The sequence below is a fragment of the Bos taurus genome, chromosome 28 (genome assembly GCF_002263795.3).
Source record: "Bos taurus isolate L1 Dominette 01449 registration number 42190680 breed Hereford chromosome 28, ARS-UCD2.0, whole genome shotgun sequence".
Taxonomy (NCBI): Eukaryota; Metazoa; Chordata; class Mammalia; order Artiodactyla; family Bovidae; genus Bos; species Bos taurus.
In genome coordinates, this window is record NC_037355.1 from 26,090,648 (window position 1) to 26,377,701 (window position 287,054).

General features: G+C 49.1%; 4 protein-coding genes and 1 pseudogene across 15 annotated transcripts in view; 3 read left to right on the plus strand and 2 right to left on the minus strand.

Annotated features, from left to right (window-relative positions):
* Positions 1-5,018: 5,018 nt before the first annotated feature.
* COL13A1 (collagen type XIII alpha 1 chain) lies at positions 5,019-157,404 on the plus strand. Of its 7 annotated transcripts, NM_001105433.1 has the most exon segments (38): positions 5,019-5,840; positions 24,878-24,947; positions 54,851-54,858; positions 74,175-74,201; positions 76,775-76,810; positions 79,593-79,619; positions 82,264-82,314; positions 89,625-89,660; positions 90,422-90,448; positions 91,058-91,084; positions 94,594-94,620; positions 95,396-95,422; positions 102,260-102,367; positions 105,212-105,238; positions 105,959-105,994; positions 114,969-115,013; positions 116,516-116,542; positions 119,630-119,683; positions 120,673-120,759; positions 121,564-121,617; positions 122,731-122,775; positions 123,150-123,218; positions 124,771-124,794; positions 126,196-126,258; positions 127,342-127,365; positions 127,368-127,385; positions 127,757-127,909; positions 128,448-128,546; positions 129,865-129,909; positions 134,040-134,081; positions 135,049-135,075; positions 135,999-136,079; positions 142,143-142,196; positions 143,500-143,553; positions 145,723-145,758; positions 151,393-151,479; positions 155,443-155,481; positions 157,177-157,404. In NM_001105433.1, coding segments are annotated over 38 exon segments (2,058 nt in total). In that variant the 5' UTR covers positions 5,019-5,546; the 3' UTR covers positions 157,180-157,404.
* Positions 157,405-202,447: 45,043 nt separating this feature from the next.
* MACROH2A2 (macroH2A.2 histone) lies at positions 202,448-255,228 on the plus strand. Its single transcript, NM_001076086.1, is given in 9 exon segments — positions 202,448-202,561; positions 223,416-223,647; positions 238,393-238,499; positions 239,758-239,955; positions 241,519-241,629; positions 243,024-243,123; positions 246,443-246,532; positions 252,714-252,888; positions 254,418-255,228. Coding segments are annotated over 8 exon segments (1,119 nt in total). The 5' UTR covers positions 202,448-202,561; positions 223,416-223,475; the 3' UTR covers positions 254,584-255,228.
* LOC132344140 (HIG1 domain family member 1A, mitochondrial-like) lies at positions 223,657-238,386 on the plus strand (annotated as a pseudogene).
* Positions 255,222-272,753, minus strand: AIFM2 (apoptosis inducing factor mitochondria associated 2). Of its 5 annotated transcripts, none has more exons than XM_024986698.2 (10): positions 272,581-272,753; positions 265,144-265,334; positions 264,676-264,791; positions 263,440-263,559; positions 262,637-262,729; positions 260,368-260,476; positions 258,854-259,006; positions 257,247-257,447; positions 256,774-256,937; positions 255,222-255,484 (listed from the first exon to the last, which is right to left on the minus strand). In XM_024986698.2, exons 2-9 carry the CDS (start codon positions 265,319-265,321, stop codon positions 256,786-256,788), a joined length of 1,122 nt encoding a protein of 373 aa, XP_024842466.1. In that variant the 5' UTR covers positions 265,322-265,334; positions 272,581-272,753; the 3' UTR covers positions 255,222-255,484; positions 256,774-256,785.
* An 8,736-nt stretch (positions 272,754-281,489) lies between these two features.
* Positions 281,490-287,054, minus strand: part of TYSND1 (trypsin like peroxisomal matrix peptidase 1) — a 7,880-nt gene continuing 2,315 nt past the window's right edge. Inside the window, exons 2-4 of one of the 2 annotated variants that reach the window (XM_024986881.2) lie at positions 286,059-286,189; positions 284,867-285,052; positions 281,490-282,426 (exon numbers count right to left, since the gene is read on the minus strand). In XM_024986881.2, the coding sequence (XP_024842649.1) occupies positions 282,209-282,426; positions 284,867-285,052; positions 286,059-286,189 (535 nt within the window). In that variant the 3' untranslated portion in view covers positions 281,490-282,208. The remainder of the gene's footprint in view (positions 282,427-284,866; positions 285,053-286,058; positions 286,190-287,054) is intronic. The other variant, XM_059882669.1, reaches the window with a different exon arrangement.

Genomic DNA, 287,054 nt, shown 5'->3' on the forward strand with positions numbered 1-287,054 from the left:
CAGAGTCACAGCCAGGGAGCTGATTGGCGTGGTTGCGTGGGAAGGAAGTGGGGACTCAGGAAAAGGCATTTCCAAATGTTCGATCTTCAGCTCCAAACAGGGGCTTCAGACTGAACCCCAAAACACTCTTCCCCAAGACACGGCATGCTACTGTCCTCTAACCTGGGGCAAACTAATTTAATCTCAGAGCCTGTAGAAGGGCAAGACTGAGGGCTTGAGCCCGAGGGAATGCCTGCAGTTCTCACCTTATTTCTACCCTGGGACTGGCCTTGGTGCATTCTCTTTGGGATCCCTATCTGGTGCAGGTCAGTACCTCCCGACACCCTGCACAGGGGTACAGCTCTTCCACTGGCTCCCCTTTGTCTTTAGGGGACTATCCTGCTCAGCCCCTGACCACCTCTCCAGCACTTTACACTCCACTCCACTCCACTCTTCCCCTTTACACTCCACATTTCAGCCACAATGAACACTGACAACTGCCCCAATCTGCCAATTTCTCCACCATGCTGTTTTTCCACTCCAGGCTTTTGCACAGACAGCTTCCCCCATTTGGCATGCCCTCTCTGCACCCCTTGATCTGACTAACTACGCTCATCCTTCAGGCCTCATCCCCCAGGCATCCTCTCTGTCCTGCTTGGTAGCACTGATCCCTGTTGGCCTCCACCACTAGTCTGCTGTGCTCACCACTGTGTCCTCAACTCCAGCAGGGCCTGGCACTAGAAAGTGCTCCATACATTTTTACTGAATGGATGAATGTTTGAGCTAGGAAGGCCCTTATACATCCCAGTTTTCCTTTCCCTTCTTTGCCCATCAATTTCTAAATCTTACATAAAAGGAACATGTACAGGTTAATATAGCTGGGAGAGAGCCAGAAGTAGAATCCATCCATCCATCCATCCATGCTTCCATTCGCCCATTCATTCATTCAGACCACCATTTCTTGGACATCTACATGGTGCTTAGTGCAGAGCATACAGAGATGAGTATAGTCATCCTGCTTTCTAGAAACTCACAGCCTAGGGGAGGGGACAGAGAGGCACAGGTCATAGTTAGGACATAGTTTAAGCTACACAAGACAGGCCAGTGGCTCAAATGGGGTAAGTTACTTCAATCATGCGAGAGTCTAGGCTTCTCTGACAACTCAACTCCACAAAGTCACAAGGGGCCCAGATTCCTTCTGTCTTGTTGTTCACTACATGCAGGAGTTGGAAGCAGAGCTGAGAAACAGGGCTGTGATGCCAGTGACCATAAAGCCTAGGAGAGAAATAAGGAAGAGTCTATGATGCCTGGAGGAGATTCTGGTAGGTCCCCAGACCTGGCCTCCTTGGGTGAGGTTTCCCAGCTGGGGCTACTATGTGGGAGAGTCGGACCTGTGTAAAGGACTAGGCATGGAGAAGGCAATGGAGCAGAGAAATCCAAAAGGAAGAGCAGATTGGAAAGAAACTCAGCAGGTGCAATCTACAGGACCTGATCCCAACTGGATGGAGCGGGTGAGGGTCAGGAAGGAGACACACACCCAGCCTGAGCCTCAGGACAATGCCTGTGCCCTCCACCAAGGGACTGAAAGGCGGTGTGCTAGGGGAGCTGACTGTGAGGTGAGGTGGGGGGGAGTGCCAGAGGGAGCGCCAGAGCAGCTGGACGTGGGTGAGAGATGCTGGGGGGTGTGGGCTGTGGGTTCTCATGGGGAAGGCATCACCAGAGACGGAAACGAGCTTCAGAGGACAAGTTTTCCCAACTGCCCCGTGGGCAGTGCAGTCACCTTGAATATATATCCCCATCCCTTGGGGAGCTTCTATAAACTGGATGGGAACCTTGGCTTACCTGTGCCCCTACTCCCACCACAAAGAGATTCTGACTCGGTAAAATGGAGTGAACCCCTCTCTGTGGCTCTAGGTTCTTTTATTTGCAAGAGAAGAAACCCAACTCAAATAGGTTTGAGAAAAAATGAGTCCTGTAACTGAAGAGTGCAGACACAGATGAGCTTAAGCACAGTTTGATCACAGAGTTAAAATAACGTTTAAATAAATAGCAGCCTGTCTCCACCTCTGCTTGCCTCCTGTGTTGGTTTCATTCTCAGGCAAGATCTTTAAGAACATAGGCAAGATACCCCCTGTGGTTCAGTTCAGTTCAGTCATTCAGTCATGTCCAGCTCCTTGTGACCCCATGGACTTCAGCATGCCAGGCTTCCCTGTCCATCACCAACTCCCGGAGCTCACTCAAACACATGTCCATCAAGTTGGTGATGCCATCCAACCATCTCATCCTCTGTCATCACCGTCTTCTCCTGCCCTCAATCTTTCCCAGCATCAGGGTCTTTTCCAATGAGTCAGTTCTTCACATCAAGTGGCCAAAGTACTGGAGTTTCAGCTTCAGCATCAGTCCTTCCAATGAATATTCAGGATTGATTTCCTTTAGGATGGACTGGTTGGACCTCCTTGCAGTCCAAAGGACTCTCAAGAGTCTTCTCCAACACCATAGTCCAGAAGCATCAATTCTTCGGCACTCAGCTTTCTTTATGGTCCAACTTTCACATCCATACATGACTACTGGAAAAACCATATCTTTGACCAGATGGACCTTTGTCGGCAAAGTAATGTCTCTGCTTTTTAATGTGCTGTCTAGGTTGGTCAGCCCACTGTGGTAGCTGATACTCTTTCAGAAAGCCTTTTACAAAGAAATAGCATTCCTTTCCCAATCATTCCAGCCTGATTCTCCTTAGTCTGAGCTTGGCCACAAGCCCATCTCAGGCCCAAACACTGTAGCCAAGGGAGATGGAGATGCTAATTGGTTAGATTAGCTCACATACCCTAGAGAAAGGAATGGGGTCAACGCTGCCAGAGCCACAGGGACTCAGCTTGGCATCACTGGCAGGATTTTAAGGTACAGAAAACGGGTGAAGGATGGACTTCTTGGCAGAGGGAACAGCAAGAGCTAATATGTGGAAGCAGAAAAACACAGAAAATACTTTAGGAACAGTGAAGCTTGTATGCACAGGGACATTTTTTTCTTAGCTCTCCATTGTGGTACCCAGAGTATCTGTTTTTATCTCGGAGTGTAATCATGACCACAGATTAAACTCAAACTTTTGCACTAGCACTGAAAGTCTATCTTCTTGCTCCAAACAAGAAATCCTGTTTTCTAGAGAGGTTGATTAACTCCAACATTGACAGAACATTGATCCAATGTCGACAGAGAATTCCCAAGTTTCTCTGACACCAGAGTGCCCCTGGATGCCTCAGGGTTCATACAGGTCATTTCTGAATGCAGGGGTCAGGCTAGGACTGTTGCAAGAAACCTAGTTCCCTTCCTCCATATTCCTTCCCTTGCAGAGGGTTGGGAGGTTGGGGGATGTGAACTACGTCCCTGGATCCCCTCCCTGGCATATACCTCTTAGTGCAGAAATTCTCTAGCGCCCCCTGGTGGTCACCAACACTGATGGTTTCTCTCAGGGTTTATTCTGAGCAGCCCAATTGAGACATCCATCATAGGGTAAGGAAACAGGCACACTTACCCCATATCCCATATTAAGGAAATGCTAGAGCTGGAACGGACCCAGAGCTCCTGGCCACCAGTCTTTTCTGCAGCATCACTTTCTATCTGCGGCATCACTTTCTATCCCTGTAGTCCTCCCTAGTGGCTAACTGACCTGGCAGGCAATGTTATAACACTTATTATTTATGATGTAAGTACTTTATTACTATGTTGCTCTATCAAATACACCTGCCACACTTTGAGGTGTGCCATGATACTGGATTATATGTTAACATTGATCAGGTCAATATATAAAATGTGCAGTTGGCAATGCTGTTACTCTAAAATGGAATCACAGAAATGCTCCTGTCACCATACCCACTACCCACCTTTGTTTTACATTTCAGGAACCTGTCTTTTATCCCCCCATCCCTTCTCGATTTTCCTGGGAAGTAAGCTTTCTCCATAAACTCAATCCCACCTCCTCCTCATTTGCAGGAATGTCAAGAAGTGCAAGGAGATAAAGTCTCTCTGGGATACAAATGTTACTTAAAATGGGAGAGGTGGCAAGAGAAGAGAGGAAACTACAAAATAGCCTTCAGGCAGCTTTCTCTACTGGACCGTAGGAAATGATAGCGGAAGGGAGCCAAGGAGAGAATGGCTTACCTTTAATGGCTGCAATGGTTGGGGGAGGCTGGTCTGTTAGCGGAGGGCTGGAATGAGTCTCAGATGCAAGGCAGACAAGAAGAGGAGGGGTCAGGACTGGCAGGCGGGAGGACTGACTGGCCTGTTGGATACCCTGAAATAACCCTCTGCTCAGTTTGTATTCACCTGTATCCTGGACCATGAGTCCTGGCCCTGAAAGAGAGACAAGGGCACCAGTTCTGCTGCCCCACCCCCACCCCCACCTCAGAGGGTTGACTTTTCACCCCAGAGTAAAGCTGTGATGGGTGAAGTGAACCCCACCAAAGGCGCTGGGGCAGCTGGAGGTGCAGAGTCAGGGGTGGAGCTGGTTTGGGGAGGAAGAGAGGGGATGAGACATGACAGGGGGTGCTCAGCTGCAGCTCAAGGAAATCAGACAGTCCTGCTCAGGAGGTAGACATCCATCTAGATCCCTGACAGTAACTCAACTGGGTTCCTTGGAAGATCACAAAGACTGGCTGCGCCGACTTGTCAGAAAGCAGAGTGATGTCTGGACCCGTGACTTAGCAGGAAGGCAAAGAGGACCCTCAGTGTGGATTGGGAGAAAGGGAGAAAAGCAAGCTCCAGCTCCACTCCACACCCCCTTCCTGCCTATAAATAACCCCAAGTGTCACTTCAAAGGGGACAGGGAGCACAGGAGAGGGGCTCCCGTGGCCAGTGGGTTGGGGCAGCGGGCCCTGCACACCACGCCCCCCACCCCGGGCGAGTTTGCATAAATAAACAAACCCAAGCCGTCGGCCCCGCAGGAGGTGGAGGAGGAGAGGGGAGGAGGAGAAGGGAGGGGGGCGGGAGAGATTAGTTTGGGAAGTAGCACGGATTGCTCATCCGATCCGTGCAGCCGCGGCTAGTGTGTCAAGTTACAGAGGCGCCGGAATCGGCCCCAGCGCTCCTCGGCAGCGGCCACGACCCACCTCTGCCCATGGGGCCCTCCATGTGCACCCCTTCGCCCCGGGACTGAAACTGGCTCGCCCGGGCGACGGGAAACACCAAGAAGGACAGACAGTGCTGAACCCACTCCGGACTGCAGATACTTGAAGGGAAAGACGGGGCAGAAAAGAGAGCCGGCCAGATTTCCCTAACTTTCCTGGACTTGGAACGTTCTTCGAAGCAACTTTTTTTTTTTCACCTGGGTGTACCCCCCGATTACTGCTGGTTGTTGTTGTGTTTGTTTGTTTTTTTTTTTTGCTCCCCCCGTTCCCCCTCCAGCTGCTATTTTTTCCATCCTCTTTGCCGAGAGCAAAGGAAAGGGACATTTTTCCAGCGACACAAGCCTTTTCCCTACTGCCCCGGAGCTTGAGATCGCGCTTTGGGGCAGCGGCTCTCGCCTTTATTTATTCTATTTATTTATTTATTGGTTCTCAAGACGCGAGGGGATGGTAGCGGAGCGCTCCCGCAAAGCGACAGCCGCCGGTGCCCGCGGCCCTGCGGAGCTGGACGCACCCGGGACAGTGGCGCTGGCGGTGGCGCCGGCGGAGCGCTGCGCGCGGCTGCCGAGCCCGGGGTCGTGCGGGCTGCTGGCGCTGGCCCTCTGCTCGCTGGCGCTCAGCCTGCTCGCCCACTTTCGGACGGTCGAGCTGCAGGCCCGGGTGCTGCGCCTGGAAGCGGAGCGTGGGGAGCAGCAAATGGAGCCGGCTATTTTGGGACGAGTCAACCAACTGCTGGATGAGGTCTGTGCTCTTTGTTGCTGCCTTTTATTCCTTCCCCGCGGCGCCCCCTCGCGCAGCCTCCAAACTTTGGACCAGCCAGTGCCCGTGGGCTTTCCGCCGCGCGGTGCGCCCTGGCCTCACCCCATTTGTCTAAGGGAGGGATGGGGCCAGGGACGGACGCTGCCCTGCCAGCGGGCAGGAGGACCTGGGCGGCTAGCGCCGGACCCCTCGGCTCCCGCCTAGAGCAGGCGTCTCCCACGTTCCGCGCCGGGAGCGCCCTGAGCGCGCGGGGCAGGTGGAGGAAGGCTAGGCGCGGAGGCGCGCAAAGGCGGCCAGGCTCTGTTTCTGCCTCCCGGCTCCTCGCCAGGGCAGTGTGAGAGCCTCCCAGCGCCCACGCGGCGGGACTTGAGCCCGGTGGCCCGGGGCCGAGGCTTGCTGGGCCCCCGCAGCCCTCCCCATCCATCCCTCGACGATCAGTGCTGCCTTTTATTGCCATATTCTGTTGGGAAGAGAGAGGGAGTGAGTTATCTCAGGGACTGAGGGGCACAGGGAACAGTCCTTGCAGGAGGTGGTGGGCTGGCCTTTGCCTAGACCGCTAGGGCCCAGGTGTTGGTGGTTTCGGTTCTGCTGTCCTTGGGCACAAACAAGCCCTCACTGTCTTGTTCTGAAGCTGTGTTTCTTGTCCCTGGTCTCCTGGAATGGTCCCCAACAGTTTGTGTCTGTGTGACTTTCTGGGAAAAGGATGCTGAGTTTTCTCCCATTCCCAAAATGTCCTTGAAGCTCAGTGTATTAGAAGCCACTAGTGTCTCTTAGCCAGGACAATCCTGAGAGTCATGAAGAGACCCACAGTCCACAGAAAGTAGGGACACACAGTCTCAGGGGTGCCACCCGACTAAGCGACTGGCCAGGAGACCATGAAGCCAGGTGACGTCTGAGGATGTGGACAGCTCAGGGGACCCAGGGCCTCCTATGAGGGGAGGATCCACAGGTAAAGGCCACGGCTGTCTGGGAAGAACTCCTGGAACAGGCTGGCCATGGACAGTTTCTGAGGGGAAGAACTGGGGGTGCATCTCTTACTTAGTAGGAGGTGGTGTGTGAAACAGTGAAGAGCGCGAGGTAGAGCCCAGCAGGCCTGGCTTTTATCCCCACTCTGCTACTTAGAAGCTGTGCCTCCTGAGGCAAACACCCTAACCCCCTAACCCCCTGAGCCATCACAATGGTGGTGCTGATGGTAAACGTGAGAGCCCAGCTCTGACTGCAGCAGTGCCATGGCCATACTGGCATGATGCCCCAGTACCCTACAGCCAGGCCCTTGGTGCCTCTACCAGGCAAAGGCTGGCACTTGCCGAAGCGGCTCTCCGGGGCAATCACGGAGAGCGAGGTCAGAGGGCCAGAGCAGAGCTAGTTTACTGGTGCTAGAGGTGCACCCGTGACTGCTGCCGTTAGCTCATTCCCACGCCCTGCCGGGCCCCAGGGAAGCCAGAGGGCTCCGTCAAGCCACCCACGGTCCCCTGGGACTCTGAGGGAAGCCGGTGGAATCCGCAGTGCCGGCAGACAGCCTTTGCTGGCTGGTTGGCAGTACACAGGGGATTGCTGCGTGGTAGGGAGGGTGTTGGGATGTGATACCCCAGGTATCCCTGGGGTCTTGGCTGCTGAGGGACAAACGTCTGGCCCTGAGTGTCCTGCCCAGTTCCTCTCTCCATCATCTCCCCTTCCTGGCCCCTCCTTCTGGCCAGGGCGTGCCCCTGCCCTTTCCTCAATCCTGGCTTCCTCTGCTTAAGACTTAGCCAGGCCATGTCTCATGCTCTCAGGACCTTGGGGCTGACAGTGTTATCTACCAGGCTGAGCCTTCCTGTCTAAACTTCTGACTGTCAGACCCCCATTTTACAGATGGGGGAACTAAGGCTCAGAGTGGAGCAGTAGGTTTCCCAGGGTCACGTGGCGAGATCCAAAGCTAGAACAAGCTTCCAGGGGCTCTGCCCCCAGTGCTCTCCCCAGTCTGTCTGCCACCTTCCATTGCCCACCCTCATGCGCTTATTCTGAAAGTGAACCTGAGAGCCAGCTGTGGGTCAGGCATTGTGGGGTGGGGGGCACATTTCTGTTCTCTCGAACTTACAGGCAAATAGGACACGGAGAAGGGAGTGGACAGGGACCGTGTCATGTGAAAAATGCTATGAGAATGGAAGCAGTAGAGGTCTAGGGCTCCTGGTGGCGGTGGCTCCCTGGGAAAGTGATTTTTCAAATGAAGACTTACAGGGTGACTAGGAGTTTTCCAGGCAAACAGGGATGAGTGTGGGGCAAAAGGAACAGCTTCTGGAAGCTGAAAACGAGAGAGAGAGACAGGTAGCCGAGGTCAAGAGGGGCCTTAGAGACACTTTGATCTTTGTAAGAGCAATGGGGAGCCATGGAGGGGTCTTGAGGAGGGCAGTGATGTACACAGAATGAGATGAAGAGCAAGGAAGACCAGGGATGCCAAGTAAGAGGTTAGTATGGACCAGAGAGGACAGTGGCCTGGCCAGGGGCACTTGTGGAGAGAGAGAGGAATGAATGGAAATGGCAGCCTTGGTGGTGGGACCTGAGGTCATAGCAGAGGGCATTGGGACAGAGGGAGGGAGTGGTCCTGTGGGGGGAGGGGCAGGTGACCTGGTCTAAATGGCGATGACCTCAGGAGCCCTCTCCTGGAGGGGCCTGCGGGCCAGTGGCTCTGGAAGGGACTCTCTCAGGGCTGCACTGTCTAGTATAATAAGCACTAGTCACATGTGACTCATTAGACTTAAGTTAATTACAATTAAATACAATCTAAAATATGGTTCCCCAGTCACACTAAGCCACCTTTCATAGAACTGCTTGATATTCAACTGAACTGTCTGAGTGGCCACCAGACAGGACAGTACAGCCTTAGAACATGGATGTCAGCACGTAAAATTCCATGGGATGACGCTGTGCTTGGAGCAGGCAGGGTCTGGGCCAGCAAAGGTGTCCAGGAGCAGCTCCACTCTTTCCCTCCTCCACCCTTTCCCTCCTCCACCCTTTCCCTCCTCCACCCTTTCGTCTCCTTGGTCTGTTCTCCCAGGTCAGAACAAAGAGCAGAGGTGAGGAGAAAGGTGAGAACTGGAGCCACTGGAACCTCCCAGGTGAATAGAACAGGGGAATGGTTTTGTTGCAGAATGAGTCTGTGAAATGGGTATGCAGAGGATTCCTGCCCACGAGGGCCCAGAGGCACCCCGTGTGCCAGGATTCCAGCTGGGCCTTGCCAGCCGTGTGGCCTCAGGCAAGCCATGACACACACCCTCACCTCATACCCCTTTTCTGTGAAGCCCTGGCCCTGCCTTCCTCTGGGGGTTGCTGTGGGGCTCTCAGGTGATGGCAGATGGAACAACACCCTGAAAGGTGCCACCACAACGGGTCACGAGTGCCTCTGGAGAGCTCCCTGGAGCACGGGGCAGCCAAAGGCAATCCGTTCCGGAGCCAGTGAGCCTCGGTCACTCCCCGAAGGATGGAGGAAGGGCCATGGGCAGGGCCGTCCTGGGGAAGCACACAGCCTGAGCAATGGCCTGGAGGCAGCTGTCCAGGGGCACATGCTCACTACCCATCCCAGCGGGGAAAGCAGCGTGCTGGGGGTGGAGGCCGTGTCTGGGAGACAGGAGGGAGGGGACTCCATAGGAGAGAAGCCTGGAGTGAGGTGAGGCGAGGGCAAATGTGAGCAGAGGCTTCGATCCGAGTGATCTGAGCTACTGGGAGGGGGGTGGGTCAGGGCCAGGAGAGGAGTGTGGGGGCGGGCACCCGCTCAGGGGAGTTGGGAGTGTGGCTTCCAGACCGCAGCTCCAGCTCTTCCCCCATCAGTGCCTCTCTCCCAGTCTGGGACCCTTAATGAGTGCTCCAGCTGCCCGTTAGTTGATTTGCTTGCTGTGAAAAGAAAAAAAAAAAAATGGAATGTCCCAAATGGAGGAAATCTGATGTCACCTAGGGCTGGGCAGACAGTGTGCGATGACAGAGAAGAGGGTGGAATTTAAACTTGCCAAATCCATTTTGCAGGCTGAGGGGGAGCAAGGGGGTGTCAGCAGCCACCTTCAAGGTGAATGCTGAGGGAGGCCAGGCTGATTCCCCTTCCCCAACCATAAGAGTAACAGCAACCCTGATAGGAGGGTATGTACAATGGCCAGTGCTATGCACATTATCTCTTTCAATCCTCATAACTTCCCTAAGGATTGACACTCTTATTACCCCATTTTACAGATGAGAAGACTGATGTCACTGTACCTCCATCCCACTGTCTCTGATTCAGTCCTTTGGGTATTGATGGCATTTTCCACTCCAAGAATCCCCTGGGAGAGGAAGTAATTGAAACTCCCAGGCTAAAATGTCGAGGAACCCCAGGCAGACTCTTTCATCCCTAAAAATAATAATAACAACCCTTACAAGAGCAAAGCCTCACATTTATAGAGTGTGTACAGGAGCCCCTTATTGAACTCTTTCCAGGGGCATTGGGAGGAGAGATCAAAGCAGTGGCTGAGAGATTAGGGCTCTGGATGGGGTCCTCTAGGGATGAAGTACTGAGATGAGACAGGACCCGGCTCTTAAACAGAGAATGTATGTGTGGCATGACCTGTGTACATCCCAGGAACCTGGACCTCAGTTCATGGACAGACCTTAGATCCAGGTGTCCTCAGATATCGCCAGTGCTCCCCTGAGTCAGTCTTAAAACTACTCCTCTTTTCATGCTGCGAGTACATGACTGGTCTTAAATAACTAGTTTTAATAGAGGAAAGACCCTCAGAGACCCTGAAGTCTAGTCCCCTCACTCTACTGATGAGAAAACAGGTCCAAAGCTTCACCCCAGGCATCAGATGAGCCTGGAGGTAGGACTTCTGTCTCTGGTAGGCATCTCTCTTCCACACCACACCTCCTTTCTGGACAGTAGTGTTTGTCTGGCCAAGTGGCGGCCAAGACAAGGCAAGCGTGTGCTTCACTCTGCACTTCTCGGTCCTCAGCAGACCTTATTAATCACTTGCCACACACTTTCTCACTGAGCTTACGTACAGCCTTAGAATCCTCTTTAACACAGGAAACTACCACCCCGCTAGCAAGAGCTGACATTCAAGACAAAGAGCTATTGGGGAATTCCCTGGCAGTCCAGTGGTTAGGACTCAGTGTTTTCACTGCCAAGGACCTAGGTTCAATCCCTGGTTGGGAATCTATTTCCTGACTCTAATTTTTTAAAAATATAGAGCAATATTTACTGACTCTAATTTTTTAAAAAAATACAGAGCAATATTTACTAGAGATAAAACTAGGGAGAGTTGTTAAAGTTTCATTACTTCTCTGAAAGCCTTAAAACTAGCAAGTAGCTCCAAACCACACTGAGGACCCCCAGCCCTCATAGGAAGACGGTGGGAAAAAGTCAAAGCATCTGAAACAAAATGTCGTCTGCCTTATGCATAGTCTCACAACTTGACACTCTCAGAGAAATGCCTATTCCCCTATTCCAGACTTGCCCCCATGCCTCTGGAAAGGCTTCCGAAAACACCCTGACCCAAAATGGCCCTCCCCCCTGCTGACTTCCTGAAGAACTGCCTGGCCGTGCCAAGTATCTAACTCAGAGAAGGAAAACAGGGCACTTGCTGACTTCTCTTACCCCAGAACCACAGCAGGCATTACTAATCACTCAACACACGCCCAGGGAGCCTACCTAGGTTTCAGAATCCTTCTCAACACAGCTCTCCAGATGACCACTCCCAGTCTACTAGAGTTAATGCACAAGATAAAATCTGTTGCCAACCATGGCTTAGCTTCAGACACATTGTGCAGTGAGCCCTCCTCTCCACTGCCTTTCAACATCTTATCTCTCCATTTGATCACATACAACCCAACGGGCGAGGGCAGGAGCTCGCTGGTCTCCAGTCCTTCACTGAAGCTAGCCTGGGGCTTTGCACAGAGTAGGCAGCCCTCACCAATTAGCTGCTGATTTAAGGTCCCACTGCCACAGGCCAGTTAAGCCATCTCAGAAGTCAGCTATCTTCCACCCACTCCCCCAACCCAGACCCGGCTGTCTGCCCAGAGTTTGCTCAGGGGGTTGTGCCCTGGAGCTGGTGTTTTGCAGGAGTCAGAGGCTGAAGTGAGGAACTCCTCCTGAGTCAGAGCTGCACCACAGGTCCCAGCTGAGAGTGGGGATGGCTCAGTGTGATGTGTCCTCACCTGGACAGAGCAGCTGGGAGCACCCCTCCTCTGCCATTACCTACTTGTGTGACCTGAGTCTCAGTGCCCCAACCTGAAAAATGGGCACAACATCCTCTTAATAGTGTTGTTGCAGGATTCAGATAATAACAACTGGAACAATTACAGCCTCATCACTGATGAAGACAAAAATGAGGCTGCATCGTGTCCACAACTTTTTTTTAAGTGTAAATAGAATTTTTAATAAAAGTGAAGTACAATTTTGAACACACCAAAATGGTTAGTTAAACTTTATAAAAGTAAGTGTAATGTTTGCTGCAGAGCAACTTGTTCTATGCGGAGAGCCAACTCTTTGGAAAAGACCATATCTATTAATTAATTTAATTCTCACAATAATCCTATGAAGTGGTTATATTTTTACTTTCGTTTCTTACAGAGAAGAGTGTGGAGGCCCAGAGAAGTTGCTTTACTTTCCCAAGATCACACTGCTTCTAGTAAGTGGCAGAGCCTCAAACCCAGGTGGTCTGGCCCCAGAGCTGGCATTCAGAGCCACATGTGTAGACGATCTGTATAAAGTACCACGTTGCCCTAAGTCAGCTGAGGCAGGTCACAGAGGCCAGGCTCAGGGACTGTTCACTTCAGTTTGGTTTGTCACAGAGGTGGCATTGACCGAGCTGACTTGGTGTCAGCTCACATTACCATCTCTGCTTTAAGAATGGCACCGAGGCTTACATCAAGTCTTGGTGATAAGGACCCTCAGGAAAGTCCCTGTCCAGCCTTGGCTTCCAGAATGTTTGGGCTTCCAGGAGGGAGGGGCTGGGTCTTGTCCTTTGGACACTGAACTGTCCTCTAAGGAAGCTTAGCCCCAAATCTGGGAGTCATCCCCAGGCAGAGCAGAGTCGTTCAGGCAGAAGATTCTGCACAAGCCCCAGTCTCAGCCCTGCTGTGTCACCCTGCGCTCGCTTTTGTTTCTCCCTCTTCTGCCCTGCTGCCTTCCTATAATAACGTGCATCTATCTGTCTGCCTATGCAGTTTCTTGAGTGTTTCCTTTTGGATCAAGATAAGGATAAAAGTCCTCTAGAAACTTAACTTTTAAAAGTGACTCTCCCCTCCTTCTCTCATGTCTGCACACCCTTAAAGGCCTGCCCCTGGACTGGTGATGGGTCAGCTGCATAATGGTACCTGCAGGACTTTCAAATATACCAGGGCTGACTCCCCTTCCCTAAACCCTGATGTGAATCCCCGTGGGCAGGGTCTGGCAGTGGGTTGTCTAACGAGCTCCACAGTTGACAGTCCCTCCCAAGTTGCTCTGCAGCAAACATTGCACTTATTTTTATAAAGATTTCTTTTAACTAACCATTTTGGTGTGTTCAAAATTGTACTTCATTTTTATCAAAAGGGACAGAGACAGAAACTGTATCTGTTCCCCTGAGCCAGGAGCACCCTGTGCAGTTTACCTAGGGCCCCTCGCCTAAGTCCAGAACAGTGCTTCAGGGGCTGATGGTGGCAGAATCATGAGGGTCACGGCGAGATTCAGTAACAGCCCTACCACGCACTGCACGGTTTGAAAGTATGGGAAGGTTAAAGAAGGGGAAGCATTGGGGTTTATTTTTTTTGGAGCAGGGTGTTGGGTTTTGGTTTTGGTCTTGTGTGTCCATGCTGAATCACTTCAGTCATGTCTGACTCCTTGCGACCCCATGGACTGTAGCCCACAAGGCTCCACTGTCCATGGGATTCTCCAGGCAAGAATACTGGAGTGGGGTGCCATGTCTTCCTCCAGGCGGTCTTCCCCACCCAGGGATCAAACCAGTGTCTCTTAACATCTCCCGCATTGGTGGGCAGGCTCTTTACCACTAGTGTCCTTTGTTTTTATGTATATATATATATAGTTGTTTTTTTTTTTCCTTTGGCTGCAGAGGCTCTTCTTTGAGGTACACAGGCTTAGTTGCCCTGCAGCATCTTAGCAGTGGGATCTTAGTTCCCGATCAGGAATGGAACCTATGTCCCCTGCATTGAAAAGTGTGTTCTTAGCCGCTGAGCCACTTGGTCTTAGTTTTTCAAAGAATAAAATCAGCTGAGAGTTTGCCATCCATCCAGTGCTTCTCCCATCTCTTTTGGTTGGATTCTTCCCCTCCCAGAAGCACTTATTGAGTCCTCAGTAAACTGGAAAGAAAGTCAGTGAGCTCCTCCAAGGGAAACTGAGGCCCAGGTGTAGAGAGGGGCTGGGAGGGCCTGAGGAGGCTGGGGTCCTGGCTCTCCCACTTGTCATCTGCTTGGCAGGCAGGCCTCAGCAGCAGCCGCAAGTGGGCACTCCTGTCTCGTGTCTACAGACCTCCTGCCCAGGGTGCTGGCCTCCCTGCAAAATCTCTTTGTGCCCCACAGGGCGGGGATGTGGCTGTTGGCAGCAAGGACTCCTCCAATCCTTCAAAGGGTGAGGGCAAGCCAAGTACAAAGGGGCGGAACTGCCCTCCTGAGAGTCTGGGCACAGCCTTTCTGGGAGACACTGGACCCCTGTCTCCCCTCCTGGAGATTATTGTGGGTTTTCCCAAAACCCTGTGTGGCTGGAGTCTACATAGACTGGGCCTCCTCAGCCCCCTTTCTTCATCTTTCCCTCGTCCCCACCTTCCCTGGCCGCCCCGATGCCCACAGTCCAAAGCGAAGTCTCTCTTTCCTTAGCTCAGCTCACAAGCCGCCACGGGCAGCTCTGGTCCACCCTGCCCCCTGCCAGGAAGCTCATTCGTAAGTTCAGCCAGGGAGGCCCTACTGCCCCTGGGGGACACATCTTCCCCACAAAGGCTGTCACAGGACGTGGGACTCTGCCATCCTCGGGACTTTACACCTGAGGTCTCCTGGTACACTACAGACGCCCCGTGAAGGTGCCTCTTCAGCCACCACTTGGAGGTTTTCTGCATCGGATCATGTTCTGACAAGGTGGCCTGTGAGGCAGGACAGGAACAGGGATGAAGAAGGGGCTGGTTAAAGGGGCATTAGCTCGGGTTTTCCCAGAAACAGCCTAAGTGACTTTCCTGGGAGCTGGGGAGGGGGAGACTTTGAAAGTGACATGGGAAGTGAGGGTGGTCCTGCCACCTCCAGCATCTCCCTACTCATGGAATCAGAGTGTTAGAAGGAAAGGAGTCATGTGCTGGAATGAATCCCCAAAACACCCCTGGTTCTCAGACTTACACACCCTCAGTAACGGGGAGGTCACTGCCTTATGCAGCTGGCTGCTCCATGATTAGACAGCTCTGGCTGTAATGTGTGTGTTCTTCATGTCCTCAGAGCTCCAGATCCATCCTACACCTGCAATCCCACCCCTCCAGCATGTCTTGAAAGCACCTCATATTCAGCGTCTCTCAGCTAAGCAGGACGTCCTCCTCTGCACACTCAGCACCGCACGTCCTGACTCCAGGACAGACTGAACTTTCTCAGCCCCCCACAGAGCCATCCCCTTCTGTGCATCATGCCTGCCTCGAGCCCCCCTTGGCTCTCCCAGGCCATGGGAGACCCTCACCCATCTGCCCCTGTTCACTCTGCCCTGCCCCCTTCATCATCTGCACAGCAGCCAGGATAATCTTTCAAAATTTCTAAGTATGATTACCCCAGTTCTCTGATTACAGCCCTTTAGTGACTTCATACTGCTTCTTACTATGATCCATGAGGGGGGCCCTTGCCACCCTCTCTAGCCTCATGGCTCACCTTCTACTTTTAGAGTCCAGCCAAATGACTGGCTGTGTGACCTTGGGCAAGTGGGTTAACCTCTCTGTGCTTTGGCCTGTATCTCTATAAAATGAGGTTAAGGATAGTAAGAGTATCGCCCTCCTTTGAGTGTTGTTTTTAGGATTGAAGAAAGTTAAAACAAGTGCTTTGAGCAGCGCCTGGCACTCCAGGAATAGAAGTTGCAGTCTCCTGAAAAGAGTCAATCTCCCTACTCACCCCCTCACTTAGGACAGGCACAAGGAGAGGCTCATGGGCGCAGAGCCACGTTCAGACCTTGCCTCTGCTGTTCTTGGCCGTGTGCTAGTTAATTCACCTGTCTGTCTCAGTTTCCTCGTTCATGGGTGGGTTTCTTTGAGCGCTGAGTATAAGACTACTGCCTGGTTTCCGAGAAGCACCTTATTATATCAGATCTTAGCTGTTTCCCCCATACCTGGGCCCCTCCCCTGGTAGGTTGCTGCGCATCCTCAGATGTCAGCTCAGCTGTCACTTTCCCATGATGAACCAGCCTAGTAAGTGCCGCTGGACTGGCTCTCGACATCTCACCTCTCCTGCCAGAGCTCTGATGACAGGGGCTGCTTCACGGTGATGTGTGTGGTTTAGAGGCCCTTAAGTGCCCCTCCCTAGAGAGTAAGCCCCATGCGGGCAGCCTCCATGTCTGCTCTGCTCACATGTGGGTCCCCAGCACTTTGCATAGAGAGTCGGACACAACTGAGCGACTTCCCTTTCACTTTTCACTTTCATACATTGGAGAAGCAAATGGCAACCCACTCCAGTGTTCTTGCCTGGAGAATCCCAGGGGCAGGGGAGCCTGGTGGGCTTCCGTCTATGGGGTTGCACAGAGTCAGACATGACTGAAGTGACTTAGCAGCAGCAGCAGCAGCAGCAGCAAACAAAGATGCTTGATACCCACTCGTGAGAGGGAGAGAAGTTGGGGAGAGGGTCTGATCTCCGTCCCAGCACTCTTGCCCCCAGCCCCTCCCCACTCTACTGTGGGGGACCCTGCTTCATCCTGCACTGGGTGCAGGGATGACCTCAGGCCCCCCGAAACTGGAGGTCCTAGGCCTCGTGCTAACCCAGTGCCCATCCTGTTTCCTGTCTCCTGAGGCTGCAGCAGAGTCATAGCTGAGCTGGAAGAACTTTCTCATACGAAGGCTGGAAAGTTCACACCGGGGCGTGCACCTCTGTCCCCGAGTTTTCTGGCCTGCAGAGCCTGGAGCAATATCTCTCTGTGATTCTGGTGAAATGGGGAGGCAGCAGCAGCTCATGGCATCTAGAGAGTCCCCTGTTTTGTGGCCCTGGTAGTCTGTGATCAGACGCCAAGTCCCTTGCACAAAGAGAACGGGGGAGGAAGGAAGAAGACAGTTTCTCAGACTGCCCCAGGGCACCCGCTCCTGGCCCCCAGCACACAGGCTCCCAGAGCAGACAGGGCGAGTCCAGTTTGGGTGGGTGTAGGCTGAGTGTCTCGGTTTCCTCCACTTTGATTTCATCCCACTGAGCTGCCTGCGCTCAGGGGCAGGCAGCCACACGCGGGCCCGTCCCCTTAACAAATCCCTCTGTTCCTCTCCTGCCTTCTCTGGGATCCAGCCTTTGCTTCTCCCTGGATTGCCCTCCCTTGCCCTCTTTTCTTGGAGAAGGCAATGGCACCTCACTCCAGTACTCTTGCCTGGAATATCCCATGGACAGAGGAGCCTAGTGGGCTGCAGTCCATGGGGTCGCTAAGAGTCCGACATGACTGAGCGATTTCACTTTCACTTTTCACTTTCACGCATTGGAGAAGGAAATGGCAACCCACTCAGTGTTCTTGCCTGGAGAATCCCAGGGATGGGGGAGCCTGGTGGGCTGCCGTCTATGGGGTCGCACAGAGTCGGACATGACTGAAGTGACTCAGCAGCAGCAGCAGCAGCAGCAGCCCTCTTTTCTATCTGAAAAGGCCAGAGCCCATGTGAGACCACAGGGATGAATCCTCGGGGGTGGGGGAGGCAGGCCTAAAAGTAAGTAATTTGGTTCGAGTGTGGATCAGTGACACTGGACCAGGCCCTGCCCTCAAAGGGCCGCCTCAAGTCTCCAGCAGGGCACCAGCCCCATAGCAGCTGTAGCATGAGGTAAGGAGAATGCTCCAGCAGCTGGGATGGTGCACACACTCTGTGCCAGGCATTGTAGTCAGATGCTGGCACAGAGCTTTGCCCAGCCTGGTCATTTCAATGGGCAAATCCTTCTTTCAGCTTCTCGTTCTTGTGGTCAAAAGGCAGGGCAGCAGACAGGTCCCTCACTCACCCTCCCCCTTGTAGGAAGAAGGGGTCTGAGTTTCCCAGGAGGTGGAGGGGTAGGACCACGTGTCGGCAGCAGTACATGAGGCCAGGCCAGCCTCACTGTGGCAGGTGGGAGGAGGCAGGCCTGGCATCAGCTCAAGAGAGAAGTGGCCTTCATCTGGTCACTAAGAAAAACAGGCCGGCATAGCAGGTGTTCGCCCTTCCGCACATCTGGAGCCCTCTTTCGATTTTCTGGTCTCATCTCATCTTATCCCTCCAGCTGTCCTGTGTAGTCCAGTGGTATCTAGTAGTATTCCTGTTCTATGGATGAGGAAACCAAGGCCCAGAGGGGTAACACCTCTTGCTTTGCAGTTAGTGGGAATGCTGGGACTAGACCCCAAGGTCCTAACAGTCCCAAAGGCAGCTCCAGTCTGTATCAACACCACATGCTCCATACAGAGTGATATTTCGGCAGGGGGGTGGTGGTGGGGTGGTTGGGGCATGCGCTAACCCCAAATGGAATCCCATTGCAGCCTCCAAGGGCAGTGGGTTTTCATGGGAGTCATACACTAATATCAAAAATTAATTATTAGATGCTAAAGCACTTAGCAGAGTGCCTGGTATATACAGCTCCATACGGATAGCTATTACTATTAATATTACTCCTATTTAATAAGTCTACCTGTTAAATACTTCTTGGTTTCCAAGGCACTTCCCACAGCAACACTTGAGAGGTTACTGTTGCTCGGTCATGTCCAACTCTTTGCGACCCCGTGGACTGTAGCCCACCAGGCTCCTCTGTCCGTGGGATTTTCCAGGCAAGAGTACTGGAGTGGGTTGACATTCCCTCTCCAAGAGATCTCCCTGACCCAGGAATCAAACCTGGGTCTCCTGGCAGGTGGCTAATATCCCCATTTTGCAGATTCTCTGGGGAGAGGTGCCAGGCTCAAGGTCATGACTATTATGGAATTCGGAGCTCACCTGGCCTCTGTTCTGGGCTCCCTCCCTCACACCATGTATTACATGGACACACCCATGTATTACAAAGGCCCAGGCGGAGCCTGATCCCTTTAAGAGCCCTGGGGCTGGGCTCAGGGAGGGAACGGGCCCTAAACCCCAGGCCAGACCGGAGCTGCATTCTCTGGGGAGAGCGAGTGGCCACTTGGCATTTTCCCTTTGATACTGATACAGGCATTTTAATAGCTGCAATGATCAGGCAGGTGGTATTTCAGCTCTGGCCATGAGGGGCATTCCAGGAGGCCCTAGCTGCCAACGGGTGAAGCAGGAAGGCTTCTCTGTCCAGGGCGGCTGGGGGTCCACCCCAGGGACTCTGAAAGTTTTACACCTGCCCCAGAGCCTCAGCGTGGGGATTTCAAACCAAGAGTCTCAAACTCAGATGCCTAGCGGGGCCAGGCTAGTGGCCTAAGGCAGTGAGGCAGGCCAGGGGGAGGGTACTGTGGTGGTCTGGATAGCACATGCCCACCTGAAAGGGGCAGCCATCCTCCCATTTACAAGACAGATCAGAAATCTAGAACTACATGAGATCTCCTGAGCAACACGTGTTTACTGACCACCTATCATGTGCTGCCGGGCCATGCTGTAAGCACTGAGAATATATTAATAGCAATGAATGAAACAGATCAAAATATTCGTGTCCTTGTATAGCTTGCCTTCTAAGGAAAGGGGAAGCAATAGGTAAGCTAAATAAGACAATGACAACGACAGCAAAATTGGAAGGAGAAAATGAAACAAGGAGGAAGGCTAGCAAAGCTATTACAGAAAGGCCTCCTGGAGATCAAGCCAGGAAAGAGGCTAAGAGCCTGGTAGGAGTGGTCCAGGGGAGAGCAAGGAAGACACCCTCCATCAGGGAGTTTTTCTAGGAAAAGAGCTAAGTAGAGTCCATGAGGATTTTTCATTTCTTTTCTTTTTTTTATGATGGGAGGAAGAACAGCATGTTTGCATAAAGATTGTATCAGAGGTGAGCAAACAAGCACTGAATCCCATTGGAAGGCTGTTTTAGTAAATCCGTTTTTATGGGAACACGGCCGTGCTTATTTTGTCTTTCGCCTACACAGTAGAGCTGAGTGGTTGTGACAGAGGTCGTATGGCTTACACAGCCTCAGATATTTAGTAACTGGCCCTTCACAGAAAATGTTTGCTGAGGCCCAGGCCCTACCCCCACACCAAGTTCATCCTGTGCCCTGTCCATTCCTTCTCCTGTGTACCCACTTCCCTTCATCCGCCACTCTCTATCAAGCTGCCAGGCCATAAACACGACCTCCAGTGTCTCTCTGTTGGATGCGTGACTGACAGCCTCCAGAGAGGAACCTCAGCCTCCAACCTTCTCACTGTCCTGGTCTTTCTCAACATGCTGTCAGACCACCCAGATTTGACCACATGCTTCCTCTGCTTCAGGCCCTTGGTTGGCTGCCTTGGGCCAAACCCTTACCCGGGCACAGAACCCCCGTCACCCACTCAGCTCTCAAAGTCTGCAACCAGCTGGACGCTACTCAACACATGTCCCCCACATAAAGTTCAAACTCCTTTGGTGATGGGGACTGTCTTGTGCTCTGTTTTGTAGTCTTGCAATTAGTAGGAGCTCCATATGTACAGGATGAATTGAACCAAAGTATTGAACCAGGGCTTTCCTGGGGGCTCAGCGGTTAAGAGTCTGCCTGCAGTGAAGGAGACCTGGGTTCGATCCCTGGATCGGGAAGATCCCCTGAAGAAGGGCATGGCAACACACTCAAGTACTGTTTCCTACAGAATCCCGTGGACAGAGAAACCTGGCAGGCTGCAGTCCATAGGGTCACACAGAGTCAGACACGACTGAAGCGACTAAGGAGCAGTAGCCATATATACAGGATGAATTGAACCAAAGTATTGAACCTGGCTTCGCTGGTTAGCTCAGCAGTAAAGAATCCTCCTGCCAATGCAGGTAGACGTGAGAGACACAGATTTGATCCCTGGGTCAGGAAGACCCCCTGGAGGAGGAAATAGCAACCCACTCCAGTATTCTTGCCTGGGGATCCCATAAGAGGAGGCTGGTGGGCTACAGTCCATGGGGTCGCAAAGAGTCCAACATGACTTAGTGACTGAACAGCAACACCACCACAACATTGAACTTGAAGGTGAAGGACCTGGAATTTAATCCCTCTGTGGCTTACCTGCTCAAAGCAATCCCCTTTTCTCTCTGAGTCTCAGTTTCCTTTATTATTAAATGGGGCTGTTTGTGGCCTGCCTTGCTGGGGAGCATGGATATGACCCTGGTCAAGGCAGCTCCTTCAGCTGAGAGTGGTTCCTAGAGAGGGGCTGAGCTGTCAGCAGCCACTGTACCCCACAGCTCAGGATGAGCCTGACCTCGAGAGCTGGATGGCTCACCACAGCATCTGTACTAGCTCTGGAGTTTTATGGCTGTCAAGAAGCTGTGGAAATGTCACGAATCTGTGTCCTAAATTTCAATGCCTTTGCCAGCACCCCAATGATCTGCCTTTCCCACCATATTCCTATCCTTCCTTCCTTGCCCGAGTCACTCCTGCCACACTGTCCCTTCTCCTCTTCCTTGAAAACTCCACATGCAGCCCTGTCTCTGAGGCTTCGCTTCTGCTGTTCCTTCTGCCTGGAACACACTTCCTCCAGATCACTTCCTGACTCGTTTCCTTACTTCAGCCAGTTCTCTCTTCTCAAATGTGCCCTGCACAGAAAGAACTCTGAACCCTGAGTTTACAATACCACCTTCTGTCACTCTCTGTCTCCTTACCCTGGTTTACTTTTCTCTATAGCACTTATCACCGCCTGGGTTATACATTCATCTGCTTCTCTGTTCATCGTCTCCTTCACTGGAAGGTGAACCCAGGAGGGCAGGGCTCCTGTCCACCTTGGGCTGCTCGCTCCATCCCCAGGGTCCAACCTGTGCTTGGCATCTTGCAGTTATTGAATGAGTGACAGCCCTAATGGTTGCAACCTAGAGCCAAAATGCTGCACACTCAGTCAGTGGCTTGTTAGCCATTGACCAGCTCCTTCATTTAGCAGAGTTGGGTCACACACCCACTTGTGTGCCACGCACAGCCACAGAGAAGCCCCTTGGAGAGCCTTCCCTTGGTGGGAAGGGATGTGGAAGTGGGTATGCACAGTCCCTTTCTGAAAAGTGGTGCTAGTGAGCTGGGTTCAGAGCTGGGCATCACAGGGCCTTCCGCCAGACCTCATTCTGCGATGTCCTCGATTTTCCCAGTGGCCACTCTGTGCCCACCTCAGTGTTCATCTCCCCAGTATTTGTGTGCCAGCCTCCCTTTCTGAGTGAGGGGCTCCCCTTAGGGCTGTTCCTGCCCTTCTCCTCCTATATGCATTGACCTCCTGTCCTCTTCTGCCCTCCCCTTCAACACAGCGTGTCTCTACCCCAACACACACACTCACACATACACATACGCACACGGGGGCTGAGCTCCCTCCGCCAGGGGAATGTGTATACATCAGCATGTAGTAGACTTTGCATCAAAAGGCCTGAGTTCTCATCCCATATCCACCACATACCAGTCCAAGTTCAAGTCACTTGGTCTGCCTGAGCCTACTTTCCTTCATCAAGAAATGTGATCACTATTTGGCTTCCCTGGTGGATCAGAAGGTAAAGAATCCTCCTGCAATGCAGGAGACCTGGGTTTGATCTCTGGGTTGGGAAGATCCCCTGGAGAAGGGCATGGCAACCCACTCCAGTGTTCTTGCCTGGAGAATCCCATGGACAGAGGAGTCTGGCGGGTTACATTCCATAGTGTTGCAAAGTCGGACACTACTGAAGCAACTTAGCATGCACGCAGAGTTTGATTATGAAAACTAGATGAGATTCCCTGTGTGAAAGCACCCAGCTCAGTGCCAGTACACAGCGGGGGCTCAGCAGATATTAGTTTGACGGGAATCCTTGGGAAGATTTCCTGACCTTCTGTCTCCACCGCCAAACTAGAGGTGACACCAAACCTACGACACCTTCCAGGTGACTTCCTTTACCCTCTCCCTGAGTGGCAGAACTGCACAACAGGGAGGAGGCCAGTGCTGGGGAGACGCTTATGAGGAGCCAGCTGGCATCATAACCGGTCAGCGTGTTGGAGTGGGGACCACAGTGCACAGGACGGTCAGTCACAGCCATCCACGCAGTAGAGGCCCCGGGTGGCTAGATCTTCCAGTTTGTTCAAAGGAAATTAGAAACACGGACTTTCATGTGAAATCAGCCTCTTCAAAAGATTGGTGACAAATTCATTGAACAAAAATCACTTTGGAACCAAATAAAATATATCTAGGGGCCAATTTGACTCTGGGGCTACTGGCTTCTAACTGCAGTCCTAGCCGCAGAGAAACGGGTCCAGATCTCAGCCTTCCTCCACCATGGTTTTGACAGGTCAGCCTCCTCTCTGAGCCCAGGTCCCTTACCTATAAAAGGAATGTAATTATTGTTGTTGCTCAGTTGCTAAGTCGTGTCTGACCCTTTGCAATCCTGTGGATTGTAGCCCTCCAGGCTCCTCTGTCCTGTACTATCAGCTAGAGTTGCTCAGATTCATGTCCATTGAGTTGGTGATGCTATCCAAACATCTCATCCTCTGCCACGCTCTTCTCCTTTGTCTTCAATCTTTCCTAGCATCAGCGTCTTTTCTAGTGAGTTGGCTCTTCACATCAGGTGGCCAAAGTTTTGGAGCTTCAGCTTCAGCATCAGTCCTTTCAACAAATATTCAGGGTTGGTTTTCTTTAGGATTGACTTGGTTTGATCTCCTTGCTGTCCAAGGGACTCTCAAGAGTCTTCTCCAGCACCACAGTTTGAAAGCATCGATTTTTCAGCACACAGCCTTCTTTATGGTCCGACTCTCACATCTGTACGTGACTACTGGAAAAACCATAGCTTTGACTATAGACACCTTTGTCAGGAAAGTGATTTCTCTGCTTTTTAATATGCTGTCTAGGTTTGTCATAGCATTGCTTCCAAGAGCAAGTGTCTTTTAATTTCATGGCTGCAGTCACCATCCACAGTGATTCTGGAGCCCAAGAAAATAAAGTCTGTCACTGCTTCCACTTCTTCCCCTTCTATTTGCCATGAAAGTGTAATCATAGCTAACACTTATTGATGCCTCCTGGGGATCAGGCACCTTTCTTTCTATGCACCAAACTCTTTGATCCTCTCAGTAACCTATGAGGTCGGAACTGTTAACAGCTTAGGGTCTGAGAAAGGCCATGAGTCCAGCAGTCTGGCCCCAGAGCATACCTGTTAACCTCTGGCTTCCCCTCCAGCTCCCTCCCTTGGTGGTGGCGAGGATGAGGGTGCTCAGCACCTGCCCTTTCCAGGTGTCTGGACTGGCAGCTGTGTATGTGTCATCCATTCATCTCCACGGAAATGGCAGCTCCTTGGGCAGGCATCTCAGTCTGCTTGTTGCCATGTCTTTGGTGCCTTCCAGATTGGCTGAAGGGTAAGGAAGCTGATGAGGAAGGGGTCTGATGGAGGGACAGGGGTCCTGCCTGTGTCTGGCTCTGTGAGTGACACCAGAAGAACAGGGGCCACTGTCCCTGCCCCCGGGATGCATAGACACTCAGAAGTAGACAGGAAGCAATTAGCAGAAAGCCGAGAAGCACAGGTTGTTGTGCTCATGATGGTCGGGTGCAGGAAGGCCAAACTGCTTTACAGGGTCTTGTGCTCAAGTTAATTTTCTTCAGAGCTCTCCAAAGACATCAGACCCCGAGGTGACTGAGATGGGACCTCTCCATCTGCTTCTGATTACCCAGATGCCTGGTGGCCAGTGTTTGATCCAGGATCAGTGCCCCTGCCAGACCCCCTGTCCCCCATCCCCCTCACTAGCCCCCTCCCCTCCCCTCAGTCCCTAGTTGCTTTCCAGGGCTTGGCATTTACGACCCCCAGTGACCCCTCTTCTCTGTCTCCTCGTGCAGAAATGGAAGCTCCACTCACGGAGGCGCCGGGAGACCCTGAAGACATCCCCAGGATGTCACTGCCCGCCAGGTAAGGAGCCCTATGCAGGGGTGACAAGGACAGGGACACATACCAGAGGCCCTCTCAGTGGCCAGACCACACTCTGTTCAGAGCGTCGCTTTTCATTTGGAAAATGGGAATGACAGTCTGCGATGTTCGCCTCCCGTGTTCCCATTGATTGGCCCCCCATCCCCATCCATCATTCATTTACTTATTCAAGCTTCATTTATTCCTCAACTCTTCGATGGGCCAGATACTGTGCACACCAGGCTGTGAGATCATATATGATAATGAAAATGGCAAATTCTGCAATGTCGCCCAGAGTTGAAAGAAGCCCCTGAAGACAGGGACCCGGCTCCTCTGATTCACCTGCGCCCGATAGAATCAGTTCAAAGACACTTATTCCCAAATGAATGAATTACCCCATGATTGAAAACCTTTGCCGGTCCCACCTAGGTTGCTTAGGGGGCTGTGTGTTCACTATCTGGTGTCTAGGCTACACACGCACACACACACTCACCAACAAGGTTGAGGTTGCTGGGTGATGTGGTGTGATCAAGCTAACCAATCTAATGTGGATTCCGAGTCATGGTCCATGAAGACTTTTCCAGGTTGCCCACCATTGTTGTTAAGCTACGAAAAAGACAGATGGGCAAGTTTAATTATCCCCATGAGTAACTGGAATGGGCAGCACCCCTTTGGGGGTAAGGGAGGAGGCTCCAAACAAGGGTGTGTGAGGCAGGTAACACTTGCAAGGAATTGCAGAGGGTTCACCCCGCTCCGGGTCTCTGCTGGCTCAGAGTCAGGCCCCTAGATGCCCACTGTAGCAGGACACTCCCTGGGTGCTCTGGCAGGCCCTCCGCTGAGCACAGGGGCTGAGGAGCTGGCACTCATGGGTCCCAAGCCAGGGAGGAGCAGCCAACAGATGCTGAGCTTGTGGGAAATGGAGAGACCACATTTGCTGGCGGGTGAGTGGGCTGAGTCACAGCTGGGAGTCACAGTTCAGGTGGCACAGGAGCTGGTGAGACCGTGACAGGCTTCAGCTGGCCTCAGTCAGAAGAGGGTCGTCTGGGTTAATTAAAAGGGTGTCCAGGAGCCCTGGGAAGCGCCTTCCCTCCCTTGGGGCCCCGGAGATTGAGCCCTGGGATCTGGGATAGCTTTTGGGAAGAGAATGCCAAGATTAATGAGATGAGATGAAGATGAAGCTGTGTTGATGGGGCCTGGGCAGAGCGGCTGTGTGCACTGGGGTTTCTGAGGCAGCCCAGATTGCAGATCATGGTGTCTGTCATCCTCATAATTCCTGGTCAGTTGCAATTGTTCTTGCTTGAACTACAGAAAGCTGGTGAATGGCAGGAGATTTGGAGCCAGGGAACATAGAGATTTGGATTCCAGCTCTGATATTTACCAGCTGTGTGATCTTCAAGGGAGTTATTAACCTCTCTCTGCCCCGATGGTCTTGTCTGAGAAATGTGGGTAATACTCATCTTGCAGGCATGTGGCGGAGGTTCAGAGAGTTCCATGGAGAGTACTTAGCGCTTTCCTGATTCCTAGTTAGAACTACTAGTTTTTCGTTTTTTTTTTTTTTCTGTTCAATTCCTCTAGCACTTTAAAGATCACTGAAATCCTTATCAGACACTGTGTCCTGGTGTCAGAGGCACATTTACAGGCAGAAAGAGGCTTGGCTGTTTCCCTTCCGTGCCTGATAGGGTGTCTCATATCCTGCCTGCCATCAAAGTGGGGACCTAACCAAGAGGGATCCATTCTGTGCTTGGGAGGGTCCGGCTCAGGTGGTCCTGGGAAGCTGGGAGCTAGGAAGGGATGCCACAGGAGGGAGGATGGCTCAGGTGGTCCTGGGAAGCTGGGAGCTAGGAAAGGGATGCCACAGGAGGGAGGATGGCTCAGGTGGTCCTGGGAAGCTGGGAGCTAGGAAAGGGATGCCACAGGAGGGAGGATGGCTCAGGTGGTCCTGGGAAGCTGGGAGCTAGGAAGGGATGCCACAGGAGGGAGGAAGAATCTAGAAGAGTACTGCTTCAGCTCTTGGCTGGTGAGGAGGAAGCCGTGACGCAGCGTGAGTGGCTCAGGGATTCTGGAGGCGAGGAAGGGCGTATGCAGGTCCTTGTGGGAAGGGTCCCCAGCAGGGACTGATTCGGCCAGGAGATGGGAGGAGAGTGAGCAGGGACATGTTCAGGGGGTGTCCTGAGTGTTGGGAAAGTCCCTAGAGGGCAGTTTGGCCCAAAGTACAGATCAGAGCCAGGTGGGCAACACCAGGAGCATTTAAAGGCCCCGAACTGAGGCAAAATCAGAAGGAGAGTAAGGTGTGTTCCCAGCTTTTTGGAGAGTCAGTAGAGAAGGATGTGAGGGCTGCATAGAGGTGTCTCGGACAGCAGAACTGCAGAATACAATCCATCTCCTAGGACAGGCTGGGTCCCTCTCAGTCCCTGGACCTATCCCCCTGCCCGACTTGAGGCTTCCCGCCCCATGGTAAATGTATCTCCTCTGCACGAAAGCCTGGGCCACGTGGCCAACCTGTGCTGAGTAATACTAGTCACTGCCCCTGCCCCTCACTGGGCAGCCAGGCTGTGCCGGGCACAGTACTGAACACTTGACGTGGACAGATGACCTTCCCCAGAACACTGGAAGCTGGCACAATGGAGTTAGGCATTCTGAAATGTCTGCAATTCCCATAGTCAGTAGAATACCGCTCTCATTTTTGTACCTGAATCATGCCTCTCCGACTATTTCCTTAGGGTCAGAGTTTATAAACCACTTTACAACCACTTTTAGTCTCCTGATACTTGCAGACGAGGACTTACGTAATTGTCAAGTGTCACATACAAGGCAAAACATTCACTTTTTTTTTTGCCAATATCTAATATTGTGCTCCACATATAGTAAATGCTCAGTGAATATTCACTAAATTATTATCAATTATCATTCCTGGATGATTAGATTCTTTCTGGTGTTCTCCATCTGACCTCCGGTTGGTTTTTGACACCTTCTCTGCTCCGAGACCCCTCGATGTCTTGCCTGATGCCGAAGTCACTTGCTGTTAGGACACAACAAACAAGCACACACTCCCTCTGCCCACTATGGCCACAGGATTTGGAGCCCCAGACCTGTGCCTGCCCTCAGTTTGCCTCTGTGGCCAGCCGGGCCGAGGCTGGAGCCCTGTGGTGGGTGTGTTCTTCCTTGTGGCAGCCTCGGGCCCCTGGGCGGCATCCAGAGAGGGCTTGGGACACACAATCATGGGCAGAAAAGCCACCTCTTTCCCTTCCTACTCTGACCTCGCCAGCATCCTCCCAGGATCCTCCCTGTCCCAAAATAGCCATCTGCTGCCTGAGATCTGGCCGCATCCTGCTTCTGGGCTGCGTGTACTGGTTGCCCCGGGAGTGATGGGCGTGCAGCCTGGGACGGGATGCCAGAAGTCGAGCCTTGTTAGAAAGGTCACAGTGGCCAGAAGTTCAGAGGAATAGGTGTGGACAATTTGCAAACCATATTGCCTGGTGGGACAGGAGGAGGGTCTCAGGAACAGATATAAAGGTCGTGGGACTTCCTGGGCCACTTGAGAAGAATACACAGCTCAGGCAAACTCCCCTTTCTCTGTCCCTGTTCTCAGTAACAAACCAGGAGCAGGACAATATAGGCTCCAGTCAGCAAGGAAGCAGCTACTTGAGACCCGCCACGCTGGGGCTGGGCGGGGCGGGCAGCGGGTGGGACAGTCCGCGGTCACACACACACACAGAGGGAGCTGTGACCAGCTGAGCCTCTGGATCAGATCACTTCACAGGCTGGGCCTCATCTCTAAGGCTCAGAGTAGGTCAGAGTCACATGTTGACCACCAGACTGAGAGGTCTGCACTTTAGGAGCAGGGGCAAGTGGGTGATATGATCAGGTTTGGGCATTCACGCCATCACCAGCACTGGTCCAGGGGAGGGATGGAGGAGAGAGAAGTTGCCTTCAGCCAGGATGGTGGGAGGGGCCACAGACATCCTGCGGTTTAGGACTGCCAACGGGAGGTGTGCATGAAGTGTGGGGGATCCCAGAGGAGCCTGGGGCTCTGGGAAGACTCCACTGAGGAGGTGGTGCTGGAAGGTGGTTGTAAAGAACAAGAAGCAGATGGGAGGGCACATAGAGTACAGACTCAGCTGCCACCATAACCGAAGACACCCTCCCCACACTCCCCCACCAAATACAGAGATTTCAACGAGGTGGAGGAGGATGACTCTTCCCTAGCAGCCAGGGGATGGTGGTCCTGGCTGGAAGGCTGGCCTCCCATCTTCATCATGTGGCTTCTGTCTCTGGGCCGCTGGCGCTGCTTTGTTCTCACCATCAAATGGCCATTGTGAAAGGGACGGGGCCCAGGAGAGTATATGCCCAAACCCTTAAAGGCAAAACTTGGGGAAATAGTTAAAAATGCATCACTTCCCTTCATATCTCATTGGCCAACACTTAGCACATGGTTGCCTTCTGGTCCAGGGGAGGCTGGGCAGTGTTTAATGCTGGGCGGCTGTGTGCCCAGACACAGATTTATTGTTATGGGAGAGCATGTCCTGGGGAAGCACTAATAGTCTGCACAGAGGGCATTCCAGGCTGAGTCATGACATGGACAAAGACTCAAGGAGTGAGAAAAAGACATGTCTGTTTAGAAATGGCAAGCAGTTGAGGGAAGCCAGAGCATAGAAGTAGTGATGGGAAACACAGGTGGAAAAAGACAACAGAGAGACAGGCTGAGGCATTCTGGCTCTCTCTGTTCAATGGGAGGCAAACGATTGTCATCCTGAGGATGGTAGTTGATTGGTAATGTCTGCCTGCAAGACTGTGCTGAGTTAGATCCCGAGGCTGCATCCAGGCCCAGCAGAAAGTGTGGAGGTCATTTAATGATGTCTGGCATGGGTATAGGAGTCGTAGGCAGTGAGGTCTGTGTCCTGGCTTTGTTACCCACAGAGAGTAAGATGTAGTGTCAGAGAAAGTTTGGGGACATGGTGATGTGACCTGGTACAATTCATATTCTGGAGCCCAAACTAGCAAGGATGTGGAAGGCAGAGAAACCCCTTCCAGCAACACAGTCTGTGATTCTGTGGACAGAACTTTATTTTCTCATGTGCTGCTATTTGTGTTGAAGGTTGAAACTGCCTCTCGGGCTTGGTTATTTTCCATAGGTGCTGAGGACTGGCATCCACATGTCCTGAAGTCTTTCCTTTGTCTAGCCTGGCCCTGTCTGTCCTGGCACCAGATTTCACCTACAAGAGCCTCATGGTGTTTACAAGATCAGAGCTATGACCAGAGTTTCTATCCCAAACTGGACTGCAGTAGAGCAGATCCATCACCTCCTGTCTGTTTCTTTTCAGTTCTCCTTAGGTCAGACTTGGCTAACCCAGAAAAGGGAGAATTCAGACCAAAATATTCCTTGCTGCCATTGGTGAAGAAAAGGATTAAAGAGCTGATGGTTAGGGAGAACATTTAAACTAAAGAAATACTGTTGTCAGAAACTCTGCTTTACATGCCAATCACTGATGGTTAATTCTGAGTCATTTTGGCTATTCTTTAAAACACATCCCTAAGGACCAGTCTGGGAAGAGACCCCGCTATTCAGTTCAGGCTCTCCCTTGTTCTGCTTTCACATGCTGAGTCAGCTTCGTTCTCCCCACCCCCGTCCCACCTCCTCCTCCTGACTTTGCAGGTTTGACTTCCCACTCAGGCTCCAACCTCTTGTGGCAACATCAATGCTCCCTTTCCCATGCCCACTGCTCTCCATCGGTGGCTGGGTTCTGTCAGTTCCACTCCTCTGCTCAGAAAGTATCCATGGCTGCCTAGTGCTTGTAAACACCCCCACTCCAATGGTAAGTCCACATTCTCTCTCTAGCCTAGTCTCTGATCAGCATCCCACGTGCTGTACTCCTTTTTGTTCAGTAAAATCGGGCTGTTCACCTGCCTGTATACCAGTGTCTCACCTGCGTGTATCTGCTCATGCTGCCTCTATAACTTTGTTCTCCATTTCTACCTCCAGACCTGCTACAGTATCCCCACAGTTCCTTCCATCTTTCTCTCCCACCCTAGTTCTGCTATTAAGTTACTATGGTAACATATTGCCTGGTGTGTGCTCAATGTATAATCCAGGCAAAACCACCTACTGGGACAAGTCATTTGTCTTCCAATGAGAAGTGAAAACAGACCAAGATGTGTACACCTGTGAAGCTTTCTCCTTGGCCATGAGCGTCAGTGATTTGATTTAGATTCTACAGGTGCAGTCCTCAGTGTGAGGCACTTACTCAGTGAGAGGAGCCTTTGTGGGTTTCCCGCCAGGGAGAACCTTCCCTGCCTATGAACGCCACCAGGCAGCCTGCTTGGTATCTCCCCCTGGATGTGTTCCAGGCCACCCATCCTCAAAAGACACACAGCTGAAGCCAATGTCTCTTCCCCACACCCGGCCCTTTCCCAGTATTCCTGCTCCTGGGGAATGGCGCCGTTAGCACACCTAGGCCAGAACTTGGGCGCCAGCCTGAAGACTACCTGTTCTTTCCCACCCCCTAGATCACTAAGTCTCAGGTTACCACCCTGCCAGTCCCTCCACTTCCACTACCACCATCATCGGTCTGCCACCATCTCTCACCTGACTTGCTGCGATAGCCCCTAACAGGCCTCCTCCAATACCCTGTCACCCAGAAGTCGGCATGTGCTGTGCTTGTTGTGCTTAGTTACTCAGTCATGTCCCACTCTTTGTGTGACCCGAAGGACTGCAGCGCGCCAGGCTCCTCTGTCCATGGGGATTCTCCAGGCAAGAATACTAGAGTCGGTTGCCATGCCCTCCTTCAGGGAATCTTCCCAACCCAGGGATCGAACCCAGATCTCCTGCACTGCAGGTGGATTCTTTATCACCTGAGCCACCAGGGAAGCCTGAAGTCAGCATGGTCTTTTTTAAACTTAATGCATCACCCTACGGCTTCCCTGGCAGCTCAGGTTCAATACCTGAACCCCTGGAGGTCAGGAAGATCCCCTGGAGAAGGAAGTAGCAACCCACTCCAGTGTTCTTGCCTGGAAAGTCCCATGGACAGAGGAGCCTAGCAGGCTACAGTCCATGGGGCCACAAAAGAGCTGGGCACAGCTTAGCGACTAAACAACAAGGCTTTAACTAGGCTTTAACCTTCAGCGCTTTCTGTCCCTTCCAGTATAAAGGCCCAAACCCCTAATGTGACCTGCCCACCCCCCAAGTCTCCCCTCCTGCCAGTCTTCCAGCAGGCTCCCTCGTGACACCCAGCTGCCACTCCTCTGATGGCATTTGGATGGAGAGGCTGTAGATGAAGGGAGCTGCAGTCAAGCCAGAGCAGCGATGCTGTGCTTTAGCTATTAGACAAGTAGTTCAATAAAGCCTGGATGCTGGGCTTCAGACAAAGGCAGGTCCTGGAGTCTCTGTGGCCTCTTTCAGCTCCAGGTTGTCCCAGAAGAGGGCTGGCTGTGGCCTTAGAAAGGGCACCGAAGCCCCTGGCCCTCACGAGAAGGGGAGGATCAGGGAACAGGCTTGGGAAGGCCCACACAGCCGGGATCCAGGTGCTGCCCTCTAAGAAAACACTGCCCCCAACCCGCCCCGGCCCCCTGGAAGCGCCTCCCCTCTCAAGACCTTCAGCAGGAGGTTTAGAGCTGCCCAGGGAATTCTCTAAAGTTAATTTTTTCCCCATTTCCTCTCGAAAGCACTCCCAGACCCCCAGGCCGCCTGGAGGATGCTGATAATGTGTTTCTTCTAGATGGGCTCTGATAACGCCCACCCGGGTGGTCGCGGAGATTTGTAGAGAAATAAAAATAAGGAAATGGGGGTTCCAGACAGGCAGTGTGCTGCGCCCAGAAGGGCCCTGGACTGGGAACAGGTCCTGGACCCTGAGAGCTCTAAGCAGGCCACTGCCCTGTCTCTGGGCCTCAGTTTCCTCACTTGTGAAGAGAGGTGGACACCCGTGAAGAACAATTTAACCGTATCTGGTCAAGTGTAGAAAGCCGCCCCGCTCTTGCCACACCCTAGAGAAACACTCACACGTGCATACAAGAGGAAAAGGGGTCCACCTCGGCACTGTGTGTGCCGCTGCCCAAAGGGAAAGAAAACCTAAATATTTGTCAGTAGCAGAGTGGAGACTCGTGGGGTATTGAGTAGTGCTACACTTAAGTCCCGCACATACGAACGAGTTATGTCGTAAGAGCACGTTCCTAAGTCCAGTTTGTTCCTAAGTGCAGCACAGTTAGCTTAGGTACCCAACTAACACAATCGGCTATACAGTACTGTACTGTAATAGGTTTATAATACTTTAAACACAAACGATACATGAAAACCACAAAAAATAAAACATTTAAAAATTTTATAGTACACTACCTTGGAAAGTATGTAGGGCAATAAATTAGCTGGCATACAGGGGCTGGCATCAGGTGAACAGGCTGCCTGTGGGCCGCATCAGCGAGGGGACACTGGCCCACTGAGGGTAAACGGGGACCTCACTTTGTCCAGGGTTAGGTAAGTGCCCACAGAGGCATAAGCATCACATTTGGAAAGTGAGGGAGTGATGCTTTTGAAGAGAGGAATCCGGAAAGGCTTCCTGGAAGAAGTGGCATGTGAGGCAGGCCTCGCAAGACCAGTGAGATGTCAGTAAATGAAAACCTTTATAAGAACACGGTGAGTGACAGAAACCGTGTAATACAAGTGTAGAGACAGTGTTTCCCACTGTGGGAAGGGAGGAATAATCTAGAATGACTATAGCAAGCTCGTGTGGAGGGATGGAGGAAGAGAAAAGGATGGGAAGGCGGGATGGGGGAGATGGGCTATGGAGGGAGTTGGCTGACATGCTGAAGATGCATGGTAGGTTTCTCAGATAGGGTGTGACATGAGCCAGCTGAACGGAGCTGCAGGGGGAGGAGAGTTAGTGCTGAGGAGCCAGGAAGAGGCAACACCAGTCCTGCTGAGAGAAGACACGGAACATCAGGAGGTACAGGTTGAGAGGTGGTGAGACTGCAGAGGCAGAATGGCAAGTGTAGGCCTCTGGTTAGGCACAGGCAAAGCAGGGGTCGAGGCCATGCTGAACTCGTGAGCCCGGGTAACCAGTGACGACCCTGGCATGAATTTCTGCTAACAGATGGCATTATACCTCAAGCTTAGGACAGTATTACTTATATTCCCACCAAGCATTTTGGGCTGTCGGGCTGTGGTAATCCCTAGTTCAATGATGAGGAGACAGGATCAGAGATGTTCAGAGACTGTCCAAGGTCTACAGCTAGAAGACAGAGTCCGAGGCTTCCAATGCCAGCCCATTTGCACTCAGGGACAAGGCAGAACAGAAGGGAGTAGGGTGGAGAGGAAAGAGGTAGGGCTCTATTTTGCTTTTTGGTTTTTTATTTTTTGGCCACTCCATGAAGCATGTGGGATCTTAGTTCCCTGACCAGGGATTGAACCCGTACCCTCGGCAGTGGAAGCACAGTTTCAACCACTGTCAGGGAAGGCCAGGGCTCTATTTTGGATAAGCTGGCCAGGGTTGGCGGGGGAGGGGTAAGAATGCAGGATGTTTCTGTGGAAGTGCTGAAGTCCTGGGAGGGCTCCCGGGGGTGGGAGAAGGAAGCTCTGATTCTATGACCTTACCTGTACCGGCAGCCGTCTGGCCGCTAAAGCCACTGCTCAGGGCAGCGAGGGCAAGGGTGCGCCTTGCTGGAGACTTTGTGCCCTGGGAGTTGTCGCCTCTCCCAGGGTGAGCTCTGGCCCAACGTGTGCCAGAGACACAGGGGCTCCCTGCCCCCCACACAGTGGAGGGTCCTCCTCTGCCTGCTCTGTCCTGGAGGACCCCAAGTGAAGCTTCCAATGCAGTGGTGCTGAAAGAATGCCGGTGCCGCTCTGCTGGAAAGGAGAAGTAAACGGGAAGGGCCGTGGCCCGCATGAGAGACTAGGAGGTCAGACACCTTGACATGTGGACACAGCCCTCAGCTCTTCCTAGAGCCACCCAGCCGCCCACTCCCTGGCTGGTGCCCCCACTCCTTCTCAGCCCCACCAGCCTCTCAGCTGCTCCCCAGCAGATTCCTGTCCACCATCAAGTCAGCTTGGATGGTCTCTGACAGCAGCTTGTCTGACTGCCTGCTTCGTACCCTGCACACCTCACTCCATCCTCCCAGCCTCTCTCTGAGATTAAGACTCTCAACATGACCACGTTTCCAGATGAGGACTTTGAAGCTCAGAGCACATCTGTCAAGGATACAAGGCTAAGAAGTGGCAGGGTTGGGACCTAAAACAAACTGTCAGAAGTTATGTCCTGACGGACTTCCTCCAGCCACGGGAGTGAGTACTTCCTGGGAGCAAACTGTGGACTTGGCAATGGCCATAATTCTTGTCCAGGGCAGTAGTATTGGATAAGGCTGGAGGACATAAATTAATAATGATAGCAACAATGTGTATCAAGGACTTACTCTGTGCCAGGCACTGGTGTAAGCTCTTTATCACTTTATCTCATTTAATCCTCATAATTACTTAACGTGGCAGTTCCTGTTATCTCCACTTTACAGATGAGAAGACTGAGGCTCAAAGAGGTTATGTCATGTGACAAAGGTCGCAGAACTAGCATGTGCTGGCACCAGAATTATTTTAACCTAAGAAGTATAGGGTCTTTCCGAGTGGTCCAGTGGTTAATAATCCACCTTCCAATGCAGGGTTGCAGCTTTGATCCCTGGTTGGGGAGCTAAGATACTGCAAACAAAACAAAACAAAAAACCAGAAGCAATGTTATAGCAAATTCAATTAAGACTTTTAAAATGGTCCACATAAAAAAAATATATATATATATATCTTTAAAATAGTCTGACTCCAAACAAACCAGAACAGTGTCAGAAGGCAGACTTGCTCTGCCTCCCTCTGTCTCTGTCACTTTCACTCAGTCACTCAACAAACTGATGCCATGCTCTGTCCTCAGGAGGCTCAGAGGAGCTCAGGTGAAGGGAGTCCAGGTAAAGGGAAGAACAGGCAAAGCAGCGGCTGCTGCAGAGTCCGAGGGCTCCAGTAGGGGTGGGCCTACTGGAGACAGTGGCAGATGGGTCCCCTGCATGGGGCAGTCCAACTGCAGTCCTGGGGTCACCTCTGTGAGGCGGGCCACAAGCAAGGCAGGGATCAACACTGTTGACGATGGCCTGCACAGCTGGCGTTTGTCCTGAGTCACTAACCCCGGGGGTTAGAAGACAGCCAGTAGCCCAGCTGCACTGGGCTCCTTGGTGAGGAGAAGGAGAGGCCCCCAGATCCGCCTGAGGGGGTGAGGCCGAGGTTGGTGGGGGCTGGGCAGGCACAGAAGGGAAGGAGACAAGCATCCCCAGAGAGTCTGACCCTCAGGTAGCTGAGTGGCAGCAAGACTGCCCTGGGCCTGCCTGCTCATTCTTTCCAGCTCACTTAACCAACTCAACCCAGCGCTTCTTCCTGCCCCGCCCCCCCCACACCCCCCGCACCCCCGTCTTTGCCATCCGCTTGTGTATGGCAGACATGGTAGGCAAGGCAAGGGGGAAATGTCCCCAGTGGGCAGAGGTGCAGTGAGAGGAGCTGGGTCCAGTGCCTGTGTCACCACATTCCTTGGCACATGGACACCTCTGCCCAGTGGAGACCCTGGGCCGGGGCGGGGGTGGTTCGTGGGGGTCAAGCACCAGCAGGGGGCTCCAGCAGAGGGGTCTGCCACTTCAGCCAGCCCAAGTAGGGGAGGAAATGCGTGAACCCTGGCGTGGAGACGCAGGAGCGCCCCCAGCAGGTACAGGGGGCTGAGTGGATGCCAGCTCCCCACATATCTATAGGCGCTGTCACAGGGTAGCCGGGCACATGGTCAGGGAGGCCTGGGCTTCCGGGGGCAGCGTGAACAGGGCAGGGGGCAGTGGGTTCCTGGCATGTTGGCCTGGAGGGGGATCCCCGGGCCATACCTCCAGACTCCCTTCTGGACACCTAGGGGTGCCCCAGGGCTTTGGGGCCCAGAATGTCCCCTTCATCGCCCTTCAGACTTAAAAGCTGGTGTCAGCCCTCCTGGAATGAGACTTTCCTCTCCCTCAGGTGCTCATGAGTTTGCACACTGTGGCCTCAGGGACATTGCTGTGGCTTCACCCATTCAGCAGTGCACCGGCGTTGGTTCTGATCGGCGGGTCTCCATGTGGCTCTAGTTCCCAGTACCTGACTGCATCACCCCCTGCTCTGCTCTTTGCTGATTGGAACTTGGAGGTGTTGACAGGAGCATGATGTTCTGTTTTTAACCTCAGGGAGTGGGGATGAGGAAGGGGCAGATGACTCACTGGACTGAATGTACACTGACTCTGGGAAATAACACTGGCAGTTCACAGAGATATTTTTTAAAAATCTATATCATGTTATTCTTTTGAAGTCATGTGCTCTTGCTCTGGAAAGTCTGTACAACTCTAGAAGAATCTGGCTCCCAACTCTTACAATTATAATCCTGGCTTCTGCCAAGTGCTCCCCAGCTTGGCTGAGGAAGGAGCAGGAAGGCAAGCTGTGCATTCAGAGAGGAGAGTGAGGAGCGTTTAAGGTGTGGGGAGAGATCAACCTTAACCCTGGATCCTGACCAGGTGCGGAGGGATGGAAGGGGGCACGTCTCCTCCTTACAGTGGCCGGATCCAGACCGCAACACCAAATGGACATCAGAGGCTACCTTGAAGGGGAGGCAGGGTCCCACCCTTTCTTTGAAGGGAAGCTTCTGAGCAATGCAAACTTTGTGTGCATGCTCAGTCATGAGTGCTCTGTGCAACCCCATGGATTCTAGCCCAGCAAGTTCCTCTGTCCATACGATTATCTCAGCAAAAATACTGGAGTGGGTTGCCATGCCCTACTCCAGGGGATCTTTCCAACCCAGAGGTCGAACCTGTGTCTCTTGCATCTCCTGCATTGGCAGGCAGGTCCTTTACCACTGAACCACCTGGGAAGCCCAGATGCAAACTTTACCTGTCACGTAACCAGAATGGGAAAGACTAGGGATCTCTTCAAGAAAATCAGAGATACCAAGGGAACATGTCATGCAAAGAGGGGCTCTATAAAGGACAGAAATGGTATGGACCTAACAGAAGCAGAAGATATTAAGAAGAGGTGGCAAGAATACACAGAAGAACTGTACAAAAAAGATTTTCACAACCCAGATAATCACGAGGGTGTGATCACTCACCTAGAGCCAGACATCCTGGAATGTGAAGTCAAATGGGCCTTAGAAAGCATCACTACGAACAAAGCTAGTGGAGGTGATGGAATTCCAGTTGAGCCATTTCAAATCCTGAAAGATGATGCTGTGAAAGTGCTGCACTCAATATGCCAGCAAATATGGAAAACTCAGCAGTGGCCACAGGACTGGAAAAGGTCAGTTTTCATCCCAATCCCAAAGAAAGGCAATGCCAAAGAATTCTCAAACTACCGCACAATTGCACTCATCTCACATGCTAGTAAAATAATGCTCAAAATTCTCCAAGCCAGGCTTCAGCAATATGTGAACCGTGAACTTCTTGATGTTCAAGCTGGTTTTAGAAAAGGCAGAGGAACCAGAGATCAAATTGCCAACATCCGCTGGATCATGGAAAAAGCATCTATTTGTGCTTTATTGACTATGCCAAAGCCTTTGACTGTGTGGATCACAATAAACTGTGGAAAATTCTGAAAGAGATGGGAATACCAGAGCACCTGACCTGCCTCTTGAGAAATCTGTATGCAGGTCAGGAAGCAACAGTTAGAACTGGACATGGAACAACAGACTGGTTCCAAATAGGAAAATACGTCAAGGCTGTATATTGTCACCCTGCTTATTTAACTTCTATGCAGAGTACATCATGAGAAACGCTGGACTGGAAGAAACACAAGCTGGAATCAAGATTGCCGGGAGAAATATCAATAATCTCAGATATGCAGATGACACCACCCTTATGGCAAAAAGTGAAGAGGAACTAAAAAGCCTCTTGATGAAAGTGAAAGAGGAGAGTGAAAAAGTTGGCTTAAAGCTCAACATTCAGAAAACGAAGATCATGGCATCCGGTCCCATCGCTTCATGGGAAATACAAGGGGAAATAGTGGAAACAGTGTCAGACTCTATTTTTGGGGGCTCCAAAATCACTGCAGATGGTGACTGCAGCCATGAAATGAAAAGACGCTTACTCCTTGGAAGGAAAGTTATGACCAACCTAGATAGCATATTCAAAAGCAGAGACATTACTTTGCCAACAAGGGTCCGTCTAGTCAAGGCTATGGTTTTTCCTGTGGTCATGTATGGATGTGAGAGTTGGACTGTGAAGAAGGCTGAGCGCTGAAGAATTGATGCTTTTGAACTGTGATGTTGGAGAAGACTCTTGACAGTCCCTTGGACTACAAGGAGATCCAACCAGTCCATTCTGAAGGAGATCAGTCCTGGGATTTCTTTGGAAGGAATGATGCTAAAGCTGAAAGTCCAGTACTTTGGCCACCTCATGTGAAGAGTTGACTCATTGGAAAAGACTGATACTGGGAGGGATTGTGGGCGAGAGGAGAAGGGGACGACAGAGGATGAGATGGCTGGATGGCATCACTGACTCGATGGATGTGAGTCTGAGTGAACTCCGGGAGTTGGTGATGGAAAGGGAGGCCTGGCGTTCTGCAATTCATGGGGTCTCGAAGACTTGCACATGACTGAGCGACTGAACTGAACATAGGAGCAGAGCCCCGCAGGTGGGACTGGGGTGTCCCACTGGTGACCCCTCCAGATACCTGGATGCTCTAGAAGCAGGATACAGAATACACCACTGTCCTCCAATCTGCTTATTTTTATAATTGGGAAAAATAACTCCAGTACTTTGGCCACCTCATATGAAGAGTTGACTCATTGGAAAAGACTCTGATGTTGGGAGGGATTGGGGGCAGGAAGAAAAGGGGACGACAGAGGATGAGATGGCTGGATGGCATCACCAACTCGATGAACATGAGTTTGAGTGAACTCCGGGAGTTGGTGATGGACAGGGAGGCCTGGCGTGCTGTGGGTCATGGGGTCGCAAAGAGTCGGACATGACTGAGCGACTGAACTGAACTGAAGGGGAAAAAAGGAACTTGCCTCAACCTGCACAGTTAGATGGGCACGGCCAGGTTCTCAGTGTCTTTTCCTCCAAATGAGTCCCCAGAGGCACTCCTGGGGCCACAGGAAAGGTGGACTTTTACGGAAACTGAGGCAAGACAGAGGAATGTAAATAGCCCAGTGGCCAGTGTTGGCCAACACTGTGATGCATCCTGAGGCCAGGAGCTCCCACCAAGATGGGCAGCTAGTTCCGGATTCATCTGTCCATTTGACAGTCTGTCCTTCCTGCCAGAATAAACGATGATGTCATGTCCCTAAAGCTGATTGGCCCCTGAAGCCACCACCCCCCCGCACGACTATTTCCAGGGATGAAGTCAGGTCCAGTCTTCTCGACTCCTCCCCTGGGCATGTCTCACTCACCCTTCTTGGTTCTGTGGTGGGCAGTAAGTCCTTTGAGAGTTAGACATCAGCCTTGACTCTCACTTCTTCCGCATCCTGTCTGCCCAGCCCCCTGTAGGGTGGACAGCCAGGGCAGTAGGATCATGTTTCTGTAGAACAACAGACTCAAAGATTCTGAAGAAAGAAAAGGAAGATACAGAGAAGGAATGTTATTTTTATTGTCCAAAGGAAGCTCAGGCTTGGGCCCATTTCTGATGCTCATTCTAACAGCTGTAGTAGGGCTAGCTTACTCACAGCATTTGCCCACCATAACATCCCCTGTGATGTAAGTCACTCTCTTAGTCTTGGGAAGCTCCAAGGTCCCCCAGCCCTTCTGTATTCCCACGCAATCTGGTCTTTGTCATCCACCAGCACAGGAGACCAGGGCCCTGTGGACTGGCTACCCTTAGGCACTCTACCCACTAAGTCCTGGGCAGGCAGGGTGTGTTCCTACTCCAGGGCATCCAATCAGCCCCTTCCTCATGTTGCCAGGGCCACATGTCTTGCTCTTGTCCCTCCCCAACTTGTGTCAGAGCTGGACAGGCCAAGACAGGTTTTAGTTTGAACTTTGGATTTATAGACAGAGTCTAAAACACAGAGCAAGAGGCTTCTTCAGCCGTGTGTGGAGGCATCTGGCAGGATTGTGTGCTGGCTGAGTTCCAGGATTTGACTGTGTTACAACGGGCAAGTGACTTAACCTCTCTGAGCCTCAGCTTTCTCATCTGTAAAATGGGGATAATGAAGCATCTGTCTCATTGTACTGTTGTGGGCACTAAGGAGATGTAGGTAAATCTTTGGGCACAGTGCCTGGCACCAGGAGGTGCCTACTACATGCTGCTCTTCAGCTCTCCTGAAGCCCCACCTGGGACTCTTTTGACTGCCCATATTGCCTCTCCTCCTGAGTTTCTGAAACACCACTGCCCTGAGACCAGTCCTTCCAAAGGACTATGTTTGAACATCTGTCTGTTATCCACAGCAAATACAGAAATCTCCACTGAGGCCCTGCTATACGCAGAGCACCAGGCACTCATACAACCTTCATAAAGTCTTCAGATCTGCACTGAGTCACTCTCAGGATCCCCAATTGATTGATTAATTGGGGATCAGGAAGATCCCCAATTGATTGATTAATTAGTTCAGAGGATGGGGTGTGAGCATTCCAGTCAGTAGGAATAGCACATGCAAAGGCCCTGAGGTAAAAATGAGCTCAGTGTCTGAAGAGAAAGGGTGGAGCCGCCTGGTGGAGCTGGTGAAAAGGAGGGAGGTCATGCCTCCAGAAGGGCACAGCTCTGGCCTGTGGGGTTTGTAAATTTCATCACTGGTGAACCAAAAGTTTTAAACGGGGAGCCGCACACTTCATGTACTATTCATGAAGCCGCACACTTCATGTACTATTCAGGTAGGGAGAGAAGAGCCTACTGTGGGGTCCAGGTGAGAGGCGGTGGTAACAGAGGATATAGGAGAAGAGGAGAGGCCTGGGCTGTGTTTTGGAGTTGACATTGGCAGGCCTTGCTGCTGGGCCGTCTGCACTGAGGGGAGACGGAGAAGCAAGGCAGGACGCACAGCTTTTCAGCTGGAGCACTGGGTTGTGTGGGGCGTGGGGCTGGAGCGTGGCTGAAGCCCTAAGTGCCGGGTTCCTGGAGGCACGGCAGCAGACCTGGAAGAAGAGACTGGAGGGACAGTCAGTGGCGTTGAAGGCGCCGGCTACTTAAGGATCTTATCATTTTCACACCCCCAGCTGTGGCATCTGTTGACTGGAGTGAGGAGTTGGTTGAATGGCCTGGTTTCACTTCCAGTTCATCAGTTCATGCCCGGGTTTATCAGGTGCAGAGAGGGGCTGGGTTTGGGAGGAGGGAGAGACGGGCCTGTCTGTATAGTTGTGGAACACAGCTTGTTGGCTGGTGTGATGCAAAGGGCCCCCAGAGTAAAGATGTCCTGAGTTCCCCTTCCCACCACACGGCTCCCGGCGCACTTCCTTCTCCACTGACTCCCGCCTGGCTAGGATGAGGGGCCCCCTTTGAAACTTGAGCAAGGTAAATTTAGGACAAATTCAGGAAGTCCTGCTTCTCACAGTAACTCGGGAGCTCAGGGACCGGTTACCCCTCGAGGTGCTCCAGGCTGGGAATGTCACAGGATCCCAAAGGGATCCAGGGGAAAGGACAAAATACAGAGCCCTAAATGGCTCTGGAGAGGAAACCTGGGATCTGAGTGACCTTTAAGTTGACGTCACGGAGGAAACCAGTCCCTCGAGGCTTGTGCTGGCAATGCAGTAGGGAACTTTCCTCATCTAGCTCCGAACCCCCCGAGCCCCAGGGCTGGAGGGACCCCACACTCTGCCCCATTCAGCCCTCTCCTTTTACCCAGGAGGACAGTCCTCTGTCGTCCCTGCCAGAAACCCCAGGGGCACCACTGCCTTCATGTCAGAGTCCAACTTGGCCCCACCTGAGTCCATCTCGTCCCCTGCCCGCCTTGCAGTCTCAGGAGGGTTCTCCCCCATCCCTTCCTCTGCCCTCTGCTGAGAACACTTTCTTCATCTTTGCCTGTTAACTCTCTCTTACCCTTCGGATTGGACCTTAGTTGTAATTCTGATCCAGGGAGTCCTCCCTGGTTCCCAGCCCCTCTCCACATCAAATGCCTCTGCTAAAAGCTTCCTCACAGCCTGCTGGTCTTCCAAGCATACCCTTATCCCACTGTGTCATCATGGCCTTTTAAAATATCCATCTCCCCTCTGCACAGCCAGCTCTGTGCCCTTCCCAGCACCTGGCATGGAGTCCATACTCTGCAAACCATCATTTTTAAGGTGTCAAGCCCAGAGAACAGAATTGCCTTGCACACAATCACAGTAGCATCCTTTTGTTCATTCATGCATGCGTGCATTCAACTCGTGTCATAGAGCACCTGTTCCACGCTAGGACCTAGCAGGGTGCTGGGGACCCCAGGGCGTGCAAAGCAAGTCCCAGAAATTACAGTCTAGTGAGGGAAGCACCTCCATGAGTCCCACTAGCAGATGTGCAATTGCAGGGGTGACCACTCCTACCAGAGTATAGGCTTCCATGACAAACTGGGGAGAGTTCTCAGGGTAAGAAGGTCCAGGAAGGTTCCCCTGAGGAAGTGACCCTTGAGGAGTAGAAATTAACCAAGCAAAGAGGGGTGGGAGAACATTTCATTCCGGGCAAGGGAACCAGCATGTGCAAGGATCCTGAGATGGGAAGGAGGCAGGCGGGAATGAGGAACAGGAGCTGTGTGGCCAGAGCAGGGAGCTTGTGGGGAGAGAGTGACATGAGACGAAGTTCATATTAAGGTTTTTGCCTTTATCTTGAGAGCAATGGGGAGCCACAGAAGGGTATTGAGCAGAGCTGTGACCTAATCATACTGGTTCTTTGAAAAGTTCAGACTGACTTCTGTACAGAGCAGGGACAAGAACCCGGTGTTCTCACACCCAGCCCCCACGTGACATTCGTATTCTGTACACCTGCCCCCTGAGGTCACTGCATCTCTAAGGACTCTCTCCCTCACCCCCACCTCCTGAGCACTCATCTGCCCATGCTCCTTTGGGCACTCTTTTATCCCTACGCCGAATGCTGGCCCCACAGTCTCTACACCCTTGTCTTCAGCAGCCACAGCAGGCAGAGGGTACCCAGATGCTGGGGGTTCAGACAAAGCCCACAGTGATTGGCCAGTGGCATTTACACCAGAGCAGTGGCCCTCACAGGCCCCAGGTCTGCAAACGTTGGAAGTCAGTGCCAGATACAATCTAGGTTAAATCTTCCCTGTTGCCTGGGCTGCAGAAACGCAGTGAGAGTAAACTGTTTATATTCTCCAGCTGCAGAGCCTGGGACCAAAGGCCTCCTGCAAAGAAATCGTGGCTCGTAGGATGTGGGAGGATGTGGGATCATCTCCTCCAGCACTCACTGTCACAGCAGGAGAGGAGGGGCCTGGGGAAACCCTGGGTCTCACACAGGGCAGTCATGCTGCATAAACTGTCAGGGGATTCAACCGGTGGTCACAGAGGTCACCAGCCTGCGTGGGGGCTCGTGTGATGATGCTAAACTCCTCCCCATCACACCCACAGTCTGGGGGGTGAGAAAAGGAAATGGAGTTAAAGCCTGGTGGCTCAAAGCATGGGTTTGGGGCCAGACAACCCCAGTTGCAAGTCTTGCCTTTATCCCTCCTTGCCTTTGTCACTTGGGCAAGTTTCATAATCTCTTCAGTCTGTCTTCATTTACACTGAAATGTCGATTACGACTGCCAGTAGCCATGTGTGATTTGTCGTTCAGCCGATCAGTTGTGTCTGACTCTTTGCGACCCCATGGACTGCCAGGCTTCACTGTCTTCCACTATCTCCCTGAGTTTGCTCAAACTTAAGTCCATTGAGTCAGTGATGCCATCCAACCATCTCATCCTCTGTTGGCTCCTCCTCCTGTCCTCAATCTTCCCAGCATTAGGGTCTTTTCTAATGAGTCAGCTCTTTCACATCAGGTGGCCAAAGTATTGGAGTTTCAGCTTCAGCATCAGTCCTTCCAATGAATATTCAGGACTGATTTCCTTTAGAATTGACTGGTTTGATCTCCTTGCAGTCCAAGGGACTTTTGAGAGTCTTCTCTAACACCATAGTTCAAAAGCATCAATTCTTTGACACTCAACCTTCTTTACAGTCCAACTCTCACATCTGGACATGACTTCTGGAAAAACCATGGCTTTGACTATATGGACCTTTGTCAGCAAAGTGATGTCTCTGCTTTTTAATATGCTGTCTAGGTTTGTCATAGCTTTTCTTCCAATTACACTTCCATTAATTAAAATTAAATAAAGTTTAAAATCCATCTCCTAGGCCCAACCTTATTTCAAGTGCTTATGTGGCAACTGTGTTGCACATTGCAGAATCATTTCCATCATTGCTGAATGCCCTGCTGGACAGCTTTGATCTATAAAATGAGGATGATGAGGAGACTTACCCTGTGGGTTTTGATGAGGATTAAATGAAATAATGAATGTTGAGCAACCTGACACAGCACCTCGGGCAGAGTAAATGTCAACCAGGGTTCACTGTGATGGTGAAAGTGGAGACAGGGTTGGTGACAGTCTGCTCATTTCCATGTACTTTCTCACCATCCTTCTGCATCTACCAGAGAGGAGCTGCCATCCACTAAAAAGGTACTAGAGTTCACTCAAGTACCTAGCATCAAGAAACCTGGGTTTATTTATCAGTACAGGGGTGCTGATCCTTTGCTCTGGGCCAGGCTCTGTGACTGGTTTTCAGTGGGTCACAGACTGGAACAAGAAATGGTCCTTATCCTCCAGGAGTTGTTGTTATATGTTAGTCACTCAGTCGTGTCTGACTCTTTGTGACCCCATGTAGCCTGCCAGGCTCCTCTGTCCATGTGATTTTCTAGGCAAGAACACTGGAGTGGGTAGCCATTCCCTTCTCCAGAGGATCTTCCTGACCCACAGGTTGAACCTGAGTCTCCTGCATTGCAGGCAGATTCTTTACTGTATGAGACACTAGGTAAGCCCCATCCTCCAGGACAGATGCCCACAAATGAAGTGCAGAATGTAAAATGCACCCAAGGAGATTCAGAAGCAAAAAAAAGGGGGGGGGGGGACTAGCAAACCCTGAGGGTGTCATTGGATCTCAGTCTTAAAGGAGATGTAGGGCTTGATTTTGGGAGGGGAAGAGGACAGCCCAGGCTGGGAGCAGCACATGCTAACACGTGGGGTATGGAAAGCTGTGTGTGCAACGGAAGTGACGGACAACTCAGCATGGCTGGTGCAGAGGGCATGGGTCACAGGCCCTGTACTCAAATGCCAGAGACTCTGGAGTTGTGAGGTCAGTGATCCGAGGGAAGCTTGTAACTGTGTCCCGCCTGCCTGGGCCTCACTTCTGTTTCAAGTACACCTCCTTCTCTACCTGGAGTTACTGGGTCCAGAATGACATTCCCCATTTTCCTCTTGAACCAGCTCATTTCTCTTGTGTCCTCAAGCCTCAGGGAGAAGCAAATCTCACCCCTGACTACCAAGACCAGAAACTTGATCATCATCACTGCTTCCACCCTGTCCCTCACCCACCCCCACACCTCCTGGCCCCCAAGGCAGCAGGCATCTTGACCTATACCTGGGACTCAGCTTCCTTGGCATTGTCTGCCCCCACCCCACTCTATGGGGGGAGGACTTACTCTCCCCATTAGTCCTCCTCCTGATCCTTGCCGAAGCTTGCTACCAATTGCTTCTCTTCCATTTTGGTATCTTCTCCCTCCTCTCCACCTCGCAGCAGTTTCTCAAAACTGCAAACCCAATCGGCATCTCCATTGCTGAAGACATTAAACCCCCCTGAGATGCTCCCAAGATTTTGCTTCTTGCTCAGCCTGGTCTTTTTCTACATTCCAGCCACACCAACCAAGGCATTCCCCAACCTGCAAGCCTCCTTCACCCCTTCCTGTCCCTCAGCCTTGCCCACCCTCCCCAGCAGGAATCAGCTTCAGGCCACTTAGTCTGGAAAACTTTTTCGCTTCCTGCACCCACTTGCTTTCTCAGTGTTATCCCTGCTCCTTCCATTTCAGCCTTCCTCCACGTTGACTCTGACATCCACCTCCACAATTATCACCCACTCTGCTTCAATATGCAGATAGGTGCCCAGAGCCCACACCAGACCTACAGCATCAGGACCTCTGAGGGTTTAGATAGGGATTCCAGGTCATCCTTCTGTCCACTGACTTCTGAACACCACTGCTGTCTATACTAGGTGTCTCCAACCTCTGGGCCATGGACCAATACCTGCTGTCAGATCAGTGGCAGCATTAGATTAGAAATAAAGTGGACAATAAATGCAATGTGCCTGAATCATCCCCAAACAATCTCCCTGCTTCCAGTCTCTGGAAGAATTGTCTTCCATGAAATCGGTCCCTGGTACCAAAAGGGTTGGGGACTGGGGGTCTGTAAGTGTCCTTTGGCTCGCTGTTTTGTTCTCCTCTCTTTCCCCTGCTGGACCGCACGTTCCTGGGGACAGGAGCTAAGCCAGGGACAGGAACGGAGCCTTGCTATCTGTTTCCCCAGTCCCCGCCACAGGACCTGGCCCGGAGCCCATGCCCAGTTGGTTCTGAATGAAGCATTCCTGGATGTGGCATGCTTCCCATACCCTCCTCCTTCCAGCTCGTGCCGGAAATAACCTTTTATGAAGGCTTTTGTGAGTGGCTTGTGATCTCTCTGGGAGGCCGTGCAGGTTTCCTTTGGTTACAGGGGAACTGAGATGAAGGGTGGTCCAGCCCTTGATGACAAGGGGCTGGGGTGGCCCCGGGACAAGGAGCCTAGATGAGGTGGGGGTCTGGCCATGTTTGAGGGGGGTTGGGGAAGAGTGTCCTGGTTCCTAATCAACAGGAAGGGCCTTCTTCCTCCAGGATCACTTTTCAGCCCAGCTGCTTGGACATAACCTGAGCTGGGGTTGGGGCTAGGGGGGAGGGGCAATGACAGACAGGCAGATGGGAAGGCCAGTGTCTGGACAGACAGCGCATGGCCCTGCAAGCCTGCCCAACTCCCACACACCCCCAGTTGCTGGGGGAAAAGCCTGTCCAGGGAGAAGGCTCAGCCGGTCAGCACAACACCCTCTTGCTCCCCTCCCCCAGCCCTCTCCTCCCCTCCTTCTGCTCTCTCCAACCTCAGGGACATTCAATCCTTCCTTTGATGGACAGCCAAAAAAAGACTCCTTCCACATCCTAAATTTGTTAGCACCAGCTAATCATCTTAACCTTCCTCCCTCCTGCGCTCCCAACAGGCGCCTCCTTAAAGACACAGGGTGCTTTTTTTGAATCTCAGCAAGGAGCCCCAGAAGGGACCAAATTCCCCACCCCCACCCCCAGGTGTCCCTCCTCTGTGTAGTCATTTGTGCAGTCATTTGGGGTGGGAGCAGTCATTTGGGGTGGGAGCAGTGGCTGCAGCTCTGCTGCCTGGAACGCTGATTCCCGCTCCATCAGTCTTAGCTGGGGCTTCTCAGAGGGAGCTGCTGGTCTCCTTAGGGGCTCACCTGCAGGGAGCTACCTCAAGACTGAAGCCAGGCAAATCCCAGGCGAGCAGATGGATTCTCTTGCTCAGACACTCCTCCTCACCCCTTTCCTATTGTCTCCACTCTCTCTCGACCCTATGTCCTAGCCTCTCCCTCCTTCTCCTAACAGCTACCATCTCCTGTATGCCCAACAGTGTACAATGACCCATGCTTGGGGCTTGACTCCAGCTCCTTCAGAACGCCAGGAAGTAGATGGTCTTATCCCCATTTTACAAATGAGAAAACTAAGGCTCTGAGAGGTGGAGGAATGTGTGTGTATGAAATCATCCCAAGAGAGTCAGGGCTGGAGGCTGGACCCAGGCCTGATCAAGAGCTGTGCTGTTGACCATCCTATCTCCAAACACACACGTCTGCATTGCTCACACATGCACGCACTTCAGGTAAAAGTGACCTACTATGATCTGCTCAATGAAGTCGCCCAGGACCAGGCACACAGTAGGTCCCCAACACACAAGTGCCCCTTCCTCCATCCTGTGCCTGTGCCTCCCTCTCTCTCCTTCTCTCCCTGCTTACAACCCAGGTGAGAAGAGCCAGGACAGCAGAGAATGTGGCTCCGACCTCATCCTGGCCCTAAGCCTCCCAATAAATAATGGGTCTGTATATAAGCCTCAGGCTCTGCAGCATCTCAGCCCTGGAGGACAGGCGTTTGCAGGCAGGGGATTAGGAGCCCTGAGAGGGAGGGATGGGTGCTCCAGCCAAGGCAGGGGAGAGGCCCCGAATCACTCTCCACCCTCCCCGTCTGTGACCTGTAAAAGCGACCAGGCAGGCCCCACAAAACTAGCCAAGAACTTAAAGAAAGTTCAAGTCCTCAGTGGGGGTGGGGGTGGGGGTTGTTGCTGGGGAGGGGGTCCTCCCCCTGCAGGGGCTGCATCCTGACCCACAGGAATGGGAGCGCCTTCTGAGCACCAGTGTGTTTGGAACTCAGATGAGAAGCACAGCCCTTCTAGCCCCCTGGCTCCACCCTCTTTCCCCCTTCTAGCCTGTCTGGGTTCTGAGAGTAGGCCCAATGGATTCTAGGATCATTTGCTCAAATTCTTTAAGTCAGGAGGTGAGGGAGCCCTTGGGAACAGCTGAAGCAAGGGGCTCTGGGGGAGGGGGCAGGAAAAATGCAGAGGTTGCCAAGAAGATGGATAGATGGCAAAAGAGTATCACGAAGCTGTACAGCTGAGGTTCCTGACAACATGTGAGCGAACTGTGGCCTGAACTGAACTAAAACCACCCTGTAACAGACATCTTGAATGCATGTGATGGCCAAGCAACAAGAAACAAAGCTGCCGTTTAGCGAATGCTTATTCAGCGAGACACTTGCCTCCATATGTCCTGCCGTCCCAACTATTGCAAATTGCTACTATCAGCTCCACTTGTAAATAAGGAGACTGAGGCCCCGAGAAATTAAAAGAAACTTGTGGGGGGCTCCCTAGCTACTGAGAGTCACTGGCATTTGAACCCTGGTCTGTTTTACCAAATCTCATATACAGTGGCTCCCAGTGTTATAGGAAATGCTGGAGGGACTTCTCTGGTGGTCCAGTGGTTGAGACTCTGCCTTCCAATGCAGAGGACACTGATTCAATTCCTAGTCAGGGAACTAAGGTCCCACATGCCAGTCACAACTAGAGAGGCCTATGCCCTGCAGCTCCTGAGCCTGTGTGCTCCAGAGCCCATGCTCCGCAACTAGGGAAAGCCTTTGCACAGCAACAAGAGTGCAGTGCAGCCAAAAAAAAAAAAAAAGGCGCTGGGAGTGTAAGCAAAACCCCGCAGTGAAAGAGGAAAAAGCCCACCAGTTGTGAGCTGATTTTCTGTTTCACTTGGCTGGCATCTGACTCACCTGTCTCCCCTGCCCCAAACTCCCGTTGTATCTTTCTGGAGGCACATGGACAAGGGTGTTTCATTGGAGCAGAAGGGAATCCTCCTCTTCTTATAAAAACCGAATGAAGCATCTCCCTCAGAAGAAAGAGCCAGCACCAGGGGGGAGCTTAAGGCAAGAAAGGCTCCACTATCGCCTCCAATGTCCTCCTCCTCAGCTCACCTTGTCCCTACACGTCATGGGCAGTGCTGACGTCTGTCCAGTCAAGGGCTACTACATCCAGATGACATTTGCTCCTGCAACACCATCCCCAAGGGGTACCCTGTATTGCCTTTGTCCCCAGCCGCCCAAGGTCCCTTTACCCTGCTCTGCCTGAGCCATGCCGACAGATCGTCTCCTTATTCTCCTCCAGCTCAGATGGACTCAAACTGCCTCAACAACTTTGCCAAAAACAAAGAGAAGTTTCCTGGCTGGCAGTCCAGTGGTTAGGATTCTGTGTTTCATTGTCAACAGCCTAGGTTCGATCTCAGGTTGGGGAACTAAGATTTCCACTCCCCCCGGCCCAAAAAAAAAAACAAAAAAGAAATGTTAAAACCAATTATTATTATTTTTTTTTCTTTCAGTTGTGCCATGCGGCATATGGGATCTTAGTTCCCCAACAAGGGATTGAACCCATGCCCTCTGCATTGGGAGCACAGATTCTTAACTACTGGACCATCAGGGAAGTCCCCACACCAATTTTAAAATGTCTTAGAATGTTCAGTTCAGTTCAGTCGCTCAGTTGTCTCCGACTCTTTTCGAGCCCATGAATTGCAGCACGCCAGGCCTCCTTGTCCATCACCAACTCCTGGAGTTCACTCAAACTCATGTGCATTGAGTCGGTAATGCCATCTAGCCATCTCATCCTCTGCCGACCCCTTCTCCTCCTGCCCCCAACCCCTCCCAGCATCAGGGTCTTTTCCAATGAGTCAACTCTTCGCATGAGGTGGACCAAGTATTGGAGTTTCAGATGTTAAAAGGTTCTTAAATTGCAGTGCCTACAAGGAACAGTTTCCTGACCCTAAGCATCCAGAAAGTCATATGCAGGCTTTAGCACTGTTCCTGGTCCCACCAGAGAGAAGAAGGGTGTTTGCTCCCCTTGAATCTCTTTCCTGCTTTCTCCAGGAGGGCAGCTGAGGGCTAGCAGAGATGCCCTGGTCGCCTGACCAGGTGCTCAGGAGGACTGGGGTCACAATGCTAACTCACCATTTCTCTCCATCCCCCCATGGAGACCACGGGTGGGACTGAGCTAGGCAGCCCTTCTGCCCCATCTTTGAGAAGGGTTGTGGGATTATTGCCTCACGTAGGCAGGTTTCTATTCTAATTTTTTCCGAATAAGAGGAGAGGATATTGTTTCTCTTTTTTGCACATCTCTTTTTGATCCTGGCTTAGCCCTAGCCCCCCTCCCACCAACCCTGGCCCCAGTCCTGCAGCCGTTTTGACCGTAGTAGCATGGGAGGGCCTGTTTCTTCAGAAGCCAACTGTGTAGTCTGGTGTCATGTCCAGGGCCTGGTGATAAGGATGGTGTCTTCTGACATCTTCCCAGGCAGCCTCGACCTGTCCCCAGGGTCAGTCACCACTCTCATCCCCAAGTGACTCTTTTATGGGTGGTTGTTCTTTTTTTCCATCTGCTGAAGTCACAATGTTCCTGGATTCTTTCCAGGCCTTGCCCACTGTGCACTGCCTTCAGGGGATTTCAGCTTCCCCAAATTGTTCTGCCCCAGTGCCTGGGATATGCCTTCATCCCCCAGCCAGCTCCCAATGGAGCTCAGAGGTCAGGAGAGTAGCTGGATTGACCATCCTGGCCTCCACGGAATAATTTATTAACCACTGTCTCCATTAGGGGCTGTTAGCACATCAAAGGAGTATTTGTAGAGCCTGGGAAAGTAGTGACAAAGACATTAGATGGTAGCTGCAGCTATACCGTAAAGTCTCTCTGGGTGAAGTGGAAGTAGAGGGAAGAGGCTCATGTTTGTTCTTGATTACAGCAAAGGCGAGATGAGCCCCAAGTGTCCACATTGCCTAACACGAATGTGTGCTTTGACTCATGACATCCCTGAGTTCAGGACTTTCTAAGTTTGCATTGCCCGGCGCAGTACAGCAAAAAGAATAGATTCCAGAATCAGCAAGATTGGGGTTCACATCCCAGTCCTGGCATCTAGAAGCCGTGGGAAACCTGGCTCACTGTGGAGTGTCACAAAGGCCGGGCTTTACTCCCAGAAGGATGAGAGCTATAGTGCCGCTCTTAGAGGCCTGGGGAGGGGCCCTAGGGCCACGTGCGTAAACTGCACGGCACAGGAGGGCAGTCCGTGAATATCATCCCTCACACTTCAGGACATGTCCCATCTGGGGACCCTTTGGGGACCCTCCGGTGGCCACCCTCACTCCGAGGTGGCTGCCTTCTGATCATAGCTGTACTTGACTTAGTGCTGTCGTCATAGCGACTGTGCGCTGACTCCTCCACTGTCTCCCACCAATGGGCGAAAGGACCAGCTGTGCTCCTATGATATGATGCTCAGGGGCTGAGGCCGATGGGGTACCCTGGGAAGCTGATTTTGAAACAAGGGAAGGGAAAGGGAGGAAGCAGGAGTGGGCAAAGGGAGAAGCTGAGCTGCAGTGCAGTCTCAAGGAAGGCCCAGCCCACCCCAGGAAGCTCTGGCGCTGGGATGGCCCTTCAGTGGGCTCGGGGGCAGGCCCACCGTGAGGGGCCTTGGACAAAGGGATTCTGTTCAGCCAAGGCAGTTCATGCAAAGCACTGACAGTGAGGGCTGCGTGCCGGCAGCACCTCTGCCTTCACTGGGGGAGCCACGCATCCCCCGGGGGAAGGCCAGTTCCCAGGGAGTCTCTGCACTGTTCCTGTGTAGAACTTAGAGGTTGGGCAGATTCAGCAAGCATGTCTGTTCCCCTTCAGCTCTGACTTGGAGGATTCCTCAGGTTCACAGAAGTGGGAGAATCAGCAGGTGCGCCTCCCTACCCCTAATCCGAAATCTGGACACCTTAAGGATTTCCCAGAGCACTTAGGACAAACATCAAGCACCTCCCTCTGACCTCCAAGGTCCTCTGGGGTCTGGCCCCTGCTTGTCTTTCCTGCCTCATCTCATGTCACCATCTCTTTTTTTTTTTTTTTTTTTCCCTCCCAAAGCTCTAGGGCAGAGATGCTTAATAGAATTTTCCACAATGATGAAAACATTTTACACCTGTGCTATCCAATACAGTCGCCGTCAGCTACACGTGACTATAGAATACTTGAAATGTGGTTAGTGAGACTGAGAACGGAGTTCTTTATTTAATTTAATTTTAATGGCCACAGATGACTAAAGGCTACCAAATTAGACATGGCAGCCCTAACTACAAAGGCCTTTTTTTCTGTTTCCTAGACACCCAAGTTTGTTCCCACCCCAGGGCCTTTGCACTTGCTACGTAGCTTATCTAAAATAATCATCATTTGGACCCTCTCACACTGGCTCCTTCCCATTTTTGAAGTTCCAACTTCAGTTTCATCTCCTCAAAAAGGCCTTCCTCCACCACCTAAGCTAAAGCATTTTCACATTTTCTCGAATTCCATCCTCTCTTCATTACGTTACCATATTTTAACTTCTCTACAGCAGTTACCAATGCCTGGATTTTTCTCATTTATTTCTGATTTTTGTTTGCTTATCGCTTGCAACTAGAAAGAATAATAACAATGTAAAAATCTAACATTTACATACACTTGCTGTATATTGGGTACTGGTTTAAGCACTTCGCATATATGATCTCACTTAATTCTCACAGTGCCCCCGTGCATCCAGGGGGACACTGAAGTCAGAAGTTGACTTGCCCAAGGTCTCATCCCAGGACTCTGTCTTGTTCGCCTCTGTACCCCCAGCACCAGCTCAGGACGGTGCCTGACACAGAAAGTGAGGGCTCCATAAGTAACCATTGACTATGGGCTGGCTAGGACTCTCCTGGGCTGGTGTGAGCCCAGGGTGGTCTCCAGCCCTGGGTGTGGGGCAGCAGCCCTGCAGCTCTGTGGAACCACAGGCCGAAACAGTGGGCTGGAGGTGAGGTCGTGGCCTCCAGTCATACCCAGCCAATCCTGGAGCCCCCAGTGGGCTGAGTGGGAGAGGAGTGAGGACTAGATGGGTGAAACTGTCAGACTTCTCTCGGGGAATGAAGTGATGCTCTCAGCCAATGTGGACTCAGCAGCTGAAGCTGGACAGGGCCGGGCAGGGGCCAGGCTGGGGCTGGGCCAGGGAATGGGGCTGAGCTGGGGCTGAAGCTGCTTAGCCTGTGTTTATTGTGCTTTCCTGGTGCCTCAGGCAGAAGGGGACCAGAGCTTTGGAGACCACCCAGCCTTTCCTTCCAAGAGAGCTCTCACGCCCGCCTGCCCCCCTACCCCACCCCATGGAAACCCTGGCCTCAGGCTGCCCAGCTGCAGGGGCGGGGTGGAGGGGCTGTGTATGGTGGGTAAAGACTTCTCTGCTGTTTTTCCCTGGGAATCAGCACCTGATAAGACAGCCTGGGCTCCCAGGCCCCGCCTCCCCCCACTCCCACCCCCCACCGCCGCCCCCTCTAAACAGCATCTTCTCTTAATTAAAAAGTCAGGCAGGGCCTCCTGTCGGGAAGCGACATTCCATAAGGAGGGGACACTGGTGGCCACCAGAGAGGCTTCACCCTCCCCTTGATACCATGTCCCCATTTCCTGTGGGCTCCGCATCTCACCCCCTCTCCACGTGCAACCCCCAACCCTGCAGGCAGGGCTTATATACATGCAGGAACTCCATCGAGGCCTCTTTTCCCCTGGGGGGCCTGGAATAGGCGTCCCCACCTCCCAGCTGAGGGACAGCACTTTGAAAACTCTCAAGAGTTTATACACATGTGAGGTCAAAAGCAAGGGCAGAAAGTCAGAGTGGTATTCACACAAGGTTTCCTATCAACCCAGTAGTCTTGCTTCCTTAGCCTAAGAAAAGTTATCAAAAATGCTAAATGCACAAAGATATTAGTTGTAACATAAAATATAAAAAACAGAGATTTCCAGATCTAGTAGCCAGCAACTCTAGGCCAATCACAGTATATTGTGTAGTCATTTAAAAGATGTCTTTTGGAAGGCGGCAGGAATGTGGGAATGTGATTACCTTGTCGTGTTGAGTGAAAGAAGCAGGAATTCCCTATTGCGTGCTGGCTGGTTTCAGCCCTGCCTAGGTATGCATGTGAAGGAGGATCAGAGGGAAGAAGGGAAAATGGAAACAGTTGTGTGCGAGCAGGGGGCTCGGGGGGTGATGCTTTTCTTTCACAAAATGTCCTTTAATGTTCCTAAAGAGCTGTTTTAACAATAAATAAATGCCAGAAAAACAAACCAAACTCTTTTTAGAAAGCAAAGCCAAATGCGAGATCCAAAGTGTTTTCACTCTTCTCAGCTCAGATGTATCCAGTTCCTCGGCCCCTCTTCACCACAGCCATCCCGCGGCCCCAACACAGACCCATGAGGTCACCCAGCTCACTGTGCAAACCAGGCTGGCCCCCCAGCCTGTCTGGGTTGGGATATAAGACCACAGACAGAGCCCAGCTTCATCCTTTCTCCTTCCTTCTGCCTCTTCTCCTATCACATGTTTAGGCTCTTTCAGTTCAAAAGATAGTGGTTTCCATCTATCTCTGCTTGCCACAAGACTCTGGTTAGAGCTTCTACATCCTCCATTTATGAGAGTTCTTTCCTGGCCAAGGATGGCAAATATGTTTGTTCACGGGAGCCAGCTGTGATTGACTGGTTGTGGCTGCCAAAAGTATGAGAAGCAGCATAGAGATAGATTAGTTATGTCTGCCCTGGGCCCTGGATAGATCAGTAGTGGTCTGTATCCCAGGTCTTTTCTATCCCAGAGTAGTCTGGTACTACAAATAGGAGTTTGACATCTGGACTTTCACCTTAACCCTGCCAGTGCATCCCTGCAGAATCTTGGGTACTAAACAACTTTGTTCCATGTAAGGAAGAGTGGGTGTGCCCAGTTCCTTAGGGAGTGTGCTGGTATGGAAAGAGAATGGACTCTGCAGTCTGATGGGCCCAGGAGAGAATCCTACCTCCATCATTTATTAGCTATTTGACCTTGGAAAATCTATTTAACCTTACTGAGCCCTGGAATTTTCACCTGGTAAATTAGAATGTGTGCAAATATACTGTTGTTATGGGGATTAGAGATAGTGAGTAGGAAGTGCCCAGTCTACCTGCCACCCACTAGCTGTTATCCTGTTCAGAAGGTTTGTTGGTACCATCCAGGCAGGTGGTATGGAAGAGGCCCATGCCAGAATGCCAGTCTGCTGTCCCTGAGACTATATATTTCGTTATAGCTAAATGGCCCACAGGGACTTCCCTGGTGGTTCAGTGGTAAAGAATCTGCCTGCCAATGCAGGAGATGTAAGAGACAAGGGTTCGATCCCTGGGTCGGGGAGATCCCCTGGAGGAGGAAACGGCAACCCACTCCAGTGTTCTTGCCTGGAAAATCTCATGGAGAGAGGAGCCTAGTGAGCTACAGTCCATGGGTCACAAAGAGTTGGGCATGACTTACCAACTAACAACAACAAATGACCCGCAGTTAAACATCCTCACCTTAGCCATGACCTCGTAGGCAGGTAGCACAGGTGCTTGGGACATGGTTAATTGAGAGATAGAGACAAGCAGATTTTTCACTTGGTTATGCTATTTTTATAAGTTAAACACTCTGAATTTTGACCAAACATTAACATTTATTAATTATTCATCACAGTGTATATTTTTAATTGTGTTCAATTTAAAGTAAGATTTAAGAAAAGTAGATACACAGGGCAATTAAGCATCTCACTAATTGTTAATTAATCTCAATCACTGTTCAACACAACCCTGCTTTACCTCCAAACCTGAGTAAAGCTTAGCTTTCTAACTCACCTGGCACCCTGAGGCTTAGGACTTGTTCAGTACTAGTCTCCGGTTCTGGGCTTCCACACCCAGCAAGAGAAGGGAGGCAAAGGCAGATGAGTGTAAACATGCTTGAAGTTGGTATAGCTAGACAATTCCACACTTGATTAAAGCTGACTCTCAAACATAAGCTCGGTTTGCAAATACTATTAGGACACTGTTTCTTCACAGACTTCTAGCTCAGTGACAGCCAATCGGCTCACCCATCCACCCATTCCTGTTCTCAGCAATATGAGCACATATTCTAGGCTGTGGGATTGGAACACATCAGGTCTGGAAGGTTTCCAGAGGTTATGAATTGTGAATTAGCAGCTTGAAGACCAAATGCAGCTTTGTTTAGCTTGCAGAGTAGTAGTTTAAAAAAAATTATTTTAATTAGTATCAGCATTTAGAAATCAGAAGATTTTACATGAATTATCCAATTGCAACTTTTCTTGCTTATTTTCAAGATCTGACAGTGGTGTGTCTGCATTCCCTCCTGGCAGTACTTAGTTGGAACTGATAGGCAGTGACTGTATCTTAGGCGCACAAGCAAGCCTTTGGCACTTTGCCACAGTCTCTACCACTCCCTGTTGGGCTACACCTGGCTTTCTTCATTCATTCATTACCTATCTGGCTTCTCATAGGCTCTGGAGTTGGCAGCATCTAATCTTCCTCAACTTCTCTTAGAATAGTGACTAATGATTGAAGGTTGCACCGATCAGAAATCTTAGAGTCTAACAGAAAAGACAAAAAAGAAAAACATGTAAATGGCATCCTTGCATAGAAATGAGAACAATAGCTAACCAAATATTTTAAGAACTTTGAGAGAATTGTGCGTAGGACTCTGGGGTTGTAGTAAATCAAAGCCAACTGCCTGGAGGAGATGCCGTGGAGCTGCGATGTACATGCTGTGACCTCTGCTGAAGAACTCTGTGTGCCTTTGGATGTGACGAAGGAGCATTGCTTGCACAACTGCTGACTTCTTGGGAAAGACCCAAGGTGAGGGATGGGGGCGGGGCAGGAAGTAACTCTCCTTGGGAGAGCTGTCCAGAGCTTGTGGGAGGATCTCATGGCCTCTTGCCAGAGTTAGACAAGGGTGATAAGTTCAAGTGGGGCTCTCGATCCTTATCAAAATACAGGTCAGAGCCAGCAGAATCTGATGGACACCCCAGCCCTGACTGGTTGCCACCCTGACACCACAGGGAATGTCTTGATAGAAAACCTCTCCCCATTCCCTGGCCTCGCTGCCCCCATCTGTGCTCCAGCAGCCCAGCCCCTCTGCCCTGTGCCGGAGGCCACTCAGGAAACTGGCGGCCAGAGAACAATGCCTGCCCTTGGCCTCAGTCTGCTGAGTTGGGCCTGCAATCTCCATCAGCAAGACCTATACTGAGATTTCCTCACTCAGGACTTCTTCTTCTGACCCCAACCTGGAAGTGTCCAAGGAAGCAAGAAAATGCGTAATTCATCCCGAGGGTTCAACACTGGTGACTTCATACTATTTCATTCACATGGTGGCCCAGTCCCATCCATCCTGCTCTGCTTATCTCAGCTTACCCTGACCCCTGCCTGTTTGTTCTTTGCAGTTTCCAGGGCTTCAAGGGGCTCATCTGGGAGGCAGAGCAGCATGGAAATTAACAGCCTGGGTCCTGGGTCACCAGTCGTGACCCCACACAGGAGATACTACCTCTCTATGCCTCAGTGTTCTCATCTGCAAAATGAGGCTCACAAAGGTATCCATCTTATAATGCCTTTAAGAGCTGAATACGGTCATGTCCATAAAACAAAAGAACAGTGCCTGGAACATGGGAAGAGTTCTCTGTGTTAGCCATACTTGTGGTTGGAATGGAGGAAGGCATCATACCCTTCTGGGATAGGAGGTCATTTTTTCCAAGTTCATAACCATAGTAATTATCATAGCTATCATTTACTATATATGCTTACTCTAAGCCAGGAATAGTGTTAAATTTTTATCTGTATTCTTTCCTTTACTCCTTGAAATCCAACAACGTAGATAATATGATTGGGCTTCCCTGGTGGCTCAGACAGTAAAGAATCTACCTGCCAATGAAGGTCCATCTCTGAGTCAGGAAGATCCCCTGGAGAATGGAATGGCTACCCATTCCAATACTCTTGCATGGAAAATCCTGTGGACAGAGGAGCCTGGCAAACTATAGTCCGTGGAGTCACAAAGAGTCAGACATGACTGAGCAACTAGGCACACAGATAATATCATTACCCCCATTTTATAGGAAAAGACACTGGGACTCAGAGAGGTTATGCAACTTGCTGAAGGTCACACAGCTAGCAAGTAGCAAAGCTGGAATTTGAACCTGTGACCGTTTGGCTCCAGAGCCCATGCTCTTACCCATGATTCTGGGCAGGAGCCCAGTTGGATAAGTGGAAAGTGCAAGTTGTCAAGGTTCTGTCCCTCTGCTGCTAAATAAAGTAACAATGAAGTTATGAGACCGAGTATGTGTGTGGCTGCCTGTAGTTGCTGCTCAGACAGGCAGTGTCTCGGTGAGGTTAACAATCAGCCTTGAGTGAGGGTGCTTGAGGACCCAACTTTAAGAGAGACGAGAGTGGTCTGAATGACCATGCAATCCTCAGAGGGACTGTTGTTGTTTAGTCTCTCAGTCGTGTCCAACTCTTTTGAGACCTCATGGACTGTAGCCCGCCAGATTTCTCTGTCCATGGGATTTCCCAGCCAAGAATACTGGAGTGGGTAGCCATTTCCTTCTCCATCAAAGGGACTAGAAAGGACTTATTACAGATTTTCATTCTCAGCAGTCTATCTTTCTCGCCCCACCACCAAAGTCTTACTAACTTTTATTTGCTTTCACTTAAGCGATAAATATAGGGGTCAAAAAGGAGAGCTTTAAGGTATAACTGATTCCAAATGCCAGCCTCTTAACAGCTGTGTGACCTGAGATAAATTATTTAACTTCTCTGTGCCTCAAGAGACCCATCTGTAAAACGGAGCAATGAGAGCTGAAACTGCTTGTCAGGGTTGTGGAGGCTAATCTGTGATGTAATGCACAGCTCTGCCACTAAGGACATGGCAGAGCTGCCCTGGCTCTGGCTCTATGACCATAAGCCACTGATGTGACCTCTCTGCCTCAGTTTCCTCCTCTGATGGCTATGGATAATAGTAGTGTCACTTTGCAGGGCTGTCGTGAAGAGTAGATGAGATGATGTAAAACATGCTTGGCTCTTGATGGAGGTTGCTGAGTCCTTACTAAAATATTAGTATTTATAACCATGGTGAGACAAAACTCAGGATACCAGCCCCATAAAGGGTTGTCAATAACTGTGACTTTAATATAAAAAAAGTTCATCCTTGGAAGCTACAGGCCTTGTTGTAAAGACAAAACCCAAGAAACCCATGGCCTCTCCTGGGTCTCCGGGGAGGGGAGCGGGTAATGTCCCATTGTGGGTCTGACCAGGGTCTCGAATCCTCACCGACCCAACCCTCTCCTCCTCCAGCAGTTGCCTGGTGGGGCCTGGCCAGCAGAGCTGTGATGTTTGAGCTGCCCAGAGCAGGGCCTATCACAGGAACATCGGATACTGTGGCCAGATCTGGCGACAGGAAGAAGGTCTGGGGTCAGAGGGGTGATGCATCGGTGGCTTGTCCTCCTGCAGGACCAACATGACAGGCAAAGGGACTAAGAAAGCCCCAGTTCAGGGCTCAAGTGCAGGGGGATAGGAGGAGAGAGGCAGTCAAGGGTCTTGTTAAGACCACTGCCCCTCCCCGGACAGTCAGTGGTCATTGGCGCAAGTCTGCAGGTGAGCGGGCTGCCCAGGGGCTGGAGCCAGAGGGGGAGACCCAAGTTCGCTGGGCAACACTTCTCCTGCCTGAACCCCAGACCCCCGCCCATAAAATGGGGCCGCTGGTACCTGCTGCAACTTTTCAGGGCTGTTTTGTGGGTCAAATAAGGAAAGGTAAAACAGGAGCCTTGAGTGGACAGAGGGCTATGTGTCTATGGACAGCCAAGTCCAGGCACATGGCACCCCAGGCAGGAGCTCACTGGGGAGTAGGGACCCAGGTAGGTGGGGGCCTCAAGGGAGAGAGGACAGCATCGCTCCAAGACCTGAAGCAAACCTGATTCTAATCTGGATGAAAGTCAGCGTCCAGCACCTGAAATCAGGGGGAGAGCCGCAGTCTGACTCTGGGGGGCCCCTGGTTTCTGTCTGCAGGAAGGAGTTGTCAGATGCTCAAGTGGAGAGACAGAGTGTCCAGGTGTTACTTGGGGGTGGGGGGGCACCTCCTGAGCTAGAGGAGCCCCCAGGAACAGGGACAGTGTCTGACTTTCATGGTGTCCAGCACAGCAGCCCATAGGCGGCCAGTGCTGAGCAGGTATTTATAATGATAAACACTCATCCTGTGAGCATGCAGGGGACACCCCTCATGTATACAAAGATGCAGTTGTCTTCCCCCTCCTCATACTGCACTCAGTTTTGCTCTCAAACCCCTTCCTCTGCTGAGGGTGAGAGAAATAACCCAGAGAACTCAGCCATGTCCTGCTTAATACTTAGCCTTTGAGGCTCATTGCTTGGTCAGTTCAGGACACCAGCCCTTGCTCTCTCATCCTCCCAGGATTACAGCTGTCATGGTGCTGGGGAGAGGACGCAGATGTGGCCTGTGGACATCTTTGGTCGGAGCCATTGTCCATTCTGCAGGGGCTAATGCTGCCCTCTGTCCCCTGGGTAGAGCCCCTGAAGCCAGGTCCCCACACCCAGCCTCCTCCTCCTTGTCTGTGGCCTCCTGCCAGCCCGCAGCCCTCAGGGCCACTTCCTGGAGCCGCAGGGCTGCTTCCCCATCACTGGGTATGTGGGGGTGGGAGCTGCAGTAGTGGAAGAAGATGTTCCACCCCTCAGCATGCTTGGCTGTGGGCTTCCTCTTTGACTGTACAGACTGACCAACCCCACAACCAGAGCCATCTTCTGGAGGGTTCTTGATCCCAGACACTTACCCTCACCCATTCCCAGCCAGTCCAGGGATTGGCTTCCCTGGAGACACGGGGCTGTGTGAAGAGTGGATGGAGACTAGAATAAAATCGGGGTTCTGTAGGAAGGAGGAAGGGAGAACGAATGTTAGGGAGACAAGGAGAGTCTGCTCCCCAGGCACCCCTCCCACACACATCCAGAAATATGTGCCTCCCCCATCCCACCACCTCCGCCTGTCCCCAGGCCCTTCCCAAAGAAGATGGGGAGCAAGGTCAAGAAAGGGGGACAACCTCCGTGGGGAAGGGGGGCTGTTGCCAAGGGCAGAAGGGTCCAGGAGCCATCAGAGCTGGCCCCAGGCCCCGTCATGGTGTCTGCAGGAAGATGGCCACTCAAGTTGCCCTCCAGTGGCTCCAGATGTAGCAGCAGTAGGTCATCTGGGGACCTCCTGGGACCAGGACATGAACCAAACTGGAGGGGATCTTACTGGCTCCTGTCCCTTTTCTGCTCACATCTCCCAGTCCCTCTGCCAGTCTTGATAATTGGATGGAGAAAGGGCTGTAACTGATGTTAGTTCCTACCCCTGGCATGAGGTATGGCTGGGGAGTCCAGGGTACCCAGCCTCTCTACTCCGCTGCCCCTCAAGGCTAGCCCAGCCCTCCCTGATTAGTCAGAAAATAATCCCCATGTTTCCCTACTTGATTTCCTGTGTCTCACCCGCCAGATGGCTCTAGTTCCAAGATGACTAATGGATTTCATCTCACGTGCCAGCTTCTGCTGATTAATAGTAGCCACATTGGAAAAAATTATGAAGCCTTTCAAGGCTCGCTGGGGGAAGACTTGCTGTGATTGATTAGCAATGTCTGCCACGAGTGCAGGAATAGAGAGTGTGGTATGTGTGGTTTTAGCTCACTCCTCTCAGGACCTGTTGCTCATCATCAACCTGAGCTGGAAAGGTCTGGAGATGCCTTGTGGCTGACATCATCGTGGGACAGATCAGAGGCACAGTGTGCTGGAACATGGTTAACAGCTGGCTCTTGGGTCAGGGTGAGGCTGCTTCGTAGCTTTTGCCAATTTCTGTGGTGTGAATACTCCTACTGTGGTTGATTTCTAGCTGCCAATGTGACATCACTGAACGCAGAGCTGGGATGAGATGAGCATGACCGGCCCTCACAAGACACCATCTGAGTACTTATATATTTTTTTCTAAAAACTGTAAAGCCTGCCACCTCTCAAAGCTCTGCCAGTGGTGGGCTGCTCCAGGAAGGGCGCTAGACTGGAACTCAGGATCCCTTGCCAGCCGTGAACCATAGGTAACTTACGTCCTTTCTAAGCCTCAGTTTCCAGATCTGTAAAATGAGAGCTGGGTTGTGGTGAAGCTCAGTGAGCTAAGACACAGGGTTCTTAGCATCATTTCACTACGCATGGTTCATCAGACATGCTTCCAGGGCACCAAATCCAGATGCTTTGCTCAGAAGTTTGCAGGGACCATCCCTGTAAAGCCAGTATCCCCACTGTGGGGTTGCACAGGAGAAGGGCTTCCTGTTTTCTCTGACATCAGTCTCCAAGGGCAGAGGCTGCCTCATTTCAGTTTCCCTTAATAGGCCATCACACCTGTCACTGACCAAGTTCTCTCGGTAGTTTTTGAGCTACTCGTGTTTCTGTCTTTCAGCACTCCTTAATGCTGAGGTTGCTCCGTCATTTCCGCTCCATGTGTGTGGCTTCTTGGGAGCCTCATGGTCCTGAGAGGCCGTGCCAGGCTGTGTTCATGCCACAGTAGTGTTCTGCAGTCCAGCACGTTGAGGACCAGCTCAGGAATGCATGACTCTGTGACCATGAATACATACCCTCAGGGCCTCAGCTTTTCTATCTGTGGAATGGGAATAATAATAATAGTAGCTACTTTGCTCATTCATTGGGAGGTATGTAAAATTGTTTGCATAGTGTCAGGCACAGAATAATTGCTCAATAAATGACTTGTCATTTGTCCTAGCAAAGTCTTGAGTGGAGGGAGAATGGGCTAACATATAGAAGATCCTCAAAGTTGGCAAACCATAGGTAGAGTGAGGACCAGGGCCTCAACCTAGGAGCACAGGCAGGACTACAGGCGTGTGGGAAACCTGGAGACAGGACTTCTCCTGTTAGTCCATGCTGGATTCCTCACTCTTGATGCTTTTGAGATTCGGAGTCGGATAATGGTTTATCATAGGAAACTTCCCTGTACATTGTAGGGTGTTTAATGGTACCCCTGGCCTCTATCCATTAGAAACCAGAAGTGGCCTCCCAGTAGTAACAGTCAAAAATGTCTTCAGATATTGCCATCTGTTCCCTAAGGGACAAGATCCACCCCAATTAAGAATCCCTGTTCTAGCAGACAGAGCAAGACAGGCACTGTAGTTAGTCACCCAGGTCCTAGGAGAGCCTGGGATGCAGAGCATCTGTCCTGGCAGGATGGGTGAGTCAGCATGTGGCGGAGACAAGTGGCAGGTGGTCAGCTGCAGGCAGCCTGGCACCAAGCACCAGGCGGCATGGGTTGGGGCTAGGACCCCAGCTGCTAGGAGCCCAGCAGTCAAACAGGATCAGATCACAGCTCATATGATGTTGAACTCGGGCACACTCTGTGGCCCTTTTCTTCTCTATTCAGGATCAGGATTGGATCCAAGGTCTGGATGGGACAGAGCCCTCTATGTTTTGGGAGGTGGGGGAGGGCTGGTAGGAGGGGAGGGCTAGTGAGGAAGGGAGGGGGAGGGGCCTTACCTGCCCAAATTAGAAGGCTGCCCCTTCCAGCCCTTATGACCTCCAGTCTGGAAGGCACAGGCTTCCAGGAAAGAGAGACCAGGTTCAAATCCAGGCTCTGTTACATGGAAATTAAGCCTAAAAAATAACAGATGCTGCCATTTAAGACAGGGAGACCACCTTAGGCAGGTTGCTTAACCTTGAAGCCTCAGGTTCTTCATCTGTGAAATGGGGATAACGCCAAACTCATGTGGTTGTTATAAGGACTGAACATGCTATTATAAGGGCTGTGTTTAGCAGTATGTCTGCCACATCATAGCCACTCAGTAAATGTTGATTGAGTGAGTGAGTGAATCCTCCTACAGCCTATCTCCCTTAAATCCTTTTGTTCATTTTAGTTCTCTTCTCTGGAATCTCTCCAGCTCTCTGACATAGGAAACTTGATTTCTCAACAGGAGGAAATGAGTTATTCATCTTGTGTCACTAGCACATCAGGCCTGGCAGATATTAGGTGATTAAAAAATGAAGTTTTCCTTCCTCACATGCAAGGACTGTGCCTTATTCATCTTTGTAGAGCCATAGCCAAGCACAGCTTAGGATACACTGCAGGCTTTTGTTAAGTGTTTGCTGAGTGAATAAATGAGCATGCTAAAAATGGTTGAAATAAAGGTGTGACACAGAACACAACCCAGGATTCTTTACTGGAGTCCATCCCTACATGTCCCTTCAGGAGGAACATGACTGTCTTGGTTGGAGGAGATCAGCCAATCCCTAGGAAGGGCAAGTGTGGCCTCACTGAGGTGGTGGGTGAGAAAACCGACTACACAGGCCATGAGAGGCAGTGTGGCCTGTTAGGAAGACTCCCAGCTGGGGAGTCAGGAGACCTGGGTTCTGGACCCATCCCTGACACCCATCTACGTGGTGACCCTGCATGACCACTCCCCTCCCTGGGTTCTGTTTCTTCATCTGTACAATGGGGACTTGGCCATGCCTTGGGGTGACTCTTATGGTGCTTGGCCAGGGTGACCAGTCAACTAATGGCCATGTGACTGAACATGGCCAAGTGACCCACCTGGGAGAGCCACCAGTGGCATTGAGGCATGGCTGATTTCATAAAGCATCAGCTCCCAAGCTGCTTGGGAGCTGCTGGGCATTGAGCATGGTGCTAGTTGAAGCGTGCTCTCTGAAATCCAGAGCTCTGATGGAAGCTAGCAGGGGTAGGACTGCAGTTAGATTTTCCAAGGGGCCTACAGATTTTTCAGGGGGACCCTGGAGGATTATCCTTAACAAGGAAAAAACTGTTAACGATAGGGTCTTTTGTGGTAAGTCCTCTATCCCTCTTCCGGAGAAGGCAATGGCACCCCACTCCAGTACTCTTGCCTGGAAAATCCCATGGAAAATCCCATGGATGGAGGAGCCTGGTGGGCTGCAGTCCATGGAATCGTGAAGAGTCAGACACGACTGAGCGACTTCACTTTCACTTTTCACTTTCATGCATTGGAGAAGGAAATGGCAACCCACTCCAGTGTTCTTGCCTGGAGAATCCCAGGGACGGGGGAGCCTGGTGGGCTGCCGTCTATGGGGTCGCACAGAGTCAGACACGACTGAAGCAACTTAGCAGCAGTAGCTATCCCTCTTCCCCTTCCAAAGGCACAGAATCAATTGAAAAACACAGGCTTTTTCCATCCTGAAGTCTGTGTGAGTGGCAAGTGGGGGAACGCTAGCCTGGTAGAGCTTGACAGAACCACATTCTCTTGCATCAGAAAAGCGACCCATAAAAGAGAGATGAAAGGGTGGAGTCCAGAGAGAGGAGCCAGAGGCTGAACACAGTGGCATCTGGGAGAGAGGACTGAAGAGGTCTGTGGGCGATTTGGGGGTGAGGTGGATGGCTTTTTCCTTTTGACTTTAATTGAAGGATAATTGCTTTACAATAGTGTGTTGGTTTCTGCCATACATCAACACGAATGGGCCATAGGTATATATGGGTTGCTTTTTGAGTGAGAGGCGTGGACGAGGAGACAGGAGCTCCACCGGTTACTAGCAGCTTGACCTTGGGGGGTTTGTGCTGTGCCTCAGTTTTCTTATCTACAAGATAGGTATAACAGAATCTACTCTGTAGTGGAAAACACTTAGAATTGTGCCCAGCATGTTGTAAGGACCATAGCAATAGGCACAGTGGTGGTGGTGGTGATATAAAAATCCTTGAAATCAGCAGTGAAGTGAAATAGCTCAGTCGTGTCCGACTCTTTGCCACCCCATGGACTGTAGCCCACCAGGCTCCTCCATCCATGGAATTTTCCAGGCAAGAGTACTGGAGTGGGGTGCCATTGCCTTCCCCAGGGGGTCTTCCTGACCCAGGGATCGAACCCAGGTCTCCAGCATTGCAGACAGACGCTTTACCATCTGAGCCACCAGTGAAATGAGCAGTAGAATTTATATTACTTGGGAGGACCCAGCAAGCCTCTCCTCTGGGTGGGACCTAAGTGCCAAGTCTCAGGTTGGCTCACCGGCTGCATCTGGTGACAGATGCATGGCTGAGGCCGCTAACAGCAGACAGGGCCATCACCGGGGCTCTGCTGTGTCACCAGGGATGCCGCCCCCGAAGCCTGTGCACTGGGAGCGGGCGCGGGGCATCTGCTCTCCATGTGGCTAAAACCATCCCCACATTGCCGTGGGCTGAACTTTGTCACCAGCCTGTTTCTCACGAGGACACTTCCCCGGGCCAGGAGGCACGGGCTTCCCAGCTGGGCTGGGCCCTCTTGCTGGTGCACTCGGGATATTTTCAGATTCTGGGTGACGTTCCCCTGCCCCTCCATCTAATAGGTCCCAGATGTCCCCCTCCTCCCTCGACCTCCCTCCTTCTTGCTGTTCGAAAGCCTCACTGCCGGCCTGCCTGGGGCCTCCTCACCCGGGAACTCCCCCTCTCTGGTCCCCTTAATGTGATGGCTTGACAGAGGCCAGGATGAAAGAGGCTGTTTCCTCTGAGGATGGAGAAGCAGGCAGATGAAGGCGGAGAGAAGGAAGCTGGCTTTGGGAACACGAGGAGCCAGGGGAAATATAAGGAGTCTTTATTGGCCAAGCATAAAAGAAGCGACAGGAGTCGCAGCTGTGTTAACGTGGCCAGGTCACCAGGGGCTAGGCAGACACCCCGGGAATCCCACGGGCCCTGGGCTTTGGTGAATCGTGTTTGCAGAGATGCCTTTCAGTTCGCAATCTCTCGGCTGCTGCTTTTTTCTCTCCCTTACCTTCCTACCCATCCTCCTGCCCCTTTTGTGGAACATTTGAATTTGTAAGGAACATTTGAATTTGTAATTCTTGGCTCTTGGTAATGAGATAGGGCTCTTGCTGAGGCCTGTGGGAGGGAGGAGGCGGGAGGTGGCCACAAGGAGGAGGAAAGAAAGGGAGGCTGAAGGGCGGGTGGGGCCGGGGCACGGAGGTGCGCGGTGAGAAAGAGGGAGTGGGCAGTGGACCCGGGAGGGCAGAAAGCCTGACTCAGAGCTTACCAGAAACCAGGGCAGGCCTGATAGCCATCGGGGGGAACTCAGGGAAAAACCTCCTTTGGCTCCTGCTGCTCCTGCCTGTTTCCCGTTGCGTTTCGTGGGAGCATGGAGAGACAGCAGGAGTGCTGATGAGCACAATCTCCAGGTTCTGTCACCCTCTGACCCTTGTCAAAGTGCCTTGGTGCCCAGCACCCCACATTTAGCAGTGCCACCAAGAGCCCAAACTGGAGTGGATCCCTCAGAGCCTGTTTTCTAGGGTGGGCAGCTGAGGTATGGACTGGAAGTTAGGGCCACAGCCCAGCTGCACCTGGGGCCCAGACCTCTGGATTTCTCATCCAGTGATAAAAATACAGAGGTGAAATAAAGGGGGAAGAGATTAGATGGGTGAAAGTGGGCCAGGAAAATGCAAACTTCGGAGACCAGCTGGAAACCCCACAGCTGAAGAATTCTTGGATGCTCCTTCTAAGGCAGCCCTTATGGCGGTGACACTGACCCTAGCATTTTCTCTCTCTCTTTCAGGGCCTCCTGTAAGTACTCCTGTGAAGTCTGGTCTCCAATGTCCAAAAGACCTTGCTCTCTGCTGGTAACCGGGCCCGGGGTGGGGGGTCTGAGCCCCTTATACTCTGCACTGAAGTCTGCAGGGTCCCCCAGAGGGTTGACATGGCCGTCACTTTGTTTCCCATCCACTTCTGCGCCCCCCAGGGCCAAACAGAGGTTGTGCCCAGGGGAAGCCTGTCCCCGAATATAATCTGAAAGGCTGGCTTGCCCCATTGTTAGCCTGCTCCTTTGTCCTCCAAAGAAGCAAGTGGAGTCAAAGGAGCACCAGGTATAAGAAGAAAGAGGTCATCTCTACTCAGGTCCGGGTCCTTGAAAGATCTCCTGCCCTTTCAGTAAACAGGTCAGTGAGTGTGGACCGCTCCTAGGACATGGTCTTCGCCCCACTGTGTGGGCAGCTCCATCTGGCCAAGTCACTTCAGGCAGGTGGTGGCTGTTGGTGGTGGTATTTTTATGTAAGAGGGATATGTCAGCAAGTTAGACTGGGAAACAACACAATGTCGAGGCAGCCGGTCGGTCTCCTTCCCCTCGCATTGCCCTAGAGTCCAAGGCAGGGCGGGTGAGCCGAGCCATTTCCAGAGAACCTGAGAAGAGCCCAAGGAGACTGTCTCCCCGAAGTAATGGATCCAGAGAACAGGAGCGTGTCTTCTGAGGACAGCATTTGATACCCCAACAAAAGACCCAGAGATCACGCCCCGAGGAGCTGGGGATTGGAGTTGAAAGGGCCGAGCCCTCCGCATCAGATCTTTCTCAAGGATCCTGAAAGCCTATCACCAGCCCTTCCTCGGAGAAGTCATTTCCATAGCTGTTGTCTTGATCTGAACCGTGGAGAGCAGCCACCCTGTTTGTAATGAGACCATGATGTTGCGTTCCATCTGTGTTCTGAAAGGCACATTGAACCCAGGCTGACGATACCGCCCAGCTTGCTCGTTGCTCACTTAGAGAGAGAGGAAAATCTTGTCATTCCCTGAGAGGAGGAGGGTTGATTTATCGTGCGTGTTTTGGATGTCAGACCTCAATTCCTGTCATCAATCTTCCAAAATAAACTCTGCATAGGAAACTTCGACGGACCACCTGCTGGAAATGGGCTGCTTTTCCCTTTCTTTTCTGACAAAGCCAGAAAGAGTCCTCACCTCCCCCACTCCAGGGACCTCCCCCATTATACCTGGTCCCCACAGCCAGGCTCCCCAGCTAACCTGAATCAGTGCTGGGTCCCTGCCTGACTTGGGGGCTGTGCTCCCCAGGAATGCAGTGTCCTGAGAGCTTCTGCAGGCCTTATCCCACAATGGTCCCCAGCCAGGGAGGTGCTGTCACTGCTGGGGGCTCTGCAGGGTGGGAGCAAATTGGGAGGTGGTTGGGTGGGTTTCCCAGGAGGCACTAGTGGTAAAGAACCCGCCTGCCAGTGCAAGAGACATAAGAAACATAGGTTCGATCCCTGGGTCAGGAGGATCCCCTGGAGGAGGACATGGCAACTCACTCCAGTATTCTTGCCTGGAGAATTCCATGCACAGAGCCTAGTGGGCTACAGTCCATGAGATCTCAAAGAGTTGGACACAACTGAAGTGACTTAGCTCGTATGCATGCATGGGTGGATATGATCCTCTCCTCCCAGTGCCTGCCCACCCAGCCCCCAGTCCCATGGAGTGAGGGACAGGGGCCCAGGTAGCTCTCCTGAATTCTCAACCTGACACAGAAGAGGCCTGAGTCTTCACCCAACCCTGCCTGAAACCACAAGATGAAGAGGATATTGGAAGCCTACCAGGGTGGAAATCACCCCCTTGCCTGCTCTCTCTGCTTCCCATAAAGGAAGAATGCTACCAGCCAGGGGCAGGGAGAGGGAGATGGCAGTTGATCACAAGGCCGGCCTGCCACCCTCTGGGTGTTTCTCAGGGCGCCTCCTGGGGTAACTCCGGTTCCTGTGGACACACGGACAGTCAGCATCTAGAGAACTCAACCGTGGAGGATGGATTTAAGTAGCAGCGGGGATCATCTGGGCGGTCGAAAATAGGTGCCCACCACTGCTGCACCCCCGCTGCCCATGACAGACATTGCTAATGAATTAGGAGGCATCTTAACAGAGTGCTTTACTCAGTCACTACCAGTCTGCTGGAGTCCACACTAGCTGACAGTTGTTGGCCATTCTGGCTCTAGGTTTTAAGAGAGAGTGTCTTAATGATGCCAACTGTGAGACTGAAACAGATGACCAAGGGAAGTATATGTGTCTCTTTCTTGAGGAAATACAGGATGTTCAGCTGCTAGCCTTGGTTGAAAGTGATGCTTGCTGGAATACTAGCTAACACTTAACTATGTGTTAGACACTGTTGTATTTTTATGGAAGCAGTGTAATAAAGTGATTACAAGCATGGACTCTGGAGCCAAGCTGCATGGGTCTGAATCCTGCTTCTGCCACTTCTAGCTGTGTGACCTTGGACAAATTACTTTACCTCTCTGTGCCTCAGTTTCCTCATCTATAGGATGAGAATAGTAATAGTACCTGCCTCATCCAGATGTAAGGAATATATACATAATTATATGTATGGCCTGGAGAAGGAAATGGCAACCCTCTCCAATATTCTTGCCTGGAGAATCCCATGGACAGAGGAGCCTGGCAGGCTACAATCCATAGGGTCACAAGAGTCAGACACGACTTAGTGCCATCTTTCTTTCTTATTATACATACATATGTGTGTATATGTATACATATTATACATACCTACATGTGTGTATAATTATGTATATATTTTTCCATGTAAAATATATTAACTCATTTAAACTCTAGAAAGAGAAGGCTTCCCTAGATGATCCCCAAAGATTTTCAGGAGGAAATTATTAGTCTTTGCATTTTTATTCATTAATTTACTACTTCATTTTATTTCTATCCCACATTAATCCAAGAAACATTTGGGAGTGACTCATAAACTAGATAAGGAAACAGTGGGTAGGTGTGTGGAGAGCAGAGGCAAGAAAACAAGGGGCATCCAAGCTGATGACCCCACAGCATCCTGTGCAGCCAAGTCACAGGTTCAGCTTGGAGCTTCCTGGTGGACAGAGAAAACGGGAAAGCAGAGCTGTTGCGAAAGTCAGGGATCAGGGAGAGTTAGGTGAAGCACTTCTTTACCTGGTGCCAAGACCCTAGAGAACTTCCCCTGAGTGCAGGTGATATCAGTGGCCAGCACACGAGCAGTTGGACAGAGCCCCTCTGTGCATCTCTGGGTCAGAGCCCCTGTGTGAGGCTGGGAAGCCTCCACAGATGCGCCTGCCTCCTGGGACCAAGGGAGGTGGCCGCCCCTTGTGGGCGCACTCCCTGATGGCATTTAGAAGCGGCGTGAAGAGGGACTGGCTCAGGGCTACAGCTCTGGATCAAGGAGGACACCAGGGCGGCCCCAGGCTGTCTTTGTGGGGCTGGGAAAGAAGGCGGCTGCGTTTCCAGGTTCATTTGTTCACAAGCATGAATTAAGGACCTACTAAAAGCTCAGCACTCCTTGAGGCAATGGGGACACAGCCAGGAGCAAAACAGAACGTGCCCTGCCTGCCCTGGGAGCTTACCTTTTAGTGCCCCAGGGGTAAAACTCAGCAGAGAGGAGGAGTGGACACTGACCCTCTACCTCTGCAGCCGCTAACCAGCATACCCTGAGCTTGGTTCTCTGTGGGGGTGTCACTGCTCCCCACCCCGCCTCACGGACATCCTCAGAAACAAGGCCCCAGGAAGGGGGCCTTATTTCTGGCACTGCCTGCATTTGCTCAGCAGCCCTGGGGCAGAGGGACTTGTCTCCAGATGGACACCCTGAGACCTACTCCTGGTGTTGCCATGGGTTTCTGGGAAGAGTGGGATGTCTGGAAGGAGAGAAACAGACCTGATGGCTGTGCCTCTGAAAGCAGAGTGGGCCCAGCTGCACACGCCTGCCAGCCAGTCCTCTTCCCTTCTAATGACTGTGGTCCTTAGCGCTGGCTCCCTGCCAGCCCTGTGCCACGTGCTCTACATACATCAGCTCATTCGATCCCAAGAGGTAGAGATTGTTCTCCCATTTACAAGATGAGGAAACTGAGGTACAGGGAGGCCAAGCGACTTGCCTGAAGTCACTGACTAGTAAGTGACAGCCAGGCCGGCCGACACCAGAGCCCTGCTCTTAACTTAAGCTTGCTTCTCCCTTACCATGACTCTGTCTCTCCTGACCCCAGGCCTCAGCCGTGCTAGGGTGGGGGCTCAGCTCCAGAAGCTCTCTCCAGGTAGTCCTCCCCACCCTCTGCAGGGCGCCGCATGACATCCCACCAGGCAGCTCCTAGAGCAGTTTCTCCACCACCCTCTTGTATCAGATCTATCTGGAAGTTGGAGGCCAGAAGGAAAAATATATGAGTTTTTCAGAAGCTCCTTCGTTCCTGCGCCCACGCCTGTGCATATTACTCTGAGAATAACGATTATGATCAATACTTTGTTGAATGTTTTCCTCTCTTCAATGGGATTTTAGATCCATCATAGGGAGTCTTTAGTCTACACCCAGAATTGTGCTAGGCAAGAGTCCTAGAATTATTCATGTAAAGGGTTTGAGACAGACATGGCTGTGGTCAGTGAAGACAGGCTCCCAGAGCCACATGGGGTGGGGTCCAGCCTCCTGCTCACCCTCAGCGCCAACTCACTGTAGAGAGAGTGGCCTGAAGCCAGTTAGAGGCATCAAAAGAAGGAAGTCCCACTGCTCCCCTCACCATCCCAACGGAGGGGAAGAGGTCCCCCCAGGGAGGCTCCCACCCTCTGTTCCCTGGTCATGGTCCATTGGCGCAGGTGGGGCAGGTCCACCAGAAGTGTCCCAGGCAGACTGGCTCCATCAGAGACGGTGTCTGGCTTCTCCTGTGTGGTAGGACAGGGAGGGCCAAGCCCCAGGCCCTCAGGCCCTTTCCCAGGCCAGGGCCAGACCACATGAGTGGGAACCCTGAGACACAGAGGCTCAGAGAGAGGGGATGTGTTCGTGAGGCCCAGAGCTCCGATGGACCTTGAGGGAGAGTTATGAAGAGGCATTCTTGTCTTCTGTCCCCTGCCCAGGCCCTGGGCCTGGCACACAGAAGGCCTCTGCTAACGGCTTTCCTGAACGAATGAATGAGTGACTGAATGCATGCTACAACTGAAAGGAAGCTTAGTGATTAAGGCCCTGTCTTCATTTTATTTATAAAATAACAGAGGCTCATAGAGCACAAGGGACTCCAAGTTCACACAGCTAGTTGGAACTTTCAGACACTGCAATACCCTGACCTTCCTAAACTTCACTCTTCCTCCTTAATTTCAGGGTCCTGCTGGAAGACCCGGCCTCCCCGTAAGTACCTTTCGTTTCTTTTTCCCTTTGCCTTTCTCTCACAGGCTGTTCCTCACTTCAAGGACAGGAGAGGGTGGGTGGCCACTTTCCACCAGGTATGTCTGGATGGGAGGCCTCTCTTCAGCATCTCTCACCTACGGCTGAGGGTGAAGCACCTGGGTACCTTTCCTGGGGTCCCAGGCAGGCCAATGACAGCATGCAGCCCCTGCAGGGCTGCACCTGACTTCAGACTGATGGCCCGTAAAGGGGGGCTGGATGGGAAGGCAGCCCCCTGGCTTACTGGTTATCCTGCCTACCAGCGTCGTTAAAGGCCACTGTCCCTGCTTTGTCCCCTGGTAAGAGTAGACTCAAACACTTTATTTCCCCCTCGAGTTACCATTTCTGAGTGCTAGAGAAGCTGGGTCCAGTAACCACGGGGGCTTTGGGACAAAAGTAGAAATAGTACTCATAACCATCTCTCACTGAGACCTTAATACATGCCAGGCACCAAGCTAAATGCTCTTTATACATTTGATTCGTTCACCAACTCAATAAAAGGGGTACTATTACGCCCATTTTATAGATGAGGAAATAGAGAGGGAAAACAGCTGGTCCGATTGTCCAAGCCTCATTTGTAGACCTGTTGAAGGCCCCATGTTATCACACAGCATCCCACACTGCTATTTTCTGTGATCCATACTGGGTATATGAGACCCATCTTTAAAGTCTTCAAAGACATTGCCCTGTAGAGTGTAGCCTGGGGCATCGATGCATGGAGTACTGGATACCATGGGCTCTCAGATGGCTGTTGGCTCAGGAGAGATGCTCTAGCCAGCCAGAGGGCCAAGGTGGGCATTTAGGGGGAGCCAGGGCTGGCACCAGGCTGCCCTCTCTCCCTGCCCCGAAGGCCACATCAATTGGATTCCAGAGCCTCCTGTGCATCTTTCTATCCCAGTTACTCCTCTTTTCAATGTGAATTGTACTATAACCTCTTGACTACACCAGTAACTTCTAGAATTCAAATCTAGCAAGGACTCTCTTAATGAAATACATGTGGGAGAATGTTTAGCTTTGAAAATGAAAACTGTCCCAGCAAGTATGAACCCTGGAGCAAAGAAGGACAGGGCAATCTGTCCCATGAAATCCAAGGAGGGGGAAAAGTCAGATGACTGGGGGAACGTGGGCAGACTTTGTTTTTTTTTTTCTGACAATGTCCACCTTTAAAAAGCATTTGGGGGCAATTCGCAGAGCAGGGGCCGCCACACAAGAATTTCCAGTCTCCGGCCACTCCATGCCCGTCCCTAAACCAAGCATTTTATGGCCAGGACTGCAAAGACCATTAGTTTAAAAAAAAAAAAAAAAAGAAATGAAACCAAAACACACATCCTGCAAGATCATTCAAAAGCACAAGAGCAAGTGAGCCATTGGGATGTCACAAGCGATGACCAGTGGGCCTGGCATCCTCAGTGGGAAGGGTCACAGCTACTCTGGGAGTGACCAACAAAAAGATCTGCTGATGCTTGTTGTGAAGTGCAAAAGTGTGAAGTACACACATGTTTATAACAGTCGCTTCCCCGGAACCTTGCTGGGCTCAGTACCTGTAGACGAAGTCTGCACGGCACTCACCAGGTGACAGGCACCCAGAGTTAGATTCCCAGAGCCATCGTCTCTTGACATCCTCTCAGGGAGCTTCAGGGAGCTCATGGATCGTGGTTATGATCCATGCTCATAACCCTTGCTGCAACCCTGCCACTCTTTCCCAAAGTCTGAACACTTTACTGAAGACACCTTCAGTCTTGACAGTGTGTGTGTAACAGGAGCCTAATTCAGAGCTGGTTGCGACTCCCTGGTGTGTCCATGTACATCTTAGGATGCTAATTATCCCTCACGGCATTTGCCTAAGTGGCGTCAGCAGACACAGAATCGCTCCAGAAGTGCCCACCCTTCAGATGAACCCACAAACCCAGCTCTTTCCTACCGGGACAAACACCATCTGATTTTCAGCTCCTGTGGCTTTCCATCCTTCCAGGCTCCCAGCAAACCCCAAGCCCTACCCCAGATTTTATGAGTCTGCACATATATGATTGCAAAAAAATATTCTCTACCAAAAGAGGGAAGAATAAAACTTAAAAGCAGATTTCCAGAATGAGGAGATATAACCCCTGGCTGCAAAACAGAGCAGTTCCGTCCGAGCAGCTGAAACTCTTGATGCGGCTGAAGCTGCATGGCGCACTGTTGGTGCCGGGTTGGTGGCGAGGAGGGGCAGGACTGTATTGGTAGTCTTTGCAGACACAGGGCTTGGGGAGGAGCTGGGGACCATGAGCACTGTTCCCCAGCTCTGACAGAGACAGAGCAAGGGTAATGATTCACCCTTCTGTCAGATGGGAGCTGCCATTCACTCTCCCTGCCTTGAAGCTGAGCGTGACAAGGATGCGACCAGTCTGTGGGGCTCAAGGGGCAAGTTCACCCACGATGCGTGGGAATCGTCCCAAGCACCCAGGCAAACCAGATCTTGGGTGTGTCGCTAGCCATGGGGCCCCTCACATGCTGGCCTGGCTCTGGCCACTTCTAATTGTTTCTGCCTCCTTCATCAGGGGGACAAAGGTGCCATTGGGATGCCTGGACGTGTGGTGAGTTGGAGCATCTCTGCCCGATGGGGCAGCCGTTGCTTGCTTCCCTGTGCTGGCATGGCCTACAGACCACCCCACCCCCTAGGAGGCAGTCGGACCTCTCGCTTCTCCCCACCCAAGGCTGCTGCAGAAAGGACACTCGAGGAAGAGGGGAATGGTTTATTCCAACCCTTCAGATCTTGCAAAATGGCTTTAACTCTCCAGAGAATTGCCATGGCAAAGGAAAAATCCAAAAATGGCACGAATAAAGGCTCTTTGCCAATCACTACGAAGAACTCCCATCACTCTACGCCCTAACCTCTCCCCCCGCTGAGACAGGCAGCACACCCTCAGATTTATAGCTGTTCCTGCAACCATCCTCCAGCAAGAGCAGTGAAAGATGGCAGGAAACGCACACAGAAAGTGTCCTACAGAAACTACAGTGTAGCCAGTGTCTGGAGGCATCTTCCCTAGACAGAGGCTAGTGATGAAGACAGGGCTTCCTTCCAGGCAGTGCCTCCAATCCTCATCAGGAAGGTGGGGGTTAAAACCTTCGTTTCCTGCTGAAAAAATAAGATGGTGAAACAGAAGACATGATAGGGAGCTTGTGTCACAAATGGGAAGGTTAGCACTAGGCTTTGAGGGCCCAGCACCAGGGTTTTTCCTGGTGCTTGGAAAGGCAGCACCTGGTGGCCGCCTAAGGCAGTGATGACCACACACCGGCCTCCCCGCCCCCCCAAGTCTAGGACATGGCCTCAGCTCCTCTCCCCATCTGACCTCTGAGTCCCCACCAGCTGCCAGCCTCAACCTCCACCCTGGTTTCCAGTGCCCCCTACCAACCCCATGCCATCTCTCCATGTCACTCACATGCTTTGCCTTGTTTACATCACCTCTTGGCCTGGGTTGGCCTTAGGCCTGGGTCTGGCATCCTGTGTGCATGGGCTGGCCTGGTGTGAGCCCAGAGCGCAGAGGCACCAGATCACAGCTAACACTTGAAAGTGCTGTCTCGTGCTCAGGGCCTTCCACGCGTCAGCTCATTCGGTCCTCCCCAGAACTACATGAGGCAGGCACGATGTCCACCCCCATGGTTCAGATGAGAAAACTGAGGCTCGGATGTTAAGTGTCTGTCCCAAGGTCACAGGTCCAGGAACTGGCTTATTTTAATCCAGGCAGCCTGACTCTACATCTGTGCTCCTAACCCTAATAATGGAATCCTGCCTCCCACCTCCCAAATCCCCTCCAGGGGCATCACAGTCTAAGCAGGGTCTGATCCTTAGGGTGAAGCCACAGTTCTAGGCCTAGGTTCTGGGACATTTCAGAGGTTCAGGACAAGGGTTCCATGTCACAGAGCTTTGAGCTCCCTTGGGCCACGCAAGAACTGTCAAGACAGGGAGACTGGGAGCCCTGGGCCACCCCGTTGGGCGGTTCTCCCACCACTTCCCAGATCACAGCACTGTGGCATTCCTGCCTCACCCTTTCTCTAGCCTCCAGCTCTCTAAGCCCAAACCCTGAGTCCCCCACGCTGTCAGTGTGTCCTTTGTAGAGTAGGGGGATGACATTCAGCCAGCCTTCTCAGGGGCTCACTTTGGGAAAGCCTGGGCCAGGTTCATTCTCCACTGCAGCCCTCTGAGATCCTGTTTGTCTGTGAGCACGTTGAGACTCAGTTTACCCAGGATTGGGGTGGAGTTGGGTCTGGTACCCAAGACACCCAAGTCCTTCCTCCTGACAGGTAAGCTTCAGGAGTCTCTACCCTGTGTGCAGCCGCCAGCCTGCCGGGAAGCCTGCAGAGTGCAAAGCAGCCCCTCCAGGCCTGCCCCCTCATGCCGTCCTTCTTGGGCCCTATGCATGTGTCCCCTCAGGAAGTGTCCATCCAAGCCTTGATCTGACCACAGCGGGGCAGGGGGTGGGGCAGGAGAAAGAGCGACAGGAGGTCTCCCATTTCCGTCTACACAAAGCTATTTTCAAACCACCTTGGTGCTTTAATGCTGCTTGTGCTGTTTTAAATGTGACAATGGACCCATGTGGCTGCCCAGTAGGCGTCCTGGCGTGGGCCACCTGAGAAGTACTGGGGTGGGCAATGCGTGTGAAGTGCCTGAGATGTTCTCGTGATTCACCAGAGGTGGCGCCCCTGGCTGCTATGAATGAGGGTGGATTGGTCACCATGGGTCCAGGGGTCCTTGGCCATGACCCACTTCCCTCTGCATCCCAGATGCATCCTCCCAGATGTGTGTCCTTCTGTCTGTGTTCCTCTTTGCATCTTGCCTGGCCACTCCTAACGACTCCTGTTGCGTCTAGCTTGGCAGTTTCGTGCTTGGTGTTCGGCTAGACCTTCAAAAGGACTGGACTCCACCTCACCTCACAGTCCTTGAAAAAGTCTCTCCCATGCCCACTCCCTCCTCAAAAGACCCAGGCTGCTGGGGCCACGGCTCAGCAGACATGTTTCTGGCCTGGGTGGGCTCTCCTTCTTTCTGTCTCTCTCTGTCTGTCACGTACACAAACACACACAGATGTCAGGAGGGCTTCTTAAGGTCCCTGCCACTATTTCCTTCTTAGTTATCTGGCTGGGGCCAGCCTTTGGGCTGAGACAACAGCCGTTCATGAGCTACGCTTGTCAGACTTGGGACCTGTCGAGTGTTAGCATCTGTGTTTTGTTTTGTTTCTTATTTCACGGTGATTTCTTGTGTTTGGTCATCATGCCATTAACACAAATTCTTGTGCGTGTGTCTCTCTCTCATCCTTTCTTTTTTCTCTCCCTCCCGCCCTCTCTCTTCCCTGCACCCCATGTTGCATGTGATCGCCCCAGGGAGGAAAGGGCCAACCAGGCGAGAAGGTGAGTCCACGCTTTCCCCTCCACACCAGTGCCTCCACCCCCTGGACTCATGGGGGTGCTTTTGGAAGCCCCCCATTCCAGCCCTCCTCCTGGTGCACAGGCCCCAGTGGAGGATGCCAGCCCAGCCTGCTCTGCCCTCGCAGCCTCTCACGGCTGGGTCTCCTAACAGCCTCCACCCCATCAGGCAGGAGTCGTGGGCTGAGGTCCCACTTCCCTGACTGAGGTCCCACTCCCATGGCTGAGGGGTCTCCGCTGCCCGTGGGGGCTGCACGTGGCCTCCTGGCACTGATTTTGGCCTTAGATAGTCACCCTTCCCAGAGGTGAGGAGAGCACCAGCTGCCGTTGTATGTGGCTGGTCCTATCCCCACCTGCAGCCCACCACTGCCCCCTCAGGCCGAGACACTCTCTTTATGCTGCCCCCCCAGACAGTCCCCCAGCAAATGCCCTGACAGACTCCCGGGGTGATGGAGTGGAGTCTCCCAGGAAGCTAGACGCCGAAGAAACAGTCCTGTCCTGGAACCGGGTGGGCTCTGAGGGATTATAGAGCAGTGTAGCTAACCAGCTGGCTCTCCAGATGAGGCCCAGAGTGGGTGTGAGGCTTGCCCGAGGTCCCACAGGATTAGAGATGGCAGAGGGCTAGAAGCGGACTCCTGGTCCCAGCTCCACACTTCCTCGCTTGGGCACCACAGTGTGTATTTCTGCAAGTCTCCCCACCTCCGAAATAAAAATGACAACAGTAAGGACAGCAACAACCATATATTAAGCGCGAACGGTGTCAGGCGCTGTTCTAAGCGGTTTACTCTGTAACAGTAACATCCCAGGTAACAGTGAGGTGACCCTTCCAGGGAGGCTTGGTAGTCTCATTTATATGAGAGGGAACTGAAGCACAGAGAGGCAGGGTCACATACCTGAAGTCACACCGCAAAAAGTGGCAGAGCTGAGGACTTCCCTGGCAGTTAAGACTTGGTGCTTCCACTGCAGGGACCCAGGGTCAATCCCTAGTCTGGGAACTAAGATCCCACATGCCTCATGGCATGGCCGAACAATTTAAAAATTAAAAAAAAAAAACTTTTTTAAGTGACAGGGCTGGAGAGGATTCCCAGGGTGCCTGACTCCAGGTCAGACTCGGGTCCCTAACCACTGTGCTATGCCGTCCTCCAAGTATAACAAAGACTGGGTCTCACTCTCACGGGCGGTTAAACCACCCAGGAGAAAGACAGGGACACAATCACAGTATAAGGATAATAGCAGACACTTGTTAGCCCCTTCGAAGACCAGGCATTCTTTTAAGCATTTTACACCATTATCTCATGAAATTTTCACATCTACCCTATGAGACAGGCGCTATTATCTCTGCATTACAGGTAAGGAAACTGAGGCAGAGAGAAGTTAAGTAGCCCAAGGTCAGCCAGCACGGAGCAGAGCTGGGCTTCAAACCCAAGCGTTTTGGCTCCTACTCATCACACTATGTTGCCTTGTATAAAAATTATGATATAATTGCAATGGAATAAACAGCTACTTAATTTGAATTCACTCTTCACCTGCGTGTGAGGCATGATATTTTACAAATGCATTTCCATCCCTTGCCCTGTAAGGGCAGCAGAGTTTCTCTCAGCATCCTGTTCACAGAGGAGATATGTGGGCTCAGAGAGGTTCTGTGAGGCAGAGCAAGACCTGCAGGTGAGGCCTGGGCATTTCCTGGACTCCTGGAGGGAAGTAGCATCCTGCCATCCTCCAGCCGGGCACCGTCAGAATCCTTCTGCCAGAACATCGCCTCTCATCCCCACCTGTGTTCATACACCCTTCATCCTCCTTCTGTCACACTTCCCCAAGCTCCAACACACACACACACACACAAGCTTATCCAGGCAGCTGGAACACGTGGCACTTTGAGCCCCCAGTCCAGCATCCACCATCCTCTCCGGGCTGAAAACTCTGCCGCAGACTTAACCCTCTGTGTCACTCCACACCAGGACTAGGAGGCCAAAGCAGCTCTAACCTCCAGGCTCAGGCCTGCTGGGCCCACACAGCAAGTGTGTGTCTTGTCCCCACCTCTGTTTACAGCAGCTCCATCCAGGGGTGGGCTGCTTTCTGGCAGTTACAGGTGTGCAGCCACATGGGCACTGGGGACTGGGGAAGAAGGCTCAGGGGGTGTGAAATTTGGCTGGGGCTGGGGCAGGCTGGGGAGCATCCTGAGCAGGGCCCTGTGGGGATGCCTCTAGGGCCTGAGCAGCCATGGCTGAGCTGAGTCTCCCTCCTTCCCTCTCTCCCCACACCCCCTGCACCTCCGTCTTCCCCATCACCACACGACATCCTCTTCTCCCCACTTCCCGGCCTGGGGGCCCACCGCCCTCTTTCTCTGGTCCACAATCATGTGCTCTCACTCATATCTCTTCTCTCCATTCCTCCTGCTTCCCCACTGCCCTTCTTGATCCTTCTGGAATGTTCCATGCATCCTCTTTTCATCTCCTCTCCTGTGAGTCCTTCATCTTCCTCCACATCCTCTGCCTCCTTGTCCTACGGTCTCTGGGTCTTGGGGTCCCCCGCTCCCTCTCTGCCTTCCCCACCTGCCAGCTTCTCCTTTCTGTTCTTCCCCTCTCCCGTCCCCTCCCTCTCCCCTCCTGCCTCTTTCTCTCCCACACAGGGCGCCCCAGGAGATGCCGGCATGTCCATCATTGGTCCCCGCGGCCCCCCTGTAAGTGGTTTTTGCCCTTCTTTGGGATGGATGGATGGGTGAGTTAATGAGACGGGCTGGGTGGCGAGGGGGTACACAAGTCCTGGCTGTGCCTCTGGTGTGATGTCCACCACATGGGATGCGGTCAACCCGGCCAGGCCTCAGTGCTGCTGTCGATGTTAAAGAAAGTAAATCCGCCTCAGTTACACCCTCTTGGGAAGGTTTCTGAGAGCCAACCCTCTAGCCACGAAATGACAGCTGCTGTGAGGCAGCCCTGCTGTTTACAGGCAGAGGGAGGAAGTGCTGGCTCTTCTTGGGGTGGGGAGGCCCGGTGCTCCAGCTTTCCAGGGGATAAGCCTTGTTTCCAGATGCCCAGGGAGCAGCTACCCCAGAGGCCTGGTTCCCTGACCCAAGCTCCCACTCCTGGTCTTGGCAAAGCCTGCCCACCACTCGCCCACATAGGCTCTTTTTTTGTGCTCGGTGCTGGGTCCCAGTACCCTCTGCCCAGCAGCCGGGGGCTTGGGAAAATCAAGAGAAGCTTCCCCTCCAGTACAGTTCCTTAGGGACCAAAAGGGGGGCTTGGGTGATTGCAGGAAGATGCCGTGACTGTGGGAAGGAGGACTGACTGTTTTTCTCAAAGTGTCCAACCCACGGGGCTTCAATCAAATCTCCAATTGTCAGGGCAGAAGGGACCTCCCAGAAGGGGAAACTGAGGCACAGGGAGGGGAAGGGGCTTGGCTGGGATCCCGCAGATAGAGAAGGATTAGAACCCAGGACCCCTGGCCCCAAGGCTCCCCCCATAGCAATAGGCTGCTGTCTCCATGCTCTCCTGGGCTCTTTTGCTAACTGACCATGCATGGGAGGGAGGAAGGGATGCAGAGGCCTAGCCTCAGACTCCCGGAGCCTCACCCAGTGGGTGGATGAAGCGCTCTAACTTATCTCCCTGTGTTCAATGGCAAGCAGGAATCTTCTACCCACAGACTAAGGAGAGGGGTCAGAGAGCAAATTGCTAAGCTCTGTCCAAGGGAGGGGACCCTGGGACAGTCAGGGAGGGGCTATGGTGAGAGAGAGCTGGGAGCAGAGGGGGAGAGCCCAGGAATTTTAGCAGGGGAAGCCAAAGGATAGAGTGGGGCTGGCAGGGCTGGCCGGTTGGGGGCTTGGGCTGGAGGCAGGGATTGAAGGGTCCTGGGCTGCACAGACAGGCTTCAACAAGGTTTCCATGGCTCAGACCACACAATAGTGCTGAAGACTGACACTTTGCACTTACTCTATGGCAGTATCCTGAGACCGTTACACATAGCAGCTCACTTAACCCTTACGAGAACCTCACAGGGAGGTACTATGAGCACACCCATTTTATAGATGAGAAAATCGAGGCCCAGAGAAGCTGAGTGACTTGCCGAAGGTCATACACGTGAGTGGGGCCTTGCTAGGATATGACACTCAGCCGGGCTGTGTGCTCAGAGTCTGCCCTCCGACCTCTGCTGCTGTAGCAGACCGCCCGGCCACAGAGTTCCCACCACCTGTGTTTCTGGGCTCACGTGGCTGCTGCCCCAGTGGACTGTAAGCCCCCTCAGGTACTGGGTATTCCTGACAAAGGTGGTATGCAGCTGGAGGGCAAGTCAGGAGAGGGGAAAGTCACAGAGAAAGACAGTGCCCTAGGTTCCAAAGGCAAGGCCAAGCCTGGGGTGGGCCTGTTAGGAGGACAGGGGAGTAACAGGGAATATGGGCTGTACCCCTTGGCCACCATCTCTGCCTGCCTCCCCATGTGACACGGCGCTCCATTTGTGTGGATCAGGCTGGTCCTCTCACACCCTCTTAGCTGCAGCTTTCAGCAGGCAACACAGAGGTGGTTGAAAAGACCCCACATTCAGAGAATACGGTCAGAGGGCAGGGTCTGCTTTAGCCACTCCCCCCTACCCCCCACCTTCCGCCCTGCTTCTGGCTCCGCGTACATAAATATAACCACCACGCTGGACTTGGTTCCAGCGGTGAGAAGTACTTTCTATTTCTGGTAATAGTGACTGCTTCCCTCTCATGGACACCTGGAGACATGCTGGGTCCTAAACTGAAAGACCATGCATGCGCTGGTCTCCTTCAGCTCCCAGGAAAGCTGTGAGGCAGGCCCTGCCAGCCCATTTCCCAGAGAGGGAAAGAAAGGCGCAGAGTTGGCCTGTGGTCACCTGGCTCCTCAGCGCTGGAGCTTGGTTTGGGCCCAGTCAGCCTCATTCCAATGCCAACGTTGTTTCCCCAACACCCTCTTTCATGTTTTAGGTTCAACTGTTTAAAAAGGATATTTACCTTGAGGAGAAAGCCCTCCCTGTGAGTGCTGAGTTGGTGTTAAAGAGGCTTTATGGCACCAGAAGGCTTGACCAAGCCCAGGGCCCTCTGACTTTGGCCTGTGTGTGTGACCACCACAGAGATGGCTGGGCCCACCCCCACTGAGTCCTCACTAGACACCAGGGCAGCCCCTGCAGCTCCTCCCAGCAAGCCCCCTGGAACTAGTGACAGTAGGGGACCCCAGAAAACCAAGGGACCAATGCAGTCAAGGGGCAGAGGTCAAGGGGACAAGCCCTCTGTGACCGGCGATGATGGGGAACATATGGCTTTCCACTCAGCCAGGAAGGGCCTTGAATATACGCTGCTAATGAGAACCAGCCTTGCTGCTCTAGGGGCCACCTGCCTCCTCTCTTGGAGCTTTAGAAATGGTCTTTGCAAAGAGGGGACCTCCACGCACTTTGGTGAAGGATGGTTCAAGATGCCAGAACAACGGGCCCCATTAAGCTGAGATGGAGGCTGGGACTCGAGACGCTGGCTGGCCCGGCAGGCACTGGAGAGGTCATCAGCCAGGCTAGGAAAGCTTGTTCCTTCCCACGGCCCCTAGCTTTTCTTCAGAGGCAAGGAAGAGCTATCCAAAGTTCCAGCCCTCACTCGCAAGGAGACAGCCTACAGCCAGGGTGAGACACCTGCTGGATGTGTCTTCATTTATTCATTCCATTAATACTTGTCAGGCACCGACTGCATCCTAGATCCTGTGTAGACGATGAAAACCTGACTGCAGCCCGCTTACCCTTTTGCAGAGAGAAACCGCCCTATAGTGATTATAGTCCAGATGGTCAGTGCTTAGCTGGGAACAATTAGGGACACGGAGAGAGGCACCTGACCTGGGGTGAAGGCAGGCAGGGAAGACTTCCAGGAGGAAGAGGTAACTAAACTGTGATCAAGGAGGAGCAGAACTTCCAAGGCAGGTGCAATTCCTGTAAACTACTGGAGAAACGGGCAAAGTTCTTTTTAAAAAATTATTTATTTGGCTGTGTTGAGTCTTAGTTGTGCCACGCAGAGTCTTTCATTGCAGCACACAGACTCTAATTTGGGCACATGGGCTCCGTAGTTGTAGTACTGGAGAAACGGGCAAAGTTCCTTTTAAAAAATTATTTATTTGGCTGTGTTGAGTCTTAGTTGCGCCACGCAGAGTCTTTCATTGCAGCACACAGACTCTAATTTGGGCACATGGGCTCAGTAGTTGTAGCACGTAGGCTTGGTTGCTCCGTGGCATATGGAATCTTAGTTCCTCAACAAAGGATTGGAACCAAGTCCCCTGCATTGTAAGGTGGATTCTTAACCACTGGACCACCAGAGAAGTCCCAGGAAAGTTTCTTCTAGAATGAAGCAAGAGCAAGGATGGTGAGAAGAAGGTTGTCGAGGTGAGCGAGGACCCAATTGTGAAGGACATGATGTCCAGGAGTTGGGACTTTATCCCTGGGGTTATGTTCTGCTAAGCCAGACTTGCAGTTTACAGAGCTCCCCTGATCCTTCCTGCTCCAGCACTGAGCATGTTTAGAAGAGGCTGCAGGTGTGGGGCTGGCTGGAAGGCTTAAAATGGGCTGTGATGAGAGTATTTACAGAATCACAGATTTCCAGAAATCGGCGAATGCTGCACAAAGCAGGGCTCTCTTCCCTATTCTCCCCAGCGTGAGTAAGTGTTTACTAGCACAGAGTCCTGTTGAAAAGATAGTCAGCACTGACTTGGGGCGGGGAGGTGGAATGAGGCAGGCTCTGGACAAATTCATGACTGGCCCTCTTTGAGAGGTCAGCCAGGACGGAAGCTTCTCACCATCCAGAAACTTTGGTTTGTCTATGTTGCTTTACCCTACGCACATACAGGCAGGAGAAAGGAAGGGAGAAGTAGACATAGGGATCCACCTGGCTCCCTCTCTTCCCTGGCCTTGAAGAGATTTTAGAAAGCAATGTAAAGCTTATTTCCCTTGTTCTTATATTGGTGTTGTTTAGTCCCTAAGTCATGTCCAGCTCTTTTGCAACCCCACGGACTGTAGCCTGCAAGGCTCCTCTAGGATTTCCCAGGCAATAATACTAGAGCGGGTTGCCATTTCCTTCTCCAGGGGATCTTCCTGACCCAGGGATCAAACCCAGGTCTCCAGCTTTGCAGGCAGATTTTATACTATCTGATCCACCAGGGAAGCCCTTGTTCTTGTATAGAAGGACATGATATTAATCAGCAAATTAATCTACAAATAAATCTATCATCCATAATTTTAACATGATTCTAATACCAGTGAATTTGGGGGTTAGTTAGGAGTTCAGTGAAACAATATTCCATTTCATTTGGAAAAAAATCTTGTAAGAATTTCAGAAACTTTTTGAAAAATAGAGAAAGGGGCATAGGAAGGAGAGGTGTAGTTCTTCTACTAGATAGTAAAACATATTGTAGAAACAGAGCAATTAAAACAACAAACAGAACAGAAATAAAGCTAAATGCATCTTGAAATTTGGTCCATGATAAAGACTTCACTTCCCAATAGAAAAAGAAGATAGATTGTTCAGGAAATGATACTGAGACAACTACAAACAGCTTAGAAATCAGAATAAATTTCAAATGAACAAAATACTTAGATATAAAATGTGCAGCCATAAAATTAGAGGACAAAACATGAGCAAACATTTATATTTCTGAACTGAGGAAGGTCTTTCAAAACATGACCTAAAACCTAGAAGCCATAGGAAAATATTGATATATTTGTTGACATAGATGTAGAGTTTCCATATGGCAGAAAGTATATCATAAAAAAGACAAATGCCAAATGGAAAGAATATTTGCAACACATATGACTCTAGTTATTATTCTTGTCAAAGAGCTTTACTCAAATCAGTAGGAAAAAGATAAACCATGCAGTAGGAGTTTTTGGTAAAGAATGCACACAGGCAGTTCCCAAATAAATACAGCCAGTCAATAACCATTGGCAGAGATGTCCACCTTCAGCACAGATGTGAAGATCTAGATAGAAATTAAAGTCCAGTTTCAAGCCTCTCCATGTGCCTCCCCAATACCCTACCTCTCAAGGAAGTGGAGTCCCAGTTTCCAGTTGGTCAATGACAACATCCCTCCCAAGATCTCCTGAAAAAGCCTTGGTTAGCCCCAAAGTTGGCTCTGGGTTGGAGAGACGCACCCTGCTACCAGGGACGGCTCTGTAATTAGCAAACCATGTGATTATCCCCACCATGTAAGTATTATTCGGAGCGGGACTGAAGATGTTTCTTGGCATCCTTTCCTCCTGACCGTTTCTTTGGGCCTCTCAGTGTTCAGCGTAACTGAAAGTTTACACGGGGAGGTTTCCGGGTTTTCTCCTTTGTGCTATTCTTAGCATCACTTATCCTTGAGAGGAGAGAAGCCTGGGCCCTTCTGCTACATGAGTGGCATCTCCACCCTCTTGTCCCTTTGGATGCTTTCCACAAGCCCATCCCAGGCCCGGGGCATGCTCCAGTGTGCTACCCGCCTGACCAGTGCGTGGATTCTGCCCACAGGGACCACCCAGCCTTGTCCCCTGGGCATGTCCCCTGAGCAGAGGCCTCTGGACACTCAAGTCCACAGCTTCAAGGAGGACCCAAGCAGCCCGGAGAGATTTCATGTTTACAGCAGACGGACCCAGAGAAATCCTCCTCTAGATATAGGGTCTGATTTGAATCTACTGCTTGGCGAGGACAAACCTCCATTGACCCTGAGACGTATCAGATCAAAAGCAACCTTACTGTGTTGTGGTGGCCTTAGGCTCAGTTCAGTTTAACAAATTTCAGTTCAGTTTACCGTGATGATGGCAGCTACCATCTCAATAGGCTCTGAAGATGTAATTGAATGACCCTGTGAGTTTATATAGCTAGTCCCATTCTATAGATGAGGAAACTGAGGCATGAGGAAGATAAGCAGCTTGCTCCAAGTCACACAGCCCTCGGTGGTGGAGACAGGATTAGAACTCAGTCTGCCTGACTCAAAACCCCAGACTTGGGAAGAGACTGAGGCCATCTCAGCCAACAGGAGACTCCAAGCTTAGAGCTAGTCATGTGAAGGATGTGGTGTGTCCAGGGACAGGCAGGTCAGCCAGGGTGCCCAAGCAGAGAGTAGGTGGGAAGGTGAGGCATGAAAGGAGCTAAAGTGGTACATCGGGATGAGATCGAGGCTGACCTTGGAAGATATGTGAGCAAAAGAGAACCCTGGCTAGTTCTTCAGATGGAGAGTGATGGGATCCAGGTTTCTCAACTCTCTATCACCTTGGACCTCCTGGTCACCCCACCCCAGCCCTGGATTTGCACAGCCTCAGGCTTCTTCTCACCTCCACTCTTCTCCTTTGTCCTGAATCTGGATCATAAACCACTGGACTGTGGCCAATGAACCTGCCTCAAATTTCCAACCTGAATACCGATCTGTGTACTTTGCCCCCTGGGGGAAATGGGCATGATGGCTCTGCATCCCACAAAGATGGGAGGTATCCAGACATTGTCCAACCAGGAGAGCCCCATTAGCCAGGGTGAAGGGACACTGGACAGTGGACAATCTGACCTGTTCTGGCCTGAAAACACATTCCGAAGGTCAGTTCTGATACCCAAACCATCCTTAGATAGGTGGCCATGAGCACCAACTGTGTAAATGAAGAGGACTTGGACAATCACAGTCAAGGAGTTCAGTGTGCTGTAGGTACTGTAGATACAGAGTCCCCAGTATCCTTGCTCCCCACCCTGTTCCCACGTAGGGGTTCAGAGCATCCAGGTGGGCAAGGAGAAGCTCAGGGAGCTACTTCCCAGAAAGACCCAAAGGAGGCTGACCACCCGCTGTCCCCTTTCCCACCCCCAGTCCCTGGAGATTTCCTATGATGGCCCGTGTCCAGCTTTCCCCATCCTGCCTCCCAGGCTGCGTCTCCCAGGGATGATCACAGCGGAATGGGAGGGAAACCGTGGACCCTCTGGGAGCCCAGGTGAACCAGGGACTAAGGTTTGCTTCCTCGCCTCCTTGCCCATCCTCACTCCTCTCCCACTCTTTTCAGGGTCAGCCGGGCACCCGGGGTTTTCCAGGATTTCCGGTAAGTGGAGAGGACTGGTGAGTTGTGTCTGCGGAGACCCCTGGTCCTGGCTGGGTGATGAACTTCAGGCAGGGCTGGCCCATCAGCAAGGACCCCCTCCCGCTGGCTTTCACAGAAAGCCGCCAAGGAGAGTAGCCTGGTGCTCGACTCACAGTGCAGAAAAGGACAGGGACATCAACGTGGAGCTAGAGGCGCGGCAGGCCAGACAGGCTGCAAGGTCACAGGCTAGGAAGCCCGCTGGCCCGTGGACTCTGGGGAAGATGATGCATCTTGGGGAAGCCACCTCCAACCTGGCTTTGAGGGTTAATCTGCCTGGGGTGTGGGGCAGTCGGCTGGCCATCTGAATGTCCGGGGAGCCCCTCCTAAGGCCTACGAGAGATTCTGAAAGCAGGATAGGAGGCAGGCCTTTCCCGCAGGCCTCAGGACTGGCTGGCCCTGCTTTCCAGGAACACGCCGTCCACTTTCCTCTAGGGTGAGAAGGATTTTGGTACCAAGGTGACTGCCACCCATCAGGTGCCAGGCATGGGGCAGGTGGCATTTCATTCACTCCTCACAAAAACCCCATGTGGAAGATTATTTTATTCCCCATTTTAGAATGGGAAGCCAAGGCTTACCTGTTTCATAACAGCCAGTGGTGAAGCAGAGACATGAACCCTACCTTGTTAGAGTCCAGAGCCTATGTCCTTAACCACCCCCAGGCTGCCTGTCTGCCAGAACGCCTGTGATGCTCAGTCTTCACATCTGGCCTGTTTATCTTTCAGGGTCCCATTGGGCTCGACGGCAAACCGGTGAGTGGCCCCTTTCACACTGTGGGCTCCTCCCCCTCGCTTAGTCCAGATCACTAACCTGGGGTCTTTTAGTCCTTCTACGAGACCCTGACTCCTTAGAAGGCACTTTAGATAAAAATGAATGTTCTTGGAATGTACAGTCATTGCCAATGAGAAGGGGAAGAAGGGCCATTAGAACGAGTTGTCCCAACCCCCTTGGGTACAAGTCCGTGGCCAAACTGTACCCTCAGCATCTGGAGCAACAGCCGTCCTAGAATTTGCTGATTCCGGGCCTCCTGAAGGAGCTGGAAAGGAGTGAGGCAGGGAGAGAAGAGGGCTGGAGAGCTCAACCTGCTATTCTGAAAGGAGCCCGGGCTCTAGCTCACACCCTCTCCCCCGAACCCTCACCCCAGCACCTCAGGGTGCCTCCTGTGTTCTCCTCAGGGTCTCCCATCCTGGTTGAGCCCCTACACATGCCCAAGTCCATAGGGAGGCTGCTGCCCGTCCAGAGCACCTCTCTGTTCATTTCAACCCTTTTGACATGGCCACAGACACAGATGTTCATGAGAGGGGCAGCTGTGGGGGAGGGGGTCCTGATTGCAAACAGCTCACTTGCTCTTCTCCTTCCAGGGCCGGCCGGGACCAAAGGGGGAGATGGTAAGACCAGATCACCCTAACCCTAAGCCTTCTCTCAAGGGTGGGTGGAGGGGTCGGACTGGCCCTCCTGGGCTAACAAACCCTACCCAGCCGAGGGAGTGTCTGCCCCAGGGTCACTCCCCAGCTGGGTGCCACGCATCCCACTTACTCGGCACAGGGAGGAGAGGTGGGCAGGGGGCTTCTCCACCTGAGGAATGAGGAAAGAGAGGTCCAGAGAGCGTCCTTGCTTGGCCAGTGTTACACATAACTGGCAGCTGGTGTCCCCAAACCATCACTCATGCTCAGCACTCACACTGGGAGCGAGGGGTGTCCATCCAGCACTATGTCCTGAGCCTGATTTTCTTTTTTAAAAAATAATTTTATTTATTTATTTTTGGCTGTGCCGAGGCTTCGTTGCTGAACAGGCTTTTCTCTAGTTGTGGCAAGCTGGGACTACTCTCTGGTTGCGGTGTGCGGGCTTCTCCATGCAGTGGCTTCTCTTGTTGCCACGTGTGGGCTCTAGGGCTCACAGGCTTCTGCAGTTGCTGCGTGTGAGCTCAGTAGATGCAGCTCCTGGGCTCTAGAGCACAGGCTTAATAGTTGTAGCACACGGGCTTCGTTGCTCCACAGCACATGAGATCCTCCAGGATCAGGGATCAAACCCGTGTCTCCTGCATGGACAGGCTGATTCTTTACTGCTGAGCCACCAGGGAAGCCCTGAGCCTGACATTCTAGTGTTCCCTGCTCCAGGCTGCCCAGGGCTCCAGGCGCTCCTGCCCCAGCCAGGCAGACAGCAGGCCTGGGGAAACACACCACTGTCCCCACCTTCCTCCTGCTCCTTCCCACCTTCTGCAGAGCCTTAACACAGTCCATGCAACCCCAGAAGTAATGATGATGGTCATCAGCTGGGCACTGTGCCCTAATCCTCATAATAACAGCTTATCGTCCTCCACTCTATAGAAGGGAAGATAGAGGCTCAGGGTGGTTGAGTATAGTGCTCAAGCCTACACAGCTCATAAGTAATAGAATGGGATTGAGACCCACATGGTAGGATCTTACCCTCCACCATGCCTCCTTTTGCTACCAGGGTTCTTTATTTAGAAAGAAAAGGACCCTTCTAAGGGGCTCCTCCTCCTGCCCTCCCTCTGCCCCACCCCAGTTAACCACCCATGAATCTGCCCTGTCTGTTCTGGAGTCAGAACAAATTTGAGTGCGGTGGGGAAGGGTGAGGCCATCACTTCTACCATGAACCCACATCAGTGTGATAGATCCCCCTTCTGCCTCATGGTCATCCATCAAAATCCAAAAGGCCACAGAGCCATTAGGCTCCTGTTTGGCTTGGCACAGGGACCCCAAGCTATTAATTCCACATGCCATCTAGTGTCATTATCTTGGCCTGCTGATCAACTGACCATCTCCCACTCTCCTCCCTTCCCGGATGGTTTACCATCTGTCGGGCGTCCAGCTTGAGGGCTAGGGCTTACCACACACCCCCCCCACCCCGCTTAACCTGTGTCCTCACCTGTCAAAAGGGGGTCACCTCTGCCCCACCTACCTCCTAGTAGCCCTGAGAACCTGATGTAAGGTGTAGACAGGATCAGGGTCCCACCAGTGGTGTAAAGGAGAACCAGGACTCTGAATTCACGTCTTGTCCCACCACTCACAGGGCTGTCGTAAGGTGCGAGGAGTTAATTCGCATCAAGCGTTTCAAACAGTGCCTGGCCCAGAGGAAACACCGCCAGCGGCACACTGCCCTGACCCCGACCCGTCCTAAGGGGGCAGCCTCAAGAGCTCGTTGGTGCCAGGTGTTGCTCGGCCTTGAAATACTTAAATGAAACTCGAAACTCAGATTTTTGTCGTACTCTCCATGCTCTTCAGTATTGGCAGTTAATTGAAATAAAAGTGTGTGGGTTCAGCAGAATATCCCCGGGGACCGTGATTGTCCCATGGGCCACCATTTGGGATGTCCAGACTCAATCCTCCATGTGTCTGCAGTCCCAAACCTTCGGGTTATTTTGCTGGGTCCCTGGACCTCCCTCTCTCATCATACTCCTCTCTCTGTCCCCAGGGAAGGTGGCCTGGTCCCCTCAGTTCAGTCCCCTTCCAGATGCATCACAGTCTGTTGAACTTGATACTAAACACCTGGTCCACCGCATGGGCTGGGATGCCAGTGGTTTGTCCCAATGACCACTTGTCCGTTCCCACAACCTCCTGGGAACCTCTCAGTTTGGTAATTGGCCCAGTTAGCAAGTCAGGGACAAAAGGAGGCCTTTCATCCACCCAGATGGATCTGTCCCCCATCCTGAGGTCTCCAAGCCCTACAGAGACTGGCCTGGCAGACAGGCCCTCACAGGCCCTAGGATGGTGGCTGGAAGGGACCTCAGAGCCCCAGGGGCTCTGCCTGTGACTCCAGCCAAGTTCGGAAGCCCTGCCCCCCGGGGTTCCAACTCAGTTCAGAGCACGCAGCAGAGTGGACGCAGCTGGACCTTCACAGTCCCAGTGCTGCCACTGCTCACTGAGCCACAGGGCCTCGTCTCCATCACCTCATCCCGGAGAAGGAGCGATGCCAGCACCTTCCTCTCAGGCCAGCGTGGGCGTGAGCTCAGCATGTCCCAAAGCCTGCCCCCGAGGGAGTCTTCAAAACAAGGGGCGCCTTCCCTCTCCCTCTCCGCTCCACACCAGCCAAGCGTGAGGCCTCCTCAGCCCTGGCCTCAGGTCAGGCCCCTAAGAGAGCTAGCCGGATGCTGCATTCTCCTCAGAGAACTGGGGTCCATCCTGAACCCAGGCTCATTTCTCAGCCCTGTGAGCTTTTGACCAGATCCCCCGGAGGGGAGCTCTGAGGCCCTTACATTCCTCCAAGGAATCCAGAACACAGAGATGAAATTCCTGCTTCTTCTCTTTGGCCAAAATTTCCTCCAAAGTTCCTGATGTCTGGAACACTGCCCCAGCCCCCATGTCCCCAGAAGCCCTTCTGGCTCAGTGGGTTTGATGCTGAGGCTGTGGAGGGTAGGAGTTAGAATGTGCTTTCGGTTCTGAGAGGAGATAGCCTGAGAGTGCAGGGCGTCTGGCAGTAGCAGAGCCCTGTCACGCACGCTCACGCAGCCTCCTCTGTGGCCAGCCCACAAGATGCTGGCAGGTGCAGGGATAAATGAAAGATGACACCTGTTCTTCATCGTAGTCAAGTGCGGGGAGCAGGGCACACCTAGTCATGTCTGCGGGTGGATGAAGAAGCTGGGCCACAACAGCTGGACTGTCTCGGGCCCAGGAAGACCAGACATGGGTGGCTAAGCCCGGCCTTCGGGACTCAGGCCTTTCAAAAAGTTTCTTGCGCAACCCCATGCAGGCCCGCATGACTGATTCCACCCGTCTTCTTTGTTCCACTCACCTGTGCGTGTTTCCGTCCCTAAGGGTCTGGTGGGTCCCTGGGGACAGCTGGTTGGTATCTCACCCCAGGGCTTTCCAGCAGAGAGGCTTCGGGCCCTGAGTCCTGAGCCTCGGTTTCTGACTCTCTCATTTCCATCTCTTTGTAGGGACCTCAAGGACAAAAGGGAGAAAAGGTAAGCCGATGGAGGTTTTCTAGAATTTTCATCTCAAGAAGCAGTCTTCCAACAGGTTGAAAGGGTTATTTTCAAACTTCAGTTTTTATCAACAGAAGCAGGGAACCCTCTGTGGCACTCAGTGTATGAGAGAGAAGGGAGGCTGCCCTGGGTGGGGGTCTTTTCTTGAGGGAAGGGGACAGCCTGGAGCCTGGCCCTTCTCAGCCTCTTTCTCTACACATCCCACCTGCCACCTGCATAGTATTTCTGACCACCTCCCATGAGCCTCTAGGATTTCAGGGGGTCCGTTTTGTAAACTCCTGGCTTGGCCCTCTTCCCAGCCTTCTATGTGCTCTGTCTCCTTGAATTTCTGATGGGGGCTCTGCTGGGCTTGCTCCCAAATGAATGGTGCAGGGACCTGGCACCCCAGCTCAAAGAAGGCATGTCTGAGGGCTCTGTTGCCCTTGCCTCGGTGTCCGCTATTCCCATCCAGGGACTCCTGTTTAGGGCCCACCCAGAGGATGGACCTTTCCGGAAGATACTTCCAGCCAGGCATGGAGCACAACCCCTGACTCCACCGTCATGGCACACGATGTATGGTGGCAGAGTCCTGCCCTTGGCTCCTTGGGGCCACATGAAGGCAGGCCCTGGGGGTTTCTTCCCCGCTGCCAAGCAGGCATGAGGGAGGGAATGTGTGTGTGGTGTGTGTGGTGTGTCCCCGGGTCCTGAGGTTGCCCCCCAGGGTCCACCTCCCAACAAGTGTCTAACACCTCCTCTCCTTCCCTCTCTTCCCCAGGGTCAGTGTGGCGAGTACCCACACCGGGTAAGTGAACCCCGAAAACTGATCCATCCCTGGGTCACAGCCCCCAGCTTAGCCTCCTCTTCCCTACAGTGCTTGGGGCCGGGCGCACACAGATCCTCTGCACTCAGCAGACAGAGCAGCACCATGATGGGGGCAGTGCGTCTGGCCGGCCCCAGGGTTGTGCCTGGTGATCAGCGTGTGTGTGTTTGTGCAGAGCTATGTGTCTCTGTGTATCTACCCCCGCACTGGCTGGGGCTGGGAGCCCCCAGCATGTGTGTATCTGGAGTTCCAAGTGCCTGGCTGTGCGCTCCTTTGCAAGTGGCCTTCAACATAAGGCTGTGCAACTTGTGTGAGTCTGGGTCTGGCTCCCTACCCGGCGTTTCTGTGTGTCTGTCTGTCTGTCTGGCCGGCTGCCCGGCTGTCTGCCTGCCCTGGCCAAATCACAGGGACTTTTGGGTTAGTCATTGCTTCAGATGACCCAGACCTGCATGCTGGGAGATAGTTGGAAGCTGACTGTCAGTGCAAGAGTGAAGTCTTTGTTTTGCCTAAGAGTCAAGGCAGCCGCTCCAAGTGCGGTGGGGCTCTCAGGCTAGTGTCCTGGTCTTCCCCACCCCCAATCCAGTTCCTCCGTTCCCTTGCTGCATGCCAGGATACGGAGCCCAAAGCCTGCTGAAGTCCTGTTGAGGGCCCTCAGATGTGTGCACTAACTAACGTTGAGAGCCACTCTTGTGGGGGGGCGCTGAGGAGAGGCGGGGGGGAATGAAGGTGCAAGAGCCCCAGTGAGCTGGGACACCCCTCATTTTGTGGATTGCCCTTGCCACTCTCAGCCCCGGGCAGCGGGGACCGGCATGACAGGCATCTTTAGGTGTCCATCCCCCTGTCGCGGGCAGCCTTGTGCCCCCCAACACACACAGTGTGGCAACCCTGGCTATCCACCCCTGCCAGGCAGGGGGCTTGAGGGAGTGGAGAGAAAGACTAGTCAGACCCTGAGTCAACCAACCTGGCTCCAAAAGGCCCCAGGAGGGCCTTGCTAGGTGCTGACCTCTGGTTCCCAGGCCAGAGAGAGGCTGGGGGCAGGGTGCAGCCTTGAATGTGAGCGGCTGGGGTAGGGGTGAGGCCAAGGCTGAGTAGGGGGCTCAGGCAGGCCGGCGGCAGTGCAGACAGAGCCAGCTTGGCGGCGGCATGTGCTCCAGGGAGTCAGGGGCCCTGGTGTTCCGGCCAGCCTGATCCTGATACAATAATAGAAGGTCAGCTGTGTTTATTTGAAACGATGGGCTCACAGGATTGTTATGTTACCCGAAAGAAAGACAGCATCCCCCAGCAGCAAAGACAACACAACTGCAGCTGCTTTGACAGTGTGTCCTTAGCTCTGAGCGTGGGGCAGGGAGAAGGGAGGGACTCTGCCCTTGAGCCCAACCCAGGAAGAGGGAGCCAGCAGGGATGGAAGGCCCCAGCACACCTTGGCCACAGGCTGCAGAGAAACCCCAGGTTATGACTGCGCCAGGGTGTAACAAGTCAGGCTGGGTGAGAGTGGAGTTGGGGATCCAGCTGATGGGCAGGGCAAGGCAGCTGGCACCTTCCATTCATCTGGAAGTGGGTAGGAAAGCAGGGTGTTTCTCGGGTAGGGGGGCTGTTGCCTTTCTGAGGGGTCTGCAGGCCTGAGGGGGGTGGCAGGCCTCCCAACACATGAGATACATGATCGAGGTGGTCTGAGCCTCTGTGCCAGCCTGCAGCATCCCCAGGGAGAGAGGGGTAGGCCGGGTGGACAGGGGGTGTCTGGGGTGCCCTGGGACTGGGAGCTGGTATCTGAGCCTGGCACTCACTCTTCCTGTTGCCCTGTCTCCCCTCAACCCCCTACCCTTAACCCCACCCCAGGAGCACCTAAGTGGCTCTCTAGCAGCTCTGCGCTCCAACCAGATAATTATTCTGAAGGTTTGTAGGTTCTGGAAGGTCTCTGGGCCCCTCTGGTGACAGGCTCCATGGACACAGAGCCCAATATTGCACATCCCCAGGCCCCAGTGAGAAGGCTGGGGCTCCTTGCGAAGCAGCTACCCACCAAGGTGGCAGTGACCCAGAAAGGCCGTGACTGGGCTCCCGGGTCCCTGGCTGGGTGCATCCTCAGCCCAAGCAGCCCTTGCTTCCTAATGCTCCTCCCAGCCACCTTGTGCGAGCTACAATGCTTTCAGAAACAAGAGGTGGATTATATGCCCTCTGTTTTCACATGGGTTCTAACCTCTTCCTAAAGCTGTGGGTGCTCAACTCCACTGGATAGAGAGGCTGGAAACAGACAGAATTTCCAGAAATGAAAATTGCGTTAGCTAACATGATTGCCTCTCCCCGCCCCACCCCCACAAAAAAGTGCTTGAACATGCCAGAGACGTCTTTGTCCAGCCTCGATGTTCCAAGCCCCTGGGTGAGACCTCAGTAACACTTAGCTGGTGCCCACACTGGTCACACCCTCCTGCTCAGCCCCCAGGATCCGGGCTCGGCTCTGCCCTTGAGCATCTTCCCCAGATTTGATGACACCAGCCCTTCTCGTCCAGCTGAAAAAAGAACCCAGGGGTGGCTGCCCACCAGCCTGGCTTCAAGTACCAATTTAGGCTGATCCTGTGGCTCCCAAATCAGAGCCTCAGAGTCTGTTCCCCTCAGCCCTGCAGCCTCTGTCCACGACCAGGGACCGTGGGCCTGGCAGTGCAACGTTGGGCCGTGTGTCCGGAGGCCTCTGTGGCCCGGCTTGGCTATGGAGGGCAGGCCTGGCTGGGGAGGCCCCTCCCTACTGGGGAGTGCTGCTGCCAACGCCCCGAGGGCTTGCCTCCTTCCACGGATGGGGTGCCTTCCAAGGGCAAGCTCAGCACTGCACCCACAAGCCTCGAGCGGCCCGTCCATGCCCTCCCTCCAGTGCCTCACACCCGCTAATCTCTCTTCTCTCTTCCTTTCCTCCCTCCCCCTCGGCCACCCTGCCTTCCTGGTGGACTTTTGACCCTCCTGAACACCTGCGATCTTTGGCCTCTGCCCTCTGGCCTTCCAACTCATCTTTCTCCTCAGCTGCTGCCTCTCCTCAATTCAGTGCGGCTGGCTCCACCCCCAGTCATTAAAAGGCGGACCTTCCAGGTAGACACCTCCCTTGGCCAGACCACACGGGGCTTCCCAGGGGCTGGCAAGTCTCTGGGCCCTGACGAACCAGCTGGGGCTGTGACAGTGAAAGTCACTCAGTCATGTCTGACTCTTTGCGACCCTATGGACTGTAGCCCACCAGGCTCCTCCGCCCATGGGATTTCCCAGGCAAGAATACTGGAGTGGGTGGCCATTCCCTTCTCCAGGGGATCTTCCTGACCCAGGGATCAAACCTGGGTCTCCTGCATTACAGGCAGATTCTTTACCATCTGAGCCACCGGGGCTGTTGGCAAAAGCAGAATCTCACTGCACTCCCATTGCATTAAATTAGACAAAGACGGACCTACAAATGCCATACACGTGGAAATGCACAACACCCAGGCCCAGCAGCTTCAACCACTGTCTCACTGTCACTGCTCACAACAGCCAGCAAAGCAGCCGCCACTGTGTGCCAGGCACCAGGCCATGCGTTTTCCAGCCTGCTTTCGTTTACATTCTCACAATGGTTGTATGAGTTAGGCATGATCATCCTTGTTTCACAGATGAGCAAATCAGGCTCAGAGATGTTAAGTAAGTTGCCTGAGGTCACACAGCCAGTAAACTGCAGAGCACCCACATTCTCCGACTCTTACTAGTTATGCAATTTGGGGCGAATTACTTCACCTTTCTGTGCCTCCGTTTTCTCATCTGTAAAATGAGAATAATGATGGTTCCTACTGTATAGGGTTATTGTGTATGCAGAGCACTGGAAATACTTCCTGGCAGTTTAAGCGCTGAAGTTAAATTGAGGCTCAGAGAGGTGAATTTGTACCCAAGGTGGCACAAACAGCAAGAGAGAGTGGGAACTGGCAGTCGAGTCTTCAGACCCCACACCCAGGGCTCTCTCAGTTGGACCTACACCCTTTATATTTAGAAATGCAGATTGCTTAGCATCTGATCACTTGTAACCTGAGTTTGAGAAGCAAGGGAATTTGCAGAGGAAATGTAGCCCACAACCAACAGGTGTAATCATTGTGAGCAACTGCTTCCTTCTTCCTGCCTTACTAAGCCAAGGAGGCTGGGATAGGACCAGATCACAAAGAACAAAGAGCAAGAGACCACAGACCCAGGGATCTAGGCAAAGGCATCGCAGCTTGATGCCAGGCCAGGAATTCCATGGCTGCCACCCGCACCCCTAGCCTTGCTCACACTGGGGGTCAGAGGTAACCCCCAAGGTCGCAGGAGTGCTGGAAGTGGCAGGGGTCTGAGATGCTCTCTGAAAGCCTGACAGCAGGGCCTGGAGCCACCATCTGGCCTGACTCCGGAGCCCAGGGGCCTGAATGTTCAGGCATCTGATTGAACAAGGCTGAAAAATCACTCCAATTAATGGCTAAAAATACAGAGGGACACGTGACACGTGTGCTACCCAAGCCTCCGTATCCCATTACACCAGCCAGATCCTCGAGAGCCTCCATGTGCTCTGAGCGCTTACCCAACGCCTGGTTATTCAGGGGGCTCACTGGCAGCTCAGAGAAGCACCAGGCCCACCCCACTCTCAGCCACCCCTACCCATGTCAGACTCCATTTCAGGAGAGCTGAGTCCCTGCTCTCAGAGTGGCCATTTGCCTCGGCCCCCCTCACCCACCTCCTGGCCCTAGTTGCACTGACTGCTGTGTGTTGAGCCCTTGCTGGGCTCCAAGCTCTGTTGTGAGAATTCTACACGGATTATCCCATGTAATCCCACACGGGCCACCAGGAGTGGAACTGGCATCCTCATCTCCACCTTACAGAAGAAACTGAGCGGGGCAAGGCATGCTACTGCCTCCCTTTTCAAGAGCAGGAGGAGGATACACCAGAGCTTTCTGTGCTGCCCTGACCTGATTTCTGAAGTAGAGAGAGAATAGGGACCCCTGTCTTTCCTGCTGCAGATTCTGCCTTGAGAATAAGGTTTTTATTCTGTCAGCCACCGTGGGACACAAAAAGGCTTGTCCATTTCCAATCAATAAACCAATATTGATTTCACAGGCTCTGTAAGATGTTTAAACATTGGGTTTAACATTAGTTGAAAAAAATGATGTGTTTAGCAGATGGCATTGAAGGTCATTGCCAAAGTGCAGAAATTTGGATGGTGAGCAATTCTTGCTGGGGGCTTATTTGGAATGAATAGAAAAGTCTAGAGTTCTGGGTTTTGATTCCAGTTCCCCCCAAATTGTCCGTGTGACCTTAGTCAGGGTGCTCAACTTCTCTGAGCCTCCATTTTCTCTTCTGTAAAATGGGACTTGTGACCCATCTCTGCAGCTGCCTTCTCCACCATGGACTCTCCGAGCCCTTAAGTGGATTCTTAGAGGGTGTGGCAGGATGTAGCTCAGGCCAAGAGTGGCATTGCTGGTGGCCTCTGTCCTAGGATATCCCATTGGAGAGATGGTTCAAGCGGATGCTGCTAAAATCTGAGTTCCCATTCTGAGGTCATGCACTCCTATTTATAATATGGGGTTTGCAGCAAGCATCATCAGGCCCCTTTTCTATGTACAGTGTCATAAAGGATTACTGAGATCACACTGAGAAGGGCGGGCTGGCGTGCAGTCTGGCCACCTGGGTCTCCTGCATCCCAGCCTGGAGCACTCACACCTGCCAGACTCTTCTACTCGAATCTGTCTGCAGGGCTGGACCCCTCAGCGAGAGCTGAACCCAGAACCTCCCCGGAGAGGTCGTGGAGAAAGCAACCTAACGACACTGGTCTGCACAGATTGCGGATGACACGGGCTGGCCCCCAGCCCCGAGAGCTGGGTCACGTGGACCAGGCTGTCTCCTCCTCCTCACGATCCCACCCCTGCCGCCCTGGGCTCTGGGTCCACCCTGGGCACCTGCGTGGGGTGGGGTGACAAAGGCTTCAGGATAAGGAAAAAGAATAGTAATCGACTCCAGAAAGGCACGAAGCACTTTACACCTTCAAAACTCAACCAGACAAAGGGCTGCAAACTCAACTGTCCTCTGAGGTCAGGCACAGATCACACAAGTGATAAAGCAGGCTGCACACAGAATGGTTTGGACGGGTGGGGCCTGAGGGACCCGGAGAGCCCAGCTGATGGCGGCCCCGAGGAATGTGGGTCTAGCTGGCCCAGGCTCCATTTTCTTCAGCAGAAGCTACCAAGCCATATATATATATATATATATATATATATATATTTTTTTTTTTACATAAAATCTCTTGCCCAATTGTTTGGTGAGCTAAGCAAAATTCTGTGGCCTCTGACCTAAGGACTCAGTTGATCCTCTGGGCCAGATAATCAAAGACGGCAAAATGTGACAGGAAACAAGGAAAGGCTGTTCTCATCTGACGGCTGGGAGGCCAGGGCGCAGAGATGGTGGGCTCGTCACACGCAGGGAGGCGTCGAGGCAGGCCGAGGCTGCCGGCCACCTCGGCTGGACCCTGGTCATCCGACCAACCTGGGAACAGGACTTTGGCTGGACCGGGGGGCACTCACCCGCTCCTCTGCCTCTGCCACCGCAGCGGGGCTCTGCCCTGGGGACCAACAGCCCACGCAGCAAATCCTCTCTGGAAGCCTCTCCTCTGGAGGCCTAATGTCTTGTCCACCTGCTCACCGCCACCGGCCTCTGCATGCGTCACCACCACCACACCGTCACCTCACACCACGCCGCCTCCCCCAGAGTCCACGGCAGGGCCTCACCGGGTGCATGGCACTGGGGCGGGACGGTTCTGCAGCCCAGGGCTCTCTCTCTGACACTTGTTTCCACCAACCTCAGGGTGAACAGGGCCAGGCTGGCATCCAAGGCCCACCAGGGCCACCAGGCCCTCCCGGACCGAGTGGACCTCTGGGGCACCCAGGACTGCCAGGGCCCATGGGGCCACCAGTAAGTACCCCTCCTGCTTCCCACCAGCTCCTCTCCTTCAAGATTCACCCCCTGAATTCTCTGGAAGTTTGGGAACTGAGTAACCGATGGGACTCTGGGCCCCCGCTGAAAGGGCAGAAGCACATTGGCAAGGCTGCGGGACGTGGCTGGCCCCGTCCCTGTGGGAGCTGCCCATCCCGTCATGCTCACCAGTTGCTCTCTGGTTCTGAAAACACGTAATGGGACCATGTGTTCCACTTTAGCCACTGCCTCCCAGGGGGGAAACCATGAGCAGGCCTGTCTCTCCCAGCCTCAGGAGAGAGGAGCTTGGAGAGAAAGTTCCTGGGACCACTCTGATGGATGTCCCCTGCCCCCTGGGCTTAGGAATACTCGAGTTGGGACAAAGTGTCCTAAAGGAGATAGCAAGGGGGCATCTAATGGCCTAACAGACACGCCTTTGCTGGTGTGTGTGGATTTCCCACTCCCAGGCCACCTTCCAACCAAGTTACACACCCGGTCAGGCAAAAGGACCCTGCCTCGAGCCTGGGGATTGGACCACTGCCAGGAGGGGCCCAGGGAAGCCAACAGACACCCCTCTGGGCAAGACCACACTCAGGCAATAGGTCAGTCCCAGTGTCCACCGGGTCATCTGCTTGCAAGCTCTAGCCAAGCCCCAACTCTTTCTCAGCCCTATTTCATGCAAGAAAGCACCAAGGCAGAGTAACTCAGAAAACCCTGGACTTCTTCTTTAGAGAAAATGCATCTCTACCCAGAGCTAAGACCAACGTCAGCAGTTATTAGAGGCAGAGGGACACAGTCTGTTTGATAATGTTTTTTCCACGTGGCTTTTTTTGTTTAAGTGTTTTTCTTTCTTATGACAAAAGCATCATATATCCATTGTGAAAAATTTGGAACATAGACGAAGAAAAAGTTTTAAACTGTCTGCTTTCCCATATCCAGGCTTCCCCATCATTAACGCTGGGGAGAGTCCTTTCCATTTTTCTCCTTAGACTTCTCGGCACATAAATGTTTTTCAGGTCGGTGACGTTTTGAATAACTTAACACTTGGTATCCTGTTACTCTTTTCACTTAATCTTGTACACCATGCCCTTTCTTACATCAGGAGTCTCCCATGATACAGATTTTAGGACTGCTGGGTCTCTTTACAATGTAGTTAATGGGTTCCCTTCTGTAATGCTGCTACTGCTACTAAGTCGTTTCAGTCGTGTCCGACTCTGTGCGACCCCATAGATGGCAGCCCACCGGGCTCTGCTGTCCCTGGGATTCTCCAGGCAAGAACACTGGAGTGGGTTGCCATTTCCTTCTCCAATGCATGAAAGTGAAAAGTGAAAATGAAGTCGCTCAGTTGCGTCCAACTCTTCGCGACCCCATGGACTGCAGCCTACCAGGCTCCTCCATCCATGCGATTCTCCAGGCAAGAGTACTGGAGTGGGGTGCCATTGCCTTCTGTAATATACATCCTTAAACATAAATGTGTGTGCATATCTCCGATGCTTTCATTGCAATAGATTCCCAAAAGTGGAATTACTGGGTCAGGGGTGCCCCTGTCAAGTAGCCCACAATGAGTATGACCACATTCCAGGTCACTTGGCTTCACACCTGGGCCCTCGGCTACCCCGGCTTCCAAGGCTAAGGTTCCATGTAGAGTCCCCCTAGGCTGGGTCAAGCAGCCAGCTTGACCAGAAGGCAGCATGGCAGGGTGAAAACCTACCTTTCTGGGAGAGCCAGCTCTCCTGCTCAGCTTGATCCCCGTAACGGATTTTAAATATTTCCATGATTTCTCCCCAGAACCCTGGGGAGGGAAGTTAGTCTCACTTCCATGGATTGATGGATGGAAAAGCAGAAAACCTAAAAGGAAGTGGAATTTAGAGAACTGAACCAAACAAACCAAGCCAAGAAAATAAACCAAAATTTTAAAAAGTGCTCAAAATCCACTTCTTTCCTGACGGCCCTCACCCATACACACTGGGCTCCCGATCACTGAACCCAAGCCAGGCTGTTTTCTCTGTTACGTTGTTTATAAAGAAAAAAAAACCAGAATGCGTGTTTTGAAACCAATTGAAATAGGCCAGACTCGGGCATCATGGTTTTCTCCAGCCAGTGTTTGCCAGGCAGACCCACGCCCGAGACCACGCTGGAGCCTGCCTTCCCTTTCCTCTCCCTTGGGCTCCTGCAGGGCTTGCACCACTTCCCCCAGCTGGCTCCTGTGGTCACAGCCCCCCGGGGTGGGGAATGGAGACAGAGGGCTCCCCTGCAAGCTGGCAGGGCCAGAGGCAAAACCCAAGCTCTGCTGGGCAAGGTCAGCTTTCCAGGGAGCGGCTCTAGTTAGGAGGTGGGTGGGTGGGGACCTGGACCAAACACACTATCAATTTCGCATGATGCCATTGACCTATTTTACAGCGGGCCAGCACAGCAGAGATGCCCGAGGCGCCCAAGTGCCTCCACAGAGGGACATGAGCCTGTTGTCCCCATGTGCCCTGAGCAGGTTTCAGATGCCCTTTGAGGACCCTCTTGATCTGTTCTCCAGCGCATCCAGAACCCATTACAACCTCCACTGTAAACGTGTTTGTGTGCATCCCTGCTCAGTCGTGCCCGACTCTTTGCAACCCCATGGACTATAGCTGCCAGATTCCTCAGTCCATGGGATTTCCCAGGCAAGAATACTTGAATGGTTGCCATTTCCTACTCCAGGGGATCTTCCCGACCCAGGGATCGAACCCGAGTCTCTTACATCTCCTGCACTGGCAGACAGATTCTTTACCAACTGCACCATCTAAGTGTGTTTAGCCCTCACCATTTGCCAGTGGAATCCATCTCCACTCACCTTTCTTCTTGCTTCTGCAGGGCTTACCTGGGCCTCCTGGACCAAAGGTGAGGGTCCTTCTGGGTGATGCATCGAGTGGGTGGGAAAGTGCCCTGGTGGGTAGGGGTGGCGCGCTGACAGGTACTGAGTAAGGGGCTGAAAGGGAATTGATCGGCTTCCACAAGGATTGCACTTTCGTGGGCTCAGGCCAAGCAAGTGCTGTGGCTGGTATGGAAGATGCGGCCCTTCTCTCCAAACAGATCATGGTCCGAGTTGGGAACTCAGGTCCCAGGACATTGTCACAACATCCCAGTAAAACAGTGGCTCCTAAGGGGCCAGAACTGGAAAGGACCTTCGGGGCCATCCAGTTCCTTTCGAAACCTTATCTGGAAGCCCACAGTGTCGAGTCTCCCTTTGAAGCTGGAATCCCTGTGGCTTTAGGAAAGAGAAGTTGCAAAGCACTGATCCAGCCAGTCATTTCACAAATGCAGAAGCTGAAGTCCTGGGGGACATGACTTGTCCAGGTGCCACAGGGAGCCCGTGGTAGAACCAGAACTGACCCTCAGGGGTCCTGTGCCCCTGCCGAGTCGACCCTTCCCTCCTCCCTCAGCCTCTGCAAAGACAAGGACTGGTTCTGAAAAGTCAAACAGTCCCTGCTATTGTTCCAAGGTTGGCTGGAGGTGGAGGTCAGAGGTTTTGGAGTCATTGGAAAGAAGAGGGATGGTAACGAGGAGGAGGGGGGTGAAGCAAGAAAACCCCTCTAATGGCCTTATCTTGGTTCCCCTCAGGGAGACCCAGGGATCCAGGGCTACCACGGCCGGAAGGTAAGAAGGAGGGGAAAGGAGGACCGGCTCTCCACCAGGTGACAATCCACGTAGGGCTTCACCACAGTGTACACAGGGTCTGGACTTGGTCCATACATGCTTTTGCACACACATCAGCAGGGGCCTCAAAACTCTCGAATTTAAATGATCAGGGGGTTTGTGTCTCCACTGAGGAAGCAGGAGGCTCAGAGAAGGAAGGGCCTTGGGCAAGTCAGTGGCCCTGCTGGGCCTCAGGCCAGGAATGTGTCCCCTGCCAACCCAACTGGCCGTGTCCGCACAGAGGCAGACCAGGTTCTCACCTGCCCCCTGAGAGCCTAGTAAGTGGAGACCAGGCAGAGCTTCTGGGTATGGTAGGGGATATGGATGGTCCCAACTCTGCTGTCTGGCCACTCACAGGCCAAAGAGACAGGGTTCCTATGCAAATAACCCTAGTGAAGGCAATTGCACTAACCACTACCATCCCAAAGCACCGTGTCAGTATTGGGGTAGGGGGTTCAGGGAAATTCATTCTAGGTTGGGAGGATCTCGGGAAGTCGTCTGAGAGAGGACAGCCTCTGAGTTCAATCCTGGTGAATGGGTAAGTGTATCCGTTATCTATTGCCGTGTAACGAACCATCCCAAACTTACTGTCTTAAAACAATTCTTTCTCAGGATTCTGTGGCTTGGCCAGCTGCCTCCTCGGGGCTCACTCATGCAGTCACATGGGATGATGGCTGGAGAGGCCGGGGGGCCAAGACAGCCTTGTCCACACGCCTGGGGCTGGCGCTAGCTGCGGCCTGGGCTCCTCTGTTCTCCTCCACGTGGCCTCCCAGCCCCTAGTGTAGGGCGGATGGATTTCCTCACAGCACGGCAGGCCCAGGTCAGCCTTCAAAACAGGCGAGTCCTAGTGCACAAGTGCTTTTCAAAAAGCATCTCTTGCATCACATTTTCTGAGGTCCTGTTGGTCAAAGCAAGTGACTCAGCATTCAAGTCAGTGGGGCAGGAGGACTCAGCCCCTTATTCTTATTGTGGGAGGGTGGCAAAGCCTTTGTGACCATCTTTAATCTACCACTGTGCTCCTTCAAGCAGCAGATTTCAAGGGAAATGGCATTTTAGACAGGGAAACAATTGAGCCAAGGCCCAGAGATGGTCATCACAATAACTTTAATAATGTAAAAATAATTTTAACACTATACACCACTTACTGAATGTCTCCTGTGTGCCAGGCTGGCCTTCAATGGGACCTGCATTATATCTAATCCTAGGAGGCTGGTACTCTTCTTCTCCTATTTAACAGATGAGGAAACTGAGGTACAACCTAAGTGGCTCATAAGCGGCAAAGCAGGAATTCAAGTCCAGGTCACGGCCCTTCCCATGATGCCATGCATCATAAGGAGCCCATCCCACCCTCCAGGCCCCAGCTGGGAGGCTTTGGCGCCTTCCAGGGGAAGAAAAGAGACAGGAGAGAAAGGCAGGACGAGGAAGGGGAGGATTCTGGAAAGGGAAGAATCAGCTCTGTAGCTCTGTAATCCGACAGGGGCCTTCACTGCATTGTTTTATGGGTGCTTGGTGGGTGAAATGGCAAGACCCGAGAGATCTTTCATTAGTTCTGCATGAACTGCGAAGTTTGTACTGTGTCAGGAAGTGGAAATTACAGCCCCCGAGGTTGCTTCCATCCCCTCATGCAGACTCACAAAATTTACTGCCTCCCGCTGCAGCACAGGGTCGGCTTTCCCATTAGCAGCCAGACCAGCTCTCTCAAGCTGTGAAGAAACTTCAGGGCAGCAGTTCCCCCTGGGGTCATGGGGATGCTCACGGCTGGCATCCCTACCATGGCAGGCATCTGCATTCCCCTGCCAACTGGAAATCTGGTTCATTCAGAAAGGAGGTTGGCGGGGGCAGTCTGTTGCCCTGAGGATAGAGAGGCGTCAACTTGGGGCTAGGGTGTCATGATGGTACAAGGCCTGTTTCCATGATTGTGGCCATTCTGTATGAAGTTTGTGGGAGGAATCTTTCAGCCTTGACTGTGTGGAATTTGCAGAGGAAATTAGCGTGGTCCTACTGACAGAGGGGCAGCCTCTGATCCTGGGGAAGCCTGCTCTGGAGAGAGAAGGCTTGGGGCTGCTAGAGGAGGCTCAGGGCTGCTGGAGAAAGCACAGATGCACTTCTTTTGCCTGACTAAGGATAAAGCAAGTGCTGATGGGTACCTTGAGAAGGAGGGAGCTCCCCGTCACCAGAAGCATTTAAGGAGAGGCTGGAAAACTATGGGTCTGTCATGTGTTAAGAGAAGCTTCTATATCCGATGGGAGACTGGATTGAAATCCCTTCCTGCTCAGGGAAGCAGCAGCTTCCTAAGAACAGAGCTGGCTCCATCCCCGCTAGAGAGGAGCAGCCTCCCACCCCACCCTGGCTTTATGAGTCAGACCCCTCGAGTCTCTGTCCAGGCCTTTCCGCATCCACATCCAGGGCTTGTCAGAAGCATTACTGCTCTTAGGTCTCCTGGGGTTCCGAGAAGGCCCTTCTCCTTCACGCTCAGTTCATGTTCCCCACGCTTTCTTTCTCTGTTGACCTGCCCCTTCCCTTTCACAACAGCCTCTTCTCATGGAATCCAGTGGGAGCTATGAGGCTGCCGGCTTCTCTGCATTTCTGGAAGGCTCCTGCCACCTCCTTTTCTCCCAGCCTGTCCTTGAGACTTCTCAGTAGGTGCTCCGGAGCCACCAGGTGGCCCAAGAACTCTCGTCTCTGTGTTGGCCCTCACTCTGCTGGGACCCTTGTCCTGTCATCACTGAAGCCACAGCCTCCTAGTCTAACAGAGGCCAGAGGGTGTGCACTGGCGACCAATGGCCAGCAGCAGAGCCCACCCCCAAGAGCTTGGGGGTCATTCCTCAAGGTCAGGCGATACTCAGGAGGCTACGAGTTCCTGTTCCCACTGCCTGAGCCCCAGTGATCACCATACCCAGGCAGAAGTATTCTTCCCATCAGAATTCTTAGATGAAGAGTCCTTTTTTCATGAGATATTACTTTTCTCCTTAAAGTGTTTCATCCCATTTTTCAATTCTTGGATGAAGAATCTTGCCCAAGGACAAGGGCAGCAGTTACTTCACGTCGCTGGTTCAGCCAAAGTCCTTTCGCTCTGTCTCTCACTCATCTCATCTCACCTTGGCCCAGTAATTTGATGCGTTATCCCCACTGTCAAGAGATGAGAAGCTCAGAGAGGTCAATACTCTGCCCAGCGTTGCACAAGTCAAGTGTTCGTCACTCAGTCGTGTCCGACTCTTTGCGGCCCCGTGGACTGTAGTCTGCCAGGCTCCACTGTCCATGGAATGCTCCAGGCAAGAATACTAGAGTGGGTTGCCATTCCCTTCTCCAGGGGGATCTTCCCGACCCAGGGATTGAACCCAGGTCTCCTGCATTGCAGGCAGATTCTTTACTGTCTGAGCTACCAGGGAAGCCCCAACATTGCACAGCTAGTGATAATCATGCTGGGATTGGAATCTAGGTCTCATGAGTCTGAGCCCAGGAGCCAGTCTTCTTGCCCTAGTGCAGAAGGAAATGTCTGCTCGGGGGAGGGGCGGTGTCACCCCAGGCTAAGCCAACTGTGCAGACCACCCTCCCCTGTGGTTTCTCTTGGGTGTGGAGGGGTAACCCTCTGGCTCTTTTCTTTTGTCCACCAAATCTCTTTTCTCTCTTCCCCTCTCTGCTCTCTGCCTAGAAAGAGGCCTAGAAGGAGGGACCCACACGAAGGGCTGCTTGGTCACAGATGCTGGGAAGACGAGAGTTTGCTCCCACCCAGCACCCTGTGCCACCCAATGGGGACATGGAACTGGGACAGAGGCCACGGGACGCCCCGTGTGTTCAGGGTGTGAGGGGGCCCCACAGGGTAACAACGGACCCCCCACGTCTGCTTCCATTACTCTGTCCTGGCGACTTGACACATACGCGGGGAGGCCTTTCAGTAAGGGAATTTAACTCTCAGCAGAGGCGCTTCTGGTCCTGTGAAGTTTGCTGTTGATCAGTTCCATCCACCACCACTAGCACCACCACCCGCCCAGCAGCTGGTCCCAGCCTGGCATCCTCTCAAAGGCCGGCCAAGGCTGGCAGGGCAGCATCTCCACCGGCTCCCGGAGATCGCAGCCCGGTGTAGCCAGCGGGCCGTGTGCTGCCGCAGCCCCACTCGCACCCAGCCCCATGGCCTAGACACTGTGAGCATTGTGCGCCCATGTGGTACCTATTTGATCCAAATTTATGGCACCAATCTACTTTCAATGTGTTGCAAGACACAAAATGTGTGTTTAAAGCATCGCAACCTTGGCTCTCTTTCAAGAGGATTGGTGAGTATTGTCAGACTGTGTATGGATCACAGAACCTGGTGAGAGCTTATCTCCAAGCACGTCAGAACTGGCCCGTCCATCTTGGCAGTAGCGGGGTGCCTTTGACACATGTGGCGGTCTGGGTGTTAAGCCTTGGGGTTTGCACGAAGGACCAGAGCCGAGCACACATTCCCATCCTGCCGGCTCCGGGCTGTGTGTCTTCAGACCAGTGCAGGCAGGATGTGAGAACCTCGTGTTTAGTCAGCTTATAACTGAGGTTGCACCTCCTGGAGGCTGTGGGGCTCCAGGGAAAGAGGGACTCCCAGGGAAGGAGATCTGATGGGCCCTGTGGTCGGCTGGCTAGGGCGCTGGATTGAGGGTATGAGGAGCAGAAGGGCACCCACCCAGCCCATCTGCTCACCCTACCTCAGTCCTTCTACAAAAAGGCAGAATCATTCTGACCTGCCAGTCAGAGCAAAGCATCACGTGGGTGGACATATCATATCTGAAGAATGATAACTAGAATTATTATATCTACCTTTCTGGGCCTTTTCGTGCCAGGCTGTATAGGGGCACTTTGCTTGCATCATCTCATCAGATCCTCATAACCGCCCTTTCAGGTAGGTTTTATTCTTATCCCCAATTTACAGATGAGCAAACCGAGGTTCACAGAGGTGAATCCCCCTAGAGCCACAGCTACAAAGCAGTGAAGCCAGGTCTTTCTGGCCCCAAAGTCTTGTTCTGGATGACTTTACTACCTGGGTTTTATGAGCCCAGGGGACCTATAATTTCCAATATCACACCACCACTGCCTACTCCCATCTCCTGCACTAGAAGGAAAGAAGGAGGGAGCTGGCCTGTTTTCCTTCTTGTGAGAAGGTTGTGGCTGGATTCAGGCCCTCCTCCAAGTCTCCCAGTCTCTCTGTGAACATCTAAAGCAGAGAACTTGGGGGTACTTGGTGTATTTTATTCAAAGAACCAAAGAAGGGGAGTGCTTTGCCCATTGGCACTGATTCTACCCGAATACGTCCCCAGGGAGCTGACCTGGTCCTGCGACCTCCAATAAAGCCAGGAGAAGGCCGTCTGAGCTGTGCACCCCAGCGGAGAAACCTAAAACTTCCCTGCATCCCCTGACTCCCAGAGGACCTGGGCAACCCTAGGCTCCATGCCATGCTGACGTGCAGCAGAGCATGCCCTGCAGATGGAAGCTGTAGAGGCAGACGGGGGACAGCACTTGCTTTCAAAGCCAGGAATTCCTGGGGGGGCATCCAGGCCATTTCAGTTAAAGCAGATCAGGGAGCTGAGACATGGGCCCCACATCTGAGGCCTCGTGGGGGCTGACAGCCCTCCTGCTCCGCCTGCCTCCAGCCCCCAGCCTGTGCTCTCTGCCCCCTGTTTCTCCTGCACTCGCAAGTCCCCAGATTAATTAGAGCTGACTTTTCTTTTTGGAACTAACTACAAAATCAACCGATCTCAAATCGAGATTACAACCCAGCCGCCCTTCCAAAGCCCTGGCCTTCGATGGGGCGCCTGACCCCGGTAATTCCCTGGATCACTTCCTGCCGGCCCTAATTACCGGACGACCTGGCGTTTCCGTGGCCCCAGGCCTCTCCAGTCTGGAGCTGGCTCCGGCGGTGGCGGCGAGAAGAGGGAGCTGAGCTGCCCTTCTCCCGGAAGGGAGCCCTGGGAACTCTTCAGGGGAGAGAAGGACATTAGTTCTCCTCACCCGGCTTTTCCAGCCCAGGAAAGGGCCCTGGTCCAGACTTAAGGCCTGAGTCACCTGCTGGCCTCCCCCCAGTCCTCCGCTCCCCACACTTCTCCCCTGCAGAGAACAAAGCGTCTGTGTGGAGCTGCTCCGGCCCAGGTCCTCCCCCCCCTCGCCCCCCGACCGCAACCCGCAGCAGGAGCCTCACGTTAGGGAGGTCCGTTCATCTCCCCCTGCTTCTCTGGCCTGACCTTTGCTCGGCTGGGGAACTGACCTGGAAGCCCCCCACCTCTTGCCTCCTTTGCCAAGTCCCTGCCCTGTTTGTTCAACAAACAGTAAATCACCAATTAAGAGAGCAGAACACGACTGGTTTGTGCTCCAAGGAGCTTGCTTCCATCCCATCATCTGGGCAAAGGATGGGTCCTTCCACCTGGAAACAGAACCAGAATACAGAACCTATTGATGCTTGGCAGGCATTCCAGGCAGGGGCAGCAGGAGTCAGTGGCGTCCTAAAAGTGGGGGCTGGGACGGCCTTCAGGGTCATTCAGGGCAGCCCCCTGTCTACCCACGTGAGCTCACCCAGCACTTTCTTAGCCACCAAGACCGGAATCCACCCCTTGCAGGCCAGCCATCCAGCATCCTTGATTCTGGGAACCAAGGTTAGAAGAGCCAGCCTTTCGCAGGCCTGGCTCCACAGCATCAGCCACCACCCTTGCTCCGGGCATCTGGGGCAAGACCCTTTGTAATGCTTGGAGCACCCACTTCCCCAGCCCGCCTGGGGGAGCCTCCAGGATCCCTGCTCGGAGGACAAGAAGTGCAGGAGATAAATTGGGGCCTTTGGGTTTTGGCAAACTATGAGAGCTCTCTCCCCAGCTGAGATGTTAGTGAGTTAGTGGATCTAAATTCAGCACAATTCCAAACTTAAACCTTTTAAACAAACAAACAAAAAACTTTCATGTAGGAAAATGGGAACGAAGGAGCCTCTAGGTGTGCTCTTACAAAGACACGCCAAGAGGAAAAGCTCTGCGAACACACACGTGTCACTGTCCTCCCTTTAACAATGGCCCCGGAAACACTCCCCACTCCACACCCCCCATCACCCTGCAGACGGATGCCCTTGCTCACAGCCACCCTGGAGTCCTTGATAATGACTCTCAGCCCGCTCTCACCTCTCCCATCGTCCAGAATCAGTGTTTTCTGGTGCAAGCTGAGTCCAGACCCTGGTTCAGAGGTGAGGCTGGGGTGAGCCCCCGGAGACAAACCCTGGAGAAGGAGACTGATGAGAGTGGAATGAGCCCGCGGGGTGGGGTCAGCCAGGGGCACCCTGGCTTCCTGCCCAGCATAGGGGTGGGGGTGAGGGAGGCCCTGAGATGGTGATCAAGGGAGTCTGGGTCACTTGCAGAATTAAGAGACTTGACCCAGAGGGAGGGGAGGGGCAAAAGGTCAGCCATCCTAACGAGGAGACTGCCTCCTCTGAGGGGCCCAGATTTCCCTGGAGAGTGCGGTTGTATCTTCACAGACAAACCTTCAGGGTCTGAAGACAACCCCAATGACATCAGACACCCTCACTCCAGGTTTTGATCTGCACAGCCTGTGTGGAGACTGGGGACAGAAACCCAGAGATGGAGCGTGGGCAGACCCCAGCCTCCTCCCCTGCTGAGGCACCCCAGGCTGTGCTCTGGTGCAGGAGGAGACCCCCTGAGCCCCCTGTAGAACCACAGTTTTACCCACAGCTAACATCCCTTCCCCCACGGAACCTTGCTCTGGGGCTGCCAACACACCCAGAGCAGGAGTGAGTAGGAGGTGTCTAGTCCTCATTTTGCAGGATCCTGAAGCCAGAGAGAGAAAGTAACCTATCCGAGGTCACACAGACACCCCAGCTCAGCTCTCTCACTGGAGGTGGGAAGAAGGCAGAAGCACGGGAGGAAAGCTGACAGAAAGATGGGAAGAGAAAGAACGGGGTTCAAACGGGAGATGTCTGAGGAGCCAGGGCTGCGCAAGCTGACCTCCCACCTGTACCCACCACCACCCCAGGGAACTCTGTCTGGTGTCCCTCTGGGCTGAGTCAATCCAGTTGAGTTGTTTGGAATGGAAACTGGGGACTTCAGCTTATGCGCTGTAGCTGCAGTTACCAGAATTCTGACGAAGTCCTGTGGCGCCCTCTGCTGGCCATAGAGCAGAACTGTGGTCACAGGCCAGCCGGGCTCAGCCTTTTTCTCCGGTGCCAGTGGTTGAAGACAGCCCTGGACTGAGCACTGACCCCTCACCCCTATGGGGCACAGACCTGAGGGCCCTCCAGAATAGAGGGCTTTGGCCTGCAGAAGGTGTTTAATGGAAGCAACGGATTCTTGGGGTTGCCAAGCAATAAAAGCATCTGATGCTTGGGGTTGGCTGAGAGAAATGGCTACCTGGGCTTTGGCAGACAAAAGACCTGTGTTCGAATTTCTGCTCTGCATGACCTTGACTATCATACCTGGCCTTCCAGAGCTCACCTGTGGGACAGGAATAACATCCATTCCCACACTGACTGGAGGGGACTCCTAGAGATTGAACAGAGGATAGATGTGACGGCTTCACTCAGTGCCAGACACAAACGCAATAGATGGCTGAGCCTTTCTCTGCTCTTTCCTACAAGAGGGATTTTCCAGAATTTAGTGCCTGGGATGCAATCTTGTCTGTTGCAGTCGCTTCTGAGTCCAGCTTCACCACCCCTGCCTGTGGCTCAGAGGTCCTGGTGGGGTCGGGGTGAGGGAGGGCTCCTGCATTGGAAGCTAAAATTTCTGGGCCTTTTGCAGAATTTAGAGATCTGGCTCAAAGAGGATGGGGTGCAGCCATCCCTGGCAGACATGATTTGAACGGTTATTCCAAGCTTCCGGAGCAACCCCTCTTGCTGACACCCTCGAAGGCCATGCTTCAGGGCCGAGCCCTTGGGCCCTGAGTCTGGTCCTATTCTCATCGTTTCTCTTGTTCCTTCCTGCAGGGAGAACGGGGAATGCCAGGGATGCCGGGCAAACATGGAACAAAGGTATGCAGCTCCCCCCACTCCCCAGCAGCTCCCCAGCCGCAGTGCCCTCCCCTACCGCCTCCTCCTCCTGCATCCTGTCCTCCCATAAAAACAGAGATGGGGTGCACATTTCTTCTCATCCTCTCCCCTTGCTGCCTGGCCTGTTGTTCAGGCAGGGGTGTTCCTTTTCAGCCCATGAACCATCACTCACCAGCAGCCTCCCAGCCTGCCCAGGCCTCCTCCTGGGCATCAGTGGGTCATAAAAAGAACTTCTCAGGTACCCTCAGCTCTGGCTGCAGTCCTGAGACCCATGTGGGAATCAGGATCTCCTAAAAATGACATTCGCTTGAAATTTACTAAGTGCTGTGCTTGGCAGCTTATTTACCTCAAAGTTGGTGGTCTGGAGCTGGTAAGGAAGTAGGGTTCACTCCCAGCTGCTCCCCAGTCCACTGGGACTTAGAACTAGAGGGCTCCCTTAGGGAGAGTCCCACAGGCAGCCTCAGAGGCCAGTGAGCTTAGTAAACTCAGCCACCTGCTGCTGTTCACTTCCCCATGGCTCTTCTTCCCCCTCTTTCTCCTCCATCTCCTCCTCCTTTCGTATTCCACCCGTTCCACCCAGGGACGCCCCTCATCTAGCCCAGCCAGGGGCTGCCTGCCATGGTGCCCTTTGAGTCTCCCAGGAGGGTCTAGAAGCCCAGGGAGCCTGGCTGAGCATAGAGGGTCTTTCTCAGGCCACTCTGTCTGAGCCAAGCTCAGCAACCCCCTTCCCGGTGTACCTGGGCGGCAGCCCAACGTCTCCACGTCTCATGTCTGGCCACTTCTTCTGTGCACCGCCCCCCCTCCCCCTGCCAGGTGAGAACGTCCCCATGCCTTTCCTTGTCTTGCCAGGGGGCTCCTGGAACCACTGTGGCCAGGATGAAGGTCAATGGACCTTGTAACTCAAGACCTGAGGGGCATGATGGGAGGGGTGGAGAGAGGACAGAGTTGGGGTTTCAGGGGCTCAGTGGGTGGCCATTGGACCAAGGCAGGAGCAGACAGAATTCAGAACCGTTGCCCTTGAAGCAATATGTATGCCAGATGCTCAGCTTGAACAACAGATGTTTAAGTAAGCCACGCAAGTGACTGGCAAAGGTTTACCATTCTCAGCTGAAGGTCCCACCAGCCTGCCAATGTGAAAGGAGTCTAGTGCTTTGCTTTACTCTCCAGAATTCAGCCAGTGGGCAGGAACACTCCCGAAGCAGAAATAATGTGGATCTCCTCCAGGACATTTACAGGGATACGGCATCCAAAGCAAATGCCCCTTCCTTCCTCTCCCTCCTCCTGGGCTGCCTGCCTCTCACCTGCCATCGTCTCACCTCGGGGAAGAATAAGGAACAGTCCAGGAGGGGCCCAAGTCCGAGGCAGAGGAAAGCCCTGAGCTGACCAGACACTTCTGCCCCCAAATGGCTTCACTTCTCTGCTCCTGGCCTCACTCATCTGGCTCTCTCACATTCTTTACCAGAGTCTTCTTTTCTCTCACACAGGGTGAACCTGGGATCCCAGGAGCCAAGGTACTGATACAGAGGAAATGTTCCAGGCAGCCCGGAGCATCAGGCGTGGGGTGGAGGTGGGAGGGGCTGCTGTTGTTTTGCTCCGTGTCCCCCGAGGCTGGTCCAGAGCTGGGGACCTGACTGAGCAGAGGAGAGCCCACCACAGAGGGGCTTGCTGGTCAGGAATGCGCTGCAGATGCCTCGCGTCCCCCTGCCTGGATCCTGGCCCCGGCAACAGTCTGGTTTACATTCCCACCAGCTGCAGCGGGCAGCGACATGGTCCCCTACACCTGCAGGGCTCTGTCTCTCATCCAGTCCAATAAGAGGTGTAACGTGAGAAAAGTTTCCATGGCCAAAGACATTTGAGAAATAATGGAGTTTGAAACTGTTACAAAAGCTTCTTTCCTGCAGGCCTTCTCAGAGCCTTTACTGTGCTAAATATACATTGGGAAACCCTTTTGGGGGCTGCAGAGAATGAGCTGATTAGATAGCATCACTGACTCAATGGACATGAATTTGAGCAAATTCCAAGAGATAGTGAAGGATAGGGTAGTCTGGCATGCAGCGGTCCATGCGGTCGCAAAGAGTCGGACAGGACTGAGCGACTAAACAAAACCAAAGGAACTTCTGCAGCATTTTCAAACTTTCTGACGAGGACAATCTTTTTTTAAGAGGTGCGTCTTAGGGGGCAGGTATTCTGGAAACACTCGTCTATGATTACTGCCCCTCATGCCCCTCACCACCCCTACCGCATCCTCTTATCGGTGACTTTTTCTTCTTACCCCAAAGGGAGACCCAGGAGCAACAGGGAAGCCGGGGCCCCCAGGTTTGCCGGGAAAGAGGGGGCAGAGGGTAGGACACTGTGTCTCTGAGTGTGTGCTCCCTCCATCCCGGCCTCTCCTGGTCCCCCCGCCATTCCCACCCCCGCCCCCATGGCTGTCATGCTGCTTGCGGTGTGCGGTGGGTGCACGTGTGCCCAGGGAGAAGGGAGTGCTGGCCAGGATGGCCTGCAAATCTTCGGAAATTCACACTCGAGGGCACAGCCTTTCTCCCTGAAAGCCATTGGGTGCCCAAGAGGAAAGCCCAGCAGAAGGAAGGGAGGTCCTCCCTGCCCCTGCTCCCATCCCCCAGGACCTCAGCAGGGCAGCCCCACACCCTTCCCCTCAGACTACCCCCGCCTCAGACAGGGGTATGCCCCCGCTAAAGCCGCAGGCACCACAGGGCGAGCTGGGGCCTTAGGATTCATGTCCCCCTCATCACTGGGGCTTTTACCTGGCCCTCCTCCCCTCCCTTGTGTGTGTGCTTAGTAGCTCAGTCATGTCCAGCTCTTTGCAACCCCATGGATTGCAGCCCGCCAGGCTCCTCTGTCCATGGGGATTCTCCAGGCAAGAATACTGGAGTGGGCTGCCATGCCCTCCTCTTGTCATTCACATTTCTACCCCAGGGCAGGTGGCAAGGGGATGACACCTAAAGACCTGATGCAACACCCTTTGTGTTGACCGCTGAAAAGTTCGTTGAGGCATCTGAGTGAATTATGAGCCCAGGGCCCTCAGTGTATATTATTACATATGAGAACCACCATTGGACTATAGCAAGTGGAGCTTCTCATGCTGGCCTGGAGGGGCACTCTCGAGGGGCCCTCCTGATACAGGACGCTGTGAATCCAAGTGAAGTCTTTGTGACACAGAAGGAGGAGCATCAGGAGAGCTGGGTGCTGCCCTGAGGGGGTCATCCACAGTCACAGAGACCCTTCATCTCTGCAATGAGAGCGGGGCTCTGGGACCTAAATGAAGGGCAAGAAAAAGTATTCTTTGGTGGTAGAATAGAGAAGGGTACTTGTTTACTGGGCTTCCCTGGTAGCTCAGCTGGTAAAGAATCCGCCTGCAATACAGGAGACCCCGGTTCAATACCTGGGTCAGGAAGATCCACTGGAGAAGGGATAAGCTACGCACTCCAATATTCTTGGTCTTCCCTGGTGGCTCAGATGATAAAGATGGTCAAGAATCCACCTGCAATGTGGGAGACCTGGGTTCGATCCCTGGGTTGGGAAGATCCCCCAGAGAAGGGAATGGCTACCCACTCCAATATTTTGGCCTGGAGAATTCGGTGGACTGTATAGTCCATGGGGTCACAAAGAGTCAGACACAACTGAGTGACTTTTGCTTGTTTACTAGGGCTGCCCTAACACAGGACCGCTGACTGGGTGGCTTCAACAGTGAACACTGATTGGCCCACGGTGCTGAGGCCGGAAGTCCGAGATCAGGTGTCAGCAGGGTTGGACACCCTTCTGCAGGGTGTCCCGTGCCTCTCTCCTAGTTCCCAGTAGTTTGCTGGCATTCCTGGTCTTCCTCGGCTTGTTGAAGCATCACCCCAGTCTCTGCCTTTGTCTTCACATGGTGTTCTCCCCGTATGCATGTCTGTGTTCAAAGTTCCCTTTTCTTTATAAGGACACTGATCATACTGGATTAGGGGCCCACCCGACTCCAGGGTGACCTCATAATTTAGCTAATTACATCTCTAGTGGTCCAATTGCCAAGTAAGGTCACATTCTGAGATACTTGGAGTTAGGACTCCAGCATATGAATTTCATGAGACACAATTTAACCTGAGGTACACTTCTCAAAATATTCCTCCAAAGGAGAAGTTCTGGTATGATGGGTTTTGTCCTCCCTAGAGGCAGGGAGGTGGGCAGAAAGTTCTCCCTAAAGACCAGGAGCATCTAATTGCTAGACGTTACAAACATGAAAAACAGCAAAGCAGTTTTTAAAAAATAATGCCAAATATTGGCATTCTGAATGGCTCATATCTCCCTAGGAGACCCCCCTAAAGGGACTCAATGCTCTTGGCTCCTCTCCCTCGATAAGTGCCAAGGGCCCTGCCCACACAGGACTGGACTGGGAGGACAATGATACCAGTGGGAAGTGTCCCAAGGAAGGAGTCAGGTCCCGGATAGGGTCCAGCAGGAAGTGAGTCCTTCAGCGAACAGCCCAGGTAAGGGCAGGGAGGCAGGAGAGAAGAAAGTCAAGACCCTACGTTGGAGGGCTGGTGTCTTCGCCAACATACTAGAGAAATAGTTCCTAACCCAAACTGTCTGCATTTCCTCCACAGGGTGAGAAGGGGGCTGCGGGGTCCCCCGGGCCACTCGGCCTCTTGGGGCAGAAGGTGGGTAGCAACCAGCTCTGAATGGTGGGTTCTGTGTAGAGGTCCAGCGTCCATCCCCACCCACATTTCCCACCCTGCACATTCACACGGGCCCCGGCATTACAGGGGTCCCTCCCAGATTGGGGAAAAGCAGTGGGAACACAGCCGGATTCTGTCTTGGGGGACAGAAGCACGAGAAACTGCATGGGAGGTCCTGACTGTCCCCAGAAAGCCCCAAATTCAAAGAATGTACTAGCTATGACTTGGTCTGATTTCTCTCCACCAGGTCTGAAAATGTAGTCTACAGTACGTGAGCTCCATAGACATTCCATTAAAAAAAAAAAAGAAGTCAAATAAGTTTGGCTGTATACAACAGCACCCTCAGAATTCTACTCAATGCTCTGTAATGGCCTATATGGGGAAAGAATCTGAAAAAGAGTGGATGTATGTACATAAGTACATGTGTATGTATATATAACTGAGTCACTTTACTGTATACCTGAACTGATACAAGTCAGCCATACGCCAATAAAAAACTTTTTAAATAAATAAAGCAGGCTCCTCAGAGAGTCATAAGCACCTTGGCCTGTCCAAGAGGCTCCCGGCACCCCGTGGTGAAGGAGCCTGAAAGCTTCATTTCATTTTGCCTTTCTGACATTGCTTGGCCACCGGACCCCTCTTTTGTCACATTCTGAAGATTCCCAACCTGCTGAAGGAGTGCTCCCTGAAACACACTTTGAGAAACCTCGATTCTGGTCCTGATGGGGTTCTTGTTCTAGCTTACACCTGTTCCACTTTAGTAACCAGTTCCATTCTCTCCTCACACCCCATAGCCAGGCTTCTGAACACCTCTGGTCCCCAGCCATGCTGGAGCCCACAGTTCCCCAACATTCAGCACAGACCAAGGGGCAGGCTGCTGTCTTCAGTCCTTTGAACTATGAGGGGAGAAAAGACAGAGACCAACCACCTCCCTCGAAGTTAGTGATGGTAACTCTACCTTCCACCCCCAGGGAGAAAAAGGCGATGCTGGCAACTCCATTGAAGGAGGCAGAGGGGAGCCCGGTCTCCCAGGGCCTCCTGGACCCCCAGGGCCAAAGGTGAGTATTTCCCTGGGATCAGTGCTCAATCCAAGTGCCTGTGGTCCTTATCCCTAGTCCATTTGGGGCACTCTGTATCCTGGGCACCTTGCCTTCTCTCCTCCCCTAAATGTTGTTTAGTGGATTCTAAACACTGGTTGTTCCAGTGGATTCTAGAAGGTCCGAGCTCCTGGGACTGAGCTCCTACTTCCAAGCAGTGACCTTGACCCTCCAAAAGAGATGCCCTCTCTGGGGCAGATGGAAGTAGGAGCCATTGACTCAAATGGCTGTGATGTAACTGAGTCAAGGACCAGTGGCTGCCAGGTCTTTGGATAATCAGAAAGGCCCATAGCCTGGACATTGAATCAGCCACAGAGACTCCTGCCTCTCCCTGCTCCTCTGGTCCTAGGCCTCCTGGGGCCCCCTCCCCACATACCTAGGCCCTTCCCACTTGCCTCTGCCTCCCAGGCAGAACCTGGTGAGGTAAGTGTTCCAGGCTCCAAAATGACCTGCCTCCTCCAGCCAGAAGTTCATGAGGGTCCATAGTTAGGGGCCTCAACAAGCTGGACACGTGTGTGTTGACTAAGAACCGAGGAGAGCCTGGCAGCACAGAACTCAGAGGGAGAAAGGAATAGATCAGGAGGGCTGCTTGGAGGAGGTGGGCCTGGGCAGGGCCCAAGGGTGGGGAAGTCAGACAGGTGGAATAGGGGGAGTTAGTAGATATGAGCAAAGAGACAGAGCCCAGAGACACTTGCTACAACATGAATGGCTGGACCATCTCTTGCCCCCTGTGTGTCCTCATCCCATCTCTCTCCTGTTGCCCAGGGGGAAGCTGGAGCAGATGGCCAGCCAGGCCCCCCAGGAGAGCAAGGAGACAAGGTACAGAGGGCCTCGATCTAAGAGCAGGATGAGGGTCAGCTTGGGAGCTCAGAGGGAGAGAGTCTTGGCCGTCGTCCCTGCCACTGAGCCCCCAGACACAGGGCTGACGGCCATGACTCCTGCCTGCCATCTCTTGTGGTCACCTTGGGCTTTGGGGAACTTCCTCTGAGATGGCAGCCAGGCACAGGGAGGCCTGGGGAATGCAGTGACCCAGAGTCCCCGCATCTACTATTTTCCAACTGCTGGTAAAGGCAGGCTCCATTCTCTCCAGCTCCTTCTGGGCACAGGTCAGCATGGTGTTGCTGTGGGCACTGCAAGACTGTGGGTGCGGGGAGGTGCCGGCTGCTATCTGGAGGTGACGCTCCCTGAGCTGACCAAATGAAGGGTCAGCAGAAGTTGAATTATATTAAAGGGTTTGTTTTCCCTTTGTTTTTACTTTCTGTCTTCCTTTTTAAAGCTGTGTTCAGTGTTCACATTTTCCCAGCTCAAGTATGGAACTGTGCTTCGCTTTTCACAACTTACACCACCTTTCATTTATTCCCCACGGTTCTGTCCTGTTTCCAACAAGTACAAATCCTCCCCCACCCAACCTGCTCCAGGAGGCAGGGTGTTTCTAATCCCTCACCCTGGCCCCCCACGTTTCCTCCCACAGTTTGGGTCTTCCACCAGCAGACAGGAACCGCTGGGGCTCTCCACGGCGATTGGCGACCACCCAGGCAATCGGCACAAAGTTTCTGAACCCTTGCTCCTTGAGCGGGATGGGAACAGAGGGGCAGAGAGTCTGGTCTCTGCACCCAAGGAGGTGGCTGACTTAGGGGACTAAAGAGAGGTGCCCAGAAAAACAAGGATAGAATCACCAACAGCTAACGCAGGACAGAAATAAGACCTTCCAGTGTGAAGCTGAAGGGAGCTCAGAGGGAGAGAGGCATGCGGGCTGATGGAAGCACTTCCCAAAGGGAGGACCCTGCATGAGCTGGAGCCCTGCGCCCTTCTGGCCTGGGCTGAGCTGAGCCTCCCGGCCCCTCCAGGGCCCCAACACACAGACCATCTGGGGACATCAGATTCTCTGTGCCCACTTTATGCCTATTTCACTTCAATTTTGTCCTGCAACAGGGGGAGCCTGGACCAGCTGGAGAACAGGGACCTACTGGCCCCAAGGTACGTGCATCTCTCATCCAGAGAATCAGGGCACCCCATCCCAGCTCCCTGGGGTCATGGTGTGAAGTGGCTTGTCTGGGGCTCTCCGCGAAGAGCAGTCTGGCCGGCTGGGTTGTCTGGCTAGGATGTCTGACATTGCAGCCACAATCAGACTCAGCGTCCCCCAGGTCTGTCTAGTCTAGGCTTCTCCACTAGTTCTGGATTCCCGGAGCATCCTCTGGGCGTGTCTGGAGCCCCGGGAGCCACCGCCAGCAGCTCTGGATCCACCTGTGCAGCCAGTGTCAGCTCTGATCCCATTTGGCAGGAAGAGGAGGTGCCTGTCCTGAGGTCCCCGCTGGTCCAGGCTCTGGGTACAGGTGTCATTTGTCTCCTAGGGCTCCAAGGGCGAAACTGGGAAAGGAGAGATGGTGGACTACAACGGCAACATCAACGAGGCTCTCCAGGTAAGTGGGGCCACCCAGAGACAGAGATCTGGGGTTACCTGTGGGCCTTGAGGCTGGGCCCCAGGCCTGCTGGGAGATCTGAGCTCTAACACTCCAAGGCCTGGCCACTAGGCAGAGCTTCCAGGGAGCTCCCTTGTCTTCTCTCCTTCGGCACCCCCCATTATCCCCCAGACACACAGCCCCCTCATTTGAAATCCAAGTGGCCCAGCTCTGGGTCACTGAGAGTCGTAAGTGGAGCATCCTGGCACCTGTGGGGTGCTGGCCCACTTGGGGTTCTGGGACTCCCATTTCTTTGGCACACAAACTCCCTCCCCACTTGGTAGTACTTGTCTTCCTGGAACCCATCTACCTTTGTGTCAATGTAATAGTTCAGATTCATACGGTACCCTTCTTTAAAAGTGGGGTTCTTGGGACTTCCCTGGTGGTCCAGTGGTTGAGACTCCATGCTTCTACTGTAGGGAGCCTGGGTTCAATCCTTGGTTGGGGAACTAAGATCCCTCATGCCATAAATGTTTTTTTTTAAGTGGGGCGTTACTGACATTTGGGGCTGGTTAATCTTGGTTGTCGGAGAAGGCAATGGCACCCCCACTCCAGTACTCTTGCCTGGAAAATCTCATGGGCGGAGTAGCCTGGTAGGCTGCAGTCCATGAGGTCATGAAGAGTCAGACACGACTAAGCAACTTCACTTTCACTTTTCCCTTTCATGCATTGGAGAAGGAAATGGCAACCCACTCCAGTGTTCTTGCCTGGAGAATCCCAGGGATGGGGAAGCCTGGTGGGCTGCCGTCTATGGGGTCGCACAGAGTTGGACACGACTGAAGCGACTTAGTAGCAGCAGCAATCTTGGTTGTGGGAAGGCTGTCCCGTGTGCCAGAGGATGTTCAGCAGCATTCCGGGTTTCAACCCGCTAGATTCCAATAGATGGCACCTATGTCATTGCCTCCCAGCTATAAAAAAACAAAGTATGTCTCTGCACACTGCCGAATGTCCCCAGGGGGACAAAATCACCCCAGATTGAGAACCGCTCCTTTAAAGGAATCCTTGTACCCATGTGAATCCATTTTCAAGGTGTACAGATTTTTTTTTAATGCCAAGAATTGTCCCTCTAATTTATTTTCAAGTAGCTCCGTGTTTTTCTCTACTGTGTTTAAAGGGAGGTACATCTTTTTAAAGGGAGGTACATCAGAGCCTTAAATCTGGGTCTTAGAAGAAGAGGGGAGATGAAGGGAGGGTCCCGGTCAGTAATTAGAAAGAAGACATGCTTCTTTCTTCCCTCTCTGGTAAAGGGACAGCTTGCAGTCCCCTTTAAGGCATGTCTGACTCTGTTGTGGACAGCATTTGGTGCTCGTGGGGTGCTCTCTGTCCAGTGATTATGACCCTCTGGGAGAGGTGAGGGTGGGGTGAGTCTGGGAGGCACAGAGTCCTCGAGAGGGTCTACCTCTGTGGTGCTCCTTCAAGGGGCCCAGCGCCCACACTTCAAGGACTGTTTTGAGGGACCTTCCAGGTGGCTCTTGATTTGCTCTTCAACTGATCATGTGGTGTTGATTTTTAGGAGATCCGGACACTGGCCTTGATGGTGAGTCCTCGTCCCTTGATTCCCCCCGGGTGCTGGGCTGAGGGCTGGGAGTGGGCAACATGAAAGACAAGCCTGGAGGTCTCCCCTCCAGAAGTTTAGAGAGTGGCTCTTCACCAACTCAGCAGGGTGCTCTTGTCAAAAGATAAATGCTGGGTTCTCTCTGCAGCAGCATCGAAAAAATAGTGGTATGGAGGAAGACATTTCTATGTTTCTCCTTTTACCCAACCTTTCACTAATAAAGTATAATCCTAAAAAATCAGCAGCAATCCTCCACCTTTCCTGGAAATCAATTTTATTATTTGCATCTGGAAAACCAGTGTATTCTAAGCCTGGATCCTGCATGGGTGCCCACCAGTGATAGGCCCTCGGTGAATATCTGCAGTTAAAATGATCACCACCTGCTTTAACTTCCAAGTCAGAGAAAAGAGGAGAGATCAAGAAATTCTTAAACTACTCACATTTTATGTCATTCAATATTTTTTAGTGGCCATATGCCAGAGAACACATTTAGAGATGATACAAATCCAGAATTAAGCACCAGTCATACGATGCCTCAATCCCAGAGATTGGTATAAACCAAATGGTTCTGGAATCAGTGAGCTTCATTTGCAAACATTAAAATATATTATTTGAAATAGCTATTTGAAACAAAACTTTCATGGAAAATTTTTTTTTAATTTTTAAAATCAACCTTGAATTAACTGTACATACAATAAAATGTACCCACTTTAGGTATAGAATTTGTTGAGTTTTGATAAATGTATATAGCCTTGTATCCACCACCTCAATCACTCCAGAAAATTCCTTCATGAGACTCAAGAGTCAATCTCACACTTACCCCACTGATCTGCTTTCTGTCACCACAGCTTAGATCTGTCTTCAGTTCTGGAGTTTCTTGTGAATGGAGTCAGTCAGTATGTCAGCATCTGCATCTGGCTTCTTTTGCTCCGCATCACGTGTCAGAGTTTCTTTTCTGGCATGGCCTGGGCGGTGCTTGGTTCTTTTTCACTGCCGTATAGTATTCCACTGTGTGAATGTACCAGACATTCACCTGCTGATGGACATTTGGGTTGTTTCCCAGAGACATTTTAAAATCACTGTCAGGGAAGATCAGATTTGTCTTCTAGGAACCCAAGGATCCCCCAGGGTGTAGTGGGAAGGGGAGGAAGAGGCTGATAGGTGTGGCTTTAGGATCCCCACCCCTGTCTTTAGCCTAAACACACTCAGAGCTTACCTGCCTTACACTGTGGAGTCTCCTTGTTATTTTCTTTGCAAAAAAAAAGTCTTCCTACTGCTGATGAAATGTTTGGAAATAATCAGACTCCACATACACCTCCCTGGAGATAGGCCATCCCTCCTCAGTCGTAACATTCTCCCACGGGTCTCTCTTTCCTTTCCTAGGGGCCCCCTGGTCTTCCTGGGCAGATCGGCCCACCCGGAGCTCCAGGGATCCCAGGCGAGAAGGTAACACTGTCTTGACAAGGCAGATGAGACCCTGCAGAAGCCCCGCGTGCATCTCTGAGCATGGGACCCCCGGCTGCCCCTATCTGTGTCTTTCTCATGTTCCCAGGGCCACCACGCCACTCCAGCCTGTAATTCTCCCCAAGCTCCAAGGCGCCGCCTGCCCACCATCCCTCCCACACCCTCAACTCTGCAATCCTCCCCTCAATGTCTGTCTCAGGCTCCTGTAATTCACAGGCCCCTCTGTTTCGGCGAGGCCTGGGTCCAGACAAGCTCCTGCCCTAGCTGGACCCACAGCAGGGACCCAACCCACCATCAGAGCACGTAGCCCTTGAGCCCCTCTCCAGCCTCATGCCTCCCTCCATTCCTGCGTCCTTTTATCCTCTGCCCTCATCCCTGTGGCTTTTCTCAGAAAGCCATGCTCATTTGTCCTTCTGTCTTCTACTCATGAGGCCTTCTGCCCTAAAGTCCCTTCTTGTCTCCCGTACCTTTCAAAGTCCTCATATTTCAATCCCACCTCGAAGGCTGCCACCTCCTCCCTGAAGCCTTACCTGATCTACCAGGAGGAATTCGCTGCTCTTTCCTCTCAGCTTGCTTTGGTGGTGCAGCTGGTTATTTGCTGTGCTGTGCTTAGTCACTCAGTCATGTCCGACTCTTTGCGACCCCATGGACTATAGCCGGCCAGGCTCCTCTGTCCATGGGGATTCTCCAGGCAAGAATCCTGGAGTGGGTTGCCACGCCCTTCTCCAGGGGATCTTCCCAACCCAGGGATTGAACCCAGGTCTCCCACATAGCAGGTGGATTCTTTACCATCTGAGCCATGAGGGAAGCCCAAGAATAGTGGAGTGGGTAAACTATCCTTCTCCAGGGGATCTTCCCTACCTAGGAATCAAACCGGGATCCACTGTGTATTAACCACAGGCCTTGGGCTCACAACTCTGCACTGGGGTCCTCGCCTGTAAAACAGTCAATAAAAGTACATACCTTCCACCTGTGCTGAGGACACCTGATGCAGCAAGTGCTATGTTAATAAGAGATACTGTTCTCCTCTGGTCCGAGAGTGACCTTGGGTTGTTCTGGCTGCAGGGGGAGATTGGACTGCCAGGCCCTCCGGACTCGATGGGGAAAAGGTAAGGACACGCCCAGACAAACCTCTAAAGATAGTCTTTGCCCTGGTGGTGAGGGTGCAGAAGGCTCTGGAGGGAGCCCGGGTGCACACCTTGTGAGGAAGGGAGGAGAGAGGAGGGGGGACCCGCCTGCAGAAGCCCCCCGATGCCCACTACTGGCCCCAGGAGGAGCCAGGCAGACCCACGCTGGGATGGGCCAGGGCTGGTGGCCAAGGCCCCTCAGATTGCCACAGGCAACTGCACAGACTCTCTGCCTGGTCCCATAAAGCACCAAAGAGCCAAGTCCTCTGGGGCCCCAGCACCCCTTTCTTTCATGTTCTTCCCCTCGATCCTCCATGAGTGTATCTAATATGTGTTGTTGATCTTTTCTCGAGGGACCTCGAGGCAAACCAGGAGATGTGGGCCCTCCTGGTCCCCAAGGCCCCCCAGGAAAGCCTGGGCCTGCAGGAATGAAGGGAGAAGACGGCCTCCCGGGGAGCCCAGGAGAGAAGGGGGAGAAAGGGGAGACGGGGCAGCCGGGACCACCGGTGAGCGCCAGGGCCCACCTAGCATGATACAGCTGTGTACTGTGCCAGGTGCAGCTGGAAACAGGGTTGGGAGCCGGGCACAGGGGCTCACCTGCTTTCTCCTCCAGCCTTACTTTATGAAAGCTAGTTTCCTGCCTCAAGAGACCTGGGTCCTGCTCTGTCACCTCCCATTCGCAGGAAAGTCACTGAGCCTGGCAGAGCCTCAGTTTCCTCATCTGTAAAATGGGGATGATAATGCCATCCCTGGATACCTCCCTGGGTTGTTGGGAAGATAAAGTTGTGGGTGTAAAACTGTCTCTTGGGACAGCATACAGAAGCCCTAGACCCAGGAGAGGTACAAACAAGGAACCTTGCCCAGGCCAGCTAGGTTTGACCTAGGAACCTTCTTTGGGCCTCACAGCTTCCTTCTGAGAAATGGACGGCACCCTAGACATCCGCTCTCGGGGGAAGGGGGTCCCACGTGCAGGCCGCAGCTTGTCCGCAGACCTCAGTGTGACGACCTGGCCCTTGATTAACAGAGATCTTTGTCAATCCATAGGGTCTAGACGGCCCAACTGGGGAGAAAGGAGAACCAGGTGACCAAGGGAGACCCGGAGCGACTGGACTTCCTGGCCCAATCGGGCTCCCAGGATTTATAGTAAGGCGAAGGGACTGAGCATCACGGTTGTCAGCAGACCTCTGCTGACGAGGGCAAGCAAGTGGGGTGTCCTGACTGCGGTCACCTGCCCAGCAGGTGCCTGGTGTGATGAGGCTGCACTGACCTCATCTGCCATCCCAGCCTGGGGACGGGAGGGTCCACTGGATGAGCAGCTGCTCCCTGAGGTGCAGACGGGTGTCAACAGGGGTTCCAGCTCCCTCTGCTCACAACATGATGGCCTCCCTCTCCAGGGGCCAACAGAGTTCAAAGGTGCCAGAACCTGGGACTTGGAGGAATTCTCCTCTTAGAAGTAGAAAGAATCTCAGAGGTCAACCAGTCTCACCTCTGACCCAGTGCAGGGGCCCTCAGAGGCCACTGACTGCCCACTCAACTGGGACAGGCAGGCAGCTGGTGGCCTCCTGCCATGTCCCCTCCAAACTGGAGGGAGTGCTCCCTATGTGGTGTGAGCGTCCCCCATCAACACGCTGTGGGCCTGGCTCTGCTTCTGGAACCATGTTTGCTTTCGGTAGCTGCATAGCAAGTCCCCACAAACTCAGTGGCTTAAAACAACACACATGTGTTAAGGCAGTTTCCATGGGTCAGGAGTCCAGGCACGGGGCCTCCGCCCAGTGCTTCTCAAGGCTGCAGTCAGGTTGCCATCAGCTGCATTCCCATTTAGCGCTGGGGTCCTCTTCTGAGCTCACTGCCGTTGGCATAATTCAGTCCTTTCTATAGTAGGACTGAGTCCCCCAGCTCCTACAGGTCACCTACATGTCCCAACCACACAGCCTTTCTCATAGCAGGCAGATCACATTACAATAGCTTGCTTCTTCAAGGCCAAGGCCAGCAGGAGTGTGTCAGTGCACGCAAGCAAGACAGAGGTGTGTGTGTGTGTGTGTGAGACATACTTGTAACATAGTCTTAACCTATCAGTTGTATAACATCTATATAATTTGTACCTGAGCTTATAACATAATCACAAGAGAGACAGACCATCGCCTTTGCCACAGGCCGTATTCTGTTGGTTAGAAACAAGTCCCAGGTCTATGCTAGGGTCTCTACCCTGTCGGATCCATGCAGAATATCAGCCTCTCCTCCCATGTGCTGTTAATAGGACCTCAGATTCAGGAAGCCGGTGGTCACAGGCCCCCGGTCCCGGTCTTCATCCTCAGGCCTGTTACCCGCCATAGCTTCCCAGGTGATCCTTGCAGACACCTGGACACAGCCTAGTCCCAGTCTGGTTCGTCACAGATTTGAGGGTGACTATCCCGGACTCCCCGAGTGCTGGCATCCACGCCGTGTTGTTTTGTGTCCACAGGGAGAGAAAGGAGAACCAGGGGAGAAGGGTGACCCAGGAATGGAGGTAGGTTGTGCCTGCTCTGCAGCTTGTGTCACGGGGCTTGTGACAGGAACCTCATCACACCACAGCCTCCAGTGGGCACAGCATTGCCGTGCTCTAGAATGAAACTCACGACTGCCTGGCACAGGAAGAGGGCAGGAAACAAGATTTCCTGAGCACTTCAGGATCGTTGTGAAGTTCGCTCCACTGGTCAAGTCCCTCAGTGGCATTCACATGGCACCTGCCAGGCTCCATTCCCAGTGCTAGAGCCTGGAGACAGGAAGTAAACAGACCGCCCCTGTGCAGCAAACAATCTCCATTTATGGGCACTAGAATGGCAGCAGCTCAGAGAGTCGGGTGAGCACCCCGGAGGATGGGTCTTTGGAGCAGCGTCTGTAGGAGTTTGCCCAGAAGCTCCAGAGGTAGGATTTCCAGAGAGAGACAGTATTCGTATGAGAAGTGTGGTGGTGAAGGGGAAAGGAGAGAGCTGTGGAGTGAGAGGTAGGATGGAAGCCACCTTCTCGTAAGACAGGAAGGGATCAGGCTCAAGGAAAGAGCCAGGAAAGCAAGAGAAATCAAGGATGCGTGAGGGAGAGGCTATTTGTTGGGAGAGCCTGCGCCACCCCAACACCACTGCAGAGACCCCCAAACCTTCTCAGTCCCCAGAGAAGTCGCCTCAGTCACCCTTCAGTGTCACCAAGCCCCGCCAGCATTTAGTAACCCAGACTTGATTATAGAACACGTGTGTTATTTATTTGGATAGCCTCCTAAGGAAATGCTCTGAAATTCAGGAAACACATAATATGCAAAAATGTTCCTTCCAGATGTATTTAAAGTACAAATTGGAAACAGCCTGCATTTCTAACAAGGAGGAAATGATTAAATAACTTACCGCAACAATACTAATGGTAATAATAGTCCCCATGTTGGAGAGTTTTTCTTATGCCAAGTCCTGCTCCAAGCCTATGCCAAGTCCTGCTCCAAGCCTATGCCAAGTCCTGCTCCAAGCCCCGGCTAGTAGGAACTCATTTTTATTCCATTCAGTGAAGAGCTGAATATATACATATATATATATATATATATATATATATATATATATATATATATATAATATCATCATAAGTATAGATACACATTTAAATACATTTTATGTATCAAGAGAGTGTAGAAGAAAATAAAGCAAAATATTAGCATTACTCAGAGATATTTATGCTTTTTCCTTCTTTCAATTCTCTTTTTCAATTAATTTATTTTTTTAATTTATTTTTTAACTGAAAGATAATTGCTTTACAGAATTTTGTTGTTTTCTGTCAAACTTCAACATGAATCAGCCATAAGTATACATTCTTTTTAATTTACTATGTTAATGAATTTGTATTCCTTTAAAATTTTTAATATTTTAAATTATCACATAGTAAAATTGACTTTTCAGGGATGTGTGTACAGGTCTATGAATTTTAGTATATGCATGATTTGTATAAACTGTACTCCCATCAGGATATATGATTTACTTGTTTATACTAAGAAAAAAAAGTAGTAAACATTTTTTTTTTAAGAAGGTAGAGTTTGCAAAGATTGCATTCCCTACAATGTGACTATAGTATTGTGAAGCTAAAAGCTCCACATGGCCAAGGGACAACAGGAGTTCCCTGTCTGCCAAGTGCAGGGGCTCCCTTTGTGGTCACCTGGCAGGGAGTCCCCATGCTGGCCACACTCCAGGGGATTCTGTCCCTGGAAAGGTGAGGTGTCCAAGGAGAGTCCAGAAGCTGAAGTGGGGGACCCACTCAGAAAAGAGCAGGCAGGTCTCCTCCCAGCCTCTTGGGTAACTGACCGTGGACAAATGGATGTCCATCTTCACCAGAGACAGAACCTACCCGTCACAGCATCCTCCTCTGAGAGGAAGACCTCCCAGGGTTCCTTCATCTTCACTCTCCAGTCCAAATCTCTTCTACTTTAACCTACCTTCAAAGGAAATAGAGACCCATATTCGCCCTGCTGTCTGTTACCAACCTGGGGAGCTTTAGGAATATTCTTGAGAAGCATCTCAGTCTCCTTCCATTCCAGATAACCAATCTCTGTTTCTTTAAGCTAAAGGTCTCAAACTCAAACCCCAGCCAGGACCAAGCATGAACAAATGAATACAAAAGGTCTGGGTTCAAAACAATAGAGAGGGACTTCCCTGGTGGTGCAGTGGTTAAGACTCTGCACTTGCAGTGCGGGAGGCAGAGGTATACTCCCTAGGTCAGGGAGATCGCACATGCTGCGTGGCACAGCCAAAAAAAAAAAAACAATAGCAAAAACCAGTAGGGAGTGGTGAGGACTGGGGTAAACCGAAGAACTGAAGCCCCACCCAGTGGGGAAAGCGCTCCTTGAGTTTCAGGTAATTGTTGCCAGGCAAGAACAAGAACAGGTTCAATGGTATGTGAACCGTGAACTTCCAGATGTTCAAGCTCGTTTTAGAAAAGGCAGAGGAACCAGAGATCAAATTGCCAACATCCGTTAGATTATTGAAAAAACGAGAGAGTTCCAGAAAAACATCTATTTCTGCTTTATTGACTCTGCCAAAGCCTTTGATTGTGTGGATCACCACAAACTGTGGAAAATTCTTCAAGAGATAGGAATACCAAAGCACCTGACCTGCCTCTTGAGAAATCTGTATGCAGGTCAGGAAGCAACAGTTAGAACTGGACATGAAACAACAGACTGCTTCCAAATAAGGAAAGAAGTACATCAAGGCTGTATGATGTCACCCTGTTTATTTAACTTATATGCAGAGTACATCATGAGAAATGCTGGCCTGGATGAAGCACAAGCTGGAATCAAGATTGCCGGGAGAAATATCAATAATCTCAGATATGCAGATGACACCATCCTTATGGCAGAGGATAAAGAGCCTCTTGACAAAAGTAAAAGAGGGAAATGAAAGAGTTGGCTTAAAGCTCAACATTCAGAAAACTAAGATCATGGCATCCAGTCCCATCACTTCATGACAGATGGATGGGGAAACAGTGTCAGACTTTATTTTGGGGGGCTCCAAAATCACTGCAGATGGTGACTGCAGCCATAAAATTAAAAGATGCTTACTTCTTGGAAGAAAAGTTATGACCAACCTGCTGCTAAGTTGCTTCAGTCGTGTCCAACTCTGTGCGACCCCATGACGGCAGCCCATCAGGCTCCACCGTCCCTGGGATTCTCCAGGCAAGAACACTGGAGTGGGTTGCCATTTCCTTTTCCAATGCATGAAAGTGAAAAGTGAAAGTGAAGTCGCTCAGTCGTGTCCGACTCTTGGCGACCCCATGGACTGGAGCCCACCAGGCTCCTCCATCCATGGGATTTTCCAGGCAACAGTACTGGAGTGGGGTGCCATTGCCTTCTCTGATGACCAACCTAGCATATTAAAAAGCAGAGACATTACTTTGTCAACAAAGGTCTGTCTAGTCAAGGCTATGGTTTTTTTAGTGGTCATGTATGGATCTGAGAGTTGGACTATAAAGAAAGCTGAGCACCGAAGAATTGGTGCTTTTGAACTGTGGTGTTGGAGAAGACTGAGAGTCCCTTGGACTGCAAGAAGATCCAACCAGTTCATCCTAAAGGAAATCAGTCCTGAATATTCATTGGAAGGACTGATGCTAAAGCTGAAACTCCAATACTTTGGCCACCTGATGCGAAAAACTGACTCATTTGAAAAGACCCTGATGCTGGGAAAGATTGAAGGCAGGAGGAGAAGGGGACGGCAGAGGATAAGATGGCTGGATGGCATCACTGACTCAATGGACGTGAGTTTGAGTAAACTTCAGGAGTTGGTGATGGACAGGGAGGCCTGGTGTGCTGCAGTCCATGGGGTAGCAAAGAATTGGACATGACTGAGTGACTGAACTGAACTGAACTGAAGAACAAGAGCCTGGGGCTGCCAGATTTTCTGGTTTTTCAAAAATTTCTAGAAGAATAGACATTTTGAGGCATTAGGTTTTTTTGTGTGTAGAGAAATGAGTTGTTGTGAGTTTCTGACCTGTTCTAAGCCTTCGTTTGGGAGGCTGTGTGCTGGTGGTTCTGTCTTCCCCCTTGCAACTCCAGCCACACCCCAGACTATGGCAAAGGCAGGGCCACTGAGAGTATAACAGGGGGTGGGCTAACCGTTTCCCTTTGGCTTCCAGGTTCCTGGGCCACCAGGGCCAGAGGGGCCTCCTGGACCTCCGGTGAGTTGGAAGGCTTGTCTGTGTTTCAGTTCACTGTGACTAGGCCCCTAACGTCCCCTCTCCATGGCAGTCACTGGGCTTAGCCTCAGCCTTAGGTCAACCATCGTCTATTTCCACGGAGGGATTTTCACATCCATGTGTCCCCTCCATGCTCCTCTTCCCTCCCACCTTAAACAGGCATCATCTCTGTGACACCAAGGAGCCTGGGTGTTGCCTGGTTTCCTGAAAGAGTTGACGGGCTTGACAGCCCCGAGGTCTGGTCATGGGGTCTGGTCCTTGCTTGCAGAAGTCAGAGTCACTCCGTTCCTTTGCTATCAGACTTCTGTTCTTCTCCTTCTATTCTGACTAACCAGCCAGCAGGATTAAAATAGAAAGTGACCCATTTAAAACTGACTCCACTAGGTTGGCCCTTCCGTAGTTACAGATGATAAGGCACCTTTAAAGGGACCCCTCTGCATTATACCTAGAGGATCCCTAAGCCTCCCCCCGGACCAATAGATGCTGGTGCCTGCCTCTGTGGGGTTCACAGTCCCCATGAGGATGGGTCACCCCATTGCCACTGGTACAAGTAGTAGCAGTAGCAATAATGGCAGTCACCAACATTTATTGAAACTTACGATGTGCCTGATACAATGCTAAGCATTTTGCACATATCAATTTATTTCACTTTTACTTGTTTCCCTCTGAATCTTCCTTTCATGACACTGAGTATTTTCTCAGGAGTCAGCTGTGGGGGCCACGGAGCGATTCTCAGTTAGTACCTGGCTGGGGAAGCCTGGCTCAGGCCTCACTCCAGAAAGCCCCAGCAGACCCCCTTTAGCATTCCCTTCTATCTCCCCGAGGTGGGGATCCCAGGCCAGGCTTTATACCCTATGCCCTTGCCCTTTTGCGGTCCAACTTGTGGACAACGAGATTGACTTAACCAGAAATGCAGTTCTGAGGTGCCTTGTTTTGATTCCAAATGCAGGGGCTCCAAGGCGTTCCTGGACCAAAGGTAAGATGATGTCACATGGCAGCTGCTGGGTGAGGGGGTGGAGGAAGGAGCCCTGTCGGTAAAGACAGAAAAGCGAGGAAGTGCTTCAGAGGCAGACCAGCTGACCCCTTCCCTAGATGGAATTATGTGACACTTTAGCCAATGGGATAGAATTAGGACAGAATAAAGTCCTGCGGTCCCATTAACATCCATCACTGATGCTGGACAGGCTTTGGATTTAGAATTTTCCCATCCATCAATCCACCCTATAGAGTGACAGGTTAGATTCTTAGCAAATGATGAGATCCTTTTTCCATGTAACCTACCCAAGACCCTTCACTCACCCTGAAGTATAGGTGGGAGACAGAGGGCGGCAGAACATGGGACCCCTTCCTGGAACCAAGCCCATTGGACTCTGGCCTGGGATTCTCCAAACCCCCTCCCCCAACATCGCAAATGGATACAAGAGGCTGCAAACTGCTGGCATGGGGAAGCCTGTGTCTCCTGCACTGACATTCTTCGGGGGACAGTTTCTTTCCCTGATTAGTCTGGGAGACTCAGGGATCCAGTGGCGGCATTTCAGGCATTTGCCAGCCAGGATCCCCAGCGTCCCAGTTTTTCTGCTATGCAAATAGTCATCTATGCCAATGCCTGACCTGGAACTGATGTGAGTTTGTCTCCTCTCTTGCCATCCCCTTTCCCTTTGGGGACCTCAAAGTTACTACAGAGACACAAGGGATTCTAACATGAGCGGAGCCAGGCTAAGAATTCAGTGATTCCTGGAGTCCCCAGCCAGCCACCCCTGGATCAGCCACCTCCACCTCCTCCCTCCTCTGTCTGTCCCCCTCCCCACCATCCACCCCTGTCTCCGGAACCCTAGAATGCGAGGGCGAGTTGTCTGGGCCATGCTCTTCTGTGATCTCGCCCATCTCCCTTCCCTGCAGGGGGAAGCAGGACTAGACGGAGCAAAAGGAGACAAGGGCGTCCAGGGAGAAAAAGGAGACCGAGGTCCTCTGGGATTACCCGTAAGTATCGTGGACCCTACGCACTGGTGTGAGGAGCCCAGCCTGGTGGTCCTGAGGAGGTGCTGAGCAGGGCCCCTGGAAAGACCACTGGAAAACTCGAGGTTCAAAAGTTGTGAGCATCCCGGAGCTCCATGGGGTTTTGCTTTCCCACCTGGACTAGACTGTGGGCTCGAATTCTCTTGCTGAGGGCCTCCTCTGGGCTGGGCCTGGCCTAGGTTCTGGAGGATTGTGGATTTGAATAAGATAAGTCCCCACCCCCACCCCAAGGAGTACCCAGCTGGAGAACCAGAGGGAGCCCAAGAACAGCCTTATTGTGCTCAGTCCTAATTATGCTCGTTTGAGGCAATAAAAATCTCCCTTTACCGGGGCCGAGCTTAGAGGACTTGAGAGTGCTGGGACAGTGGAGTGTTCTCCATCTCTCTCCTGCTTTCCCAGGCAGACTCCAGAGAGCCCCTGCTCTCTGCTCTTAAGCACTGGCCACAGCAAAAAGCTTGCAAAAAGTCAGATCTTCCTGTCCCAGCAGGCTAAGATCACTCACGTCTCGGTTCTCTGAGCTCTCTAATCTCAGCTAAAGGCCCCAGGTCAGGGTGGGGGCTGCTCGGCAGGCCTCTGCATCTCCAGATGTGGGGCCTGGGCTCAGTGAATTCCTGTGCCCCAAGCTCCAGTGGGAACCCCACTGGCCTGGTCACTGCCTTACCTGTCTCCAGGGAAGCACACGTCACCGCCCTCCCCAGAGCCCTGGGCTCCACCCTCCCTCACACCCCAGTGAGGTTGGCACACATTGTTTGTTTTTCAAGATCTGGAAGGAAACTTTAGGATTCCCTGTAATCATTTTATTAATGGGTCTGGAGAAAAAAGTGAGTCACTTGAATTCACAGATGAAGTCAATGGCCCAGCTGGGCCAGAAGCTGAGCCTCTACTGAGGCCACAGCCTTGCAAAGAGAGCTTTTCCCAGCTACTGGGGCTCCCTCTCTCCCGAGCACAAGGCCAGCTCCCACTCCAGGAAACTGTAAAAAAGCAGGGGAACGATAGGAAGCCCAGTTGCCCCAGCTTGGCAGGGCTAAAAGGTCTGGTTAATGTAATCACAGTGACCAAACAGCAAGAGCAAAAGGTATGATTACACCTCATTACTGCATCAAATGTGGGAATATTTAAGGAGCTGATTTCGCCTGACAGACTACAGTAACTGATGACTTTAGCAGACACTTTTCCCATGTCTTAAGCTGTGTCCAGAATGATTAAGTGTTTTTTACTATTAGAGAGACTTCCAGTCCCCCACTCAACCACAAACCTCTCCTTGTTCACTTTCCTGGCCCCAACGACCCTAGTAAACATTGGGGAATTCAGTCAGAGGTTGACATGAAGACCAAACAGGTAATATAAACAAATAAAGAGCCAGAGGGAAGACAAAGGATCCAACTGTCTTTAATTTTTCAGCTTTTGATAGAGACAAGGGAACAGAGAAGTACTTTTGCTGGCTTAGGAAAACAGCAGAGCAAACAATATTCATAAAAGACAATTAACATGGACTTCAGAGGGACAGTAAGGAGCAGTGGGGATTATGGTTCCTGGAAACCGTGTGTCTCTTCTTAAAAGGCCCAATCCCTGCTCAGTTCAGCTGACTTGCCTTAGGGGAGTGAGGGTCCAGAATTTCTGCATACTCTAACTTTTCTAAGGAAGCCAGACATCTGGCATTTGATGGAATATCTCATTTTCTAATATTAAGTCAAAATTATTTGCAATACTACAACCCATATAGAATATGTTAGTGGTCCACATACGGCCCCAAAACCTCCAGTTCATGCCCTCTGCTCCAAACCGCTCAAGATAACTCAGTATTAATCCTGCATAGAGGGATTTCCCTGGTCTTATAGTGGGTAAGAATCCGCCTGCCAGTGCAGGGGACACAGGTTCAATCCCTGGTCTCAGAAGCTTCCACATGCCCTGGAGCATGTACCACAACTATTGAGCCTGTGCTCTAGAGCTTGGGAACTGCAACTGCGGAGCCCACATGCCTCGACTACTGAAGCCTGTGAGCTTAGAGCCCATGCTCTGCAACAAGAAGCCACCACAACGAGAAGCCCATGCACCATGTTCTTCATTCTGCATAATGAAGAATAACCCCTGCTCACCACAATTAGAGAAGGCTCACATGCAGCAATAAATAAATAAATAAATAAATTACATACATATATATATACACACTGCATAGACAAGGTATATGGATGCTTAGCTCAAGTTCTATTTTTAGGCTTCACCTCCGTGTTTTAGTTCATACAGCAGCAACCTGTGTTTCCAGGCACATCCTACTGAGTTCTTCCTATTTACCCTGCAGAAGAGATTCTCCATGCGGGCTGTACACTGGAATCACGTGGAGATTTCAAGTGTGCTATTCCCCAGGGCTCCCTCTTGGAGACTCTGTTTGAATTGGGCTGGGGTGGGCCCAGGCATCTGTATTGTTTAACATCACCCCCAGGAGATTCTGACGTGGTAGCTGGGGTTAAGAACCACAACTTTCTAGGCCATAAGCAAGATCAGTCCCAGGATTATGTGGTCCTAGGACTGAGAAGCAAGGCCCTGTGAAAAAGTGAAAGTGTTAGTTGCTCGGTCATGTCCAACTCTGCAACCCCATGGACTATAGCCCACCAGGCTCTTCTGTCCATGGAATTCTTCAGGCAAGAATGCTGGAGTGGGTAGCCATTCGTTTCTCCAGGGGATCTTCCCAACCCAGGGATTGAACCCGGTCTCCCACTCTGCAGGCAGATTCTTTACCATCTAAGCCACCAGGGAAGCCCCCTGACTGAGAAGCGAGGCCCTGAAGGATCCTACCACCTGATATCCTTCATCCAGGATGAAACAGCTCCCTTCCCCCCTCTTTCCTGGGGGTATTCCCCCACCTTTAAAATCCTGAGGCCTAGGCTCATTTCTGAGGCTCAGTTGGAAGCCATTCTCAAGAACTCAGTCTTCACTAGCCTAGAGTGTCCTAGCTACTCTCTCCCTGGCTGTCATGTCGGCATCATCAGCTCTCCTAGGTGGTTGAAGGAGCAGCATCATAGCCCAGCGCAGGAGCGAGAGCTCTAATTCCCACTGTCATATCACTGGATGCTGCCTAGTGAGTGGGTCTTAATAGCATCCCCCCTGCCAGCGAGTTTAATTCCAAGGGGTAAATGGCCTGAGACCTCTGTCCTAGGAGCAATCAGCTGCTCCTAAAGCCTCTTTTCCATAAAAGAGGTCCTGTCTGGGATAACATGAATGGATTGAGTTTGTGTTAAGCTTTGCCAACTGTAAAGTGCCAGAGAAATGTCAGGCAGCATGAGTATTATCATTCAAGGCCCAATTCCTCCCACCTAGTTGAAGCTGAAGTAGGCCAGCATCTACTGGATGTCGTAATCCAAAGCTGAGCCGCCTGGGTCCCCTAGTGTGGACTCACATCAGCAGGTGTGCAGAGGAGGCTGGGAAGACCATCCTTACTGGGGCCCCACCTGCCATGTCTTCCCCAAGTAAGACTGGCCGTAGAAGGATGCACTTGCTCTGGTTCAGACACCTCTCCATGATTGTACTTTCTGTATCTCTTTCCCTGGAACACTGCAGCCTCTTGGGAGAGAGGTTTCTGAGAGAGGGTGAAAGGAGAGAGGGGAGCAGGGGGCACAGAGGATCGGGATGGCCGTCGGCACTGATCTCCATCCGGCTTGCTCAGCAGTTGGCCACACTGCACTCAGTGTCTCCATGTTTTTGTTGGTTTTCATGTGAATACATTACCTGTCCTCCCAAGCTTATTTCTCCCATTTTGTTTGATGACCAGCATTTATGTCTGTCCAGAGTCACTGCTTCACTCACCTCTCCCCTCCCTGGTCCCTTTTTCTCCCTCCCGTTCCTCCCTTCCCCTTCTTCTGGTCAAACTGTTCCCTTTGTCCAGGGAGCTTCAGGTTTGGACGGCAGGCCTGGGCCACCGGTGAGTGTCACTTCTCCATTACCCCTCCACCCACCCCCATCCCACCCCACTCCTGGCCTATAAGCCCTTTCATCTGTCTTGCTGTGGCCTTGTGTTTGTTTTTTTTTTTTTTTTCAATAAATCATGGCTTATCCCACCACCGACACCAAAAAGTGACATCTGTGCTCAGTTCACAAGTGCTTATTCAGGCCTCTTGACCAAAGACCATAGGCCTTCATCTCCATTTCCCTGTTCATATATGCACACAGGGTCCCCACATCTGAGTTTCAAGACCACTGGATGTGGGGTGGGAGGCTGCTCCAGTAGCAAAGAATCTGTTCCTAAAGGAATGCTGAGTTCAGCCTGGGACTCAAGCCCTAGGGGTTTGGGCCGTGACTCATCCCCACCAAACACAACAGTGTCTGTATGTGCCCGTCATGCTGTGTTGTCTTCATCCTGTGAGCTCTGTCCATCTCCTGTCTGCCCACAAGGGCTTTCTAGTCCTGTGCAGCCACATGTATGTGGGTGAGGCCAGCACTGACGGGCGAGGGCGGGTGGGGCATAGATGAGCCATAGGCAAGTCCCAGCTTAGTGTTCTGAGAGCCTTTGACATCCATTCCTTCACCACATCTGCCTCACACCACAGTCCCTCTCTCTCTGTCCTCCTTGCACCCAGCACACCTTTCCCAGGTGGCCAGTCTGAGCTAGAGAGATTATCTGTGGCAGAAATCAGAGAAACCATGACTTCCTCTCAACTACTTAGTCCATTCATATTGGACAGAGGGGAGCAGTGCAATGTATACATTTATATTTTCTGTCCCCTTTGAACCTGAAGGTTTTTTTCTCATCAAATCAATAACAGAAAGTTAAAGGAAAATGTTTACAGGAAGAGTGATCCTGTCTTGCCAATACTAACATCTATTGGGCACTTCCTAGGTGTCAGGCCCAGAACCAAACGCATGCCACGTTTTCATCCATTCTAACCTGGCAGCAGCCTGGGAGGCAGACACTCCCGTTCTCATTCCCATTTTACAGGTGGGAAAATGGACTCTTAGGGAAACCAAGAAACTTCTCCAAAATCGCAGTTTATAGGCCTTTGAGGGAGGAGTTGAAGCTGACCAGTGACTTCAGAGTGCTATTCTGACACTCTGCCACAGACATCCACATCTTTCCCTCCTCCCTCAAAGGGGCCACCGCGAACATCATATGTCTCTTTTTTCCACTTAAAGTAAATCAGCCTTTGCCCACTTGCTCCCACCCAACCTGTCACAGCTACATCCCAGCACCACCAGGAACCGCCCATAGGCCCAGGCCCAGTCCTCATGTCCTGAGCAAGAAATACAATCACTGAGGCTGAGCAATAGGAAGCTCTGAATTATAGGTTTCGCCTAGCAGTGCTGTAAATCAGGAACCTGGAGAAGATGTTTAATTATGCCCTAGCAAGCCCCACTCTGTTTCTAAGCAACACAGCTCTGATCACCCCCACTGCCCTGTGGGGCTGCAACCCCAAGTCAGGGGCACGTAGGGCACACCTCCACGGCAGGCCAGCGTCAGCAGACATCCACTAATCTACTCTCCAATCCAGCCTGTCCCTCAGGGCCTGGGATGGGGACAGAAGGCCCGGCCAGAAGCTGAAGGCCAGGGCCCGCAGTGGGGGCGGGGTGGGGGTGGACGATGGCTGAATGACCCTCCCACGCCTGCCTCTGTGTGTGCGTCTGCATCGGTCTCTGTGGCATGAAGACCCTCCCGCTGCATGTGGAGCTGCGTCAGCAAAGGCGTGCCAGCCCCCAGCCTCCCCACCCCTGGGATGGCGTCAACTCCCTCCCGAGCGCTTCTGGGAGCAAACTAAGCAACCGTTCTCCTGCCGTTTTCAGCCTTGGCAAGCTTGGCTGTGACGCGAAAGGGTTTCCTTCCTCAAATCTGGCTCTGAGGCAGGGGGGAGAGCTCTCTCCCCGAGGCCCCCAAAACCAAACAGGAACGCGGCCCAGTCCAATGTCCACCCTGCACGAGCCGGGCCTCGCCAACCCTGAAAACTGGGCCTCTGGACCTTGCTCATCTCCAGGCATCGGGCGGGGATCCTGGGCTCCCCTTAGCATCAGGGCCCTCACCTCCGCATTTTCTCACCTCCCCAGGGTACTCCAGGACCAATCGGAGTTCCAGGCCCAGCGGGACCAAAGGGAGAGAGGGTGAGTGCCCAGCGAGGTAGACCAGGGGCCCCTCAGCCCCCCCTCTGCCTCAGGCCCTCAGTCCTGGTTCCTGCGACCCACAGGGCCACCGTGTCAGCCCAGCCGTCTCAGCCCCCATCTGTTCCTCCTAGACCCAGCCAGCGCCTCATGCACGTCTTCTCTTGATGATCCTCCCAGCCTGTGCGGGTGCAGCAGGCCTGGGGTGCTCTTTTTTTTTCTGGCCGTGCCACTCAGCTTGTGGGTTCTTAGTTCCCCAACCAGGGATCGAATCCATGCCCTCTACAGTAGAAGCTCTGAGTCCTAACTACTACCCCTGCCAGGGAGGTCCCGGGGTGCTCATTTTGTAACTACAAGTGAACAGAGACTTGGAGAGCTTCCTCCGCTCAGTTTCTGGTCACCTGGCTTCGCTCACAGGTGACTGGCGAGGCCCCAGACCCTGCTGTCACCAGACATGCCTGAACTCTGCAGTGACTTAGGGAAACAGCACAGAACATGGTGCCAGGTGGTGTTAGAAATCCTGGGGATGTCAAGAAGCCAGGAGACCTGCGCATCAGACCAGCTCTCGTGGGTCACTCTCCCACAACCAGTGCAGTGGGCTTGTGCAGGGGTTGGGGGAGGAAAGCTCCCCACACCAGCTCCTCCCAACCAGGCCTGGTTTCCACACTCTCAGGGCCTGGCATCACTGGAGAGCTGGCATGGGCACTGGACCTCTGAGTGGGCATCTGCTGGGCTCTCCACCTGTAAGAGCAGAAAGCCCACCCTGCTGACTCTGCCCACAGGAGAGGCTTTGTCTCTTTGGTTCTCAGACTACACAACGGGGGGAGGGTGAGGTGGGGGAGCGAGCTTCTGGAGACAGATGTGGGCTTCCCCGAGCTCTGCAGCCATTTGGAGAACCAGGGTGGCTGCTCTGAGGGGTGACACCTGCAGCTTCGGAGAGAAATCAGAGCTCTCTTTCTCTCCCCATTGCCCCCTTCCTTCTCTCTCCCTGTCTGCCTTGCCATGCCCATTTCCTGTTCCTTGGTCTCCTCCCCTGCTTCTGCCTCTGGCCAGCCAGTACGCCCGCCCCAACAAACAAATGTCCACAGAGGCCAGGATCTGTGGAAGAAGGGTGAGAGGAGCTCCCAAGCCCCCTCCTCAGGGCGTGTAGTCCATGTAGTCACCCCACCTTCCAACCAGCCCTTACTTCCTGGGAGGCTCTTTGAGGAGACTGGAGAGGTTGCCCAGGTTTCGTATGAAAACAGAAAGTGGCTGTCGGAAGGTTACCATGTCAGGGAAGGCTCATGTGTTCTTTCTCTGGTTTCAGGGCAGCAAAGGTGACCCTGGGATGACAGGACCAACGGGAGCAGCTGGGCTTCCTGTAAGTCTCATGGGATCAGAGGCTCCACCCGCCCGGGTCCCCCACCACAGAAGCACTGTCAAACAGAATACCCAGGGCCTGGAGCAAAAAATCTAGGGCCAAGCGAGGAGAATTCTCATCTCTGTGACAGATGAAGCAGCCAACTGCCACCAGCCCACTCTCTAGCACTCCCCTGCTGGGCTCTGCTCCAGGCAAACCCCGGGGCCCATGGCCCCTGATAGGGAATCAGGTCCTCACCAGTGCGGACCATCTGGCACACATGGCTGAGCCTCTTCCCTGAAGGCCTCTGTGTTCGATGCAGTGAGGGTCTCACAGGTGACTGTGCCATGGCCCCTGCCCTCATGCAGGGACAGAGCCACGTCCAGATCACTAGACGGCAGGGAGACATCTCCCAAGACAGGCAGCTTCCCATTTGCAATGGACTTCTCCTTGCTGGGTTATAGAAGTCGGCTGCCTGGGAGGGGCAGGACTTTGGTTTCCCACCCACTTGAAGGTCGTACACTAATTGGGTTCCATACTCGGCAGTGCTTCGACACCTCCAGCCAGTCTTTGCTTTACATCCCTCTCCAGCAGAAGACAAGGAGGAAAAGAATTGAAAGCAGTCTTATAGAGAGGTTTAGTCACAGCAACATTGTTTGCAAGAGCTAAAAATGTGAAGCAACCAAAGTGTCTGTAGATACATGAATGAATAATCAAAACGTGGTATATGTGTGCAGTAGCGTATTTTCCAGTCTTAGGAAGGAAACTCTGACATTCTACACTACGGTGAACCCTGGGGACATTTAAGTGAGATAAGCCAGTCACAGAAAGACAAATACTGTATGACTTCACTTATATGAGGTATTTATAGTAGTCAAAACCATAGTGACAGAAAGTAGAGCGCTGATGAAAGGTGGAATGAGTAGTTACTGTCTAATGATACAGAGTTTTAGTTTTGCAAGGTAAAAAGAGTTTTGAAGATGGAAAGTAGTGGCAGTTACACAAAAATATGAGTGTACTTAATACCACTGAACTGAATGCTGAAAAATGGTTAAGAAGGGAAATTTTGTGCTGTGTGCTAAGTCGCTTCAGTCATGTCCAACTCTGTGCGACCCCATGGACTGTAGCCTGCCAGGCTCCTCTGTCCGTGGGATTCTCCAGGCATGAATACTGGAGTGGGCTACCATGCCCTCCTCCAGGGGATCTTCCCGACCCAGGAATCGAACCCACATCTCTTATGTATCCTGCATTGAAAGCCAGGTTCTTTAACAGTAGGGCCATATTTTACCACAATAAAAAAAATTGAAGGAAAAAATAATAGAGAACAACTTGCACCTTGAAAAGAGGGGCTCAGGAGTTTTGGAGTCATTTTTATAGCAAGAGGCAAGTGGGATCTAGGAACCCAAATCTGGTCAGTACTCTGACAACCCAGAGGGATGGGATGGGGTAGGAGGTGGGAGGGAGGTTCAAGAGGGAGGGGACATATATATATCTATGGCTGATTCATGTTAATGGATGGCAGAAACAAACACAATTATTGTTAAGTAATTATCCTCCAATTAAAAAAAAAGAAGAAGAGGCAGGTGGGAAAGCCATGCAAACACCTGCCTATCCAGGAGCAGTCTTTGCTCCCATCTAGAAGAACCCGACCCCAGGCCAGGGTGTTGGCTGCAGAGTGAGAAACCAGAACTGTGTCTGACTTTACCCATAACTCATTATCTGTCTCTAGGTCAAGTTCCTTGAGCAGGTATTCTCCTTTGTCCCCCTTCCTTAAAATGGGGCTCATGAAACCTGTCTCTGATGAATTAGGCACCAGTAAAGAGCTTTATGTGGAGAAGGCAATGGCAACCCACTCCAGTACTCTTGCCTGGAAAATCCCACGGGCAGAGGAGCCTGGTAGGCTGCAGTCCGTGGGGTCGCGAAGAGTCGGACACGACTGAGTGACTTCACTTTCACTTTTCATTTTCATGCATTGGAGAAGGCAATGGCAACCCACTCCAGTACTATTGCCTGGAGAATCCCAGGGACGGGGAGCCTGGTGGGCTGCAGTCCATGGGGTCACACAGAGTTGGACACGACTGAAGCGACTTAGCAGCAGCAGCAAAGAGCTTTTTAAGCCTGGAAGGAAGGACTGTGTGGCCATCCTGTGTTTTCTCCTTAACATGTTTTTGTTTCTCTGATTTATTGCAGGGTTTACACGGACCACCCGGGGACAAAGGAAACCGGGTCAGTCTGAGTCCTCACACTTTGGCTCTGATCACTAATGTCTTCATGGCGAGGTGGAATGACCAACTGGGGATTCCTGACTCAATGTGGAAATACAGTTTTTCCTGATAAATCATTCTAAATTAAAAGACTTTCTAGTGAGGGGCTTAATTCGTGGCACTCAGGGAGCCTAGGGACCTAACCCTGAAATTGTAGCACGTATTTTTCCACGAGGAAAGGGGAGGCTGAGTCCCAGGGCGGCCATCAGATTAGCATTGCCATTCAGTGACAGGAGTCACAAGCCCAGCTCTCTCTAGGTTGCCCTGATAATGGGCCCCTAAACGAGATTTTTACATCCATCATTGCCGAGTCCTCGTCTTCTGACACCCAGTTTTACCAGGCATCCCAGGTCACTGGTGAGAGAGAAAATAAATCCCAGCTCCAAGAACAAGCAGACAACTGTTGTACACAGGCAAACCTTTTAAAAGGATCCCAGCCGTTGCTTCTCTTGGAAAGAGTCGGCAGGACTATGACATGAGTCACGGCTTTCAGGACCCTGCTCCTCCTTTAGTTTCTGCCATCTTCACCAGGACACAGTCCTGAGTGTCCACGGCATCCACAGCCACCTGACGGCCACATGGCACACTGGTGCCCAGGAGCAGTCATCGCACAACATCTCACCAAGGGCTGGCCTTTGCTTCCTTTCTAGAACGTCTTGTTGGCTGCCTCGTCACGGTGGTTCTCAGTGGGGTGCACGTCCCCTAGAAGGCCAAGAGCATCTTCTAGTGGGAATAATATTCCAGGATCTTAGAGGTAGAAGAAGAGTAGGAAGAACAGGAGAAACATGCTCCAAACTATGATAAGACGTTCTGAGTCCCCACGAGAGTTAGACACAGAGCACGGGACTTGCAGAAGCCTGGTCTTCTGGCTCGTCTTTGAACACTGATAATAGAGCGTTCATGAATAGAACATGCCAGAATCGGTACATTTATATCTGGCATCAGCACCAGTCTCTTCCATTTAAGATGGATTTACTGAACAGTTCCATATTCCTAAAGTTTCCTTTCTGACAGCTGGTCAGAAGCAATCCATTTATCCCATATATTCTATGAACAGGAAAGGAAAGGCAAAGCTACCCTCTCAGACTGTCCATGAAAAGCCCATCGTTGCTTCGCTGTTGCTTGTGGAGGTGAAGCTGGAGATGTTCAAAGCCCCTCACGCCCACTGGCTATGCAAGGGGGCTCCTAAACTTTGCCTCACATCACACCTGGGGCACCCCATCAGAGAGGCTCAGAATAAACCACTGGAATAAACAGACCCACTTCCAGAAATGGGCCAGCCAGTTACGGCGGCCTGGAAAGCCCACCTCCAACACTGGCATCCGAGAGTTCAGGCCACTAAAATAATTGATCATTCCACCTCTCAGTTGGCATACTAACCTCCTTTCTAATTTGTTTCTGGAGTGTTCTGGTTTTCTTTGTTATGTTCAGTTAATACTTGTCAAGCCTCTTTCTTAAGACTTTTCAGTTGGCTTGAGGCACTGGGCCATTTGAAAGCTACAAAACCAATCTTTCCAGTGGTGGTGACTGTGTGGCTCTAGAGGCAGAAGCGAGGCAAGAAAATGCCCTTGTCAGGACTTCCCTGGGAGTCCAGTGGTTAAAACTCTGCCCTTCCAATGCAGGGAGCTCGAGTTGGGGAGCTAAGATTCCACACATCATGCAGTGAAGCCGATAAATAAAAATTTTCAATGCCCTTGTCACAGATGGAGAGATGGTGGGAGGCTGGTGGCTCTGATGCTTAAAGAACCGAGGTCATTGAATGAGCCACTGAGGCCCCATGATTCAGTGGGAAAATATTTCTTCTCCAGATCCTATTCTAAGGTTTTATATACTTCTCCCCTGTCCCACATATAAATTAGCAATATGTCACTTAGTAAAAATCAAGTCCAGAAAACAGGCAAGTTACACGAACCTTCCTTGGAGTGCCTCATAAAAAAACCAGTAGACTTCTTCCAAAGGGCAGGTCTCCAAATCAAGGGCCAGATAATTCTTCCGTCCAAGAGATCTGACTCTCAGGAGCCAGAATGTCCTAGAAGAGTACCCCCGACAGCTCGCCTCCTCTTTCAGACCTCTTCACACCACTGGCCTTAATGGGGCTTTTGAGGGGAGAGATGAGCGCTTGGTGATAAAAGCCTCCAAAATGAAGAAAGGTCCAAGCAGAGTCAGCTCTGTGCCATGACCAGTTTTTTCTGGCACCTGGAAACTCAGAAGGCTGACACTTTGGTCTAGGGAAAAGGCCAGAAGTGCTTAGGTGATGCTCAGGTTGGAAGTTTCATTACTGCTTGTGGAGGTGAAGCTGGAGATGTTCAAAGTCCTTCATGCCCACTGGCTATGGAAGGGGGCTCCCAAACTCTGCCTCACGTCACACCTGGGGCACCCCATCAGAGAGGCTCGGATGGGTGCCCCAGGTCTGTTATCCTATCTCCGAGTGACCCAAGACACAGCCTTAAGAACAAGCTACTCCAAGTCCCACTAGAGAATGGTCTTGGGGCCTCCTTCCTGCTCATGGAAGGAGGACGGTCCTCATGGTGGTGGGCAAGGCCCAGAGGCCAAGACTGGCAGTTTTCTTAGGGGACACACATGCCAGGGGAAAGAGTCTGTCCTTGTCACCAGGGGCATTCTCCTTGTCCCTTAACAGCTCTGTGAATTTAGCCCGAGAGCCACTTTTAGGATGAAAAAATTCATCACAGGGTAAAGGGTGGTGTGAATTTGGCAATCGGGGCATCAGGAAAATTGGGTTTCACTGTGGGGCTTCCTGCAAACCAGCCAACTGAAAGGTCTGGGAGCATTCATGCAGCTTCTGTCACTCTCCGAGAGGTGCCGTCTGCAATGTGTGTGTGTGTGCAGGTGTGTGTGTATGGGAGAGTGCATGCGTGTGCATGTATGTACATGGCTTGTGTGCATGCATGTGGGTGCGCATGCATTTTTGCATCTTGCTTCCCCAGGTCCCCTTGCCTCCTTCCTCTCCCCAGTCTGCTCTCTCTTGGCCTGGGCCTGCTTCTTCCTCCCTTTACTCCCTGAATATTTCTCCCTCTAGATAGGTTCACCCATTATAATAATCCCATAGCCTCATCCTTTCCCTTCCAGTCCTCCAGCTTCAGTTTATTTCCTCTAAAAGCAGTGTTGTTCATTTTTTAAGAACGCCCTGCCACTTGATTCTGCCTGCCCCCCTCCCATACCAATTTGACACCCCTCTGCACCAAGCAGAGGGGTCCTCTTGGGAAAGGGAGCAGCGAGGATGTAGGTGAAGTTACAACTCTGATGACCCAATAAGGCCACTTCCTGTGCCCTTAGAACCTGACAGCCCAGAGTGCAAGTTTCCCATCCTGAAGGGACCTCGGCTAACCCTCTGCCCCCCACAGGCCCATCATCAGGACCTGCAGAGCCCCACTCCCTGGAGCTGTGCTCACACTCTGAACTTAAGGAACTGTGCTCACTTTTGTGCTGGCCTCACCCAGAGTATAAGGGGCACCTACCTGAGAAAGTTTCCCACAGGGCTTCTTCATCCAAATAGCAAGTGGTTTCGCTTGTCCACTGTCTGCAGGTTAACTGTCCCATGATTTCCTCATTGGTGGGCATATCTTAGAGCCAATGCCATGACACCTAAGATGCATAGACACATTTCCTCTTAAACACACTAAGTAGGCATTTGCATTTTAGAAAACTCACTTAGAAGGATGTGTTGGCAATTGCAGGTAACCTCTGAAATCAAGAAATGTGGGTAATTTTCAAAGGCCTGGAGAAACATCTTAAGTATTCTTATCCATTGCCTCCCTCTAAGGAACCCTGTAGCCTTCCACTGCTGGAACACTGTAGACAGGAGGCCCAGCCTCCGACGGCAGCCTTGGCTCCTACAGTGGCTGACAAGAAGTGACAACTGTTACTGCTCTTATTATGAAGCTGCTGTCATGACTGAGCACATACTATAGGCCAGTGCATGCGTGTGTGCTAAGTTGCCTCAGTCGTGTCCAACTCTTTGCAACCCCATGGACTATAGTCTGCCATGCTCCTCTGTCCATGGGATTCTCCAGGCAAGAATACTGGAGTGGGTTGCCATTTCCTCCTCCAGGGGAACTTCCCGACCCAGGGATTGAGCCTGCATCTCTTACGCCTCCTGCATTGGCAGGCAAGTTCTTTATTGCTATGGTGGTTTAGTCACTAAGTCGTGTCCAACTCTTGGATTCTTGCGACCCCATTGACTGTAGCCTGCCAGGCTCCTCTGTCTATGGGATTCTCTAGGCAAGACTACTGGAGTGGGTTGCCATTTCCTCCTCCAGGGGAACATCCTAACACAGGGATCAAACCTGGGTCTCCTGCATTGCAGGCAGATTCTTTACCAACTGAGCTATGAGGGAAGCCCTTTATCCCTATATGCCAGTATTAAGCACTAAATGTGCACAAAGACCTCGCAACAATGTTCTGAGGGAGGTGCTATTATCCACACTTTACAGATGAAGAAACTGAGGCTCAGAGAGGTTAAGTAAGCTCCCAAAGTCTCGCGGCTGAGAAGAGGCAAATCCCGTTCAGCTGCAAGCCTTCTCTCTGACCATTAGGCTACCCACCCCGAGACACAGTGAAAGCCCCCAAGCCTGAGACAACCGGCCTTCAATAGAGGAGAGCTCCAGGGAGACTTCCCAGGGGCATGCTTGGTCCCTCATAAGGAAATCCCACATATAAAACCCCAACTCAAATTCATTACACAGAGTTTCCCACAGCCCTTCTTTAAATGTAGAGTGACCTTGACACATGTAAAATAGGGTTCAGTTTAGAAAGATGATGTTTGCTGAAGCTTTTCAGAAACAAATGAATTCCTTGAGTCAACATATCCGTATACAAGTAGCTGCCCATGACCTCAGACCAGGATGGGCCAGAGAACGGGAGGACCCAGCTGAGAACCTAGACACACAACATACACACATGCACTTGTACACACACACAAGCTCATGTACTACCATGTGTGTCGCACGTGCCTGCATGCCAGGTTCACACACACACACACACACACACACACACACACACACCAGGGCTCTGAACAAAATCACCCTGCCTCCTAAGAGAATGTCAAAGGGATGGACCCAACTGGGACAAAAGCTGTTAGGGCAGACCCTTTTTCTCTAATATGAGTGATCTATGATGATCTTTATTTATTTTTGGCTGTGTGGCACATTGGATCTTAGTTCCCCGACCAGGAATCGAACCCACACCCCTTGCATTGGAAGATGGGAGTCTTAACCACTCGACCTCCAGGGAAGTTCCAGATCCCTTAAAAAAATGAACCCTCAAAGAGAAGGAAATGGGTCCCCCTGTCCATTATATAGATGCATTCCGGGCTCAGAATTAGTATCACCCATCTGCACTTCCTCCCACCTCTGGCTCTCAGCCCTACTGACCCACACACACACCTGCCTTAGCCAAATACTCAGGTTCTTTGTGGGGTGGGGTGGACACTGATCCCTAATCCTGTTGAGGAGACTATCCTAATTGAGAGAATCTATTTTCCCCTCTTTTTTTTTATTCTGTCTCTAACCTTAACACATGAATGATCCTAAAGTTTTGATGTTTTTTTTTTTTTCTTGGACTAAACCATTATTTACAGGGGGAGAGGGGGAAGAAAGGCTCTAGAGGGCCTAAGGGGGATAAGGGAGACCAAGGAGCGCCTGGATTAGATGCCCCCTGTCCATTGGTATGTTTCCATCTATCACTTGGTTTTTCTGGTTTTTCCTGGAGGTTTGCAAGCTGGAAACAAAGAAGGCAAATAAACTAAGATGAAAACCGAATGACTCCATTGACACCACCAAAACCGGTCTGTTCATGTGGCCGATGAAATTCTGCCTGCTGTTGGTGTTGCCTTAAAACCACAGCTGCAAGCAATTCCCACTAAGTCCCTTCCCTTTGAAGATGCTGAACAATTGATGTGTGGAAATGGAGACACCACATGGAAAGGGATTTGGGAGCAGGCCTCGGCTCTTAGCTCCGGGATGGCTTTGGAAGCCAGGGTAGCATTTGTGAACCACCCCCGTTTGCCTTCTTTGTTTTGGGGCCACCTCTGTGGCCAGCAGTTCAAGTCATCTGAATTCCCACTTGGTCAGGATGCAGGACGCCAGGGCTAGCATCTCCTGAGGGTCACCTTTGTCCCAAACGGGGCAGAACGAGGCCAGAGAGGGGCTTTTATATACAGCCTCTCAATGCCCACCAGCCATCCGGCCAAAACCTGCAAAACTGCAGACCAAGGTCAGTAGACACACACCCCCAGGAAGCCTTCCCAAAACAGCCAGTGAGGAATGATTCATGGCACATTGCTGGGCTTCTCAAGTGTCCCTCAACCCATTGGAAGGTCCTGAAATTATGATGCATTAAGTTGAAGCTCGTGTGTGTTGACGCCAGTGCGTCTCTAAATAGAGAGGGGGCTGGAAGGACACGTCGCCAAGCTCAACATTCCTGGATCCAGAGAGAGCACAAAGGCTGAATTGGGAAGGCGGGAATCAACTGGGGTTTGAGGTTTACCTGTAGATGCCCTAAGGGTCCTGCATCCTGGCCAGGATAAGACTGGGCCTCTCCACGCCACAGGCGGAGCTGGCCAGCCTTGACCGAAATAATCATCGTGGTTGGTTTTGTGAACAGGGACACCGAGGTTTTAAAGGAGAGAAAGGGGAGCCGGGGTTACCAGGGCTGGACGGACTGGATGCCCCGTGCCCATTGGTATGGCATCACCCTCCCTTGCCTGCATGGCCAGTATGGCCTTCCTCACGTGTGTGGTTTGTGCCTGTGTGCCTCTCCAACTGCCCTCCACACTCCTGCTCCCTCCATCTGGCCTCCGCTTCCCACCTCTTCACTCTGTGGACACCAAGGGTCACCCTGCCTTGGCTGGCCCTCAGGGGCTCCTGCACAGCCCCCTCTTGCATGCAAAGTCTGCCAGGAGGCTTCTTTTTCTTCCTCTTGCAGCCGCTTCAAAAGCCCATCACCTTAATGTGAGCTGGTCCTACCCACCCAATGCCAGCTTTAGCTGCATCGGACCCTCCTTTCAGAACAGCTTCTAGACAAAACTGCCACCAGAAAGGAAGCCAGGGAAGTAGAGTCTCTGCATTAGCTCTCAGGACTGTGACTTCTCTGCCTTCACACACTGCAGTTAGTTGGATGAACATTTGAATGAGATGCCCAAGTTGGCCCCATGTCCCTCTCCACACCAACATCTCACTATTTAGCAGAGGACAGATGGACACCCTTATAAACACAGGGAAGAATGAGGAGTTCTAGAACCAAAGTTAGAGGAGGGGGTACTCTGCCTGACGTTCCAGCACAGACCTGGGATCACTGTCCAGGTGACACCCCAGTACGAAAGGATGGTCCAAAATCAGGATTCTAGATCCTAGAGGGTTCATCCTTTTCTGCTTGAATCCCAGAAGATGCTGCAAGACCCTCCCTTGGCTTCCTCTTTTTTTCCCCTATCTTTCAGTGGTTTGCCACCAAAAAGTCTAGAAGAACATGGAAAGGTTGAGAATGTGGTTAAGGAAGGGACGGGAGGAGACAGGGAGGAAGGGAGACATCGGGGACCCACTCCCAAGCATAAGACCTGCCTAAGTGACTACAGTTCTGGTTCCCAAGGTCCAGTCCCTCTCCAGGCAGGGACCTTCTAGGCTTCTACAGCAATCCTTTCAGCGCACTATGGGGGAAGCAGAAGATGGCCCTTCATTCCACGGCAGTTTGCTCACAAGCTTCCTGCCCCCCCTAAATTTCCCAAGGAGGTCTGGAGCTCGTGGAGCTATTTTCATACCAGTAATTGTCAGATGAGAATTCCCAGCCTCACATCCCCACTCCAGAGTCACACAGGAATTATCTTGGGACAGAGGAGAAAAAGCTATAAGAAAAGATGCTATGTGACCCTGACAGGTGACCACAGAGCCCCTTGAAGGGACTTTCAGGGACCAGGAGAGGCAGATTAAGCTGACAGAGTGGCTGCTTCCTGTCCCCCACCCGGTCTCCTGAATCCTCAGCATGCAGCATGCACCTCACAGGCACCTTTCTCAGCCATGGAATCTCCCACGCCCTCCACGGCACCTCCGCTGATCATCAACCAGTCATCCCTTCTACCACAGCCTTTTCCAGGATCCCGAAATCTGAGTTCTGCCGGCTGCAGCCCTGGCTCCTCACCCTGCTCTTCACCCACACACTGCCACTGCACCCCCTCCCTGCCTGCCCAGCCCTCCTCTGTCCCCCCTGCCACCGTCCACGTGCCAATGGGAAGCCGCTGTGGTCCGCGGAGGCGCCTGTCCCTCCCAGAGTCCATGGGAAGTGTTGCGCTATGGCGGGCTGGGAAACGGGACCCAGGTCTTCATGGAACCCTGGGATGCACCACCTTCCCCTGCAGAACCTCCCCAACCCAGAAGGGATGGTGAAAGTCACCTTGATTTGACCTTTAATGCAAACTGGCATTTTCTCCAATAACGTATCATTTGTCTTAATTTTGCTCTGGAAGTTTACGTACCTTCCCTTTCTTGTTTGGCGTTGTTGCTGTTTGCCGTCTCCTGCATTGTGTTACTGTGGGCGTGGGGCAGTGGGCGGCAGGGGCGGGGGTGGGGGAGAGGCGGCGCTATTGATCAGGATTTTTAGTACAAGGTAACTAGACTTCTTCAGCACCCGTGCAGGGCCAGCTGTCTGCTGGGCTCCAGGTGAGCAGTTTCCGCGCCTGTCATGGGTGGATGAGTAGGTTCAGGCATAGGGGGCTCCCATTCCAGCCCCTCGGGGGCTGACCACTTGCTCGGGTCTCCTGAAACCCTGTGTGCATCTCCTTCTCTGCCCTGGAACCTGGAGTTCTAGAACCTGGGCTGCAGTTCTAATAGACTCAGACTGAGAACCAGATCGCTGCCCTGGTTCAGCCTCATCCTCCCTGCCTGCTCCTCAGGGGTTTCCAGTTTCCCCCAGGGCGCACCAGAGCAGCCAGGACAGCCGGGGGCGGAGGAGACTCAGGATGTCCTGAGGCTTCAGGTGCTCAGCGGGTGCACCAGCAGAGGGGACAAGTGGCCCCTGGTGGGTTCTCATTCCTACCACTGCGCAGCCCCCCAAGTCCCATGAGACAGCAAAGGCTGTGCCGGGAGCCCCGCCTCCTTGCTGAAGGCACCTCAGCCCCACGGTGAAAGCCTGCGAAATCAACCCTCCTCCTCCTTATTGATCAACAGATGGGAGCTGCCTGGATGTCCGCCCCCAGCTGCTAAGGAAGAGAGAGAAATCAGAGAATGAGAGAGTGGGGTGTGTTCGTTCCATAGAGCCGCACCTTCCCCAGGTTTTATGGAGGAGGAAACTGAAGCCTCCAGGTGCTGAGTGGCTTGCCCACAGGCACTGCACACCCAGTACAGCCAGAGAGGAGACCAGCAGGCCTCCGGACTGTCCTCTCCACCACGCTCAGGTCGCCTCTGCTCATGGGCCCACAGGCGATAGGACAGCCCATCTCAGCTTTGAGCTGTCACTACATGTGAGCTCGGCCTGCAAGCAGACAGGCGGGCTTGCTTCCTGCCTCCTTCCGAGGCTAGGCCCTGGGGTAGAGAAGAGAAACAGACAATATCAGGTGGGCCGCGCCCTTGTTCCCCTTATCCTGCTGCTTGTTGGGCCATCCCGGTGAGTCTGAGCCGTCTGCCTTTCTTCCTCACTGCAGGGTGAAGATGGCTTGCCAGTCCAGGGCTGCTGGAACAAGGTAAGCTTTCCCGGGGTTCCAGGGCCTCAGGGCAGAGTTGTACGTGGGCTCCATTTTCTGCCGTGGGATAAAGCATGCACGATTTCCCTTCCAGGCCTTCCTGCAGATGAGGCAGCAAGACATGGGTCCAAAAAGGAACAGTCCCAAAACCAGGGTGCCCGTTAAACATTCCACTCACTGCATGCATTTGAGAACATTTAAAAATGGTTTTTAGGGCATCAGCAAACCCAGTGTATGGAATTTCCATGTTCCTGGACAGATGACATCTTTATGCTTCTTGAGGTTAATTTATACCATACTTCTTCTACAAGGAATTCTAAACCATGTTTCAAAATCAGTTATCATTAGCTAGTCTCATAGTGTTCATAAGAGGCCGTTTAAGCCAGATGATGACGTTTATCCAGATGTAGGAAATCTCAGTTGCTTTAAGGATAAAGTCATATGGATTCTATACCTCCTCACAGAGACCTGCCAGCTCGTCATTCAACCCTTCCTCTTGAACTTAAATAGTCAGAGTTTCACGCTTCTGCACATCGAGACCTGCCCACCCTCTCTTGGAGTCCCACAGTTCCTACCAACAGGGAGGTTTCATTTGTTCACGCTTGCCTTTGGCATTTGTCATCATTAAAGCCACCTGACACCAAAGGGCTGTGCCCTCAACAGAGTCACCCGACTCATCCAGGGCCCCCAATGTGCAAGGCTCCCCGGCATGACCAGGGCCATTGGTTTCCTAATCCAGAAACCCAACTTGGTCTTGGAAAAGGCAGCACCTGCCATGCAGTCCCACCTATGGCTTCCCTTCACCTTCCTCCTGTTCAGAGACTTTTCAACAGCCCTCCACCACCACTGTCTCAAGATCTTGGTTCATTCTCATTAACGAGCTGAAGATCCTTACCTGTCCAAGAGTTTGTGCTTAACTAATCCAGTCCTGCCCAGTGACAGCACTCACTTACAGTGAGATGAATCCACTCCTCTGGCTAAGTGTCCACCATCTCATTAGCTCACAAGATTCGGTAAAAGCAGTGAAACCACCAAGACACCAAGCTGTAGGTTGAGCATCTACTCACCCAGGTACCTAAAACACCCCCTAGCCAGAGAGAGGAAAAGCTCTGCTTTCAAGGGAGATTCCTCCCCAGGAATCTGTCTGTCACTTCATCCTCTTGGTTAATTCCCCTAGACCTAGTTAAAGCTCCAAGAAGCAGGAAAGAGGTGTGTCCCCTAAGAAAAAGATTTTCTTCTTCAGGGTTGCTGTGGATGGTTAGGAGATAGAAATGATTGAGCTTAGCAGGGGAAGAAAAGCTACTCTCGAGAGGTACAATGTCTGGGAGAAGCAAGAAGCAGCTGGAGAAGCAAGAAGCAGCTAGAGAGCCTGATGTCTATTGATGCACATCATGAATTCATTCTGGGAAGATTCGGTAATTCAACAGCCAGGCCTCCAAAGGCTGCATAGAGAGAAAGTGCCCTCTAGTGACCAATGAGGGGAATGACTGGAAAGAAAAAGTGTTAAATAGTTTCCCACTGGATGCTGACAGTCAGCACCAGGGTCTTGGAGGAGGGGGTTCCCGGCTCCCCCAGGTCCCCTACCCAAAGCTCTCCCATCCAACCCAGAACGAGACCTACCTCACTTCCCACAAGGGAAATAAACACCCACAGACACTAACCCCGTGTTGTTCTGTGTTTGTTTTTGTTTTGCAGTGATGCCTCTAACCTGGGATTGGCCTGTGTGTGTGTTTGTACATAGAATATTTATTTTTATACAGTTTTCACTTTTTGAAAATGCCCGAAGTATGATGCATCTTACAGATTATTTTTTAAAAAAGGAAAACCTGCATATTTTGTACAGAAAATACCAACCTCTTCCCTTTTGTTTACAAGATGTTTTGCATACGTCTAAGACTCTAATACACTTTTCATTTGTGAGTATGGCTGTACGTTTGCATGATATTTGTGCACACTTATTAAGTATTGAAGCTTAATAAATTATTGTGTTCCAGTGCCAAAGGGGGCCAACCAGCACTCAGGTGCTGGCTGGTTTGTGTGTGACGTCACAGATACAAGAAGGTCCATGGTGTTTGTTAAGCTAGGTGTGTCTCAGAATATTTTAAACGCTTATGGATTTTCACTATTAAAAAAAGTGAAACGTGGAAATTCTTGATCCTGATTCATCACTAAATTAATTACATTCTTTTCTTGTTAAATCAGGAAGTCCCAGAAGCAGGGGTCCTCACAAATATAATGGTTTGAGGACTTCCCTGGTGGCCCAGGGGTTAAGACTCTGCACTTCCACTGCAGGGCACAAGGGTTTGATTCCTGGTCCAAAAAGTTCTACATGTCTTGCGGTGTGGCCAAAAAAAAAAAAGAAAGAAAGAAATATAATGGTTTGAACCATTTTAAGTCCAACAGAGGAAGGGCCAGGACTGTATTAAGCGACATCTTTTGTAATGTACCCCACGTTCATGACAGCTCCATGTACAAGGGTGAGGTTCAATTGTGCTGAAACCCTTCAAACCCCCAGGGTTACAAAGGGCTAAGTGCTAGTACTTTTGATTTTTGGTTTGTTTTCCTTCCTTTTGAGCTGCAATCATTAATACCAGCTATTGTTGATGGTGGCCATTCATTTGCTGTAGATTTGCAAGGTCCACTCACAACTAACAGCTGAAAAGTTTGCCCCAGTGGTCTTTTTGCTCCAACAAAGGACATTCAGAAACAAATCTGGTTAAGATATTGGCATTCTGGTTTTTTTATTTTTTAAGAAATAGAATTTTACTGCTTTCTGTACTGTTCTTAATACACTGTTTATAAAGGTCTCACTGCTTATAAATAAAACAAACCTATTTTAATGACTAGGCAAATATTACCTATGGGGTAGCACACAGGTTTACTATTAGGTATTACAACATAATTGGTGCTTCTGAAGGGCTTGAACATACCAAAGTACTTGAGTAATTTAAATACCCTTCCCCATTTTGTTCATACTTTGTCTTTATATACATATATCCTTTCATCATAGACAGCACAAAAGCACACTGGAGCAGAGCCCCTGTCCACATGTAGTCACAGGAAGTCTAAGTTAGTGAGCTTCACATTCGCGGGGCCCCTGCCACGTTGTGGGGTGAGGTTGCACTCACAGACTCTTGTCTGCATGGGACCACATGCTGTCCAAACCCCAGGGACCTTCCTTACTGGTGTTCTTACCAAATGTCCACTCAGATAATTTAGACGTCAGACACCTTCCTCCCCCGAGTCTTGGCTTCCTTGTTTGAAAAGTGAAGCTGTTGAATTAGAGCTGCTCTCTGTGGTCATCTGCCCCTCACCAGGCGGCAGAAGCATGAAGGACCCAGGCCCCAGCTGCCAGCTGGCACAAGTTACTTTTCCTGCTGAGGGGGTCCCAGGATGCCGCACTTCCCTGATAATGCCTAAGCCCACTCCCCAGACCCCACCCAGAGCCAGCTGCCCCACCAGGCACAGTGAACACAAGCCTGGACCTTTGGGGGGCTTTCAGAGGTTAAGACAATATCTTAATATTTTCATTTCTTTTAAATCCAAAAGAAAAAAACTGAATATATAACCATGCATCCAGCCAGGATTATATTTATCTTTCTACCAGAGCAGTCATAAAATGTAATTTAAAAAAAATTTTGTTTTGTTTTGGAGTACAGCTGCTTAACAATGCTGTGACAGTTTCAGGTGGACAGCAAGGGGACTCAGCCGTACATACACATGCATCCATTCTCCTCCAAACTCCCGTCCCATCCGGGCCGCCATGTAACACTGAGCAGAGGTCCCTATGCTGTACAGTAGCACCTTGATCATTTTTTGTATTTTTCTGAAGGAAAGCGTCTGCACAGTCAAAGGTGCCTGTAAGTCACAGCACAGCTTTGTCCGTCCTCTCCTCCTGGAGACATGCTTTTGTCCTGGCTCTCCTGACTTGTGCTTCCTGCAATGCCACCCTCTTCACCGTTTCTTTTGCTTCCTCACCCCTCACCCGAGGTCCAAAGGAATCAGAGTGTAACCTGGCTTTTCCAGACTCACTGCCTCATTCCACTTCAGGGTCTCACTGGAGCAATCAGAACCCACTAGTGATTTTGAAATAGGGTCAAACATACCCTGGAAAGTTCCAGAAGTTGAAATACTGTGTTAGCTGAACACCCTGAAAAACTCTGGGCAAACCCAAACCTTACTTTGTTTCCATCCTCATCTTTTGTTCATTTACTTCTTGCTGTGCTGTGCTGTGCTTAGTCGCCCAGTCGTGTGCGACTCTTTGCAACCCCATAGTCTGTAGCCTGCCAGGCCCCTCTGTTCATGGAATTCTCCATGCAAGAAGACTGAAGTGGTTTGTCATGCCCTTCTTCAGGGGGTTTCCCAACCCAAGGATCAAACCCAGGTCTCCTGCATTGCAGGTGGTTTCTTTACTGACTGAGCCACCGGGGAAGCCCTCATTTACTTCTTACACCTCAGCTGATATCACCAAGGATTCAGAGTCACTGGCAAGAATATAGATAATAAAATAGAGAGATGTGTAAAGAAAAGTTTATAAGTCAGAGTCAAGGAAAACAAGTCAGAGGTGGGGGCAGGAGAGCCCGGGAGAGGCGGGGAAGAACCTCTCAAGTTTCACCTCCAGGGGCTTGGTGGTAAGAGAAAAAAAATCATCAGCCTGGTTTCATTTGGTACCATTTGCTTTGGTTCTGTCTGCCTGGAGACTTGCAAACACCCAGCTAGACGAAAGACTGAGTCAGCCCCCTCCTGAGTGATGGTATAACAGGTCCTCTAGGTCCAAGGAAGGATTCTCACCAAGGTCGGCCACTTGTACCTGTGCATCTCCCTCAGAAGGAGCCAGCCCCTCCCACACGCCCCACGGCCCCATCACCGCCTCCTACACGCCCCACGACCCCATCACCGCCTCCCGCACGCCCCATGGCCCCATCACCGCCTCCCACATCCCCCATGGCCCCATCACCACCTCCCACACACCCCATGGCCCCATCACCGCCTCCCACACGCCCCATGGCCCCATCACCGCCTCCTACACGCCCCACGACCCCATCACCGCCTCCCACAAGCCCATGGCCTCATCACCGCCTCCTACACGCCCCACGACCCCATCACCGCCTCCCGCACGCCCCATGGCCCCATCACCGCCTCCCACATCCCCCATGGCCCCATCACCACCTCCCACACACCCCATGGCCCCATCACCACCTCCCACACCCACCATGGCCCCATCACCACCTCCCACACCCACCATGGCCCCATCACCGCCTCCCACAAGCCCATGGCCTCATCACCGCCTCCCACACGCCCCATGGCCCCATCACCGCCTCCCACACACCCCATGGCCCCATCACCGCCTCCCACACCCACCATGGCCCCATCACCGCCTCCCACACCCACCATGGCCCCATCACCGCCTCCCACAAGCCCATGGCCTCATCACCGCCTCCCACACGCCCCATGGCCCCATCACCGCCTCCCGCACGCCCCATGGCCCCATCACCGCCTCCCACATCCCCCATGGCCCCATCACCACCTCCCACACACCCCATGGCCCCATCACCACCTCCCACACCCACCATGGCCCCATCACCGCCTCCCACACCCACCATGGCCCCATCACCGCCTCCCACACCCACCATGGCCCCATCACCACCTCCCACACACCCCATGGCCCCATCACCGCCTCCCACACCCACCATGGCCCCATCACCGCCTCCCACATCCCCCATGGCCCCATCACCGCCTCCCACACCCACCATGGCCCCATCACCGCCTCCCACACCCACCATGGCCCCATCACCGCCTCCCACAAGCCCATGGCCTCATCACCGCCTCCCACACGCCCCATGGCCCCATCACCGCCTCCCACATGCCCCATGGCCCCATCACAGCCTCCCTTGGTGCTTCCTCCCCACCTAGTCTCCCTTCCCAGGATCCCAGCTTCACCTGGCAGAATGGAGAGCCACAGACGTGGGGAGGGTCAGCGTCAGCCCGAGAAGGGGGCCGGCTCTGGCCAGGAGTCAGGAGCCTCAGCTACCAGCCCTTCCTCCACCACTCAGTTTCCCCAGGTATCAATGACAGGGACCTCTGACATCTTGAGGACCCCCTGATTCCACTGACTGGTCGGCTCCTGGAAGGACTGGGACACTGGAGCATGGCGTGCCCCTCAACCTAGAGTCGTTTTCAGCTGTGACAGTTTTGTGCATGGAGCTGGCATTGCAAATACATGGGCCACATGCATGTGCTTCGTAACCCTGAGTGACCAGACTCCTGGACATGCCCTGGGGAGTGGGTGAGCGGGGTCAGCTTTCCTGGGGCAGCAGTGGCTGCAGACCTGGTCTCTCCCAATGGTGTCCAAGTTGCCACATTCTTCAGGGACTCAACAGCACAACTTTAACCACCCGGCATGCAGCTGGAGTCCCAAAGCCCCACGAATGTACAGGGACATGGCTGCCTTCCTAACTCCAGGCTTTTGTGCCCTTCCCGGGGCCCCACCCACACACCTACAGCCTGGCCCCAGCCTCAGCCCCACACCTGGACACACTCTCAGGCAACTTAAAATGTCAAGCACCTAAGACCCCATCCACACCACTGAAAGAGGGTCCAGAAAAGAGGAGGAGATCCACACAGAGACAGAGGGCAGAGAAGGAAAGAAGGAACAGGGAAAAACCAGTAGCTCATTGCTCCAAGGAGGGGAGTTTTCAAGGGGGAAGTTTCCTTGAAGCAGTAGTGGAGGAGGGCCAGGGAGGAGGACACGGGGAAGGGAGCTGGATTTGACAGGCCTAGGCAGAATTCCACACGCAGAGACCCTCAGTTCCTGGAAGAGCCCTGCTTCTGAGAAGCAGTTGGGTGTCTGTTGAAGGAAAACGTAGATGGAGGCAGAGCTGAGCCAAGGATGCCTCACACCGTGGGGCCTCCCTTTCCAGGTCTGTTCACCGGCTCCTGCACACACCCTCTGCTTCCCCCTCCACACACACACACACACACACCCACACACACACACACCTGGCCTGTGGGGAGCCCTCGGCCTGGAATGCCTGCTTTCTCACCTGTCAAAATTCCACCTCCTTCTAAGGCCCAGCTCAAACCCCAGGGCCCTAGGAAGGCCTTTGTGGGTTCTTCTGTTGGATGAGTCGCCCTCTCCGAAACGACCAAGAACTGTGTCTTGTTTTTTTTCCCCTCCACCTTCTATTAGAGGAGGAAATTAGGTCTCCCATACTCCCATAGACAGTGAGCTCTTAGAGGAAAAGGACTTTCTCTTTCACTGGGCTCCTCAGGGACCTAGCTCAGGTCTCTCCCTGCCATGGCTGGGACTCATAAACATCCCTGACCTGCTGACTTCTCAATATACTTTATTAAGCACCTACTGTGTGCAGGCAGTGGGAGGGAAGAGGGGCACCTAAGGACCGTAAGCCTGCCCTCCGGGAGCTAATACGGTGCCAGGCAGTGCAAGGACTGTGCCGAGTGCTAAGTGAGGGTACATCTGAGGATGCTGTGGCACCAAGGGGAAAGAATGAAGAGAGGACCCGGGGGCCAGGAAGGAATTAACAGCAGCGAAAAGGAGCTGGCCACTGCAGATGGGGGCCCCTTCCTCCTCTCGTCCTCCTCATAGACTCTTCCAGTGAGCGGGATCCTGGGTCATGCTAGCTTCTGGAATTACAGGAGGGCAAACCGGATTGTGGTGGAAGGAAGGGAATATAAAGAGGGTGGGTCCAAACTGGGAGGGCCCTTTCCAAGTTCGCAGGTCAGTGGGACCCCTGGCTCAGGGAGGCATCCCTACGTGCCCATCAGCAGCGGGGCTCCTCCTCAAACACTCGCCTCTCTCTGCCTCCTCAAGGGCCAGAGTCCATGGTTAGTCGCCAAGAAGTGAAGCCAGGCAGCCCAAGCCTTGGGAAAAGCGTTTTACCCTGGAGGAAGGAGAAGACGGGAGCTGCCTCTGGACAGAGGGTCGCGGGCCGAACCCTTCCGGGGGGTCTGGCTTGAGGGTGATCAGAGGGTGACCGCAGGAGACCGAGAGACACCTGCCCTCACCCTGCCTGTCTCCTCCATCTCTTTGCTGGGCTTTCTGCCGCGGCCCTGCAGCTAGCGCCCTCTGCTGGCAGCTAGAGCCCTCTGACGTTGCCGCGCTGCAAGGGTGCTGGGATGCCATTTAGGCGGTGAAGAACTGTGATCTTTGAGCGACCTCTCTGCAAAGTGGCTGCCGGCATGGTCACCCTCTGACCTTGAAAGCCTCCCCAGGAGGCTGTGGCCAGAGACTGGTCACCTTTCCCAGCTCCTTCTCAACAGATTTCCTTTAACTTCCTTTGGTGCTGCCACCATGAACCTTTTAACTTCCTGGGCTCTTTCAAATGTTGTAAGCTGATCAACATGTCAAGCAAGCTGCAAAAGCAAAGCGCGTGTGTCTTCAAGAGAATATGGCACAACAGTGTCGTAGAGGACAGAAGCCCATGAGCACGACTAGGCGATGAGCTCGGACATCTGGGCTGGCCCTCAGAGCCGAGGGCCTCACGTCTCTCGTGTGCAGTCCTGGGATGATGGAGATAGGCAGCAAGCTACCTGCTTCCAAGAGCATCTGGAATAAGCCTTCTTCCTTTAGGCTGAAGGGACAGTGCCTGGGATGTACTCACCACTGCCTTTCTTCTTCCTTGGCCACCATACGCAGAGGCTCAGTGGGCGCCCCTGGGTTTTTACAGCCAAATTAACCAGCCATCCAATGCTCCTTCCATCCCTGGGCCCACGGGAGAAATATAAAACAGCCCTCTAGAACACGGTATTAACACATGAGTGAAGGGATTTGAGGACTTTCACTGACTCACAGGATCCTGGACATGCACATATATCAGTAGTAAAATGGTCTGTGTCACGTGCTGGCAAACCACCAGCTCTGAACCTACATCACTGGAGGAAGACACATCCATCACAGCCACCTTTTAAAGAGGAAACTGCCGGCGCCCAGGTTCATTTTACTGTTTAAAAAAAAAATATACAGGGAAATCGCCTGCTAAGAGACATTTTTCTTGCACTCTGCTCATTCCAAAGACAAAGTGTTTTATTGCAAAAGTCTGCCAAAATAAGCCAGCCTACAGCTCTCCCCGCCAGTGGGAGGCACTCTGGCCTGGGAGGAAGGAGGTCTGTGAGCTGGGCCTGATTGCCCAGTGCCGGCTGGGCCATCTTGGACAAGTGCCTGCCATGCTCTAAGCCTCCTCTGTAACCTGGGGAAGGTTCTCCCTGCCTCACAGGCCATGGGAGGACTATCTCCATGAAAGGACTTGGAACATGGGAGAGAGCTGTATAAAGGTTAGACAAGGAGATGGTTAGTATTCAGTTCAGGGAAAAACCTTGCTTTTTGTAATCAAACCTCCATTAACTGGAGTCACTTGAGAAATTGTTCATTAAGATTTCTGGAGAAATTCGGTTCAGAGCAGGCCCCCTTGTGTCCACACAGAGGACCTGCTTGACAGACATTGTGGACACTGAAAAATGGAGATGTGGAAATGGTGGCCAACCTGATGGGGGACAGGATAGATGTGAACTGACTTCCCCACCCCAGGGAAGTTGCTTTTTAAAACTAAATGTCATAAATGTTTATACTGTTTATTCTCTTTTCTCTAAAAAGAGAAAAATCAGCAAATTTTTTAAATCTTTCTTTAAAATTCCAGTTACCCATATTCCTAGTTGAATGAGGATTTTTTCCCTTTTGTTGGCTCCAATGTAAGATGTGTTATTGGGAATTCCTTGGCGGTCTAGTGGTTAGGACTCTACACTCACTGCTGAGGGCATGGGTTCAATCCCTGGTCAGGGAACTAAGATCCCACAAGCCTCGTGGTGTGTTCCTAAAGACAAAACAACAACAAAAATAAGATGTGTTATTTATTCTGGGCCTATTACCATCTCCCCAGCAGCAACTCCCCACTTCTGCTCCCTGCCTGTGGCCTCTTGGACATTGAAGCCAACATTCCCCATAAATCTGTCGTCTTAAGTTTAACAATCATTTCCTCGGTATTTCAATAGAAAAACTTCTCTTGCATTGCGTCTTGCAGGAAACTTCAGTGCAGTTAATTGAACATTTGGTATATTTTTTAAATGAGTCAGAACCTAATTTTCCGAATTGCATAATGAAGATCAACAGCTTATCTGACTGATTATATAGAGAGTAAGGAAAAATAAAAGATTTTCAAGAGTAATTCCTTGATGATAAAAGCACTGGTGAATTACTTTTTTTTTCCTTGTATAATTATTTTTGTAAGGACCTATCCATACTGCAGGCAGTGGGTCTCTTGTATGGAAGAAAAAAAATTTACCTGCATAGAGTTTGCTGATGATTTAAGTTTCTCTAGCATTTCTGTTTTGATGTTAAGGTGAGATGTCTTCTTTTTATTTTTAATAATTGTATTTTTCCTATGACTTTTAAAAAGTTATTTCCTCCAAGCTCTCCTTTGGGTCAAAAGCGCCTCCCGTGAAGGCAACCTGGTGCTAAGTTCCTGGAGTGAGGCATTCTATACTGGATTCCCCGCCTTAGGTGCCCCCAACAACCCGCTTTATTTTTCTGGGCTCCAAAATCACTGCAGATGGTGACTGCAGCCATGAAATTAAAATATACTTGCCCCTTGGAAGAATAACTATGACAAACCTAGACAGCGTATTAAAAAGCAGAGACATTACTTTGCCAACAAAGGTCTGTCTAGTCAAAGCTATGGTTTTTCCAGTAGTCATGTACAGATGTGAGATTTGGACCACCGAAGAATTGATGCTTTCAAACTGTGGTGTTGGAGAAGACTCTTGAGAGTCCCTTGGAATGCAAGGAGATCCAACCAGTCAATCCTAAAGGAAATCAGTCCTGAATATTCATTGGAAGGACTGATGCTAAAGCTGAAGCTCCAATACTTTGGCCACTTGATGCCAACTCATTGGAAAAAAAAAAACCTGACGATGGAAAAGATTGAAGGCAGGAGGAGAAGGGGATGACAGAGGATGAGATGGTTGGATGGCATCATCAAGTCAAGGGACATGAGTCTGAACAAGCTCCGGGAGATGGTGAAGGACATGGGAGCCTGGCATGCTGCAGTCCATGGGATCACAAAGAGTTGGACACGACTGAACTACTGAACAACAACAGGCTCTCCTATCCTGACCACTGCAGGAACCCCTGTCACATCCTGGTGCTTTTTTCCAAAAAGAGATCAGTTTTCAATTAGCAGGACTTCTCGTAGCTCCAGGTCAGTTACTGGTCTCCATGGCACCCCTTCACCACGTCCCTCAGTGTCCTGGGCGTGCATCTCCTCCGCTTGTCAAGCAGATGGTGAGAGCCCGGAAGGTTTCTACCTTCCTACTGCCTTTGTCACTTTCCCAGATGGTTCCCAAAGCCTCTTACCAATCTCTGACCCTGCAAGGGGTAAGACCCCAGCCCTTCAGCCTGAATGGTCTTCTCAGCCTTTCCTTTTGATTCCCCCTGAGGATCTCACCTCCTTATCTTGCCTCCACCCCCGACCCATTTTCTTCATTTTTTTTCAGTTCTCTCTCCATTCAGACCGCCCTCAGACCACCCACCACCTCCGTTCTCTCACCCTCAGACCACCTGGCTCCCTCATCTCTCTCTCCTCACCTCCTTTTGCCTCTCTCCCCATCCTCAGCCCCCACCCACCCACCCCCCAGTTCCCCCACACATCTCTCAGCTCAGGCCTCTGAGCATCATTGTAGCCCACCTCTGCAAAACAAGACCCCTGGGGAGAAAGATCTGCAATCTGGTCAACATGTGTGACAGCTTTGTTTTCCTACCAAACACTCCTGCTGCCATTCAATTACATAGAGTTGTTGACAGATGTAACATTTATCCTGTTATGTTCCTCATAAGAAGAGAAATCCACACCTTTGTTTTATTTGATTTTATTTGGGGTTTCTATTCTGAATCTGATAAAACATTGTTATTAGGACCTACCAGTGAAGAAATACTTTATTTTCTGGCTTCAGGGTCATAAGTAAAGTCTCCAGGGTTTTTTTTTTTTTTTTTACTGGTTTTAAGTTCAATAAGTCACAGCACATTTCTTAGTCTAGACCTGTGACTTGCTCTGTCTCCAGAGGAAGCCTAGAGGCTATGGTGCAGAGAGTTTCCTTTTCCTCATCCTTAAAGTAAAAGGTTGAGACTAGATTTAATATTTTGTGCTTCTATAATTCAGTAGCTTTTTTGCTGATTTCAATGGGTCAAATGCATTTTTCCTTATGCCTATCAGGGATCGGTTTGGTTTGGTTTTCAACCAGGTGTCCATGTTTTCTAGTTTAAAGAGGGGGTCTGGCTCAAGCCTGCGTGGAGAAACACCCGCTCCCCACCGAACCTGGGTAGAAAGCTGTTTTGGACAAGGAGGGGCAGCAACTCCCTTGCTGGCTCTTTCCTTTTTCTTTGGGAACTCACTTGGTTTCCTTCCATGCATGAATTGCTGGAATCTGGGATAAAGTCTCTAACACACAATAAGACATTCAGAGAAACCCAGTGCCAAGTATTTGTGGCTAAAAACATAGCTGATCATTTTCTTTAAAACTGAATCTTTGGTTTATAGCTTAGCCAAAATGAAACAAACCAATTCCATGGCCATCCAAGACTCCCACAAAAGACCCTCAGTATTTCCCATGAATGAGCAAGGGTCTGCAGGGTCCCTGCCACCATAGCCATTAAAGTGCAATGTGTGCTCCTGAATGATCAATGTGAGAAAGTCAATCTCTAAGTAGCTCTGTTGCTGTCCTGTGGCCGAAAGGGTGTATAACTGTGTCTAAGAGAAAATTAACAGTGTTTTATGTGCTATCAGAAGGCATTACTGCAAGTTCATGCAGGACAAAGTGATGTCCCTGGGGAAAGGATTGTGCGTGGACACTGTAGAAAACACGTCTTCCAAGCCCCTGCCCAGCAGGAGTAGGGGCAGAAGAGAGCAGCGTTTAACTATACCAACTGGACAAGAAACACACTCTTCCCGGGCACGCAGACTTGGAGGAACTGGCTGGTTCTTTGTTGGGACACAGTCCTCCAGTCCAAATGTTAACCTAATCATAAACCAAGCAGGTTCCCACTCGGAAGGAGACCCTGAAAGAAGCCTGGTTTCTCCAGTTAAAGTTTTCATTTCTGAAGTAGCCATTGGTGAGGACGTCCCTCATCTAGTCCTGAGGCATTCACACTGGGCTCTTCAGAGCAGTCCAGTTCTGAACGTCAGTGCCCACATTTCCCAGCTGGTCTACCCCAGTCTGCTGACCACAGAACAAGATGCCTTCCTGGAGCCCTGGAGACCTGGTACCTCGTGGACTCTGCTACCAGCCACACAGAGACACTCACCAGATGGTGGGAACCCCAGAGCATGTCGGCCCAAGGCCCTACCTTCAACCTCCGCTTCCCTCTACTGGCCACAGAGACCACTTCAGAGCAGAATCCCTGTGCCTCAGACCCTACTTTGCTTCAATAGCCAGACTCCACTAAGCACCATGACCTCTTCCAATCATATTCTAAAAAAGGCCTTCAAAGAATTTTAATTAATCTATTTTGATAATTTTCTTTGAAAGAAACGGTATAGAATCTCCTATTATATTCTAGCGATTCAGCCAAAAAAAAAATGCCATTTTACCAGGAAAAAAAGCACAAAGGGCAAAATGCCTGATTCCCTTATTCCCACCATTTGCTTTCTGCCCAGCTGGACTTTGCAAACTTTCACTGTAATCCCAAGCGGATCTTTCCGGCCTGTATATTGAAGCAATTGGATTTTATGCATTTGTTAATTTTACACTTTTATTTAAGCTTTTTTTCTTGTTATTTGGTGCATTTGGAGTACAATGTTTAAATGCACAGTGTTTTATTTCCATGATGAGCTTGATAATGGAACAGTTTCTTTTGCTTCTCACAATCTTCAGTTTGTGTTTCATTGTACACACCCATTGATACATTTTGTGCTGCTGCTAACGTCATACATGTAAATATCTTCTGTTATATCTTGGTATTTTAAGCATTGCCTCTTTTTTTTAATTGTGATCACTAGCACTATTATTCTTTTATCATTCTTAATTTTGAATTTTTTTTCTGGTGCACTCTATTTTTCCAATCACCTTTGATATTTTGGAATTATGTTAGTTATTTGGGATAGTAGACATAGGAAAGCACTTTTTTAAGCAGTGAGCAAGATCTTTGATAGACAGATATTGACATTAAAAGATCAGTCCTTTAACATGTTACCTATATGGTTTTCTTCTTCTTATCAGGTGCTATTTCAACAGAACTGATTCCTCTGCTGGATTGTTCTGTCCTTTCCATTTTTTACTTTGATTTTTAATTGCCTATGATTCAGTTTGCTAACCTGATCCTACCAGGTCAAAGACAGCATGGCAGTGGGGTCTTTGCTCCATTTCAGTAACTTCCAGGCTACAGGTGAACCAGAGGGAAAACATCCCAGGTGATCAGTACTTGCCTGAGGACCTATTTCTAGATGGCTTCACAAGTGGCTTCTTCAGTGTTTTTGACATAGAGGGCAGAGCCCCTGGCTGACCCATACCCACATCTGTTTGAAACTTCTTGCCTCCACAACCAGGCATTCTGAGCAACTCCAGCCACTGTGACACCAGGGTTAGGGCACTGAGACGGGGTCAGCTTCGATCCCAGTTCCGCCAGTGGTTCACTAACTGACAGTCTACTTAGTGACCAGTCTAGTCTGGTCCTTGACCCCATAAAGTTCAAGGCTGAATAGTCTTTGCAATTGGAATTCTCTCTACTGAAAAACATGGCTGAGCAAATAGCAAATGAGCCTATTCCTTGAAATGTACCCTTGCTCCTCCCAGATGAGTAACATTGCAGCAAATAAGTCCAACTACTCTTTTAAGTACCTTACCCACTGGAAACCCACAAAGGCCAGTGGCCTGAACCACAGTATCCTAAGGCTCAAAGGTGAACCCACGCAAGTGATGTGGCAAGATCAATTACTAATTATTCTGAACAAAGGCTCTTTTGGAGAGCCCATCAAGCTAAAAAGATGAAACAGTAACTGCCTAAATCAGCAAAATGTTAGGCAACAGTTAGCCTAATGCACTTAAACCCGTGAGGAAAAAAAGAGACAGAAAACCTCCTGCCAAAATTGCGGTTCTTCCTGTCTGTGTCGTCCTAGAGTTTTATATGCTATTTTGTACTTAATATCTATGGTGTAAATACTTTCCATGGCAAAAGATGTAAATATGAATTATATATTTTCTTTTTGTCTTTTCTAAAATGGAAGTTGATCTAAGTAATAAATTACAAATCATCTACATCTTGTTCTTTTTTTTCCCCAGAAATTATATACCTTTACTTTAACATCTTTCAGAAGGGAAAAAGAGCTTCATGATTAAAGGGAGCATTCATTCCTAACTAATGGAAGTAAGATGGTACCATATAAAGAGGAAAGGATTAGGGTTCAGGAGAGTGGGTTTTAGTTCTGACTCTTTCATTAACGGATGTGAGACTGCCTAAGTCACTTAACCTCTTGGAGCTTCATCTAAAAATGAAAACAGCTGCCACAGTTGTTTTTAAAATTTGAAAGGTAGCAGATGCACTTGGAATTACTAAGTCTTAATTTTCATTAGGCCAACTGGTTGGACTATGAATATTTTTATAAGGGAGATTTCTATTTAGTATTTTATTTTGCTTCAATTCTATTTTGGGACAAAACCAAAAAGAAATTGAATGTGAAATGAACTTTTTCCATTGTATAAGACCCATGATTAATAGGGCTCTTATGTATACGACCCATGATTAATAACCAGAATTATCTTATTAGCTTTAAGAGCATTTAGGGAAAAAATAAATTCCAACAGTTTTTAATGAAATAGTCAAACTTTGAATATGTTCTTGGTTTGACCAAAATTGTTTCATCGATGTCTAACGTCACATGAAAAAAAACCTTTGCCAAGGCAGAAATATAGTCAAATAACCTGGAATTGACAATCCATTGAAAGTGGGTAGGAATTCCCAAGGAGGGTCCCAGGCAAACTCTGTGATGGAGCCAAGGAAATCCTGCATGTAACTCCATCAAAGCTGAGAAGTGGCATCTTATCTTTTGTGGATGACCAAACTGAAGCCATACAATTCAAAAGAAAGTCATGATGAAGAGCAGGTTGCTTCCAACTTCAATTGACCAAAAGGCTTGATCTTGGCTTCCTACCATGTCAGAGTAGAAACAAGCCTTTGGGATCATCTCCAGTCCCCTCCTCATGTATATGAGAAAAAGAATTTTTGTGATTCAACATCATGGTCTCTCCAGTTCATGAGAAAAACAGCTAGGGATAAAGAAGGGGCCACCCAGGCCCTTCTCTGGGGCTATGGGGTCTCCCTCTCTGCCTACTGTTCTAGGTGATACTTGTGGACTGTGGTGGTCCAGTGGTTAAGAATCCACCTGCCAATGCAGGGAACACATGTTTGATCCCTGGTCCGGGAAAATTCCACATGCCACAGAGCAACTAAGCCTGTGCACCCCAACTACTGAATCCCGGGCATCTTAAGAGTCCATGCTCCACAGCAAGAGAAGACGCCACAGCGAGAGGCCTGCACACCGCAAATAGAGAGTAGCCCCTACTCACTGCAACTAGAGAAAGCCTGCACGAAGGAATGAAGACCCACACAGCCAAAATTAATAAATCAATCACCTTTAGATGATGCTTGGGGAAGGCAGCTGGGAGGGGACTTGGGCGTTCACCTTGTCACCTGTGACCCTCCCTCTTCAAAACAGAGCATCAGAAATACAGTCATTGCATCGAACAATTTAGGGGTCCAATGAGGGGCTTCTAAAAGGAAAAACGTCTACCTCGCCTCTCCTCTTCTGAAGCAGAGCAGACCAGCAACTCAACAGGAGATACGAGTTCCGCATCTGACTCCGCCATTAAATGTGACCAGGAGCCCTTCCTGACCTGAACTGCTCCCGCTGGGGTGAGGCACGTCAAACACCTCTTCTGTTTTGTTTCCTGACATTTTCTTTCCCCCTGTCCTCCCCCACCCCAATCCCCAAACTTCTGTCAGCTCCTTAATGTAAAATTGGTAAAACAGACAAGTACTTTAGATACACAGACCTGTAGTTTCGAATGATTAAACCCCACAATGCAGAAAATAGCATCAAAAAGGAGGAGGGGGAAGGTTTCAACTGTTTTTTGTTTTAAACAACCGATATATAAAAGTGCCCGTGAAGAAGTTTCCAGGGAGCTGATCTGCGTAACAAAATCTCAGAAAGACATGGAAGAGGAGAGGGGCTGAACTTTTTCACAAACAATCAGGTGATGGAAGTGTTTTTCTGTGAAAAGATAATATTCAGAAAAAGGTAAAATCATGACGCTCTCACAGATATAACATGAACACATGGTAAAGATTTTGACTCATATGATGAGAGAACCAGACAATCGTCTTAACCTGTCCAGAGGAAAAGTTTAAAATGTACATATGTGTGTGGATGAAAGGAATGTTGAGGGGAATAGCAAAGCGAACAAAGCCAATTATTACCGTCGGGGATAGAATTTACATATCTGACCATCACCTACAGCTTACAAAGGGTTGCAAAATACTGGTGACCCAGAAGGATGGGCTGTAGAGTAGTGATCCCCAACCTTTTTGGCACCAGGGGCTGGTTTTGTGGAAGACAATTTTTCCACAGACCATGGCTTGTGGTGGTGGGTGGGGGGGAGGCGGTGGGGGGGATGGTTTCAGGATGATTCAAGCGTACTGCATTTATTGTGTGCTTTATTTCTATTATTATTACATCAGCACCACCTCAGATCATAAGGCATTAGATCCCAGAGGTTGGGGACCCCTGCTATAGATGAAACATACTTTTCCATTAAAACACAAAAATATATTTCACAATTGTAAAGCCATGCTCTGCTTTATTTAACACCCAGACCTATTTCACCAATATTAAAACCCATCATCTTTTTCAACTGGTAAAAGTATAATCAGGAAAACCCTTGAACAGCTATTGATGGAACCCCATATTTGAGCGTTAACCTTCTGACCTTTGTGAGCTCTGGGCCCTTCCCCTCTCTCTGTTCACTGTCTCTCCCACTGTCACCCCACCCCCACCCCCACCCCCACTTAGCTTGGGGCTAAGAACTCATGACATAAATAACTAACTCAGCAGAGCTTATCAAAAGCAGATGTGGTGAAGGGTGTTGACCCTGGATCTCATAGCACTCATCACTGGGTAAGCAATAAATCTCTACGTTTACACGGCTAGAGTCTTTCCTCTGAATTAAAGACCCCTGACCCCTCACGTTTGTGACTGTTAACTAAGAAGGCCCTTTTTGCTACTGGCCCCTTAATTCAATGTGCTGACAGTTAAGATGCTCTTAGCATAATGAATTGCGGTCTCTCTTTTTTGAACTCATAAAGCTCTGCCCCCCTCGCCAATGATGCTTCATGCATATCACCCACCTGGCCTTTTTAATCAGGCTGGCAAATTCACAGCATCTTAGTCCTGGAGACATGAACTATGTCCCCCACCCGCTCCACTTTTTTCCAGTATTAATTTAACTAAAGTGGCCACTGTATTAGTCTTGCCACTGCTGAATAGTGGTTTCCTTAGGATTTCTGGATTTTGAGTTTAAATAATAAATCATAATATTCATTTGAGACAGGGCTGTGGCACTAACCAGGGATGAGACCTTCCCTAGCTCTCCATCTCCTGAGGCCTCTACTTTGCAAAAAAAGTGAAATCATTGAACTCAAAATCTCTTCTGATACTATGATGGCCTACAGCGATAGCCAAAGATCAATTGTGATCATTGGTACTTTTATATGATATGACTATAGTTGTTGTTGACAGCTGTAAGTGTGGCTGAAGAAAGTCAGCATATTACCTCTCAGAGACAAGATTTGTAAGGTGGGAATTCAGGGAAGATTGGCTTGGACAGCACCAAACACATAGAGATCTCTTTCCCAGCTCAGGCTCCATTTGAGAGAACAGTAAATTCTCTCAGTAAATGAGCTGTCAAAGGGCATCTCTAGGGATTCTGAGCTTGACCAGGCCTTGAAGAGCCTGGGAACCAAATATTGCAGAAATAGATTGTTTACCTCCCTGGCTCTTCAAGAGTGAGAAGGGCTCAAGCTGAGTTGAATACGCTCTCCTTCAGTCCTTCCACCTCCAAACTCTCACTAACAACATCGGGTGTAAGAATACAATGTAAATGGAGAGAGATTCAACAAAAACATGGGCCTGTACTCTTCAAAAATATTAATGTCATGAAAAACAAAGACAGACCAAGGAACTGATCCAGAATAATGAAGAATAAAAATTAAACAGACATGAGAATGAAGTGGATCCTGGATGAGAAAAAAGGAAAGCTATAAAATTTACTATAGAGCAACTGGAAACACTTGAATATGGTCTGAAGCTTAAATAGTATTGTATCAATGTTAAATTTTCTGTTTCTACAATGGTATTATAGTTATATGAGTGAATATTCTTGCCTTTAGAAGATGCACAGTGAGTAAATAAATAAAAGTAAAGGGGAAGGATAACTACAATTCTCAAATAGTTCAGAAAAAAATAGAAAGGATAAAGACAAAAATAAAATAATAAAACACATGTGGGAAAATGCAAAAATGGTAAATCTGGGTGAAGGGTATATAGGAGTTCTTTATACTACTCTAGTTTTTCTTTGAAATTATTTCAAAAAATAGATTTAAAAAGAAGACAATGTTGGAATAATTTCAAAGTGCTGAGATGGAATAATTTCAAACCTAAATTCTATATCCAATCAAACTGTTATTCTAGTATCAGAAAAAATAAAGACAGATTCAGATGTGCAGGACTCAGAATACTTCTTAGACCATGAACTCTCATTGCAGTTATAATCAAGATGGCCAACCCTACCCAATACTAGAAAGTGTACTTCAACCAAAAAAAGAAAGAAAGAAAGACATTTCTGGTACCTGTGTAGAAATGCAAATCACTCAATGAGAGACCCCTTCACACCCACTAAGACAACAATAATAAAAAAAGATGGATAACTGTAAGTGTTAACAAGTTGCAGGAAAAGTAGAACCCTAATAAACTGCTAATGGGAATGCAAAATGGTGCAACTCCTTTGAAAACAGTTTGGCAGTTGCTCAAAAAGTTAAGCACAGAGCTACCAAATGACCCAGCATTTTCATTCCCAGAAATATACCTAAAAGAACTGAAAACATGTGTTCACACAAAAACTTGTACACTAATGTTCATAGCAGCATTACTCATAATAATAAAAAAAAGTATAAATAACCCAAATGTCCATCAGCTGACGAATGGATAAACTGATGTGATGGATCTACATAATGGTATAGTATGCTGTCAGAAAAAAAGAAAGAAATGAAGCACTGATCCATGCTACAATATCGGTGAATATTGAAAACATTGTGCTATGTGAAAGAAGACAGAGGTACCAAAATGCAAAAAAAATATGAACTAAAACAATAATAAAAATTGAGAGAGTAGCATAGAAATATACACATTACCATATGTAAAATAGATAACTAATGGGAAGTTGCTGTATGACTCAGGGAGCTCAACTTGGTGCTCTGTGACCACCTAGAGGAGTGGGAGGGGGTGGGAGCTGGGAGGGAGGAGGAGGGAGGGGACATATGTATACCTATGGCTGATTCATGTTGGTGTATGGCAGAAGCCAACATAATTATTGTAAAGTAATTATCCTCCAATACTTTGGCCACCTGATGTGAAGAACTGACTCATTGGAAAAGACTCTGATGCTGGGAAAGATTGAAGGTGGGAGGAGAAGAGGACGACAGAGGATGAGATAATTGGATATCACCAACATGATGGACATGAGTTTGAGTAGTCTCTGGGAGTTGGTGATGGACAAGGAAGCCTGGCGTGCTGTAGTTCATGGGGTTGCAAAGAGTCAGACACCACTGAGTGACTGAACTGAACTGAATTATCCTTCAATTAAAAATAAATGCTTTTTAAAAAATATAGAGTTGAAAAAATAATAAGGCATTCCCAAAAATTACTAAACATTTTTGTTTTATAATAATAAATTTCCAAATTCTTCAAGCTAGACTTCAACAGTATGTGAACCAAGAACTTCCAGATGTACAAGCTGGATTTAGAAAAGGCAGAGGAACCAGAGATCAAATTGCCAACATCCATTGAATCATCTAAAAAGCAAGAGAATTCCAGAAAAACATCTATTTCTGTTTCATTTACTATGATAAAGCTTTTGACTGTGTGGATCACAATAAATTGAAAAATTCTTAAAGAGATGGGAATACCAGACCACCTTACCTGCCTCCTAAGAAACCTGTATGCAGGTCAATAAGCAACAGTTAGAACCAGATATGGAACGATGGACTGGTCCAAAATTGGGAAAAGAGTACATCAAGGCTGTATATTGTCACCCTGCTTATTTAACTTATATGCAGAGTACATCATCCAAAATGCTGGGCAGCAGGAAGCACTAGCTGGAATCAAGATTGCTGGGAGAAATATTGACAATCTCAGATATGCAGATGACACCACCCTTAAGGCAGAAAGCAAAGAGGAACTAAAGAGCGTCTTGATGAAGGTGAAGAAAGAGAGTGAAAAAACTGGCAAAAACCTCAATATTCAAAAAACTAAGATCATCACATCCAGTCCCATCACTTCATGGCAAATAGATGGGGAAACAATGGAAACAATGACAGATTTTATTTTCCTGGGTTCCAGAACCACTGCAGATGGTGATTGCAGCCATGAAATTAAAAGACGATTGCTCCTTGGAAGAAAAGTTATGACAAACCCAGACAGCAGATTAAAAAGCAGAGATATTACTTTGCCATCAAAGGTCCATATAGTCAAAGCTATGGTTTTCTCAGTAGTCATGTACGGATGTGAGAATTGAACCATAAAGGCTGAGAGCTGACAAATTGATGCTTTTGATCTGTGGTGTTGGAGAGACTCGTGGGAGTCCCTTGGACCACAAGGAGATCCAACGAGTCGATCCTAAATGAAATCAACCCTGAATATTCACCGGAAGGACTGATACTGAAGCTGAAGCTCCAATATTTTGGCCACCTGATGTGAAGAGCCAACTCACTGGAAGGGACCCTGATGCTAGGAAAGACTGAAGGCAAAAGGAGAAGGGGGGACAGAAGACACGACAGTTGGATGGCATCACCAACTTAATGGACATGAATTTGAACCAACTGCGGGAGATGGTGATGGACAGGGAAGCCTGGCATGCTGCAGCCCATGAGGTAGCAGAGTCGGACATGACTGAGTGACTGAACAACAACAGTATTAAATTTGACAAGAATAAAAGGAAACAGACACTCCAATATACTGTTAGAAAGGACATAAATTCAAGACAGTTTGACTACCTCTCTCAAACTTTTGAACATATCTACTAAGCGAACTTGAAATTCAACTTGAACCTACCATACAGAACTTTTCATATGTTTTCATGTTTCAAAAAAGAATGTAGGTGCTATAACACTGTTATAGAAAAAAGTAGAAACAAATCTAAATGTCTACCAATAGAGGAAATATTTTAAAATTCTGCCATAATCCCTTCTGTAGAATATCAAATGGATGTTAAAGAAAACAAAGTAGTGCTAACGTGTCTAGCTCTAAGATTATGTTGTGAATTGAAAAAGCAAGTCACAGAACAATAGAGAAAAGGTGTTACTTGTAAAAAGAAAAGAACTGTTTATGTACTTATATATATATAGCTACAAAGAAATAAAACTAGAATTGTGCTCGCGGAATATTTAACAGTAATGAACCTCTAGAGGGAAGGGAGGCTCCTGTGCTAGAATGAAGAGCGGTATATTGTTTCTTCTCCATTTAATAATTATTTTCATCTTTTACACAGTAAGAATGTATTTGTGTATTCTGTACTTTTTAAGACAGAAGACAAGGAAAGAAAAGAAACCAAATTGAGGGGAAAATGTACTAACACAAAAAACAAAACGGGACTTCCCTGGCGGTCCAATGGTTGAGAATCCACCTACCAGTGCAGGGCACACGAGTTTGATCACTGATTGCGGAAGATTCAACATGCCAAGCAACAGCTGAGCCTGGGGACCACACTACTGAAGCCCACTTGCTTTAGAGTCCGTGCTCCGCAACAAGAGAAACCACCGCAACGAGAAGCCCGCACACCACAACTAGAGAAAGCCCATGTGTGGCAATGAAGATCCAGGGCAACCAAACACTAATTAATTAATAAATTAATTTTTAAGTGAAGTGAAGTAAAGTCGCTCAGTCGTGTCCGACTCTTTGCGATCCCATGGACTGTAGCCTACCAGGCTCTTCCATCCCTGGGATTCTCCAGGCAGGAATACTGGAGTGGGTTGCCATTTCCTTTTCCAGGAAGAACTCATCCCAACCCAGGGATCAAACCTGGGTCTCCCGTATTGCAGGCAGACGCTTTACCATCTGAGCCACCAGGAAAGTCCTTTAATTTTTAAGTGAAAGGAGATATTAATACTACAGTGGTAGTATCAATGGCTAGTGTTCTCTCTCTCCCTCCAAAATTTCCATAACAAAATTCCAAACTTGCTTTTGGAATGAAAACCTTTATTAAAAATGTGTCTCTGGACTGGACAGGAAACTCCCTGAGCACCTGGTATTTCTCTGACTAGCCTCCAGAAAGTAGCCTAGCCCTTCCAAATAGAGACCTAAAGATCCATGCATCTTTGGGGCAAAAGGGATAGGAACATCTTTCTTAATTACAGTTTAGAATGGTTTCCATCAAAACAGTTAAGTAAATTTACTATCTTATCTGTTCAGTTTATCATGCCATCATAAAACCATATGATAATGATAAAGATGATGATGAAAGACTATGTAATTACACAGGGAAATGTTTTTGACAGTTTTAAGTGGAATGAAAATAAACAGGAAACAAGATTAGTTAGTCAGTTCGGTAGCTTAGTCATGTCTGACTCTTTGCAACCCCATGGACTGCAGCATACCAGGCTTCCCTGTCCAGGAAACACAATGGTAGATTCTAATAATACATGGACAAAATGAACAAATGTAACTCACACAAAAAAAGTTCCTCATGTAAAGTGACAGGATTATGGTTGATTTTTTTCCCAATGATTCTCTTAAAATTGTCCTAATAATAGATGAAAACAAGTGGGAAGAAAAGAATGAGTGGAAAATAAATGGGAAATTATTTCATTGGAACATGAGTATTGTCTATTTAAAGTATAAACAGAAACATTCTGATCAATAGTTCTAGAAACTGCCCTGTGTACAACTTCAAAATATTTTTCAATATACTTTATATATCATCTATCAATATTATATAGATAAAAATATATGCCAATGTATTACATATATAATTATACATATATAGAGAGAAAATGCACAAGAGTACTCAATGTAACATTGTTTGTTATTTAAAAAATAGGAACAAACCTATATGACCATCAATAGAGGAAACATTTTAATTTCTTTTTATTTGCAAACAATATAATCTGACAAGGGGTTAATATCCAAAAGATTCAAAGAACCCATACAACTCAACATAAAAAAAAGCAAACAGCCCAATTTAAAATGGGCAGAAGACCTGAATAGACACCTTTCCAAAGAAGACATACAGATGGCTAACAGGCACATGAAAAGATGCTCAACATTGCTAATCATCAGAGAAATGCAAATTAAAACCACAATGAGAGATACTTCATGTCTATAGAAATGTGAAAGTGAAAGTCGCTCAGTCGTGTCCAACTCTTTTTGACCCCATGGACTTTATATATGTAGTCCAGGCCAGAATACTGGGGTGGGTAGCTGTTTCTTTCTCCAGGGGATCTTCCCAACGGGGGATCAAACCCAGGTCTCCCACATTGCAGGTGGATTCTTTACCAGATGAGCCACCAGGGAAGCCCATCTATCAGAATGGCTATTCAAAAAGACGGCAAATAACCAGTGTTCTTGAGGGTATGGAGAAAAGCAAACCCTCAGGCACTGGAGGCGGGAATGTCATTTGGTGCAGCCACTATGGAATATAGTATGGAGATTCCTTAAAAACTAGAGTTGCCATATGGTCCTACAATCCCAGTCATGGGCATATATCCAGAGACAATTGTAATTTGAAAAGATACATACATTCAATGTTAACGTTGTTATTGTTTTTGTTGTTTTTCAGTCACTAACTCGTGTCCAACTCTTCGCTACCCCATGGATGGCAGCATGCCAGGCCTCCCTGTCCCTCACTATCTACCAGAGTTTTCCCAAGTTCATGTCCATTGAATCCAACTGTCTCATCCTCTGTCACCCTCTTCCCCTTTTGCCTTCAATTTTTCCCAGCTTCAGGGTCTCTTCTAATGAATCAACTCTTCGCATCAGGTGGCCAAAGTACTGGGGCTTCAGCTTCAGCATCACTCCTTCCAATGAGTATTAAGGGTTGATGTTCACAGATTATTTACAATAGTCAAGACATGGAAGCAACCTGAATGCCCACTGACAGACGAAAGGTTAGAGAAGATGTGGTATATGCACACAATGGAATACTACTCAGCCATAAAGAAAGAAAGAGCTAATGCCATGTGCAGCAACATGTATGAACCTACAGAGTATCACACTAAGAGAAGTCAGAAAGAGAAAGACAAATAGCCATCCGATATTACTTACATGTGGAATCTAAAATGAAACAAATGGGACTTCCTTGGTGGCTCAGTGGTAACGGATCTGCCTGCCAGTGCAGGGGACACAGGTTCCATCCCTGGTCCAGGAAGGTCCCACATGCCGAGGAGCAACTTAGCCTGTGAGCCACAACTGAGCCTGTGCTCTAGAGCCCGGAAGCTGCAACAACTGAGCCCACGCGCCACAACTTTGGAATCCTGCGTGCCCTAGAGCCCATGCTCTGCAATAAGAAAAGCCACCACAATGAGAAGCCCATGCCGAGTAACTAGAGAATAACCCCTGCTCGTCACAACTAGAGAAAGAGCCCACACAGCAACAAAGATCCAGCACAGCCAAAAATAAATGAATTTTAAAAATAAAAAACAAAATGAAACAAATGAACTTATTTATGAAACAAATAGACTCAGACATAGAAAACCAACTTATGGTTATCAAAAGGGAAAGGGAGTGGAGGAGGGATAAATTAGGAGTTTGGGATTAGCAGATACAAACTACTATATACAAAATAGAGAAACAATGAGGTTCTAGTGTATAGCACAGGGAACTATATTTAATACCTTTTGATAAGCCATAGTGGAAAAATATGAAAAATAATATATATGCATAACTGAATCACTTTGTTGTACACCAGAAACCAATACAACATTGTAAATCAACTATAATTCAATTTAAAAAAAGGAATAAGATGACTTTGTGGGTATTATGTTAAGTGAAATAAGTCAGGCAGAGAAAGACAAATACTGTATGATTTCACTTATTTTGGAGTCTAAAAACAGAGTAAATGAACAAATATAATAAAACAGAAACGGAATCAAGCATACAGAGAACAAACAGCTGATTGCCAGAAGTGAGGACAGTGCAGAGGGAAATTAAGAGATTGATTCAGGGTTAATTTCTTTTAGGAGTGACTGGTTTGATCTTCTTGCAGTCCAAGGGACCCTGAAGAGTCTTCTCCAGCATCACCGTTCAAAAGTATCAGTTCTTCGGTGCTCAGCCTTCTTTATGGATCAACTCTCACATCTGTAGGTACCATAAATAAATAAATAAATATGATGGCAGTAAATAAATTTTTTTTCTGTTAGAAATGTGAAGTTGGGAGTCATTTTCTTGCAATTAAATTTGGAGGCATGAGATGGAATAAATGTTTGTTTTCACTCAAAATTCATATGTTGAAGCCCTATCCTCCAATTTGATGGTATTTGGAGGTAAGGACTTTGGGAGGTACTTAGGTTTAATCCCCATGATGGGATTAGTGCCTTTATAAGAAAAGAAAGAAAGACCATAACTCTCTCCTCTCATCTTCCCTTCCCTTTCCTTCTCTCTCTCTCTCTCTTTCTCTCTCTTTTTTTTTCTCTCTCTCCCCACCACGAGAGGGCATAGCAAGAAGGCAAACATCCACAAGCCAGAAAGATAACTTTCATCAGAAAGAAACCATGATGACACCTTGGTCTTGGGCCTGTAGCCTCTATAACTGAGAATATAAATTTCTTTTGCTTAAGCCTCCCAGCCTATGTGTTATGTTAAAGCAGCCTGGGCTCACTACTATAATCAGTAAATTCTAAGTAGGATAAATACTAATACACACACACAAAATCCACAACCAGATGCATCATAGTAAAAATACTGAAGCTCAAACCCAAAACTAAAATCTTGACAGCAGCAAGGGAAAAATGATTCATCACATATAAGGGAACCCTAATAAGATTAATAGCTGACTTCTCCTCAGCAATGAGAGGCCAGAAGGCAGTGAGATGATATATTCAAATTGCTGAAAGAAAGAACTGTCAAGCAAGAATATTGCAGCCAGCAAAACTATCTTTCAAAAATTAAGTTGCCTTTTTATTTATCAATAATTAGATATTTTAATTAATAATTAGATATCCAGTATGAATCTTTAAGACAAAAGTAAGTGATCTCAGATAATTGTTCTGTGAATTTAAAAGTGCTCTTAAGAATAAAGTCTATAAGAAAATTCAGTGTATGAATACTAGGAGTCTCCAAAGAAGAAAATTAAAACAAAGGAATAGAATAAATACCAAAACACATAATTTTAAAAACTTTCTTTAAATTAAAAGAAAAGATTTTGAAACTACATTTTAAAAGAACATATCATATGTATCTAAGATTATCAACCCAGAATGACCAATATCACAAAATATTCTAATGAAATTGCTAAACTTAAAAAAAATACTTTGGAAATCTAGTTGAAACAGTAGTTGAGTTATAAAAGAAAGAAAATCAGATTATTATGAAACATTTCTACACTAGCATTTCTCCAGAAGCAAATGGAGAATATTTTTAAGATATTCAAAGAAAGAAAATACAAGCCTAAGATTATAGACAGTAAAAGTAGCATTCAAGTACAAAGGAATAAAGTGTTACCAACACACAAAAACTTATGAAATATTGTTCCCATGAGAACTTCTTGAGAAATATACCAGAGAAGGAGCTTCAGTCAAGCAAAATGATTAAAGGAACATTTAACATAAGGATTGGTGATAAGTGGTAAACAAGTAGCTATTTATAGAACTAACACTAAATGAGGTCTAAAAGTGAGAGAGGTTTATAGTATGAAATGGCTGAAGTGCAAACAAGTTGATACAGTTTAAGTGGGGCACAACATGCAAAAATATTATTTTAACTGCCCTTAGTAATAACATTGGGGGTTGTAATATTACAGTTATTATTCTAAGGGTGTTTTGTGTGAGGGATAAAGTAGATGAGTAATTATGGGATATCATATTTCTATCATCTCTTCTGTCCTTAATAATCAAGATTCTTGGTGTAGAAGACAGGAAATATAAATGTAATATAGAAGAAGTTGAATTTTACAAATCTGTCATTATGAATTAGAAGTATCAATATGAACACATGAGATAGTCTCTCTCTTAAAAGAAAAAATATACACACATAAACATATACACATAAAATCTTAGCTCTGTGCATTAAAGAAGCCTGAAAACAATGACCAGCAGCAATGATATAACGTTGATCAACTAACAGCAATGATCATCCCTAGCAGAGTGTTTAAAATGCCATTTTCCATGAAAAGACTTCTTGGGCAAGTTCCCATTCCTGGTTTGGGGCAAGAAATGTACAAGATGAGCCTGGAATATATTGGCATATTACAGAGGAATTTATTAAGCTATTAAGGTGTTAAAAAAAACTCAGAGCACTTCCTTTGCTTTCACCTGAAACTGTCCCATCGTTCGTTAATCAGCTATACCCCAATACAAAATAAAAAGTTAAAAAAAAAAAAACTCAGAGCCAACTTGAAGAGGTTGCCCCTAACCAGAGACAGGGCAATTTGAGCTTCAAAAAGTATAATTGCAATTGATTAAAACCGATCAATCAATGAGTTAAAAATGATATTAAAAATGAAATTTTAAACTAATGAGTCATCTTGAGAGAATAATATAAAACCAATTTTTTATCTTAAATGAATCATTTACTCTACTTTCCCATATAAGCTGTACCATGAATAATCAAATAGTAATGAGGACATGTGTCTCTTTATAAAGCACTCCACCTAATAAATGAAAAAGAAATTAAAGAATTAGAATATCTCCATTTTGCAATCCTCAATGAATGAATACATTTAGGCATTAAACATTAATGCGAACATTACAAAAAGAGAAACAAGCAGACACTATGTACCTCCTGGTGAAATCTTGCCAAAGGGATTGAACCCAAAACTGATCAGACCTCTGGATCTGGTTGCCCATTTGCAGGAAATATAAAAGACTCGGGCAATATGTTAAACTTACACCAAAATTATGCATCAGCAAAAGCCAGAGCATGTGACAGCATAGTCAAACAGTTCAGTTCTTCCACAGATCAAACGAAAGAGAAAGAAAAGGATGAAGAAGTCTATATGTTAAAAGAGACTTAAAAGGTGCATAATAACTTTCTTATGGGCAAGACTAAAGTCTCTAGAGATGTACCCCTGGGTGATAAAACTACCAAGTAGAATAAATGAGCAATCACTATAGAAGTCAAGATAGGGACTTCTGTTTCTGATCAAGATGGAGTAACAGGGACCAAATTGAGCTTCCCACCTGAAATAACCAAGCTATAGACAAAGTATATGTGGTGGTGGGGGGGCATTTTTAGATATTGGCTCTCTGGCTACACAGAACAGTGATCCCTAAGACATGGGAAACAATGGAGGTAAACTCTAAAACTGCCACAGCTTACTGCCTAGAGAAAAGATCCAAGCCAAAATGCAGACAGGAGAAACACGGCAGTCTTCCTGAGCTGAGGAAACAAAGTTGAGAGTCCAGGAGGCCAGGTGGCTAGAGTCCACGGGGCAAATTACAGGTGAGGAGAGGAATGCATGACAAGAGCAACAGAGGTCTGCAGAGAACAACCTCTGTGTACTGATCAGCACATGGCTATAACAAAACCACCCAAATCTGGGGAAAGAACCATCAAACAGAGAAAGGTGAACAATTTCTGGAGCTCACGTAAATCCAGGAAAAGTCCATTACCTGGAAAAACCTTATAATTCATGAGGCATTAAGTAGTGGGGCAAAATCATCCCTAAAACAAAAATTGTTCTGACCTCACCTGTTGCTGTTTTTTGGTCACCAAGTTGTATCTGACTCTTTGCAACCTCACAGACCCCCAGGCTCCTCGTCCATGGGTTTTTCCAGGCAAGAATACTTGAGTGGGTTGTCATTTCCTTCTCCAGATGATCTGCACCTCACCTAACAAAGCTTAAAAGCAAACCTCAAAGTGATCAAACCGTTCCCAAGTAACTTCACTGAATCCCAGACATGAACTCAAGAATATTTGCAGAAATATAAAATATCCAGTATCCCACATGTTAAAATTTATAAGATCTGGAGCCAACAAAAAATTACCAGGTATATAAAGGAACAGGAAAATGTGACCCATAAAAAGGAGAGGCAGAAATGACGCAAACAGTTAGTAGAGAAGGACATAAAACAATTGTAATTACAATACACATAATTAATAAAGTAAAAGAAAGGTTGAGCATGCAGCAATTTGAACAAAATATTTTTAAAAGATCCAAATGAACAGAGATGAAAACTACAGTATCTGTGATTTTAAAAAACACACTGGGCAGGAGGACCAGCATATTAAATATTACAGAAGAAAAAGTATTGAACTTGAAGACCTAGCAATAGAAACTATCCAGAATAAAACATACAGAGAAAAAAGTCTGGGAAAGAAAAACCCCAGAGCACCCGGGAGCAGTGGGATAACTTCCAGCAGCCTGAAAAAGCACAGTTAGAGTCCCCAGAGAAGAGGAAAGAGGAGGGATGTGGGGCCAAAATTGAAGAAATAAATAATGGATGACATTTTTCCAAAATTTATCAAAATTATCAAATGCATATAACCAAGAAGTTCAATGAACCCAAAGCAGAGAATACAAGAAGAAAACTTTACCAAGGCATACTCCAATACTTTAGCCACCTGATGGGAAGAGCCACCTCATTGGAAAAGACACAGATGCTGGGGAAGATTGAAAGAAAAAGGAGAAAGGGGTGGTGGAGGATAAGATGGTTAGGTAGCATCACTGACTCAATGGACACCAATTTGAGCAAACTCTGGGAGATAGTGAAGGACAGAGAAGACTGGCACACTATAGACCATGGGGTTGCAGAGTCAGACGTGACTTAGCGATGGAGCAACAACAAGATTTTAGCCAAACGGCTTAGGTCAGTATAAAGATAAAAATCTTATAAGCAGCCAACTGATAAGAATACAACTAATTAGGGACTCCTCTGACATTCCCGCGGTTAAAACTTTTGCGTTACAATGCAGAGGGTGAGAGTTTGATCCCTGGTTGGGAAGCTAAGATCCCACATGCCTCATGACCAAGAAACCAAAACACAGAACAGAGACAATATTGTAACAAATTCAATAAAGACTTTGGAAAAAAAAAAGATCCACATCAAAAAAAAATCTAAAAATAAAAACTAGTGAATGGAAACAGAGCGAGTCAGAAGACCACGGAGCAATATTTTAAGAACTAAATGACCACAAAAACTTACAATCCTATAATTTTATACTCAGAAAAAAATACCTTTCAAAAACAAAAGTAAAATAAAGACTTTTTCAAGCATAAAAGAGCTAAAAGAATTTATTAGCAGCAGACCTATACTTTAGGAAATGTTAAAGGAAGTCCTGCAGATGGAAGGAAACTTAGATGGAAATCTGAATCTATGCAATAGAATGAAGAGCACCAGAAATGGAAATATTTGCATAAATATAAAGTGTTTTTCTTATTTGTTAAAATCTCTTTAAAAGATCGTTGGCAGTTTAATGAAAATAATAATAATGTATTTTGAGGCTTGTAGCATACATAGAAGTTATAAATGATAAAATGTTATACATGATAAAAATCAGAAGAGTGGTTACTTTCATGGGAGGTGAGGGGGTTGAAATGGTGATGGGCAGAATGAGGGGTTTCTGGTGTTGGTAAAGTTCCACTTCTTTATTTAGATATTAATTATGAGTGCTCACCTGGTGATAACATATTAAGCCATACATTTGAGTCATTTTCTAGATAGAGGTTTTATCTTACAAGACAAAGTTCTTAAAAACAATATAAAGAGTTTTGTGAATCATATAGACATGCTTAGAAAAAAGGAAGGAGATTAAAGTGTTAATAGTTAGTTTATGGATGTTGAGAGTGTTGATGAAGACTACTTTTCTTATTTTTTTCCAAAATGCCTACTATGGATATTATTAACTTTTGCAATCAGGAAAAAAAATAAATAGAACCAATAAATACTTCAAACAGAAACACTTTATCCACAAATTGGATATGTGGTATTTTAGGGAAAAAATTCATACTCATTTCACTATCTTTGCATCTTTGCTTTGATTACATCAGTCCTGCCCACTTCTCTCCAAATTGGTCTGGAGTGTGTGCTAACAGTCAATGTCTAGTAAACAGTAGATATTCCAAAAGTTTTTTGTACAGAACTGAATTAAAGGCAACTAAAACCCCATTTTGTCAATCTGTTGCTCTAATTTAATAATATTTCACTGAGAGATAGGAATCAGGAACAGTTATCCCAAAGCTAGAGTTAATAGTTAGAGACCCTGGGAGACTCTGCTCTTGTCTAGAAGGTCTTGTGATTATTTTGTAAACAAAGAGACTGAGGTATTGCACTCATGAATTCTGTAGAAAGAGCCATAGTTCCAGAATTCCAAACAGAAATACAGAGTGCCTCTAAATATCATCTGACAGAAACCTTATGCCTGAATTAGCTGTACCCCAAACCAGAACAAACGTAAATGAAGCCTGCCACAAACCGCCAACCGCACCAAAAGACCGCATCCCAAGAGAGGAAAAATCAGCTCAAGGAAAATACCAGGTTTGACTGGAAATCTGAGGACCTGACAAAGACACAGCCTACTACAAACTTAATTGCTCACAGAGCAAGCAGGAAAGTGAAAAATAGCCCGTGAACATCTGTTGTTTGTGAATGACTGGGGTTGGGTCAAGTAAGATTAGCCACAAAAGAATGTCAGCCTGATAGCATTTGCAAGAAAACACTTTACACACTCAAAAGATTAGTAAAGGGACTACAACGTACTTTAAAAAAATAAAAGGAATGTCCAGGTTGATTACTGATTTTTTTTTAAATTGAAAAGGAGTGTGGTGGTACATGGGATGTCATGAGCTCTCACTATGTATAATGTAGGTTTTTTTTCATGACAAAGAGGTTCAAAATTTGGGATTTTATCTAACCTTGAAGCAATATAAGAAAATTATTATATTTTATTAACTCTAACTGAATTATTCATACACATAACCATTTTAAGGATATATAAATGTGAGCTAAAGGTAATCTGAACACACATTCTGCTTGGAAAATAAAAACATGTTCGTGTGAAGCTTAGTTTACAGAATTTATTCTAAAAAGAATTGAGAGCATCTGATGGGTGAACATTTGCTTCTTTGGGTTATGTACCATAATATCCTCAACATAATTTTCATTACAAATGACTATACGGGTTACCAAAGCAAACACAAAAATCACCACAACGTTCTGCAGTAATACATGCAGTCCTTTAAGCCAAATCAAAGATGGATAATACAGAACTGGAATCATTTCCTAGACAGAGGACCACTAGCAATAACCCTTAATAGCCCAGAGTCTCCAGCGGCACATTTAAAGCAGGATTCCTAGAGCCTGCATTTCAGCAACCACCATGGAAAGAAATAAACACTTTGGAGTAGCGCATGAAGCCCTGCTGTTCAGAGCTGGCTGGTTCTGAGCCAATGGTTTCTCATCTCAATGAGCAGCAGCTGTCATAGCCACTCTACAGGGATGTCGTTTTCAAAGTTCTTAAAGATCTTAATTGTGACCAGCCCCTCTGGCTCTGACAGGCTTCCCTGGTAGCTCAGTAGGTAAAGAATCTGCCTGGAGTTCAGGAGACCCAGGTTTGATCCCTGGGTCAGGAAGATCCCCTGGAGAAGGAAATGGCAACCCACTCCAATATTCTTGCCTGGAAAATCCTATGGACAGAGGAGCCTGGTGGGCTACAGAACATGGGGTTGCAAGAGTCAGACTGCTACTGCTACTGCTAAGTCACTTCAGTCGTGTCCGACTCTGTGCGACCCCAGAGACCGCAGCCCACCAGGCTCCCCCGACCCTGGGATTCTCCAGGCAAGAACACTGGAGTGGGTTGCCATTTCCTTCTCCAATGCATGAAAGTGAAAAGTGAAAGTGAAGTCGCTCAGTCATGTCCGACCCTCAGCGACCCCATGGACTGCAGCCTTCCAGGCTCCTCCATCCATGGGATTTTCCAGGCAAGAGTACTGGAGTGGGGTGTCATTGCCTTCATCACTTAGCAACTAAACCACCACCACCTCTGGCTCTAAGTAAGGTTCTTCTTGCTCACTTGTTACAGTGTTTGGGAGCACTCAATTTCATGATCATCGACACAGAGCGAAGTGGTGACTACCTTGACCTAACGAGCTGGATGAATGTGGCAACCAGAGAGAGAGGTAGCCCAGTGTACCAGAAAGAGAACTGGGCCTCTTGACAAAACCAGACTCAAAGGACAAGGCAGCTGTGACCTTGTACAGATAAGAAAATTATTTCATCAGTAAATGGTGACTACACAGTCCTTTGGTCATAAATCTATGAATACACCAGAAGATTCTGGGTACATCTACTTAATTGCTTCCATGAAAAGTATCTTTTTATGAAAATGAATGTGTGTCAATAAAGAAATGGGGTCATTTTCATTTTCATGAAATCCAACTGCAAAATCTTCCTGTGTTGAATTATTTTGGAGTCTCTTCTAACCTTTGATGTAAGACACACACAATGATGTGTAGTGAGATTACCAGAGTCAGTTAGGTGGAATGGAAAGAACCTTGGAATCTCCATCAGAAGGTCCCAGTTCTGATGCCTGTTGGGCCACTAGCTGTGTGACTTTGGGCCCATAAGACAAAGTTAGAAGACAAATTCTCTCTGAGACTGTGATGTAACTGTGCCTCTTGCCAGAGAAGCCTAGAAGAGGAAAGGAAAACATGCCCTAGGTACGTCTCAATGATTCATTGCAAAAGACTGTTCTTCACCTCATCCAAAATGCTTGTTTTAATGTACATCTTTAGTTTTTTTTTTGGGGGGGTGCGGTTTGGCCATGCCAAGCAGCATGCAGGATCTTAGTATCCCTGACCATGGATCAAACCCATGAATCAGTCTTAAGTATACATATGTACCCTCCTTCTTGAACCATCACCCCCCACACCCCTCTAGGTTGTCACAGAGTACCGCACTGAACACCCTGTGCTATTCAGTAACTTCCCATTAGCTATCTATTTTACATATGCTAATGTATACGTTTCAATGCTACCCTCTCAATTTGTCCCACGCTTTCTTTCCCTCGCTGTATATAAAGTCTGTTTTCTATGTCTGCATCTCTATTCCTGCCCTGCAAATAGAGTCATCAGTACCATTTTTCTACATTCCATATATATGCCTTAACATACAGTATTTGTTTTTCTCTTTCTGACTCGCTTCACTCTGTATAACAGGCTCTAGGTTCATCCACCTCACTAAAACTGACTCAAATACATCCCTTTTTATGGCTGAGTAGTATTCCATTTTATATATATATATATATATATATATATATATATATATACACATATATATACACACACACACACACACCACAACTATTTTATCCATTCATCTGTCAAAGGACATCTAGGTGCTTCCATGTCCAAGCTAGTGTAAATAGTGCTGCAATGAACACTGGGGTACATGTGCCTTTTTCAATTATGGTTTTCTCAGGGTATATGCCCAGTAGGGGGATTGCTGGGTCATACGCAATTATTGTAAGAAGTATATGAGATAATACATGCAAAGTACTTAGCAGAATACACAGCACATCATAAGCATGCAATAGAGTTTATTATTATTAACATCATCATTATTCTAAAAGTGCTTTGCAGACCCAGGCACATGGAAAATGTTCAACAAATAATAGCTATTGATATTATGGGGGCTTCTCTGGCGACTCAAAAGTAAAGAATCTGCCTGCAGTGCAGGAGAACCGGGTTTGATCCCTGGGTTGGGAAGAACCTCTGGAGAAGGGAACAGCTACCCACTCCAGTATCCTTGCCCGGAGAAGTCCATGGACAGAGGAAGTGAAGTCGCTCAGTCGTGTCCAATTCTTTGCGACCCCATGGACTGTAGCCTGCCAGGCTCCTCTGTCCAAGGGATTTTCCAGGCAAGAAAACTGGAGTGGGGTGCCATTTCCTTCTTCAGGGGATCTTCCCAACCCAGGGATCGAACCCGGGTCTCCTGCATTGTAGGCAGATGCTTTTACCATCTGAGCCACCAGAGAAGTCAGTAAATTTATATGTTAAGTAAAATTCATTTTAAAGATTCATTTTAGAGCAAACATTTAAAGACTTAATTACAAAAGCACAATATGGTACACCTCCCCACCCCATTCTTAACCATTATTATCATTTTATAGATGAGGAAATTAAGGTTAAAAGAGATTCTATAACCTCCAAAGGCACACAGTGGAGGAACCAGGACTAGAACTAAATCTTTCATTTCTAAGCTCCAGGAACCCACATGAAGAAAAACAAAATAAGTCAGGAGTGTGGTCACGTGACAGCAGTTCGCCTATCACCCAATGAGAGATGTGTTACCTCCTCCACTGCTCACCACTTCTGAGCCTTTTAATTCCCTCATGTGAAAAAGGTGAGAAATTTATTTTACACGTAATGAAGAACCTCCTCCAGTTGAACGTGACAGATTGAACATGCAGTGGATTAGTCTACTCACAATGACTTAAACAAGACAGAGGTGTAATTCTCTCCCACATACCAGGGATCGTTAGAAGCCCAGAGCTGATAAGGTGCCCCACTATGCTGGGGACCCGATTCCTTCTCTATGTTGCTCAGCCTTCCCCAAGTGTTACCTTCTTCTGAAAGGTTGAGGATGGTTCACCACCATAACCATGTTCCAGGCAAAAGGGTAGAGAAGGGAAAGACCAGCCTCTTCCCTTTAGAGTTTGACCTGGAAGTTACACACATATCACATGCAGAACTAGCCAGAACTTAATAACACAGCCACATCGAGCTCCAAGGGAAACAAGGAAAAACTGTCGTTATTCTGGCTACCTCACTAAAATTTAGGGGAGGGGGTTCTTTTAAAAAAGGAAAAATGCACTGACTAGCAGGTGAAGTTTAAACTCTGTTACCTATGTTTATTTTCACCTCCTCCTGAAACTCCACTAAAATAATAATAAAGGAATTCACAGACATAAACCCTTAAGGAGAAAAAGTGTAAGAGAAATGAGCACAGATGAAAGTATCAAATGTGAGAGTATTAATAGACTAAAGCTGCTTTCAGATATGCAACTAGTTTTACCTCTATGCACCCTTTCTCAGGAAGTTCCTGGAAAATGCTCCCCACCAAAACAAGGAAGTCAACCAAAAATAAGAAGGACAGCAAAAGGGGAGAAGGAAATTGTTAAAGGGGTGGGAGAGATAAATGATAAATCCCTCAAATAATTAGACAGCAATCCTAGAAAGCAAGCAGCACAGCCTGGAGTATGCAGAGAGAGATCCAAGAGAAATGTCTACGAGAAGAGGAAGAAGAGAGGGGCAAGAGAAAGGAGAAGGAAGAGGAGGAGAAGAAAGAAAGGAGGAGGAGAAATGTTATCACCCCTAAAATAGAATCCCATTCTTCTCATTAGTAGACCTGTATTCCAAAGAATTAATCTCCAAAATATACAAGCAGCTCATGCAGTTCAATACCAGAAAAACAAAACCCAATCAAAAAGTGGCAAAATACCTAAACAGACATTTCTCCAAAGACATGAAGATGGTTAATAAACACATGAAAAGATGTTCAACATCATTCACTATTAGAGAAATGCAAATTAAAACCACAATGAAGTATCATCTCACACTGGTCAGAATGGCTATCATCAAAAAGTCTACAAACAATAAATGCTGGAGAGGGTGTGGAGAAAAGGGAACCCTCATTTCCACTGTTGATGGGAATGCAAACTGGTACAGCCACTATGGAGAACAGTGTGGAGATTCCTTAAAAATAAAACTGGGAATATAACTGCCATATGACCCATCAATCCCATGGCTGGGTATATACCCCAAAGAAATCAGAACTGAAAGAGACGCATGGACCCCAGTGTTCACAGCAGCACTATTTACAATAGCTGGGACATGGAAGCAACCTAGATGTCCTTTGACAGATGAATGGATAAGGAAGTTGTGGTACATATACACAATGAAATATTGCTGTTGTTCAGTCGCTCAATCATGTCCAACTCTTTGCAACCTCATAGACTGCAGCACACCAGGCTTCCCTGTTTTTCACCATCTCCCAAAACTTGCTCAAACTCATGTCCATTGAGTTAGCGATGCCATCCATCCTCTGTCATCCCCTTCTCCTTCTGCCTTCAATCTTTCCCAGCATCAGGGTCTTTTCTAATGAGTTGGCTCTTCACATCGGGTGGCCAAAGTATTGGAGCTTCAGCTTCAGCATCAGTCCTTCTAATGAATATTTAACACATTTGAGTCCGTTCTAATGAGGTGGAGGAACCTGGAACCTAATATACAGAGTGAAGTAAGTCAGAAAGAGAAGACAAACACTATATATTAATGCATATATATGGAATTCAGAAAGATGGTACCAACGGTCCTACATGCAGGGCAGCAAAGGCAACACAGATATAAATAACACACTTTGGAACTCAGTGGGAGAAGGCGAGAGTGGGATGATTTGAGAGAATAACATTGAAACACATACATTACCATATGCAAAATAGATGGCCAGTGGAGGTTCAATGCATGAAGCATGGCACCCAAAGCCGGTCTCTGGGACAACCCAAAGGGGTAGGGTGGGGAGGGAGTTGGGAGGAGGGTTCAGGATCGGGGGGACACACGTATACCTGTGGCCGATTCATGCTGATGTATGGCAAAAACCATCACAATATTGTTAAGTAATTATCCTCCAATTAAAGTAAACTAATTTTTTAAATAAATAAAAACAATCATATTCCATTATTATTACTATATTTAGAATTGTGTTAACAAAAAATTATGGACATTTGTTTCTTCTCTTGCTATATAAATACCTACATAATATCCTCCACAAATCTAAAATATTGACTATATGTCCCTTTACAGAAAAATGTTTTCAATCTGCTATGAAGGAGGTTTTCTGGGAGTACATAACAAAGGAACCAGAGCTAGCTGGTGAGGTGAGGAGTCTGGGGTGAGATGAGAAGATTGAGTGGGCAGCTATCTTTTGTGGGAGAAATCCCCGTGAGAAGCTGCCAACAACATAAGATGGAGCTCAACAAAAACGCACACACACAAATCGTCCCAGAGCCTTAATATCTCCCAAGAGCTCAATAGCTCTCAGTGGACCTTTCTGTGCCCAAAAACCCAAGCTAAGAATTTTCAAGGACGAAAAAGGAAGGAGGGAAAGAAAGAAGGAAGGGAAGGAGGAAGGGAGAAGGTTGGGGTGGGCGGGGCAGGGAGACTGGGAGGGAGGGGAAAAAAGAAGAAACAGGTTGAAACCTCTATGGACAGTGAAGGTGTGAGTGACTAAGTCTCCTTTGACATAAACTCTCTTCCCATTTACTCTGATACTCTTCTCCAACCCAAATCAAATGGAAGGAATACTTAGGTGAGGCAGGAGGTCTTCTGTTGAAGCCCAAGCATGAAATTCTTCTCTCTCTCTCTCTCTCTAACTTCCTCTGTAAGAACAGGGGAGGGAGGAACACAAGGGCTGCTGAGAACCAGACCTGAGGAGGCCACAGCTGAAAGGTTGCAGGAAGCCATGAGCTGCCCCATTCCCACTGTTTCCAGAGCTCATTTCTCTAGTGCCTTGGCTACATCAGCTTCCTGCCCATGGAGGCTCCAGGGACATGCTGTGCCCTGGTCCACTGCTTTCAGTTCCCCGAAAGGCTGAGCTGGAACCGGCCTCCAGGTGGGAAGGTTAGCAGCCCAAACCAGGGAGCAGCAGTGCCAGCTGAAGGTGAACCTGCTCAGGGGCCCCAGGCTGCAGAGATCCCAAGCAGACACGACCTTGGATGTGATGGGGGTCAACAGATGTTTCATCGATTCTGATGCCCTTTGAACTGGGGAGCTTGGGGGTAAATGGGTTCAGTCCAACTGCCCTGGGAGACTTGTCCACATAATGGGGGTCTGGGGCGGTGCCCATTTCATCTCTAGCCCCACTCCTGGGAGGTATTTACAGGGAAATAAAACAGAATGGGATCCAGGCATCATCAAGCAGTCATCAAGAGGTGAGGGAGGGTCCCCCTGCCTTCAGAGCTGGGACTCTGGACCGTCAGCCTGATAGACGCAATGTATTTCAGTGCCGGCCTTGTCTCTGGGGTTTGACTCACATCACGTGAGGATTTTTCTAGATCAAGAGTGGTGGGGGGTAGGAATTTTCACTTGGCTGCATCAGCAGGAGGTCCTCGTGGTTACATTCACTGACAGCTCACCTCCAAGTCTCTGTGCCCAAACTTCTGCCTGAGATCTTAACAAAGAGGAGTTAATGTGCTGTCATAGAATCTGTCCCCTTTGAGGTTTGACTATACTCTTCCAGAGTCCCTTGGAGAAGACAAATAACACTTTTGTCCACAAAGAGACACCCAGGGGAAAAGTGGTGCTTGGAAGGACAGAGAAGCAACTTAACTTTGGGGAATGCACCTGGCTGCCTGGCGGACACAGGGAAAGGACCCCTTGGACCATCTACCTTTGCACTTTTCGATCTGTGTGTCATATTCAGGTGTCATATATATCTTAATGTCTGAAATATAAAAATAAAACTAAATATTTGGGGAAAAAACTTGGTAGGGCTAATTTTAAGAATACTTTGGAAAACCAAACTATAAGAACTGGTGTTGACTTAGGAAAGGGTTCAGAGATAAGATAACCACTGACTCTGGTGAACCATTTTTTATTGATAATGTCAAGGTGATTTCTGTATCTATCACCATGTCCTGAGCTATCAGGTAGATGGCAAGCTTCCTAAGAGAAGAAAAACATACCTTTTTGTAACTCTCCTGTGACCTAATCCAGTTTCTTTAAAAGGGCACATATTAAGAAATATTAGATTCCATTCCAAAATCATTGTTAAAATATGAATATCCGGTGGAGTATCTGTTTTGTGTAGAGGGATGGGGACAGGGGGTTTTCCCTTCTCCTTCATTTGTTTCCCCCACCTAGAGTCCTCTTTTCCTTCAGTATTAATGGTAAGATCTAATTTTCAATAAGGGCTACCAGTTGGTGCCTAGAAATCAAGTGGCCAGGACCATTCAATAGTGATTTGCCTTCTTGGCCTCCAAAACCAAATCCAGGGCTTGAGTTCAAGCCCATAGTCCTACCCCATCCATCAGAGCCGTGCACTACCAGGAGGCCTTAGCTCTCTGAATGCTTTTACTTTTCTAGAAAAAAACATGTTTCTCGTGCAGCAATCTTAATAAATGCGATTGGGCTCCATTTCTTGGCTTTGAGGTAATGAAAAATTAATTACCATACTTTTACAAGTAATAGTTTCTACTCACAGCACTCCCTTAGAAGTAAATATATCATAAATAGTTACTGTTATACCAATGGCTGGTGGATTGGGCAGCCTGTCGTCCATAAATCCTTTTTCAACAGACATGTTATTTCTTCTGGGGAACAAACAGATTTGTTTTAGATCAGAGAGTCAACTGACAGATGGCCTTTGTAAAAACACACCATTTGTATAAATAAATTATAGTTTTACTATGGGATTCTGCTTGTGTGCATTTGGAAAATCAATGCCCCCATTCTCTAGAATGGATCTGAACTGTAAAGGGCTATTTCACTGAGGTGTGAGGCCATATCACACAATCTCCCAACACAGATGCTGAAGTCCAAAGTCTCTAGCCGCACGCTGCCACTTCCCATCACAACTGTCACGAAGAGTTCTGCCTGGGGGTACTGGGATGATCTCCCAGGGAGCTCCAGCACCAAACAGAGCAAGATACCAACTGGCACACTCCCCTGAGCTCCAGGTTCTGTTTCCATTCAATTTAATGACATCACGTGCCTTATTTCCCTAACTACAACTCTGCATAATTGGGGCTGACAATGTATTTCCCTTAGAAACATGAAACATTTCATTTTCCTTTACAACAGAGCTCATTGGTTAAATGCTAAACATTTGGTAGATTTCTTTAAAATCCAAGTTAGGCCTTTTTTTTTTTTTTTGCCTGGGCTTTCTCCAGTTTTGGTGAGCAGGGGTACACTCTTCTTTCCCATGTGTGGGCTTCTCACTGGTGGCTTCTCTTGCGGAGCACAGGCTCTAGGCATGCTCACAGGCTCAGGAGCTATGGCTCAGGGGCCCTAAAGCGCTGGCTCAGTAGCTGTGGCACACGGCATTGCTCCACAGCATGTGGAATCTTCCCAGACCAGGGACTGAACTTGTGTCCCCTGCATTGGCAGGCGGACTTCTATCCACTGCGCCACCAGAGAAGTCCCAAACTGGGCTTAATTCTGAACCTACAGCAGTCTCAGTCACTACCCATCTTATAACGTCCACACATGTAACATACACACCAAATATTTATTTGTTCATATGTGGATGTATATACATAGATATGCATCACACCCACTCATGTAAATCCCCCTTTCAAACCAAAATGTCCTGCGTGCATTCTAACTGGCTTCAGTTGTGTCTGACTCGCTTCAGTTGTGTCTGACTCTTTGCAACCCTATGGACCATAGCCTGCCAAGTTCCTCTGTCCATGGGATTCTCCAGGCAAGAATACCGGAGTGGGTTACCACCTCCAGAGAATATTTCAGACCCAGGGGTTGAACCCGTGTCTCTTGTGTCTCCTGCTTTGGCAGGCAGGTTCTTTACCACTAGTACCATCCGGGAAGCCCAAAAGGTCAGGACACAGTATCTAAAAGGACATGTTCTATTGTTGTTCTTAAGAACCAGAACCAGTAAAATGTTTCTTTTGTTAGGGGACGATGTTCATTTTAGCCTGAGACACCAAGAATGCACTTTGCTGGCACAATAATTGCCTATGTGTTCTCTCTTTAAGGATATTATTCACTACCCAAAATGATTAAGATTTTAAAGCCACCAGTTCTGATGAAGGAAATAAATGTTCAACATTAATCATGTTTACAATTAAAAATATAACAACAGGAAAGACTCCGCATTTCTCTCATAAAAAACTTTAACGTCAGATTGCCTAATATTTTCCAGGCTATAAGGTACATTTAGAAGCTGTGTTTGCTTCTTAGCATAGTGGAAAACTGTTTAGCTTGATGTTTTGTGGGCATTCATAACCTCAGGCTTCCAAGTTGCTATTTAGAGTTAGGCCAGTTGGTGCCTTGATGGAATTAATATACCATCTAGAATTGCCTAACTTACATTCAAAGAAGAGCTTAAACCAATGATTTCCATCTGTTTTTATGACACTCCCAGGGAATCTCAGGTTACTTCAAAGGAGATCAGAATGCTCAAATGAAATTACTCTGGACATAGAAATCTCATACTCATGTACTTAGATATGTCAGATAAAAACATACACCTACATGATATAGTCTTCTAGAAGAGGTGAGGATCAGGAAATTAATAAGGTAATTGCATCCCAAGATCTCAGAAGGGTAAGACTATCACAAATTATAATAGCTGTCATAAACCAGATTAGAACTAATCATGGAAAATAAAAGCCCACTAAATTCACACAACATCAAACATTTGGATCACAGAAAAAGTAAAATGGCTTGGAGGGTGGGCAAAATTGAACCTATTTTTAAAATTGATGATTTTGTGGATGAATTACTAGCAGACCCAACAGAATATGAATCTGGTAGCATGGCTAATTCATTTCTTTCATCTCTAAATCATGTGACATGCCTGTCTCTTAAGTGAAGAAACAGTTCATCCTGCCTCTCAATAAAATGTTTATGAGAGATCCTTGTTGCTAATGGAGTCAACTCACAATCAATACATTTATTCATAAAATCACGCACACATACAGGTCAAGGGTTAAGAAAATATTTTCATTGCAACGGTAATCAACCAAACGTACTATAGTCATGCTTTTCACTGACTCCTTGAGGATATGGATTGGGAACGGTCCAAGAGACTTTCGACCTTGTGACCAATCACAAAATTGCTCTGCTTAAAGCAAATGCTTCCCTGGTGGCTCAGCGGTAAAGAAGATGCCTGCAGTGCAGGAGACCTGGGTTCAGTCCCTGGGTCAGGAAGATCCTCTGTATAAGGAAATGGCAACCCACTCCAGGATTCTTGCCTGGGAAATCCCATGGGCAGAGAAGTCTGGCGGGCTACTTAGCAACTAAACAACAACCATAAAACAAAGAGAACGAGGCTGCCGCTTCCTAACTGTGACTGCGCGCAAGTTTCTCTCCCGCTCACTGCCTCAGTTTCAACACCTGTAAAAAGGAGAAAACAACACCCACCCCACAGAGTTGCTGTCAAGACTACATGAGTTAGTACTGGAAAAGCTCAGTGCACACAACAAGCATTCAATAAGTGTAAGGTCCTACTAACATTATTTATTATTCACCTTTTCAGAGGCTCCCTGTGTGGGGAGGCCATTGCAGAACTCAAGATTATTGATGAACTCATAATCCTGTTGACTATTTCAAATGTATTTTAACTATACAATATTATCTCAGTGCTAAATTCCTGTTCATGTTCTAAATGTTCAATAATAAATATAGACAATTTAACTAGATCTGCATATTAGGTTACATTTTTGTCCCCTCTACATCCTGAATACTAGATTTTTCCTATCACATAAAGGGTTTGACCAAGTGAACTCTGGGATCTCTTCTAAGAACCAGACTATTATGAAACTGACATTCCCTTGATTCTCTGAATTTCAACTACATCATCTATTTGAAGCAACCAACCAGTATGAAAGGGGAAAGTCCTATCTAGTAAATTTCTTAGACTCAGCCTTTATCAGAAGAGCATATAACAAAATGCTATGATGAAACGAGTGATATAAACTACACATAAAAATGACCATGCACGTATTTTTATTGGGAAGTTATAGGGAGAATGTGAATCTAATATATATTGATGAATTATTCAGCTCTATCTCAGTCAGCCTGGCTGGCTGTGTCACAGGATAGGAGGATTTTTCAAGCACTCCCAGAAGGCTCTTGAGCCCTCTTGAATGTTGGCCTGGAGGTTATTTCTGATCAAGTATAGGCATCAGAAATCTATACAGTAGGGGCTTCCTGTAGGAAGGGAAAATCAAAACCATTATGAGATGCCCCAGGAGATCATTTTTAAACTCTGTAAACATGTCTTAGGAAAAGAGAACTTTGTCCTGACTAGATTTCTGACCTGGAAAGTGACCTTCAAAGACAAAGAACAGTGAAGTCATACACAGGGAGTGTAAGAGAGTATGAAGGTGAAGGAAGGAAGTCCCAAAGAACAGAGACCATTTGGGTCCAGGAGACTTTGAGAAGCCATGTGAGAGTTAAAGACAGAGAGGTTTATTTATACCTTTATGATACATTATAATCTTTTGGGAAATAAACCAATGCTCAAAAAACCCTTTGAAGCACATTTGGTTTAATGTGCTATCTAATTCCATCAACAGCCCTGATTAATTAGTATAAATCCAGAGGGTAATGGACATTTGGGGTCTTCCCACTTAAGTCTATTGGAGGCTTTTACACTGAAAGATTGCCTAAACACTTATACATTTATAGGATCAAATACACGTAATATTACCAAATGGAAGAGGCTTTGAAATGCATCCATTTGGCCAGTGTTGGAGAACTGTGTTTTCCTGTGGGTTTCTCTTTTGTGAAGACATCAAAAATTTGCCTCTCCTTTTGTCAGTCCTTTGACTTACCAAGAGCGGGAGATCAGAGGAAACAAGGATGGCCCATAGCAAGTTAGCTTTTCCCACTGAAATAAACAAATTCCTTTGACTCAACCCCCCTAGCCATGGAGCCCTAGCTAACATAATACAAAGGACAGAACTGGCTTCCAGTAGAACAGAACTACAATAAATTCCATTTTCACACCTGATATTGTCCACCACACCCCCATAAATGTTTTTTTCCCAGAAACTAATAGTAATTGGTCTTTAAGACAATAGCCTCCTGCTAGTCTTAATACCTACCAAAAATACAAATTAACACCCTGTAAAAGCAACTGAACTAAAAATTATGTCCATGCACACAGTCTTACCCATGAAAACATACATCTGCTACTCCAAAGAATATGCAACACTGGATTCTATCTTAATTTATAAAAAGCTAAAAGGCAGACATGGATATAAAGTCTTAGTTCTCGTGGCTGTGGCCACCCAACGCTATCGTCCCAGTGGTGGACACAATCGTTAATGTATTTATTATTCTTTATTATTCTTTAAGGACACGAGACATTGGAAAATGGCATTTTTCCCTTTCACCTTCTAAGGCTTTCCCCAGGACTACCAGATGAACGCCCACGCCACCTTCCTCCACCAAAGGTGGATCCCGCTAACAGGAGACTCTGGATCGAGACCATAGCGCCTCAATCACCAGCTCTGGGGGAAGCCTCATCTTAGCAAGTAGCCTTCAGCGCATCCAGCGGATCCGCCAGCTAAGCGGAGGCCGCGCGGTTTCATCATTAATGCTCCTGAAGGACAATAGCTCATCAAGCCCCACCGAAAGCCCCGGACCCGTCGCGGAGCCTGGGCTGGCGGGGGATGAGGCTGAGCGACTCCTCCTAGAGGTGGTTATGTGGAGAAGGAGCAATCCCTTCTCCCTCCTCCTCCTCCCCCCGCTACTATCCGCGGCCCGGAGAACTGCCGCTTGCCGCCATTGACACGCACAGATAGAACCCAAAGAAAGGCAAAGAGTCCTGCCCGGCACCGGCGCCGCGCCGGCCGAACCTGCGCCCGGGAAGCGGCGCGCGGAGGGCACCGGGCGCCCGGAGCAGGCGGCGCAGCACCAGGTGAGCCCGCCATGGCGGTGGCATTATTGTTCAGGGGGCTTCGGGGTCTGGAAACAAAACGCGCCGCGGGGGCAGTGCAGGGGCCGGAGAAACCCCCTGCCCCTCCCCGCTGCCCAGCCCCTGCGGGCGCTCCCCGGAGAGCCGATCCTTCCCGCAAAAAAAAAAGAAAAAGAAAAATTAATAAATCAAGCTGCCCAACTTGCCTTCTCGGGAAATAAAGGGGGGGGGGGGGATTGCTAAAGAAGCGGTAAAATTCCTGAGGCCGGCGAGGAACCGGGGGCATCTTGGGCAACGAGGGAGGGAGGAGAAGGGATGCGGGGTCCAGCCGCCGGCCCCGGGCGACGCTGGACTCGAGGGAGCGGAGGGCTCCTGGGGATGCGGAGTTGGGGGCGCAGAGGGGGAGAAGGGAGGCGCCCGGCTGCAGAGGAGGGCTAGTCCGGGGGCGGTGGTCTGCGCAGGGGCCGAGAGAGCCCGGGCAAGGCCGCTCTGGGGGCCTCCGAGGGTGCCCAGGTCGGGCGCCGGGTGCTCCGGGCTGACAATGGAAGGGGCGCGGAGGCGCCGGGTGGAGGGAAGAGACCGGGGTCCGGGGGCGGGCCGCGCCAGAGAAGGTCAGGCCGGGGACGCGGGCCCCGGGGGCTAGGGTCTGGGGCTGCCGCGCGGTGAGCGGGGCGCCGCGGGCGGCTGCGAGCCCCGGGCCGGTGCGGAGGAGGGTTCGGGGCCGGGCACTCCCCTCCGGTTTCCTTTCCGGGGCGCCCGGTGCCGACGCGCGCGCTGCGCTTTCCCCGGGAAATGGCGGCCCCTCTGCCGCTCGCTTGGGCAGTCCCAGGTTCCCGCTTTGCGCGGGAAAATAATAATAATAATTAGGGTGAAAAGGAATAAAAGTAAAGTGTCTACGACTCAGGAAAGGGCTGCGCCGGGCGCCAGATGCGGAGCGAATCGCGCGCGGGGCGGGGACCAGCCCTGCCTCCCCGGGCGCCCAGCCCGCTCTCCAGGAGCACCCCAGTTCCAGCCTCGCCCGCCTCCAGAATTCCGCCCGCGGGTGTCCTTCCCCACCTTTCCTCCTGGGGGCGCCCTCCGCTCCTGCCCTCTTTGTTCCGCACAACCACGGCCAGGGCACTGAGCTTCTAAAGGCCCAAACGCGCCTCCTGTTCCAGTCGTTTCCAGACCCTGATTATTCCTGGCCTGAAATCGGCCGCCGCGGACTTGAATTAATCCTGGTCACTGCTGGGTTTATTGGCAATGGCCCCAGGGTGGGCAAGGGATGAAAGAGACGAGGATAGGCTGAGAAACCACAGCGCGGGTCCCTGTGTATTTTAAGGGGGTGCATCGGCAACCACAGCCCCGAAGCCCTGATGGTAGGCTAAAGGCAGTTTGGGTTTTCCAACAGCGCTAATGAACTAAAGTATTAGCCTTTCTAGCCTTTCTCCAGCCCAGGGGAATTCAAAACCTGGCCTAGGTCTAAGCCCCCTGAGACCTCAGGGGCCCATTCCCCAATCGGCCCAGCACAGCAAACGACTTCCTCATTTTTTTCATTTGTTTTTGTGTCGAAATGCAATTGTACCCTCGCTGGGCTGCGCAGTTGCTATTGAAACGGTTCATTAGGTGGGAGAAAAAGAAACACTATTAAGAGCGAACATGTGTCTTCCTGTATGTTGTTTCTTATTTAGGAGCAGTTCCTTTGTGAAACGCAAACCAAGTTACATGTAATTCTCAATGAGTTCACCTTTAGCTGAAAGCTATCTCTTACCCCTTGTAAAATTCTTCTTATTTTCAAATTAATGTTCAGAACACCAAGATTTTGAACTTCACTAGTCGGTTTTTAGAATTGCTTTAGCTCAAGATTATCATATAAATAAATATAGGCACTGCTTGGAGGGAAGTTTCTCTTGAATCACGTAATTCACACCTTTAAAACCCTTATTTCCTGTATCCACGTTTCCTTTAAAAATAAGCCCAGTTCTCACTCTGGTTTTTCCTACCCTGTCACAGTTCCTCCTCACCCAGATCCATTTACTGCCATACTTTGGACATTATTAATGGTTTCCTCTATTTCAAAACCCTGTAAAAGAATTTACCTTCTTGTATCCAGAATGTTCCAAAGACTGTGACCCTGCTCCCTCACCATTCCGTCTTGTCTAGTTCCCGGGGGTTTTGAGGCGCCTTTGGTCTCCTGTTTCCCAGCGTGTGGGACACCCTGCTAGCTATTGTCTGAGATAACCAGGTCTGTTTTCACTGCTTCCTGCCAGCAAGGCGGGAGAGAATCCTGTCTTAGACAACTTAAAATGAAAGATATCTGTAACTTGTTCAAGGAGGAGGTATGTGCAAAAAAAAAAAAAAAAAAACAACCACCAACTTTCTTAGAATTTTTTTCATTCTCAAAGTTAGATGCTATCTTGGTAAATGCTCTTGAGAAGTGTGTATTAACCAGAGGTGAACGGAAAACTTATGGTTAGAGAGCATTCAACAAGCATTTGTGAAGTACCGGTTATTAAACCCCACTGGATGGGGGAAGGATTCCAAATATGAGGAGATCCTAGACCCTGCTTTCAGAGCGCTTACACCCCCAAACCTAGGAAATAAAATATATATGAAGGTAAAAGAAGGGGAAAGGAGATTAAGATTGGCAAACTAATGGAAAATGGGTACTTTTATATACTGCTGACAGGTGTGTAAATTGATATAGCCTATTTGGAGGGTAGTTTGGCAGCGTTAAAATTAATAATGTGCACATTCTATGACCCAGCAATTCCATTTCTCAGTATATATCGTAGAGAAGCAGGCAGGCGTGTACACATATTATGTTATTCCCTTCCATGGCAGAGGTTTGGTAATTTTGAAATTGAAGAAACCTAATGGCCATCAGTAGAGAATGGCTGAATAAACTCTGTACATCTTCTTGGAAATTAGGAAATGGTTAAAAAGAATGAAGTATACCTATATATACTGAGACAGAAAGGTCATTGAGACTTATTATTAATGAAAAAAGCAAATTGTAAAACAATATATATTGAATGGTACCACTTTGATGAAAACAAAATAAAACCATGAATTTGTATAAGTAAAAATGCATACATAAATGGATAGGAAAGGTGTAGAATAAGACACCCACTAAGAGAGACAAGAATTAAAGGGATTGTGGAGGAGTTTAGTCATATTAATCATACCTGTCCGTAACCATTGTTATAATATTTGAAATTTTACAACTTGGATTAATCTGTATGTTGCTTGGATAGCTAAACACAATTAATTTCAAAGTGATTGATAATATGTAATAAAAGCCATAATTTAAATGCTACAACAATTTTTAAAGGGAGAAAAGAATTCTAAGCTGGAAGGGAGGGCTTGGGCAAGGCTTCACAGAGAATGTACCAGGATTGGAGAGAAAGAGGGAAAAGAAACAGGCAGGAGAAGGAAGCCTAATGTAGATGCCAGGCTCTAGCTGGCACCTCCTCTTTCTTCTGCGTGATGATGTACATTCCCTCACAGGCTGAATCCTGGCCTGTCCTGCCTGCCCAGGTGCAGGCTGGGGAGTGAACTAAATGAACAGGTCACAGTTGCTTTCATCGCTATGATTCTGCTGCTGCTAAGTCACTTCAGTCGTGTCCGACTCTGTGCGACCCCATAGACTATGATTCTAGGCATACCTTAAGTTAGATGTAGAAGGGAAAAAATGAGGACATGAGTCCTAACAGTGGTATTGGAAAATGGCATTTTGAAAAGGAATGTAGGGGGCACTTCCCTGGTGGTCCAGTGGTTAAGACTTCGCCTTCCAATGCAGGGGGTGTGGGTTCGATCCCTGGTCTGGGAGCTAACATCCCACATGCCTCAGGGCAAAAAAAACAAAAACAAAATAAAACAGAAGCAAAATTGTAACAAATTCAATAAAGACTTTTTAAAAATGGCCCATGTCAAAAAAAAAAAAAACCAACTTAAAAATAGATAAAAATGGAAAGGAGTGTGGTGGAAACAAGGATGGGGATTGATTTTCCTCTGGATACTCAATGAGATATGAACTGGGAAGTAGGTTGGAGGGAAAAGTGTTTGAGAAGGTGATCCATTCCCTCTCCCCAAATATTACAAAAGGAACCCCAAAATACTATGCAAGGTGCCAATGGGGATGAAACATACAACAAAGGGTATGAGAAACAGCCCCAGACCAGGGTTCCAGAAGTGGGGGTGAGGGGACTTGGTCTGGTCTCACACAGACTGTAGCCATGGACAAGTTGTTCAGTGACCACCACCCCTCGTTTTATTGTGGCAAAAATTGGGGAGGGGGTCTAAATGACTAATCACTCAGGTCCTTTTCAGCCTTAGGTTATGATGTTGTGAGATCTTATGGGTCTAACATTGTGATGCTTGTGAATTCCCAGGAAGATGGAAGATGGGAATATGAGATTAGAACGAGACGGGCCCAAGGTGCCAGGTCTTGAGGGAAACAAGAGCATTCCCACAGAGCATGTGGCTCTTGGTGTTCTCCCAGGACTGTTTCCTTTCCACCCCTTCGCATTGCCTCCTAAGAGCAATGAGAGAAGCAGAAAGACATCGCTGAGTTTTAAGCCTCATGTTATACACACATCCAGCACTGTACTATTATAATAGTCACTTTTGAATTAAAATGTTAGCCTGCATTCTATAAAAATAGTCTCTAAAACTTTCTTTTGTGGAAATAAGTCATAATAGCTCATGTTTATTAAATGCCTTCCTGCCTGCCAGGTAACTGTTCAAGCATTTTATATGAATCGGTGAGTTTCATTCTTACAACAGCCCTAAAGACAGGTACTGTTGTTATACCCATCTTGCAGAAAAGAGAGGCTAAAATGTGCCCAAGGTCACGGCGCAACTGGTGGGTGGTGGACTTAGGACTCCCACGCAGGCAGTCTCACTCCACCAACCACATCCTCCTGTGTGCGCGGAGAGAACAGGCGGTACCAGCACTCCACTGATTCTCAGATTATGTTCTTTGTAAAGTTTTTTAACGTTATTCTATGCAAATTTTCTGTTAAAACTCTTCTTTATGTCACTATTTTACCTGACTGTGTCAATAAAAGATAAAGAGCATCAGATTGAACCACATCACACTGTACTTTAAACTGTCTTTGTCATGAAGTATTAAATAAGATAAATTTGGTGGTTTCTCTGAAGCCCTTACTGTTCATTTATCCATCTCACCATCCATCATACTTTGCCCGATTTATTTGACTGGCATTGCCAATTTCGACTTGGAATGGAGTAAGTATTTCAAGTCAAAATTCCCATGCTTTGACAGAACGTGTATGGAAACAGGCATAGGACCACCAGCCTCGTACAGGGATGTTTATTTCAGCTGATTCTGTGATGCCACAAGAATTAAGTACAGCAATAGTATAGTTTAGGTCAAAATTGCAACACGTGGTCTGACCAAAGATTTGAAGGTCATTTCTGGGTATGAGAAGTAGTCCTGATGATACAGTTTCGATGCCTAAATGTGGTTATTTCCATGACAACAGGATAAAAATCTAATAGAATGAAATAAAACTTTCTGGGAAAACCCAGGCCCTGTGTTCACTGGTCTGGCCTCAGTAATGGTTCATACACAGAACTGTGTTAACTTGTATTTTTGCTGTCTTCACTGTTCAACAAAAGCATAACAGTAAATAGTGGTGGTAGACTAGAGGTAAGTTCCAGTAGCTCATACCACATAAACTTTTAGATCAGACGATAATTCACTGGGTTCCCCACCAGAGCGCTAAACTTCCAAATCAACCGTCTTCCAGAATTTCAGTAAGGTAGTCATTCACTCAAGCACTGCCCCTGCTTCTAAACTGGATTTTCAGCCCTGGCTATTCTTTAATAAACAGTATAGATCATTGTCTTGGGGTGGAAAAGAAACGAGCCGTAAAACTCAGTAAAGTTTTTCAGGCCTGCGTTTTCTTTTCTGTGGCTATCATGGGTGATGGAATAGTGACTTCAAAGGAAAGATCACCAGCATATGATTTAATTCTACCCGATTGTTCCATTTCTAGGAATAAAGTAACAGATGGGGGTGGGGGGTCAGAAGAAGTGACATTTTAAGCATCTTCCTAGAGTAGCAGCAACTTTTAGGTCAGAAAGGACCTCAGAGGTCCGCTAGCACCATGGTTCTCCAGTGGAGTACCACAGGCCCAGAGTTCCTTGGAGGCCCAAGACAATAAAGAGTGGGGACCAAGCCGCCAAGCTTCCCAGGCCTTCCCCATTTCAATCTGCATAACTCCCCCTCTTTCTGTGTGTTATATATATTCTGAAAGATTTTTCGTTTGAGTGAAAGAGAGGTTCTGAAAAATCAACTGATTTGCCCGAGGGCCACAGCTGGTCGATGCAGACCTGGAATCCTTCCATAGCCCCGCCATAATGCACACTGAGGTCTAGCTTGTTCCACCCGCAGATGGAATGGCACCGTATGGCTGGCAATCTCCTTACTGTTGCAGATGATACAACCTGCCAGGGCCCCAGACTATGGGGGACACTCACCACTTTAACCAGGGAGCAACACTGCCTGTCACCAACATAGAACCGAAGCAACAGTCCCCCAGCCACTGTTGCCCACAAGGTAACCACTGCCTGAGGACTGACCGTAAGGAACACAAGGTGGGGAGAGGCAGGCAGGGGGAGGGGTGGAGGAGGAGGGGCTCCAGGACAGCTGCCTCTGCTCAGCATGCAGTCTGTTGTAGCCGTGAGAGCCCGCAAGTGGCGCCACCTGTATCCTCAGTGGCCCAGCAGCATTGGATGTCTCTGGAAGCCCCTGGTGGGTCAGGCAGCACAAGGGGCTGCAGCCCACTCAGTGACGGACTGGTCCACTTACCCACCACCAAAGGAGGCTACATCCCCTTCCCTCCCACTGAGCAGCTCATCTGGGTTCAAAGCTAGTCCCCTGCAAGGACAGGTCACTGTAATAACAAAACACCTCTCTGTTAATCTGAAACTACTCGATTTTAAGGAAACAGAGTAGCATGCCCACTGTTCTGATTTGTTAATTCTCAAAAGAGCAAAAAGACAAAACCAGGCTGGACCCAGTGAAGGGTTTTCTTTTATTATGTTTTCTGTGAATAAATAGATTCAGGAAGGCAAACTGGTTCATTTTCTTCTGGGATGTGTTACTAACTCAGAATCAAAGAGAATTCAAAGTATTTTTATTCATTCATGTATACTCATTTCTCATCTAATTAATACCATAGGTGGCCAAATGTATTTATGTTAGAAAGAAACAGAAGGCTAATAACAAAGAAGAAAGGAAAGAAAAAAATCCTTAACTCTGGTTCAATGAAGACAAAATGTTTTAAGAGTCACCAGAGATAATTGAGGAATATAAAATTTCTTATCCAGAGATTGTATAAGACTCGGGGCTTCCTGGTGGTCCAGTGGTTAAAACTTTGCCTTCCAATGCAGGGGGTACAGGTTCCATCCCTGGTTAAGGAGCTAGGATCCCACATGCCTCATGACCAAAAAACCAGAAACAATGTTGTAACAGATTTTTACTTTAAAAATGGTCCACATCAGAAAAAAAATCTTAAAAAAAAAAGTCACCATGTACTACAGTAGCAGCAGATAACCTAAGTCCACTCCACATCGGCTCCATCCCACGCTCTGCTCTCCATCCCTTCTAAAATGTCTCAGACAGCCGCATATCTTCTGCCTCTGAATTAGAAAGAATGTGCTGGCAGTTGATTTTCCCGCCAGATTATTCCAGGACATGACTTGAAATGCTTTTTGAAACAGGACTGATTTGTAATCCGATAGTATAATTTAAATAAATTGGGTTAATGCTTGGTTCTAACGTTCGTGGTTGGTTAATTTAGTTAATTTGATCCGTGTCATCCTGATGAAATTGCATTTGATATAGCTCTTTACATTATAAATTGTTAATGCGCTTTAACATATATGACGATAAAATTATTGACTCTTCTCATTCACTTAGAGGTGGCCTTGGAAGAAAATGGTTTGGAAAGTATTACTTGTGCAATAATGATTTGCCCTTGGAGTTCATAAATGGAAGTGTAATAGAGCAAGTGATTTAGCTAGCTCTACTGAAAATGGTTTTTACAGCTACAAAATAATACTAATAAACTACTATTATTTTAATACAGTACTTATGGTAACACACTGAAATATGTTAGAATTTTATCAGGTATGAGACTGGAATTTTTTTTTCCTACCCTTTAAAAACATATTTCTACATACAGTTAATGTATTTACATTGAATTCCCTTATGTCCTACCTAATTTTATTTCATCACATTTTATTCTCCCAAAGGATAGTTTTGAAATGACAAAGTAAAGATGCTTATTGCAGGATCTGCTTTGTTTTTTCATAAATATTTACAATAGAAAATATTCTGAAGCACAGTACGACAGATTAGGGAAATATCATGGGAACTGAAGATGAATAAATTGAATAAATTTCAGCAATTTTAAAACGAATCCATTAGGGGATGACACTATGAATTTCATGATTATAAACGTTACAGAAGTTTGTTTTAAAATTTATTTCTATCATTCAAAAGAGAGAAGACCTCTTAGTTCTAGATTTAAAATAATGTATGTATAAAAGCATTTTGATTTATATACTTCTGAAGGGAATGACCTCAAAAGAGTATTTAAAATAAACTATCTTGATAGTCTAGATCCTTCGTCAAGGTGGCTCATCAGCCCAATCAAACTACACCTGTGACACACTGGCCTGTAATCATTGCTGCCAATCTCAAATGCAGAGTGCTGTCTTTTTTTAAAAGACGGTTTGCTGAAGCTCAGAGGCAGAAAAAGTGGTCATTTAAATCAGAATTGCTGGCGGCTGCTAACAGGCCATCTTGCCAGTTGGCTACTTTGTCTTGTTCCTCATCAGCTTGTATATAATAAAAACTTCAAGAAGTTGGGGCATGAAACTTAGTTTACTCTCGATCAGCTATTTATGCTTGAGAAAGAACTTATTTAAATTAAAGAAAGATACTGGTCTAAAAAGAGCTTCCCTGGGAGCTCAGCTGGTAAAGAATCCCCCTGCAGTGCGGGAGACCTGAATTCGATCCCTGGGTTGGGAAGATCCCCTGAAGGAGGGCATGGCAACCCACTCCAGTATTCTTGCCTGGAGAATCCTCATGGACAGAGAGTTGCAAAGAGTCGGACACAACTGAGTGAATAAGCACACAGCACACACATTGTTCTAAAGAAACCAGATTATTTTATCTTTTCATGAAGGTAGTCAGTGTATTAAGTAAAGTTTACTGTTTCTCACCAAGAGCAATTCATTCAATAAGGGCAAATGCTTGCTTAGGATGTTTTCTTTCCTTCCACTCCTCCCATCTGGGATTACAGTATAGTTTTAAATATTGTTTATAGGAATTCCATATGCTACAATTATGCAAATACAGACACACTGAATCTAATTCTACTAGTGAGTCTTATACAATCTTTCTTTTTGATGTGGACAGTTTTTAAAATCTTTACTGAATTTACTGGCCTTCCCAGGTGGCCCTACTGATAAAGAACCTGCCTTCCTGTGTGGGAGACATAAGAGACACGGATTCAATCCCTGGGTTGGGAAGATCCCCTAGAGGAGGGCATGGCAACCCACTCCAGTATTTTTGCCTGGAGCATCCCATGGACAGAGGAGCCTGGTGGACTACAATCCATGGGGTCAAAACAGTCGAATGTGACTGAAGTGACTTAGCACGCTGAAGTTATTACAGTATTGCTTCTGTTTTATGTTTTGAGGTTTTGGCCGAGAGGCATGTGGGATCTGAGCTCCCTGACCAGGGATCAAACCCAAGCTCCTTGCGACAGAAAATAAAGTCTTAACCACTGGACTGCTAGGGAAGTCTGAGTCTCCTACAATGTCTTGATAAGAAATTTTATATTCCTCAGTTGTCTCAGGACCAGTTAGTTTCCACTGACTCACCTGGTGATGAAAGTAAATCTGAATTTTTCAATATGCCATTCTTAATCACAAAACTCTTGAGCTTTTTCTCTTTACTGGTATACTCATATCTAGGCTAATTCCCAAGTGATGTTTGTTAAGATGTTAAATTAAAATGACACTTTTGATTTCCAGTCCTAAGTGATGGACTCTGAGCACCTGAGCTTTCCTAGAGCACATGAGCTTTTCCTCTGGAGCCCACAAAAATAATGGTAAAAGATGTACAAAGAAAATAAGCCCTTCGCAACCAAGCAGTGGGGGCTGGTGATGGTCATCCGCAAATGGGAGGGAGATTTCAGCAAATTTTTTTCTGTGACTGAAAGCACATAGAAATGTAGATGGCATCACAGAAAGAGCCACAGCTAAGAATAAAAGGAGGAGGGAGCTGCCCTGAAGTTGGGCAGGATGGAAAATGGAAAGTCATTGAAGGTCTGTCTCCAGAACAGCTAGGTGAATGTGTCTCTCTCCCTCCCCTACTCCGAGTAGGGCTTCTGTCAACCTGGCATTTATCCTCCAAACTGATGATCTGAGGTTTCTTCTCTAAAGAAACTGAAAAACTGCAGAGCAGATCTAGAATCTGGAGGATGGGTATGGCTCCACCAAGTAAAACTCTCATTCTGGCATTAGAGGGCTCTCAGTTCCTAACCAGGCATCCTAAGATGATGCCTGCTAGTTGGCATGCCCCATGCATGTACCCTGAGGTCCCAAACAGGAACAGTGCCTGCCAAACAATAGCTGTGGAAAGCTTTTCTGTCTGCCTGTAGTAAGCAACCATGTCTTTCATTCTTAAATATGAATGCATGCCCAAAGATCACCAGACATGGTAGGAAAGCCAACATGAAAAAGAAAGATGAAATAAATGGGACGACTGAGTCGAAAACCTCAGATGACACCACCCTTATGGTAGAAAGTGAAGAAGAACTAAAGAGTCTCTTGATGAAAGTGAAAGAGGAGAGTGAAAAAGTTGGCTTAAAGCTCAACATTCAGAAAACGAAGATCATGGCATCCAGCCCCATCACTTCATAGCAAATAGATGGGGAAACATGGAAACAGTGTCAGACTTTATTTCGGGGGCTCCAAAATCACTGCAGATGGTGATTGCAGCCATGAAATTAAAAGATGCTTACTCCTTGGAAGGAAAGTTATGACCAACCTAGACAGCATATTAAAAAGTAGAGACATTACTTTGCCAACAAAGTCCATCTAGTCAAGGCTATGGTTTTTCCAGTGGTCATGTATGGATGTGAGAGTTGGACTGTGAAGAAGGCTGAGCGCCGAAGAATTGATGCTTTTGAACTGTGATGTTGGAGAAGACTCTTGAGAGTCCCTTGGACTGCAAGGAGATCCAACCAGTCCGTCATAAAGGAGATCAGTCCTGAATATTCTTGGAAGGACTGATGCTGAAGCTGAAGCTTCAATACTTTGGCCACCTGATGCGAAGAGCTGACCCGTTTGAAAAGACCGTGATGCTGGGAAAGATTGAAGGCAGGAGAAGGGGACGACAGAGGATGAGATGGTTGGATGGCATCACCGACTCAATGGACATGAGTTTGGGTAAACTCCAGGAGTTGGTGATGTACAGGAAAGCCTGACGTGCACAGTCTATAGGGTTGCAAAGAATCGGACAGAACTGAGCGACTGAACTGAACTGAGTCTAAATTATTAAATAATTTAGAGAAAGAAGATGATGTAAACACACCCCAGGTAGTTTCAGGGAGATTGGAAGACATGGTGCATTCATAAAAAAAAAACAAAAACAAGATGCTATGAAAAAGGAACAATCAAAGAACAAAAAAGAATGCTCAGAAATTAGCAATATGATTACTAAAATTAAAAAGATGGGGACTAGCAGCCCAGTGGTTAGGACTCCACACTTCCTGCAGGGGACATGGGTTCAATTCCCTAGAGGGAACTAAGATCCTGCATGGGAAGAAAAGGAGTGAGGAGAGAAATTTAAAAGCCTGAGAATCAGAAGGAAAAGGTTGAGACTTGGGGGAGCAATCTGGGAGATCCAAGTCCTGGTTTACAGACATCTGATTAAGAGACAGGTAAAGGGAGAAGTGGGAGAAATAAAAGAGATGGGGGAAATAATCAAATACATAACAGGAAAAAATTCCAGGAGTTCTGAAAAATTTTAAGATTGAACAGGCTTATCATCAAGTGCTGACACCTAGACACATCCTTGTAAAGTTTTAGAACATGCAGAGAAAATTTAAAAGCTTGGGGGATTGGGGTCTACCAAACTTCTCTGTAAAACTGAATGCCAAAAATGATGGCTCAATGGCTTCAAAACATTGAAGCAAAATGACTTTGATGCTAGAAACTGCACCAAATAATAATCCAAAGATCATTCAATAAGGACAATTTCATTTGTGTAAGAAAAAGTTTACCTCTCAGCACTGTCCCTGAAGAGCAACATGAGGCAGGTAAAAGGAAAACAAGGGAGAACGCCAATAAGGAGGAAGTCATGGCATCCAGGATGAGCTGGGAAGACAGCCCCAGGATGACCACTCCACCCTGGAGCCCAGGGCAGAGGGCTCCAGGAACAATGTCTCTGGGGAAAAAGTGCCCCCTGCAAACAACCGTGTGACCTAGAAGCTGGGTGATGCCCCAACCAGGGATCAAACCCAAACCCCCTACAGTGAAGGCTTCCCCAAGGGCTCAGCAGTAAAGAATCCATCTGCAATGCAGGGGACGCAGGTTCGATCCCTGGGTCGGGACGATCCCCTGGAGGAGGAAATGGCAACCCACTCCAGTATTCTTGCCTGGAAAATCCCATGGACAAAGGAGCTTGGTGGGCAACAGCCCGTAGGATCACAAAGAGTCAGACACGACTGAGCATGAGAGCACTAGTCAATCTCAGTGAAAGCCGGGAGTCCTAACCACTAGGCCACCAGCGAACTCCCAAGGCAAATTTCTCTTCTGTCAACAAGAGCAAAGATAAGTACAGTCAACCCTCATTGTTCATGGATTCCATATATGCTAACTTGCCCACTCACTGAAATTTATTGGTAAGCCAAAAATCAATACTTGTGGCACTTTCGCAGTCATTCAAAGACATGCACAGAGCAGGAAAAGCTGACCCATCCACTGCACACCTTCCCAGCTGAGAAGGGGAAGGCCACACTCTGCCTTCTTGTTTCATCTTCCGCCTTATACGTGAGTCTTCATCGTGGTCTATTTAGTGCCATGTTTTTCAGTTTTGTGCTTTCTGTTAGTAACCTCACTGTTCAAAATGACCCCCAAGCGTAGTCTTCAAGTGATGTCTAGTGTTCCTAAGGGCATGGAGGCTGAGATGTGCCTTATGTAGAAAATATGTGTGTTAGATAAGCTCTGTTCAAGCAAGAGTTATTGATGCTGGCCGTGAGTTCAGTGTTAGTGAATCAACAATTCATATTACATAAGGTGTCTTTGAACAGAAACATACATCAGACAAGGCTGTGTATTGATCCGTTGATGAAAATGTTGTGATCAGAGGCTCACAGCAACCCAACCCTGTTTCCCCAAAACAGTTGTTCACCACTCACTAATGCAGTGTCCTGCCTACTTTATAGAACACATTATAGCACATGGAACTCTGCTCAATGTTATGTGGCAGCCTGGATGGGAGGGGAGTTTGGGGGAGGATGGGTACATGTGTATGTATGACTGAGTCCCTTTGCTATCCACCTGAAATAATCAACATTGTTAACTGGCTATACTCAATATAAAATAAAGTTTTGTTTTTTTTAAAAAAAAAGAACTACTGCACAAGGATATATATATATCAAGGATCAACTGTAATTACACAAATACCTCATTTTATTGTGCTTTGCAAATACTGCAGTTTTTTACAAATTGAAATTTTGTGGCGACCCTGCCTTGAACAAGTCTACTGGAGCTGTACTTAGTGTGCCTCTGTCACATTGTAGTAATTCTCACAGTATCTCCAACGTTTTCGTGATTATTATTTTTGTTACAGTGATTTGTGATCAATGACCTTGGATGTTTCTGTTGTAGTTGTTTTTGGCATCTTTTTAGCAGTAAATTATTTTTTAATTAAGGTATGTACATATTTTTAAACATACTGCTGGTGCTGTGTGCTTGGTCGCTCTGTTGGGTCCGACTCTTTGTGACCCTGTGGACTGTAGCCCGCCAGGCTCCTCTGTCCATGGGGATTCTCCAGGCAAGAATACTGGAGTGGGTTGTCATGCCTTCCTCCAGGGGATCTTCCCAACCCAGGGATCAAACCCAGGTCTCCCACATTGCAGGCAGATGATTTTTTACTGTCTGAGCCAACAGGGAAGCCCAAGACATACTGCTATTGCATGCTTAATAGACCACAGTGACGTGAAAACATAACTTTTTTATGTGCTGGGAAGCCAAAAAATTCGTGTGGCTCACTTTCTAGGGTTATTCTGGAGCTACACCTACAATATCTCTGAGGTATGCCCGTAGTAACTTGGGTGTGTGTGTGGAGTGTCCTAGCATTGAACCACAGAGAAGGAAGTGTGATGCCAGCATCCCACTCAGGTCTGATGGGAACGATGTTTACAAAGCCTTCATGTAAATGCTATTCATTGGCATTTATTTTTAAAATTTCACCTAGGCACATGTTGTAATTCGGGATAGTGGAAAATACAGAAGAGAGAGGTGGAAATAGGGAAGTAAAGTCAGGAGGTGAGGGCCAAGGAAAGATTGGGGCCCGCACATCCTCATTTTACATGGCGAAGGCTCAGGAATCAGTATCTAAAGTTGTGTGTGTGAAAGTTGCTCAGTCGTGTTCAACTCTTTGCGACCCCATGGACTATACAGTCCATGGAATTCTCCAGGCCAGAATACTGGAGTGGGTAGCCTTTCTCTTCCCCAGGGGATCTTTCAACCCAGGGATCAAACCCAGGTCTCCCACATTGCAGGCGGATTCTTTACCAGCTGAGCCACAAGGGAAGCCCAGCAATACTGGAGTGGGTACCCTAACCCTTCTCCAGCAGATCTTCCAACACAGGAATCGAACTGGAGTCTCCTGCGTTGCAGCCGTTCCTTTACCAACTGAGCTGTCAGGGAAGCCCTAAAGTTGATGGAGTCAGTGATGGGGATTGAAACATATTATTTAAAGTTTTCAATACAATCAGTGGTGGAAATAAAATGATAAACTTCTTTACCTTTTCACTTTATTTTACTGTTGTGTGCAAGTATTAAATTTAAAGATAAATTCAAAAATTTTAAATAACTCATGTAACTTTCTTGTTTTCCCTGCTTTAGGGAGACCCCGAGCAAGTCCTAATTATATGTTTCAGCTTATATAAGCTCACAGAGAATTTAGGGTCTCGGCCATTTTTTTTCACAAAACCCAGAAGAAAAGCCTTCCATTCCATTTATTAAGTGGTTCAGTCTCAACAACTTAATAAGTATTTCTGTCCTAACAATTTCGTAGCCATTTGAAAAAATAATAACACATGAACTAGGAGAACAATTGCATCCCATTCTTAGATAACCAGGGATAAGTTAGAAAGAGGGAGTGTACACCTATTGGACACTACATGATTTCTCCCACCTTGGAATCAGATTGAACACCCCGTTCTCATTCACATTCATTTTCACCCCGCACTTGCTTTTAATCACAACAGCCAGTAACTCAGCTTTGCAAAGATACGGAATCACCGAAAGGAAGATAGTACAATCTACCCTGAACCACCGGTGGAACCACAATAAGCTGGTGGTTGTGGAGGCAACCAGAGGTTGACTATTACCAAAGTCCACTTGAAAGCTTAAACATTTGCTGTTTTGTCCCACGGTCCCTTGGCACACAGTTTGGGAACCATGGCTCTAGCATCTTTAAAACTTTATTATGATCTGTCATGCAACTTCATTGGAAAATATTTGAGGACAAAGGCCATGTATATTTTACAGCTATCTAATGTAGTTTCTTGTTCAAAAATAAGTGCTCCATAAATACTTTCATTGAATCTATGATCTCATAGATTGTAAGATGCATACTGATTTCTAGAGATTAAAAAAAAATTTAAGTGCGTCATAAAATCAATGAAATACAATAGTTATTTAAATAGGCTGGTGTGATTTTTATTGCCCATGTCTGAGTCAGTGCTGCAATTTAATATTTACCCTTGTGATACCTGTAAAATGAAAAGTGATTTCAGGCAACAATACTGGAGTGGGCTGCCATTTCCTTCTCCAGGGGATCTTCCCAACCCAGGGATCAAACCCAGGTCTCCCGCATTGTAGGCAGATGCTTTTTACCGTCTGAGCCACCAGGGACGTCCCTGGTGATACCTGTAAAGTCTAACCCATGTTCTTATGGACTTAAAACCCAAGCATAAAAATAAATCCTAAAACAACAGAGTCTGATATGCCCTCTTCCCCAGCACATACAAAACCAGTGGTGTTCTCCCAACCACTGTGCTCCCAGAGGTGAAAGCCAGTGAGCAGGCAACACTCATTTTCCCTGCCTCTTCCCTGAGTTTTATTTTCCTGCCCTCCCTCAACTTAACATGCTTACAACTCTTCTGTCCACTTTGCAAGTCATTATGAGACTTTATATAGTAGTCCTACCTTAGTCTTCCAGATGTGGAAGGACAGGTATGATGCGGATCTGGCTTGTATCTGGTCTGCTTTCCCATTCCTCTCGTCCCCCACGTAGTGTGTATAACCACTGGAAGAGCTTCATCCAGCCATCTTCCTTCTTCAGTCCTATAAACAAACATCACACTATAGTCCTTAAGCTCTGCCTAATTAGAACAGAACTTGTTTTCGAGAAGGTAAGTAAATGTAAACATTTAATTATTAGTCTAGTGAAACAAGTTTCACATTGCCCAGTTCTTTTCTCTTTCCAGGAGTGCCCCTCCACAGAGATTCATATTCACAAGAGTAGGGAAACCTGCATTCAAGTCTTCTAACTCCTGTATTACCAAGCCTGCATAGAGTCAGGGGTGGTCTGGAAAAGAAGAAAGTTAAAGGTTATCTTTTCTCACCACTTTAGGCAGAGTCCCGCACAGGCTGGGGGGCAAAGCGGGATTTGGCAAGTAGGGTCTTCTCTCAAGTGGGCCAAGGAGGTTCTACCCTTCCTTCCATCTATGGGTCCCGGCAGGTGTGACCTATTAGCTCCCATGAGCCTGCTGTCTGCTTCCCCGAAGGATTCCTGGACGTGGTCTGATTCTTTCACTGTGCAGGGGCCTCCCAGCCCTCGAGGCCAGGAGTTAGGCTGCTTAAACTCAGCACAATGCCTGCACATGCAACCGGAGGGAGACCCCTTCCAGGGCCCGAGAGTGGGCTCTCGTCTAACCCTTGGAAATGAATTGTCCAAGGAGACACAGCTACTGATAAAACAAAAGACTATAGGCAAGGGGGTGGAGAGCAGCAGGGTAAGGGAAGCCAGGAGAACTGCTCTGCACTTGGCTCACTGTCTCGGGTTTTGGTGGTGATGGGGTTAGGTTTTGGGTTGACTCTGGCCAGTCATCTCGCCTGTGCCCATACTTGGTCTGACTCAGGGTTCTTCCTAGTGGCACGGGCATCTCTCAGCCAAGATAGGTTCCAGCGTGCGGGTTTCCGGGAGGTTGGCAGAATATATCACTCTCCTGATCAGGACCTCCTGTAGTGAGACTTGTAGTTCATGCAAATGATTATTATTGTGCCTGGCCACGGCAACTGGTTTTGGTCACTCATTTCCTATCAAAAAGACAGGTCTGCAGACACAAAGACTCTCCAGTCCTACTAAAGCACATGCAACGGTCAGCCTCACATTTAGACTTCAAATAGCACTGCATCCCTAACTCTAAGGCCCTTTGGTTGTTTAGTCGCCAAGTCGTGTCCTGTTTTGCGACCCCATGGACTGTAGCCACCAGGCTTCTCTGTCCGTGAGGTTCCTCAGGCAAGAATACTGGAGTGGGTTGCCATGTCTGGAAATCAAAGGAAGAAATTCTCGATACAAAATGCAGTGTTTGGGGTGATCCCTACATTTTATAGTGTTCAGCTCGTACGTTACTTTGTTTGATCTAACCCTTGTTTTCCTTTCTTGGCTATTTTATCTTCATGAATGTGTTAGGCATCAATTCCCTAAAGTCCCCTATTTCTCTTCTACCGCCAGTCCTCATTACCAACTTGTAGGGCAATTTGTGACTCCACTTGGCTGATTCTGGGAGAGCCCCTGGGTGGCTTTATTATGCACACCTAGTCATTCTTTGTCTGTTTCCATCTGAGAAAATGTCCTGGGCTTGGGGGGATGAAGGGGTCCTGCCCTCGTGGCATTTGTGCTCCGTGGGTTTTGCTCTCTGTCAGAGAGATTATGACTATCAGCACGTTGTACTGTAGCCATAGAGTATATCCTCCTGTGATGGGCTTCTCAGGTGGTTTCCTTGACAACCACACCTACTAATCCTCCCCCTCCCCCAACTTACGGTAACTGGAAAAAGCACATAATTGGTTTAGTGGAGTTACCAACACTAACACATCTTTATGCACCTGCACAGGGTTTTAACTCCAGAACTCATTTCTTAAAGAGACTACGCTTCTTTTTGTTTGCAGCAAATGCACAGAAATGTGGAAGTTCTAAAAACATTGATCCTGTCTTATCCTTGTGCCTTACTGGGAAAGAGATAAAGTTCTTAGGCTATTTGCTCATCTTTCTCGTACTTAACTTTGATGAATACCTACATCTCTCGGTGGCAAAATGACATAAAATAGGAGTGCAGTAAGTACATAAGAACAACATAACATTCTTACATAAGAATGTATGTAATGTATGTAGTAAAAATGCCTCTAACTTACATCATTTACCTCTGAGATAAGAGGGTGCTGAGCATGGGTTTTGTTGCTAATTCCATAGTTTTTATATAAAAATTCTCAGTCATACAGAGTAATCAGATACTTTAGAAAATTGAACTCCATGTTCAGTCTTCCATCTGGATTAAATAAATCCCAGTTCTGTATCTTTCATATTAGTCATGAGTTAATCTAGCACTTTCTTCTGTCATTTTTTTTTTACTTTCATTGACATCTTGGCTGTTGGCAAACCGACCGAGCCAAAATTTGTGTTGTCTCGACAGGTAGAACCAATTTTATTTTTGACCTTCTCATTTTCCATCCACAAAGAAAATGGCCACTGAAAATAATGTTGCCCTTGGGCCACAGAGGTTTGATTCCCTAACATTTTTCCTAGAAAACTTCTGTTTCCTTTTCTTTGGTCCTTCTTGCTTGTAATTTGCTTTTACTTTTTCTAGCCTATATTCCTTTTTTTTGGTTATAATACTCTCTCCACCAACAGGTTAAGCTCTATTACAATTCTCTGAATTAGTTTTAGCCTTACAAAGGCTTCTTCAGAAGTATATAATTATTTTTCATCTTTGCACTAAAGATAGCTTCCTGAAATGACAATGAATCATATACGTATCTCTCCATGCATTGTACTGAAGTCACCTCTTTGTGCTGATTCTGAAGTTCCTCCCCCAAATCACCCTGGGTTCCCCATTCCAAAGAGCAAGAGTCTGAGTTGCACTGTGGTTTTTCATTTGCTTGTTACTCTGCATTAGCATATTCAATAAAACTGCCTCTTCTGGCATATTTCTGTTTGCAAGGATGCTACATTACTAGAGAATTTAGAGAAGTGTTTCCGTCTAAAAGGTGCACATCAGCTCTGAGTTGTGGGTCAAAGCTAACCATTACGATAGGCATGGCCATATTAACTTTGTACTATTTATTAACAAGAGGCAGAAGCAAATCAGGGCAAAGAGGAACCATATTGGTTTGCTTGGTGCTGCTGTAACAAGTTATCCCCCAAATTTAGTGGCTTTGAACAATACAAATTTATTCTCTTTACAGTTCTAGAAGTCAGAAGTCCAAAATCATTTTGTTTCTTAAACTTAATTAATTTTATTATTTCTTTGCCTAGCTGGGGCTTCATTGCTGCACATGGCTTTCTCTAGTTGCCGTGAGCAGGGGCTACTCTGTAGTTTGAGTGAGCGGGCTTCTCGTTGCGGTGGCCTCTCAGGTTTCGAAGTGCTAGTCCTAGGCTCGTGGGCTCAGCAGTTGTGGCGCATGGGCTTAGTTGCTCCTCTGCATGTGGGATCTTCCCAGACCAGGGAGCAAACCTGTAGCCCCTGCATTGACAGGCGGATTCTTATTCAGCGGACCACCAGGGGAGTCCCAAGATCATTTCCAGTGGGCTAAAATGAAGATGTCAGCAGGGCTGGTTCCTTTGGGATGCTCTGAGGGGAGAATCCATTTTCTGGTGTCAGCCTGTCGCTCCTCTCATCTCCCTCCCTTCTTAGAAAGACCCTTGCAATTACATTAGACCCACCCAGATAATCCAGGATCACCTCTCCCACTTAATCACATCTCCAAAGTGTCTTTGGCCACATGAGTGAGTGATAGTCGCTCAGTTGTGTCCAGCTCTTTGCAACCCCAGGGACTGTAACCCACTAGGCTCCTCCATCCATGAGATTCTCCAGGCAAGAATACTGGAGTGGGTTGCCATTTCCTTCTCCAGGGGATCTTCCTGACCCAGGGATAGAACACGTGTCTCCTACACTGCAGGCATATTCTTTACCATCTGAACCACCAGGGAAGCCTACTTATGAAAAGACATTTCTGAGTATAAAGACAGGTCAACTAAAAAGTATCCACAGATACATGCTTGAGTAGCCAGTTCATAGGTTCTGGAGATCATGAAGTGGATTTCGTTGGAGACTAACCACTGGGTATCCCTCTCCTGAGTTTCTGTGGCCTCTCCTACGGAGGCTGGGCTGGCTGGGTGGGAAGGGGAGTTGTTTGTGGGTGGGCGTGCCGACACCCAGCTCCCCATCTGCAGCTCCCTGCAGTGGCAGCCAGGTCTCAGCTACCTCCCCGAGGCTATCATGTGGGTCGCAGGTGCCCTGGGGCTGCACCACGGTTCTCAAGCCATCGGCCAGTCTCCCTTCCTCACCCTGCCATCTTTCCTTTCCAGCATTGAGTCAGTGCCCGGAGGCCACCGTGTAAAGCAAGCTGCGAGGGAAACTAAGGCAAGATGTCGGGCCGGAGCGGGAAGAAGAAAATGTCCAAGCTGTCGCGTTCAGCCAGGGCCGGGGTCATCTTCCCGGTGGGCAGGCTGATGCGGTACCTGAAGAAAGGGACGTTCAAGTACCGGATCAGCGTGGGTGCTCCCGTCTACATGGCCGCAGTCATCGAGTACCTGGCAGGTAATGTGAACACACAGGTCAGGTAACCCCTCCCAGGTAACCCTCTCCCTCCGCCCACCCCTACACCCAGGCTGGGCAGGGGAGCCTTGATTTGCCCTGTATCTGTCTCAGGGTCACTGTGGGGGGTATTGGGGTTTCGGGTTGCCTGATTGACTAAAACTGACTCCTGCAGGCTTTAGGGAAGAGGACAGAGGATCAACATGAAGGGAAGAGAAACAAAGGGACTTTCCTAGACCACCCCAAGAGAGGTGTGTCTTGCTGTATACAAATGTAATATGTAAATTTCTAGGCTCCCGCAGAAGACAGACTACAGGGAAGATAGGGGCTTGCTATTCATTTTGCAGGAGTTTTTCACTTTTACTTCAGGGTCCTCACTTCAGTACTCCTGCTGTACTGAACTCAATGTCCATAAATAATGGACTCAGTGTCCATAAGTAATGTTGAATCCGGCACTGAAAGCATCTTCAGTTGGTTCTATAAAGGCAACAATATTTTAATTTTACTCTCCATTACAGAGGTGGTCCTCTGTCTACAGATATATTGGAAATAGTTTTCTATGTTGGTTGCTAAATTTTTTTTTTTTTTATTTACTGAAAGATGACATTTTTGTTGTGTGTGGTCTCTATCTATTTGAGGACGTTATATTTAGCTTTTTTGTTGTGGCTCTCTTATGTCTTAAACAGAAACCAAACTTCACAGTATCAAAGCATATATACATATATAAAATCTATAAGTATAAAAATACATATGAAGAAATGTGATTAGTTCCTTGAGAGGTCATTTTAGCCATCAGCAACAATATCCCTGACTTTGTCCAAGGTTAACAAATTCTCCAGATACCAGGGTTAAATCCTAGTTAAGTCCATGGGGGTAACAGAACAAACCTCCCCAAACTGTCTACCCGGGAAGCCGAGCTCCCTGGAGTGGCAACATGACCCAGCTTCTGTCACCAGGTCCCTCTTTCCCTCCTGCTTCTTCAAGAGCAGCCTCTTCCTTCTCTTTATCTACTCAGTCCTGTTCTGCCCCAACACTCACCAAGCAACACTTACTGGCAGGAGGTTTGCTGTGATCCACCCGTGGAAACCTCCTCCCCCTGGAGCTTCCATCAGGCAGACCTTGGCATCTTGAGTCTTTATCTTCTCATGAAATGAAACCCTGATTCCTGAGCTAGAAGTCTTTTGGGAGGATCCTTTAGGAGGTTGGAGAGAAGGGCAGGAGAGATCTGAAAGGCAAATCAATCAAGTGTGATACAGCAGTGCTTTTCAAAGTGGGGGTCGCTCTGGGAATCTTGTGGACAAAGTCAGGGGTAAGGCCTGAGACGCTGCATTTCTAACACGCTACAATGATGCTGATGCTGCTGGTCCAGGGACCACTCAGAGGAGTGAGATTTTAGCCAGTCTTTCAGCAGCATGAATGTTTGTTTAAAATGCAGGTTCCTGGCTGCACAGCCTGCAACCCCCCAGGGTCATTCACTGGGTCTGGAGTGGGACCCAGGAATTTGATAGGAAAAAAATCTCCTGACTTGGAGGGAGAGGAGGGACTTTGAAAGTGGTGACAAAAGCTTTAAAACAACCTATCAGGTCCGTATCACCCACTGATGCAGGAAGACCCTGAGTAACCCAGAGATGCCATAGCCTCCAAGCAGGAGCCAGGGTTCCCTGAGGTTCTTCAATCCAAGCCATGCATTTTCTACTTCAATACACTGCCCCATTATAATGTTTGTATAATCAAGATAATTAGTACTTCCTGTGACTCCTCTTAGCCAAAGCCTAAACTGTGCATAATAAAACAAAATTTGGCCTTTTCAATCACCAGAGACACTCTTCTTTGGTTCACATGTGTTTGATGAGAAAGCTTATGTCTTCCTCTCCACTCATTCAACAAATATTGGCCAAGCCTCTACCTGTCAGTGCACACAGTAAGTCCTTAGACTTTTTCCTGGTAATAGCATTGGGCTGTTTATATGATTTTTCATTTATTTTGGCTTACTTCCACGAGACCCCATAGCAATGCATATTATAGTCTGAATGTCACACTCTGGACTTTGAGACACCACATCTGTGAAGACTGATGGTGTCTCTCAAAGTAGAACATCACCCATTTTCTCATAGTCCTTCATTCACTCAACAGACATTTATTGAGCACCTACTATATGCCAGGTGTGGTTCTAGATGCTGAGGATACAGCAGAGACCAAGGCAGACAGGAGTCCCTGCCTTGGAGCAGAGAGCATTCTGGAGAGAGAAATGAGTCAACAAATGAGTGAAATGTGTGTGCTCTATCAGATGGTGATTCGTGCTCCGGGATGAATAAAGCAGGAAAGGAGTGAGGCTGTTCCAGGAAGCTGGGAGCTGAAAGGAGGCCCACTGAGGGAGCTGGCACCTGAAGGAGGCCAGGAAGGGGCATGTGGGGTGGGCCCTCGGGGCAGAGGGAAGCAGGTGCTAGGCGTGTCTGAGAAGCAGCAGTGGGGACGGAAGGCTGGGGCTGAGGGAGGGGCTTGAAATGTAAAGGAGGCCCGAGGGACGGTGGCTGGTCGGGGAAGAAGAACTTGTCATGAAGGGTTTGAGCAGAGGTGGAGCAATCTGAGCTTGCAGGCAGAGGGATACAAGGCCGAAGGAGGGAAAATGGAAGGAAGTTAGTTACCTGCAGAGATCCAGGTTAGAGATGCGAGGCTAGGGGGCTGCCGGTGAAGCTTCTGTGGAGGGATCAGAGTACTGGGGGGTTTCGAAGGCAGAGTCAACAGGATCTGCTGACAGGTTGGACATGAAGTGTGAGAGACAGGAGGAGGAGCACCCAGAAGGATGGTGTTTCCAATAACACTCCTTCCCAGGGCCAGCCTCCGGCTGTCCTGGGTCAAATGCAGAAGATGAAGCAGGTCTTCTGGCTTCTCTGTGTCCTTTCCATCCCTTCCTTTTGTGCTTTTTCCTCCTCTCCAAACTCAGGCTGGAGTTGAGAGCAGGGGTTTAGATGTCAGTTTAAATCTGGTTTCTCAATTTACCGGCTCTGTTACCTTGGACTAATTCCTTAACCTCTCTGATCTTTGGGTATTTTCAGAGCTAAGCTCATTTAACTCTATTAATGAGCCACAATGTATGTAAAATGTCTGGTGCATAGGATGCACTCAATAGATGCTTATCCTTCTCATTTCTGTTCTATGAAGAGCTGATGAAATCATTCAGGGTAAAGTGTAATGACTAATTCCATAAAGGTGGTTTATTTGGCGGTTGTATTGCATTTTAATGAGACAAGGAGTTTAAGCCAAAGGAATGAATCATTACTGCAGGCCATTGGTGAATAAGTAAAAGGAGGATTCTGTTAGCTGTTGTTTTGTTTTGTTTGGGAGAGGGGCATGAATTGACTTTCTTTAGGGATGGGAATTGGAGAAGGCAATGGCACCCAACTCCAGTACTTTTGCCTGGAAGATCCCATGGACGGAGAAGCCTGGTAGGCTGCAGTCCATGGGGTCGCTGGAGTCTGACACGACTGAGCGACTTCACTTTCACTTTTCACTTTCATGCATTGGAGAAGGAAATGGCAACCCACTCCAGTGTTCTTGCCTGGAGAATCCTAGGGACGGGTAAGCCTGGTGGGCTGCCGTCTATGGGGTCGCACAGAGTCATACATGACTGAAGCGACTTAGCAGCAGCAAGGATGGGAATACCAGACCACCTGATCTGCCTCTTGAGAAATTTGTATGCAGGTCAGGAAGCAACAGTTAGAACTGGACATGGAACAACAGACTGCTTCCAAATAGGAAAAGGAGTACGTCAAGGCTGTGTATTGTCACCCTGCTTATTTAACTTATATGCAGAGTACATCATGAGAAACGCTGGGCTGGAAGAAGCACAAGCTGGAATCAAGATTGCCGGGAGAAATATCAGTAACCTCAGATATGCAGATGACACCACCCTTATGGCAGAAAGTGAAGAGGAACTAAAAAGCCTTTTGATGAAAGTGAAAGTGGAGAGTGAAAAAGCTGGCTTAAAGCTCAACATTCAGAAAACGAAGATCATGGCATCCGGTCCCATCACTTCATGGGAAATAGATGGGGAAACATGGAAACAGTGTCAGACTTTATTTTTTGGGGCTCCAAAATCACTGCAGATGGTGACTGCAGCCATGAAATGAAAAGACGCTTACTCCTTGGAAGGAAAGTTATGACCAACCTAGATAGCATATTCAAAAGCAGAGACATTACTTTGCCAACAGAGGTTCGTCTAGTCAAGGCTATGGTTTTTCCAGTGGTCATGTATGGATGTGAGAGTTGGACTGTGAAGAAGGCTGAGCACTGAAGAATTGATGCTTTTGAACTGTGGTGTTGGAGAAGACTCTTGAGAGTCCCTTGCAAGGAGTCCCTTGCAAGGAGATCCAACCAGTCCATTCTGAAGGAGATCAGCCCTGGGATTTCTTTGGAAGGAATGATGCTAAAGCTGAAACTCCAGTACTTTGGCCACCTCATGCAAAGAGTTGACTCATTGGAAAAGACTCTGATGCTGGGAGGGATTGGGGGCAGGAGGAGAAGGGGACGACAGAGGATGAGATGGTTGGATGACATCACTGACTCAATGGACGTGAGTCTGGGTGAACTCTGGGAGTTGGTGACGGACAGGGAGGCCTGGCGTGCTGTGATTCATGGGATCACAAAGAGTCGGACACGACTGAGCGACTGAACTGAACTGAACTGAGGGAAAGGAGTTGAAAGTGTGAAAGTCTCCCGTCACCCTTGAAATGACCTTCAACATTCATGACAATATTGACTGAGTTTCTCCTTTGGATCAGGCCTTGAAAATACGAAGGAAGACAAACAGATGTGGTCCTGGGTTTACATTCTAGCAGGACCAACGAACATTAAACACAACAAAAAAAGGGACTTCTCTCATGGTCCAGTGGTTAAGACTCGACACTCCTAATGCAGAGAGCTCGAGTTCAATTCCTAGTCAGGGAACTAGATCCCACATGCCTCAACTAAAGATCCCACATACTACAATTAAAACCTGGTGCAGCTAAAAAACAAAACCAAAAAACTACACAATAAGATGGCATGCCTGTGGGCAGGGAAGCTAGAGGAGCTTTGGGAAGTAGGGGGAGGCTGCCGAATATCAAGCAAGGGCCGTAAAGACCTAAATCAGGTTCTCAATCCTGGTTTTTTAACAAATTGATTGATTTAAAATCCTGATGCCTGGATCTTACTCCCAAAGATTCTGGGATAATCCTGGGCATCAGAATTTTTTTTAATTTCCCCAAAAGATTCTGATGGGCAGCCATGATGAGTAATTAGTAGGAGCTGGATAGACTCAGATGGGTTAATTGTCAGGTTGCGGAGAAAAGAGAGTGAAGAGAGGGCCACGTGAGAATGTGCACATTTTGCACACTCATGCCAGGGGAAGGCACTGAAGGCAGGAGGTGGCATACTGGGGCCCTTCAATATCCATAATGGGAAAGAATGTGAAAAAGAATGTACAAGAAGCCAATAGGAACCTGAAACGTCTTGTAGTTGTCTGAAGATTCTTCGGTCACTATGTCAAGCAACACAGATGTTTCTCGTTCTTCATTTGATGAAGATCAGGGATCTAAACTTACCCTAAAAGCTAGAGAGGCACCATTTGTCACCATTGGAATGGCAGGTTTTGCAGCAATTGTTGCATATGGATTATATAGATTGAAAAGCAGGGGAAATACTAAAATGTCTGTTCACCTGATCACCTGCATGTGGCAACCCAAGACTTTGTTGTGGGAGCAATGACTTTTGGTATGAGCTATTCCCTGTATCAAGAATTCTGGGCAAAGCTAAACCCTAGAAGAGGAGACGCCGTCTTGGTCTTGTTGGTGGTGCTTGCTTTAGTTAGACATCTCGTATTGAGCTCATATGTTTATATTGAAAATAAATTGTTTGGGTCAGACAAGAGCATGGTGATTTGAAAATTGGCTTCCTTTCTTGCAGGCTTGATTTGCGTGGTGACCAAGTTACTGGTGACTAGTTCACTAGCTAGGTCATTCAGGGGAGTCAGATCAGCACAAAAGAAACATGTCACTTTTAAATACACTGGATAGCGGTACCTGTCCACCTTCTTAAGCTCTTCTATTGAAATTAGTTCTAAAGAAGACAACATGCTAATCCTGAAAATGTTCCCAGTTGCTGCAGAATATCATATGCTTTTGATGTAATGTAGGAATCCTATTTACCCCAGTTAATTTAACTTTCTGACTGCCTTGTGGACTGAGTTCTGTTTTAAGGGCTGGTTGGCTCTTAAGGAACCCTTTCAGAACAGTGCATGGAATGCAACGTTATAAACCTCCCTGCAAGTCCTTGTGTGTCTTTAAACCAAACCCAAAAAGCTGGTAACAGAGCCACTTTGGAATAGTATTTATTTTAGAATCATAGTTGTAAACATGAGAATAACTTAAATTGTAGATCCCTTTTAGCTCTTCTGTAATTGCAGAATTATATTTTGCTGCTGTTATATTAGAATAATTTTAATGTTATTTTGAAACAAATGCAAAGGTAAATGAAAAACACTTTTTAAATGTGTGCAGTATGTTTATTTTCTCCAAAAGAATCATCAACTAAATAAAATGCCTATAATGGAAGTGATAGATGGGCAGGCTGGTTTGGTCAGACATTATACAAACTTTGGTATATCACAGAATGCTTTGCTGTACTTGTGACATTCTCTTGTCTAACTTGAATTTACATTCCATGGTGATAACATGGTAAATGTAGTGTTATTAAAGTAAATGAACACACACACACACAAAGAATGTACATATATGTATGTATAACTGAGTTACTTTGCTGTACAGCAGTATCAACTATACTTCAATAAAAATTTTTTAAAGAAAAGCGTTTTAAAAATAGCATGTAAATTGGTGGGAATGCAAATTGATACAGCCAGTATGAAGAACAGTATGAAGATACTTAAAAAACTAGTAATAAAACTATCATATGACCCAGCAATATACCCTGGAAAAACTATAATTGAAAAACACACATGTACCCCAATGTTCATTGCAGTACTATTTACAATAGCCAGGACATGGAAGCAACCTAGATGTCCATAGACAGATGAATGGATAAAGAAGTTGTGGTACGTATATATAATGGAATATTACTTGGCCATAAAAAGGAACAAATTTGAGTCAGTTCTAGTGAGGCAGATGAACCCAGAGCCTGTTATACAGAGTGAAGTAAGTTAGAAAGAGAAAAACAAATACTGTATATTAACACATATGTATGGAATCTAGAAAAAGGTGCTGATGAACCTATTTGCAGAGCAGGAGTAGAGACACAGGCTTAGAGAACAGACTCTGGACACAGCAAGGGAAGGAGAGGGTAGGGTGAACTGAGAGAGTAGCACTGGCATATATACATTACCAGGTGTAAAATAGATAGTTAATGGGAAAGAGTTGCTGTTAGCGCAGGGAACTCAGCTTGGTGCTCTGGGACAACCTAGATGGATGGGATGAGGGGGGTGGGGTGGGAGGGAGGGAGGTTCAAGAGGGAAGGGACATGTATACCCATGACTGATTCATGTTGATGTATGATAAAAACTAACAACATTGTAAAGCAATTATCCTTCAATTAAAAATAAATAATTTTTTAAAAATAGCATGTAAAAATGCAAAGTCATTTTTCACAAATCTATGAAATTCATGAACCATTCTTTCTATTAAGTAAAACTGTACCAAGAAATTATCCATATTTTAAAGTCCATTTTAATTTTTCCTGGAGCAGATCCCCCAATTTAATAAAATCTATTAAAAATTTAAATATTTAACACATAAAAATAAAATCTACACCAAATGGAAAAAAAAAACAAAAGAGTGGGTGCTACTTAGCCAAAAAAAAAAAGATTGCACAAATTTTCAGGCGCTTGGGGAGAAATAGCAGTTGGCCTTGCCCGATTTCTCTGGACTGGCTGCCTGGCCGACCCCAGGTTCACACATCATGACTTTAGAGCCATACGCCATTTCTGGTCCAAACCTCTGGGGGAGATTGCACACTCCGGCAGCAGGTACATGTTGGACTGCTCATCTAGAAACATCCACCAGCCTCCGAGAATGGACATCACATTCATAGTTCAGTTTATCAATCTGTAAATGCTGGCCCGGTTTACATCTCTGATGTAAGTGAGGGAAATGGACTGAAAAAGCAAGCCCAAATTCTGGAAGAGAATTTTGTATCCATCAGCAATAGTTATCATGTAAATCTGAGATATTGAGAATGAGTAATTTATAATCATTTTATGGTGAGAAAATGTTCTGTAAGGTATTTTTAATTGACTGGACAAATAGGCCTTAAAACAGGGTTGAGTGACTTCCCGGGCAGTTCAGTAGTTACGACTCCATGCTTCCACTGCAGAGAGCATGAGTTCAATCCCTGGTGGAGAACTAAGATCCCACATGCCACGCAGCATGGACAAAGAAAAACAAAACAAGGTTGAATTTGAGAGCACTTCATGAAATTTTCATGTAACTGAGAAACCTATCATTTACACATCATTTCCAGACAATTGGGTCTATCCATTTAACACCAATGGGTAAATTTAATTCATAGCAGGAGAGATAAGAAAGCCTTCCTCAGTGATCAATGCAAAGAAATAGAGGATAACAATAGAATGGGAAAGACTAGAGATCTCTTCAAGAAAATTAGAGATACCAAGGGAACATTTCATGCAAAGATGAGCACAATAAAGGACAGAAACGGTATGGACCTAACAGAAGCAGAAGGTATTAAGAATACATGGAAGAACTATACAAAAAAGATCTTAATGACCAGATAACCACGATGGTGTGATCACTCACCTAGAGCCAGCCATACTGGAATATGAAGTCAAGTGGGCCTTAGGAAACATCACTACGAACAAAGCTAGTGGAGGTGATGGAATCACAGTTGAGCTATTTCAAATCCTAAACAATGATGCTGTTAAAATGCTGAACTCAATATGCCAGCGACTTTGGAAAACTCAGCAGTGGCCACAGGACTGGGAAAGGTCAGCTTTCAACCCAGTCCAAAAGAAAGGCAATGCAAAAGAATGTTCAAACTACCACACGATTGCACTCATCTCACACGCTAGCAAAGTGATGCTCAAAATTCTCCAAGTCAGGCTTCAACAGTACATGAACCGAGAACTTCCAGATGTTCAAGCTGGATTTAGAAAAGGCAGAGGAACCAGAGATCAAATTACCAACATCCATTGGATCATAGAAAAAGCAAGAGAATTCAAGAAAAACATCTTTATTGACTACATCAAAGCCTTTGACTGTGTGGGTCACAACAAACTGGAAAATTCTTCAAGAGATGGACATACCAGACCACCTTACCTGCCTCCTGAGAAATTTGTATGCAGGTCAAGAAACAACAGTTAGAACCAGACATGGAACAACGGACTGGTTCCAAATCGGGAAAGGAGTATGTCAAAGCTGTATATTGTCACCCTGCTTATTTAACTTATATGCAGAGTACATCATGCAAAATGCTGGGCTGGATGAAACACAAGCTGGAATCAAGATTGCTGGGAGAAATATCAATAACCTCAGATACACAGATGACACCACCCTTATGGCAGAAAGCAAAGGACTAAAGAGTCTCTTGATGAAAGTGAAAGAGGAGAGTGAAACAGCTGGCTTAAAATTCAACATTTAAAAAATGAAGATCATGGCATCCGGTCCCATCACTTCATGGCAAATAGATGGGGAAACAATGGAAACAGTGAGAGACTTTATTTTCTTGGGCTCCAAAATCACTGCAGATGGTGACTGCAGCCATGAAATTAAAAGATGCTTGCTCCTTGGAAGAAAAGCTATGACCAACCTAGACAGCTTATTAAAAAGGAGAGACATTACTTTGCCAACAAAGGTCCATCTACTCAAAGCTATGGTTTTTCCAGTAGTTATGTATGGATGTGAGTTGGACTATAAAGAAAGCTGCTGCTGCTGCTGCTAAGTTGCTTGTCGTGTCTGACTCTTTGCTACCCCATAGACGGCAGCCCACAAGGTTCTGCCGTCCCTGGGATTCTCCAGGCAAGAACACTGGAGTGGGTTGCCATTTCCTTCTCCAGTGCATGAAAGTGAAAAGTGAAAGAAGTTGCTCAGTTGTGTCCGACTTTTGGCGACTCCATGGACTGCAGCCTACTAGGCTCCTCTGTCCATGGGGTTTTCCAGGCAAGAGTACTGGAGTGGGGTGCCATTGCTGAGCACCAAAGAATTGTTGCTTTTGAACTGTGGTGTTGGAGAAGATGCTTGAGAGTCCCTTGGACTGCAAGTAGCTCCAACCAGTCCATCCTAAAGGAAATCATGCCTGAATATTCGTTGGAAGGACTGATACTTTGGCCACCTGATATGAAGAACTGATCATTAGAAAAGACCCTGATAATGGAAAACACTGAAGGCAGCAGGAGGGGATGACAGAGGATGAAGTCGTTGGATGGCATCACTGACTCAATGGACATGAGTTTATACAAGCTCCGGGAGTTGGTGATGGACAGGAAAGCCTGGCATGCTGCAGTCCATGGGGTCGCAAAGAGTCTGACACAACTAAGTGGCTGAACTGATTTAACACCAAACGTTTTTTTTAATCTATTGATTTTTTAGTTTTTACATTTGGGTTTTGAAAAGATCACTTTGGCAGCCAGGATCACACCTGTGGTTGTACACTGCACAAGGACATACATTTAAGGTAGTAGCATTCTCATCATAGACCTCAAAGAACTGTAACTTATTATGAACATTTCCAGCAGATGGCAGTAAAGCGTCTTGTCCTAACAAAAGCAGGGAAGTCCAGCATCTTGAGGAAGGGGCATCTTTTTCTAATTTGCACAAGATGCCATCGCCCAGTGCTGGCCTTTTTGGCATGGGTCTAGAGGAAGACAAAACCGGGGACAGGAAAACCACTTAGGCAGCCACGACAGTTATCTGGGCTGGAGGAGAAGAGAGCTTTAACTCAGGTAATGGCAATAAGTTTGGAGAAGAGAAGAAAAGATGTGTAAGACTGATGAGGCCAAGTCAAGAGAGGTAGGGATGGAGAATGATTCCAGGTCTATGCGTGGATGGAACTGCCAGTCCCAGGGGTGATGGAAGAGCCTGTTTCTGGGAATGCTTTCGATTTGGGGATGTGGTGAGTTTTATTGACCTGCAGAACACCCAGGTGACATCATGGCAGGGCTGGAGGTACAGATCTGGTGACATGGGAAGGAGGATGGAAGTGGGCGCTGTGACTGAATGAGGTTTCCCGAGAAGACTGCACAGCCTGAGCAGAGCAGAGCACCCAGACCGGGCCCTGGGACACCGCCACCTAGTGGGCAGGTGGACAAACATGCGGAGGCAAGGGCAGGAGACAGTCCTGCGTTCTGTCTCAGATGTACTGTGGTATTTCCCATCTCCTGTGAGCTGAGCTGCCCATTGTGGGTTTAGATTGTGTCCAGAATGAGAGGACACGGGCTCTTCCAAGAATAATGTGCGTAATGAGCTTTCCTGCATCCTTTTTGGCTAAGAAATCATTCTTTTTACTATCAGATACTCAGTTGTATTACAGATGGTTACTGCGACTGGAAGTGTGACTTGCGAGAAGTGAGAGATTTGCTGTAGTAATTTCCAGACTTCCATGGAAGTCTCCACCACTTAACAAATTATGATCTTCCTACAAAATTTGCAGTGAAACATTGTGTGCCATATAAATTCAGTTTTTCTATTGATTGCCCGTTCACACAAGGATACTTGTGTTCCCAAGATCAATAAAATCACTCTGGAGTGTAGCAAACTTTTATAGTTGACATGAATATATTTGTCATAACAACATTTGAAGATATTAATAATGATTAACATTATTTCAAACATTTAAATGGTGAAATCTGGCCCAAGGAACATTTAGGCTAAACATCCAACAGAGAAAAGAACTTCTAGGTCTAGATTTTCTGCTGTGTATTCTTTTTTTCTCTTTAAAGAGAAAAAATTCTACCTCTGCTTTTGCACTTGAGCACACAATCAAGCTTTTCCTTCCTATAAATTATTTCGGAAGAGTTAGTCCAAGAGCCCAGCTGTACACGGGCCAGCCTCACCTGTGGGCCTGCACTGCGCCTTCTAACAAATTGCTGCCTTTAGCCTCTTCCTGTGGCCGTGTGCGATGAGGGCAGATTTTCCCTTTGAGAATCCAGTCTTTGCATCTGTCTGTCAAGCTGAAAATCACCTGGCCTTCAGGGGCTTCCTGAAGGCTGCAAGCTTCCCATTAGCCCGGCCTCTCATACTGAGGGTTAATTTGATGAAGCCTGGAGAGGATCCTTAACTGCTTCCTCTAAATGCTTGTGACAGAGGCAGGACAGTTACAGTCCATGATGCTAAAAGAAATTCACCTGTTCAGAAGCTTAAAACTCAGAGGCACGTTTCCACCCATCTGGACAAAGGGGTGAGTGGAGTGTTCCTTCCTCCCAGGTTCGGGGCCCCTAGGGTCAGCAGGTATAGGAAAGTCCTTTTAATTGCGCTCAGTGGGGTACTATACATTTCAACCTAGAGTCATAACACAAGCCTATTGTGAAGACTTTACAATGACACCTCTTTAGATGGGTTTCCTTTTGTATAATTTGATTGATTGATTGATTTTTTTGGCTGTGCTGAGTCTTCCGAGTGGGCTTTTCTCGAGTTGTGGGGAGCAGGAACTACTCTTCTTTGCAGTGCGCGGGCTTCTCATTGTGGCTTCTCTTGTTTTGGAGCGCAGGCTCTAGGGCACTCGAGCTTCAGTGGTGGTAGCACACGAGCTCAATAGTTGGGGTTCTCGGGCTCTAGAGCCCAGGCTTAAGAGTTGTGGCGCACGGGCTTAGTTGCTCCGCGGCACGTGGAATCTTCCCTGACCAGGTTCGAACTAGAGTCTCCTGCGTTGGCAGAAAGATTCTTTACCACTGAGCCACCAGGGAAGCCCCGTTGGGTACCCTTTTTAAAAGAAAGATAAGTTGCGCAACAATTTGAAGGCAGCAAACCAGATTAGATATCTAATATGGCATTCATTTCAAATGCTCTTGTGTTCCTTTCCCAACAAGCCTGCTCATATTTTTCAACCACGGTGTCTCAATCTTTGATTCAGAAAATGCCATGACTGTGTAAATGAACTGTTGGTAAACACCATATTCCTTGCTTAATAACCTGGAAAAGATGTTGTGAGAATGAATTTGCAGTGATTTAGCGCTTTTCATTATGGAAATGCCATATAAATATTTAACTCTAATGCTTATTTTATTCTAATTTTTTGTTAATCACATTTGCTTCGTTAATATGGCGTATTTATGCCAAGTTTTTATTTTATTGCCATAGATTTTATGAATGATGGCAATTGCATGTGTTGATTTATTTGAAATTAGGTTGATTGTATAGACTCATGCAAAATTGTCTGTTAATTTTAGGGCTTAGTATATATGTCATTGTACCAGCAAATCCCCTCAACACACACACGTACACACACACCTGCACACATACATACAACACATTCATGCACATGCAATTCCCCCCACCTCCACATATGACACATTGGCACTTTGCCTCTTTCTCTAGGGAAGGAATTCTTTCTAGGGAAGGAATTTTTTTTACAGGCTCATTCATACTTTTGAAGGCAGACAGATTTGATTTAGCTAAACATTCTTCTAAAATTGAGAAAGAAAAAAAAATAATAATAAAACAAAGGTGGAAGGAGAAAGCATTCAAGAATATAAACCAATTCTATGGATTTAAAAAAAATTTTATTGACTCCAAAATTTTGATAGTATGTGAAATACTTTTAGGAATATTCTTTTCTTTAAGCTTTTTCACATTTATCAAATGATATGTTTGCTAAAGTCAGAGCCATGGTTAGGTCCTGAGGGATATGTGAAAAACCCCTGGGGCCCAACAAACCTCCCTTCCTAGGTCTCGAAGGTATTCCCCTTAGGAGTTCACCTTTTAGGTTAAGTAGTTCTTCACCCCGTGAGTATGAATCAGTTCTTTCTATCCACTTTCCTTTAGGACGTAAGAGACCGAGGGCATCAAGTGAAGAGGAAGGAGATTCTGAAAGGGGTCTCAGCTCTCCTCGGAAATGGCTGCACAGTGAAAGAAACTCGGGTTTTATATTAGGGTTATGTTTTAATAAGGGTTAACTTCTGCTGAACGTGGCTTAAACAAGAGAGTTTCTTTTTCTCTCATACAAAAGAAGTCTGTAGAAGACAAGGAGGCTCCACAGTCATAAGAGATTCTGGTTCTTTCTATCTTGTTGCTCTGTAATCCACACTTCTTACTCTTGGACAAAGGTGGCTGCTCAAATTCCAGCCATCGTGTCCTCAGTCTGCCAGTAAAGAGGGAAGAAGAGCACTGTCCTTTCATTGACGCATACTTCCCAGAAGTACCATGCAACACGACTGCTTGCCTCTCATTGGCCAGATCTTTGTCACATGACCACATTTATCAACAAGGGAGATTGGAATACTGTCTTCATTCCTGTGATTATGGGCTCAGCAAAAAATCAGAGGTCTACCACTAAGAAAGATGGGGGAGAATTAATGTCCAGGGACAGCTAGAAGACTTTGCCACAGGATCATATATCAGGCCTTTCTAAAACATCTTACATGTCTGTGACCTGAGTACTTTTCAGTTTTCTGGATTTCTTTCCAGTCCCAGACATAAAAATCGCAAATGAGTAAAAGTGATCAAACTCAAAGACCATTTCCAAAGAAAAGCTTTGGAAAGCTCAGACCCCATTCCATGATTGCCTATTAACACTCCCTTAAAATTTCAGCGGAAATTCTAGAATTGGCTGGGAATGCAGCAAGGGACAACAAGAAGGCCCGGATAGCCCCGAGACACATCCTGCTGGCTGTTGCCAATGACGAGGAGCTCAACCAGGTACGTCTGAAGCATTGACACCAGCCACCAAATGGATTTGCCAAACACTACTGCTTGTGGACCCAGCTGGTTAGAAATCCTTCCTGCTATAGTGCCCAGTCACATCTACACTGAAACATTCAGATAGTATAGGATTGAGATTCAAAATAAAATTGTCTCTGGAATAGACTCCATTATATATTTTGAATCTTGCCAGAGCTTCGCTTCCTCTTTAAAAGCAAGCTCTGTGTGTTGCTAGGGGAGGTGTGGTACACACGTGTTCTTCTCTTTACAGGTTCTTCACCCAAACTTTGTTGATGATTTATTCTGACGAGGGCAGAAGTGTCCTTCTTTCTATTATCAAAACTAACCCTTTATACTTTAAAACTGATTCCAAAATCAAGTAAATTCCCACCTTCATCCCCCCACCGAAGTTGTGCGAGGTAGCGGGTGGATAGTATAAGAACTTTCATTTATATTTATTTTCTGGTCTTATTTTTTCAACCTGTTTGTGGCTAAGAATCAGTTCCTATTTCCAATCCAACATGAACTGATAATTTCCAAAAATAAAATAAAAAGTAATTACTAGAAAAATTAAAAGACAAAAATATACAAACAGCTACAATTTTGTTGTTACTAGATCCAATAGATAAACAATAACTCTATCAACTTATTAGACACTTCCTCATGATTTCTGTAGCGCTTTTGCCACAGATGAGTAACTAATAGCTTGTGGACGGGCCCTGGTTGCAGACCACACTTGGAGTAGCACTGCCATAGAATGTGCAAAATGTATTAGTGTGGTCGTTCATGTCGATTAGTTAGAGTAAACAGATATCCATTGGGAGGTGCACGGTCAAACATATTTTACTGATGGAATGCATGATCAAAGGAGTGAGGAAGGTTGTTAACTGAGTCTAGCCCTTGCATTAACCTTTGAACCCCACTTTGTCAAGCTGTGCTCCTACGTCTGAAGCTCTTTATCCTCTGTTATGTCTGGAATTTCCGAGCTCTGGGCAACATCCCTGGTTCCACCCTGTCTACGCTTTCATTTCACTTTGCTTGTTTTGTTTTCCAAACGAAATTGTGGATTGCCTTGATACCTACAGAGAAAAGCCCTACCCGTGAGACAGGAAAAACCGGTTAAATCGTGTATCATGCAGTTTCTTTGGAAAGCAGAGACCAGATTTAACACTTTCTTTGCCAACACTTAGAATCATTTTAAGTCCAGAACCAACGTGCTCTTTGCTGTCTGAGCTCACGCATCGTCTCTCTTCAGCTGCTAAAAGGAGTGACCATCGCCAGCGGAGGCGTCCTGCCCAGAATCCACCCTGAACTGCTGGCCAAAAAGCGAGGGACCAAAGCCAAGTCAGAAACTATCCTCTCCCCTCCCCCAGAGAAAAGAGGAAGGAAGGCCACGTCAGGAAAGAAGGGGGGAAAGAAATCGAAGGCTGCCAAACCACGGACATCCAAAAAGGTAAGCCTAGTGGTATCTGTGAGCCCCGGACACTCACAGAACAGGAGGGACGTTGAACCATCCAAAGAGGAGGATGTGGCCAGCATCTCCAAAGGACTGGGGACTTGCCTCAGCTTGGTACCGCCTGTGGGTCGGGGGAGGAAATGATAGGAATGTCTGTGAAAAAGAATAAAAGGGGGACTTCTTGGCAGCCCGGTGGTTAAGACTTCACTTTCCACTGTAGGGGGTGTGGGTTCGACCCATCCCTGGCTGGGAAGCTAAGATCCCACATGCCTGGAAGCCAAAAAACCAAAACATAAAAGCAGAAGCAATACTGTAACAAATTCAATAAAGAATTTAAAAATTAGCTACATCCAAAAAATCTTAAAAAAATAAGTACAGAGTCTTTGAGACCAGCTCAGATAATCATGCAGGGTCTACTAGAGATTTCCAACCCCCAGACATGGTGGTTTTCACGTTTCCGGACCCCTTCCACTGCCCCCACCAAAATCTTCAGAGAGATGCTGGCCTGGAACTCTACTTCCCACCTCCCCCATGTGGCATGCTGACACATCTCTAGCCTTCCACAGAGAGTCATCCGAGTTCAGCCACTGGCATTTCAGGTGTTTGGATAACCTGATATGCTAAGTAGCTATAACTCAGAGATACCATTTATGGAGTCATATTTTTCATATGCTGCCCAGTACAGCAACTACTAGCAACATGTGGCTATTTGAATTTAAATTAATTAAAATGAAATAAAACTCAGTTCCTTGGTTGCCCCAGCCACATTTCACATGCTTGACAGTACCGAGCAACATAAAGGTAGAACATTTCCATGAAGGAAGGAAGTTCTGTTGGATAGCACTGCTCTGGGGGTTTCAAGTTTTCATTCCTTGGACCTCTGTGATGACTAAAAAGATGACAAAAGAGTTCATTTCTCAGCCACTGTGCCCCAGGGAGTCCTGGGGAGAAGGGAGATTGAACAGTGTACTGTGAATGACCCCGGCTTCCATAACGTGCAGGTGTTGAAAAGAGCAAGAATAACATACCTGTGTCCAGGTTTGAGTAAGGACTGTGGGTACATAAGAATCCCTTGCTGCTGCTACTGCTAAGTCGCTTCAGTCATGTCCGACTCTGTGCGACCCCATAGACGGCAGCCCACCAGGCTCCGCCATCCCTAGGATTCTCCAGGCAAGAACACTGGAGTGGGTTGCCATTTCCTTCTCCAGTGCATGAAAGTGAAAAGTGAAAGTGAAGTTGCTCAGTCGTGTCCGATCTCTTAGCGACTCCATGGACTGCAGCCTACCAGGCTCCTCCATCCATGGGATTTTCCAGGCAAGAGTACTGGAGTGGGGTGCCATTGCCTTCTCCGAAGAATCCCTTAAATACACTTTATTTTTTGTAGTATCCTTTTTTCCCCATATTGGTATCCCTTGCTTCCCTCCATCAAAAACAGTAGAACCTAACACCTGACCACTTGCTTTTATATCCAACGGGGTGGTTACCAAGGGAAAGACTTAAAAGCCACTTTGGGCTTTTTCTGGATGATTTCTCATCTGTCCTTCTGGTTTCTACCAACAGTCCAAACCAAAGGACAGCGATAAAGAAGGGACTTCAAATTCCACCTCTGAAGACGGGCCAGGGGATGGATTCACTATCCTGTCTTCTAAGAGCCTTGTTCTAGGGCAGAAGGTAATAAAGAAGGTTGTAATGTGCTGTCATAAAGCACTACTGCATTTTTATAACCTACCGTTTACAAGCAATGATGCCGCCTTCATCCATTCCTTCCCTGATAGAACTTTCACTCTGGTCTTGTATTCATTTCTAAACTAAAAAGCTATGGCAATGTCTGCATTGTGAGGATAAACAAGCTCTTTAGTGCTGAGAATTGTTTATGCTGACATTGGTCAGCCAGTGGATCTTTCTGCTCAGTATCTTTCTGCTTCCCATGTCCCAGTTATTCTGGTGCTCACCAAAAAAATCCATAGCTAACTTTCTCAACCAGCCTTTGGGAGGCCTGCTTTACATGGTGTGATGTAATTTATCATAGAAAGAAAATAGAAAGATATGTTCCCGGAATATCCCTGGTGTTAGAAGTGAATTATTTGCCAATAATTCAGTCTGCTTGCCTTTCTAGGCTGTAGAAAGAAAACAAACTGGGTTATACATTTGAACAGTTTTCAGCAGTACAACAGCAGCCCCCGCCAAACATGCAGATAATTCATTCCCACACGCATAAGAGACAATTTATCTACTAAGTCAACTGGGGCTGCAATAAGACATGTGTGGAAAGAGTCCGTTAATCATATCTCAGGTAGCGAATGTTTGCAGCCTGACAGTGGTTGAACCTCTTCTGAAGCCATTGGCAAGAGCATGTTTTGAGAAGTGCATCAAAGTGGCGGGTTCCTAATTTATCACTGATGAAAGCAGCGGAGCAAAGAGGTGGAAGTTATGTCCGCTCTAGGGGCTGTCTGGTTACGAGATGATTCACTTTCTCTCACTTAAATAGGGGAGCAAGAAGTTCTTGCTCAGGTGGGGAGATGATGGAGAATGGTTTCCATTCCACTCAGTTCACGCCCCTAGGGCAGCATTTCACAAGTGTGGCTCCAGGGTCCCCAAAAGACAAGGTGGCCATATACAGGCAGGTCAGAATCCCGGAGCCCATCCCTTCTCTCCCGCAGAAGTGGTTGGCTTTGCGTCCCTGTCACCAGAAGTCTGTGCTGCTCTGAAAAGAATGCTGAGACATGAGTAGCTTCTTGCAGGAGCTACTCAGAAACTACCACGTCAAACACCAAGACCCCCCAGATGAGAAATGAGGGCATAATCTTTAGGGAGAAGAAAAGGAAGGGAGATCCCATTCCTGTTCCTGGAAGAGGAGGCAGATTTGTTGCATGCTGCTAACCTCAGGGTGAATATCAAATCCACTGAGCTCAAAAGAGCCTACTGAAAACCACACACGTGGAAACTTGAGATGGTTTTTCCACGTAGAGCCGTTTCTGTTGGCAATCAGTGAAAGAATGCACAGATGCGAAGGTTTTCCATAGGACTTATCTCGCCCAACTCTCCATCTTCTCTTCCCAATGCAGCTGTCCTTGACCCAGAGTGACATCAGCCATATTGGCTCCATGAGAGTGGAGGGCATCGTCCACCCAACCACAGCCGAAATTGACCTCAAGGAAGATATAGGTAAGGTTCTGAGACTTCAGGAGAAGTGCCTTAGAATAGCTACTGTTCTGGCAAGTTCTCATGAGGCTGGTCTCTGTCAGCTGGATAGCCTCTGCTTGGCGGACCCTGTCAGTCAAACTCTGCCTTTGTGTTTAACTGAACATCATTAAAGTATTGGGACTTCCCTGGGGCCTCAGACAGTAAAGAATCTGCCTGCAATGCCGGAGACCCAGGTTTGACCCAGGGATCAAAAACTAATTTTTTTAATATGCATATATTTTTGAAATTTTTATTGAAGTGTTATACAAAAACAGATCATTAGTGCACAGCTTGATGAACACAACTGTGTGACCAGCATCGTGATCATGAAACAGAACCTTGCCAGCACCCCACAAGGCCCCTTCTTCCCTCGTCCCAGGACCATTCTCTCCGAGAGTAACCACTATGATGTCCTCTGTATTTTTTATTTGTTTGTTTGTTTATGGCTGTGCTGTATAGCATGCAGGATCTTAGTTCCCCCACCAGGGATTGAACCCATGCCCCCTACAGTGGAAGCACAGAGTCTTAGCCATTGGGCCACCAGGGAAGTCCCTACCACTCTCCTGTCTTCTAATAGCATAGAGGGGTCTCATCTGTTTTAGATTTTATAGAAGTCATGCAGTATGTCTCCTTTTGTGTCTGGCTCCTTTAGCTCAACTTTGTGAAATCCACGCATGCTATTGAGCATGGTTGTAGTTCGTTCATTTTCTTTACTGTGCAGTGTTCCGTTGTAGGAATATAACAGTTTGTTGATCCAGTGTACCCCTGGTGGCATTGGGGCTGTTTCCAATGTGAGCTATAATGAGTAGTGTTACTCTAAGTATTGTTGTGCTTGTTTTGGGTAAACCTATACATATATTTTAAGCGGCAGTATTCAGAACATCACTGGTAAAAAGGAATTGACCTCTGGAACAAGTTAGGCTGTCTGTAAGGCTATACACTGAATTATTTCACCAGTGGATTGCCACCTGTCCCACCAGTGGTACCAGGCTAGGTGGAGGAACCTAGGAAGGTAAGCTTCCAGACACTAGAAATAATAAGATGGCAACTAGATGGTCACCATCTCACCCATTTTTACAAGACAGAAATGAGTAAAGGGTTTTGTTCCTGAGATACAGGACTTGCTCTTGAGGTAGGTGAGTTGGGGTGGATACTAGTAGCTCAGCCCTGGATGGCAGCACCAGGGCCCCAGGCTGCCGGGCTCACCTGTGTGTCCGCCTTGGCGTCACAGGCCACTTGCTTTGCTGAAATGGAGATACGATAGCACTGGGTGGGGGAAACACCAAAAACAAACGACAAAAACTAGTATTACAGAGACACAGGGTTTCTCTTGCACATAGAGATGGTGAAAACTCCTCCACTCCTCAAACCCAGCCCAGGCTCTACCAACTGTTCTCAACTCACTGCGTTTGGAAAGTCTGCCCCTAGTGGCCTTAATCTGGAGCTCTGCCTTAAGTGTGTCCTAGTGGCTCATGGCACCCCACTCCAGTGTTCTTGCCTGGAAAATCCCATGGACGGAGGAGCCTGGTAGGCTGCAGTCCATGGGGTTGCTAAGAGTCGGACATGACTGAGCAACTTCACTTTCGCTTTTCACTTTCATGCATTGGAGAAGGAAATGGCAACCCACTCCAGTGTTCTTGCCTGGAGAATCCCAGGGACGGGGGAGCCTGGTGGGCTGCCGTCTATGGGGTTGCACAGAGTCGGACACGACTGAAGCGACTTAGCAGCAGCAGCAGCATCTTTTAAAGTTTTACCTTCTCTTTCATTTCTATAGTATTTGCATTTTTATATCAGGAAAACAATAAAAATAGCTCTATTTTTTAAGTGGTGGGTGGTAGTAGAATAGAAAAAAACACTAGAATTGGAACAAAAACTCAAGGTCAGATCCCAAACCCAGTGGAGGTTCTGAGTCCTTAATTTTTTAAAAAGATCATTAAGAGTTCATGTCATTGAGACTGCATTATGAACAAATCAACCCCTAAAAAGGTCCTTTGAAGAGTTTGTGTCAATTGCCAACAATATAACTTGTACCACTGACTTACTTTGATAGTACTCATAATGGTATAACTTCTTCTCCCATTTTATGCCTCTCCTGTTTTTTCTTATGCTTCCTTTTTGCTTTCAAGAGGGATCAGTCTTTTATATCTCCAGTATCCTTTTCCTCTACAGTGGAGACTTCTTCTAAATGAAATATCAAGTTAAGAAATAAATACATAAGTTGAAAAAAAGAAAACCTTATTTATCTAACCCTAAACCTTAAAGTTATAAATACTTTTGTTTTCTTTGCAGACTTCTTTTTTTTTTTGGCCACACCACAGGCCTCGGCAGTGAAAGTACCAAGCCCTAACCATGGGACCACCAAGAAATTCCCTCTTTGCAAACTTCTGAGGCTTCTTTTTTATTGTTGTCTTTCTGGGCCATTTTTAAAATTTCTAATTTGGGAGTGAGGCATTCTGCATCTTCAGAGCAGCTTCTTTGTCTCTTCCCTGTTCTCACTAAAGGGCTGAGACCTGCCTCCATAGCTCCTGCTCCTTGAGCTCTTGTTTCACATTCCACAAAGGCAAACCCCTTTGACTCTCTAGGAGACTTATAGTGTGGTACAGTTACGGAAACAACATTACTGTATTTCGCAAATATTCTTTCAATCCAGCTGTGGTTAACATTTTGGGGAAATAATTCCTATGATACATTAGAAGCAATAGTAAGTGAAATAAAATATTAAATAATTCTTTTGAAAAAAAGTTTACTAGAATCTAAGTACTGTTGGATAGAAGCACAGGGACCCCTGCCACCGGTGATCAATGGCAACCAGGATTTAATTTTTTTAATTTTTTAAAGTTTATTTATTTAGTTAGTTAGTTAGTTTGGCTGTTCTAGGTCTTTGTTGCTGCATGAGAGCTTTCTCTAGTTGCAGAGAGTGGCGGCTACTCTCTGGCTGGGGCACACGGAGTTCTCATTGCAGTGGCTGTCATTACAGAGCACAGGCTCTAGATGCACGGGCTTCAGTGGTTGCGGCTCACCAGCTCTAGAGCACTGGCTCAGTAGTCGTGGCTCATGGGTTTAGTTGTCACGCAGCATGTGGGATCTTCCCGGACCAGGGATTGAACCCTTGTCCCCTGCCTTGGCAGGCAGATTCTTAAGTGCTGGGCCACCAGGGAAGCCCGGTAACCGGGATGTAATTGCAAAAGTTGATTCCTAATTTCTAAGCACTTTTTTAAGACCTAGTAAAACTGTCAACCAGTGTAAATTAATGGCTTTGAAAAGGGCAACCACAATGGCTTTCCGCTATTGTCCTTCACAGGTAAGGCCTTGGAAAAGGCTGGGGGCAAGGAGTTCTTGGAAACAGTAAAGGAGCTTCGCAAGTCCCAGGGCCCTTTGGAAGTAGCTGAAGGTAAGTGTGGAATTGGGTCACGTCCCCAACCACCTTCCCCTCTAGCAGCAGGACATTGTTCACACACATTCAGTTCACAGAGCAAAACAGGCAGCAACCAATCAGGAAGGTGTTTTAGCATCTCTCAGATAACTTGAGCAGGCCCACATGGATCATTTCTTACACCATGGGGACTATAAAGTGTCTGGATACGGCCCATTTTGCATCATCAGCTTACCCAAAAATGGTCTAGAACGGTTGGGTAACTTTCTGTGTGTGTGGAAAATGCATGACAGAGTTTACCACTGTGACCTTTAAACCTGTACAGTGCAGTGGCGTTAAGTATACTCAGTGCTGCTTCTCTGTCACCACTGCCTAGTTCCCAGAACTTTTTATCACCGTCTGTACAAAGTCCACATGGATTGAGTAGTCACATTCCTCCCCCAGCCCCTGACAACCACCAGTCTGCTTTCTCTTTCTATAGATTTGCCTCTTCTGGATATTTTATATAAATTGAATTGTATAATATGTGATCTTTTGTGTCTGGCTTCTTTCACTTAAAATGTTTGGAGGCTTATCCATACTGTAACTTGTATCAGTGCTTCATTCCTTTTTAGGGCTGAATACTATTTCATTTGTTTATCCATTCATCACTTGGGTCATTTCCACCTTTGACTTCTGTGAATAGAGTTCCTCTGAACACCTGTGCACAGGTTTTTGTTTGTTTGAACACTTACTTTCAAAGGTAACTTTTTGACAAGTGGGTCTGACTTCAGATCCGTGTTCACACCTACCTCCAGGGACATCTAGTTGGTGCCAAGTGCTGCCCTGGGGCAGGGGCGCCAAGGACAAAGAAATCCCACTCCTGTCCTCCAGCACTGGACAGTCGAGAAGGAGAGACAGACACATAAGTGGGGCACAGAGAGGGAGCCATACACTCTGCTTGGGGAGATGGGGAAGTACATGTGAGGATGTGAGATCTACGCGGGGGCAAGGACATTGTGGGCAGTAGGGACACAGTGTGTGAGAAGGCAAGGTCAGGAGCCAGCAGGGAGGAGATGAACAGCAGCCAGAGATGGGCCTGTCCCGTGGGCTGTGCTAATGGTCTGGATTTGACTCTATATAGACTAAGAGAGGTGCTTTTGAAAACAGAAGCTGGGGAATGTCATGATCAGATCTGATTGCGAGAAAAGTTATAGGGCTACTGATCAAGAAAGAACACGTGTCCTCACTTTACAGCTGCACATACCACTCGTCATACGATGATAGATAGAATTGCCTTTTTAAAATTTTAAGACATTGGACTTCCCTGGTAGGCCAGTGGCTAAGAATCTGCCTCCAGTGCAAGAGGCATGGGTTCAGTCCCTGGTCCGGGAGGATCCCACATGCCGTGGAGCAACTAAGCCCTTGTGCTACAACTGCTGAGCCTAGGCACTGCAGCAAGAGAAGCCACTGCGATGAGAAGCACGTGCGCCACAATGGAGAGTAGCCCTTGCTCACCACAGCTAGAGAAAGCCCTCGCACAGCAATGAAGACCCAGCACAGCCGAAAATAAGTAAAAATTAAAAAAAAAACTTTAAGACAGAAGCATGCTGACATAAAACATAAGCATCCGTGTAGACAGAGATAGGAGAGCTGCAAGCAGCCACAGTGAGGGGCGTGGGAGCTGGGCTGCAGTTCTGGTAACATGCAGAGAAATCAGGAGGTCACCTGATGGAACTAGAGTCACCTCACACTTGGAAGGGACGCGAGCCGGGCTCCCTGCTGAGAGAAAGGGCTGGATAAAACTCCCAGCCCTTATAGGAAGCCAAGGTTCTGACTGACTCCTTGGGCTCTGGCTCGGGTGAAATCCATTTTCTAGAGAAGCAGAAGGGTGCAGAGAGCCCCTCACCCAAGCCCAGGGCCACGTCACCCATCAGCTGAGTGCCTGCGTCTACCCCATCCCTTGTATAACCCAGAGACAGAGCCCTGAGTCGTCCGTGATAGAGAGGATCCTAACGGGGGGTCTTGGGGAAGCACCTGCAAACTGCCTGATAGGGTGGGAAGGAGAGAAAAACAGCTTCCCTACATAAAGCGAGAGCCTCCAACATGCTTCGAAACAGTTCCAGAGGTAGGAAATAGGAGGCAGAGAAGCAGTATGTAAAAAGATGAAGGGACTTCCCTAGCAGTCCAGTGGTTAAGACTCCATGCTTCCACTGCAAGGCCACAGGTTCAGTCTCTGGTCAGGGAACTAGGATCTTGTATCACGGGCCAAAAAGTTTAGAAAACTAGTAATAATAATTAATAAAAAGATGAAGAGTTAAAACTACTATGTGTGAAATAAACTACAAGGATATATTGTACAGCACAGGGAATACAGCTAATATAGCCAGTATTTTATGATAACGTTAAATGAAGTATAATCTATAAAAATTCTAAAGGACTATGTTGCACACCTGAAACTAGTATGTGATAAATCAACTACACCTCAATTTAAAAGAAAAAAGATCTTGACTGAGAATTTTCCAGAATGAAACCCTTGAATCCTCAGGTTGAAAACATCACTGAGTATATTTAAAACATCAAAATAAATCCAAAACCTGGCCTATCACGGTGGCATTTCCAAAAATCAAGAGAAACCTGCAAAGCAGCCTACGGAAAGGCAGGGCATTTGTAAAGATGGTTCTCCTGCCAGCAGACTTATCAGCAACAAAAGATGCTTGGAGACAGAAGTGTCTTCAAAGCACCAAGGGGGAAGACTGCACTAAGAAGTTCACATGTTGTTTGTTATTATTCAACAGGGAGGGTAAAAGGTGTGGAGTTTCAGATAGCAAAACTTGAGAGTCAGAGGTCCGCAGACTCTTGCTGAAAGGACTACAGAAGCCTCACAGGGAGAAACAGAAATGAATCCAGAAGGATTGAGAGGGCGGCAGGAAACAAGCGTGAGCTAAGAAAGCAGATACATCTGTTAGGTCCAAGTATTCATGGCCCCGGGGCCAAACAGCAGTTATCTCCCTGGGAAGAAGGGTTTTGTGTGGGTGCATCTGGAAAAGGGGAAATAGTTCATCAGGGTGTAAATTAGACCATATTTCATTCAGTTTCAAAACACCATCATTTGAAAGATATGTCCTTATTGTAAGAAAGAATACATTTCCAACATGGAGTGTCCAGTAAGAGACTCCACACAAAGCCTGGACACCTTCAGTTTAACAGAAAGCAAAACATGGACCCACCATGCAGAAAGGGCAGCCAGTACCTGTCTTGACCTTGGCATTGGGTAGACCAATGGGGAAAAGCCTCACTAGGGAACTTGAACCACACGCTGGTACTCCTGTGGATTTCCACTGTGACCCCAAAACCTCAATTGGGAAGGCTAGTGGGACGTGACCTGGGTATGGTAGAGTCCTCAGATGACATAGAAGCAAATACAACTTCCCTGTGGAAGAACTCATCTCGGTCCAAGCCCACAGCGATTCTAAGTGCATCCAGATTCCAGGCGGGAAGCTGGATGGGAGAGGGGTGGGGCATGGTGGTGAAAGTGAAGCAGACGGGCCTGGAGTGAGGCAGGTCAGAGGAGACTGACAGGTGGTGCCAGAGACAGAGAAGGGGAACTGGCTTTGGGCGCGAGCAATGACTGATGGGCACCTGTTGGACCTGGGGCTCCAGTAAGACCACTGGTAAGCAGCTGATGAAAACTGAGGACAAAAATGGTTCGTAGGAGCCAGGGCCAAGTGGCAGCAGAGAGAACAATAGGCCTGGGTGGACAGGAGAAGGAGGGGCTGCTGCAGGGAACTGAGGCAGGAGAGAAAGCACAGGGCCATGGAGACCAAGGATCAGCTGCAGCCGCAGCCTCCCAGCAGGACTAGGGCCACCCTGCCGTCCACTTGATGATGGTGACTCTGAAAAGGTGTTGGGCTCCCCTGAAGGAAGGTTCCAGAGGCTCCTTGCAGCCACTCTGCCATCTGAGAGCATGGTCCCCACCAAGTGAAGGTGACTCACCAGAGGACATCACATCACATAAAGAGAATTAGTAGATGTTTCTACCAAATATCAGGGTTCCAAGACCCAAGATCACTTGACCTTCACCTTGGCACCTCTAGAGAACACTAAATCGTTACAACTACAAGCGGGGGTTTCCATTTCCAGGTGCCATGGAAATGCTTTGTTTTAGGCTGACCTGCTACCATGGACTTCCTTCAAAATCTAGAGTAGGGACTTCCCTGACGGTCCCCACTGCAGGGAGCCTGGGTTCAATCCCTGGTTGAGGAACTAAGATCCCACATGCCATGTAGCATGGACCAAAAACATGAAAGAAAGAAACAACAACAACAAAAACTAGTGTAAATAGAGAGTTTCAGAGGGGATGAGAAGGCATGCCATTTTTTCTTGATTAACTTAACACATTTCTTGTTTCACTTAACACTACCATTAGGGGTACATTTCTCTTATTTAAAATGACTTTTAATGTTAAAAAGAGTATCATTCAGCTGGTAACATGATATTTTAAACATATATAAAATAAATCAACCTGGTTTGTAAGGAGCTGAAATCTTCCCAGTGTATAAGAACAGTGAGGGCCTCAGGGAAGTTGCCCCAAGCAGGCAGTGCCAGTCCCCACGATACTGGGTTCCCTTGAACCACAAGGCCAGTGGGAACATTCTGCTTCTGGTGTACAAATGTATGTGGTCAGAGAGTCAACCAGTCATGCCCACTGCTGCCTCAGTATTTACATCAACTGATTCCCTAACTCACTCATTCACTAATCAGACACTTGGCACCAGCCTGGGCACTGGGAAGGCAGGGTATTCACAGCTGTAGCCGACAGGCGGGAGACGCCCCTTGCATGTGTCACCACCCTCCCTGGTCTGTGCAGGTATAGCCTTTTCAGCACTGTGGATGGACATCACCAGGAAACACAGCTCGTGTACTGGGTGGGCATCATACATTCCAAATAAGTGTTTTAAACCAACCCCACATGCTGCTCTGGAATGTGGCAGACATATATTTGTTAGAAACGCTGCTGTAGCAGCGTGACCTGCTCGAAGTCCCCCATCTCCCAGAGCCTGGCCACTGCAGGAGGGTGGGGGACCTTTGCTAAATTTGGTTCCTTGAGTGGCACAGAGCCCCAGCTCCACAAGTTGGGTGGCTTAAAGGCAAGCAGCAGGTGGCTGCAGCCACCGACACCCCCAAGGGGCCAGAGAGTGGCCAGTGGATCAGACCCATCCGCTCCTTTGGAGATCAATGGCCACAGGGACTTACCTAGAACTCCTCACTATCAGCTCTGGCACTGACAGTAAAGAGGTTTGGGGGAGTAAAAAATAAAAATAGGGAGTATGAACTGAAATTATGAGACCAAGCAGGCGTAATCTAACTTCACAACCTGTTGTGAGCACCTGCTTGCTGCAGGCTCTTTAGGTATACAGGGACGATCAAAAGACAGTCCCTGTCCAAGGAGGTGTACAACATAGAGTGGTTCTCAATTTATGGAGGGTCCTCAAATCACCAAGCACAAGGCCTGCATCAGACCTCCCAAGTCAGGATCTCAGATGGGGAGGGAAGAGAGGGCTTGTCAATTTTTAAAAAGCCATTGTATTAGTTTCCTATCACTAGAAACTATTACAGACCCGCACAAATTAGCGCAAACTTGGTAGACTCAAACAACACAAACACATTGTCTTAGCGCTCTGGACATCAGAAGGCCACAATGAGTCTTAAGAACCTAAAATCAAGGTGCTGGCAGGGCTGGTTCCTTCTTAAAGCAGCTGTTCCTTGCCTGTTCCAGCTTCTGTTTGTGCTAAGTTATTTCAGTCATGTCTGACTCCTTATGACTCTATGGACTGCAGCCCGCCAGGCTCCTCCGTCCATGGGATTCTCCAGGCAAGAATACTGGAGTGGGTTGCCGTGCCCTCCTCCAGGGGATCTTCCCAACTTAGGGATCGAACCCACGTCTCCTGCATTGGCAGGCAGATTCTCTACCACTGCACACATACTACCTGGGAAGCCCCATACCTTTGATTAGGAGGCCAGAAGGCAGACCATGTGAACATCTGTGGCATGCTGTCACATCTGTTTTCACTGTTTACCCGAAACTTGTGCTAACTGTCAAAAGCAATTCTGACACGGCTCTTCCTCTCCTAAGGAGGACACAGGAGATTCAGCCTAACCCCCGGCTTAAGGGGAAGACATAAGAAATAACCTGCAGCATTTCTCTCTCATGTCCCAGCTGCCGTCAGCCAGTCGAGCGGACTTGCAGCCAAATTTGTCATCCACTGTCACATCCCTCAGTGGGGCTCTGACAAATGTGAAGAACAGCTTGAAGAGACCATCAAAAATTGCCTCTCGGCAGCAGAGGACAAGAAGCTGAAGTCGGTGGCATTCCCGCCCTTCCCCAGCGGCAGGTAAGATGTTCTCTTCTGGGCGGGCGGCAGGGATGCTGGGTCAGTTCATCCAGCCTTCTCCCTGGGAACCAGCTGCGCCCCCACTTGGTCACATCCAGCTTGGCCATCCCAGAGGACATAACCAAGGACTCCCAGCGGCAGCCAAGCACTTTGACCAGGCGACAGAGTGAGAATCCCAGCTTCCATCGTTGGAAACAGAGAAAGGTAGCTTCCAGGAGGAACAGGAGGCAGAGTTCATTTTTGAGAGCCAGGTTCAAAGTCCACATGCCCACCAGCTGTGCCTTGTCTAGAACACAGAAGGGGAAACACCAGGCTCGAAGGCGCTTGCTTCTCAAAGCATGGTCCACCGACCAGCAGCACGGAGCCCAGAGTTAGGATGCAGGTCTCAGAATCCCTGCAGCAGAGGCTGGAGAAGTGAAAGGTCCTCAGCAAAGGCTTGCTTTCAGGGGTTGGAGAAATGATTGCTCTCTCTGCCACAGACCCCAACTGGGCGCGGGAGCAATATTTCAGGCAAATAATGAGGCTGTCTGTCCTCACATGTAGCATGGCCTCTCCCTTTACACTCACAGCCAGAGGGAGTTATTGCTTTAATTTTGAACACCCTCTCGAGAGAGAGTCCTCCATAGCGAAGATATGATTTATAGTCTGAAGATGTTACGGCTGAGTCACACCGGAAGGCGGAGAGGGAAGGAATGAGGCTTAGCTTCCTGCCACAATTCTATCCCAACCCAAGTGGGCAGTGCTGGGTCTCCATAGCCTGGCCTGGAGATGCTGTGAATGGAATTCTCTGCATACAACTGCGACCACTCGCCAGGATGTCCTGGGCTGGGACATGACAGCTGACCAAGAAGAATTCTTATCAGGCCAGCCCATCCCAGACCCACCCAAGGGGGCCAGGGTGTCACCACGATGGTTGGGTCCCTGGCAGAGAGCTCTCCTGTGGCATCCTGGGGCTTGGGGCCCTGCCCAGAATCATCACTGCTGAAATTACATTGGCACATCCACATGGGTTAGTGAGAGGAAGGTGAAATGCATGAGACAGGAATTAATGAAGACGTCCCTCTTTTGAGCATACATTTGTGCCCTTTAATAAATAATCCGTTTAGCATGGAACCCAGTTTTGAGGGAGCTGATTAAAACTATACAGGCTTTCTGCAAGATCAGGTCTTTTAAATACTGAGTTGGTATTTTTTAAAGCTAAGCCAAACTTGAGTCAGGCCACATAGATTCAAACACTGGGCTCCTCACCATCCAGCCCTAAAACCATGGTGCCTCTCTGAGCCAGTGCGGCACCTGTAAAGTGGGGACAATGACCTTTGCCTGTCTCCTTCCCAGGCTGTCCCTCTTCTGGGGTCAAAAGAGATTGTGTGTGGACCCCCCTGCACACAGTAAGACCTTGAGTGACAGGAACAAGGGCCTGGTGCCAAGATAAGAAGCAATCACATTGCCACCACCCCGGGCTGAGGGCAGAGTTCCTTCATGGGCCCCAGGACCAAAGTGACATTGGCTCCTCTTTCCTTTCGGCACAGAAACTGCTTCCCCAAACAGACAGCAGCCCAGGTGACCCTCAAAGCCATCTCGGCCCACTTTGATGACTCGAGTGCATCCTCGCTGAAGAACGTCTACTTCCTCCTCTTCGACAGCGAGAGCATCGGCATCTACGTACAGGAGATGGCCAAGCTTGATGCCAAGTAGCCGCCCTGCGCCCACAGGCGGCCACCATACTCACCAACGGGAATCAGGAGGATCAGAGTCACAGGAGCGGGGTTTTATCTTTAAAAGGAGAAAGGAAGGTTGACGGCAGGGGAGCGGAGGGCAGCGGAGAGGGAAGCGGGTAGCAGGAGCTGCAGGAGCAGGCCCTGCCCATGGGAAGAGCCCTCTGCATTTCTGTTATTTTATATTCTCGTTAAAAAAGAGCCTCAGTCCGTAATTAACCAGGTCTCCACCAGGGTTTTCTTTCTATGTGTTTTCTTCCTGTTGTTTTAGAACTTTTGGAAAAAAAAACACAGACTTTGTTTAGATTTATAGCATTGACTTTTACACACACACAAAATCCTTTCAAAATTCTTAAAATCTGTTTCTCCTTTTTTTTTGCAAGGGAAGAGGGCGGAAAAAAAAGTGACTTGGGCTTTGTTGGCTGTCTGTATTCAGTGATGGGAGAGAAGAAAATTAGAAAGGCATCTCACTGGTGCTTTTTTCTGTTTTAGTGCCCCCACCTTTAACCCTATAATATCTGTAACTACTCTTAAAAAGATTTGCTTCAGGCTTTTTTTTGTTTTGTTTTGTTTTTTTTAAAGAAAATGAAAGGAAAAAAAAATAAAAGATCCAGTGTCTTTCTTACAATATATTCTTTTATTGCAACTTTGTCCTCAGTTTGGAGAACTGTGTCCCCATGGATGGACACTTCTAGAATGTTATAAATAGAACAAGGCCTGTCACTACAGGACAGAGGCTTCCACCACGGCAGGCCCCGGGGCAGACTGCACGCAATGGCTTGTGTTTCTCAGGCAGCAGGTCCCGCTTGCAGGAAGGGAGCCTGGTTGGTTGTGGTCCGCAGGAATGGAGGCCTGGGTGAAGCCTCCATGGGGTGGCCATCCTTTGGGAGAGAGGCACAGTCTCTCTTAAGCATGGGCAACGGCATGGAACAGACTTGGGCCACAGCCCAGACAGGATAGACCACAAGACCCCAGTGAGGCTGGTATCCTAAGAATTCTGGCCAAGGACCCAGAGGTTACCATTAAAAGTAGGCAGGGAGAGACAGGGTGGGCCAGGGCGGGACCTGAATTTATTCAGATGAACTCATCAGCCACTCCTGCCTTAGGCTTGTGGTCCCAAATAGGCTTGTCCTGATTAGAAGTCCTCTCTCTAATAGAGGAGTCAACTTTTTATTTTTTATACCTTAACATCATTGTTGGCAGGCATTATTGCCACAAGGCTGAGCCTCCAGATAAGTGACATTGGGACTGGTCAGGAAATCAGAGGAACAAAACCACAGGGTTCCCACAAGGTACTCCTGCCCCAGCATCAGCTGGAGATTTGTCACAAATTTGCCCATGACTCTAGCCTGGAAGCATGCAGGGGTTCCCCTGCTGAACCCCAATCTATTCCCTGAATGTTAGCCAGATTGCAACCCATGAAAATGGTCACGTTAGCTTGGCTGCCTTTCCTTAAACACCCCCAGCAGCTGGTAGAACGGACTAACCAGGAGGGAAATTTCATCTAATGCTTCTTAAATATAACCTATGGTATATAATCAGGATCTAAAAATAGAAATAATGTTTCATGAAGAATAAAGATGGTATGGACTAACAGTTTAAAAATCAGGCTTCTATTAATCTGAGTGTTGCAGGATGTACAGGCCTCCCCACCCCCATGTGATGGGAGAGGTTGGGATGCAGGCCATCCCTCCATCCCAGCCCTCTTTCCTTAGCTGGTCTTGAGCAGGCCCTCTTTCCTGCCCTTACAGATAGGGAGATGCTTCCTGCCACCAGGAGAGGGAGCTCTCTCCCCTACTCAGTGCTCTGAAAGCCACATACCGTGCATGTGTGTGCACGTGCGCATATGCACACACACACACATCCAAGAGGAGGCTGGGGTAGAGAAGGCAGGCTATGCCCTTCAGGAACAAGTGAACCCTTCAGCCAGCATGAGTGCAAGAATACCTTTCCAAACCCAGAAAGAGTTCCTTAGGGGTGTCTTTTTTAACATTAATATCCCTCTCCCTCTCCCTCTCCCAGTTTTTGGTTTTCTATAAATTGTATTTCTGGTCAGTACTTTACTGACATCTTACTCCAGGAAAAGAGCTTTTGCCCTTTGGCATTTGTCAAGTGGGTACCATCTGTCAGGAAATCTGATGCCCAGGCAGCGGTGGTACCTCTCTCTCACCCGGATTCCCCATCAGGGTGGAGACTGTTTCATGGTTTTCCAGCTCGTGGAGACCAACAGGTCCCGGCTCTTGGCCAGCCGAACCATAAGCCGCCCCACGTAGAAGCCGCTGATCTGGCCCACGCCGTCATTTCTCCCCATGGCCAGGAGGAACGTCAGTGAACCTGTGGAGCAGAAACACGCACGCAGTCTAGAATCCTGCTCACTGTTCACGGGCCTGCAACTCCCTGGGCACAAACTCTTCCCGGGGCCTTCAGTGTCGGGGCGGGGAAATGCATATGGCTTTCAGGAAGTTGGCCAAGTCCCCAGCATATCTTCCTAGAGCTCTGGGTTGGGGTTGGGGGTGTGGGGGCGGGTTTCTATGCCTAACTTTGAGAGTGTGTTCTAGCGTTCAGGCATCCTAAAGTCCACAAAAGCTTCTCCACATCTAACCCAAACTCTCTTAAGACTGTGCCGCATGTGGGGTTCCTGACCTGGCTTGTAGGTTTTGAGGGGCCTCTGTTTCATGGAGTTGACAATATTGGCCACGGCGACGTTGGCGTGGAGGCTGGCATGATAGGCCATCTTGGGTTCCCTCACGTCGGCGCAGTCTCCAATGGCATAGATGTGGCTGTAACCTTCCACCTGGAGGTACTCGTTTACTCTCAGAGCGCCGTTGCTGGCTAGCCGATCACCTGCCAGGAAGAACCAGCCTGAAACCAAGATCCTGAGCTGCCGTGGCCACCTGAACCACAGTAAGGCCTGGCCATGGTGCTGGTCCGGCCACCCTCTAAAGACACATCCTCAAGAGCAAGTCTCCTTCCTGGTTTATTTCTGCCTGACCTCCCCACCTCAGAACGCTTCGTGCAAAGGTGAGGTTACAATTCTAGGGTGGAAACTGGTCAGAAATATTGGAAAGGGTCACTTCTTACAAAGCACTTGAGTCTTTATAAGTTACCACCATCAACAAGAATTCACTTATGATGATTAAGTGACAACCTAGGCAAGTCTTGGATTTCCTTCTGAATGAGGATCAGATTTTTTTTAAATAAATGCAAGGCTTTAATAAATGATAAAATTTTCTTTATAAGGGACTTAAACAATTTATCTTTGGAAATATAACATTAGGACCATTAGATGTTAAGTCCTGGGATCTCTGTACATTTTAAGTCCTCAATCCCACCCCCAAACAGCCAGGACAGGTTTCTTTCTGGGATTGGATCATTCTTTTCCGCTAGACACACAACAGGAGCTTCTTATCTAGAAAGGTACTGGGGAGCATATGATGGGGACCTGGGGACACGCCCACAGTGGGGCCTGAGAAGGAACCACTGAGTCTCCAGCTCACAGGTGGAGCCATGGGTCCAGCTCCCTCATCTCCATTTTAGTTCAGTAGGTCAATGCTGAGCTTTAAGAACAAGAGGTTTCATTATTGCCCCCATTCTTCAAGATTGTTCCAAGCTCAAGTGGTCAAATGTCTGGGTCAGGATTTTGGGAGAGCGGCACCTATGGACAGAGAAAGGCCTGACCCTGGAATTTCCCCTGCATCTGCAGAGAAAAGTAAGTACCCAACTCTTTGGGACCCTATGGACTACAGCCCACCAGGCTCCTCTGTCCATGAGATTTTCCAGGCAAGGATACTGGAGTGGGCCACCATTTCCTCCTCCAGGAGATCTTCCCAACCCAGGGATCAAACCCGGGTCTCCTGCACTGCAAGCAGATTCTTTACTGACTGAGCTACAAGGGAAGCCCAGAGAAAAGTAGAAAAAAGCAGAGAAAAGTAACAAAGCAAATCATTCTCTCTGAAACCTGTTTCCATCTCTCACCACTAGGGGCGCGGGATCCGATTTTGGAAGAGTCTGGTCACTGGGCACCTTGAGCTAAGTCACCATCAAAACAGAAGAGGGAAGCACAGCAGGAGTGGACCCAAACTTGAAGTTTGATGTCACCATTCAGAAGACACCAAATGAGCCGTTGAGATAGCGTTGGGGTGGGGGGCAGAAAGCCGATTCCTGGGGCAGAGTCCTGCAGGACCTTCCCCAGGGGCTGGAGAGAGAAGAGGCAACCTGCGGAGGGGCCCTCCGCTCAGCCTCCCACTTACCAAACGCGCTGCGGTAGGCTGCACTGTTGATCTTGATACCGTTGCAGACAATCACCAGGTTGGCATCTACCTCCGTGCCTTTGTCCGTCTGCACCTTGATGCACTCGCGACGCTCGTTGACAGGCAGTGCCTCCAGGTTGCTCACTCGCTCGCCTGTCAGGGGAGGCTCGTTGACCAGGAGGCTGGCAGAGGGCAGGTGTGTCTCCAAGGCCAAGGCCCAAGCCAGGGCTGGCCTAACAGCTGGACACAGTGCGCTCTGCAGCCCTGAGAAGCACCAGCGGGACATCTGGTCCCAAGGGACCCAAGGGGAGGCAGGTTCCAAGAAGCAACTTGGGGGAGTGAGGTTGAGTTTCCCAAGAGGTTCTGCGAAAAGTTATTTGAGGAAAACACCTCCCTGAATGTGCGCTCCACTAGCCCAGCCAGGCAGGACGGGCCCTCCAGGTTTATCCCCGTCAGGGACAAGGGAAGCCGAGGGGTCCACTGTCCTTGCTGCCTGGAGGAGGGCTGTACAGCCACTTCCATGAAGCCCAGGAGCCGGGAGGGCTCTCACGGAGCACACACCTCACCCTCCCAGCAAAAGGTGAGAGGGTCGGGCAGTGAACTGGGGGGGTCACACCCCCGGAACAAGAGCCCCACCCTAATATGCTGGGTAGATCTCTTCCCTCCTGCTCTAGACAAAAGCCACACTCCACCACCCTTGAAAACTGAAAGTGTTAGTCGCTTAGTCGTGTCTGACTCTGCGACCCCATGGACTGTAGCCCGCCAGACTTCCTCTGTCCATAGAATTCTCCAGGCAAGAATACTGGAGTGGGTTGCTGTTCCCTTCTCCAGGGGATCTTCCTGACCCAAGGATCCAACCTGGGTCTAGATTCTTTACCATCTGAGTCACAGGGAAGTCCCACCACCCTCAAAATACAAACCAAAAACACCTCTTCTCTCCACCAAAGAGATATCATTGCTATGTTGTTGCTAAGTCACTTCAGTCGTGTCCGACTCTGTGTGACCCCATAGACGGCAGCCCACCAGGCTCCCCCGACCCTGGGATTCTCCAGGCAAGAACACTGGAGTGGGTTGCCATTTCCTTCTCCAATGCATGAAAGTGAAAAGTGAAAGGGAAGTCGCTCAGTTGTGTCCGACTCTTAGCGACCCCATGGACTGCAGCCTACCAGGCTCCTCCGTCCATGGGATTTTTCAGGCAAGAGTACTGGAGTCGGGGGCCATCGCCTTCTCCGAATTCAGGTCAAATCTTTTACGTGATTTTTAAACCATTCAACAAATGGGTCCCACCTGTACTCCATCCAAAGCAACAGCCAGGACAGTGCTGCCTCCACGACACAGAAGTCTGTCAGGACCGGGGCCTTGGCCCTGCCCAGACACACCTCCAGCAGGACAAGGGGCTAAATGGGCACTGAACAGAGAGCCTGGGCTGAGCGCGGCCACCCTCACTCGGACTGTGGGAAGAGACCAAACCTCTGCTGGGGAGAGGGGCCGGGCAGGAGGGGCCTTGCACGTACTCAGCAGCAGCTGCACGCCTTTCCGGAGCAGGATCTCCTTCACTTCCTGCCGGACACAGGGCAGGAGCTCTGTGTCTGCGAGGGCCATCTTGGAGTGAATGAGAGTGACCTGAGGGCAAAGAACCACAGGGCAAAGAAAAAACACTGAGTCTCCCCCTCACACAAAGAGGCCTGAAAACATAGCGGTGCTTCTCCCCCACCTCCTCCCAACTTCCAGTCTACAGGTGAGGAATCTGAGGCCCCAGAGAAGTAGGTGGCCCACTGGCAGACCAGTTATAAGACAGTAAGGAATCCGCCTGCTATGCAGGAGACCCGGGTTCGATCTCTGGGTCAGGAAGGTCCCCTGGAGAAGGGAATGGCTACCTAGTCCAGTATTCTTGCCTGGAGAATCCCATGGACAGAAGAGCTTGGTGGGCCACATTCCATGGGGTCGCACAGAGTTGGACACAACTGAACGACTAACACTTTCACTTTCAGACCAGTTAATGGTGAGCTGGGCTGGAACCCATATGTCCCAGACTAGAATTCTTTCAGATGTGCCAATGCTTCTTGACACATACCTCATCGAGCACCATGTGGAAAATGATTTTCAAGCATCCTTGGGCACCTACACAGTCTCTATGTAAGCCATCAACACTCTGTAAATCAGGCTGACATTTACACTAAAGCTAGTTCTAAAACTGGTGCTTCCAGGCATGTCTATTTGCTGCCTGGGTCAGTGCAGTGACGTGGAAGGCGGCCTGTAGAGATGTTCAGAGCAGACTGCCTGGGTTGAAATCCCATCTCAGATATCCACTCAGACACCTCCCAAAGACTTCATATGGTGGACAGTCCCACTCAGAGGAATTCTGTAATGATGAAATGACAAAGTAGAAAGCACATAACTCAGCACACGTACGTGTATACTCAAGTCATGTCTCTTTGGGTCCCTATGGACTGTAGCCCACCAGGCTCCTCTGTCCATGGGATTTCCCAAACAAGAATACTGGAGCAGGTTGTCATTTCTGCCTCAAAAGGATCTTCCTGACCCAAGGATTGAACCCGCATCTCCTGCATTGGCAGGTGGGTTCTTTACTGCTGAGCCACCTGGGAAGCCCCAACTCAGCACATACTGACTCCTTAATAAAGGGTAACTACTATTACTCTTACCTGTCTACTAATTATAAACATACAAGAATTATACTGAGTTATTTACTACTTCAGACCAGTCTCTACCCCATAAATCAAAATTAATCAACTTCTACATCAGTCACTCATAATAATTTCCAATAAATCATCAAAGAATAGGCATATAATTAAATTAGCCTATATTGATCTTACTTTTCAAAACCAACCTGCCTTTCTCTAGGGAAAAAGAACCAGCCACAGGCTCCATGTGGCTCCCAGAAGCTGATCTGGCATCAGCTACAGGCAAGCTCTCGCCTCATGGATCCATAATTGCTGAGCATCACTCAGCCCCAGGCTGAGCCTTTACAGCCTGCTGCCTTTCTCTCCAAGATGCCAGAAAGATGCCTCTATCCCTCCACAAACGGGAGCAGGGCCATGCTCTCGTGGGCAGAAAACAGTGCTGGCCAGTCCTTCCCCAGCAGGGGCTGTGAGGGGTGCACTGCAGGGTCCCCCTATCTGTCCAGGGAGAAGACTACTGTCTCTTATCCAGAAAAAGTGTGTTAGTGTTAGTCGCTCAATCATGTCTCACTCTTTTGCAACCCTATGGACTATAGCCTGCCAGTCTCCTCTGTCCATGGGATTCTCCAGGCAAGAATACTGGAGTGGGTTGCCGTTTCCTCCTCCAGGGGATCTTCCTGACCGAGGGATCAAACCCAGGTCTGCTGCATTGCATTGCAGGCAGATTCTTTACCGTCTGAGCCCCAGGGAAACGCGTCTCTTACCCAGACAAGACACTAATGAGGGAATCTGTGACCAAGCCGGTTGTCAGCCAAAAGAGGTAATCAAAGTTTCTATCACAAGGAGAAATTGCTGCAGGGCACATGGGAGTTTGTAATGTTTCCCCCCTGGGCTTGATCCTCTGGGTTGGCCTAGAGGGCAGAACCCGTCACTGAACGTTAGGGCACACCCTAGCTCTCCAGGAAGAATTCCCAGCAGAATGGGACTTTAGGGGGGCCCCTGTACAGAGAGCAAGAGATGGGAAACACCTGCTCCCACTTTATATTAATGGGACTCCCTTCCCAGGCCCTGAGCAAATTCTGATGTTCATTAGACAAAAAAGAAGCCCACTTTTGGGAGTTCAAACCCAAGGTCACTGGCCTACCTCTTTCTCAGGGTATTCCGTTTTAATCTCTGCTGCCATCTCCACTCCTGCAGAGCCTCCTCCCACCACCACAATGGACTGTGAGCGCTGGACCTGGAGAAGCAGGAGATGGAAGCATACCCTCAAGTCCACCCCACCTCTGGGTCCAGACTAGGAAGCGGGTTCCTTGACCAAGGAAGCATAGAGAACCCTTTCCAAGTTCAGGGTCCAAATAAGCTTCCTGGGGGTCAGGCTCTTGCTGGGTGTCTCCCTGCATTTCTTACTAAGCTCTCACTGCCTGCCCACCTTGCAGATAAGCAGATCTGCCTGAGTTCATAGGCTAGGTTCTTAACTTCAAGTCTAACATCTGCTCATGACTATGTGAGAAGTTCCCCAGGCCTCTCAGTGGCTTTGCAGAGAAGGAAAGGCCTGATCTCAGTCACACGGCTGCATGACCTTCTCTAGATCCCCATGCCTCATCTATTCAGTGGGGACAGACCCATTCCACCCACCTCTCAGGATCCCTGTGAGAACCAAGAGCATGGATCCAAGCCTGCTCTGTAAAACATATGCCCTGTACAAACAGCAGCCAATAGCTACACGAGCAGGTCTAGATGCCCATGTCCAAACTTCAAGACAGGTCCAAAGGTCTTCCCCCAGGAGCCTCTTTCTGGTAACTCTGCATCTCTACAGTGCTCCTGCAGCCCCAGACACCTTCTGGGGGCTCCCTGCTGCCGCCCCAGGTGTCCCACAGCTGTTTCACTCTCCAGGGCCCCTCCCCCAGCTCTGTCCTCAATCCCCGCCCCTGGCAGTGGGCAGCTCACCTGCGTCACCATGTCCTCATAGGCCTGGATGGCCATCTGCTGGCTGGAAACCTGGTTAAACTTGCCCGGGAAGAGCCCAGTGCTGCCCGTGGCCAGGATGAGATGTGAAAAGGGTAGGGCCTGGGAGGAGCAAGGGAAAAAAAAAGGTGAGGGTAGAGCGTGGCTTCTGCATCCAACCCCAGGCTCCACCAGGCAAAAAACTATTTCTGGGGAATAAGTAGGATTCTAGCTTCCAATGTGGAGTTAGTCTAGAATCTCCCTACTACTACATTTATTCTAGAAGAAACTTCCCCCATCCTGGCCAAAAGAAGAAAAAAAAGGGGGGGGGAAGGAAATCCCTTGGGCTGGCCAAAAAGTTCATTCATTCGGGTCTTTCCATAAGATGTTACAGATTAAAATTGACAAAGGCAGAGCTGCTCTGATGGGAGGGAGACTGGAGGGTCTGTATCCTACTCAGCCCGTCACTCCCCCATGGAGGCCTGAGATGCCCTCAGGGACCCAAAGCCACAGGATAAGGAGGTTTTCTATCATCATGCCAAGCAGAGGTTCTATAGTCTTAAAACTGATTCAAGGAGGACTAATTCACAAGAAACCACACACTCATTAAAGACAGGAATTGGAGCCCCTTTGTCCAACCCCCACTTAGCTTTGACTAGAGCAGAGGGCCAGGCTGGAGGGGACCCTCCAGTGGGTGGGCAGGTGGCGGCTCACTGACAGATTTCTGGTCCCTTGGGGATCCACCAGGCACTGAACTTATGCCATGCTGAGGGGCACAAACTCCAGGAGGAAAACCTCTGCACCCCTCCCCCACCGGGTGATGTGGGATCGTAGCACCTACCCTTTGATTCCAGACAGCAATGGGGCCTCTGGGCTGGGCAAAAAAAACTGCCTGGGTCCACATGTTGGTGGAGTCTTTCCAGCTGTGGGGTCTTGGGCAAGGCTCTTAAGGTTGGGGTGCACCTCCCTCCCAGGGTCACATTGGGCATTAAAGGAGAATACATGAGGCTTCAGACAGTGCCTGGCATACAGGGAGGGCTCCAAAAATGTCTGCACCACTCTCCTGTGGCCGCTGGGGTCTGGCCTCGGCTCAGGAGGCATCTGCTATCTTCCAGGCACAGGGCAGGGATGAGGGTGCCTCGTCCCTGAGGAGACCAGCCCAGGTATCCTCCCACCAGCAACCGCATCCCAGGGGCCTCCTGAAGTCAGCTGAGAATGGTCAGCCCCTGCTGGACTCACCTGGCCATCCTCCAGCAGCACCGTCTGATTCTTCAGGTCTATCTCGACCACCAGGCCCTGTCTGAAGTTTTCCTTGAAGGTCACCGAGTAGGAAATGAATGTCTTTTTGGCAAACCCTGGGGAATGGATAGAAAGGAGGTTGCAGTATAAAGCTGCCCACAGGAGGCCAGAATAACTCAGAACCCGTCCTGAGCCGCATGCCAACAGTGACACCAGTGGTTAAACGACCCCTGGGTGGCCACTACACCCTAAAGCACCCAGTCTGAGCCCCAGGCCCTCAAGGAAACTCACACTCTGACCTCTGGGGCCTTCGTGTGGTAGCTGCTTAAGGGCAGGGACTTCACATTCCCCAGAGCTTGTCAATGGTGGAATTTAGGCACCTTGCCGTAAAGGGAGAAAACCACCCTCTGACCCACAGTGGTGAATAGGCCACTGTCACAAAGAATGCCCCAGAGAGGGGCCCCTTACCACTCTCCACGGAGGCCCGGAGGGCTGCCACGTTGTGGTGGAAGGAGTCCTTCATGTCCACCAGCACAAACGGGATGTTCAGTGCCTGCAGCTGGCTGGCGGCAGCGATGCCACCAAAGCCCCCGCCCACAATCACAACATGCACGGCTCCCGCGTCCATCGAGACCTGGGACCCCATCTCGGACTGGGCACTACTGGGATAGGAGGAAAGACCACATCAGATTCAGGGGGGCTCAAGGTTGAGAAGGCAGAGGTGGGCCCACAGCAAAAAAGGCCTCAAATGCCAAGACTTGATCTTCTGAAAGCATGCAATCACCTTTCAATGAGACTCCAGTTTTTGTAAAATTTGAATTAAATTCCAAAGGAACAGGGGGTATCCTAATTCCATCTCATCCCCCTAGCCCCCCAGTTCCCTTCTCCAAGGCATCTACTGTTACCAAGTTTATATGAATCCTTCCAGAAATATTCTGTGCACCTGCAACCATGATTATTATTTTTTTTTGCACACATGAAACAACTATTTTGCACTTATTTTCACTCATTAATATATTCATTCAGTCAATAATATCAATTAATGAACCTCTTGCTCTTTGATGTGTTCTGTGCTGTGGATGCCGTAGTCAGAGACAGACAGAAAGATAAGGCTTAGCCCTTGTAAAGGGAGGATTTCAAACTCAAAGGGCTGGTGGATGATGTGGGAAGCTGGGTGTGCACAGTACCAAGGAACAGTGGGTATGCCTCTGGGGAACTGGTGATCAGAGGCCACATTAAAGGAACAAACAGAATTCTTTAAGGAGCGCAGTAAGCAGACAGTGGCCAGGTTCCACCCAGCTCACAGGTCACCAGCTTCAGCCCCAGGTCTAAGGAGATCAGTTAACCAGTAAGACAACCAGCCTATAAAATAGGCTGCAGTGTGAGGCTATGACAGTGGGGTCAGGAGGAGGGGGCTGCCGGAACAGAGGAGGTGCAAAGGGACTGCTGGGTGACATCCCCCAGGAAAGAGGGGGCAGAAGGGAAGCTCTGCTGAGAGACGAAACAGTGCTGGTTAAGGACCAAGAAGGAAGTCTGCGGGTGAGAAAGAGGCTGGAGAAGCGCTGATCATGAGGGCTTCAGGGAGAGCGGCAGGTGATGCCCAGGAAAGGGGACCTGCAATCAAAGAGAGCATGTGCAAGGAAAGAGGGCCAGGTCTGCAGGCCAAGTGCGGCCCAGGCTCACACACACGCATGAGCACAGCAAGGAGGAGTGGAGAGGAACCAGACAGACAGCAAGCTGCCAAAAAGCGATGCAGAAGCGTGTTCCGGCCCACCTTGTACCCTCAGGCAGCACTGCAGGCAGCTGGAAGGCCACCACTCTGCCCTGCATCGTCTGTGTGGTCTGGGGCACAACACCTCCCCTCTCTGGGCCTTCATTTACCCTCTGTAATGGGAGGGCCAGCCCGCAATGTCCTTGAACAGTAGCTTTCCAAGACACGGTGGTCCCCAGATCTTCTCACACTTATGGGGGCAGCTTATGGTTGGACCTCCAGGCACTGTTGCCATTGGTATTCAAATACACACTAATTTCTCTTCTGGGGAAGTAAAAACCTGGGTGAGGGAGGGCAGATCTGGCATAGGACATTGGAGGGAATTTTTAACTTTGCCTTTCATTGACTAAATGGTCCCCAATGTGTTGAAACTTATGCATTCTACCATTCTTTTTAATTATGACTTTTTTTAATTGGAGGAGAAATATCAATAACCTCAGACATGCAGATGACACCAACCTTATGGCAGAAAGCAAAGAACCAAAGAGCCTCTTGATGAAAGTGAAAGAGGAGAATGAAAAAGTTGGCTTAAAGCTCAACATTCAGAAAACTAAGATCATGGCATCTGGTCCCATCACTTCATGGCAAATAGATGGGGAACACAGTGGCTGACTTTAATTTTAGGGGCTCCAAAATCACAGCAGATGGTGATTGCAGCCATGAAATTAAAAGATGCTTACTCCTTGGAAGGAAAGTTATGACCAACCTAGACAGCATATTAAAAAGCAGAGACATTACTTTACCAACAAAGGTCCATCTAGTCAAGGCTATGGTTTTTCCAGTGGTCATGTATGGATGTGACAGTTGGACTATAAAGAAAGCTGAGCACTGAAGAATTGATGCTTTTGAACTGTGGTGTTGGAGAAGACTCTTGAGAGTCTCTGGGACTGTATGGAGATCCAACCAGTCCATCCTAAAGGAGATCAGTCCTGGGTGTTCATTGGAAGCACTGATGTTGACGCTGAAACTCCAAAACTTTGGCCACCTGATGCAAAGAGCTGACTCATTTGAAAAGACCCTGATGCTGGGAAAGATTGAGGGCAGGAGGAGAAGGGGATGATGGAGGATGAGATGGTTGGATGGCATCACTGACTCAGTGGACATGAGTTTGGGTAAACTGCGGGAGTTGGTTTTGGACAGGGAGGCCTGGCATGTTGCGGTTCATAGGATCGCAAAGAGTTGGACACGACTGAGTGACTGAACTGAACTGAATTGCTTTACAATATTTTATTGGCCTCTGCCATATGTCCACATAAATCAGTTTTACAAATGAGAAACTGGCAGGGCTGGGACCAAAACAAGCCCCCCAGCATGTATTATCACCTTCACGGTCCCAGGCCCTCAGAAAGGTTGTCTAGATATAGCCCGAGGAGTGTCCATCAGGCTGAATCTGTCAACTGGGCCAGGACCCAAGAGGACCCCAGGGACCAGCCAGGGACAGAAGCAGACACCAGGAGCTGAACACCAGGAGAAGGGGGCCTGGGAATGTGGCAGGTGGTCAGGCAGGCTATGGAAGGGGTACATTTCACCTGCCCCCTTCAACATGGCCCCCCTCTGTGCCAGCCTGCCCTTGGGGCCAGCAGCCAGTGAGGAGGTCAGAGAACCACCCAGAGAGCTCTGCTTCCAAAGCCAGGGGATCATAGGACTAAGAGAGGCTACCAGCTTGTTGGGGAGAGGGGTCCACCATGGGCCATCCAGGGAAGCTTGAGGTGGAGCCTTGAAAAACAGCTGAAGCCAGGGGCCTTCATCACAGAGAAAACAGCTTAGGCCAAGAAGTCCAGTGGCAGGAAGGGAGAGGGTGTGAAGGGTTCAAGGAGCAGGTTTGGGCAGCCAGGAAAGCAGGTGACAGGGCCCAGCACACACAGAGGACTGTCATGTCAGGCCAGTGTCTGGGCCTACAGGCTGCCCTGAGGTCCTCACAGGGAAGAAAGCCCCGTGAGCCCAGCACAGGCTGGACAGGCAGTGAGTTAGTCAAACGAGTTGAACTCCTGCTCCCTCAGCGCCCCCGGGATCATTAACTGGATCCCCGGAGGGCAAACCCTGGCCTCGCCCAACTAGGCACAGCCCTCAATAAATGTAAACTGATTCTCTAGATGTCCAGGTCCAGAGTGTGGGGCCTGAGCACACACCCAGGCCCAGGAAGGGCTGCCATAGCCGGGTTGGGGAGGGGAGGCATTTCTGAGCCACAAGCTGCCTGAGGCCCCTCTCCTGGAATCCGCCCTTCTCTCTCCTCCACTGACCCCTGACACACCCACTTGCGGACAGGGGGCCTGGCAGCACTCCAGCCCCATTCCACCCTTTTCCTCGGCAGCCTCCCTCGCCCAACACTCTTGGACACCCTCCTTTCCCTTGGCTCATCCAATGCCAATTCTCACCTGGGCCCAAGGACAACTGGACTCCCCTCTGATCAGCCATGACCTACTTTTCCAGACACCTAAACCCTTGGCTTAAGTCACGGATCTGCACTCCCAGGCACACAGCCTGTAGGCGCTCAGAAAGCAAGTTGCAATTGGTGATGTTGAACTGTAGGTTCTAATGTAGTAGCAGTGCTGGGCAAACAGCTTCAACCAATGGGCAACTCCATCAATCAATGGAAACCTCCACCAATGGGAGATTATAGGCTACGCTATTATACACCCGTACGATGGAATATTCTGGAGGCAATTTTACAGTGGAAGATTTTTTACGCGAAAAGTTTGTTCATGATTCATTTGCACCCACAGATTATACAAGACCAAGAGAGAACCATAACATAAACTATGGTCTCTGGGTGATTATGTCAATGTAGGTTCATCAAATGTGACAAATGAAGCACTCTGGTGAGTGATGTCAATAATGGAAGAGGCTATGCATGTGTCGGACAGAGGGCCTATTGAAAATTTCTATGCCTTCCACTCAGTTTTTCTGTGAACCTATGACTACTCTAAAAACATCATAAAGTCTTAAAAAAAAAGCTTGTCCATGAAAAAGTTGGACAATAGAACAGCACATAGAGCCTGATCTCACTTGTGCACCACCAAGCACAGGGACCTAACTACACCTACACACATACACGGAACGATGACAACAGCAGGCATCACTGAGCTTTCAGCAACATCTGTGCATTCAGTAGCAGGGGTCCCTCTTCATTTTGGCAAGAACTTCAGGAACTTGCCCAAGATTAATCCTCAGCAATTTGACCACATCTGCACTCTAAACCTAAATGCTAACAGTGCTTGCCAGATGAAGTTTTTACTTTCTTCTTTGAGCTTTTCCCCTCTTTTTTGGTATTGTTTGAATATTTTTAAGCGAGTATGCCACTTTACAGAAATAATAAAGTTTTAAAGACAGAGCAGGCCTCCTACCACCTAATTTTCTAAATTGAGATATTTGGGGGATTTCTCTGGCAGTCCCTGGACTCTGCACTTTCACTGCCGAGGGCCCAGATTCAATCCCTGGTCAGGGAACCAAGATTAAGTAAGCCATGCGGTGCAGTGAAATGTTTTTCATATATTATGAAATTCACTATCTTCGAGTGTACAACCCAGCGGATTCTAGTACATTCGTAAAGTTGTACAACTGTCACCACAATCTAATACCAGAACATGTTCATCACTACTCTCCCTAAAAAAGACTCCATATCCATTAGCATTCGTTTCTCATTCCTTCTTTCCTCCAACCCCTGTAATCATTAATCTTTCTGTCGCTAAAGATGTGCCTATTCCATACCTTTTGCTTCTCGTTTCTTTTGCCTTGCATGGTATTTTCAATATTCATCCAAGCTGTAACTTGTATCAGTATTTCATATTTTTTTTTATGGCTGAGTAATATTCTATCGTATGGAGATAGCACACTATGTTTATCCTTTGGTCCACTGATGGACATCTGGGTTGTTTCCCCCTTTTGGCTAAAGTGAATGATGTTGCTATGAATGTATAACTCTGCATGAACAAAAAAATTCTGTTGAGTATATACCTGTGAGTGGAATTGCTGGGTCCCATGGTAACTCTAGACTTCACTTTTTGAGGAACTGCAAACCCACCATCTGATTTTACTAATCATCAAGCCAAGAGAATGAGCACAGAGGATCTTAACGGAATCTTCCCAGATGCAGAAATGTCAGCATAAAAGAAGGTCCAAGAGAACAGATGCTCCCTGTCCAGCAGCTCCTAAGAAATGCTGTCTTTGCCCCTTCCCCAACACGCACACAGTGTGGTTTATACTCAGATTTTCTCAGTAAATCCTGTTTCCTCTGCCAAGGACACTCAGCCTGATCCCAACGGGACTCTTCTGCAATAAAACAAAGGGCTTTTAGGAATCCACTGAAAAACAAGGAAGTTACGTTTTGGCCAAAGCTGTGAAGAGGTCACGCCTCAGAAGACACACAGCGGGAACCATGTGGGCTCTGATCAAAGGGTGGATATCACCCCAGAATTGTTTCATAGAGATTACAAATAAAACCCACCGCTTTCGAAAGCTCACTGGTTATGCCCAAGGTAGATTCCATAGCCATTTCCAGAGTGGCTGACCTGGATGAGAGGGCCTAGCGTGCGTGTGTGCGTGCGTGCTAAGTTGCTTCAGTCATGTCTGACTCTTTGAGACTCCATTGACTGTAGCCTGCCAAGCTCCTCTGTCCAGGGAGTTCTCCAGGCAATAATACTGGAGTGGGTTGCCATTTCCTTCTCCAGGGGATCTTCCTGACCCAGGGATCGAACCTGCATCTCCTGCATTGCAGGTGGATTCTTTACCACTGAGCCACTGGGGAAGATCTGAAAGGGCCTACAGAGTGACTCAAAACACCATAAACATACCCCTCCCCACGGGAGAAGGCAGAGGGGTGAATGGCCTCCCTTGCTGGACACCAGGGCCCAGGCTGAGAGTGGGCACTCCACAGTCAGCTCCTCAGGAAACAGATGCAGAACAAAACCCCAAAAGACAAGTTTCCAAAAGGGACTCAAAGTCTGAAGAAGGGGTTGTCGTTTCATGTCCCAGGAGAGGGCATTTTTTGGACAGACAGGTTCCTTCATGTGTCATATAGCCGCTGGTGCCAAAACCCAGGGCACACAACTTGTACAGTCTCCTGGGAGCCAGTCACTTTGTGGTTCCCTTAACATCCCCACAGTCTGTGCCTGGACCCTGGCTTCCTCATTTCACCACCAGACACAGAGATCAGGCTGGCCCTGGAGCATACCTGCTCTGCCCAGCCCCTCACTTACCTGCTGGATAGTCCTGAGCAAAGGCCCATCCAGCTGGGCCTCATCTACCCCTCTGAAATAGACCCTCCAAATGCGAGGTTACTGACTACTCCTTGGAGGCCTCTGAGAGCTTGGGGGCACTTACAACCCAAGGAGGCCTTCTTGATGTTTTAACACATTTACATATTTTGAACACAAAGTGCAGAGCTGGGACAAGTGGAAGCCCCTTCCCAAACTATGTCTGAACCTCTGCCCTGTGCCTGCCCTGCTGTGGGACCATCAACTCCCAAGCGCCTTGCCCCTCCCAATCTCATGGTACAATCAAGGGGCAGAGAGAGTGTAACCAGAGGGGAAAGACAGGGTATATTTAATGGGTGCTTTGAAAGAAAAATACCAGACATCAGGCACCAAAAGCAGCTCCTGCTGGATCAGGAGTTGCTGGACCCCGCCGGCCCATCCGAGTTACTTGAGTCACCTTTGGCCTTAGTTTCCGGGAAAGCTGGAGCTCCGTGGAGAAACGGACCTCCCAGTGCACCCTGGAGCCTGTGAGCACTGGGTAACCCCCGCATTTTCCTCCTGACCCTGAGGCTTTGCTCCTGCCTTGTGACACCGGCTTCAGTCCGCCCACGGCGGCTTCCACCATCTAGGCGCGACCCTCGGAGCCCTCCCGGGATGGGCGAAGGGGGAGGGTGTCTGTCTTACTTGGGAAGACTTAGCACGGATCTCCAGGGTGCAGGGTGAACGGGATGACAGGCAAGTTTGCTCCATCCTCGCTGGAGCAAACTTCCCCCTTGACTTTTGGGGGACCTGGGGGGCGGCAGGCCTGAACCCCGCTTCCCATACAGATCGCCCTCTCCTCCCGAGGCCACATCGGGCGCCCCGGCCCCCGACGCTGTTCCGGGCATCTTGGAGCCCAGCAGGTGCGGGGGTCCCGGAGAGCCCGCCCGGCGCGCCCCTCACCTGCAGGAAGCCTCTTGACGCTCCCGCTCCCGCCAGCAGCTCCCGTTGTCGCCGCCCGGCCCGAGGCCCCGCCCGGGCCGGCGTGACTCGGCGCGTCCGCCCTCCAGCCTGGGCTGTGCCCCCGGCGGCCCCCCGGGGAACTGCAGCCGCCCAGAAGTCAACCGCCCCAACCGTGTGCCCTTGACCCCTGCGGCTGAGGCCGCCCGCGCTGCGCCGGCCCGGCTCCCCTGCCGGACCCCCTACCAGTCGTCGTTCCTTGGAGCTCGGGCTCCGACGCAGGCTATGGGACCTCGGCGGCGCGGATCACCAGCCTTCTGCCCTGGCTTAGGTAACAAGCTGAGCACCTAATCCATGTCTGGTATTGTGCTAGGTGCGCGGGGTGGGGACGAGGGGTTGTAAAATGTAGAACAAGACAGGTATGGTTTCTGCTTTCCTCGAGGTTGATAGTCTGGGGAAAGATACTAAGCTGCAAAAAATAAAAAATTATATATATATACATATATATATGTGTGTGTGTGTGTGTATATATATATATATATATATATATATATATATATATATATCACTAATTGCAGTAAGAAAGACTGGGGGCAAAAGAAGGGTGCCAAGGCCTCTCTCCAAGGATAAGTTAGCCCTGGGCAGAGAGGAGCCAAGTATACTCTGGGTGTGCAAAGACCGAGGCAGGATAAAGAACTGACAATGGGGGCATTGCAGGGGAGCTTGGGGACAGAGCAGCCCAGCGTGGCAGGATGGCACAAGCCTCCAGGCCCTGGTGAAGACTGTCCAGGGCAATGGGGAGCCACTGCTGGGTTTGTTTGTTGGGTTTTTTTTTGGTGGGGGGGGGGGATTGGTTTGGTTTTGGTTTTGGTTTATTTTTGGTCACAGCATGAGGGATGTTAGTTCCCTAACCAGGGATCAAACCCATGCCCCTGCAGTGGAAGCGTGGAGTCCTAACCACTGACCACCAGGGAAGTCCCACTGCTGGGTTTTAAGCAGAAGAGTGAGGTCTGAGTTATGTTGGAAGGTGAAAAGATAGGGGAATGAAAGGCTGCCTGAAACTGGGGGAACTAGGAGGAGAAGAGTCCAGGGGTAAGAAGAAAGTGGTTGGACTCAGATCTGTCAAGAAATATACTGATGCAAACTGGAGGTAGGATCAAGCCAATGTGGTGACAGATAAGCCATCTTCTGGAGAAGGAAATGGCAACCCACTCCAGTGTTCCTGCCCGGAGAATCCCACAGACAGAGGAGCCTGGCAGGCCACAGACCATGGGGTCGCCAAGAGTCAGACACGACTTAGCGAAATGGCAAAGCCATCTTCATCTATTTAATGCAAATATTAGCACTAACACGAAGCATTGTAGAAGAGTTGATGGGAAAAAAAATAAAGAAAAGGTTCAGTGAGATCATTTGTGTGACGTGTGTTAGTATGTTGCCTGGCACACAGCAGCAGAGTACAGAGCAGCCATTTATTACAGCTCTTTGATATAAGGAAATTAGGTTGCCCAAGGCTATGACACAGAACACTGGCAGCTTCCTCTCTCCCAGCCCGGTGCTCCTTTGAATAGTACCCTTTATTGCCTTGGTTTTCGTGACTGTTTATGCTAGAAGTAAGCATTTCTGTACCTTTTCCAAAAGCTGTGGTCAGAGGTCTTGTTTTCAATACTCCTGGCATAGGGAGTGTTGTGAGCAATTCCATCTAAAGGATGCTGGTACCCAGAATCATCTCAAGGTGGAGAAGAAGCTGGCATCCTCCCATGAACATCCCATGCTCATTATTAGCCCACACACCTCAGGCTGCATCTGCTGGTCCTTTGGAATCCTCCCATCTCCTCCCATCCAGCTGGCACCCTGCCCAGTGAGAACATGAGCTGAAGAAAAGAATACAGTCAGAGGCATAGGAGTCTGCACCTCCTTCTCTCAGGCCTTGAGGTCACAGAAGAGCAGCTGTGCCAGAGTGTGGAGTACAGAGAGCCCATAAGCCCTGCCTATCCCACCCCTGCCTCTCAGGGATGCATCAGAGAGCCCCGAGTTGGCTTTGATGTTCTGGGCGCAGTGAGCTTTCATTTGTCCTGGGCTTTGCAAACTTCCAAATAGCTTGTATCTCCTCTTAGTCCTCCTGAAATCCCTAGAGGAAAGTGGGGTGTGTGTGGGGCGGGGGGGGGGCGGCGGGGCATGCACACAGTCATGCCCAACTCTTTTCGACCCAATGGACTGTAGCCTGCCAGGCTCCTCTGTCCATGGGGATTCTCCAGGCAAGAATACTGGAGTGGATTGCCATTTCCTACTCCAGGGCATCTTCCTGACCCGGGGATCAAACCCATGTCTCTTGTGTCTCCTACATTGGCGGTCAGGTTCTTTACCACTAGCGCCACCTGGGAAGATCTAGAGGAAAGTGGGGGGTGGGGTGGTTAAACTCTGACACTGAAGATAACAACCACCATTGACTAGATCTTTGGGGCAGAGACCTGGCTTTGCTGGACTTTGAGTCCCCAGCATCTGGCACTGACCCCAGCACTTGGTTCCCTTAAAGTTCACTAATGTTTGCTTAAATGATTTTAAAAAATATATATTTCTTTATTTGGCTGCACTGGGGCTTAGTTGTGGCCTGCGGGATCTTTTGCTGTGGTGCACACACTCTCTAGTTATGGAACTCGAGCTCAGTAGTTCTGGTGCACAGGCTTAGTTCCTCTGAGGTATATGTGGGATCTTAGTTCCCCAACCAGGAATCGAACCCAAGTCCCCTGCCTTGCAAGGCAAATTCTTAACCTCTAGACCACCAGGGAAGTCCCTGCTTAAATGATTTTTTTAAATTAAGATTTAATTCACATACCATAAAATTCACTTTTAAAACATAAAATAATGGGGTGAAGGCTATGCAACCCTCACCATTATCTAACTCCAGGATATCCCATCGTTTAGTTGCTAAGTCATGTCTGACTCCTGGCAACCCCATGGACTGTGGCCTGCCAGGTTCCTCTGTCCATGGAATTCTCCAGGCAGGAATACTCGAGTGGGTTGCATTTCCTTCTCCAGGGGCTCTTCCAAACCCAGGAATCAAACTCAGGTCTCCTGCATTACAGGCAGGTTCTTTACCTACTGAGCTATAAGGGAAGCCCAAAATGTTAGTTGCTCACTCGTGTCTGACTCTTTGTGACCCCAAGGACCCATAGCTGTCCAGGGGATTCTCCAGGCAAGAATACTGGAGTGGGTTGCCATGCCCTTCTCCAGGGGATATTCCTGACCCAGGGATCGAACCCACGTCTCCTGCACTGCAGGTGGATTCTTTACTGTCTGAGCCACCAGGGTAGCTCAAGATATTTGCATCACTCCAAAGAAACCCCATACTCAATGAGCAGTCCCTCTCCACTCCTGCCTCCATCCGGCCTCTGACAACCAGAATGATTCATATCTGATGAAACAACCCTACCAGTACTCCTAGAAACATAGTAACTAATATTTGTTGAACACAGACTAAGTGCTTTGGATAGCTTCTCAAATTTACTTTACACGTGGGTCCTCCAAGGTAAGTCTTATTCATCTCCACTTCATAGATGAGGAAACTAAAACTCAAGCTAATAAATCAGCAAAATCACACAGTTAGTAAAAGAGAGGAACTGGGTCTTGACCCTAAAATCAGGGCATCATCGCTAAGGGAGCCAGAGGTCACTGAGCAGGCATAGGAGAGACTCAGTGGTGAGTCACACAGGCATCAGAAATTCACTGGGCTCATGCCCCAGCACTGTGGGAAACAGAGGTGGAGAAAACCACCACAGCCTGCCCAGGGCAGGGACACAGCCCTGGGGCTTGGGAAGGTCAAGGAGAGTTTTGTGGAAGGACTAGACCGATACAGGCAAAGTGGATTCCAATCGGCAGCGTACAAGGAAAGGACTTATTAAAATTGCAGCACAAACCTGAAGCTGGGAGGGAGGAGAGAGAGGCATGCAGTGGCCCATGCTGGGTTTGGGGTGTGGCTTGCAGAGCTGGTATGGCCCGTCTCCAAGGACCTGACCCACACCAGGAAAACTAGGGAAAGTGTCATGGTCATTCAACACCTTCTTGGCAACCAGGGAACATCTTGATTCAAGAGAGGGGAGGGGGTCCCAGTGGAACCTTCTTGTCCCCACATCACTTCTCTCTTCCCACTCAACGGTGTACATATCTTTGGCGCTGAAAATCGTGGCTCCTTGCCTAACAAGGGACTTTTGTCTTTGAATTTCCAGGTGCTGGAGGGACCAGGGAGATACAATTCAGATGCCTTAATGTTGGTAGTTCTATGGAACCTTAATGATTAGTGTGAGCTCCCAATGCTAGGGACACGGATTCAATCCCTGATCGGGGAACTGAGATCCCGCATGTTGCATAGCACTGCCAAAGTAATTAGAAAAAAATGAAAGATGGGAACCTTGAATTAAAAAAAAAAAATTAGTAGGAACATCAAGCAGGTTGTCTAATATCCCAGAACCTAAGAGGAGGACGCACTGCTGGCTCTCAGCAAGGCCTGAAGGCATACATTCCCTGACAGCAACAGGTGTTTCTACTGCTGGCTCCCAGGGCTGGGGGGAGCGCCATGGTACTGGGATCAACTCAAGGGCCCAGAGAAACAGAAGCGGTATCCCCACTTAAGGAAGGGACAACTCTTAACTTTATCTGAAGAACCTTGTCAGTTTTAGCGAAATTCACAACCCTCAAACAACGGGGGGAATCCTCCAGTTTCTTCTCTCCCTTGAAATGTGCTTTGGCAGAGTGCTCACAGCTAGGGGAAGGCTATATTCATGAAGCTAGGTTCTACTGCTGTGACAAACAGACCCCCCAGTCTAATGGCTCAAATACAACAGAAGTGGATTACTTGCCTGGGCTTCAGTACCAGGCCAGTGGACTGGTTAATGAGGCTGCCCACTCCACACCATCATCCAGGGACCAGCTAAAGGGACTGTCTTCACCAAGTGGCTGCCAAGGTGTCTTTTAAGGGATGTCTCCACTCCCGGCGGATGTGGGTAAGGGCACAGAACAGGCCAGGCCTGGAAGTGGTGTACCTCCCTTCTGTGCTTTGGAACTCATGGACACACCTGACTGTGGGGATGGCCAGGAGTTGCCATCCAGAGTATGGGCAGAAAGAAGAGAGGAAAACAGATCCTGGTGTCTGCCCTGCTGACCGAGGGCTTAGCCTCCCTGGTTTACTTCCTGTGCTCCTGCTTGTCCTTTCTCAGGCTCCTGCAGGTTCCTGCTCTTAAACACTGGCAGCCCCAGGCTCTCCACTGCACCTGCTCCCAGAGGTAGCAAGGCATGAGAAAATGATGGGCTCAAGCAGATATTTGCTCTCTTGGACATTTATTGAGGAAATCTGATAACGGGGCATGTGACAAGGAAATCTAGAGGTAAAAGGTCATGGAGAGAAGGGCTTGAAAGACCAAACTGTACTAACACAGGAGGAGAGACTCAGTGCCCAGGCCAGGCCAGAAGAGAGGAAGCAAAGCAGAGAGGGATGCTGAGTCATCACTCATGCCGAGTGGGCCCTAGAACTTCCCCAGGGCAAGCAGCTTTCCAGCACCTGTGCAGGAGCATCTAACGCTAAACTGACTTTTATTTTGGTAATACGAGTGAGTCTTTGTTCCTAAAGCAGCATTAAAACAAGACCCAGCTTGGCAGAGCCAGCCAGCTCTCCACAAAGGTCATTCTCCCCTTCTATGGCACAGGGGTCCTGCCGAGGAACATCTGCCAGCCAGGGACTATGTTGCCAATCTCCCCCACACCACTTTGCTGCTGGCTGGGGCCAGATTCTCATGGAAGGAATGTGAGCAGGAGTGATTATAATGTCACTTCTGAAGCAGTTAAGAAGCAAGGGCGACTTTCTTCCCTTTTTACTAATGAAGCAAAAAAAGCACGAGGCAGGCTTGTGCAAAGCAGTAATGGTGACCTGTTTAAGAGCAGCAGCAGAGCAGGGTGGCAGGGACAGCCTGATGGGGTCAGAAGATTGGCTACATGCAGGGGGTGGAACAAACAAGTTAATATATTGAGGATGATGGAGCTGTGTTTCTCACTGAAAGGAGGGAGGTACCAATATGAAAAGGGGACAGCTAGAATGAACCTTGTGGTATTGAGCTTGTAGTTTCAAACTGCAACTGTCGGTGTTAACTCGTGGCTTACAATATATAGAGACAGAAGTAAATACAGATCTAAGTTCTGTCTACTGAGAGGGCCTGGGAGCAGCAACACCTGGGTGAGAAGCACATCTAGTACCTAGATATTTGTTTCTAAATACCATTCTCTAATGAAAAAGGACCCTAGAGAAGTGACTGATTCCAGGGAAAGTACAAGGTAAGTCTAGAACAGTATGCTTTGAAGGAAGTTCTCAAAGAATGATGGGGAGGGGACTTTCTTGGTGGTCCAATGGTTAAGACTCCTTGCTCCCACAGCAGGGGGCCGAGGATTAATCCCTGGTCAGGGAACTAGATCCCACATGCCACAACTAAGTGTTCATATGCCACAAGTAAGACCCGGCACAGCCAACTAAATTAATTTAAAAAAAAAAAATAATAATGAGGAGAGGCCAAAAGAACACAGAAGTTAGTTTGAAGGAGTTCCCACCAGCCAATAGGGACAATTTGAGCATCAAAATAATGACAAGAATAGATTATAATCCACTGATTAAAATCCAAATCCATGATTCCACAAAAACATAGTTAAACAGAGAGAAGGGAAAGCTTTCACGTCAATAGAATGCCAATGAATAAATGTAGGAGGAAAAATGAAAACAAAAGATTACCATTTGGCAAACATTAAAGTTATTTAGTCAAGGGACATCAATGCGTGATAAGCATAGTAGATAAAACTGGGTGGGGAACAGTGTTTTTACACAGTCTTCAAATATTTCCACACAAATACCTATTAATTACAAACAAAAAAGAAAATTTATAGTGGAGAAACCTAGCAGGCATCATCTTAGTCAAAGGATCGATATTATCATCTGTAATCTGACAAATAAAGATCATGTGACACCCAGTAGGAGAAAATGACAAGACATCACTAATGTGATATCCCAGCAATGTACGTCCTGAATCTAATCATGTGGAAGTGTGGACAAACCCACAGGAAGACACATTCTACAAAATGACTTCAGGAAGGTCAAGGGCATCCAACTCAAGGAAAGACTTAGGAGCTGCTCCACGTCAAGGTGGGGAGAGAGCCATGGCAAGCAGGTACAATTCATGATCCCAGAGGAGGTCTTTCTGTCACAGAGAACATCACTGGGGTTTGGCACAGGCGGTAAGGGGTGTCTGGGGGAAGGGTGTGTCGGGATTCTTGCTACTTTTCTGTAAGTCTGAAACTGTTTCAAAATTAAAAAAAAAAAAAAATTTTAAAGAAGCTGGAATATCTTCTCCACTCTCTCTTGCCCCATCCACTAGCAGGATACAGAGGACCTGCTAGGGTCTGAGGTCCCAGGCCCAGTGATAAGAGCTGTAGGAGGGAAGGAGTTCAGGTCCCTTAACCCCAAATGCATGACAGCCACCACCCCCCAACTTTCCTGGTCAGGTGCACGACTTTGGACTTTCTGTGAGCAATGAACAAACTTCTATTGTCTTTAGCCACTGAGCTGGGGGAGAGGGGACCTTTTCCTGCATTATCCTAACTCATGGGACTTACTCAACAGCCTGCTCTGCTCTCCACTTGAGGTCCCACAGACACCCCAGGGAAACATCTTGTCCCTAAACTTGCCAGCCGCTCATCACTATCCTGGCCAGAGACCCAGCACCGCTCGACCCCTCTCTCTCTCTGCATCGCCCCACATCCAGTCAAGCCCACTTCCTGTGTCATGCTGGAGCTTCTCCACACCTGCCAGGCCTGCCTCGGCAATCTTCCCCTCGCCAGGGCCACTGTCACTGGTTCTCTAGCCTCCGTTCCAATCTTTTCTCCGCTAAGCCTGGCAAGACATATGTGTAGTTCCACAATTCCTTGTCCCAGCCCCTGCTGCCCTCAATCTGGACACCCTCCCTGTTTCCAGCCCATCTGGTAAACACTTAGTCTCCCCTCAGGGTTCAACTCGTGAGTCACCTGGATGAATCCTTGCTTGATCCTCCATCCTTGGGGCCCTTGGACACGGTCTTCCATCTGAACAGGGCAGAGAGGCCCTGCTTGCTCCATTAATCGGGGTGGTGGGGGTGGGGGCACACACCCGTCTCCCCAGCATAGCCTGAGCTCCTTGGCATCCACACATGCTGGAATAAATCCTCTCCCCTCCCACTCACAGCCAAGTCAGATCCCAGCCCTCCTTCGCCACCCGTTAATTCACTACAGGCTTTCATTCGAGCTATTAAAACATTTGCCCTCTGGCCCCTTTCCTAATCCACACAGAGAAGAATCCCTGTCTCCGGAGTGTTCTGTGGTTGCCCAGAGCTGGCACTCAACAAACAGATATTGAAACAAAGTACTCAGAGCAATTCTCTCTGCTTAGATTAGAGCCCCACCCCATTTCACCCCTGCCCCAGTTGCTCCCAAATTGCATTCAATCTGTCAATGATTTAACAATTATTTCTTGAAGGCTGGCACACACAAGGCCCTGGGCATGCAATACATGTTCCTGACTCCAGGGGTTAGTCTTAACTCCTAGGGGCCACCATGGCCTTGTTCACCTTTGAACTCCCCAACTCCTGTCCATCCCTGGGCCTGGCTCAGCTAGGCACCCTGTAAACATCTGCTACCAGGCCAAGACCACTACTGACCCAGGCCTGCAAGCCCATCCAGGGCTGACTGGCCCTACAACCAGCTACTAGGACTAGTCTGACACAAGAGTGTCCTGTGAGATCAACCCCACTGAGACAGCAGGACAGAAAGTGTGTACTTCTGTGCCTGGAGCTTTCCTATTCCCCATTCAACTCATGAAACAAAAAAAGAATCTGACATATAAGGACTCATCCCTTGGAGGTCCTGTTTATTCCTGAACCCCAACCAGACAGCCCAGCAAGACACATCCCACTCCTCCACCCCACCCCAGATCCCTGAGGCCCATTTCCCAGGCTGGAAAACGAAAGCACTGTGTGTGAGTGCCCCAGAGGTCAGGGCACCTGACATACGAACAGCCGGGAGTCCTGGCTTCCAGGGATGCCACTGCCGGTCCACGGAACAGGATGATGCTTTTTCTTGCAGCTCTGGTCTTCGGAGCAGAGCCCCTCTGCTGAGGTTTTTCCGAGGAAGCCCCAGTGCTCTGTCAGCCCCATTCTGACCGAGGGCAGAGAGGAGCCAAGGCCCCAGGGAAGATGCTGCTCCAGGTGGCCAGCGATCATCAGGTGACAGGGGACAGACTCGAAACCAGGACTGGGCCTGTCTTGCAGCCAGCATCTCTGTCAGGACCAGGGCTGTTGTACGGCTGTCCTGAGCTCGCCAGAAGGGAAGGGACAGAGCTGAGTCTACTGTCAGGGGGCAGAGAGAGAAAGCGCCCCCAAATGGCCTGCCCGGTAAGAGGTCCCCAGCAGCTAAAGAGAAGTTTGGTCCAGACTCCAGAGCTGAGCAAGGTGGGTAGTGAAGGGGAGGCAACTGGGCTCTGGTGGGTCCCGTCTGGATCCTGAGGCCGCCAGCATCAGCCTTCCCCACGGCATCAAAGGGCTGCTCTCCCCCGCAGAGGGGTGACACAGCTTCAGAGCTTGCTCCGCAGGGCCTCTGCTGGGGGCCGCTGCAGCCGCCACACCACCCTCACTGGCTCGGAGGCGCGGTCTAGCTGGCGGAAGCCGCCCAGGTCGCCTGTCTGGCTGTACTGCTGCAGGGCCGGCTGGAGCACCGTGATGGGGATGCTGAAGTTCAGGTGGGGGTATGTGGCCCCCGTATTATTGTCCCGGGTGTTGCTGGCGACAATGCCTGTTCAGAAGACAGAGAGGAAAAGAGGGCATGAGCGAAGGCTCAGGGAAGGGAGGGAGACCCACCTCTATCCTGGAGGCCCTGGGCCTGTCGAGGGCGGGGATGCTGAATACCCCTCACAGTGACAGACACCAGGCTTCATGTATTGACATAGGCCCCTCATGCCCCAGTCCTCCTTCCTGGCTTTACTTTCTCCCTAACGCTATCAGTATCTAACACTATGTCTCACTTATTTTGGTATTTTTCTCTCCAACTTCTGTTATCTTTCAGCTCCATGAGGGCTGGGCTGCTGTGTTTTATTCATAATCTCGCCAGGACCTGAAAGAGGGCCTGGGATAGCGGGACCTCAACACGCACTTGTTGAGTGAATGAATGAATGAATCAGACTCACACAGAAGTTTTGGGTGGCCAGCTCAGTGCATGTATATGAATTTTTTGAAGAAAATTTTAGGAGTCTTGCCCAAATAGTACAGAGTTCCTGTACATCCTGGACCCAGCTTTTCCTTATGTCACCACACCACATTGATCAAAACCAAGAAATTAAGCTTCGTGACATGCTATTAACTAAAGGACAGAACTCACTTGGATGGACCAGGGTTTGCACTAATGCTCTTCTTCTGATCCAGGATCCCACATGGCATTTAGTCATCATGTCTCCTGGGTCTCCTCCTATCTGAGTCACTTCCAGTGTCTATCTTCCACAGCCTTGACACTTTGAAGAGTACAGGTCAATTATTCTGTAGAATGTCCCTCAATTTGGGTTGACCTGATGTTTTCTCACGATTAAGACTGAGGTGTGTCTGGTCTGGTAGTCCAGTGGTTAAAAATCTGGCTTACAATACAAGGGACACCAGTTCAATCCCTGGTCTGGGAAGATCTCTTATGCTATGGGGTAACTAGGCCCATGTGCTACAACTACTGAGCTTCATTTCTCCTACATTTATTAATAGAAATTCTTCCATAAGGGAAAGCTATCCTTTGTCTCCATTTTTTAATTCATTCAATATTAACTTATATCAGTATAGACTCACGAGTATTCATTCTTTGCTTGGGTTACAATCCAATACTACTGCTATTTGTTTTGTTGCTCAAATTGTTCCAACAGGAGCTCCTTCACATCAGCTCTTGGGTTTTTCAACATTTGACACACTCATCATTTGGTTTTTCTTAGGGTTTGCTTCCTTTCCAGCACCACAAAGCAGCCCTGGAATCAGTCAGTTCCTGGTTCTTTTTATTAGAGAATGACTCTTAGAAACCAAGATCTGGACTCTCGGCATGCTCATTGCAACTGGAGTGTCACTGGCTTCTAGCCCCTCTCAGCAGACGAAGATAAGAGACATATGTATATACACACACACACAAACTCATGCATACACACATTTATATTTATCTCTGTATCCATTTATCTGTACACATCTTTTAGAAGGTCAACCAGTATATGGGAGAAAGATGGAATTCGGACTAGGATGAATGTACCTAACTGTATTTCAAATGAATCACATAACCATTCTGAAGGGGAAGGAGCTAATCTAAGAAACTTTGGAAAACAGCTTTTTGACTGGACACTTTAAGGCTAAAGAATGGTACTCGCTCAAATATTGTCTTCTAGTTGGTAAATGTTTCTCACAGGGATGTGGTTAGGAATTCTGAAAGTACTTTTTTTGTACACTACAGTTGAAGAAATAAGTAAATCTACTGCAGCTAGCAACAAAAAGGCAACGTTTCTCACTATGGGAGAAAGCAGTCAGAAGTAAGGGAAGGGGAAGGCTTGCATGAACCCTGTGTGCTGGACTGTAGGTGGAGGTATCCATATGGACTCATGGTTGGCTTTTTTTTAAACAGATTTTTTTTTTTAAAAACTTAACAAAAATTTTAAATTGAAAGATTTAACAAACACATATTTATTAAAAAAAAAAAAAAGAGTTCACACTTTGTGAAAAACTGTAAAGTCAGCCAGTGTTAGGCCCACATATCTTTGTAATGAGGCAAGAATGTGCTGGAGTTGAGTGGTGTTCACCCCGTTTCTCCTTTGTCCTCCACTCACTGAAGATATGCACTCACTCACTCACTCACTCATTCATTCACTCATTCACTTTACTTGCCCAACTGGTAGGTTGGGCTTTTGAGTTTGTGACCCTTGGACTCATCCAACTACCGAGTTTCACAGATCAAATGATATTAAGTGACTTACCTGAGGTCGTGGAGTGCCTTAGTGGCAGAGAAAGGACTAGAACTCAGATCTCTTCCCTCCAAGCCCAGCATCCATCCTCTCCGACCTCAGAAGCACCACAGTCCAAAAAACCTTGGCTAATTAGCCCTGGGCATAAGGCCCATCATCCTTCCAGACAGGGTGGCTGCTAGGGCTGGTCACTGGGCACTCGTGGGTGGGACTGAGGCTCTGGCCAGGGGAAGGCCGGGAGAGGGCCAAGGGGCTGGTTACCCAGGAGGTCCCCGGAGCAGGCAGAGAAGAGCGGGCCCCCGCTGGAGCCACCATGCACGGCACACGTGGTCTGCAGCATCACCGGCGTGTCATCCACCCGCACCACAGCCGACAGGATGCCTGAGGTCACCGAGGGCCCGCAAGCCTGGCCGAAGACGCCGAAGCCCACTACACTGACAGCCTCACCTGCCAGGGAAGGAAGGAGGGTTAAGCTGGGGAGCCTCCTCCGTCTGGCAGGACTCACACCCTCGCCAAGCCCCCCCCCACCCCCACCAATCCTCTCCGAATTTCCAAACCCTGTCTGCCTTTCTAGTTTCTGCTCAGATGCCTGTTGCCTCCATGAGAACTTTCCCCAGGCCCCTACAGAAAGAGGTCAGGACCTCCACTGTATCTGCTCCATCATTTCTCTTCAGCCCTCATTCCCCTTCTGGACTGGGTAGTCACTTTTTAGGATTCCTAGCATCTAGCCAGGTGCTCAATACATGTTTGTGGAATTAACACCCAACTCCTAGGACTAAAAAGTCTATTGGTGAAAATAAAACCCTGACAATAACTACAAAATGGGCATCACCTTCCTTCACCAAGTGCTTTACAGGCAATATTTCACCCAGTCCTCACAAGACCTAGGGGTAAGTAGCATTATCCCCATTTTACAAATGTGGAAACTGAGACAAAGAATATGAAGTTGCCTGTCCAAGGATTCAGGGCTAGTAAGTGGCAGAAGAGACGCCAATGCAGTGAGCTCATAATCCTTGTTACGTAATAACAAATCACATCCACAAACCAAAACATCTGGTACTTCTGTGGCAGCATCACAAGGCCTTTCACTCCAATCATGCCACTGGAGCCTCGCAGACCAGCCTGCAGTGTTATAAGGAGTCCTCAAGGTTCAGCACCTCCACACTACACTGCTGCAGGGCCTCAGGAAAAAGACATGCTTTATCTTCCGCTGGGAATTCCACCTGCCCCCCAGCACCGTGGGCATGCTGAGCACAGCAGGGAGGCCTCTAAGAGCAACTCCAGCCAAAGCACTGTAACCAGGATGCAACGAGGTGCCAGCTTGACTCGTTACTCCAGCAAGGGTGGGGAAGGAAGCTGATCTGAGGGGCTGGCCCCTGATCTGTAGGCTTGATGTGCCCAACACTGATTTTCCAAGGTCCTTTCCTGACCAAAGGGACCCTTTGTTCATTACCTTCATGGAAATGCTCAGCAGGCACAGGTACAGGGACACCATCTAGGTCCTCCTCCAGTCTCACAACTGCTATGTCATAGGGAGACGTCTCCTGGGTGGCAAACACCACACGTCCCCAGATTATGGCACTCCTGGATACAAGAGAAACAAAATGACAGGCTAGCTCTCCCAACCTTTAGCACTGGGAGGAAGCAAAATAATGAGTAACAGTAAAAATCATGAACTCGGGACTCAAAAGATTTGGTGTTAGCCCTGGAACATACCCGCAAGCAACTCTGGGCACATCACTTAGCTGTTCTGTGGAATTTCCAAGTATGCTTTACCAAGCGCAGAGTACCTCTATATATGGGTTCCTGCACGTTATCATGATCACAGACACCCAGCACCCAGGGAGCGCTGTGGGCCAGGCCTGGTGTTAATGTTCTATGGACATCATTTCATTTAGTCCTCAGAGCAGCCCCATGAACTAGACACTGGTATTATCTCCATTTCAGATGGTGCTTTTGAGGCCCAGAGAGGCTGAGTAAATATATCTCACAGTCACACAGTTAGTGGGAGAAGGCAATGGCACCCCACTCCAGTACTCTTGCCTGGAAAATCCCACGAATAGAGGAGCCTGGTGGGCTGCCGTCTGTGGGGCTGCACAGAGTAGGACACGACTGAAGCGACTTAGCAGCAGTAGCAGCAGCAGCAGCAGTTAGCGGGAGGAGCCAGGGCTGATTTTCCCAGGGTCTTCCTTTTCTCCCTCATTTGATACCCACAGTCTTGTCATTTAGTGGGACACACATGATACAATTTCATCCTCTGGGTCCGTGTTTATATAGATGCTAGCACTTCTATAGCTCTTACTATGTGGCAGTAGCAAGACTTTACATGTCAATTCCTGGGAAAGCAGCTTAGACAGATTAAGCACATTGCCCAAGATTATGCATGGTTGCCTGTTACACACACTGCAGGAGTAGCTTCCAGGAGACCTGGTGGGTTCCCTAGGACCAA

Coding starts and splice junctions, on each gene's coding strand:
- AIFM2 (XM_024986698.2), bottom strand. CDS start 265,321: ATGGGGTCCCAGGTCTCGATGGACGCGGGAGCCGTGCATGTTGTGATT. Junction 262,730..263,439: donor ATGAGGACATGGTGACGCAG/GTGAGCTGCCCA, acceptor CTGCTTCTCCAG/GTCCAGCGCTCACAGTCCAT. Junction 260,477..262,636: donor CGGAATACCCTGAGAAAGAG/GTAGGCCAGTGA, acceptor CTTTGCCCTCAG/GTCACTCTCATTCACTCCAA.
- COL13A1 (XM_059882593.1), top strand. CDS start 68,820: ATGGCGGTGACACTGACCCTAGCATTTTCTCTCTCTCTTTCAGGGCCT. Junction 120,760..121,563: donor CTGGACCCCCAGGGCCAAAG/GTGAGTATTTCC, acceptor CCTGTTGCCCAG/GGGGAAGCTGGAGCAGATGG. Junction 122,776..123,149: donor AGGGACCTACTGGCCCCAAG/GTACGTGCATCT, acceptor TTTGTCTCCTAG/GGCTCCAAGGGCGAAACTGG.